The following is a 259,272-nucleotide window of genomic DNA, read 5'->3' as shown; positions in this document are numbered from 1 at the left end:
ATTATGTTCTTGCGACTGTCAGACTAACTATATCTGAAAAACCGTTTTCACTAATTCCAGTGAATGTAATATTGAGCCTTGAACTGGTATGTCACTGAGCATTACAGGATGGGAATGATTTAATGTCATGAAGAATGGCACTAAGAAAGAAAAATATCTCTGCATATAGTTGTGATATGTATTATAAATACAAATGTGACTTATAATTGTTGCAGTGAATATATTAAATGTACAAAAATGAGAAGCTGTAAGTGGTTGCCACTGTAACTTTTTTACAATGTGCTTTAGAATCATAAGCAGAAATTATATTCTTGCCTTACTAGGATTTTACTGGTTAATTTTTATATTGTACAGAAACTGGTTTTGAAAACTTTCTTCATATCAGATAGCCTTTATCCATAACAGGGTCACACTCATGTACTACCCTTAGCCTTTTAAGCCAGGCCTTCTGTGAGTAAGGACACAAGCTGGGTATGTTTTTTAAGCTTTTCATATTTGTAAATTTAGAAAACTTAGCTCATGCTGAATTAAGGTAGAACATGCTGCTTTACATAGAAGGCTATAAATCGTTGTAAACCATCAGCTAAGTGTTACTCTTGTCTAAATATGTTCTTCATCAAACACTGTGGAAGGTTGAAGAAATGGCGAAGATTTACTCTCCTGCTGAGACATTCAGAGATTGAAAACCAAAACTCCTCAGATTGGAAAGCCTCAGCACTTTTATGGGTAATAAATTGAAGAATTGGTAGTATACGATAGAGGAATGGTAACCAGTCCAGTTTAAACTGTCTCTATATCATGGTTTCCAGAATGTTTGCAGCATGCCCTTCCTGTAACATCCTTTTCCAAACCCTTTAATCCTGTGGCCCCAGTTCTGTACTCAGCCTGTACGTGCTGCTCTAAGCGCGAGTCTGCCTTTCTGTCTCTCCAGGAGTCGTCAAAGGGAACTGACCTCTTTGTCCTTATGCTCTGCCAAGAACTGGATGATAATACTAACCTCCAGCACTAAACCTACAATCCTTTGAGTATAAATTTATCAGATTAGTGTGCTAATGATGCAGTTATGTTATAGTATGTTATCTGTCTGGTTTTTATGAATGCAAAATAACATCCGTATATATACATTCATGAATCATATGACCAGAGTCGTATTTCTTTTGATCACTTGTATTTTGTTCTTCTCTTTCTAAAAAGTTGGTCTTCTTTCTGAAAGAAATGCATAAAGTATATGGTTAACCCTGATACTGCAATAAAATTTCATTCCAGAACGTACAAATTTATTGCTTCAAATTAATACAAGACTTGCGAGGGCTGGCACTTCCTGGCTTGAGCACTTCTGTCTGGAACTTCCACATGTTTATCTAAGTAATTTGGCTAAAACTTTTTATACAGCTATTTATTATAATAAAGTTCAGTTACGATTCTATTGAGTAACTTTTCCTGGAATTTTATCAGAATGTGCCTTGAATTGTTTCCCCTTTGCTTCTTTCTGTCTTTCCTGTCTTTTAAAATCTGATTTTCATTTCGTTGAAGGGAATTTATTCACATCCTCTGATTCGTTCATGTCTTCTCAATTCTTTTCTTCTAATTCTTTGTGAAACAAACACAAATTTGGTCTAGAATTGTTGGGGCAGGGAGATGTGTACAAGTATATATGCACATTTACAGACAGTGTCAGAATTGCTAATTCTTGAGAACCTATCAGTATTTATTAATTTAAGATGCAATAACTTGTCAAAATCTTACTGTTTGTGTGAAACCTTTCGTGTGTGTGTGTTGCAGTGAAGCTTTTTAAGCAAAGAGACAATTTCTGACATACTGTATGGGGTTTTCTTGGTGTTCTGAGGACGAGGTGCACTGCTCTGCCACACCCGCCACTGTGGGGTTTGTATTACGAGATTGTTTGGCATTTGGGGCAAGTTGGGTAGTAAGTACGTATTGGGTGGTTTCACATAGAATGGAGATTAAAATGAATGGTGAAATATTCTTTTCCTATAAAAATCTTAATTCCTGTGGTGTACCACTCCTGCATATTCACATACCACCTGCTGGTATTTGCAGCCTTGGGAGTGGTAGGGGATCACAGGTAACTTAGAAAGCAAAAGAGCTGACACCAAAGCTGGGTTAAAAAGTACAGTTGTCATGGTACTGTACTAAAGGTGTGCTGCTCTTTGGCTCTGCAACCTGCACAGCCTTGTTCCACCTGTTAATTTTGGTCTTCTTGCTCGATTTCAAACTGTGCAATATTTGTTATCCATGTGGTAATTTTGTGCAGTAACGTTGTGATTGCAGTCAGATGATGTTAACAGGGTTCTGAGGAATCAGTAAACACATCCCCCCTATGGTATGAAGGTGCGAGAGATGGAAAAATGCTTCTCTGCATTCTCTGTCCTTTGGCCTCTGTTTTCAGCTGTGTGACTAGCGGAAGTCTTCTTCCTTTGTGACACCCTTTTCCCTTTTGGGTGGGCTTTTTCTCCAGCTGCTCCCTGATGCCAGCTGGTGTGGCTGTGTCGCATGTTGCTGTACTCCACCCTCCAGCAAAAATCGTATGGAGGAGAAGGAAGGGTGAGCTATCTTCAGCGCTGTGCCACGCTCAGGCTGCCTGGAGCTGTTTCTTTTACTCTTAACAAAGTTACTCCTTGACTTTGCTACAACTTTTCTGAAAACTCTTATTTTCCTTTTGATTCTGATTAAATACAAGGTGATTTTAACACACACACACACACACACCCCATTATCACATACTTATTTTTGTCTATTTCAGTACAAGGGTCCTCTGAACTCTTTTGTTTCTTGGGCCATGTGCCTGTTGCCTGCCTCTCATGCCCTTGGTGCTGTCTAATCTCGGTCTGTATATCACCACATTGGTCCATTAAAAATACATGCCAAATAAGTATTCCTGAAGGTTCTTATTCCAGTATGATTTTTAGCATTAAATACCTTTATTTTAACGGCACACGAAAAAAATGTTCACTGCTGAACTCCAGCCGCTTCTGCATCCAACAACTGAGTATCTTGTGTAGAGCTGAAATGAGCCTTGGCACAGTCATTTACATCTGGTGTATGAAACTGTAAATAGACTTTGACAGAAAATGCTGTTTCTTTTTGGCTTTTTGTCCTTGACTGTATGAAAGTTAAAGACTGCTGTGTTCTTTGTTGTGTTTTTTTTTTTTAATTAAAATTGCAGTACATTTTTTCAATCCTATTGCTGCTTTTAAGATTACAGGTCATGTCATGACTCTTTTCTTGCACATTGATTTATTTTCTCGGAATATGGCTCCTCAACATGAGGTCAAATTAGATGCAAAACTACAGAATAGTCTGTGTCTTCAGGGTTGATTCTTGTTATTAACTTCTTTGTTTTGTCTTGCTTTTTGCCCCTTATTCTTCAGAATTGGAAGGCTTTTTTCCTCCCCTCACAATCTCTATGTGTATATGTATCCGTAGCCAAACAACTGGAGTCATGCAAAGAGATGCAAATCATGGAATAGTAACAGTGAAAATTGTCTGAATTTTTTGTTCATAAAGATTTAGTATAAATGCTGGTACTGTTGAAGACTTCCTTCTGGAGTCCTTGTACTGTTGAATCCTATCAGACACCCCATTACTACCGATATGTACAGCTTTGAAACATGAATTAATGGACTAATAAACCTAATAATTTGTATTAAATTGGCCAGATAATTTTTTTGTTTCAGACTCACTATACCATTTTCAGAGTAAGCTTGACAACTTGATTTTCAAAGTTATACATGTAATAATTCCGAATTTGCTTAGCAGAATAGGTTTTGCCAGTGCAGCTGCCGCTGTTCGCATTGGTACATGTGCATTGGTTTTAAGCCCATGGGTAGTGATGACTTGGGTGTATGTTTGGTCTCATCCTTGGGGGATGGTTGCTTCGGGAGAGTTCAGCTTGCACCACGTGAGGTTCTGCAAGTCCTTAGGTCTTCCCTTACTGGTGCAATATGGATTTCTTGTGCTTCTAGAAAATACTCAGTTGTATACAGTGTACTGAGCAACAAATAATCCAGTTGCTTTGTTGGTTGAGAAGTGTTTATTTTGTTTCAAAAGGCTTTAAATATATTTGACAGCATATTTGAGTACAGGTTGATGTTGTTGGTAGCATGTTCCTGTAAGCAATATGCTTCTGTCAGTATGTGTGGATTTTCTCTTGCCAAAGGTGCTGTAGTATTTACAGTGTAGTGAACAGTCTAGCTGATAAATGAAGGAATGTCTTGAACTTTACTTGATACATGAATCTTGGTGAGAACTTCCAATACCTTATTTTTCATCCAAACTGTCATAAAACATGTCTTGAGAAACAAAGCAGGAGAATTACTCATTTCTTAAGAACGTGTTAACATAGTAAGGGACACATGTAAACTGTAAATTTTCTCTCTCCACAGAGTAGCTCCTGCGTGTATCAGCCAGGAGCATAAGAGAAACTAGAACTGCTGTGAGTTAATAAATTGTCACCGATCCTTGTATCGTGACTACACTTGTTGAGGACTAGCGGTGTGCAAGATGCTGCAAAGGAGCCTGTAGCACAGTTGCTCCACCCAGCCATGGGTTGTGGAGGGTCTTTGCTAAGCTGGGCCAGATGTCTCATTGGTCAGTGTTTGCCGGCTGTGTGGTGTGAGTCGGTAAGACTGCTGAGACCCTCTCTGCCAGGACCTTAACTACCCACGCACCTTCCTCCTGCATGCACATACATTCTACTCGTCACCTTTGGCCCTCCACAGAAAATGCAAAACTGCTTATATATCTGAGGCAAAGTGGTTAGAACAACTGATTTTACATAAAATGTATTAGCCACTAGCGAGATCTGTTTGGGATTTTTTGGTTCTGGCAACAGCAGCCCAAGTCCAGTTGCAGATGTTGAATCCTAGTGTTGCTCACTCCCTTGATGCCATATACGAAGAACCCTTTAGTGATCTATGCACTGATAAACTGCCATAGCAAAACTGGTTTTGTCAATGTTCGACTATTCCTTAAATGTCAACTTCTGACGAGAGGAACAAGCCCTTCTTTGCCGTCCTATGGACAAGAGCAGCCTGCGCCCTGGCAGAAACTTTTTCCATCACATGTTCAGACCATAAGTTCTTATCCGTCTTGTTGCATTTAAAGAGAATCTTGGGATAATGCAAAAAAAAAAAAAATGCATGTATTGGTAAGTTAGGTAGCTCTTAAATGAGATAAGGTGGGAAAATCCCATTCTTACGTGGGAGTTTTGCTGCCAGTCACCAACAACAGCCACTATTTTGTGCTGAACCCAGCAAAGGAATGAGAGGTCTAGGATGGAGGGCAGCTAGGGCAGGGAAAAGGGGATGGCATTTGGAGGGTATCTGGGCTTCAGCTAATTTGAGATTTAAAATTAAACCTTATTTCTGATTTTCTGAAAGGAAAAGGTTCCTCTGGGTTTTGGCCACCGGGTTTCTCCTTCCCTTTCTTGTAGCACATGAGGAGAGGCAGCTCAGCTTTGCAGACCAAGTAGTTTTTCCCAAAGCCGTTTTTTGTCTGGAAGTATAATACAGAGTATGTGATGTGCTACAGATTTATAGAGGCAAAACAAATAAAACTAGTGTTTCTCTGGTTTTTGGTGGTGGCACAGAGTTCTTGAGGGCACTTTGGTTCCCTTCCCACATCGGCTGCAGATGGTGAGGCTTATATATTCCCGTTCGCACAGCACAGTTGGACCCATCTGTACCCCACAACAAACAATAGCATGACTGGAGCTGCTCCAGAAAGATTATAATTATCTCTGTTTTTCTGCCAGTCAAATCTTGATCCAAAACCTGAATTATTACCCATTTAGGACTGGAAAATGCCTCAGGAACCAGCGTTCGCATCCTGCCCAGTGCTCTGCCAAGGATTTCTCATGGAGAATCCTTCAGAAGGTTGCTCTTGGGCTGCTTCCCTCTCAGGAGGCCAGATGGGGGCAGGATCCTCCTTTTTATTAGCAGATACTTTTCTAGTATCACTCTGAGGTGAGCTGAGTGGCCCCACTCTGGCATAGCATTGCACGTAACATCTCGTCTTGGGCAAACAAGATAAAACTCTCTATGTGTAACTGGGAATGTGTTAGCCTGATGTTTTAACATCTAATCACAACATGACAGTTGTTGGTCCAGTTACAGTGACAAGACCAGATGAGCTCTGAGGCTGAGACCCTGCACTGGCATGTGGATAGAAAGCCTGTGGCCTTTTTATGGCAGAGTCCTATTTATTAGCCTACAACGGGTAATGTTAACAGCTGAAACCAGCAGTGGCAAACCGGGGACCCAGCAGAGGCTGTCACTGATATGAGGTTATGGGGTAAAGGGCATGTGTTGAAGTCCTTAGGCATGATGCAGATCATCACAGACTTCGATACAAACAAGATGTGAATAATTGCATTAATTGACCCATCGGTAACAAGGGACCCAAAGCGCAGAGCATCTTAGGAGGGGAAGGAAATCCTGAAAGGTGTGAAATTTCAAACCTGTCTTTATTTTAAAAATCTGAGGTAGCGTTACCTTTGCTCAGCAAAATACCTCCATCCGCTCCAGGCCTTTGTTCTTCAGGATTCATAGGCACAATAAACTCAATATGTGAATGTGGCAGAATTAAGGAAAGTCTCTTGTTTGGGTGAGGTTTGCAGTGACTCATTTGGGGCCAGCATGAGGGATGGAGGACTCCTGAGAAGCTGTGCAAATGGGGCACCACCACTCATGGCTGCTGCTTGTCCTGCTGTGTATGGAGCTGCATTGTGGCAGGGACTCGGTGAGCCACGCTGCATGCCCTGCTTGGCGAGACCCTGTGGCAAGAGCAGACCCTGTCCAGTGCTGCCGGGGTGCATGGGTTCCCGAGCTGCAGTGTTGTCACTGTGTGTCCTTGTGTGTGACCTGTCTGCACAGATCCCTCTTACACAGCAAAAAAATGGGGGAAATAGGACCAGGTTACAAGAGATACAGTTTTGAGTAATACCATCTGCATGGGTAGGATGTGTCATACAAACTGCCTTATTTCCCAAACTGTGGCACATTGTGGGCAAATGCTGGTGGTTTCCTTAGGAACCAGATCCTTTAGATGGAAAAGCAGAAAGTGCCTGGGACAACAATGGTGTGTTGTGAGTGGTACAGCAGTGTGCTGCGTCCAGTCATGCCATCAGTAAGTCTGGAGCAGCTGGTCCCTAAGGCAGGGCTGGAAGCTTGAAGGGAAAGCCCCGGACCCCTGGTTCAGGCTAGGGGAGGTGTTTAAGGAGGTGATGTAGCTGCAGGTGATGGACGTCTGTGTAAAATGGTTCAGTCAGTTCTCACCATGCAAACACTAATAAAATGTGATGAAACTGTGATTTAGTTCTTATGACCAAACCAGGGGCAGAGTCCAAGAACTGCTGCAAACACACAGATCCAGATACAAAGTTTTGACTGAATCCACCATAAAGCCTTCGTGCTTGATTCTGTATTTAAACCAAGTCCCAGAGCCCTCCCTGGTAGCTTCCTGACAAGCCACCCCTTGCACCATGCATGAGGCTTCTCCTAGCAGCAGCTTGTATGTCCCTGTGTCTCAGCATGTGCTCCTTGGTGCTGCTCTTGAGCAGGAGCCATCGGGGGTCGGTCACGTCCAAGCCCTGCCAATCAGTACTAGATCTGACATGGATTCAATGTGATTTTTAATGGCTGAGAAGAATGGTCTCTACCGTAAGTGTTAATTCCTCAATCTTTGCAGCAGTAAGTTTGTTGTACGTTGTTCAGAGGATTTGGGGTTCAGCAAACACTTACTGCTAAGTCTGCTGCACACTGCAATCAAGTAGAAAGCAAAAAAACTGACAGAGAGTTTTATTGCGAGGTGCTGCTGTGCACGAAGTGCATGGACAAGCTGATGGCTCTGGAACTGGAATCTAAGGCCACATTCTCCATTAAATGTGAGATGAGCTCATGACAGAAAATCTGTAGTGCTGTGCCACGGCCAATGCAGTGGCCACCTGTGTGACAGAGGTGCTCTGCCCTAGCATCAACAGGAGAGCCTGCTGCCACAGACAGATGCTGCCTCTGCCCACCTGCAGGACACCAGCCTCAGAAATCTTCCCTGTAGGCAACACAGCCTGAAAACAAGCAAGGAGCAAAGGATGAGGAATCTTAACACTTCACTTTTAAAAGAAAGAAAGAAATTTGTCTCAACATGCCTATGACCTCCACTAGAAAAGTCTGGTTAAGTCTGAGATACGCACAAATACATAGATCTAGATCTTTGCCTGTAGTAGGCTGGATCTTATTCTCTGGGTCAAATTGATGAATAAGCTGAATCCTCAGTCCAGTATGTTTAAAGGAAAGGTGATGCATAAGCTCAGTACATCAAAGGTATCATAGAAAGAACAGCAGAGTGCAAGGACCTGGGCGGGGGAGAGGCAGTTGCAGCTGCACTTGAGAGGCAACAAATAGAAACATCAATCAATTACTGAACGCTGGAAAATGTTTTTTAGCTCACCAATGGCTTCTGAAGGGAGCACACTGTGGGTGCTCTTCAACAAGCAGTGGAGCAGAAGGGCTCAGTCCTGTAGTGGCAAGTGAAGAGGCTCCTGGCAGCTGAATGCCCCATTCATTCCCTCCATCAGGTGGTAGCAAGGTCTTTGTTCCCTGTGCACCTAGCGTAACTTCCTAAATTCTGTACTGAGGGAAGCGCTGCATCAGTATGGGAAAGGAGGTGACCTCTTCTCTTAAGCAAATGTTTTATTTGCTGTACAATTTATTGCTCCCCAAAGGTGCTCCCAAGGGATTAAACCTATTGCTGGTCACACCTGTTCCTGCAGCAGTTCCTGCTGCTGTTTCTAGGGGACAGTGGCATGGTTTTTGCTGCTTCTGAGTTTGAAAACTTGGCATTTCAGCCACTCAGGCTGCTGCTACAGGATACAGCCCCTGTCCTCTGCCAGGAGGGAGGTCAGGTCTGTCACTAGTGCTCACCCTGGGGCACTGCCTGTGCCCCAGCTCCAGCCTGACTCCCTGTCTGTTCCCATTGTGCTGCCCCAAGGCAGAACATAACATTTGCCTCTGTTAAACTCAGTGAGGTTCCTGCTAGCCCCTTGGTAAAAGGAGCAGCTCTGCTCTACAGTGCAGTAGCTGTTCCCTCATGCAGATGCTGCCCTTGAATCTCTGCTGTGTGGCGCTCAGCTTCATCTGCACCTAAAAGAAGAGTTGCTTTGAGCCTCTGTCTGTAGCTCAGATTTGAGCCTGTAGTTCCACAGAAATAGTGTTTCTATAACTGGAAAACTTTCAAGCTCATAAAGCTACTGCTACTGGTCTTCCTTCAGAAAATGATGCTTTTAGAGCCTCTGTCTTAAGGAAGCAGATGTAGCAGCCAATATTTTTATCATCTGGAGTAAATATATATATATCGTCAGTATATAACATATACTGACTTTCAAATTTACCCAGTGTCACGTTAAAACAGGCCAGTTTTTTAGTCTTTCAGGTATTCATATATAAAAACAGCTTGTTCTGATTTTACATGAACGAAAGTGAAAGCACAATTAGCTTCCCTAAACTCCTATCTTAATCTATTTAAACTTAAGCTCTGAGTTGCATGGCCTTGCTCTTCAGTTCAGCTGTATTTTCAGCTTTTCTTCTTTCCATTAAGTATTCAGGTGGAAATCCTGCTCATGCTGGAGGTTTTGCAACTGCTTTTAAAAGCTCCTGGGTTTTGCTCTAGAGTTGTAGCCTAATGGTTTTCAGCTGGCTCTGCAGCACAAAAGCAGTTATCCCTGTCTGGTCTCTCCTGTGCCAATCATGTTTTTGTAGATGATAATCTTTCTTCTAAATCTTCAGTTGAATGTGCTGCTAAAAACTCAGTCGCCTCTTCGCCCAAATAAATGCTGACAATGTCACAGAGTAATGCAATGATCTGTTTCAGGGACCAGTAACTGATTACTCACATTACTTTTTTGTGCCTCAGGATGAGCTTTTATCAAAGACAGTCACATGGTGATTTGATGGGGACTTCGCTGGCTTCCTGCCATGCCTGTGATGCTTCCTCCACACTGTGCTGCTCCTGGCTTGTGCCTCTCTCCTCAGTTATCACCCAGGAACATCTTTGGTCTTGCTCAGGTCACTGCAGCATCTGTCACCTGAATCACTTCAGCAGTCAGGTCTGGCACACGGAGAGAGCAAGGAATTGCCTTCAGTGTCTGCAATAAGCAGCCTGGAAGAGAAACAACTTAAAACATCATTGCTGCTGAAGGGTAAAGATTGTAGGGCTAAAATAAGATGCCAGTCTGTGTGTTAGGCATCTGGGGTCCAGGCCCTTAATGATAAGCTGTTGTATCTTTATAGGCTGCTTAAAGGTAATGGATTTCACTGGCAATTAGAAAAACAGCTTTTGAAACTAGGAATAATAACAGAAGCCTCACTAGAAGTTGTACGTCACTGTTGACAGTCTGATGGAGATCTTTGAAAAGGCACTTTGCCTGTGCAAGTCTATCTTTAGCCTTGTTTTATTCTGTTTTGTTTCTTTTTATTTAAAAAAAGTCTTTTTTTAGTAAATTCATAATCTACATGTTTTCTGGTATTTTTAAATGGTGAAGAAGGCGGGTTCTTTTTAGCCTGACAGGTTTTGGTAGCTTTTAACAGTCTCACTGTAGGAAGGACTCCATTCAAACCTGAAAATTATTTATCTGCTTTTCAGTGTCAAAGCCAAAAGAAATTCAGAAACTAAAAACCAAAAAGTATTTGTTCCATGTTTGCTGCTCAGAAATGTGTGGATTATGAGCACTTCTGCAAGAGTTATATTACTTTTCAATCTTTACTGCACATTTTGCAAGGTATTCTTGACAGCATATTTCCAGTGCTTTGGACCTGCTGTGGGCTGAATCCAGCCCAAGACTGGCCGCAGGACTTGGAACAGACAGGAGAGAGCTGCAGAGCTGCCTGTGCCCTGCTGACTGAATGACAGTTGTTGCCCCAGGGTTGTTTGACTTCCAGTGACTTGGTATTTAGGCTTTCATCATGTCCTTTGTGATCTGATGAAAGAGGACCATAGGCCACCTAAAACAAAAGATGATGTACCATAATGAAAGCATTTGAACTTGATGTAAGCTCGTGGTTGTTACATCATTATGCTTAACTTTTAGATTGTGAACAACCACATTAAACCATCCCATCTTTCCGTAACACCATTGAGCATATGCTCAGAATGTGCTCAAGTGTAGCAAGGTTGAGGCCTCCTCTGGACTCATTTTAACAGGTCCATCCAGATGCTTTGAGGCTGGAGCACCTCTCCTGTGGAGACAGGCTGAGAGGGCTGGGCTTGTTCAGCCTGGAGAAGGGAAGGCTCCAGGGAGACCTGAGAGCAGCTTCCAGTGCCTGAAGGGGCTGACAGGAAAGATGGAGAGGGGCTTTCAACAAGGGCAGGTAGGGACAGGTGCAGAGGGAATGGCTCTAAACTGACAGAGGGGAGACTTGCATTAGACATTACGAAGAAGTTCTTCGCTGTGAGGGTGGTCAGGCATTGTTTCATGGGTGGCTGCCCCATCCCTGGCAGTGTTCAAGGCCAGGCTGGACAGGGCTTTGAGCAACCTGGTCTAGTGGAAAGTGTCCCTGCCCTTGCCAGAGGGGCTGGAATTGTGTTGTATTTAAGGTCCTTTCCAACCGAAACTATTTGTGATTTTATGATATGGTGTGTCACAACACATTCCCAAATTCAAGGTAAGTTATTCAAAGTAAGTTGTCTCCTTTCCTGAAAGCCAGTGTGTTCCCCACAGCGATGATGCTAACACGTCCTGCACACACTCAGCTTCTCTATGCCACTGGTTACAAGGCAGCAGCCTGACAGCCATGGGGTGGTTTACTTGCTGAAGGCTGCCGTGCTCAGGGCATCTTTGCCACAGCCAGGGTAATTCTGCAGCTGTTTCTGTCCATCCACCATCATTATGTTACTTTATAAAAAGACCCATGAAGTCACCAGTGGTTTAGTCTCCCATGGAATCATTTTCAAAGAAATGAGCTGGAAGTCTGCTCATTGAAATGAAAGCTATTTAACAAATAAAGCTTTCCTCCCCATTGCTCCCTTATTGTCAAGAACAAAATGCATCAAGAAGCTTGAGTCATTTTTGACAGATAAGTGAGACAATGTGGAAAGATGTATGCAAGAGGCTAAGTAAGACTGTACTTCATGTGCTTGGGGCGGGACTGGGAGACCTGAGGGGCAGCTACAACCCTTTTGTCGTGGGGCTGAGTGGCAGGACCATGGCTTACCTGTACATAAAACTGGAGTCAAGGGCTTGTTTTGATCCTGATGGCATGACACCTAGAGCTGAAAATGCTGCGTAATGTAAGGGGGAAGAAAATAAATAATTTCCAAGGGGCTGAATTTCAGTTTTATATTTTTTTCTTTCCTGGTGGTTTCTTTTCCTCCTATCCTTAGTGCGAGTTACTCAGGTAAGATCGCCATTTATGTCACTGGGGGAGAGTCAGTGGGAGGACTTCAGTTTGCAGAAGTTTGTTGTGATTTCCTGCAGATTACACCATTGAGGGTGTTGCTCTTGGGGTAGAGTGGCATAATGCCAAATGAGTTAAGGGATATTATTTGTGATGGTGTCGCTCCTTATGACAATTAAGTGTCACTTTATTGAGTTCAGTAATGAAGTAGTTATCTTACTGCCTAGTGCTGCTGCAGAGCCAAGCAATAGGAGCACCGGCAGATTCTTTAGGGCTGGTTAGTGCTGTTAATAATAGTCCAGAGAAGAATTTCTCATGGTGGCTGTTGTGTTAATGACCTTTGTGTTGTGTTAATGACCTTTCATGGAGCATTCTGCCACTGGGAACTGCTTCTGCAAAATATTACTGGCCGCAACCAGTGAGTAGTCTTAATATTTTATGGACTACTGCAGATTGTATTTCAGGATATGAGAGATCATTTCAGCAATGTAAGTTAGGAATGTGAAGCATGTTGCAATCTTCCCCCCTCATTTTCCAGTTGGAGGTGTTAGTAACCTTTCGTATAAATGTCTTCCATTTAAATGAGCAGAGTAAAAGAAATTTAAAAAAATGGCTCTCGGACACAGGTTAGTTTGCTAAAACACTGAATTTAGACCTGTGTGCTTTAGTCCATTACATAGTCAGCATTCTTCAGATCAAGAAGACTACAAAAAATGTGAATTGTATATCGATGGGAAGATTTGGTTATTATGGTATTTCTCAAGTATACTCATTGAGCTTTGATCTAAATCTTGACCTTCTTTTATTCTTTTATATATATTCTTCTCTTATATATATTCTTCCCTTCTTGGAAGAAAATATGTCCTAGGTGGAAAAAAGGCATGGGGGCATAAGTAGTAAATATTGGATGTATCCTCTCTGTTCTCACGTAGGGCATTAGCATCTTTCAGTAATATTGGTGCAATTGTTGTTGAACTGAAAAAGCAACAGAGGTGATTTCAAAATTAAGGGACTGATCATGGGTTTTGCAGAAGGCAAAGAATGTGTTCAGCCCTGTTGCTTCTTCCCAAGTGATTTGTGACAGAGAATGCTTTTAAGTTATAGCTGTGTTTATCTTCCCATTTATTGGTGGCTGCTGGGGCAATGTGGAAAGTTGGCGATGCTGTTCCAAGCCACATGAAACTTTCCTGCTGCCAAGCTTTGTAAGAAATAATAGACTTACTTATGAAATGATCTGAATGTGGACTGGGATATAAATGAACCTGGACCTGTTTATGTTTTCTTAATAAATTGTTTTAGCTCAGTTCCATTAAAAACCACAACAACTGTGCCTCTAAATTCACTGTAAGGCTCTGCTGAGTTCAGTGAGAAGTTGGGAGAAGAATTCATGTACACTGAAACTGATAAGTAAATTTGAAAAGTCAAAGGGAAATTAAATTGGCATGTTGTAACAAAACTGGACCATGTCGTAACAGCCAGCAGCATTTTCACTTCTGCAGCAGGACAATTCTTTTGTCCCACCAAGAAGCAATTATATTTCTTCCTTCAGCATAAGTGCAACAATGACCCAGCTTAGGGATTGAAAGGAAAAAGATCCATCAATGCTAACAAGCAGTAGACACTGAAGAGATGTGATGGAGTGTAGTCCTCATGCCACCATTCTTGTCCCAGGTGCTTCAAATGGGAGAGGCATTACTTGCTGATCACATACCTACGTAACTTCAGAGGATCTCTATCCCTGCAGAGTATACCTGTCTGCCACTGCACTATTTTCCCTCTGCAACTGTTCACTGTGTGTCTGTGGTTCTTAATTATAGATCAGTCTGCTTCTAAGATAACATCTGTAACTTCTCTTGTAGTTGCTGTAAGCTAATGATTTGCAATGGTAGTAATAATAATAAAAAAGTTTGTCAAAAGAGAACAGATCTGTGTTATCTTTATTACATAGTACTAAGGCAGAGGCCTGCCCAAAGGGACAAGTGTTAGAGATAGGATGAGAACTGAAATTCTGGCTACCAGTCATGGCTTTTTGCTGGCATTTACAGCTGATATTTGTACATCTGTTCTAAAAATATGAAAGTTTATCTTACAAATAGAAGAAAGAAGAAAATATTTGAAAAGAACCTTTCCTTCCTTTCTTAGGTTATACTAACTTAAATTAATATTCAGAAATCTGATGAATAAAATCAGAGTTGGTTTTACATTCCTGAGGAACTATTCCTTTGGTGTATCTTCTTTCTGCTCAGTACCTATTTGAAAAGCCTTGTTGCTGTCTTGGGAACATTAGTAGGAGAGATAAATTAGGCTGTTTGACATCATCTTGTTGATAAATGTTTTCTTTTAAGACTCCTAAAGGACCTAAGTAAAGAACAGTGGAGGCTGTGACAGATACTGTTATGTCAAGAGATCTACCCTTCATGCCAATGACCAGAGTCAGCTGGGAAAAACAAAACCCAAACCAAGGTTGTTGCTGACTTTTAATTACATATAAACATCTTGTGGCAATGTACGGTATCTTTTACGCTGTGATGTTTGTCCCTTCAGTGTTGTATTTATTTTTTTAATATACTAATTTTGAAGTTTCTACAACTAGTTGGAGAGTTCGGTTGAGATGCATTTGTTCATCTAATTTCTCTTTGCTTCATGATATCTCATAATGAAAAAAAAATTAAGAAATATTTGGTGGCATCTTCATGTTCTTTTCAGTTTGGTTTTGTGGTTTGTTTTTGGTTTTTTTGCTTTGAATCCTCTTTTGATTCAATGTTTTAAATATCCTGGTTGGACACTGACAAAGGTGACCATGGGAGATTTCCATGATCAGGCAAAGAAAGTAAATGTTCTGTGTGAGAACAAAAGCTGATATAGGATTTTGAGGAGATATATTTGCATCAAGCAAATACAATATCAGTGTATATATGTTTCCTTGTGAGCTCAAATAATAAGCTATCTGAAGACGTATGGGTTGGTGATTTTGAATGCTGCTTGAATGTGTGTTACCTAAATGTAAGATGATGAGGGAAGAGAAGCACCTTGGTGGGGTTTTTTTCTAACGCTGTTCTATGCTAAAAACTTCAGTCTTATATCCAAAGAACATCAAGCACTGGGTTAACATTTATTTGGATTTTGTTTTGCAGCTTGGACATGTCAGAGAAAGCAGTGATTGCAATCTCACAAGGAGAGTGAGGAGGGATAGTAAACAGAACCTTGTCATGTAGACAGATCTCCTAACTAAACAATTTGGTCAGTGAGATGACAGTTTCTTCTCTGTCGAAAAACATTAGGAAGCACAAAATGGATTTCACACCAATATTCCTTTCTCTCCTCCTCTTCCAGCAAAGTCTTTTTGACTCGTGGCAGTGTACTAAGTGGTTGGTTTACGTACCATACAGTTATGGGCTTGTGCTGCTACTCACCCTCCATTAATCTGTCAGTATCAAAAAATAAACACGAAAACAAGACACTGTAGATGACTTGCTCATGGAGTTTTGATTGCATTGCCTCTAAGTATATTATTTGTTATGATCTAATGTTTTCTATCAATACTTTAAGAAAGAGGATAAGCGGCAGTAAAAGGTGAAGTTCATCTTGTTAGAACATGTGTCCTTTCCTAAAAAACCCCTCACATTTGTATGGTACTTCCATTCAAAAAGATAATGTTTGCAAATATTTGTCTCAGTGGTGTAAAAAAATCACCTTATTACTTTTACAAAGACATAAGCATTCATTCCAGCACTTTCAATTCCAGAGAACAGGATCAAGGGAAGGTGTTCTTTTCAGTTTGCAGTTTGCATCTTTTTTAATTTTTTTTTTTTTTTTTTTGATTTGCAGTGAGTTGATTATTCAGCTCTTAATGAACTAGGGAACCATTCATCATTAGATACTGACTTGCCTCCTGTGTTCAGGAATCCTTAGAAAACAGTGAGTCCGTGATACGGTCATGCTCAGGTTCTTAAATGCAGCTTTGGGTCGTTGTGACATGGACACAGTGGCTCAGGCTCAGTGGATCATTGGAGCTGTAGATGCCTTTATAGCCTCTGCACAGCAACTAACAGTTCACTGTCTACCACGCATGGACTGTGGGCGTTACTCAATGTAACATGACATTTCTGAGGATTAGCCATAATTTAAATAATTAAATTCCCTGTCAGATGGACATTTTCATTCCTAAGCCAAGACGCAATCAGTGACAATGCATGTGCTCCTAGCCTGTCTTCATGCAGAAGAAAAAAGCTTGGCTCAATGTACTGTCATATTGTAGACATCTGTCCTGGGGAAATATACACATATGTATATATAATTCTAAGGCAGTCAGTTGCATCTGTCAAACCGAACCCTTCATGGTTTTTGTTTAAAAAAATTTCCCCATTTGCCACAATGCTTCTACGCTTCAGCACAAAATTTTCCTACCCCCATTGCAGAGGTCCTGTGCAGCGGCTCCTCACAGTTGAGCCATCCTGTAGGTAAGCTGTTCCAATCGGTCAGCCTGGCTGACTCTTGCTGTGGATGCTCACTCTGCCCCAGATGAAGTCCTTCTAGAACAGCCTCTGTTCTCATAGGCACCTCTGTCAACAACACATCTAAATCTTACTCATCTTGGAGGCCTTGATCAGATTTTGGTCAGGCTTCCACTCATGCTTCACACACCTCATGGCTTCATATGCTAATAAATCTTCTTAGTTTCAAAACAATAACACAAGAGAGATGTTTGCATGTGTCTGCAGCATAGACTGCACATGAATTTTTTAAAGCATAGAAATGCATTGTTACATACTCCACATTTCATATCATCATCTGTCAATTTTACACCTGCAGTTTATGAAGAGAAAGCTTAGTTGGACCATTAAAAATGCACAAGTTCAACTTCTGTAAGCTCTTCCTTGAATAGAGCTGATGTTCTTGTGATATGGCTTTTGTGTACTTCTAAGATGATATGCCATTCTTACCACATGATTATTAGTAGCAAGAAAAATAAGACAAATACTGAGAAATCAAGACCTTTAGGCCTAGGAAAGCATGCAGTTTCCTTTGCTTGCACACTCAAAACCAAGTCTTAGTTACTAGGCTGCATGACAGTTGCAGAATTTGCAGAGATGTATGGCAGGTGCAGATACTTCTTTGCTCAAATTCTCACCTTTGTGCAAAGTCTTCCCTGTGAGGGTGGTGAGGCCCTGGCACAGGTTGCTCAGATATGCTGTGGCTGCTGCATCCCTGGCAGTGCTCAAGGCCAGGCTGGATGGGGCTTTGAGCAACCTGGTCTAGTTGAAGTTGTCCCTGCCTATGGAAGGGGTGTTGGAACTGGAGGATCTTTAAGGTCCCTTCCAACCCAAACCATTCTAGCATTCTATGATTCAATCAACGTTGCCAACTTAAATGCCACACAGATTCAGCACTGAGCTCCTTACCCCAGATGCTTTTAACACTTGCAAACCCACTGAGGCTCCCTAAATTGGGAGAATGCCCCCTTAGCTATTTCAGTCCTGCTACTGATTGGTACCTTTGCACCTGACTTCATCAAGTCCACTTGAGATCTATAAGCCAGGTACAGTCAAGCCTGTACAGGGTCTGAATGTGATAAATGTTGGTTTTTTTTTTAAATACAAGGTAATGGTCTGCTACAGTGTTCATGCAGGCATTAAACTGTGCTGGCATTGGTAGCACACATACTTGTGCCTTGATGTGATTACCACAGTTTGTAATAGGTGATGGTTCATCTCTACCTGCTTAGGAAGACACAATAAATACCGGATAACAACAAGCCCTTGCAAGAACAGCACAGTGAGGGAAAACCCTTACCTAACTCCCCTTTTCACTCCCTTTTTCATTAGTGGAGTTTTTATGACTCACATTTTCTACACCTGCTTCTTGTCATTTGGATCCCTAGAGTGCAAATACAAATATAGCTTGTGCGCCTCCTGACAGAGGCTGGTAAGAGCTTATCTAACAAGAAATACTTTATTTTTAGGGCTCTGAAGCTTGTGTTGTGCTCTTCAGTTAAAACTTTCCTCCCAGACTAAACAGCTTTCATGTTTAAGGCTTCTTGGTTGTTACCGCTTTTTTCTGTCTTGCAGGTTGTATATATACATTGTACATTTCACACCTTATAGTCTACAGTGCATTTTTAGATTTCTGATGGAGACTGCACTCTAAAGGGAAGTTTTGGACACACAATTATCTTCAGTGAGAGCCTCATAAATGCTAAAAAAAATACAAGATTGTTTTCTAATTTCTTATTTTCTTTTCCTGTGCAAAATCTTGTCGGCAGAAAGGAAATGGCAAAAACAATGAGATGTAACTTACTAATGGGAGCTAAAAAATGACACAATGACACAAATATGTATGAAAATGTCTTTTTTCAATGATACAATGCTTGTTAAGTGCGGGTGATCCATGATTACCTCAGGAGGTTAAATATAGTACCCATGGTGTCAGGAAGTTTATTCACCCAAAGGGCAAGACACAGAGAAGCCTGTGTAATTTTCAGTAAAACAGAGGCAAGGATGGATAAAAGTCTCTTGAATCTTGAAGTTGTCTTCAAGAGGTAATTGGAGGCTTGCAGTTCAGTGATATGTACTAGCTGGGTTTCATGATGTGGGATGTGGCCTTGGCTTATTAAAATTCTTCTGAATTCTACCTTGGGATCTAGAGAGGGATGCACTATGAAAGAAATGTAAGGGAAACAATGACCAAGCCAATACACAAATGTCTCTAGCTAGCAGGGAGGGTGGGGAAAGCTAGAATTTCTGTCTTTTGGGACAATTGGGTTACAGAGTGGCTGTCCGATGGTCCTTGCTCCTCTACTGATCAGGCTCAAGGATTAGTTTATGTATTTTTCATAGCTGAAAGACTCCTTCCCAAAACAAGCCAAAGGCAGTTCTAGAAAAACAACCAAACCAAAACCACATGAGTTTTTGTATGTGAATGCTGCGTGGGTTGGGAGAATGAGTATTTGTAGGCTGTTATTTTGTAGTTCTAGTATTATATACCTTCTAAACAAATCTAGAGAAGGTCATGTGTTATTTTCTTCCTTTCCCCCTGGCCCAAGTGGTTACTCTTTGGTAGAGTAAGACTGAACATATTTAATATTTTAGAAAGTTAAGTACAGAAAAATATTTTCTCCTTTAAAATTTTGGGCCATTTGGATGCAAAACAACATCTTCCTCTACCTTAGTCACCTCGCAGCATTCTGTCTTTTTAGTTCAAAACCAGTGAGTGCATGCATATTTATGTATTGCGGATAAAGCAGTCTGGTCTGGTGTGCTAACCTGTACCAGAACCAGGCTGTCGCCTACAGCAGAATTTTCCTAATGCCTTTAAAACATTTGTCTCCCAGAAAATCGAATTGGTATTCCTAGAGTATTCCATCAGAGTGACTTGAAATGCAAGTCACAGACACAAATTTTCATAATAAAGCAATTTTAAAAGATATGAAGGGAATATTAACCACTAGTACTCCATTCCTCATGCATATTCTACTTCAGCATGCAATACTTGCTGATTTTTTTTATGAATATGTAACACTGACATCTTAATTGTCCAGATAAAGTGAATGATACGAAATGAAACAATGAGCCTAATAGTTTATTTCCACAGTGAAGACCAGTGTATGTCTATACATATGTAAAGATTGGTGTGCATGTGTTTAGGTATTATATATAAATATATATAAATATTTATTGGTATGTGTTGCATGTATATAAAAGCACTTAAGGAGGTGAACACCAAAGTTTCACCAATAAAAGTCAATTGTGGACTTGAGTAGAAATCACAGTATATGTAGTGGATTGTTTTGGTTTTGGGGGGGTTCTTTTTCAGTTTTAAACAAAACTGAAACTAGCAGTGGTAGTTTTGTGAGAGTTGTTCTCAGAGATTTGGAGCTGAAAGAGCATATGTAAGAACTGAAAGATTTGCTAGCAGCTGTAGGCGACCTAAGAGCACTCTCCTACCTTCTTCATGTTCTGATGTCAGGGCATAAATCTTATGTTTGTCCAACCTTTCATTTAGGCAATAATACCTTTGGTTCTTAAACCCCTTCTGTAATTTTGATGGTTTATTCCATGCTTCATTTCCAGCCCTGAACTGCAGCCCTGGCTGCTGCTAAAGATCTGCCATGTTTCACACCAAAGACAGCTGCATTTCAATAGCAGAAAAAGTGGTACTTGCATTTTGCATGTAATTTTGGCCTTCTTTAGTATCTTTCTAAATAAGATGTACCAAATGGCACTATAAAAGAGTCTGAAGGGGATGCTATAGTAACCTAGAAGTTGCAGAGTGTATCAGTAAGGGAGCGATTATTTTCAGGAACTTGCAAGAAAAACTTGTAGAGAAAATTGCATCCTGTTTGAAAATGCTTGCTGGTTTTGCCAGAATAACCACCAGGAGAGAGGAATATAAGCTTCTGTTGATAGAGTAATTTAAATCAGGTAGTTGGAATGAGGCATAACAACATTCAATATTGTAGCACTAACCATGGGGGAATGCCACTTATAGGAAGAGCAATGTAAAGTACAACTGTTGAGTCTGAAAAAGAGGCCATGAACCCAGAATCAAGGGGGATAGTGAGTCACTGGCCATGGCACTAACTTTGGCATTAACTGATATTTGAGCTGGAAATTATAATAATGAATTACATTTTTAATAAAAAAATTGTGGCCATTCACTACATAAAGGTTTGTCATCACTTATGTAGATGTCACATTATGCATCTAATCAATTGAAAGCAGTACTTGGAGAAAAAATGACTTTGTTATTACTGGAATGCACACACATGAGATCTGGATCACAGAGCAGAAGGTTAAGCTGGCATTGCTCTTGTAAGACTCCATTAATATGCTATATTCACTTCTGAACATCTTCAGAAGAAGGTGCTACGAAACTGAAGGACTTTTAAATAAACAGAAATAAGTTTAAAAGGGAAGGATTGCCTAGTGAAGCAAAATGTTAAGTAATTGCAAGCATATAGATTGCCTAAAAGAAAAAGGGAAGGATCTACAGCTCTGTGTCTGTGCAAAGTATAAAATTCTTGGCAGTAGTGAATGAGATATGATATTTCATCTGGATATAAATATTAACTTGTAGAAAGTGTTTGGGAACAAGAAGATGTCTCTCAAGGTCTCCTCACAGTCATTTACTGAATTATGTGATACAGTGCATGAAAAGAGAGTATTGTTGATACTGGCTTTTAAATGGACCTTCTTGAAGAACTAAAGCCAATCCTATAATGTGAGACAACTAGATGGCCTAAGAGGTCACTTCTGTTATCATTACTGTGATTCTACTCCATCCATGATATAATTCTTGACCTTCTGAAATACTTTGTGCATTGGAGTTCCTCCCTTGTTACTTACTCTGTTTATCATGTATTCTTAGTCTTTCTTCACCAGGCACATTGAATGTTAATTGCGTTCCTTGAAAGTTTTTTCTTTGCAAGTAGTCAGTTTTCACATGTTCCTGCGTCCATGTGTTCAGCGATGTAACATTTCATAAGAAGTGATAACACTATCGACACACGATTTCAACTTCACTTCTAGTTAAGTTGATAAAGCACTTCAGGTATACTTAAGGGATGAAATTAAGGACAGACTGATACTAAAAATTTCATTTGAAGTCTAGACTCCTCTCTCTCTGAAGTTCAGAGATTCTTGAATTCAGGTATTTTTGATTCAGGTGCAATATATGAATGAAATTATCTCTGTTAATTCAAATTAATTATTATTATCAATGCTGAAAGAAGAAAATGTGCATGGTTTTCCATTACAGTGCTCCCTTGGATTTGCCTAGGGATCCATTTCAGAGGAGATGTGGTGAAGTGCAGTCAAGCTCTGGTGTGTTTTGGGTTTCCTCGGGAGCACAGAAGTGCCCAGCTTCTTTTTCCTTCATGTTGCTGAGAACAGGTGGCCTCCTCTGGGGTCACCAAGTATATTTAGGGCTGAAACTTGAGCAGACTGGAGCCAGATTGGCTGTGCTATTCACATACGTAATTAGGAGCTGATGCTCTATCAGGCTTGCTCTTGCCCAGTGCTGCTCAGGAGGGAGGACTGGAGAGGCTTTGCTCCTAAGGATATTTACTAGATGTTGCTGGTAAGAACATTTTAATCACACTTCACTTGTTTTCCTTAGAACAGGATCTTGAGCTGTTTACCAGTTCTGTAGTTTTTTGGGTATTGTCGTCGTGCCATGCCCATAGAAGTCAGATTTTCTGTCTGGATGACTAGTAGCAAATTGCAGTAAGAGGAAAGGACCCAAAACTGTGTTTTGGAAGTGTAACTGGAGGTTACAGTAGTGACTGTATAGATTGTATCCTTATATGCAATTCTGCTTCTTGGGTGTATTCATAAACTTTGGCCTACTTGTTCATACAACATACCACTTTCTGAGTTATTCTTCATATATTTTAATAGTTAAGAATCTGGTTTAACTATTTTTTTTTTTGTTGGTAATTTTTCTCAACACATTGAAACTAAAAAGGGACAGTATTTTAGGTTCCTATATTTAACCTGATTACTAGACTTCACTTGCCCCAGAAGGAATTGCAGTTTAGCCAGCTAAACAAAACCACCCTGTCATTTGGTAGTATTAGCTTACACGGCAAATATCTTTGGACTCAGGAACAGCTGTTCCAAAGCTTCATCCCCTACCAGCATTAGAAACAGAGCTGTACTCTCTGGTGGAAAATTGTAGCTTTGCCTCACAGCAAATTCGCTGTGTTAATTAATTTGTGTAAAGGTTTTGACAGTCATCTGTACTTTGTAGTTTAGCCAACTGTATGGATTTCCATATTTTCCAGGTCTGAAGAAACAGAGAGAAAAAAGTCACAAGAGCTAAACAAAAGAACAACCCAGACCATCTATGTAGGATAATGCTGGGAAGACAAAAATTGTCTCATTAACCTATAGTCCCTTAAAATATTTACAAACTTTTTCCATATTATGCTTTTACTTATGAATTAATATAGTAGAATATATAGCTAAAGCTCCCATTCAAACAGGAGCTTGAATAATGTCATGAAATAGTATAAAATAGTCACAGGAAAATTCTTCAAATAATCTTATTGTAATAAACCCAAACCAGACTTCAAGAATTCTCTTCCTCTGTTTTTTAATTTCTTTTATGGTTTAACTGAATTCCAGTATTGGTGTTACAACTATTAGAATAAAGTATTTGTCCAAAAATTGTAACATATTAGTATATTTGCAATTTAATCCAATACTTTCCCACACCAGTCAAAGTAAGGCCAGATCTCAACTTTATCTCTGTTGTTCAAGTTCTTTCACTAAGTAGCCAACAACATTGTAATAATCTGACTAGTTCCTAACCATGACCTCAGGCATTTTATGAACTTTACTAGTTCATCATATTTTCAGTCTTGGGCTAATGCTGTTTTCATACTTTCATTTGCTGCATGACTAGTGAGTGGGGGAGAGACAGAAGAATACCCTCAAAATGGAGGAAGAAGAATATGAGGAAGTTGTGGAGGTAAGAAGAAAATCTGAGAGTAGAAATATTTGTTTTCTGCCTTGTGAATGAATATATTAATCACTTTAACGAGGCACTTGCTCTGAGCATAGATGGTTGCTTGCTGTTTGCTCTCTGAAGAATAGGGTACGATTAGATATCTATTAAATGATTTAATAAGTAAACAACAACAGCAACAACAAAGTTGCTCTCAGTGGAGCAAAGTCTCCCTGGTTCCTGTCATAGCTGTTCTGTTTAAATAAGGATTGTGACCAACCCACACCTACATTGCAAGCTTTTGTAATTACTCTTCTATGTAATTATAGATGCAGTGGGCCATCTCTTTTCCCTTCTAGCTTGCCCTCTGTCAACCAATCCATGCTATAGAGGATGACTTTGGAAGCCACTTTCTAGCCTCACCTCTGGGCCCACTGAAATGAAGAAATGCAGCAGTTTTATGCCACCATTAACCAATGTAACTTTGGAAGCCACAGAGATGGGGCTAGATTTAAACCTGTAGATGTCTGTGGAGTTGCATCAGGGACTGATTTGCCAATAGGGCATTTAAACTAACAGTTTCATGTATATAATGGACTGTTAATTTCAGGCCATGTGACAGCATTGAGTCCTGACTGCAGATTTTGTACATTTCACGTACTGAATGCAGTCAAGTCAAATGGTTTACCAGTTTAATTAGTTTAATGTGTTTTGGAAAATAAGCGTTACTCTTCATAAAGTCCATTTTAAAGACCTAGCTACAAAGATACCAGTCCTTCATTAAGTTTCCTAATACCATGTTACTTGTAATTGCCTTTATGCTTCCTGAGCATAATGTGCTTTCTGTAACAAAATGTATATTTATTTGCTATCCATGTTTATTTGTTGCTGCTGGAATTATGGTATGTTGGGCTTTTTGCCTACACAGCTCTGTTTCATTCTTTGGTTTTACTTTTTAATCACCACCTTCCTGTAACCACATCCCTAGGGCACACTGAGATAGTACTGCTTTAGTAGCTTCCCTTGAGATAGTCATAGCGAAAAGTTATGGAAAACAGAACAATAGCATCTGGTACAATTTTAAGGCAGCTTCAGCCTTCCCAAAGTTTTCTTAGCTAGAATTACACTTCTGTATGAACCGCCTATTTTAAACCAGTAGGTGTACTCTCAGAAATTAAGCTTCCAAAAGAGTAGAAAATCGTTGCTGAATAATTACTGGCTGAGAAAACGTTGAGACTTTAAAGACACTACTTTCCATCTCTCTGGAGTTATTAGGCTGCACTGAACACTGTAGGTATATGTGGTGTGCAACGCCCCACAGTGAATGACCCAAACCTTTGCGGCTGAGTTACTCGAGGCTTTGTGAAAAGTGGGTCAAACACGGTGTAGGGCCAGCGAACAGTAATTGCCTCAAAACAACCCTTGCAAGGTTGAAACCTTGAAACCAAGCTTGAAAAGTATGGACTAGTTACGTGATCCTAACGTCGAGGAACAATTAATGTGATTTTTTTGTTTTAGGGCTTAATTCAAAGGGGATTTTGTTCCCCCAGTTTTGGCATGTGACCCTGAGCAAACCATTGTCGAGTAGATCGTCAAAGATAAAAACCTCCATTTTACGCTTTCTCCTTTCTGGAAGCCAGCGGCAAGACAAGCACCTTCCGACTAAAACAGCTGCTGCTTACGAGAGCGGCCGGCGCAAGTGGGTTTCTGTTCATTAAGCAGCGAGGGGCGCCCCGGCTCTCCTCAGCGGCGGGACGACGCCATCGTGAGGCCGCCATGTGCTGTGTGGCCGCGGCTTGCGGCGAGCGGGGCGGCAGCGAGTGCCGTGATTGCGCCGCTGCTTCTCTCCGAGCTGACTCTGCCTCCTCCGGCTCCCGGTCGCTGCGGGGCACGGCAAGCTGCCAGCGGGGAGCGAACCCCACAGAGGAACAAGACACAGCCCTTGTTGCCTCTTCTGGGGAAGATGTGTTCTGGTCGGGTCAGCTGCACTGCCGGTTCCAGGAGGAAGGGGTGAGCGTGCTTTGCACCGTAATGGAAGTGAGGAAGAGTTTGTTGGTAGCACTTTCATGAAAAGCAAGAGGCAGAGCCACACGTGGCAAGGACGGAGCGCCAGTTGGAGACGGTGGTTAAATGGGTGATGGATGGTGGCCATCAGAATGGACAAAGCAGGAAGCTCATGTTTTGTGGCAACAGGAGGAAGGTTCGTGCTCCACGTGAAGATCTGCCACTTCAGAGTAGATGTAGCACCCTGGGAACTTCTTTAGGCAGCTGGAGAAAGGCTCACAGGCACAGCTCTTGTGTTTAAGGGTGGCTTTAACCACTGCAGGTTCTCCTGGGAAGGCCTGTGGCTGGGCATGAGCAACCTAGAGGATTCTGGGAAAGTACTGTGAAGGTGAATTCCTTAGTACAGTTGATTAATGAACTAGGAGAGATGCTCTGCTGGACATGCTGTTCACAAACAGGGAAGAACTGGTGGAAGATGCAAAGGTCAAGGGCAGCCAAGGCCACAGCGACCATGAGACTGTGGAGTTGAAGATTCAGAGAGTGAGCAAGATAAACAGAATTACAAGGAACAGACAAAATGCTGAGGTACTTGAAGCCCGTTTTGCCTCAGGTTTGATAAGGCTTGTCCTATGGTCTTCCACGTCTTTGACCTTCCTAGCAGAGATATAGGAATGAAGTAGTAGCCACAGCAGAGGAAGACAGTTAGGGCTGACAACATGGGGATATACACAGCTCAATAGGACCAGAGGACATGAATCCATGGGTGCTGAAGGAATGGGCTGGTGACATTGCAAGGCTGCTATCATCTTTGAGAGCTCTTAGTCATGCAAGAATGTCTCTGCTGACTGGAAAAAGATGTCATACCCATCTTCAAGAAAGTCAAGAAAGAAGATCCAGGGGATTACAGGCTGGTCAACCTCACATCAGACCTTAGGAAGGCTATGGAGCAAATACTTTTAGGAGCTATTTCTAAACACATGAAAGACATGAAGGTCATGGGGAGCAGTGAACATTGATTTATCAAAGGCACATCATGGGTGACCAAACTCATTGCTTTTTATAATGAGTTCACTGCTGTTACGGAGAAGGGGAGACCAGTGGATGTTGCACACTTTGACTACTTTAGGTTTCCTGAAACAGTCTCCTGTAGTCTTCTTATCACCAAATTTCTGAGATGTGGAATGGGCAAGTGATCAATAAATTGGGTGGAAAATTGGCTGAGCTGCTGAGCTCAGAATTGTGATCAGTACTACAAAGTCTAGCTAGTAGTACAAAGTCCAGCAGCCACTAATTACTGGTGTTCTTCAAGGATCTGTAGGCAGGAAAAACTCTGAGGACAGCATTAGAGAGATAAACCTACCACAGTCCTCTCAGTTTATTACAAAGGACTTGGAAACTCCTGGGGTTTTGCATGTTTCTTTTAATGCAGTCATCATTGTCTTCCCTCTTGTAGTTAAAATAGTGATCCTTTATTAATTACTTGGAAGGAATGTATGGAAAAAATCCAATCATTAATGAAAAAAAACCCAACAAACAGATGTTCGGAATTACCAGCGATGCAAATGTGACCACATAGGTACCTATGAACTACAGTCCTATTTCCCCAGAAGTGTGTTTTTAAAACAGCTTAACGGAAGCTACAGTTTGCTATTCTGATCATCTGACCTAACAATGATTTTTTTTTCCCCCTCTTTTTAATAGTATTACATTGAAGAGACAACTATTGAAGAGGGTGAGCCATATGAGGTAAAGGTTCCTGTAATGTTGCATGTGGTTTATATATGCATGAAATTACAAAGTAATGCTAAATTTTGTATTCCGTGGACTAATTTTTCATATTAAATACACAAATATCAGTGAACAGTTGCTTCTTAAAACTTTATTTCCCTTTCAAGACTGTTGTGGGATGATCTGGAGGACTCCTAGCTTGTTGAGTATCCTATCTGCCACTCATTGGTTTCCTTTAGAGGGAGCTGTGGCTGTGTCCATCAGAAAAGGACTGTCCTGATTTCTGTCCCACCCTGTGTCTTCCATTTGCTTCTGCCCAGTTTGCAGAAGAGCTAACAAAATGAAGCAACAGGTTGTGTTAATAATAGGAAACACAGGCAGCTAAGTTATTTGGGTAACATATTGACAAAATCCAATCTTTAATGTTAAAAATGAACAGAATTATCAAGGGCAGAGTTAATTTTCTTCCTGGTAGCTGGTACAGTGCTGTGTTTTGGCTTTAGTCTGAGAACAATGCTGATAACACACCAATGCTTCAGTTGTTGCTAAGTATCATTTACCCTGTTCAAAGACTTTTCAGTCTCTCATGTTCTGCCAGTGAGGAGGGGCACAAGAAACTGGGAGGAAGCAGAGACAGGACACCTGACCCAAACTAGCCAAAGGGGTATTCCATACCACAGCATGTAATGCCCAGTATAGAAACTGGGGGGAGTTACCTGGAAGGGACTGATTGCTGCTTGGGTCAGGCTGGGTATCGGTCAGTGGGTGGTGAGCGATTGTGTTGTGCATCACTGGTGTTTAGTGGGAGTTTTTGTTGGTTTTCTCTGTTGTTTTGTTGTTGTTGCTGTTGGTTTTGTTTTTTCTTTGCAGTGTTTTTTTTTTTTCTTTTGTTTTGTCTCCCTTTCTGTTATTCCCATCATTAGTATTAGTATTATATTGTACTTGATTTTAGGTATTAAACTGTTCTCATCTCAACCTGTGGGTTTTACATTCTTCCAATCTTCCTCCCCGTCCTACCTGGGGAGGGAAGAAGCTGGGGAGTGAGCGAGCGGCTGCATGAAACTGAGTTACTGGCAGTGTGTAAACTATGACAGATACTTAGAAATATATTACAGCTTTTTATAACACATAGCTTCACGTTTTGTTATGCGTATAGAACAGAGGCAGCAGGAGCCCCACTCTTCCAGTGCCTCTGGAGAATTACATGAATTTGATACAGAGACCAGTCAGTCAGTTAATTCCTTGTGGTTTTTTTTTTAGGTTGGGTGATGCGTAGTCAGCATACTTTGCCCAACAGGAAAAGTGTCTCTGATTTTCTGTCTTGCAGGTGGTTCCTGGAGCATCCTGAGGACTGAGCATCCTTTTACTAGCTAGGGGAGATGAAAAATGCTTTTCTTATTAAACTTTTATAGCTGTAAAGCAAGTAATTGTGTTTTTCTTTATTCCCAGGTGGTCACTGAGATCACTGAGACTGTTAGTACAGACTTCACAGGTCCTAAAACTACTACCTATACTGTTGAACGTGAAAAATCTGTTGAACATGACAAATCTGTTGAACATGAAAAATCTGTTGAAGATGCAGCACCTCCAGTCAGAAAGAAGACAATACGGACAAAAGTGGACCCATCTAAGTTTTTGACACCTTACCTGCAACACAGTAATAAAATGAAGGACCTGTTCAGTGAAGTAAGTTGTCCCATGTCTTTTGTTTTTGAGGAACACCAACTTTAAAAATATTTAATGGGGATTATTGCAAACCTTCATGATACTATTTTGTCTCCTGTACTTTGTTTCATCATGTGTATAAATGTTACTTGCCTGAAGTGGGAAATTTCCTTCTCTGAATTAGCCCATCTTGCCTGTTTCCTGCTTAAGTGCATTAGGTAATCCCTAAGCACAAGAAATGGCTAAAGATTGGCAGAGATGTCAGTTAATAGGACTCCTGCACTCTCTGACTTGGATATTTGAGTGAATGATGATAACAATGACTAGTGTCTATTGAACAGCAAACCTCATTGAATATACTGCTCAATGTATATTCTCAATATAGAGAGAAATATACTATTATATACTGTACTATAAATATACGATTATATATGTACTATTTGATACTATATTTCTCTATCCCTCTACCTATATTCAAGAAAAATCCTTGTGCACAGTGTATAGGAATGATAACAAGCCTAAATTCCTGGTACAGGATACCAAAGTCCAGTTGACTAATACTGTATGATGTCTTTACGATGTTGTGAAGAGTGGAAAACGACTGCTGTGGCCTGACGTAGATGGTGTCAGATCCCTTTTCCTAAATTTTAATGTATGTTACCTACCATCGTTTGCTGTTAAAGGATTATGTGAGATCATAGATCTAGGACTTCTACCTTCACCCACATATTTTCTGTATCTTTGCTCACTGAACCAAATAACTGTAAATTTATCAATACTAAGCTCCCGAGGAGAATATAATCAGAGGTGATCTAAACCATTTCTAAATTTAGAAATCGATATTTTGCTGTTGTGGATGTAAGATGGAAGAAAGTCAGTTGGCTAAAATAAGCATAACTCTGCAAATGTGATTGTGTAATGCTAATTGGTATTATTAAATAATCTGCCCCAAATTCCTATACTAACCAGGTAAATAAGTCAGTAATTGCTGCACACATTTCTTCCAGGGCTTCAGGATATGTCTTAGTTACATTTGTCAATATTTTCTTTCAGAACAAGTATAAAGAAAAATTTAGAAAAGAAAGAGGAAAGCCATATGCTTCCACAGTTGATACTCCAGAAATTCGGAGAATAAAGAAAGTGCAAGACCAGCTCAGTGAGGTAGGTAACAATTGTGTAAGAAAAAATGTTAGTGAGTATTAAAGAAGCAAATTAAGTCACAATTTTAAATGTTAGATAAGAAGTGATACATTTTTGTTGACATTGCAATAAGGCAGTCTGAATGTTTAGCAGAAACTTTATCAGATTTCAAGAGCAAGGAATACAGAGTATATGACAAGTTTGAGTTCTGTGATGTGGGTTGGAATTTAGGCCTTTCAGGAAGGGAGATGTGATGTTTCCTTTCTAGCTGAATAATAACCCTGCTCCATTGTGCCTAAAGAGGTTTAAAAATTTCTGTTTGGAAGTTACAGGCATGGGAGATGATGGGAATGTCTGTATCACAGAATTTGAAGATTCCACACCCAATGTCCTGCAGTAATCATGAATGATGTGCCTGGTGAATTTTTGTTGAGGTTAAGTTGTGCGCTGGGTAAATAGCCCTAGAATTTTTCATTATACAGGGTGGAAGTACTCTTAGAACAAACTCTGTGATTACAGAAGGGCACTACCTCTAACTTGGTTTCACATCTCTTGAAACTTTCTCAATGTTGCATTTCTTTGTCAGTCAATTCACAAAATCCATTTGTTTCCATGAGCTTAATTTTGAAGAAACAACTAGTTCTAAATGCTTTCCTGAATTCATGTTTTGGGTTTTTACAATAGTAAGTGTCAAAATGTTAATATTCTGCTTTTTTAAAAAAAAAGTGTCAGTTTTTGCTTTAAGAATAAATGCATGTGGTTGTGCATTAACCTAGGTTAAATACCGCATGGCTGGTGAAGTTGCTAAAACTATTTGCCATGTTGATGAAAAGGCCATGGATATAGAACATGCAAAGAAGGTGTCACAGCAAGTGAGCAAGGTAAGCGAGTTCTGATTTCTGATTTTCTGAAAGGGTTGTGAACCTTAGTGGATTGTGAGGTTACTGATATGAATAAAGTTTTGAGCTCAGGGCACTAAAGAAATGTTTATACAACAATTTAGAAGCACAGGGAGAGATAGCAGAGAAGCTGATAATGCAAGTATAGATATAATATTAAATGTTTCCAGTTGATGTCTTCAGGCATCACTGGTTTGAAACTTTCACTTTGAAAAAAAGATGTTTAGAGCAGGTAGTTTATTCACTAAAGTAAATATTTTTTCCTAATGATAGAATAACTGATGTGCTGATCTTTCTTTCCAGGTATTATACAAACAGAACTGGGAGGAGAATAAAGACAAGTACCTGCTTCCCCCTGATGCTCCAGAACTTGTGAATGCAATAAAAAACACAGCAATGTTCAGCAAGGTAAGTAAAAAATATGCCAGGCCTAGGCAGCTGAAGGGCAAGAAGCATTCCCAGTCAGAGATTAGTTCATAATAAGTATTCTGGCATTTTTCTGGTTTTTAGAAACTCTATACTGAAGACTGGGAAGGAGACAAAACATTATTCTATCCATACAATGACAGTCCAGAGCTCAGGAGGGTGGCTCAGGCTCAGAAGACTCTGAGTGATGTACGTATTAAAGCCTGGTTGACACTTGGGTGACTGCTACGGCGTAACTTGGTAGGCTTGGTGGGTGACTTGGGCTAAATATAAACTTCATAATGGAACAGAAAACAAAAATGTGTAGGTGTGCACTGATAGGTCTGATAGCAGTGCTATTTCAATAGAAAAATATGTATTCTATATTAGAGTATAAATCTGTTGGCAATTTGGTGTTGGATTATGAATTAATTGAATAATTAATCATTAAAGATTTTCTGAGGTAATCCATAAGAAGACTTTTGAGTATCTTTCAAAAGTGTGGACAAACTCTCAGGTTTGGCTGTGAGCCCAGTTCATTGTTATGGGTCTACAAATCTGTCTCTGTTAAGAAAAGTCAGGAATTCGTGAGGCTATGTGATTTGCTGATGCTTGGATACATAGAACTCTTTAACCGAGGATCTCGGGTCTCAAAGATTTTGGTGAATTTTGCAGATGTTTGCAAGTTCACTATTCCGTGTTTATCAGAAACAGAGTAATATACCTGAAAACTTTTCCAGGGAACCGATTCTTTTCCATTGTCCCTTCTCAAAAGGCTTCTCAATAGTCTTCCAGAATACACTGATTGAAAGAGCTTGTGCTGCAGTAGCTGTGGACAGAAGTGCTTTCGTTAATAGTGGTGTTAGCGAAGTCAAGGGTATATGTCCTGATGCTTAGTTACTGTTTAATTCTTTCATATTTTCAGATTGTCTACAAAAAAGGGCATGATGAACGAAAATCTAAATATACTCCTCTGGCAGATCCACCTGATGTGGAACAAGCCAAGAAAGTGACAAGGCAGCTGAGTGATGTGAGTAGAATGCAGTGCTCTTCTTTCTCACTTTTGGAATTAGAGAGGCAAAAAGGTACCTAGAGACAGGGAAAGCAAAAGAAAAGACCAGAGCTGACGTGCGACGACCCCACTAAGTTGCATAATCTTGTAAATAGGATTTTAACTCAGTTCAGAATTCAGCTATTATGAAGAAGCCATGCATAATTTTATTGCTATATGTTGAAAGTGATTTGCTGTTTAAGATTAGAGAGTTAAAGTATTCACTTACGGTTTCAAAACCACTAAGAAAATATTGTAGTGAACCCATCTGGAAGGGGAAGAAATTTCATTTAGAGAAAATTTCTTTAGTCTTATTCTTCCATAGCTTAAAAGCTAAATTGTCATCAAAAAAATTTCTAGAAGTGTGAAAAGCAAGATCATTATTGTAATTCTTTGAAATGAATAAAATAGTAAGCTATATAGGTATCTCCAAAATAATAAAATGTAGAACTTTTAAAGGTTATTTTTGGCATATATGGTCTTTATCAATGTGGTAACAATCAAAAAGGCACTGGAGAAATTGTATTTTTTATGATAAGCAGCTGTGGCTGAAAATGTGTTTGGAAAACTGAGTCAAAACAGGAGCTGTCTGTTTAAACAGTTGCTGCTTGATTTCCGTCTGTTTGAATCTAGTCTACTAGAAATCACATACATCAGGCAATTCGTATGTTAAAGAGTTTGCTTACAACAAGTTTCAGCAGCAGTAACAATGAATTCTGGTTTAACCATGGGCAATACTATGCCCCAGTGTTATGTGACCAATGAGAAAACTGAACTAAGTGAATATATTAGTGATATCTCATGGAGAGATTTTCTATTAATAACTGTCTTCTATAAGAGGGGACTTATTTCACCTATTTATCCTTTTTTTGGTCAGGCAAGGTACTAAGTGAAATAACTGAATATTGAATTGAATAGGCCAGATCATATTTAAGGTGCTTTTAACAATAACTGATGAAGTGATTGTAAGGCAGATATAAAATGTGAAGCAACTTTAAAAAGAAGACTTTTAAAAACAAATCTGTCAAGTGAAAATTGAACTGTATCTTAGGCGTTAATTTTTTTTTTTTTTGTGGTAGATTATTTACCATGAGGACTATAAAAACAAGATCAAAGGCAAATGGACTCAAACTCCATGCTATGATGTTGCAATTGCAAAAATGAACGCAGAAAATCTAAGCATGGTAAGTGAATTCTTCAGAAAATCTTGACGTGAACAGCTTTATCCGCTCTTTATGTTAACCTAGAAAATACTGATGACTTTTGCCTGCTCCATTCGTAGCATTTCTCTTTTCCTAAATAAGCAACTTCATGGATGTCTGATTTATAATGTAAGTGCATTGTTATCTGCTCATCTCTGTTCCTAATAGAGAAAATACCAAGAAGACTTTGAAAACATGAAAGACCAAATCTACTTTATGCAGACTGAAACTCCAGAATATGAAGCTAATAAGCGAGTTTCAAACAACGTCAGTAAGGTATGTCATCTGTTTAGCTTGAGCGTAAAGCCAAAGTCAGGCCAGTTTCTGCTGAAACTGTTTTGTCAGTGTCAGAAAGTATTTTCTTACAAGCAAAACAGGTATTCTTGTGTGCTTTCCCTCAGGAAGCTCCTAGGCATGCTTATGGTCTTCCACAGTAGTACCCATGAAATAGAATTTTCTTCCAGTGAAGTAGAATTTGCTTCATTATTTGTTCTAATGATGTTATGTGCCTAACTTTTAGCTGGAACAAATTCATACTGTTAACCAAGACCAACTTAAGCTAGCTGAATTTGGCTCAGAATTTTAATATTTATTCATCCTTGCTCAGTGTATTTCAGTGACACTGTGCTTTATTCAAAGTACAAAATTTGGCTTCTGCATTTTTTGCAATAGTATATGCATCAGCAAAGACAATCTTATGTCATTACTTGTAAAAATATGACTATTCTGAGATGTCAGCTGATATTTGAAAAATTACAATGTCTGGAGAGGTGCTTAGAGGTGGGGACGTCTACTGAATAGCTTTCACTTATGTTGTGACCCTGCCTCACATCTTATCATCCATGCCCTCCTGTGATCTGAGTACCTTTCATGGTCCTTTGCCATCATGAATCATATGTCAAAAACCAGGGGAAATTTTCCTGAAAACTTCAACATAGTACAGGTTTGTGAGCATTTGGCTTTTATTACTGATTTCTAAAACCTCACTCTTTTTACTTTTTAAAGGTAAAATACAGAGCAGACTATGAAAAGAACAAAGCTATTGCAGATTATAACGTGCTTCCTGCTACAGAGAACCCATTGCTGAAGCAATTAAAAGCTGCAGGAAATGCGCTGAGTGATGTAAGTATTATCAAAGTACAGCTGGATGATTTTTAGTCATGTACAATAAGTCTTCATTTCTTCACAAGGCTTCTCCTTTGGATCTCTTGGTATTTCTAGTTTTATACATCAATATTTATCATGAAATCCCACCCAAAAGGGCAGTATAGGTAAGGAGTAATTTCTTCAAAGCAGAATGGAACAATAGCTGTAACATGTTTTGGGGATAGCTAATTACTGAATAGTTCACTTAGATCTCTATGGAAAATGAATCACTAAATGACAGCTCTTCCCTTACTGTTTTAAGGAGCTTCAACTGATGGCAATAATGATAAAATATGTGGTACCTATCTATAATATTGTATTCTGGTTACTCACTGTAATGGCCTTCTCTGTCTCTTCTTGCCGTTTGCATCTGTATGGAAGTAGACTGCTTATTTCTAAGTGTCAGAAGTTCAAAACCCCTTAGTCAGGCCTTTCTATCTTCTATTACAGGCCTAATAGCAACCAAAAAAAGTTTTTTTTTTAAAATCATTGGGAAAAAGTGCCGTCTGTTTTTTAGTTTTCTGGGAAAACTTTTCTTTGCAATAATTTCACTCTTTTGTAATTTTTAATGTGTTGTGAGTGAGTTGCAGTGAAATATACTTCACTATCTGACATTGTTTTCTTCTGCAGAAATTATACAAAGAAGCCTATGAACAATCAAAAGGAACCAGCATTAATTACTGTGACACACCAAAGTTCCAGACTGATAGTGTTCTGAAGAATTTTAGTGACGTAAGCATTTGATTTATGTTGTGTTGTTCAGTACTGGCACTCCTGATATTACTTTTGTTTATCAGCTCTTGACTATTCTGTGATTCTGTGATTTTTCCAGGTAAAATACAAAGATGCATATCAAAAAAATATTTTAGGACACTATGTGGGCAGCTTTGAGGACCCACATCAGATACACTGCATGAAAGTTGAAGCTATGAAGAGCGATGTAAGTGTGGCTGTCATTCTGTTTTCACCACCATGTTGTCATGTCAGAGAAAGCTCATGACATACAGAAGTAAGTGGATTCTTACTGAATGTTGATTTTATTCCTAGAAAAATTACAAAGCAGAGTATGAAGAGGAAAAGACAAGATGCTACTTCCCTCAGACCATAACTCAGGAGTATGAAGCAATTAAGAAGTTAGAGCAGTGTAAGGATGTAAGTACGGCATAGTAATGGTTATCAAGTAGCCAACTACATGCAGGGTATCTGTGCCTTGGGCACGCAGAAACTTACAGAGTGATTCTTCTTAACTTTGATGATTTTTAATTTAGTCTTATTAGCACATATGACTTGTAAAAACCATGTTCAGCTGTATTTTAGAGCCTTTTCTGACATCTAGTGATCAAGACAGATACAGCATAATCTTTTTTTTCTAACAAGTAAAACCATAAAATTGGAGTAGTACCAAACTGAATTAATGATCCTCAGGATTTACCTGCTGAAGTCAATGTATTTTTCCATTAATACATTAAAGGTACTTTATTAATACCAATTTTATTTACTTTGTCAATACTTGGAAAATGCTTTATATATTTGTATATAATATACTAAAATGAATAGGCTATAATATTTATAATGTATTATCATTTATGCCATACATTATAATATTTATATAGCTATTGAAATATTTTATATTAATACTTTAAAAAATTATTTGCTCTTTGATCATGCTAAAAAGTAACATGAGAACCATTGTGCAGGACAGTGCTTATCTGCATACATGCCACAACTGTTAACTATCCTAAGTAATGCAAGATTGGTATGTCTTATAAGATAGTTTTGCTTATTTGCGTTTTCTGTAAATATGTTTATTATATTCCTTCAGCACACCTACAAAAAGCATCCTGATCAAACCAAATTTACTCAAGTGACTGACTCTCCAGTACAGAAGCAAGCAGAGATCAATAGCAAACAGCTGAGTGATGTAAGTAATCTTACGAAATATGTTGCTGCACTCTGACATTATCAGTTTCTGCACTCTTGACTAGCTTTACTTTATCATCCAGTTTTAAGAGAACTCCTGAAATGAATGCGTAGGTGAATGTGTGCACATATACACACACGCACAAGCACAAAAACGTTCATGGGTATTCGCAGTTATGTTCCAGTGGGAGATCAGCTGGAAATCAGTTTTTTTTTCAGTTTTTCAGTTGGCTGTTCATGTCAATTTTTAGTATGTATATCTATAACTTCTTGTCCATCATTCTCAATGTGTTCACACCAGTTAAGTCAGTGGGGTTTATACCACTCACTTGGCAAGGACTAGGATTTCATCTGTATGTCTTTGTGAGTGAGTAACATGAGATCCTAGAATCATAGAATCATAGAACAGTTCTTTAAGCTGTATCACTCTGCATTATTAAGCATTTGCAATCTCTAAATATTGTGTTGCTGAATTTCTGTCATTGTTTTTCTTTGTAGATAATATATAAATCCAAAGGTGAAGAAATTATTCATAAGTACCACCTCCCTCCAGATGTGCCCCAGTTTATACAGGCTAAAGTTAATGCCTACAATATTAGTGATGTGAGTATATTTTGAATCTAAAGTTATTAATTCAATTTACAAGATAAGGTTTCTGTTAGCTAGTAGCTGCTTATTAAAAATTCACCTTTTCTCCTAGAACTATTACAAAATGGGATTGGAAGAATTAAAATCAAAGGGATATGATCTAAAAAGTGATGCTATTCCTATCCAAGCTGCCAAGGCTGCTAGGCAGGCTGTCAGTGATGTAAGTATATCCTTCCTGAAGGAACTGCTTAACTCACAAGAGTTTATACTTAAACAGAATTTGCAATTCTGTTTATTAAGGACACATAGGATAACTTCTTTATTGCTTTTTTTGGGCATGTTATTGGATGTATTTAACACAGTAATATTTGCATGGTGTTTCATTGTTTCAATACATATTTGTATAATTACATTTAGAAAAGGCTTTTACATTATCTAATTCTCGTGAATAAGTTGGCTCTTGTGCTCCAGTATGGTTAAGGTAAATCATGACGAGTAGGTCAGTAATGACAGCTCTATGAGCAATGGACCCCTGAATTCTCCCTGTCATGAATTATAGGCCGAATCATAAATTAGATGGAAGACTCTAGGTCATCACTGGATTTTTGGTAGATTTTTGGGGATGGTCTTGCAGAGGTCCCTTAGTGTTTTAGACTTCTCTCTCTTATAATCAGTACAAGTGAGACAGTACTACTTTGAAAGCTAGCTAACTGATTTGTTTGTCACTGAATTTTGAAGAGATACATGCCTGGATTTATTAAGATGTGTGGTATACTCTTTGTAGAAAACAAAGGGTAGCCTTTGCTTTTAATTACTTATTGCTAAGTTACTTAGATGATATTTTCCTTGTTCTGTTATATTCTAACAGGTTAACTATAAAAAAGCCTATGAACTTGCCAAGGGTAAACTTGTTGGCTTCAGGAGCATCCAAGACGATCCCAAACTCGTTCATTCTATGAAGGTAGCCAAGATGCAGTCTGAGCGAGAGTACAAGAAGGATTATGAGAAGACAAAAACTAAGTACAACATTCCATTGGATATGGTCAATGTTGTTGGTGCCAAGAAGGCTCAAGAGATTGCCAGCAACACTAATTACAAGAACCTCCTCCACCATTATACTTACTTACCAGATGCAATGAATGTGGAGCTTTCCAAGAATATGATGGAGATTCAGAGTGATGTAAGTAAAGCCTCATGTGAACAGAATTTTTTTGAGATGCCTTAAGCAAAAACTGTGAAGACTCAGGATAGGTCCCTGAATTGTTTTTCATACTTCCTAACTTTTAAAACATTGTTTTCACTCCTTTATTAGAATGTGTACAAAGCTGATTATAATAACTGGATGAAAGGCATTGGTTGGGTCCCCATTGGATCACTAGAAGTAGAAAAAGCTAAAAAAGCTGGAGATGCCTTGAATGAAAAGAAATACCGCCAGCATCCGGACACCATTAAATTTACAAGTGTGGTGGACTCTCCAGTAATGGTCCAAGCCAAACAGAATTCAGTTCAACTCAATGATGTAAGTAGAGAAATAAATGGGTGTTAAGGTAAAGATATTGTAAAGATGTATCTACTGAAAAGCTGGGAATTGTCTGTAAAATATTTTAAAGTATTGTTAGCCTGAAAGTGTTGCCCTGTGTTGTCATTGTTTTGTGCTCTGATTTGCTTGGGATTAAGGTCTGTATAGGTCTGTAAATCTCTCTGAAATCATGTGTCTTTTTAAGTTCACATGGGTTGATTCCGCCCATTTGTATTCTAAGTACATTTGAAATACATTTTATTTAAGAAATGTGAAATTTCCAGGTTGTTTATTCATGTTTTACCACCTGCAATAATAAATTAACTACAGAATGTTTGACAAATCATAGTATGTCAATCACTATAACCAGGAAGCTTTGTTTTGTGTTACTCTTTATTATCCTGTTCCTTCATAAATGTGGCTTTATGTCCATTAAAGGCCTTCATTTTATTGAGTAAAGACTGCATGAAGCTTTTAGGATGCATTACTCAGTAAGATTAACAACTCTGTGTGAAAAGTGCAGCCTCAATCTTTATGAAATAGGTGGCAATGTACATGTATTTGCAAAATCAAACATAAACCCTCAGTTAATTTACAGTAACCTAAACAAGGAAAGGATTTATTTCTGTATCATATATTTTACAGAAACTGTATAGATCTTCTGGAGAGGAAGTTAAACATAAATATACTCTAAGCCCGGATATTCCACAGTTTATCCAAGCTAGATACAATGCAGCTAATATCAGTGACGTAAGTGACTTCTTTACAACATTTTTTATGCATCGTTAATGAATTTTTGAGTAATATGTTAGAGATTGCAGGTTCCTTTCACAGATAAGCAGTTCTATATAGTCAACTTCTATCAGTGTAATTTTTCATTCTTTGTGTTACTTGGATTTCCAACCAGATATCATTTAATTAATGTAATTAATAGATAAATCTGTTCTTATAAATGAAGACCAAGGGTTGTATATGATCCCCACTGCACCTGCTTCTAAAGAATTACCTGGAGTAGCTTAGGAATAGCTTTGACTTGCATATAGGTCATGTGATTACTAAATTCTCTGGAATAATATGGATTTTCTTTTTTAGGCTTATTATAAACAAGGCTACCATGATCTAATAGCTAAAGGGAACAAGGTTTCTCTTGATGCTATTCCAATTACTCTAGCCAAGGCTTCGAGAAACATCGCTAGTGATGTAAGTATCTACTCCAGGTATGCTATCCTACATTTAGTAGAATGTTGCCCCTTCCAGGCTGTCTGGTAGACCTCATGTGTTGCACAAGTCTCAACTAGAGTCAGCATTATGAGAAGGCGATTCTTAGTCTTTCCCAAAGGCCTAGTTTGCACAGAACTTATTTTATGCTCATCTTGTTTGCTTTAGATAGGCAAATGCTTTTATACTGTGTTTCTTAACCTGCTTGACACAGCAGAAATTAAATCGGTAGTTCTTGCAATCATTCTATGACAAATTTCCAGAAACACACTGCATTGGCACCTATTTACAGACAACAACATGTGTTCAGGGTGCTTTTGGTTATACAGTGGAGCATGGCTTATACATGAATTGGAGGGCCATGTAGTACAAATTTTGTAAGGTGGGATATGTACTATTGGTTTTGTATAACTAGAGGCAGCTCTCCAGTCATATGCCATTTGTTTGCTTTTGCTTTCAAATGACTGAGAAGGATTGTCTCAATTATTCTGATATTTTTCATACACCTTTCTGCGCAGGAATGCTTAGGAAATGTTTTCCCTTACTTAAAAGAAAAGCTAATACTGATAGATCTTATAGTGGTGCACATAACCTGTAGTGTACAGGCTTAGATGGTGCAGCAAGAAAAGCTCGTGTTTGTGCCAATTAGGAGAGTTTATCTTTCTGAGCTGCTTGCAGCTGCTTTTTCCAATTAGAGCTTTTCTTTTGCGTTAGCGTGGACATAAGTAGCCATACAACTCTCTTTCCTCTGTTTCTAGTATAAATATAAAGAATCATATGAGAAGGCTAAAGGAAAACAGGTTGGTTTCAGAAGCCTGCAAGATGACCCTAAGCTTGTTCACTACATGAATGTAGCAAAGATTCAGTCTGAACGCGAGTACAAGAAAGACTATGAGAAGACCAAGACTAACTATCATGCAACTCCTGACATGTACAGTATCCAGGCGGCTAAACAGTCTCAGGACGTAGCTTCTAATGCTCATTACAAAAACCTGATCCATCACTACACTTACCTGCCAGATGCCATGGATGTTGAGCTTGCGAAGAACATGATGCAAATTCAGAGTGATGTAAGTATTTCATTGATAGCAATTTCATGGATGTTTTCCTGCATACTGTGAATATAAAATATGAGTTTATATTCCATTGAAATTGCCATTACTGTATTGGAATGGTCTGTTTTTCTTATGTCTTGGAGAAGATGTAAGTTTTATCAGCTGGTGGCATTTAGAAATAACCAAATTGCAGGTGTGTTCTTATCAACAGGGCAGGGTTTTGATGTTGGCATATCAGTATAGAGCTGAATTCTGGAATGCTGAATTCAAGCTAACTTCCCCCCCCCCCCGAAACTTTATTTTGCAACTAACTAATGTAATTTTGTTTTATTCCTTAAGACTTCTTTTAAGTTGTCTTGCTTTTTTATTACAGGAGATAGATAGGGTAGTGTAGGGGGTCTATTGTTAATCACTTAAGATGAAGGAGTGGACAAAATGGAGCTATTGATATTGTTGGAAATACATGCTGGAGATCTCTAGTATAGGAGATACCTCTTAGGAGCTGCTTGGTCCTCGCAGATAGTTTCAGATGGTTGACTGGGCATACATAGTTGCACTCCGCACCTCCGTATATACTGCAGAATTTGACTCTGTGGATCTCTGTGGAGGACCACTCATTTTAGAGTTAGAACATGGAATAGTCTTAAGAAAAGAGTGTACACAATATCCTTGCATTCAGAACTTTGTCTGAATGTTTATATGGGATAACCTTCTGCATATTTTGTAGCCATGATAAATTTTTCACTTGCAGTCTGTGGACTCTCCATAATTTACTGTAGGAGGAACTATAAGAAAAAAAACAAAAATTGAGACTCTGTGGAACCTCTGTACAAGGCCAAGTCTCATAGAGTCTGCTGAAACACAGAACAAATTAAACAGTCACTATATCGTAGTTTAGAAGCTACTAAGAATTGAAGGTTGGTGAAATTTTTCACATAGGTAAAAGAAAAGGATGGTTAGTAAATACTGGGTTCATGAATCATGAATCAAAAATACACTTGTTTTTCTTCTTTATAAAATTAGAGAAGCATAAAAAGAACGTGCTGTTCCCTTCAGGAATTTATAAATATTTCCTGCTCATGTAGAATATGCTAGCTGGGCTATGTGATTATTGCTTTAAACAGAATTATTACAATTCTGTGGGAAAATCTTGATCCATGTTGGTTTTTTCTCCTTCAGAATGCGTACAAACAAGATTATAACAGCTGGTTCAAGGGTATTGGCTGGAGTCCTCTTGGTTCTCTGGATGTTGAAAAAGCTAAAAAGGCTGGGGAGGCATTAAATGAAAAGAAATACCGTCAGCACCCAGACACCATCAAATTTACAAGTATACCAGATTCAATGCCAATGGTTTTAGCTCAGCACAACACGAAGCAGCTGAGTGATGTAAGGAATTTTTCATTATTAATGCAATATAGTGATTTTAATTTTTGCCATATTTATGATTTCTTTGTTACTGTTTGACATTCCATCCAAAAAAAAGAAGTTACATTTTAAAAATGGTAAAAATAGTAAGATTGCCATTTGTTGGTAAGAATGAAGCATTGTTACCTTGTCTCTATTTGTTAACACTAATATTACCTGCTTTCCAAGAAGTATTTGTTTATTTTTCCTTGCAGGTAACATACAAACAAGAAGGCGAAAAACTGAAACACAAATATACGCTGGATCCTGATGTTCCTCAGTTTATTCAAGCCAGAGTTAATGCCTACAATTTGAGTGATGTAAGCATACAGCCAATAGTCTGATCAATAATATATTGATTTGTAATTTTCTTAATAGAAGAAATAACTTTGTTTGTGCTACGATACTGAATATAGAAATGCACAAGCTCTGAATTCAGCTAAACTCTTACTTCTAGAAGACAGTGAGTTTTGTGCTGGTAAAGTAAATTTTGAAACTGACTGAGCATTCATGAACATAAACACATTGTAATGTTTTATTGCCAAAATACTTGGGTAGACTGAATGAGAAAATTACTCAGATTCCTGTAGGTTTGGAGATTTATGTCGTCTACTTTTGTATGAAATACACCACAGAGGCAAGCAGTGCAAGTTCTCTTTATGTTGCTACCTCCTTCTGAGCTTTCAAAGGAAATTAACTCATCCTGTGTCAAGATAATAATGCCTTTTTTCTGCTGTTCAGCTACTAATCTGTCTCCTTTTCATCACTTCTTCCATCCATCCAACACCACAGGGATTTCCATTATTAGTATCAAATTTATTCCCTTTGTGATATTAAGGGTTATGGTGACATTATCAGGCCTCCAAGAACCAGGTAAAATCTCCTTTAATAGCCTTGAAATACTAATAGTCTGTCCAGATGTTAACTGCTAACAAAAAAACAGGCAGACTGCTTTCTTCAGTTCGTTAAGATCACAAGGCCTGATTTTTAAGCTAACAGGAAAAAATTTCTGAAGGTTTAGTCAAATAAGAAAGGGTTTGCTTTCAAAGCAAGGGCAAAAATGCCTTACAATAGGGTTATTCAGAATAAAAATTGCAGGAAATGCTTACAGAGTTAGTGGTTTGTCTACATGTGTTAAACTGATTGTCTTGAAGGACTCTCCCATCTTTGTATCAATGCATTTATCAGAATATAGCTGTAGTTTCTGTGCAGGTCAACATTTTTCCTTACAATTGCACAGACTAAACTGAGTATTTTGATTCCCATAACTATAATAAAAATATGGGCTTAAACAGCTGTGTTAAAATTGTTACTTGTACCTTTGCGAACTCATACCGTTTTTTCCCTTTAAGGCTAACTACAAAGCAGACTGGAAAAAGACCATAGCAAAAGGATATGATCTGAAACCAGATGCCATTCCTATCATTGCTGCTAAGGCTTCTCGGAATATTGCAAGTGATGTAAGTATAATTCACATGAAGTGAAATAAATGCATCTACTGTGTTACAGCTTTCTGTAGCATAGCATGCTATAGAATGTATGCTATATATGTATAATGGTATAGAGACAGTTAACCCTGAGAACTGGAACTCTTATGATACTTCAAAATAAGAAGTAAATTCAGATGTTTACATGAATGTCTGAAAAAACCTCTTGCTTTGGAAATGCATCATAATGTGTGTGAGTGCTGGTGAGGTGGGGCTGGTTGTTTTATGTGCTTCATGTATTCACCAGCTTATTTGGAATTTTCTTTGTTATAATTTGCCTGAGCTGTATTCTTAATTGCTGGAGAACTGTATTTCTACTTGACTGGCATTCATGAGTAGTACAGAAATGTGGCTGTGTTCATGCAGCTACATTAATTGGCAATAGTAAAACTTGGTGTGCCATCCGACACAAGCTGTGAAAGGGGATTTGGAACACAGAAATAATTTTACTAACTTTAAAATGGCTAGAATTACTTCCATTGCCCACTTAAAAACTACCTCCCTCCAGTAGCTGAATATTGGGACGTCTAATTGTCTGGTAGTCTTAGGCTTTTTAATAATGAAAAGATGAACATTCCTGGGAGTTAGAAGTCTATGGCAGTAAAATATAATGTGGCAGAGGCAATGTCGAGGGACGGCATGTAACTGCATATCTAGGTTTAGATCTGTACCAGCAGTCAAAAAAGCAGAGAAATCTAGCAATCCTGTTCTATTTTTTTCCTGAAAAATTTTAGTAAGAATGAATGGCAATTGTTAAAATGCTGAGTATCACAGTATTAAAATTATCAAAAGCATGTTTTGTCTTTCTGAAGTGGGTGAAGGCTTTCTTTTCTTTTGTCTCTAGTACAAGTACAAGGAATCATATGAGAAAGGTAAAGGCAAACAGGTTGGATACCGTAGCCTGCAGGATGATCCTAAACTTGTTCATTACATGAACGTGGCCAAAATGCAATCAGATCGTGAATATAAAAAGGATTATGAAGTCACCAAGACCAAATATCATACTCCATTGGATATGTTCAGTGTGACGGCTGCCAAGAAAGCCCAGGAAGTGATTACAAATACTGGCTATAAGCAGCCAATTCACAATTATACACTCTTGCCTGATTCTGTGAATCTGGAGCTATCAAGAAATGTGATGCAGCTTCAGAGTGATGTATGTAATAATTAATCTCTTTTTTTTTTTCTTCTCATAATGACTGTGTTATACTGTTAATGTTTTAAGGATAAAAATTTAACTGTATTGGATTAACAGTAGACAGATGTAAATATCTGGTCTGGAGCCCTGTGTTTTCAAAAATTACCAGAATTATGTATAGCTGATAAGGGACTTCACTAGCAAGTAACAACTTCCTGTGTTATATCTCTACATATTTGACTAATGAACGTGTTTTTCTAATTAATGTTTTTTGTAGTTGAATTTGAATTTGTTGTTACTGTGATTATTATTTGTATTGTCTGATTGTAGGTTATATATAGTCTAAATTCTGACTATATTTTATTCAAGTTTTCAAAAAATGTGCATTATGTACATTTGTATTATATCTAGGGATTTGAGATTATTTTATTTTGTTCACTTTTCCTTTCTGCTTTTGTCCTCCCACAGATGCATATGCCACTTATGATAAAGATTCCTAAAATAGCTTTGTAGTTTGCATAGTTTCCATTAAGTTCTGTGACTCATTTCCTTTTTTTTTTTTTTTTCTTTTTCCCTGTAGTGTAATTTCAGGCACTGCTTCTTTACCCAAAAATATTTAGTTTAATCTGCTTTATTTAACAGTCCTCTGACAAATTTGAAGTTCTTCAAAATGTTAGTAATCTGATTGGAAGTGTTCTTCAGATTCTAAGTATTGTTTGGAGAGGATCATGTGCATGTTCCCATTGACCAACAGACAGAGGATCCAACCCTTAGACACTGTTCTTTTCGAATACAGAAATTTGCATCTCAAGTTTTTTTCTTCCCTGTTGTATTTTTACCTGACCTTACTGTGTTGGCTGAGCTTGCTTGGCTGTCTCAGATGTTTGCAAGCAGAGAAGTGTATTATATGAGGACAAATTTTGCCCTGTATACACATGCTGTGAAAGTATATAGTCTTTCTCTCAGACTCTGATATTCTCCTTGTTAATCCTAACTCTGCAGTTCAGGAACAGGTTTTTGTATCTTTATCTGTTCTGAAGTATGATTAAGTAGGAATGGTGTCTACTCAAGATTGTGCAGAACAAGGCAATTAAGAGAAGTTGTTGAAACAATTTCTCTAAATCAATTCTACTGCAAACTGAGTCGCCAACAAACAAGAGTGTCAGTTAAGAAAAGTATTTTATTTTTGACAGAATTTTGTATTTATCACTCAAAATTTGTTTTAAGGTCTGTGCATTTGGTTTGTAGTGAGAGTTCTACACACTGGTTTAGTGAAAAGAATTTCTGTATCCCTAACACATGCATAGTTGTTAATGTATGCTAAGAATATGGAAACCAGTAAGTTATAACAGGCTTGTCTAAATTTTCCTGAAAAAATTAATAACCAGGAGAAGTTTTAAGGCCTTACCTGTGTTTATTTATGTATGTATTTTCCTTGTCTCACTGTTTCTTTGTCTATTTTTTAAAAGAATGTTTACAAATCAGACTTTAATAACTGGTTGAGAGGAGTTGGCTGGGTACCAATTCAGTCACTGGATGTAGAAAAGGCCAAAAAAGCTACAGAGATTCTCAGTGAGAAGAAGTACCGCCAGCACCCAGACAAGCTGAAGTACTCCATTACAATGGATGCCATGGAGCAAGTGCTAGCTAAGCAAAATGCCAAGACCATGAATAAGGTGAGAATTTGTGCAGGTGATCATGAGTCGGAGGTTGGGTTGTTGTCTTGCAAAATTGTGGAGCTGGTGCATTGACACAGAAGTCACTAGATTTCAATGAGTACAATGATTTGCTTCATTAGGACTGGCCACTAAGAGATGCTGGAAGCCTCAGACTATTCGTAATTAAGGGGTTTTATTTTCTGTTTAAAAAGATTAAAAAATTCTCTTCTGTGTATGTGAGTAAAGATGTCTTCTCCAGATTTATAGTGCTTTGGTAACCTTCATTCTTTTTCTGCAGGAAGTAGTATTCATAATCAGTGAGTTGAAAAACCTCTGGAATTCTTTTAGTTATGTACAACTTGCGTTGAAAAGTGGAGTTCTTTAAATTTGCCCCACATTGCTTCTGACACCACTGATCCCACATTCCATGTTTGCTGTGGAGAGGGGGTGTGTAGAAAAAAAAGAAAATTATGCTTTGCATTAAAGCGGGAAAAATGCAGACAGAAATATTCCATTTAAATATTTACTAGTTCTGAAAACATACTTTGCAAATTTCTCAAATAGAGTACTAACCGAAGAGGAGAAATATAATATTGCCACTCAGCTGTTGTATTTGTGAAGATTATTTATAGTGCTTATGACACTAAAATGTTATTTATTGCAAATGAACATAACAACAGAAAGCTCTTATTTTATGAGTGCAATGTTTTTTCAGTGCTAAATATTACTTTTTAATTGCAGAGACTCTACACTGATAAATGGAATAAAGAGAAGACCAGCATTCATGTTATGCCAGATACTCCAGAAATTCTGCAGTCTAGAGTGAACCAGATCACAATGAGTAATGTGAGTTGCCATGCTCACATGGGCTTTCAGTGTCTGTTGCAAAAATTTGTGTAATTTTTATGTGTTTTAAGTTTATGTCTAAGCTTCAGTACTTCTGCCTTCATAATAGAGAACATATTTTCCTTTACTTTTTAAATTAGAAACTTTACAAAGCTGGGTGGGAGGAAGACAAGAAGAAAGGTTATGACTTGCAGCCAGACGCCATTCCAATAAAAGCAGCCAAAGCCTCCAGAGACATTGCAAGTGATGTAAGTTTGATTGTATGATACTCCTCAGAGTAACTACAAAGACAGTAAGAGAGCATTTTCAAGGTGTTCTGTTATGCACAAATGATTTTTTTCAAACATCTTGAGTTGTTTAGATTTCAGTTGTATGCCTGATGGTATAAACATTTGCAATATTTGCTCTCCAGTGGAAAAATATTGAATTGTGCTTTTTTGCTCTTTGTTCAGCAAGCTGCTGAGCTCCATGTGCCTGTGCCATGGGCTGTTACATAAGGCTATGTTTAAATGACAAAACCTGAGATCTTGTCATACCCCCCCCCCCGATACTTTCTTGTTTTCAGGGATATGATTGAGCTTAATAGCACATTTTTAAAGATTTAATTTTTTGCTGTTCTTCCTCTTTCCTGCTGTCAGTATAAATACAAACTAGCCTATGAAAAAGCAAAAGGAAAGCATATTGGATTCCGCAGCCTTGAAGACGACCCCAAGTTGGTGCACTTCATGCAGGTCGCTAAGATGCAATCTGATCGTGAATACAAAAAAGACTATGAGAAAGCAAAGACTAATTTCCATACTCCAGTTGACATGTTCAGTGTTGTGGCAGCCAAAAAAGCACAGGAAGTGGCTACAAATGTAAACTACAAAAACTTGATTCATACCTACAGTGTTCTGCCTGATGCTATGAGTCTTGAATTAGCCAAAACCATGATGCAGATACAGAGTGATGTAAGTGAGAGATTCTTCACCCTTTGCATTATGAATACAATGATGCATGGTTTATGAAAGCATATTGTAAGATAAATAGTACTATTTTCCTAGTGAAATCAGTTATGTACTAAAATGTGGCAAATGGAACAAAACCTTCAGCAGTGATAGCCATTGTATTTTTGTAAGACTTGAAGTATTAAATTACACCTATTGCTAAAGAATTTGGGCTCAGAAACAAATAATTTTATGTATTAAGTGAAATGGATATTTATTGCTTACATGTCCTGTTGAATCTCCAGGAGCAATATTTGTGTGCAGGCCAAGGCAGAAAAAGCTTTTTTCGTTAACAGTTTTATACTGTACCTCCAATAAGATCTTTTCAGAAGAAGGGGAAACCACCTAAATAGCCATATTCTCAGATTTTTCTGGGATTTTTAACCTCTATAGAGGAGGGCCTTTTTTCTTGGTAGAGTGGTTCAAGATGATCTCCTTCTTCAATGGGACTTGAGTATGTAATCTCATGTGAGCAATTTATATACATCATAAGGAGGATCTGCACATTGTATAAAGGGCAGAGTAGTAAAATACAGACACCACTAACAAATGTGTTTCTGATTAAACCTTGATTACACCTTGATACTGTGCTTCTTTTTAGAATAAGTGCATTAAAAATCTAACATTCATTAAACGCAGATATAAGTGTCATGATTTGCAAACTTTTTTGTAAATCTGATTCTTTTCTTTTTCTGCCTCCAGAACCAATACCGAGCAGAATATGATGAAAGTATGAAGGGTGTTGGATGGGTACCACTGGGCTCCCTGGAAGCTGAAAAGAATAAGAAAGCAATGGAAATTCTTAGTGAAAAGAAATATCGCCAGCATCCAGACAAGCTGAAGTATTCTGTTCCTCTAGATTCCATGAACATGGCCTTAGCTTTAAATAATGCTAAAATCATGGATGAGGTAAGAAAGCATTAATCAAAATTCATTTAAGTTTGCAGAAGTAAGAAACAAACTATACCTGATGTAATAGTCAATCCTACTATGTGAACCCCTTCAGTAATTGTCAATTTTGGCAGCTAATGAATATGCTTGACTGTAATTGTATTTCATCTTAATAGACCTTTGATATACCTGAAATCAAAGCATGACCCTAGTATTTCTAAGAAATACATACAAAGACGGAGCAGGGTGTATGTGTGTGTGTGTCATTTTATTAATGAAGTTTGCCCAAGATAACTGATTTTAGCCTTTTAGCAGTTTAAATTTTGGGGTTAAAAATACTGGAGTGAGCCCTTTCAGAAACAAGGTTTAAGCTTTTAAATGTATAGTCCATTTCATCTGATGCCTGTTACATTAATATGAAATTACTACATGATATGAATGCTGTTATACTGAGATATTTATTTTCTAGCTCTCCTGCTGAACTAATGTAATCTGCTGGTGTTCCTTAGAAATATCTAGGCTTCACGTGTGTTGTAGTTACAGAGACCATCAGAATCTTATGTGTACTTCCATTAGCTCTGTTTCCTCTAAGAAAAGCTTTATTGCCTCTCTCAACTGACACTTACTTTCTTGGAGATAAACTAATAATCTTCCACCTGTAACTTATTTTTTTTCTTATACCTTCTGTCTTGGCTTTTAGCCATGGGTTGACCCCGGTAGGCAGCTAAGCACCACGTAGCCACTTGCTCACTTCCTCCCTTAGAGTGGGATGGGGAAAAGGAAGGGCAGAGTAAAAGTAAAAAAAAACCCTTGTGGGTCAAGATAATAATTGTTTAATAAGCAAAGGAGAAGTGGAAGAAGATAGAAAACAAGTGATGCAAAAGCAGTCGCTTGCCACCTCCCACAGGAAGGCTGATGTCCAGCCAGTTCCCAAGCAAAACACTCTCTGCCCCTTTTTATTTGCTGAGCATGCCATTATGTGGCGTGGCATACCTCTTTGGTTAGCTGGGTTCATCTACCTGGTTATATCCCCTCCCAACCTCTTGCACATCCCCAGTGTGTTCACTGTGGGGGCACAGAGGAGCAGTGAAGGCCTTGATACTATACACACACTGTTCAGCAAAAGCTGAACATTGGTGTGTTACCAGCGTTATTTTAGTTGCAAATCTAAAATAAAGCGTGGTTAGAGCTGCTGTGAAGAGGATTAACTCCATTCCATCCAGACCCAGTATGTTCTGAAACCTGTTGTTTTCTGCTGTTCGATGTGCTTGAATACACTGCTGGACAAAAGAGAAGCAATAAAATAATCTAGCAAAACTGAAAATTGAAATAAATTATTTGATTAAAAACTGAAATAAAAATTCTTTTATTTCAGCCTCACACAATGAACTTCGTAAGAGCTATTCCTGATATACACTGCTTTTAATTGCTAAAATAAAAAGACAAATGCTCCTACCATGTTAGTAGTTGCATCATTGTAAAGAGAGATTGTATTTCAAATAGGAAATATTCTTTTAAACTGTTTCATGTAGTTTTTATATGTTGACATTTTAAATTTTTTTTTTATTCTTCCAGCACAAGTACAAACAAGCATGGGAAGAAGACAAAAGGAAAGTTCACATCACACCAGATATTCCACAGATTGCTTTGGCAAAAGTTAATGCATTTAATCTAAGTGATGTGAGTACTGTTCTTTATTTTTTTAATTTTTTTTTTTTAATAAAGAATAAGTGAGAAGACAGCATACGACAGTATCCCTCATTCTCACTTTGAAAACCTGTAGTAATTTCACAAAGAGCGATTCATTTTCCTTTTCCCACATTCCCCCAAATTAAATACTGAAATTTAACCCATGGTATATGTAGTTAGATTATGAAGTGTTTAGGTAGGTCATTAAAATAGAATAGTTACTGACAAAATAGTAAGAGTAGAATTTGAGTACTGTCCGTGTTTGTTACTGTAGTTATTGTATTATTTCCCTGTGCCCAATGTTCTGTACAGGATTCAAAATTCTTACAAATTGAACCTATTCTTTCAGTAATAGATGGTATTTGAGAATTTTTTGGTAGCCAGTTGTTAAGGCTGTGTATGCTAAATAGAATAGTATTTGTAATTGTGCACATCTTCAGTGTGCATAGAAATAGACATATTTATGTTGTTTTTTTAAAGGTGGCATCCTTATATGTGTAAACTCTTCACCAATATCTTCACACATGGAAAACTAATGCAATTTCTTGCTCTTTTATTATATGGTATAGCCACTGATTATAGTTCAGTCCATCTGCATTGATGTATGAATACTAGGGTTGGTGTTAATTTTGGGTGGATATTTGTAGCTCTGTCCCTTGAGTGCCTTAAAGAACTGTTCAAGGAATGTTAAATATAGGAATAGTCTGTGTTTCATGTTATTGTATTAAATTACTAGAGCTTTATTTAAGTGATTGTGGTATGTTTTGCCCTTTTAAAGGATGTTTCTTTTCTTTTTTTCACAGAAAATGTACAGACTTTCTTTTGAAGAATCTAGGAAAAAAGGATATGACCTTAGAGCTGATGCTATCCCTATTAAAGCTGCCAAAGCTTCTAGGGATATTGCTAGTGATGTAAGTTCTTGAAAGAAAACATGATCCATTTCAGATGTTGTAATGAATTCATTTCTTGACACAATTCAATTTTATATGCCAAATATATGAAATGTTTTTATTTTTTTGCTTGTAAATAGTTCTGAAATATACAATATACATTCTAATACATTTTCTAGAAGGGTTAAAGAACAATTTCTTAATTAGAAAGGTAAGGAGATGTATGAGGTATTTCCAGGGAAAAATAATAAGGCAGTTTATTCCTCAGTGTGATGGTTCTTGAATAGTTTATAAATGTATGTCTTGTAGTTTAGACAGAATGATCAAAGTTTGTTCTTAGAAATACTCAAAAAGAACAGATACAGACTAAAATTATGTTTACTGCTGTGGTACAGTTATCTTTATTCCTTTGGTGAAAGTCTCATAACATTTCTTGGTGCAGAGAATACCAGTTTCTGGAATCCTTTGTGTATTCCTTTGTGTATCCTTTGTGTATTACTTTGTGTATCCTTTGTGTATTCCTTTCTGTATCCTTTGTGTATTCCTTTGTGTATCAGTGATGAGGGACTTGCTGTGGCAGGACAAATCCAGCCTGAGAGGAGCGTGAAGACATTTTATTTAGCCCACCATTTTTTATTTTTTTTTTACAACCAAGCCAACACCTCTGTCTGCTTTGTGATGGTTTTTTAATAATGCAAAAATTAATCTAAGTTTGGGGGATTTTTCATCACATGGTAGATATTGTGTATTAAACAAGCGAAGTAGAATTAAAGTCTCTGTCTCTGTTCTCTTTACAGTACAAATACAAATTAGGTTATGAACAAGACAAGGGAAAACTTGTAGGCTTCCGCAGCCTTCAGGATGATCCCAAACTTGTCCATTACATGCAAGTAGCTAAGATGCAGTCGGATCGCGAGTACAAGAAAGGTTATGAGGCGAGCAAGACACATTACCATACGCCTTCTGATACGCTCAGCATTGTAGCAGCTAAGGAGGCACAAGATCGCATAACCAATACTAACTACAAACGACTGATTCACAAATATATGCTGCTACCAGATGCAATGAGTTTAGAACTGTACAGAAACATGAATCAGATACAAAGTGATGTAAGTTTCTCTTTTGTCTTTCTTTCGTTCATGGTTGTGACCTTTTTTCCGTGCTTTTTTCATTACGGCTGTGTTTTTAAAGCAACAGATTATTTTATATGAGCCATTTGTATATTGTAAACTTTCCTTTTATATTCTGTTTGGCAGAACGAGTACAAGCAGGAATATAATGAGTACTTCAAGGGTATTGGTTGGAGTCCTGCTGGCTCCCTCGATGTGGAGAAATCTAAGAAAGCCATGGAAATTGCAAGTGATCAGAAATACCGCCAGCATCCCAGCATGTTCCACTTTACAAAACAGAACGATTCCATGGACATGGTCCTTGCAAAGCAGAATGCAAATATAATGAACAAAGTGAGTATCTAAGGGGAAAATTAGGCAGACATTCACATCTAATCCATTTCAAGAAACAGTTGTCTCTGTTACAGCCTTTATGTAGCAGTGTTTCCCTGGGCTGGGAAAAGCAACTGCCACAGGTGCCCTTCTTTTTTTTTTTTTTGCTTTCCCTTGATAAATTACTCAGTTACTGATAGATAACATTGGTTAAATAAATCTTCCCTCATTTTTCTCATTGCTACCTCTCCAACCTCTGTTCTTCTCATTCCCGTATTACTGGCCCTGAAAATCTTGATAGCTGGACTTAATTAGAAGCAAGGCTGGATCCTAATCCAGGTGATCCTGGATTGGGTCATTATGCACTAAGATAAATCTGAGTCATTACCTTCATCTTTTTACCCATCCATATCCAAAGTGCACAGATGGAAAGGTGAAAACCCCAAAAGAGCCATGCTTTGTCATGTATTTTGACATACCTGATGTTACTTTTTTCAATAGCATGCTTATACTGAAGCGTGGGAGAAGGATAAAATTCAGGTTCATGTGATGCCAGATACGCCAGATATTCTACAGGCAAAACAGAACAAGGCGAACTACAGTCAGGTAGGGTTTTTTGATACTTCCTATTACATTTTTAATTAATATCTACTTTATTCAAATTTAAAGGTGTCTCCCATTTCAAAATAAATAATTAATTTGTGTTAAATTAGAAAAAATGGAGTGGATGATTTAGGACAGAGGCAAGAATTTTTACATGAGTAGTATTTTCAGAGTAGCAATAATACCATCTTCAGCCTAGCAAAGTAGCAGCCTAAATTACATTTTATTGTATGGAAAAGATAAATTCCTATTTTGAAATCTGGATATGAATGATCCATACTCTATGCTTGCCATAGAAATCAATTATGTTAAAAATTTCTTACTACAAAATGAGAATTTTGTTGTGTATATGTTTAACACCTTGGAAAAAGGAATACATGCAGTGATTCTAACTTTTCTGTCAGCTTTCAAATATAAGAAAGTAACAATTGTGCTGGTATAAAATACTTAGATTTTGCTTTGCATGATTGCGTAGAGGCAAAATTTTGACTTGCAACTGCTGGTACTTAAAAACAACCGCACACAAACTTATCTGACTATTAAATGGCTATATTACAGCCTTATTAGTTACAATTTTGTTCAGCCATCTGAAAAGTTTTCAGTTATCCTGGATGTATATATTTCAAATTCCCTGCATATGTTTCAAATCTTCTGGATAAGACATAGTAGGAAGCTGCTGTAGTAAAGAAAAAACTATTTAGTCACTAGCCTAAGACTTGGAAGACTTGCATTCCTTGCTTATTCTCAGTTTCTGTTCTGCAGCCTAAGAGGTGATCAGAATTCGGTATTATGGCTCATTAGCGGATCTAAATAGAAGGTGACTTACATATTAATGAGACTTTTAAATTAATACTGGTTTAAATTTTAGAAACTCTACAGGCTTGGCTGGGAGCAGATGATAAAGAAAGGCTATGACCTCACACCTGAAGCCATTTCAGTGAAAACTGCCAAAGCTTCAAGGGACATTGCAAGTGACGTAAGCAGTATTTCTAATTTAATATGACAGACACTTTATCTAGTTGCTATAACCTACAGAGTTGCACTAGATTGAGATACACCTCTTTGCTAAGGTGTGGCCTGGAGTAAAAAGCAAAATTGCTGGCAAAACTCTTTCCTGATCTGTTCTTGTCAGTGGAGAAAATTTAAGAAGGGTTGCTCTGGCATCTTGACAATACCAAAGATTGTGGTCTACCCATGGAGTGGCTAGTCATACAAGGTTAGCAGTTGTCTGCTCTTCTGGGTGTTGCATTCTGAAAGCAGCAGCAAATTTAGTCCAGTTAGCTGATCTCAGTGCCTATACTGAGAAATCCCTTTTAAAACTCTGAAATAGATGTGGTGACACACATTGCTGTTACATAACTTGGTATGAATATAAGTCCTGCATTTATGGAAGAGATTTTATATCAATCATTAGGAAATGTTTCCAGTGATTAAGCATCTGCAGTTTTCATTGCTGATTATTGTATTCATCAGAATAGTTCAATATGTTGGCCTTTGGGAGTTCTGAAGAGTATGACTGTATGAATTAAATGGCACAGGAGACCATTCTTGTAGCCATGCACTCTTCCTCTCCAGGGACTGTCTTCCTTCCAAGGGACAGTGTTCACTGACACCAAACGATCCACATTAATCAAGGGACTACTAAAAATTTACATGAGAAGCCATAACAGGTTGCTCATTTCATTGCTAATGAGAAACATTGAACTGAGATAATATATTTATGTTTTGCTTATATATTTTACCATTGTCTGTTTCTTACTGTAATTTCAGTAATGCAATCTTTGTCATTTTAGTACAAGTACAAAGAAGGTTACCGCAAGCAGCAGGGACATCACATTGGATTCCGCAGCTTACAGGATGATCCTAAGATGCTGTGGTCTATGCAAGTTGCTAAGATGCAGAGTGAGAGGGAATACAAGAAAGATTTTGAAAAGTGGAAGACAAAGTTTAATATGCCCGTGGATATGCTCGGCTTCCTTCTGGCTAAGAAATGTCAGGAATTGGTTAGTGATGTAGACTACAAAAGAGTGCTACACCGCTGGACTTGTCTGCCAGACCAGATTGATGTCGAGCAGGCAAAGAGGGTCTATGAACTACAGAGTGATGTAAGCTTCCTCGGAATTAAATTAATTTTTTTTATAGGAGATATACTACTTATTGAAAAATATTTTTAATAACTAGTTTGTGATGCCCATGTAGATCAGATTGCAGCTAAAATGCCGGTTTCACCGCTTGGAACGTTTTGCACAGTACAAACCACACTGCCACAGGGACCCCTACCACTAGATCAGGATGCTCAAAGCCCCATCCAACCTGACCTCAAACACTTCCAGGCACAGGTAATCCAGTACCTGTACCAGTGCCTCCCCACCCTCACAGGGAAGAATTTCTCCCTAATATGTAATCTGAATTTCTCCTCTCTCAGCTTAAAGACATTCTCCCTGTAAACTGTTGAAAAGAAATAAACAACTGGCTGTAGTTGTGTATGGCAGGGGGAAGGCAACAGAATCAAATATTTTCCTCTGAAGGGCCATCAGTGGTCAAAGGCATGCCAGGTGTGCAGAGGCAAATGGTACGAAGAGTGTTAGGTGATGAGGTGTAAGGCTTCCCTGATGGCTCTGCCAGCTGGAGATGGCCAAGTGTGGCAGTTGGTTCCCAGGGAGATGAGGAGGATGGAGGTGGAAGGTATGTGGATGGCTTGGCACTAGCTCCTGCTGCTGTCGGGGTGGGCAGGCAGGCTATGTGGATCTGAGCTTAATGGGAGTCCCTTTTCTGGTGGTAAGTGGTTTACCCGGGGAATGTGTTTTGGTCAGCAGAGCTTCCCTTGGCAGGAGGAATGGTTGCATGGCGTAAGGAGGATGCTGAGCAGCTTTGTGTCCTTGCCTGTCCTTTCAGAATGTATACAAGTCTGACCTTACATGGCTGAGGGGCATTGGCTGGTCCCCGATTGGTTCGCTGGACGACGAGAAGAATAAGAGGGCGAGCCTCATCCTGAGTGACAAGAAGTATCGGCAACACCCGGACACCATCAAATTCACGAGTCTTCCCGACTCAATGCCCATGGTTCTGGCAAAGCACAACTCTGAAATCATGAACCAGGTGAGCTTTGCTTGTGTTTTGAACCTGAGGGGAGTAGGTGCATGGCCCAAGATGCTGTGTTCTCTCCTTCCGAGGCCTGGGTTTCTTAATGGGGATATTGCCTCTTCTTGCATGGGGTCTTTGTTTTTGTTGTTTGTGATCAAATTCTCTTATGTGTTAATGGGCGCAGGGTAAAAAAGAAAAAGGGTGTATTTTTAGAATGTTTTGGGTCAAGAAGAGGTGTTCCTGAGGCACTGCAAAGTGGAGTCCTCCTGGCTTCAGTTCCTTGATCCAGTTTGCTGTTTGAGTTTGTTGCTCTGTGCTAGCTTGGCCTTCTTTCACGTTGGACTTGTTCTTTTCAGCGTGCGTACACGTCAGCCTGGGAGAAAGATAAAACCAGCATTCACATTATGCCGGATACACCTGGTATTTTGCTGGCCCAGCAGAACAAAGTGAACTACAGTGAGGTAGGTGGCTGAGCTGGGGTTAAGCGTCCATCCCTGGACGCTGCTGTGGCCTGGGAAGCAGTGTTGTTTGAGGGGAGTGGTTGTTTCTGTTCCAGAAACTGTACCGACTTGCGATGGAGGAAGATAAGAAAAAGGGCTATGACATGCGAGCAGATGCCATTCCCATCACATCTGCTAAAGCTTCCAGAGACATTGCAAGTGATGTAAGTACAGGGGAGCCCCTGTCGGCCCCCCCTTTCAAAGAGTTTCTGGGTGCTTGTAATTGAATGCAGGGCTTCTGACCTGAGCCAAATGGAGCCAAAACAGCTCTTACATGTCATAACCAGTCAGCCCGTCCATAAGTATTTTGATTCTGGAGGGTCTGCATGTAGCTGGCCCTGCATGCTGTCGGTGTGCAGTGTTGTTAGGGAATTTGCAGATGGTGTGGGGAGAGTATGTGTGCGATCTGTGCGATGGACGTAATCCAAAGCAATGCCCCTGCGGGGCTTGTGGCAGCATCACCTTGAGCATTCGGGCTGGACTTGTGACATGTGTTTCTGCCGCCAGTATGGCGGGTCTGTATGCCCTGACATTACAGCAATGCAGTTGAGATGGACAACTGGATCGAAAAATCAAGCCAGATTTTGTGTAATGACTGGGCAGTTATCTTTTCTGTCCAGGGGTGGGTGGAGTCACTGGAGGCCAGTCATTGCAGTGCCAGAGAGTATCTTTTCAGGTCTCAGCTCTGCAAGATCCGAATTTAATCTCTCATGTGATATTCAGTAGTTAAAGGCTCCTTTGTTGACTGGAAGGAAATGAGTTTGATCTCTTCGGAGTCTTACGTGAGGTTTCACTGAGAGGCAAGGGAAAGAGTGCTTTGTCACTTGTTACTTTCTTGTCACTTCCCACTCAGTGGCTGTAAACCTGCACCTCAGTGCACACACTGGGCTGGGAGGATAAGACTCCTGAGCACTGGGCAGGAGAGCCTGGAGCAGTGCAGTATGCCAGCTGCTATGGGCTGTTATGGGTGAGTACCGGTAGGACTGTGCAGATGGAAGCCCAGGTTGCCTGCTGGAGCAGTCTAGTGGTTTTCCCTGACTTTTCCATCCCAGCTGCTGAGCAGGCCTCTCAGTGGCCTGACTGGGGATGTTTTAGGTTGTGTGCAGAGCCTGTCTTTTGGTATGCAGACCTCCTGGTTCCTGAGCTAGCTGTGTTGCAGTTCTTGTCTGGGCTCCATGCACCTCCTGTGTCCCAGTGTAGACATGGCACGGGATGGAAGTGTGTAGGACACAGTCAGGCTATGAGGCACTTAGTCGCCTCTTCAGGTGGTGATCTTGCCAGACACCATTAGAAAAGTGCATGCTCAGAGATGCTGCTACAGACCAGTGTCAGAAGGGAGAAGAGCTGTCCTAAAACTGACTTGAGCTTCTTCAATCCTGCAGTACAAGTACAAGGAAGGCTATCGCAAGCAGCTTGGCCACCATATTGGAGCCCGTAACATAGAGGACGATCCAAAGATGATGTGGTCGATGCACGTAGCCAAGATCCAGAGCGACAGGGAGTACAAGAAAGCCTTTGAGAAGACAAAGACACACTTCAGTAGCCCAGTGGATATGCTGGGAATCGTGTTGGCCAAGAAATGTCAGGAGCTGGTCAGTGATGTTGATTACAAGCACCCTCTGCATCGGTGGACCTGTCTGCCGGACCAGAATGACGTTGTGCAAGCCAGGAAAGTGTACGACCTCCAGAGTGATGTAAGTTGTTCCTCGCTGTCCATGTGAAAACCAGGAAACAACGTTGGTCAGTAGTATTCCTTTCTTGGAGCAAGTCCAGATGGGGAGCATAAGTGTATGCTTCTTCTGTGGGACTGAGACTGTGTGGTGTAGGTAAATTCTTGCTGAATCCTAGAATGGTTTGGGGTTGGAAGGGACCTCAATGATCTCCACTTCCCATGACTTCTACAGTACGAACCAGTCTTCCACTAGACCCGGTTGCTTAAAGCCCTGAATACTTGCAGGCACTGGGCATCCAGATGTTCTCCTGGCACCCTGTGGCAGTGCTCACCACCCTCACAAGGAAGAACTTCTTCCTAATACCTAATCTTAGTCTCTCCTCTGACAGTTTAGTGCCATTCCCCCTGTATTTCTATTGAAAAGAAACGTACAGTTTCAGCCTTTCTCTTCCGGGTCTCATTAGTTTCTGATTTGACAGTTCAGGAGAGGTCGCAGCAGTCGAGCTTTATTTTTGCTGAGATTTGTCAGGAATGGCCAGTGCTGGTGTTAGTGTGTGGTCATACGTGATGGTCACAGAAGAGCCCTGTCTTGCCTTGAGCATTCTGGGGAAGGGTTGTTGCAGGTGTCTGTAGGTGTGTATGGCAGGGGGAGGGCAACAGAGTCAAATGTTTTCCTCTGCAGGACTGTCAGTGGTCAAAGGCATGCCAGGTGTGCAGAGGCAAATGGTACGAAGAGTGTTAGGTGATGAGGTGTAAGGCTTCTCTGATGGCTCTGCCAGCTGGAGATGGCCAAGTGTGGCAGTTGGTTCCCAGGGAGATGAGGAAGATGGAGGAGGAAGGTATGTGGATGGCTTGGCACTAGCTCTTGCTGCTGTAGGTGTGAGAAGGCAGGCTGTGTGGATCTGAGCTTAATGGGAGTCCCTTTTCTGGTGGTAAGTGGTTTACCCGGGGAATGTGTTTTGGTTGGCAGAGCTTCCCTTGGCAGGAGGAGTGGTTGCATGGTGTGAGGAGGATGCTGAGCAGCTTTGTTGTCCTTGCCTGTCCTTTCAGAATGTGTACAAGTCTGACCTTACATGGCTGAGGGGCATTGGCTGGTCCCCGATTGGTTCGCTGGACGACGAGAAGAATAAGAGGGCGAGCCTCATCCTGAGTGACAAGAAGTATCGGCAACACCCAGACACCATCAAATTCACGAGTCTTCCCGACTCAATGCCCATGGTTCTGGCAAAGCACAACTCTGAAATCATGAACCAGGTGAGCTTTGCTTGTGTTTTGAACCTGAGGGGAGTAGGTGCATGGCCCAAGATGCTGTGTTCTCTCCTTCCGAGGCCCGGGTTTCTTAATTGGGGTATTTCCTCCTCTTGCATGGGGTCTTTGTTTTTGTTGTTTGTGATCAAATTCTCTTATGTGTTAATGGGCGCAGGGTAAAAAAGAAAAAGGGTGTATTTTTAGAATGTTTTGGGACGAGAAGAGGTGTTCCTGAGGCATTGCAAAGTGGTGTCCTCCTGGCTTCAGTTCCTTGATCCAGTTTGCTGTTTGAGTTTGTTGCTCTGTGCTAGCTTGGCCTTCTTTCACGTTGGACTTGTTCTTTTCAGCGTGCGTACACGTCAGCCTGGGAGAAAGATAAAACCAGCATTCACATTATGCCGGATACACCTGGTATTTTGCTGGCCCAGCAGAACAAAGTGAACTACAGTGAGGTAGGTGGCTGAGCTGGGGTTAAGCGTCCATCCCTGGACGCTGCTGTGGCCTGGGAAGCAGTGTTGTTTGAGGGGAGTGGTTGTTTCTGTTCCAGAAACTGTACCGACTTGCGATGGAGGAAGATAAGAAAAAGGGCTATGACATGCGAGCAGATGCCATTCCTATCACATCTGCTAAAGCTTCCAGAGACATTGCAAGTGATGTAAGTACAATGGAGCCCTTCTTGGAACACCTTTCTCAGTCTTTCTTTACATTTCATGAAAAGGCTTGGGAAAAAAATCTTAGAATCCTAGGGTGGTTTGTGTTGGAACAACCTTAAAAATCATGTTGTTGCTACCCCCCTGCCACAGGCAGGAATACCTCCCTCATTAGACCAGGCTACTCCAAGTCCTGTCCCAGCTGGCCTTTGACATTTCCAGGTATGGGGCAGCCTCAGCTTCTCTGTGTAACCTTTTGTAGTGCCTCACTGCTATCATTCCGAAGACATTCTTCCTACTGTCTAATCTGAGTCTATCCTCTTTCTATTTAAAACCATTTTCCTCTGACCTGTTACTATATTCCCTGATAAAGAGTCCCTCCCTATCTTTCCTGTAGTCCCTCTTTAGGTATTGGAAAGCTTTTATAAGGTGTTCCTAGAGTCTTTTCTTCCCCAGGCTGCAGAACTCCATGTCTCTCTACTAGTCTCCATTGGAGAGGTGCTCTGGCTCTTAGAGCATCTTTTTTTTTGGCTTCCTGTGGACTTGCTCCAACAGGTCCATGTCTTTCTTACACTTTGTGCCCCAGAGCTGATCTCAGTGTTCCAAGTGGGGTGTCATGAGGGTAGAGCAGATAGTATCTCCTCCCTTGACCTGCTGGCCAAACTTCTTTTGATGCAGCCCAGGATATGATTGGCTTTCTGTGCTAATCAGTTTTTAATCCACCAATACCCCCAAGTCCTTGTCCACAGGCTGTTTTCAGTCAATTTATATGTCTGTGACTGTGTCTGGGAGTGCCTTGACCCACATACAGGCCTTTGCACTTGCCTTGTTGAAACTCATGAGGTTCACCCAGTTTCACCTCTCATACGTGTCAAGGTCCTGCTGGATGGCATCTCTTCCCTCTGATATATCAATCACACTACTCAGCCTGGTGACATCCACAAGCTTGCTGAGGGTGCACTCAGTCCCACTGTCCATGTTCCCAGCAATGCCATTATATAATACTGGTCCAAGTACAGACCTCTGAGGGACACAACTCATCACTGGTTTCTACCCAGACATCAAGTTATTGACCACAACTCTTTGAGTGTGACCATCTAGCCAATTCATTGTCTGCTGAGTGATCCACCCATCAAGTATATTTGTCTCCATTATATAAATGAAAATGTTGCATGGAACAGTATCAAATGCTTCACACAAGTCCAGGTAGATGTTGTCAGTCCCTCTTCCTTTATGCACCAATGTTGTAGCCCCATGGTAGAAGGCCACCACGTTTGTCAGTCATGATTTGCCCATAGTGAAGCCATGTTTGGTGTCACCAGTCAGTTCTGTTTAATGTGTGCCTTAGCGTAGGTTCCTGGAGGATCCTCTCCATGATCTTGCCAGGCACCAAGGTGAGACTAACCAGCCTGCAGGTCCCCAGGCCTTTCTTTTTTGCCTTTTTACATAGGCTATGTTTCCCCTTTTCCAGTCAGTGGGAATTTCACCAGATTGCCATGACATCTCAAATAGGATAGATAATGGCTTGGCCACTTTACCTGCCAGTTACCTCAGAACCCACAGATGCATCTCATCGGGTCCCATGGAGTTGTGCACCTTCAGGTTCCTTAGATGATCTTGAACCTGATCTTCTCAGGTCGTGGGCAGTACTTTGTTCTCCCAGTCCCTGCTTTTGCCTTGTGTGACTTTGGTGGTGTGGCTGGAGCACTTGCTGGTGAAGACGGAGGAAAAATTTTGTTGAGTACCTCAGCTTTCTCCATGTCAGTTGTAGCCATGTCTCCCATTTCATTCATCGCAGGGGTACAGTTTCTTTCATCTTCCTTTGTTGTCCTATCTACCCAAAGAAACCTTCCTTGTTGTTTTTTACATCCCTAGCCAAGTTCAGCTCCAACTGTGCTTTAGCTTTCCTGATCCACTCGATGATCTCCTTGACCATATCTCTATAATTTCTTCAGGATGTGTGTCCCATTGCCTATGGATTTTGGTTTTGGTTTGGTTTTGCCTCTATTGCCTATGCATTTGAGTTTGGCTAATAGGTCTTCACTTAGTCAAGCTGGTGTCCTACCTCTCCTGCCTGACTTCCTAAATACTGGGATGGAGAACTCTTGTGCCCTGAGAATGTCTTTAAGTAGAATCATAGAATCATAGAATAGTTAGGGATGGAAAGTACCTTAAGATCATCTAGTTCCAACCCCCCTGCCATGGGCAGGGACACCTCACACTCCAGCTCTCGTTTATTCCTGTATTTCTGAGGAGACTATCCCCAGGTATCCCACTCACTAGCACCCTAACCAACTGAAAGTTTGCCTTTCTGAGGTTTAGGGTACTGACTGTACTTTTTACTTGTCCTGTATCCTTGTTATTGAGATATCTACCAGAGCGCAATTGCAACAGCCGAGGCTCTCTCCAATAATGACCTCTTCAGTAAATTCTTTCACATGAGTGAGCAACAGCTCCAGCAATGCTTCTCTGCTGGTCAGGACTCAATCACCTATGTTAGGAAGCTCTTACAATGCACTCCAGAAGTCTCCTGGACTGCTTGCTGTTTGCTGTATGGTTTTTCCAACACATGTCCACATGGTGAAAATCCCCTGTCAGGACGAGGGACTCGAAGTGTAATGCTCCCTCCAGGTGAACAAAGAACTATTCCTCAGCGTCTTGCTCCTAATTGGGTTGACTTTAGTAGACAGCAGCCACAAAGATTCGTTTCTTTGCTTCATCTCTAATTTTCTTCTAAAAGTTCTCAATATGTACATTTTTGAAAAAGTATTGTGTTGCCCCTTGCCGTTTCTCACTCAGTGGCTGTAAACCTGCACCTCAGTGCACACACTGGGCTGGGAGGATTCGAGTCTTGAGCACTGGGCAGGAGAGCCTGGAGCAGTGCAGTATGCCAGCTGCTATGGGCTGTTCTGGGTGAGTACCGGTAGGACTGTGCAGATGGAAGCCCAGGTTGCCTGCTGGAGCAGTCTAGTGGTTTTCCCTGACTTTTCCATCCCAGCTGCTGAGCAGGCCTCTCAGTGGCCTGACTGGGGATGTTTTAGGTTGTGTGCAGAGCCTGTCTTTTGGTATGCAGACCTCCTGGTTCCTGAGCTAGCTGTGTTACAGTTCTTGTCTGGGCTCCATGCACCTCCTGTGTCCCAGTGTAGACATGGCACGGGATGGAAGTTTGTAGGACACAGTCAGGCTATGAGGCACTTAGTCGCCTCTTCAGGTGGTGATCTTGCCAGACACCATTAGAAAAGTGCATGCTCAGAGATGCTGCTACAGACCAGTGTCAGAAGGGAGAAGAGCTGTCCTAAAACTGACTTGAGCTTCTTCAATCCTGCAGTACAAGTACAAGGAAGGCTATCGCAAGCAGCTTGGCCACCATATTGGAGCCCGTAACATAGAGGACGATCCAAAGATGATGTGGTCGATGCACGTAGCCAAGATCCAGAGCGACAGGGAGTACAAGAAAGCCTTTGAGAAGACAAAGACACACTTCAGTAGCCCAGTGGATATGCTGGGAATCGTGTTGGCCAAGAAATGTCAGGAGCTGGTCAGTGATGTTGATTACAAGCACCCTCTGCATCGGTGGACCTGTCTGCCGGACCAGAATGACGTTGTGCAAGCCAGGAAAGTGTACGACCTCCAGAGTGATGTAAGTTGTTCCTCGCTGTCCATGTGAAAACCAGGAAACAACGTTGGTCAGTAGTATTCCTTTCTTGGAGCAAGTCCAGATGGGGAGCATAAGTGTATGCTTCTTCTGTGGGACTGAGACTGTGTGGTGTAGGTAAATTCTTGCTGAATCCTAGAATGGTTTGGGGTTGGAAGGGACCTCAATGATCTCCACTTCCCATGACTTCTACAGTACGAACCAGTCTTCCACTAGACCCGGTTGCTTAAAGCCCTGAATACTTGCAGGCACTGGGCACCCAGATGTTCTCCTGGCACCCTGTGGCAGTGCTCACCACCCTCACAAGGAAGAACTTCTTCCTAATACCTAATCTTAGTCTCTCCTCTGACCTCTGACGGTTTAGTGCCATTCCCCCTGTATTTCTATTGAAAAGAAACGTACAGTTTCAGCCTTTCTCTTCCGGGTCTCATTAGTTTCTGATTTGACAGTTCAGGAGAGGTCGCAGCAGTCGAGCTTTATTTTTGCTGAGATTTGTCAGGAATGGCCAGTGCTGGTGTTAGTGTGTGGTCATACGTGATGGTCACAGAAGAGCCCTGTCTTGCCTTGAGCATTCTGGGGAAGGGTTGTTGCAGGTGTCTGTAGTTGTGTATGGCAGGGGGAGGGCAACAGAGTCAAATGTTTTCCTCTGCAGGACTGTCAGTGGTCAAAGGCATGCCAGGTGTGCAGAGGCAAATGGTACGAAGAGTGTTAGGTGATGAGGTGTAAGGCTTCTCTGATGGCTCTGCCAGCTGGAGATGGCCAAGTGTGGCAGTTGGTTCCCAGGGAGATGAGGAAGATGGAGGTGGAAGGTATGTGGATGGCTTGGCACTAGCTCTTGCTGCTGTAGGTGTGGGAAGGCAGGCTGTGTGGATCTGAGCTTAATGGGAGTCCCTTTTCTGGTGGTAAGTGGTTTACCCGGGGAATGTGTTTTGGTTGGCAGAGCTTCCCTTGGCAGGAGGAGTGGTTGCATGGCGTGAGGAGGACGCTGAGCAGCTTTGTTGTCCTTGCCTGTCCTTTCAGAATGTGTACAAGTCTGACCTTACATGGCTGAGGGGCATTGGCTGGTCCCCGATTGGTTCGCTGGACGACGAGAAGAATAAGAGGGCGAGCCTCATCCTGAGTGACAAGAAGTATCGGCAACACCCGGACACCATCAAATTCACGAGTCTTCCCGACTCAATGCCCATGGTTCTGGCAAAGCACAACTCTGAAATCATGAACCAGGTGAGCTTTGTTTGTGTTTTCAACCTGAGGGGAGTAGGTGCATGGCCCAAGATGCTGTGTTCTCTCCTTCTGAGGCCTGGGTTTCTTAATGGGGATATTGCCTCTTCTTGCATGGGGTCTTTGTTTTTGTTGTTTGTGATCAATTCTCTTACGTGTTAATGGGCGCAGGGTAAAAAAGAAAAAGGGTGTATTTTTAGAATGTTTTGGGACAAGAAGAGGTGTTCCTGAGGCATTGCAAAGTGGAGTCCTCCTGGCTTCAATTCCTTGATCCAGTTTGCTGTTTGAGTTTGTTGCTCTGTGCTAGCTTGGCCTTCTTTCACGTTGGACTTGTTCTTTTCAGCGTGCGTACACGTCAGCCTGGGAGAAAGATAAAACCAGCATTCACATTATGCCGGATACACCTGGTATTTTGCTGGCCCAGCAGAACAAAGTGAACTACAGTGAGGTAGGTGGCTGAGCTGGGGTTAAGCGTCCATCCCTGGACGCTGCTGTGGCCTGGGAAGCAGTGTTGTTTGAGGGGAGTGGTTGTTTCTGTTCCAGAAACTGTACCGACTTGCGATGGAGGAAGATAAGAAAAAGGGCTATGACATGCGAGCAGATGCCATTCCCATCACATCTGCTAAAGCTTCCAGAGACATTGCAAGTGATGTAAGTACAGGGGAGCCCCTGTCGGCCCCCCCTTTCAAAGAGTTTCTGGGTGCTTGTAATTGAATGCAGGGCTTCTGACCTGAGCCAAATGGAGCCAAAACAGCTCTTACATGTCATAACCAGGCAGCCAGTCCATAAGTATTTTGATTCTGGAGGGTCTGCATGTAGCTGGCCCTGCATGCTGTCGGTGTGCAGTGTTGTTAGGGAATTTGCAGATGGTGTGGGGAGAGTATGTGTGCGATCTGTGCGATGGACGTAATCCAAAGCAATGCCCCTGCGGGGCTTGTGGCAGCATCACCTTGAGCATTCGGGCTGGACTTGTGACATGTGTTTCTGCCGCCAGTATGGCGGGTCTGTATGCCCTGACATTACAGCAATGCAGTTGAGATGGACAACTGGATCGAAAAATCAAGCCAGATTTTGTGTAATGACTGGGCAGTTATCTTTTCTGTCCAGGGGTGGGTGGAGTCACTGGAGGCCAGTCATTGCAGTGCCAGAGAGTATCTTTTCAGGTCTCAGCTCTGCAAGATCCGAATTTAATCTCTCATGTGATATTCAGTAGTTAAAGGCTCCTTTGTTGACTGGAAGGAAATGAGTTTGATCTCTTCGGAGTCTTACGTGAGGTTTCACTGAGAGGCAAGGGAAAGAGTGCTTTGTCACTTGTTACTTTCTTGTCACTTCCCACTCAGTGGCTGTAAACCTGCACCTCAGTGCACACACTGGGCTGGGAGGATAAGACTCCTGAGCACTGGGCAGGAGAGCCTGGAGCAGTGCAGTATGCCAGCTGCTATGGGCTGTTATGGGTGAGTACCGGTAGGACTGTGCAGATGGAAGCCCAGGTTGCCTGCTGGAGCAGTCTAGTGGTTTTCCCTGACTTTTCCATCCCAGCTGCTGAGCAGGCCTCTCAGTGGCCTGACTGGGGATGTTTTAGGTTGTGTGCAGAGCCTGTCTTTTGGTATGCAGACCTCCTGGTTCCTGAGCTAGCTGTGTTACAGTTCTTGTCTGGGCTCCATGCACCTCCTGTGTCCCAGTGTAGACATGGCACGGGATGGAAGTTTGTAGGACACAGTCAGGCTATGAGGCACTTAGTCGCCTCTTCAGGTGGTGATCTTGCCAGACACCATTAGAAAAGTGCATGCTCAGAGATGCTGCTACAGACCAGTGTCAGAAGGGAGAAGAGCTGTCCTAAAACTGACTTGAGCTTCTTCAATCCTGCAGTACAAGTACAAGGAAGGCTATCGCAAGCAGCTTGGCCACCATATTGGAGCCCGTAACATAGAGGACGATCCAAAGATGATGTGGTCGATGCACGTAGCCAAGATCCAGAGCGACAGGGAGTACAAGAAAGCCTTTGAGAAGACAAAGACACACTTCAGTAGCCCAGTGGATATGCTGGGAATCGTGTTGGCCAAGAAATGTCAGGAGCTGGTCAGTGATGTTGATTACAAGCACCCTCTGCATCGGTGGACCTGTCTGCCGGACCAGAATGACGTTGTGCAAGCCAGGAAAGTGTACGACCTCCAGAGTGATGTAAGTTGTTCCTCGCTGTCCATGTGAAAACCAGGAAACAACGTTGGTCAGTAGTATTCCTTTCTTGGAGCAAGTCCAGATGGGGAGCATAAGTGTATGCTTCTTCTGTGGGACTGAGACTGTGTGGTGTAGGTAAATTCTTGCTGAATCCTAGAATGGTTTGGGGTTGGAAGGGACCTCAATGATCTCCACTTCCCATGACTTCTACAGTACGAACCAGTCTTCCACTAGACCCGGTTGCTTAAAGCCCTGAATACTTGCAGGCACTGGGCACCCAGATGTTCTCCTGGCACCCTGTGGCAGTGCTCACCACCCTCACAAGGAAGAACTTCTTCCTAATACCTAATCTTAGTCTCTCCTCTGACCTCTGACGGTTTAGTGCCATTCCCCCTGTATTTCTATTGAAAAGAAACGTACAGTTTCAGCCTTTCTCTTCCGGGTCTCATTAGTTTCTGATTTGACAGTTCAGGAGAGGTCGCAGCAGTCGAGCTTTATTTTTGCTGAGATTTGTCAGGAATGGCCAGTGCTGGTGTTAGTGTGTGGTCATACGTGATGGTCACAGAAGAGCCCTGTCTTGCCTTGAGCATTCTGGGGAAGGGTTGTTGCAGGTGTCTGTAGTTGTGTATGGCAGGGGGAGGGCAACAGAGTCAAATGTTTTCCTCTGCAGGACTGTCAGTGGTCAAAGGCATGCCAGGTGTGCAGAGGCAAATGGTACGAAGAGTGTTAGGTGATGAGGTGTAAGGCTTCTCTGATGGCTCTGCCAGCTGGAGATGGCCAAGTGTGGCAGTTGGTTCCCAGGGAGATGAGGAGGATGGAGGTGGAAGGTATGCGGATGGCTTGGCACTAGCTCTTGCTGCTGTAGGTGTGGGCAGGCAGGCTATGTGGATCTGAGCTTAATGGGAGTCCCTTTTTCTGGTGGCAAGTGGTTTACCCGGGGAATGTGTTTTGGTTGGCAGAGCTTCCCTTGGCAGGAGGAGTGGTTGCATGGTGTGAGGAGGATGCTGAGCAGCTTTGTTGTCCTTGCCTGTCTTTTCAGAATGTGTACAAGTCTGACCTTACATGGCTGAGGGGCATTGGCTGGTCCCCGATTGGTTCGCTGGACGACGAGAAGAATAAGAGGGCGAGCCTCATCCTGAGTGACAAGAAGTATCGGCAACACCCAGACACCATCAAGTTCACGAGTCTTCCCGACTCAATGCCCATGGTTCTGGCAAAGCACAACTCTGAAATCATGAACCAGGTGAGCTTTGCTTGTGTTTTGAACCTGAGGGGAGTAGGTGCATGGCCCAAGATGCTGTGTTCTCTCCTTCCGAGGCCTGGGTTTCTTAATGGGGATATTGCCTCTTCTTGCATGGGGTCTTTGTTTTTGTTGTTTGTGATCAAATTCTCTTATGTGTTAATGGGCGCAGGGTAAAAAAGAAAAAGGGTGTATTTTTAGAATGTTTTGGGTCAAGAAGAGGTGTTCCTGAGGCACTGCAAAGTGGAGTCCTCCTGGCTTCAGTTCCTTGATCCAGTTTGCTGTTTGAGTTTGTTGCTCTGTGCTAGCTTGGCCTTCTTTCACGTTGGACTTGTTCTTTTCAGCGTGCGTACACGTCAGCCTGGGAGAAAGATAAAACCAGCATTCACATTATGCCGGATACACCTGGTATTTTGCTGGCCCAGCAGAACAAAGTGAACTACAGTGAGGTAGGTGGCTGAGCTGGGGTTAAGCGTCCATCCCTGGACGCTGCTGTGGCCTGGGAAGCAGTGTTGTTTGAGGGGAGTGGTTGTTTCTGTTCCAGAAACTGTACCGACTTGCGATGGAGGAAGATAAGAAAAAGGGCTATGACATGCGAGCAGATGCCATTCCCATCACATCTGCTAAAGCTTCCAGAGACATTGCAAGTGATGTAAGTACAGGGGAGCCCCTGTCGGCCCCCCCTTTCAGAGAGTTTCCGGGTGCATGTAATTGAATGCAGGGCTTCTAACCTGAGCCACATGGATCCAACTTACGTGTCATAACCAGTCAGCCAGTCCATAAGTATTTTGATTCTGGAGGGTCTGCATGTAGCTGGCCCTGCATGCTGTCAGTGTGCAGTGTTGTTAGGGAATTTGCAGATGGTGGGGAGAGTATGTGTGCGATCTGTGCAATGGACGTAATCCAAAGCAATGCCCCTGCGGGGCTTGTGGCAGCATCACCTTGAGCATTCAGGGTGGATTTGTGAGGAGGAGTCCGGCCCTCACTGTGAGCACCCTGCATGCCCCTGGTAGTAGACACAGCTGAACTGCACAATGGTAGCAAAAAACCCCAACCTATTTTTAGTGTCGAAAATAAAGGCAGGGTAAAATAAAATATTTTTTCTGTTATTTTTATTTATTAATATAAATATTTATTTAATTTAACTACTGTCTACACTTAATCTTCCTATTCTGTCTTTATGTTCCTCATTTTTTATCTCCTAAATAGATATAATTGTAGTTTATTTGGGTGCTATCTTGGGGGTTACTAATTGATATTTCCTTTTAGTTTACTCATTGAGATTTGTGGCTCTTGTATTGCTGCCATTATGTTAAGACCTTTTTTACTCCCTGATCCTGAGTAGTATCTCCTAATTTACAGGCATGGAATGTCTGGAAAATGTGGAAGGCATATGAGGCAGATAATGTTATAAGAATCCTTTTGCAGCTGTACTCTGCAGTCCATCATCTTAAAACTTTCTTGCTTTTCACTGTCTCTGGTGTCAGATGCTAACTTGTAGAGAGTTTGAGGTTTAGGGGCTGCTATGGAGAGAAAGAAAACTTATCTAAAAGTCATTGAACTCCTTTTTGCTATAGTACAAGTACAAGGAAGGCTATCGGAAGCAGCTTGGCCACCATATTGGAGCCCGTAACATAGAGGATGATCCAAAGATGATGTGGTCGATGCACGTAGCCAAGATCCAGAGCGACAGGGAGTACAAGAAAGCCTTTGAGAAGACAAAGACACACTTCAGTAGCCCAGTGGATATGCTGGGAATCGTGTTGGCCAAGAAATGTCAGGAGCTGGTCAGTGATGTTGATTACAAGCACCCTCTGCATCGGTGGACCTGTCTGCCGGACCAGAATGACGTTGTGCAAGCCAGGAAAGTGTACGACCTCCAGAGTGATGTAAGTTGTTCCTTGCTGTCCATGTGAAAACCAGGAAACAACTTTGGTCAGTAGTATTCCTTTCTTGGAGCAAGTCCAGATGGGGAGCATAAGTGTATGCTTCTTCTGTGGGGCTGAGACTGTGTGGTGTAGGTAAATTCTTGCTGAATCCTAGAATGGTTTGGGGTTGGAAGGGACCTCAATGATCTCCACTTCCCACGACTTCTACAGTACGAACCAGTCTTCCACTAGACCCGGTTGCTTAAAGCCCTGAATACTTGCAGGCACTGGGCACCCAGATGTTCTCCTGGCACCCTGTGGCAGTGCTCACCACCCTCACAAGGAAGAACTTCTTCCTAATACCTAATCTTAGTCTCTCCTCTGACAGTTTAGTGCCATTCCCCCTGTATTTCTATTGAAAAGAAACGTACAGTTTCAGCCTTTCTCTTCCGGGTCTCATTAGTTTCTGATTTGACAGTTCAGGAGAGGTCGCAGCAGTCGAGCTTTATTTTTGCTGAGATTTGTCAGGAATGGCCAGTGCTGGTGTTAGTGTGTGGTCATACGTGATGGTCACAGAAGAGCCCTGTCTTGCCTTGAGCATTCTGGGGAAGGGTTGTTGCAGGTGTCTGTAGTTGTGTATGGCAGGGGGAGGGCAACAGAGTCAAATGTTTTCCTCTGCAGGACTGTCAGTGGTCAAAGGCATGCCAGGTGTGCAGAGGCAAATGGTACGAAGAGTGTTAGGTGATGAGGTGTAAGGCTTCTCTGATGGCTCTGCCAGCTGGAGATGGCCAAGTGTGGCAGTTGGTTCCCAGGGAGATGAGGAGGATGGAGGTGGAAGGTATGTGGATGGCTTGGCACTAGCTCTTGCTGCTGTAGGTGTGGGCAGGCAGGCTATGTGGATCTGAGCTTAATGGGAGTCCCTTTTCTGGTGGTAAGTGGTTTACCCGGGGAATGTGTTTTCGTCGGCAGAGCTTCCCTTGGCAGAAGGAGTGGTTGCATGGCGTGAGGAGGATGCTGAGCAGCTTTGTGTCCTTGCCTGTCCTTTCAGAATGTGTACAAGTCTGACCTTACATGGCTGAGGGGCATTGGCTGGTCCCCGATTGGTTCGCTGGACGACGAGAAGAATAAGAGGGCGAGCCTCATCCTGAGTGACAAGAAGTATCGGCAACACCCGGACACCATCAAATTCACGAGTCTTCCCGACTCAATGCCCATGGTTCTGGCAAAGCACAACTCTGAAATCATGAACCAGGTGAGCTTTGCTTGTGTTTTTATCCTGAGGAGAATAGGTGCATGGCCCAAGATGCTGTGTTCTCTCCTTCCGAGGCCTGGGTGTCTTAATGGGGATATTGCCTCCTCTTGCATGGGGTCTTTGTTTTTGTTGTTTGTGATCAAATTCTCTTACGTGTTATTGGGCGCAGGGTAAAAAAGAAAATGGTGTAGTTTTAGGAGGTTTTGGGTCAAGAAGAGGTGTTCCTGAGGCATTGCAAAGTGGAGTCCCCTGTCTTCAGTTCCTGGATCTACTTTGCTGTTTGAGTTTGTTGCCATGTGCTAGCTTGGCCTTCTTTCACGTTGGACTTGTTCTTTTCAGCGTGCGTACACGTCAGCCTGGGAGAAAGATAAAACCAGCATTCACATTATGCCGGATACACCTGATATTTTGCTGGCCCAGCAGAACAAAGTGAACTACAGTGAGGTAGGTGGCTGAGCTGGGGTTAAGCATCCATCCCTGGACACAGCTGTGGCCTGGAAAGCAGTGTTGTTTGAGGGGAGTGGTTGTTTCTGTTCCAGAAACTGTACCGACTTGCGATGGAGGAAGATAAGAAAAAGGGCTATGACATGCGAGCAGATGCCATTCCTATCACATCTGCTAAAGCTTCCAGAGACATTGCAAGTGATGTAAGTACAGCGGAGCCTTTATCGGCCCACCTTTTGCCGAGTTTCTGGGTGCTCGTAATTGAATGCAGGGCTTCTAACCTCTGTCATGAAATGAAAACTAATCTAAATCTCTCTGAACACTTTTTTGTCTGTAGTACAAGTACAAGGAAGGCTATCGCAAGCAGCTTGGCCACCATATTGGAGCCCGTAACATTGAGGATGATCCAAAGATGATGTGGTCGATGCACGTAGCCAAGATCCAGAGTGACAGGGAGTACAAGAAAGCCTTTGAGAAGACAAAGACACACTTCAGTAGCCCAGTGGACATGCTGGGAATCGTGTTGGCCAAGAAATGTCAGGGGCTGGTCAGCGACATTGATTACCGCCACTATCTGCATCAGTGGATCTGTCTACCAGACCAGAATGATGTTATCCATGCTAGGCAAGCCTATGATCTACAGAGTGATGTGAGTACTCAGCGATAAGTATTGGAGTTCTAAATTGTATGTCATTTTTTTTTTTTCTAAAATAGGGAAGCTGCTTGACGTGTCTGTGTCACATAATGGGTGTTTTTTTTTCACATTATGTTTTTTTATGTTTTTCTTTTCCATTCCTTGCATGGTCATTGGATTTTTTGGGCTGATTGAATCTCTGTGTGAGTTGCAGTATGTGTGAGTATTAGGGCAGTTTCTAAAGAGCTTATTAGTTAGCTGAACACTAGATCTATCTGCATATACTCCTTTGTAATAGTCAGTCTTTGCAGAGTTAACAGTATATAAATAGGAAATTGCCTAGGTTTTTTTTTATTATTATTTTAAATTTCAGCCTCTTTATTGGAAGGAATTACTTTGTTCTGTCTTGGAGAAGGTGTTTTACATTATGAGCTGTTGTTTTAAGTGGGTGACTATGCATTTATTGTGAACAAATATTACAGGAAAAGTTTCTGCTGACTTCCAGGGTTTTGTTATAATCTATTGCTCTTTGACCATTCTCCAGCATGTTTCTGGATGAAAAATACCTCTTGAACACAGATATGTGCCTTCACATGTCGTCACATATTACACATATGTGTTCTCAGTCTATCTTCCTAACAAAGATGGTTTTGCAGATTGAAGTAGGAGGAAGACAACATATAGAAAGTAATAATTAGTTGCATGGTATATGTAAAATGTTTAACTGGCAATATTAATGAGACAGCTGTATTTGTATTTGGTGGTAGAACTGCTATAAGTCTGACCTTCAGTGGTTACGAGGCATTGGTTGGGTCCCAATTGGTTCCCTGGAAGTTGAAAAAGCCAAAAAGGCAGGAGAGATCCTGAGTGATAAAGTATACCGTCAGCCTCCGGACACAATTAAGTTTACGAGCATCCCTGATTCTGTACCAATGGTCTTAGCCAAGCAGAATGCGGAGACAATGAATAAGGTGAGTGTCGATTCGATTAGGTAACCCATCAGCAGTCCCTGCGTAAACTCTAGACAGGACTAGGAATACAAATGTGTGATTGCTATATCAGATTACTGTGCAGCAAGGCTTTGAAAGTGTAAGTTACGTTTTTGGTAATTGTCAGGTAACTTATTTTCAGTAAGTTCTAATTAAACAATATCTTTTGAATTACTGATTTAAATTTGAATTATCAACTGTGAAGTTTCCACGCACTATACTGTGTATCTAGTAATATGTTACCTAACTTTAATTTTTAATATATCAATTTGTTTAATAAATCTAGATTTATTAAATAAATAAATACTTAATAAAGTACTTGTGTTAGGTCAGTCTTTAAAGCATTCCTATTTTAAACAATTCAGTGTAGTACTTAATGTAAGAGTTTTCTTAATCTGTGGCCCTGATCTCAACCCTGTTTATGTCAATGAAACCATTTCCTCTTCCAAGCATGGCTTGTCCTTAGCATTTAGATCTCTGTGTGTCTGATGAGTATTCTGTCCCTTTTCTTCTAAACACTGTTTTTTGAACAGAATTTTTTCTCCATTACTAATTCTCTAGATACTTAATATACAGGTTACAGAATGAATGTAAAATCTCATTGCTATATAAGGAATAAGGTGGGGTTTTGTTTTGGGTTTTCTTTTTTTTTTTTTAGGCTTTGAGTACAGGTCTTTAATTCTTCCTGTGTTTTAGGAGGTCTCCAAGTAGTCACCATTGTTCTTCCCCTTTAACATACATTATTTCTGCTACAGCGTTTATATACTGAGGCCTGGGATAAAGACAAGACACAAATCCATGTAATGCCTGACACACCTGAAATCATACTGGCAAAACAGAACATGCAAAACTACAGTGTGGTGAGTGTGTGAGCTCTCCAAATGTAACTGGTCTATTTAATGGCTGGGTCATTAGTGTTCTGATAAACCTTGTATTGATGATACCATCAATTTCTTTAAGAAACCCCCAATATTTATCCTCAAAATCGTGACTTTAAAAACACAATTTTGATATTTATACAGTAGTGCATACATACAACAGTGAGCAGTATTGACAATAAATTCCATGGGAAGCTGTGTGTCTCCAGTGAATTTCTGGGAGTCCTTTCTGTCAGTGTGCATACTGTTAGGAAGGTACAAAATTAATTTCACCCTTGGAAATACCAAAAATGTAATTTTCAGCACAGTTCTGAAGAGCAGTAATCCCAATGTTTGGTGTTAGTTTAGGCAAATAAATTCACGTCAGTAAGAAGTGGTTTAAAAAGTAAGTTTTACTTCACTTTATAGAACAATAGTTTATCTGTAAATTGTAGTCCATGTTGTTTAAAGTAGTAAAAGAAAAAAAAAATTGTTAGCAAATGTATTTAGCAAAGTTTTTACTTTGTTATGAATTTGTATCACCTACTGATCTGGGGCTTTGAGTTGAGAAAGTTAGATAAAGCTATGTTGGAATAAATCCTAACACAATTTTAAAAATCTACTCACAAACAGTTTGTTTTGCATAGAATGCAATATATGGAATGAACTTACATAAATCTCACTGTTTAATTCTTCACCTAGAAACTCTACAAGCAGGCCATGGAAGAGGACAAAAAGAAAGGCTACGACTTGAGAAGTGATGCTATCCCCATCCAAGCTGCCAAAGCATCCAGGCAAATTGCCAGTGATGTAAGAAACTACTGTTTTGTTTTTTTGTGTGATGATATTTGATCTCTGCAACCTGAAACATATAGCTGGAATCTGAAAAAAGCATTTCAATTAAACTGTGATCCCAAATGATAAGATTTTGGGAAGCAAATTATTATATATGTTTAAAGATTTTATTGTAAAAAGTTTGAGAAGTTATAAGGAGAATATAGTGCCTCTCATCAATTTTATAGCTCATAACTGTATCCTTAATTAAATCTTAAGAACATGTATATTATTATATTTGATAAAGATCAAATGTTTAATAAGAGGTTTATTTCTCACTAATGTGAGTGAACAGTTTTTTTATCAAAAAGCTTACTTAAAAATCTCTAGGGTTCTAACTCAAATCTCAAAAATTTAATGTGAGAATTGATATTATTAGCCCCAGAATTGCTTTGACAGTTTGCGTTGTTTTGACTTTGGCTATGGAGTAATCTTAAGAGTTTATTATTAGAAATATTTAATATGAGTAACTGATATTAGTAGGTAATGCAGAAATATACTATCTTGATTTATATTTCAGTACAAGTACAAGGAAGGCTATCGGAAGCAGCTTGGCCACCATATTGGAGCCCGTAACATAGAGGATGATCCAAAGATGATGTGGTCAATGCACGTAGCCAAGATCCAGAGTGACAGGGAGTACAAGAAAGCCTTTGAGAAGACAAAGACACACTTCAGTAGCCCAGTGGACATGCTGGGAATTGTGTTAGCCAAGAAATGCCAGGGGCTGGTCAGTGACATTGATTACCGCCACTATCTGCATCAGTGGATCTGTCTACCAGACCAGAATGATGTTATCCATGCTAGGCAAGCCTATGATCTGCAGAGTGATGTAAGCTCTTTTTGATTTCATTTCTGTTGAGGAATGTATTTGATATTTTACATAGGTGGATCACATATCACTGTGGTAGAATGACATTTTCAAGATTAAATTTCATTGCTAATTTGAAACTTCTGTCTCCAATAGGATATTTTAACTAACTGATATTTAAATTCTTTAATTCCATAATTTGGGCTTTTTATCATCTGCCATTCTGTGAAATTTGGATAATGGTATCACTCTTAATGTATATGTGTGCAGTTATTTTTCCTAAAATTTTCTCTAGGATTTTGAATTTATTTGAATTAAAAGTTGATAGTGAGGTTGCTTAACTGTGAAAAGATGCACTATGTAAATTTCATTACGATTATTAGAATAACCTATGTATATTTTGGTAATAGAACTGCTACAAGTCTGACCTTCAGTGGTTACGAGGCATTGGTTGGGTCCCAATTGGTTCCCCAGAAGTTGAGAAAGCCAAAAAGGCGGCAGAGATCCTGAGTGATAAAGTATACCGTCAGCCGCCGGACACAATTAAGTTTACTAGCATCCCGGATTCTGTACCAATGGTCTTAGCCAAGCAGAATGCAGAGACAATGAATAAGGTGAGTGTCGATTCGATTAGGTAACGTGTCAGTAGTCCCTGCCTCACCTCTGGGTGCAGGACTAGAAATATAATGATCACAGGTAATGCTGAAGTTAAGAAATCATGTATTTTCAAGTAGTGTGTTCTGTTTATTTTAGTAAAAACTATCAAGACTTGTAATTGAAGCCTCAACTTTATAATATTCTGCATATTACATTTTAATCTTTTCTTTGACTTGTCTCTGCAGTGAGCAGTAATAATACTTCAGTTTACTCATTCTTAAGTAATGTGGCAGTTTTCTAAATGTTGTTGAATTTCCTCAGGTAAATCTCTTTTTAATAATGGTATCTCTACCTGATCAAATACCTAACTGTTTATTCATGCTATTTTTTCTATAATTTTACCTAGTGTGCTCTGTGATTTACCTGACTAATATTGACCTGTTTTGGAATGCAATCTTAATCACTTTCTTTATTCTTTCTTAGCATTTGTACACTGAAGCATGGAATAAAGATAAGACTATGATTCATGTCATGCCTGACACACCAGAAATCCTGCTAGCTAAACAAAACCAGATAAACTACAGTCAGGTAAGTAAAACTGAAGAGTTGTCAGAAATCCTTTTATTCTGTCAAGTACAATTTTGTCATCTCTGAGTTTGATTAATATTACAATACTGTTAAGTTGTCTAGTTTCACAAATTGCCAGCTCCACTGTTAGAATTGTTCTTTCACTAAAATGCTGGTGTCTAATTAGGCTTTTGAAATATATTACCTGCTATAAATGAGAAATCATTTCTATAGCAAGGTATGGAAATAAATAATTTAACTTACAGAATATTCCTTGCTTTGCCTTCCCTAAATTACTTAACATTTCCAGGCATTTACAATACAATTACAAAATCTGCATATTTTTATTTTCTAGAGAAGATAGAGCTGTTTTCAAATGTTTAAGTTGCCTGAACATTGACGGTATTGTTTAAGCACTTAATTTGTTTTATTACACATATGTGCTTAACTGAAGTGTGATTTTGGTTTTGAAAGAAAAATTTGAATATTTTTCTCACAGAAAATGTACAGACTAGCTTTAGAGGAGTCGAAGAAGAAGGGTCATGATTTGCGTTTTGATGCCATTCCTATTCAATCTGCCAAAGCATCCAGAGAGATTGCCAGTGACGTAAGCATGGTTTTTAATCATGTCTATATGGATTTGGTAATGGAAAAGAATCATTTGTTTGCTACTGTAATACCTTAGCTTTATAGAATAAATAAAATGGAAATCCAGTGATTCTACTGCATGCTTTTAGTGCATGAAAGGAATGGGTAGCCATTTACGCATGAGGTATATATCGCAATAATAAATAATTGTGAGGGTTATTTCTGTGCCCCCTGTGATAGTTCCATTGATGTCCATGGATATTGAAATGAGATGATCAATAAGGTGTACGAGTCTATGCTAGTATTAGTCAAATTAATTTCTGATTAAAAATAGGAAATACTTTAAAATCTGTCCCCAAACCAGATATATTAGTAAATAAATTCTAAATAAATCTTATAAATTGCTGTCTTTTCCTCAGGGAAAAATATTACACTTCTGTTAAAATGTAATATTGAAATTCAAGATTGCTATGACAGGTTTTGCTTCTGGAATGAGGAAGCATCACTAACGGATGATAACAGTTTTTTGTGATCCTTGTTTTTTCTATCAAGATTGATACTTAAACTGTTAGTATTAACTACCTAAGACTATCTTCACTGGGGTTTTGTAATAAGCTTTTAAATAAGTTAATCTTTACATTTTAATCGTAATAGTTAAAGAATGTGGAATATCAACCTTGTTAACATGTGACATGAAATGTTAAGTTGAAGTGTGATATAGTTATGTAAAAAATCAGAGATAATGATATGGGTAATAAAAATAATTTTTATGTTAAAATTAATAAAACAGTAGCAGAACCTAAATAATATTTTTCTCTAAACAAAATACTAATGATTATATTAAACTGTGAATTATTTATTAATATATAATTATACTGTGTGAATATGAACTCAATTTCAGTACAAGTACAAGGAAGGCTATCGCAAGCAGCTTGGCCACCATATTGGAGCCCGTAACATTGAGGATGATCCAAAGATGATGTGGTCAATGCACGTAGCCAAGATCCAGAGTGACAGGGAGTACAAGAAAGCCTTTGAGAAGACAAAGACACACTTCAGTAGCCCAGTGGACATGCTGGGAATTGTGTTAGCCAAGAAATGCCAGGGGCTGGTCAGTGACATTGATTACCGCCACTATCTGCATCAGTGGATCTGTCTACCAGATCAGAATGATGTTATCCATGCTAAGAAAGCCTATGATCTACAGAGTGATGTGAGTAAATTTTTACATTTGTAAGTCATAATTACATATACAGGGTTTTGTACAATGTAATTTTAAAACATATATAATATGCTTGAGGCACTTGCATGAGACATGTTGATAGAAATGAAATGTTTACTATATCAGATCATTAAATTTGTTTAATTTTTAATCCTATTTTTTCAGTCCTTAGCCTGAGGTGTAAATTGTGTTTAACTCTGATATTTGTAGAGTTCTTAATAACTCATTTCTTTTTGTTATTTAATAATTATTTCACTAAACTTTCAGAAATAACACTTGTTTTCAAAACCATATCCTGCTGCTATGTGGAAATACACACAACTGTTTATATAGACTCAGATCTGCTCATTTGCAATTATTTTACTATTCAAGCAAAGTTGCACATATATAACTTTTGAACTTTCGAATTTTTTCAGGCGGTTTACAAATCAGACCTGGAATGGCTAAGAGGTATTGGATGGGTTCCTATTGGTTCCGTGGAAGTTGAAAAGGCCAAGAAAGCTGGGGAAATCCTGAGTGAAAGGAAGTATCGTCAGCCAGCAGACCAAATTAAATTTACTAGTGTGACAGATTCTTTGGCCATGGTCTTAGCCAAGCAAAATGCTGAGATAATGAACAAGGTGAGCTTGGGGTTTTTTGTTTGGTTGTTTTTTGGTCAAAAATCACTACTGTTAGTAGCTAGTGGAACTTATTCATTAGGTGAAAAATACAAAGTGCAAAGTAAGACTAAACACTTTCATTGTGGACTTAGAGAAAATAAATGTCTGAATTCAGCCTTTGCATGGAAAGGCTCTTGGCTCTCTCTAAACTGAACATGTAGTAAGAATGTCCAGAAAAAAAAAGTCACCTAAATCACGTACTTTTCAAGAGTAATTCTAATTTTTTTTTGCAAATTTCTCTCTTTTTCACATCAGCTGAAATCCTGTTTTTAAATGCTTGTTTAGTATCTTTCTTCTATTTTGTTAATGCTACTTCACTATACAAAGCTTATCTCTGACAGAACAGGCAAAATTTTTTTGCAGTTCTTAGACAATAGTGTGAAATCTGCAGAAATAGTGTTTCAGCAAGGTATTGGATGTACTCTACAGTGCATCCAGAGCTGGCAGTGCCATGACCATGTTATAAGATAGGATGTAGCAGAATATTGTGGCTTTTACCGTAACTGCTATAATGATGTATTGTATCATGACCAAATGTCATACCGCATCATGAGCAAGTTATGAGGAAATAGCTTATGTACTCTGGAAGTGAAGCTTCTGCAATTTGTCTTAGACCTAGAGGGTGAAAGTCGCAAAATACCTACTCCTCTTTAATAAGAAACATCAATCAGACAACTCATACAGGTAGGGCAGAATAACAAATATAGTTTTCCTCCAGCAGTTTCCCAGCAATCCTAAATCAATCAGTTGTTGTGCCAACTTAACCTAAGATATAACAATGAAGGACAAAATTTTCTTGAGTTGTTCAGTGGGAAACCTTGAGATATCGGGATCTAAAGCTTACTTGAACTACTGCTCACAGTTTGTAAAATACGTTCTTTGATGAATGTAATAGTTTGCTTATATATATATATATATCATATTCTGCTTCAAGGTTACTTTTCTTTTGTATTATGGATATACTTTTGATAGCTACTGCTTTCAAATTTGCAGTCTTTCCATTATACCACATGTAAAGAAACTTTCTAAAGGAATGTGGTTTTCTCTCTCCTAGCGTTTATACACAGAAGCTTGGGATGCAGACAAAACTTCAATTCATGTGATGCCTGACACACCATCAATTTTGTTAGCGAAGGCCAATGCAGCTAATGTTAGCCATGTAAGAGCATTTAAACATATACTAAACTAATGGAAATTCAGAAATTAAGTAAGCATTTATTTAACAATAAAGATATTTTAACATATTCATTCCTAAAAATTAAAAAAAAAAATTGTGAAATTTAGAAGTTCCATCGTTCAGAATATTGATAAGCCTTTTCTGTCTCCTTTTGTGTAGAAACTTTATATACAAGCCTGGGAAGATGCCAAAAAGAAGGGTTATGACATGAGAGCTGATGCAATTCCATTCCGAAGTGCAAAGGCCTCAAGAGATATCGCGAGTGACGTATGTTCTTCCTTTAGATTTATTTTCAGTTATCTTGAGAAACAAGAATGAAGTAATAAGCTTTGTACAACATAAAAATCCATGGTATATCAGGTTCATCCTGAAAGCCTACGGACAAAGGATTAAATTCAGAAAGAAAATTGACAACAGTTTTCAAAAGGAAGATAGAATTATAAATCCTGACATTAAGCAGATATTGGAAAGTAATAAAATACGATAACAATAACCAGAAGCTGTAGAGGAAAAATATATTAGGCATCTGTAAACTCTAAATGAGTATATTTCATAACAACAAAATATATTTGTGGTTAGTAGCAATGTGAAATTATGGGAAATTCACCCCAATTTCACTATTTGTTTTAATACTTCTTTTTGATTCCTTAGTACAAGTACAAAGAAACACATGAGAAGCAGAAAGGCCACTACATTGGGTGCAAAACTGCCCAGGAGGATCCCAAACTGTCGTGGGCTGCACGTGCTATGCAGCTGCAGAATGACCGAATTTACAGGAAGGCGTACCATGATTCAAAGTCCCAGGTCCACATACCAGTTGATGCAATGTCAGTGCAGGCAGCCAAGGATTGCCAGACACTAGTCAGTGATATTGACTATCGTCAGTACCTTCACCAGTGGACGTGTCTGCCTGACCAGAATGATGTGATCCATGCCAGGAAGGCTTACGATCTACAGAGCGATGTGAGTGAGAATAATTGTAGGAAAACTTTATGGCAGGTGTGTGAGGCTTTGCTTATTTGTGACTGTGCAAATATACTTTCAAATGCACATTAATGAGCCTGCAGTCAGCCCTGGTATGTTTATTTTAATTTGTCTATATGGTCCTTTCCAAATCAGTCATGGTTTCAGCTTGGGGAACAGAAATAATCCAGGCAGTTTGTAAGGTGACCATATTTTTCTGGTACAATGTTTTCTTTCAGACTACTTGCAGATAATACCACTGGTATGTATGTAGCAAACATACATACTTTTAAAAGACCAGTACTTTCCTTGCAGTGCAAATCTGGGGTTTAGCTGTGTGTGGGAAACACATAGTACACCACCATTTCAGTGCCTGCTTGCTGTGTAACTTCATGAGGAGGAAATTGGGGAAAACCTTTTACAAAATCTCTCTGCACATAGAGTTGTCCCTGCAATGTCAGTAAACCTTGGTTTCTTTGTAGAATGTATACAAGTCGGATCTGGAATGGCTGCGGGGCATTGGCTGGTTGACAGAAGGTTCTGTGGATGTGGTGAAAGCAAAGAAAGCCCAGGAACTCCTGAATGAGAGGTTATACCGCACACGTCCGGATGAGATGAAATTCACCAGCATTACTGACTCACCAGACGTTGTCCAGGCTAAGATCAATGCTTTGCAGATCAGTGACGTAAGCTTACCTTTCACTTGCCTTTCACTTATCTTTCATTTATGTGATGACATTTCTTTTCTTTGTGGTACAGACTAGAATTTGTTCTATGGGAATGACTAATTGGAAAATACTGCAAATCAGAATTACCAAGTAATTCCTCTGGGAGGGATTCTTCAATGTTCAGACCATAGTGAAATGTCATTACGCTTTTCTCCTTAGCGTCTGTATCGTGAAAACTGGGATAGAGATAAGACACAGGTTTCCATACCTTCTGATACTCCTGTAATGCTGCAGTCCAAAGTCAACGCTCTCAACATCAGCAATGTAAGAGAATAAAATTATTCTGCATGTGAAGAATTAGTAGAGTATGACAATTAAATTTCCAGAATAGCTTTTAAGAAAAGGCATTGCTACAAGTCTTGACTGTTTGTAACAAGGTTGATTAATTTTATTTGCAGAAACATTACCAGAAGGCCTGGGATGAGGCCAAGGCAAAAAGTTATGACCTGAGAGCTGATGCCATTCCCATCAAACACGCCAAGGCTTCCAGAGACATTGCTAGTGAGGTACAGTCTTCTCTTAATGTTGTAGCTATGCCTGTCTTTCTGTGTCCAGCTCAACTGACTGAAGTTCAGCTCAAAGGATTTACAGCTTAGAAGCTGAAAGCCTTGTGAGTCATGTTGGGGTGAGCAATGTGTGACTGCTTATGTTCTTTCTGCATGTCTAGTACAAGTACAAAGAAACACATGAGAAGCAGAAAGGCCACTACATTGGGTGCAAAACTGCCCAGGAGGATCCCAAACTGTCATGGGCTGCGCGTGCTATGCAGCTGCAGAATGACCGAATTTACAGGAAGGCGTACCATGATTCAAAGTCCCAGGTCCACATACCAGTCGATGCAATGTCAGTGCAGGCAGCCAAGGATTGCCAGACGCTAGTCAGTGATATTGACTATCGTCAGTACCTTCACCAGTGGACGTGTCTGCCTGACCAGAATGATGTGATCCATGCCAGGAAGGCTTACGATCTACAGAGTGATGTGAGTATGTCCAGGGATGTGTTAGTAATTGCTGTTGATATTTGTTATATTACCGTCTGATTTTGATGGTTTGATACTACAGTCTCCAAGGATGTATCTTCCGAATTTTATTTTTTTAATTTTTTCATGTCAGTGCTATTATCTGCTCTTTTTCATAATTTTAAAAGTATATGTCTAAATTGTATCGAAGCTTTACTTGGCATCTGTTACACACACTGTAACAGCAATCTGAAGAGGATGAAGTATTTGTCTCTCTTATTTTGATGGAATAACATCTGTTTGTCTCTTTGGAATCACATGTCTTTTTTTACTCCTCTTTATCTGAGTCGACTTGGAAATTTTTTTAGTTTCAAGAAACCTGTGTAAGATAGCAGGTAAGATCTTTAAGTGGCTAATTTCAAAACAGGAGGAGTCAGTACAGCTAATGTCCTGACTTGGCTGCTTATTAGGCAACATAGGTCTCTCTTCTTCTGTTTCAATTACGAGTTTCAAAAGTGAGATTCATGTTCCTTGCTGAAAGATTTTCTCAATTAATACTGAAATAATAGTGCCTGATATCACTTCGGGAATTACACTGTTTAGCTCTAGTCCCCATTAACTCTGTAACATTATTTTTCCTCCTTTTTGTTGAATTTTCCTGGTGGGCATCTTGTGGTTTTTTTTTACTTGTAAGTTGTTGAAATGACTCGAGGAATAAATGTTTTGGAGGGGATCAGAAGTCTTTTTTTAAGACCTTAGTACTCATCATCATTAATGTCACTTGGTTCTGTTATGTTGTTTCCTCTCTATTTAACTTCACCAGGTTTAGAATGTGTTGTTTAAGAAACAAGCTACTTAAAAGCTAGTTCCCAAGTTGTATTTTACTTATGACACTGAAAACGCAACGTTTTCCTTTTCTGACCGCATCTGATGCAGGCTGTCTATAAGTCAGACCTGGAGTGGCTCCGTGGAATTGGCTGGTTGCCTAATGACTCTCCAGTTGTTAAGAGAGTGAAGCATGCCCAGGATCTTCTGAGTGATAATGTCTATCGTACACCTATTGAAAGCCTGAAATATACCAGTGTTGTTGATTCTCCAGATGTTCTTCTCGCTAAAGCAAATGCCGAACAAGTCAGCATTGTACGTTGCAATGTTTTTAAAGTTGTTTCGAAGCTATAAACAGTTAAAGAGAAATCTTGCTGCTAAAACGTAAAATTGATCAGTAGTATTGTAAGTCAAGTTTAACACATTTCCAGACATTTTATTTTTTAGAGATGATAATTTGGGGGGGGATTTATGGGATTTTGTTATTGACAAGTGAAATTCCATAATTACAATATCAGAAAATGGACTATTTTAACAGCCAAAATACAAAGAAGCCTGGGAAAAGGACAAGACTATGATCCATATTATGGCAGACACACCTGAAATCAACCTAGCCAAGACTAATGCTGTTAATTATAGTAAGGTATGCTTACCATTCTGTTTTCTACATTTCTATAGAGTAGCATGTGTATCCTGTGAATTTTAACATTCTAAGATGTTACTTACAAAGTTGAAGATTAAGTCACATGAATCTCATTGAAATCATACAGAGCTTGCAAAATTCCCTTCCCTCTGATGGCTGTTCTTAAAGTAATTAGACATTTTAACATAAATGCTTGCATTGCATGCAACTGTTAAAAAATTATTAATTACATTTACCATTGAGGTAATATTTTATGGAAATGGATGAGAGCCCGAAGTATATAAATATTTTCTAAACTTTTACAAACACCCTTCTATGCAGTATAGGTTGCAAAAGTTGTGTTGCAGGCACTGTATATGTGTGAAAGGCAGTAAGATTTACATCAGTATTTATGACTGAGAGCAGAAATAATGCACAAAAAATAGTTACAATATTTCAGCAAATGAATAGCAGTAAACTATGTGTTTCTTTAATGGCAAATGCCAGAATGTTTAACATATATGGGACATTTTGCTGTCTTTTCAGAAACTGTATAAAGAAGCTTGGGATGAGGTGAAGACAAATTATGATTTGAGAGCAGATGCAATCCCAATCAAGGCAGCCAAAGCTTCTAGAGAAATTGCTAGTGATGTAAGTGCTAGCAAAGACATCTAACGTTTCACATCCTTTAAGAGCTTTTTTATGATAACAGTAAGTAATGGTGATCTTTGCTCTTTACCCAGTATAAATACAAACTGGATCATGAGAAGCAGAAAGGACATTATGTTGGAGTTCCAAATGCAAAAGCAGATTCGAAAATGCAGTTTGCCCTTGGCATAGGCAAAGTTCAGAGTGAACTGGAATACAAGAGACACTTTGCCAAATGGAAGACACAGTGCCACCTACCAGTAGACATGCTATCTATTGTATCAGCTAAACAGGGTCAGTCTTTGGTCAGTGATGTTGATTACCGTCAATACTTGCATCAGTGGATCTGTCTTCCAGATCAAAATGACGTCGTACAGGCTAGGAAGGCCTATGATCTTCAGAGTGATGTAAGTGAAAACTTAGCTTAAATTATCACTGTATTGTCTCTTCTTAGTCTGCTTCAGCTCTAAGTAGCAGGGACCTTCTGCCGAATTCAATGAATTGACTTTGCTGTTTATTAGGAATGCAAAGTATATGCCACTGTTATTTATTGCCAAGTCTGAAGTGTAATAAATTCAGATATGGTGCTCATATTAGAATTACTGCTGCCCTTTTAGCCAGTAGAAGTGCTATTATTTATGAATCTTGCTGGATTGTAGCTAACAAGATGGACCCTCTTTGTTTTGCCAGGCTGTTTACAAATCTGATTTAGAATGGCTACGGGGAATTGGGTGGTTGCCAAATGATTCACTTGGAATCAACCATGTCAAATATGCTGGAGATCTCTTGAATGAGGTAACACATTGTTTTTCAAAACTAAAATTTTCTTGGGGGCATTTGCAATTTAAAGAACTGTTAATGGTTAAATGCTTTTTATTTAAAAAAAAAAAAAAAGATACAACTGGAGCATTTCCACAGCATTAATTGTGCATGGAGAGTTTTTCTTTCCGTATAAACTTTGTCTTGTCTAGGTATTCAGAATTGCTTTCTTAGCTATTCCTGTGTAATCTGATTTGTGATCTTTTCTCTTGTATAGAAAAAGTACCGTACGAAACCTGAAACTCTTTCCTTTACTCCAGTGGCGGACCGAGTTGATTATATCACAGCAAAGAATAGTGGTGAAATTCGTAGTGACGTAAGTTTTGCCAGCATTTTTATGGGCTGTTAAACTGGTCTGCATGTTTAAATGGTAGGATTTTATCTTTAAAAGGATATTTAAAAAATGCTAAAAAATTCTGGGAATTCTGTGAATATATGACATAAAGATGAATAGGTCTTCACAAGCTCATCTCCATCACTTATTGTAGGGAAGAAGCTCCTTAAGCAGAATAACATCTTTTCTACACATTTTGAAAAGCCAGTGCTAGTTCTGCAACCAGTTTCTTATAGAATTATAGAATAGTTTGTGTTGGAAAGGACCTTAAGATCATCTAGTTCCAACCCCCCACCTATGGGCAGGGACACCTCACACTAAATCATGCCACCCAAGGCTTCATCCAGCCTGGCCTTGAGCATGCCAGGGATGGAGCATTCACAATCTCCCTGGGCAACCTATTCCAGTGCCTCACCACCCTTACAGTAAAGAATTTCTTGCTTATATCCAATCTAAACTTCACCTGTTTAAGTTTGAACCCATTACCCCTTGTCCTGTCACTACAGTGCCTGATGAAGAGTCCCTCCCCAGCATCCCTATAGGCCCCCTTCAGATACTGGAAGGCTGCTATGAGGTCTCCACACAGCCTTCTCTTCTCCAGGCTGAACAGCCCCAACTTTCTCAGCCTATCTTCATATGGGAGGTGCTCCAGTCCCCTGATCATCCTCATGGCCCTCTTCTGGACTTGTTCCAACAGTTCTATGTCCTTTTTATGTTGAGGACACCAGAACTGCACACAATACTCCAGGTGAGGTCTCAGGAGAGCAGAGTAGAGGGGCAGGATCACCTCCTTCGACCTGCTGGTCACACTCCTTTTGATGCAGCCCAGGATACGGTTGGCTTTCTGGGCTGCAAGCGCACACTGAAGCCGGCTCATGTTCATTTTCTCATTGCCCAACACCCCCAAGTCCTTCTCTGCAGGGCTGCTCTGAATCTCTTCTTTGCCCAACCTGCAGCTGTGCCTGGGATTGCTCCAACCCAGATGTAGGACCTTACACTTGTCATGGTTAAACTTCATAAGGTTGGCATCAGCCCACCTCACAAGCCTGTCGAGGTCCCTCTGGATGGCATTCTTCTTTCAGTCTTGGCTAATATCATTTATTGTCACTGACAACATGAACATAAATAGCCACTTGCAGTCTGGCAACCATAATCACAGAATTACATCATGGTTTGAGTTGGAAGGGACCTTAAAGATCATTGAGTTCCAACCCCCTGCCAGAGGTAGGGGCACCTTCCATTATACCAGGTTGCTCAAAGCCCCGTCCATCCTGATCTTGAACACTGTCAGGGATGGGGCAGCCGCAGCTTCTCTGGGCAACCTGTGCCAGTGCTTCACCACCCTCTCAGTAAGGAAATTCTTCCTCATATCTGATTGAAATCTACTCTTTTTCACTTTAAAGCCGTTCCCCTTTCTGCTATCACTACATGCCCTTGTAAATATTGGACTTTTTATCTTTTATTCATGACAGTTTCTGCATGCAGTAGCTTTGGACAAGAGCATAATCACTGAATCACAGAATCATTAGGGTTGGAAGGGACCTCTGAGATCATTTAATTCAACCCCCCTGCAAAGGCAGGGCCACCTGGAGCATGTTAAACAGGAGCATGTCCAGGTGGTTTTGAATGCCTCCAGAGAAAGCGTCACTCTTCCTAGTACACCCTAGGCACTCCTAGGTGCAAGGGCGCACTGCTGGCTCACAGTCAACTTACCATCTACCAGGTCCTTCTCAGCTGAACTGTGTTCAAGCAGGTCAGCCCCCAACCTGTACTGGTGCTTGGGGTTCTTCCTCCCCACATGCAGTACCATACACTTGCCCTTGTTGAACCTCATTAGGTTTCTCTCTGCCCAGTTCAGCCTCTCAAGGTCCCACTTTGTTTAATTCTTCTCACTTTTGCCGGTATACATGTACAAAACTGATGTGCTTTCAGCTTGCCATTCTTTACATGTTTTTGGAGGCTAGTCTGTGAGGAGCTGGTCTGTGAACATGAAGTGACAAGCCCCATTTTAGTTCACTGGTAAAAGGTTGGCAATAACAGTGATATGTTTGAATTGAATGACATACTGCCATGCAACCACATACACACATTCAGGTATGTCCTGTGCTTGGAAACATGACTTGATGTAGATATCTGTGGTTGAGATGTGCTAGAATGCTACATTTACGGAGAGATCATGCTGACTAAAGGGATTTGCTCTTAAAAAGTTTAAAATCTATTGCCCTGGTTCAGATACTTCTTGCTTGGTTATTGGCCATACATCCCTGTAGACCAAACAAGTAACATAACTTCTGAAGATACCCTGTCCACCCAGCTGCCTTGGAACATATTTTCAAAATTATCCCTGAGAAATTTTGTTATTTCTTCTCTTGTACAATTTTCTTTTTAAAAACCCACATATTTGTATGTATATTTAACGTGTCATGTCTAACAGCTTTGAAAATTCGGGGTTTTATACACTATTTCATGCATAAAATACGGGTCTTGGTATTATATTTTCACAGTTCTGATGTGATGATGCTGCAAGGCAGTAATTTCTTTCTCTTTTCTAGATTAAATACCACAAAGCATGGAATGAGGTCAAGTCAAATTATACTCTAACAGATACACCACAACTAGATATGGCCCGAGAAGCAGCCAGAATTCTTAATCAGGTACGTGATCACTCCCTGACAGTTTCTACTCACATTAATAATTCTTGTGAGGAATTTAGAAAACTTGCTTTATTAAAAATATCCTAAAGGAAGGATTTGTTATCCTTGTACTTCAATAAAGGTTACATACATATGGTAATAATTATCATGGTAGTAGTGTTGAATTCCTCCTTTTATTTTCCACAGAATTTATACAAGGAAAACTGGGAGAAAGAAAAAGCCACTGGTTACCTCTTACCTCCAGACACTGTGCAAATCTGTCATGCCAAACACTCAAATGATGTCCAAAGTGAGGTAATAATTTTTCTCATTAGGAACGCAACTGCTTGGAAGTCTGGAAACGCTGAAAGGCCTTGCGAATTTAGCAACAGACATAGAAAGCTTTCCCTTAGGGGTAACATACAGTAGACTTTTCAGGACCCAAAAAGTCCACTGTCCTCCAGATAAGTCATCTTTGTTATTATGGGTTTTACAGTCATCAGTGCTGAAAGATCAGGTTCTCCTTTCTACTTTCACTTTCTCCAGAAATGGTCCTTTCAAAATCAACATTTTAGATCAATAGTTCAATTAGTTCAATAATTGAAGTGGTATTATTATTTTTACCTATAGCTCTGATTTCACTGATTGGCTGGAGGTTTCCTCCTTGAACAGCTATAAGATGGTATGCACATTACCTTTTAAACTTTTTCGTAATGAATATTGCAATTACTACATGACTCAGTTTGAATAAACATTTTATCAAAACAGTGAGTTATAAATAACTCAAACACCCACTCTTCAGACACTTTCAAATAATTAGTTACAAAATGAGGCTAAATCCACTAAATAACTATTAGTAAACATTTTCTAACAAATCATTCCTCTTGTGCTGAAAATACTGTTTATGAGAAATGGCAGCATATTTGTCTAGAAAACTCCATGTGTTTGTCATGGAGGACTATACAAAATAACTTTACTGTTTGTTTTGTAGTTTTATCTGGTCATATACTGAAAACCTAAGACTGCAGTTCACAACTCCCTGTCTCATCTGTTCTTTGTGTTGACAAAACCATAGCTGTTTGCAGGTTAAAAGCAGAACAGATATAATCAGTGCTGATTTTATACATATTTCTCCTCTCTTCCATCAGCTTAAATACAAAGCTGAATATGTCAAACAAAAAGGTCACTATGTTGGAGTTGCCAGCATGAGAGATGATCCGAAACTGGTGTGGTTTGAGCATGCGGGTGAGATCCAGAATGACAGACTGTACAAATCAGAATATCACAAGACAAAATCCAAAATTCACCTCCCTCCAGATATGGTTTCAGTTGTAGCAGCAAAGGAATGTCAGACCTTGGTCAGCGATATTGACTACCGCCAGTACCTGCATGAATGGACATGCCATCCTGACCAGAATGACTGTATTCAGGCAAGGAAGGCCTATGATCTCCAAAGTGATGTAAGTGATACCACATACATATGTAATTTCTACTTAGTTTGGTCTAACTCTATTGCCCATATTATAGAATCATAGAATTGTAGCATGGCTAGGGTTGGAAAGGACCTTAAGATCATCTAGTTCCAACCCCCCTGCCATGGGCAGGGATGCCTCACAATAGGCCGTGTCCCCCAAGGCTCTGTCCATCCTGGTCTTGAACGCTGCCAGGGATGGAGCATTTACCACTTCTTTGGGCAACCCGTTCCAGTGCCTCACCACCCTCACAGTAAAGAACTTCATAAGAATGGACATGTCACCCTGAATTAAATAATTTCTTTTCTTTTGTACTGTCTTTTATCATTCAGAATATTTATAAGTCTGATTTGGAATGGCTTCGTGGCTGTGGTTGGATTCCTCTGGATTCAGTGGAACACAAGAAAGTTAAGAATGCACAAGAACTGATAAATAAGGTAAAAGAAAATATTTCAGCAGTTACGCAATTAGCTCTTTTTCATGCTCAGTGTTTAAGAAAATATTTCATCTCTTTGCAGAGAGCATATACAAAAGAAGCCCTTGATAACTTTTCCAATTATACCAGTGTGGTTGACACTCCCGACATTGTTTTGGCGAAGATGAACTCCGTCAATCAGAGTGATGTATGTACTTTTTTTTTTAATAGAAACTGTTATATTACTAGAATTAGTAGATGGCTGAATTGCTTTTGTTAAGCTGTACTGTTTATGCATGTACTTACATATGCGTGTGTATACATGTGGATGCTTTATTAATAATAGACTTCTACCGGGGTAAAAAAGTTTCATAAGAAGTGATATAAATGAACAACACGGTATAGCCAAAATAATTGAGCATTTTTCTGTTGAAGAATATAGCATGCCTCTTATTTAGAGTTTACAGGTTTTGCATGTAGTAGTTTAAAATTGAGTCCTGTTCTGGGTGAACAGCACTTAGTTGTATAGTACTAGTGGAGTTCTGGTGTTGCTACTAAGCTGTATTGCTGATCAGCCAGTTGAATTTTGTTACAATACTGTGTGGATTTTGTGGTGTGATGTACTGATTGCTTTTGACTGTGTACTATAGTAGTTGGAACTACAAACATTACTGAAAATATGATAACAGAAAATTAATGTCTACTTCCAAGAAATGGCACATTGGGATAATTTATTTCTCCCATGGAATTAACATTGTGTTTGTCATCTTTTTTAGATAAAATACAAAGAAACGTTTAACCTTGAGAAAGGCCAGTATATTGGGTCTGATGATACTCCTGTGTTGAATCATGCCAAAGACATGTCCTTGCTATACAGTGATGTAAGATTCTATAAATATCTAACTAAGCTTTAATTTGTTTTGAAATGAACAGAATGTGAGGTGGACGTCAGAAAACTGTTCATTTTTGTCGTTAGTCTACTGGGGCACTGTGAAAGTTATTTAATCTCTTTTTTATTCATTTTTTCTCGGTTTGGATCATTGCGATAAGGCTAATTTCTTTCCTTATTGAACTGATCTCAAAGCACTGCTGTTGGGTGTTTGGAAGCAGTAATAGCAGTAGTAGAGTGTGTGACAGCAGTTTATCATTCATCCAATGATATATTCTGAGACTACTAATGAAATTTACATTTTCTTTTCTAAGAAAGAAAAACTGTAGATTGTTTACATTCATAAGTTAATTTTTATTGGAAATCTCTATTTTTTAAAAATGTGGCTACTCATTCATAGGAGTAGGTGCTTCATAAGTTAGTCTGAAAGTAAATATATTTAATTTTTTTTTTAAATATGATGTATTAGAAAAGTGCCACTGACACAGTTAATGCTTTTAAAATATACAGTGGTTACTGGAAGATTTTTCACCATATTGAAGAGGTATCTATAAAATTACCAATGTCTGTTCTATGCTGCACTTTTAAACAAGAGTTCGTACCTACATGTTGGATACTTGTATTACTCTGAGGAGAAATGCTGAACTCCAAATATAGTAAAGAAAGCGGAGATCATCTTAAATTTGTGCTCAAGTACTTTCCTGAATCGGAACACTAATTCTGTTTGCCTTAGTCACACTGAATATGTATTCAAAATTAACATTCCTCATTTATTTTACTGGGACAATTCAGTGACTATAAATTATATTCCATGTGTGTATAAATGGCAACGTCGGGTTTCTTTGAAGGTAATAATGGATTTTTACCCAAAACGTCTATTTGTTTTTGGTTTTGTTTTTGTCTAGAAACGTTATAAAAATGCTTGGGAGATTAGCAAGCCCATTGGTTATTCTTTGGATGAGAAATATATTCCACTTGTTGGAGCAAAGCATGCAAACTACATAAATAGTGAGGTTAGTATAAATTCTCCTTTCTTTTCCTTTATTTTCCATATACATTGTTAGAATGAACTTTAAAATTTCCACATGGATATTTTGCAGCTTAAATATAAGGAAATATATGAGAAGCTGAAAGGCCATTACCTGGCTGGGAAGGAGATTGAGGATTTCCCCAGTGTCATTCATTCACTAGCATTCCAGAAAATGAGGAGCGCGGTAAGGAGAGAATTAGCCTCACTGTAGTATTTTCCCATTTTCTTTATTTTAGCATGACATCTTTAATTATAAGTAATACAATACTTAATACCATCATTAAAAGTTTTTTCAACATGTTTATGTTTCCTGCATGGTTATTTTGTTACATGGGTTGAATAATTGAACTTGAAATTATTCAGGAGGTTAAGAAGAGATTTGTTTAGCTATTAGACATATTAGAATAAATAAAATAAAAAAACATTTTTTCTATTTCAGTTAAGGAATCTGAACAGTAAGAAACAGTATATGACTTGGGATTCTTTTGCTTTACATATCTATATTAAAGAAGTGTTGATTTTTAATTGAAATGGGAATATAAGAACTGGAAAAGTGAAACACACATTTGGTGTTTTCTTACCATGGCCCATACAACGTATCATGCAGGACATAAAGTCAGTATAATACCAAATATTCTGCCTTCATTTGGACAAGGAGATTTAACTAGATTACAAGCATGTTTTGTAGCATGTGACTTTTTTTAATCTTGAATTCATGTTAATTTTTTCACCAGCTGTTAAATCTGTAAGTGAATAAGGTCGTTCTTGTCCTTCTAGAATATCATCAGAATAAACGGTTATTAATTTATGATTTCATTCTGTTGAATCCCGTGGGTGTTTAACTACTAAATATAGAAAGCATGCCTCGGATTATGCCATAACCTGTAACCTGTTAGAGTCAAAATTGTGCAGAAAACCACTATTCTCTCTTCTTGCCTTTTCCCCAATCTTTCCTTTTTAGTTGGCCTACAGAAAGAATTACGAAGACACCAAAACGAATGTCCATATTCCAAGTGACATGATGAATCATGTGCTAGCTAAGAAGTGCCAGTATATCCTCAGTGATCTCGAATACAAAACTTACTTCCATCAGTGGAATTGTTCACCTGAAGAAAATGATGTTATTCAAGCCAAAAGAGCCCAGGAAATTTTGAGTGATGTATGTGTTTAATTTATTTGTTTGATATTTTAGTAGCCTTTCATGTATTTTTTGCATGGTATTTAAATATAAAATACTTTAAAATGTCTTCCATGGTGTACAAATAGGAAATTAATAACCGTGGTCTTAGATTGCTTGGTAGCATAGTACCAAAAATTAATGTTTTTACAGGGTTTGAGGGGAACATTTTACTGGTCTGGTTATTTATTACTCATTCGTAATCTGGGAAAAAAAACCAAACAAAAGTTAACATTATGAAACCTTCTCAAATGTCACTGCTATCAACACTTTATCTCTCTTTGACTGGATGAGATTGTATAGCAAGCTTAGAGTCTGGTCCATGCACATTGGTACAATCAGAATTTTGCTGTACTGCAGTGATCATTAAGTATTGTAATTGGGATTGTTGTGATTTGCACATGGGCCAGGACAGCATCCGTAATCCTTCTGGATCCAGTGGGTCTGGAAAAGACTTTATTCATTTGGCTTGTTTTGGTGCACAGGGTCTGAGCTGAGTGGCGCAATAAATCAACACTTCTTCGTGTTACATAGCCAACAGTATCTCAGCTTGGGCCAGCCAACCTTCCTAATAAAATGCAATGATGTGTTGCTTAGCCCATTGCTGTGCTGCATTATTTGGTTTAATATCCCTTGCAAATCCTGTGGTTAAAAATCATTCAGTCAAACTGAGAGATAGGCCAGTCTTCTCTGTGCTCACATTTAAGCTTCCAAATAGATTGGAATTACTGAGGGAGCCTGGTTCAGATTCAGTGCTAACCTTCAGCAGTTTGTACAAGCGGAAGATACTGAATATAGAGAAGAAAAACAAATACTACTGCCTCCAAGCAGAAGGCAGATTTCTTCCTAACTTAACAGTCTGTTTTCTTCCATACAGGTGGTGTATAAAGATGACTTAAACTGGCTGAAGGGACTTGGGTGTTATGTCTGGGATACTCCACAAATCCTGCAAGCTAAAAAATCATATGACCTCCAGAGCCAAGTAAGCTTGTTTTCCTCAAAAGTAAATATTTATAAGATTTTTTTCCTTCCATTTGTGATTCACTGGGACTGACACCTGTCTTAGCCCAGAGCAGAATGGAGTAATTTCTATTACATCAGAATATTTTTTTTACAAACTATTATAATACACTCTTTCAGTTTTATCTGTAAAGACATGATCTCTTGTGTTACTGAAGGAGAAGAAAACAGGAGAATGGAAGGACAGCAAGATTGTGGGTTGTAACAGTGAGAAAATAACATTTTGTCTTTCCGTGTGCCATTGCGTGCACAAGATACCTCAGTGAGACATTTATGTTGGGAAAATGGTGTCTCTTGACTTGCTGATTGCACCTTTAGCCTACTAGATGCTATACAGTGATGTGCAATTTTCATTATTCCTTAGTTCATACTGGCTATAAGGTATTTCTTCTCTATGGTCTGTCACTGTTGAAGTTGGTCTTAACTGGGCCAGAATCTTGGGTTTCAGTTGTCCAGAACTGATTTTAAAGGAAGCTGAAAGGGAATTTCCTGGTCATTTTCAGCATTAATGTTTTGTTTTGTTTTATTTCCTTAGATAAAATACACAGCTGCAGGAAAAGAGAATTTTCAGAACTTTGGAGTTGTTACTGACACACCTCTCTATGTGACTGCAGTGCAGAGTGCTATAAATGCCAGTGATGTGAGTCTCCCCACTTTTTCTACTCAGGCTTTCCCCGTGCTCCTTCTGAGGATTGAAACAATTAAATCTGTCTTTCGTCTTACAGGTGAAATACAAAGAAGATTTCCACAAGACTAAGGACAAGTATACAACTGTGACTGAAACAGTAGATTCTGAAAGAGTTAATAATTTGAAAAATCTCTTTAGCAATGTAAGAGTTTCTATTTATTTATTCATTTCTTTCTTAAGGTGCTACTATGTGGGATTTTTGTTTATTTTGTTCATTCAATCTGTTTGAAGATAAAAGTCCAAACATGAAATTTATCAAAGCTAGTGGTAGCCCTCTGCATTTCTTGAATGTGTAGAGAAGCTGTATTTCAGGCAGAGGACATATTTTTCTAACTATAGTTCCAGTCTTGTCAAAATAGAATCATTAATAAATGGATTACCTGAAGAAAATTCCACCTGAACAAAATTCAGACCTTGTATGAGAAGGGTCATGAATAGTTAGAAAGCATTTTTGTCATCCTTTTTGTGCACTGTCAAGATTAAACTAGTGCACAGCCTCTTGATAGTAATGGTTACAGTATATATATAAAAACTGAAGTGGTTTTGATTTCTATGGTTTGTTGGTTGTTACTCAGGAGAAGAATTTTTCCACTCACAGATACTTTCTATTTCCCCACAGAATCTCTACAAGAAAGCTTGGGAAAAAGTGAAAGCAACTAGCTATGCAATGCCCTCTGATGCTGTATCCCTAGCACGTGCAAAAGAACTGAAGCATAATGCTAGTATTGTAAGTGAATAAAATACTTTCTTCATGCCTTGCAAATACTATAGGTTATCATTAAAAAAAAAGCCAAAAAAACAAACCAAATCATAACTTCTATTTTTGATTTAGATATAGCATGTAACTGTAAATAATCAGTTTTCTGTGCTAATTGTTTACCTTAAAAGTTAGTCATTTGCTTCTTTTCTTAGAAAATAATGCCATATTTTATAGTAATAGAAATGTTTTCTTGATTTTTTTTTTTATAATTTAAATTTCATAATCATCCAGGTCAGAAAAACACCAAAAGTCTTTAAGTCATGCTTTACCAAGTATAGAAGGACATAATCTTTTGCTTTACTGAACTGAGGCTCATGAGTGATCACTCTATTCATGAATCTTTAAATGAAACAGCTGGAACAATAAATTAGTAGCTTATTCTGCATCTATTTATTTTTAAAATCTTCTAGTCAGCTTTTGTTATTTTTGCAACATGATAGTTACATGCTTTCTTTGCCATTTAAAATAAGATTAAAAACCAAGATCCTGCTTTAAAGGCTTTCTCTGCTTGTTGGACTTAACTAAATATTTTGCTTAGTGGTAAATTTTGTTTCAAAAATACAGTTGACTCATTGGGGTGAGTTATTTGTCACCTTTATTTGCATCTGCTTAGGTAAAATACCGGGAAGAATATGACAAGTTTAAAGCACTGTACACGTTACCCAGGGGTGTTGAGGATGATCCCAATACAGCAAGGTGCCTTAGAGTTGGAAAGCTTAATATTGATGTAAGTGTTGTTTTCTGATGTGTCTTTTCCTGATAAAACCATACTTATCTCAGAAGAGGCTACTCAAAGAATCCACGTGCCTTCATTCAGATGCCATATTTCCACATGCATTTGGCAGTGTTCAGTATTTGCTGAATTCTGTCATAAATTTATGAATGTCTTTTCAAGCCGGTGTCTCAACTGTTAAATTTCCTGCATGGATAAACCTTTAGTGTGACAGTTTATGTATAAAATGCAGCACTACATGGTCTGCTTCCTTTTAACATGTGTGTACAATGAATATTTGATAAAGCATTGTGAAATTGTTAAGATACTGTGAATTATTTTTAGAGTACACGCAATGTTAATTTTAGTCATAGCCATAGCGTGATTGCTCTCCCACTAACATTCCATGAAAATAATAATTTTCAAATTTATCAGCACTTAATACTGCAGATTATTTGTCAGCATTATTAATGTACTGGTTTAACTCTGCAGCGTCTGTACAAGGAAGTCTATGAAAAGACTAAAGCCAAAGTCCACATTATTCCAGACATGGTAGACATAATTTCTGCTAAGGATGCACAGAAGAAAATCAGTGAAATCGATTACCGCACACATCTCCACGACTGGATCTGTCTACCAGATCTTCAAATCAATTCCCATGTTCGGAAAGTAACAGATCAAGTCAGTGATGTAAGTTCACAAATCATATGTTTGTGGCTCACTTTTAAAAGAGATTCTTGCATTTATACTCTCTTGGAGGGAATGACTTAGCAGAAACTTACTTGGAGTACTCTGAAGTTGCCATTTGAATCTGTTACATTATGCACTGCTAAACAGCATCTGTATCATGTTTTGTAACACCTAAGTGCATAGTTGGTGTGGCTTAATATGCAAAATTTCAGTGTTGTCAGTGTAGGCATTGGGTCATAACATTGCAGTTCTACAGGTTCAGCCATCCCTGTCTGTAAATTGTCCTTTATTGTTTAGTTGCATAAGGTGTGGAAACTTTGGAACTTTGAGAAAATCCTGGTGGTGCGACGCTTCCATGCACTTGCCTTGCATAGGTCAGCACTGTATATCAGCAGTGATCTATCAGTAAATCATTGCCCAGTAGGATATGCAAGTATGATTTTTAATAATTATAGGGTTTTATTTATTGGCCAAATTGAAGAAATGAAGAAAAAATTATTTACATGCCAAATGAAATTGTTTTGATTTTCTCAAACAAACAAAAGTAAAAATACTGGATGTTTTACTTGCCATCTTTTGACAGTTGTGTTTTGGACTGATTTAGCAATAAGAAATTAGATCTTAGTGGAAGTCTTACAGACTGTTGCTTTGCTCTGATACCGTAGGTGATATACAAGGATGATCTTAACTGGCTGAAAGGTATTGGCTGCTTTGTTTGGGATACTCCAGAAATTCTCCATGCCAAACATGCCTACGATCTTCGCAGTGATGTGAGTGGATACACTGGTTTTACTTCTAGGTTTTTTCACTGCACTGTATTAAAAGGATGGAGTAGCTTTATTCTGCCCCAGATATAGTCTGGAAAATGTTCTCTATCCTTGTCTACTGATCTATTCATTAAATAAACATCAATGGTTATTTAAACCTTACTGCTCTAGAAGTATGTATTGTCAGCATACATCTCATTCAAGAAGGAATATATTTTAATACTTCTCGGAAAAGGTGAAATAAAAAAGAAATACTGTTTTAAGTACAACTTAAAATATTAATACTTCATTCAGAACCCTTGAAGTAAAGCAGAAGTGATGAAATTTTTATTTTTTTAAAAATGTCTTTTGATGTTGATTTTATGATTTTTTTTCTTTTCCCCTCCTCTCAAGATCTTAGGACACATCCTTAGTTTATGATTAAGCCATTTGAATGGGAGAATAACTATTCTGGGTTTTGAGAATGTATGTCCTTTCCCAAACCCTGTATCAGAAGTGTGTTGGATATTTGTCACATGGTACATATGCCCATTCTATGAATGAATATTGACATTTTCTAGTATTCCTTGATAAAACTTTTCTGCTGTTCTTATCCGGTGAGGTGCCATGTTCATTTATTTAGCCAGAATTTCAATACACTTTCTCTTTAAATGCTGGTTCACTAATAGAATAGTTCATTAATAAAATAAATAGCAAATATAACAAATATAATAATATATTACATTCCATTAGCAATGACTAGCCATACTAATTAAAGCTCTTGAATTTCTCTTTGCAGATTAAGTACAAATCTAAGGCAGAAAAGATGAAGAATGACTACACTGTGGTCACAGACACTCCTGTCTATGTCCAGAATGTTCTCAGTGGCTTGAATTTAAGTGAAGTAAGTCTTTGTATCACCCTTCAACCCCAATATTGTGTATGCCATTACCTCACAAGTTCTAGAAATGGGATTTTTATCCCATTTTTTAAATAATTTAATTTTAATAATTTAATCATTGTTGGTTATATATAACTCATTGCCTATGCCTTTATTCAGATATGAGAACACAATCACTAAAATCATTAATTGCCTGAATCAAAAAAACTAATCCATTTTTTTAGGAGAAATTCCTGTATGTGTGCAAACAATACATACTGAGAGAATATATCACAGTTAGGACTCTCCTCTAATTGCTTTTTCTTTTTTCTCAGGCTGTTTATCGTAGTGAATATCTGCACAACGTTAAAGGCAAAATGATTCCCACTGATAAAACAGTAGATTTGGAGCGGGCGTATCATGCAAACAAAATACAGAGTGAAGTAAGTATAAAACTTTTGGGTCCACAGGGTTTCTGATATCCAAAATGAAATTCTTTGAAAGTTAATGCCTGTCTTCAGCTTTTCAGATAAAGAAGCTAGATTTCATTGGTCTAAATGAAAGTGGGGAAATGTCCTCATTTAACCTACAAGTATGTGTTATAATGCAGACATGGGGGAAATCACTTGCCAGTTGCAATGACAAGATTTCCTATGCAGCCAATGAACGGTTGTCACAAACTCTCTCTCTTCTGTTGCAGAATTTGTATCGCTGGGCTGGTGTGAATGCTCTGCCCACTGGATACAGCCTTCCCACAGACACCCCCAGCTTTCAGCATGCTAAACATGTCCAATACATTGGAAGTGATGTAAGTCATGTACTAAGCCCTTCCACAACATGAATTGCAAGGGAATATTTGATGCCTGTCATCTATGAGCACACAACTGTGACACTTATTTCTCAGATATGAGACTGCTTTTCAGAGAGCAGCAAGAGTGGGGTAGTTTCATGTGGATGCCTGAGCCAGGAACTGAAGGTGACCATGACATAGGCAATGACCTCATCAGCTGGGGAGAGGTCCCACTATACCTGAATGGGGTGAGCAGATCAGGGTGCTGGTAACACATTGCATCAGTAGTTTCAGACAAGGGGAGGAACCAGGTCTAAGGTCCACCCTTGGGTCCAGTCAGGAGCTTTGGGAAACAGGGCAAACATTGGAGACAAGCTACCTACCACATAGGTCCAAGGTAAATCCAAGAGACAGGGCTAGGACCAAGTTACTGGCAACTTAGGACCAATAATATTTGCCTTAGCAGAATTTAAATGTTACCAAACCGCATAATTACCTGAAGTAATTACTATCAAAATACAGATTTTCTCAAGCAGAATCAAATATCTTATTAGATGTAAGAGAAATTTAAAACATTATTAATCTTGGGCTGCATGATAAAAATGATGATGTGTATTTAGCTCTGATATAGCTATATCTCACTTGCTTATCTCTAAGTCTGACTCTTTATCCTGCACAAATTCCTAGCAAAACTGCACTGTAAGTAGAATCATGATCAAATTTAGTTTCTGTATGTTTTGTTCCTTTTTCCACTTTATAGTTGAAATATAAAGAAGCCTATGAACACATGAAAGCTAAAGGCTATACTCTGGGTCCTAAAGATGTTGGGTTTGAAAATGTGAAGAAAGTGAATCAAGTCATTAATGAGGTATGGTAAATATGTTTATTTGCTTATGTTGCATTTGTAGTGACCAAAGTATGAGTAAGGAGAGTTGTAGGATCCCTGTTCTTCGAGGCTTTTAAGAGCTGTGTAGGCAACTATCCATCAAGAAGGGTAAGGGATCATTGATCCCGGCTTGGAGTCAGGCTGTATGGGTTTTTAAGGTATTTTATAGCTCTAACTTTACGTAATTATGTAAAACTGTTACCACAATATAAAATCAGTTGCAGCCTTATTTTATTAACTGATCTGCTGCTACTTAAAGTTGCATAGAAATTATTATATCCGTATGACACTGGGTCTCGATAGTTCTAGATTTTTATGTATATGTACTCATTGGCTTTAATAGGATGAAAATTAAACATCAAAGAATTAAAGTGTCAGATTCTCTGCGTATTAGAGATGCTGCTATCTAAAACAATTGTGGAAAATCTGCCTGTTAGGAAATAGTATGCTTGCTCCCTTTCCTCTAGTAGTTATGCAATACCCAGCAAAAACCCCTTCCCTTATAAAGAAGGTCTTTACTCTGCCAAAGTGCTTGCCATTTTAAGTTTTTAAAATGTAGAATGCTGTCTTCTTTGATACAGAGGTTGTATCGGGCAACATACCACAAGTACAAGGATAAGATTCATACCACTCCAGACACGCCAGAAATCCGTCAAGTCAGAGCAACACAGGAAGCTGTCAGTGATGTATGTATCTTTCTAACATAACCAGAAGAGATTTAGAATATTCAGCATGACCAAACATGAAATGCTGTTTTTCCTTTGTCTTTCAGCTGATCTACAAGTCAGATTTCTTTAAGATGCAGGGACACTTGATTTCCTTGCCATACACTCCTCAGGTGTTGCACTGCCGCTACGTTGGGGACATCACAAGTGATGTAAGCAACATCTTTTAAGATACCTGCTATTTGAATGAAGCACACCTAATGCTTTTATACTGAGAGTGGAGTTTGTCTTCTATCATTTGTATTCTGTTCTGTAATCAATAAATGCTTTGTCGCTGTGTTTAGAGACTGATTAAGGAAATTATCCCAAAAGTTAACTTTGGAGTTTTCTTTTTGTAATTGCCTCAGAATAAATACAAAGAAGATCTGAAGTGGTTGAAGGGCTTGGGCTGCTTCCTGTATGATACTCCCGATATGGTCCGTGCTCGTCAGCTGCGTAAGCTTTGGGTAAGGTTTTATTTCTGAGAACCATGTATAACAAGTTGATTTATTTACATGCATGCTATGTACTTCCAGGAAGTTAAGTACATGAAAATGAGTAAAGGCTTATAACAGAATTTCCTACCATAAAGCTAATTAGTTATTTCAAAGCACCGTTAGGTTACACTGTAAAATTTTCTTTACTACCAAGAATAATAAAAGCTTCCTAAGTAATAGTGTTGTTTTTTTTCCAGTCCAATTATATATACACTGATACTGCAAAGAAGATGTGGGCTAAATGCAACTTAGTATTGGATACTCCTGGATACAGAGCTGTTCAGGAACTAAAAACTCATTTGAGTGAAGTAAGTTCTGTATTCCTTTTGCGCATCTTTGTTAGCTATAATTAAGCTTGGCCCCTCCCACTGTTTTTTTGTTAGGTGTTATAATTGCAAAGCTGTGATTGTTCAGCTGCTGAATGACCATATGCAACAAGAAATAATGCATGGACCTATCTCTTTCCAGCTGGTTTATAGAGCTGCAGGCAAGGAGCTGAAGACAAAATACACTTCCATCCTTGATACACCTGACTTCTTGAGAGCCAAGCAAGGACAGAAAATACAGAGCCAGGTGAAAAATTTGTTCTGATTTAAAAAAAACAAACAATAAACCAAACCAAAACAGTCAGGGTATCCCTCTTAATATACTGTTAAAGTACAGCAAAATCTTTCCAGGCCATTTCAAAGCCATGTAGAATTAGGACATCTATAATGACTGTTGCTCATTGTTATGTGGCTATGAATTTTTGTGTTGACCATGTCTCTATAATGGACATGTTCAGCTTTGTTTATGTGAAATAGAGCACTGAACTCTGGTTCAAATTCTCTAAACCTCTGACTTCATTAAAGGCATAAATATTTTTTATTGATCTGCCTTTATTCATCATATTTTTTTTTCATTCATATTCTAGCTCGTTATCTGAATTCATGGCTACAAATATTGTGGAATTTTTAAAGTTGTAGAACAAAGTGAATATGCTCATGAGAGAAAAGCAGACCTTATGGATGCTTTTATTTAAACCTAGGAATGCATGTAGGGCAGAGAGGTCATTAATGTCACATGTATCTGACTTCTTGGTTTGTAAACATGTTACTGGCAGTTACATAGCATCAAGAGTACTGCTAGAGAAAGGTGAATTGAGATAGCATGGAAAAGGAAAGGGCACAATATTTTTTCCTGGAATAAATTGTGTGGTCATGTACACATTGTGAATTTACAGGCATTTTTCGGAGAGATAAGGTAAAACTTAGCTAAAATGTAATATTTTTTTTCTTTTTTTTTGTTTTTTTCTTGCTGCAGTACTTGTATGTGGAACTTGCCACAAAAGAGAGACCCCATCATCATGCTGATGGTCAGACACCAGCCTTTACGCATGCTAGGAATATAAAGGACATGGTCAGTGAGGTAAGATATCTGGATTTGTTTTTGTTTGGTACCACTATGCTCAACTGTTTGAAAGTTCTATTTCTAATTTCAAGGCTTAAATCTGTTTATCCTTCATTTAGTTTTCTGTCTCTTATGCTTAAATTCCACATTTCTTTTTTAAGTTGTGGTAAGACATTACTCTTTTTAAATATGTTTTAGTATTTTATAAGATACCTGCTTGTAGGTGCTTTTTCGCAGAATCTGAGGTACATTGGCTGCAAGACCAGGAACCTAGAAAGAGCTGACCCACTAAGCTTGTTTCCCAGAGTTTTGACAGAAACGCTTTGCAAGAGTAACTTTGTGCACCCAGTGTAGCACCCCTGCGTGTTACTGTAACATCAGATTAGGAAATGCTTCTAATATTAAAGGTATATCTTTTTCCTTTTGCTGTCTTCCTTAGAAAAAGTATAAAACCCAGTATGAGAAGATGAAGGACAAATACACGCCTGTTCCTGACACACCAGTCTTGATCAGAGCCAAGAGAGCGTACCTGAATGCCAGTGATGTACGTAGTCCACGAACACTTCCACTGCTGTTTGGTTTTGTTTTTTTTCTTTACAAAAAGCACAGAAAAAAGATCAAAGGGAAACAATTATGCAGAGCCTAGGCTATCTCACTGTGTGTCATCAACTAGGTCACCCCGTTTGCATGTGCATTTCCATTTGATATTACAGAGATTATTATATTTTTACTTGATGTCACTGAAATGCTTTTTTGTCATTTATTGTAATTATTTTTCATTTTCTGTTGCACTGCAGTGTGGTTTACAAAAAGAAGGAATATATTTAAAGTAATACACATACAATCTCTGAATAGTGCAGACTGGATTGAAATGATTGATGCTGGAGCTAGGATAGAATGTCTTTTGTCAGGTATTTTCCTCTCAGATTTGTGTTAGAAGTTGCACATCACTGAGAGTGTGCTCATTTTTAAATTTAGAAAAATGATCTGCACGTTAGGTTACTAAGGTGAAATTGATCTTTCCTTCAAATGTGTAGTAATGGTCTGTGATTTAAGGCAATAGCTAAATGTACTCAACTCGTTCATGCGGTCTTTGCTATGTATTTCAGACTACATGTTGTATTCTGAAAGCGTATGTGCTAGGCTGGTGTTTTGTTCTAGTGATAAGTCTTACTGCTCTCTTAAGAATGATTTTTAAATAATGCACAGGGGCATCCCAGTTCTTTTGCACGCCTGAATTTCTCCTCCAAGAAAGTCTTTCTCCAAAGTGGGATACATAGGAAAGTAGGTTTTTTATGCCAAAAGTGGCACTTTCGCTGTTCTTGAAAATAGTCCCGTGATACATGGAGAATTTTTTTCTTGGTCTTCAGTCTGAAAGTGAAATGCATGAAGTGTTGCTTTAGATGTACTGACTCTTTTTTCCTCAAATTTTCACCATAAATCTTGTTCAAATTAAAATTGATAGTAGGCAATTGGAGCTTCTTAACAATATAATGTATTATTTTCTATGTCATTTTTCTTAACAGTTGCGATACAAAGAAACCTTTGAGAATACTAAGGGCAAATACCACACAGTGAAAGATGCTTTGAATATAGTCTATCATCGAAAGGTCACCGATGATATTAGCAGTGTATGTATCCAACATTCTCATTCCTAATTAGTGTTTGTCATTTAATAACCTAGAATATGCCAGGTGTGGCAAATAATTATAAAATATGGTCAGCATTGTTAATACTGACTTCTTTCCTTTCTTGAAATGTGTACTTGATTGCCTTTGATATTACAAAGGTGAATGTAAGTTAATCTCATTTCCACTGGTTTAGTTCTGCTGTTTTAGAAAAAGAATTGTCTTGAAACTGCATGGTCTGGAGTGCTCTCTCCGCAAATCATTTTTCCTTCATTCTTCAATTTTCTTTGTAGGTGAAATATAAGGAAAATTACATGAGCCAGTTAGGAATTTGGAGATCGATCCCAGACCGACCAGAGCACTTCCATCATCGCATAGTCACGGATGCTATTAGTGATGTGAGTTCACTTACTTCTCAGATGAGAAATGTTGAAAGTTATAAGCAGGTTCCCAAAATGAAAGCCAACTCTTATTTCTTAAGAAAGAGAAGGCAGCTGAAATTTTTTAAATGATTCACAATTTCACCAGGTGGATCTGTGAAATGAAGTAGCAAATCAGATGGCCCATCTGCTTTTGAAATTACCTGAATAGTCTTAATGCATTTCATTTGTGTTTGCTTAGATTTGTTTGTTAACCCTTTAACAATTGTACACATCTGTGCATGCACAATAACTCTTTAATTGTACAAGAACAAATGTTTTTTAATTCGCACAGGAACTCCAGTAGCTAGTGATAGGTTAGGAATGTGAATAATCTGAGTCCATCAGAAAAGTATGAGTAACTGTAATGTATTTTACAATGCAATAATTATGGATGTAGCTCTGTTTGCTGCACCTTGTGTTGAGGTGCCATTTCAGCATTGTTCAGCTGTAACTTAGTGCTGCTTAAAACTGAATAATTTTATTTCTTTTCTAAAGGTTAAGTACAAGGAAGACTTATCATGGCTCAGAGGCATTGGCTGTTATGCATGGGATACTCCAAGTTTTGCTCTGGCAGAGCAGAATAAGGTGCTCTACAGTGGGGTAAGTAAACAAAGTCCAAATTGTTACTAAATGTTTTGTGATGTTTGCTTATATTGTAGATACAATTTTTCACAGGAGAATCCACTTCTGACCTAGATGTTGATATGTTGTATTTATGATAGAACTTAATATATAGCATCAATAATTTCAGTAAATGAAAACAGTAGAAAAGAAAACAGAGGCAAAATGATCTTTTACTTACCCCCTCTGTTCATTGCAAGGCTGTCAGTTCCACAGTAATTTTTCTAGTGATTCTAAGTCTAGCTTTAAAATTATGAAGACGTGGCATTCCCATTGCTTTCTTGATGTAATAGTTCCATTCTGCAAAATACTACAGTTACAACTAATTTTTGTTTGTAGATATGGAAAACGCACTTATGCGATAATTCTGCCATAGTTTTGCTGCAGGTTGTTTCTAAGTTGTACATTTTCATTGCTTTTCCCTTCTTTGGATTAACACTGGAATGGGTTTTTATGTGTGGTTTTTTTGTTTTTCTTCCAGTGTAAGTACAAGGAGATGTTTGAGAAGACTAAGTCTCATTTTAAGTATGTAGCTGATTCTCCAATTAATGAGCACTTTAAATATGCAACTCAGTTGAGGGATATGGTAAGTGTTGAAGATTCCCATAAAGTCTCATACTGACATAGGAAGTGGGTATATGTCAATACCAAGCTAAAGGTTGATATTCCTTATGAAATTTTATATAAAATATATTCAGGTTTAAGGCTGTTTTAAGGTCAGACTAAATCCATGAAAAGGTTGTTCTTAGTGTCTGTCTGAGTGTTAGGACTGGGCAGGTTTACAGTCCCTAAAAACTGAAATCCTAACCCCTGTTCCATTATTTTATCATTGCAAAGAAACTTCTCCTTTGCTGACAGGTAAATAAATGGTAATGTAAATAATGCTGCTTGCCTAGTAACACTGATTGTCATGTGAAAAAGGTGTGGAGAGAATTACAACTTTTCTGAAACACTGGAAAAAAAGAACTTCATTAGTGTTGGGAAGGTAATATGCCTGAAGTTACCACATCTCTCATTTCAGATATTTTGTGTTGAATTCTCCCACTCTACTACTTACTTTTGCTTACTTTTCTCCTGCAGTGCTAAAGAAACAATGAACACAACATAGTAGCAAAAGGGGTTAATTAATGCCCCTGTGTTTAAAATCAGCAATGGAGTTTCTAGGAGTATTGTGGTACTCCCACAGGACAAAGTCCATTGAAAAGCATGGTGTTCTAGATGAATTCTCATCAGCTTGGTGTTGGCATACCATACTGATACTTTTCATTGAAGTAGTGTATAATTAGACTCTCGCATCTTGAGATGTGATCTTGATACGTTATTCTTTTTCACCAAATATTGTGTTAAATTGTTTACCGGTCAGTGAATGCATTACGGTATACCTGTTCTAGGTCAGAAAAACTGTTTCACAACAGATACCATTCCAGTACCATTGCTATAATTTCATACTCAATTTGATAAGTAGTGAACTGGAGTTTCGTATGGAAGATTATTAATATTCAGTTTTTCCTTATTTGCTCTACCAAACAATAAGAAAACTTAATATGAAAAACATAAATGAGTAAAATTTTAGCAATGGGGGGCTCCATAAATTGAGAGGAACTTACCTTAATGTCTTCTGTTATGTAGTGATGTTTTTTGTGATGAGGGATTACAGGTTTTTCTTACAAAACGTCTGATGATAGTATAAGATTGTATTTTACTCTTTTATCTCATTGTGTTCTCTTTGTACTCAAATCAAGAATCTAGTTCTATACAGGGTTGCTTCTGTAATTATTTTTCCTGGAAAAGTAAGTCATAAAATGGCTTATTGAAGAGTGGCAGAGTTAGAATATAGGTATCCTTAAACTGTAGATGGGGTCTTCCAGTGGAAATAGAGAAATGCATGTACTATTTGCAGATACTTCCTCTTTTTGCTGTTGGGTTGGTTTGTTTGTTTTATGTACATATATATATTTCTCTTTTGGATATGAACTTCAATTGCAGCCTTTAAACAGTTCATATAAAGAGATTTCAATGGATAGAACTGTAATCTTTTTGGGTCTTCACTTCTTATTTGTTACAACATATTATATTATTCTGAGCAGAAGTTATATAAAGCTACCTATGAGAAGCTCAAGGATAAGTACAGTGTTATTGTGGATGATCCTAAGAACCTCCTGGCCAAGTGGGCGACTACATTGAGCAGTCAGGTACTGTAGGAGCACTAGCCAGTGCTACCATAATGTGCTGGGTTCACTCACAGCTGTTCTGTGTGGTATGTCTATGGCTAGCAGTATCATAGGTTTCACCTGTGATGTTGTGATGTTTTAGTTCATTTGAACAGACAATCTTTCTTTGCTACCCAAAAAGAATTAGTACTTTTTGAGTGAGCTGATTTCTACCGTATGTACTTTGATATGTTGTGCATCAATTGACGTCAGGAATGTAATGCCTCTTAAAGTCATTGGAGAGGTTTTAAAAAACAAATACACTATCATGCATCTATTTTTTATTACCTCTCTTTTAATGAGTTTTACAAGCATTATCTTCTTACTCATATCTAGATGAAGCAACAGTGACATATTTGGCTTTTGAGTGCCCTCACATTAATCTAAAATTTACTCTTTTCTCCCCAAAATAACTTTTGTAATTTCCTTAATGGTATAGTATGCAAATCTTATAATATATACTCTTGACATTAATTACATAGATGTAACCTGTATGCACATCTGTAGTACATACATATATACAGAACCTTGCCTAACTCCTTCCACTCTCGAGGTGTCTGGGATCTAGAGCTTTGTTGCTGTTCATGGTGTTCACAAGTCTCTCTTGTGCTTCATTGCTGTTTGCACTCTGCCTGACCTGCATGTTCATCTGGATTGATTTCATGTGTTGCTTGTATGTAATTATATACAGTTTTATGTTTTTTCTGTCACAGTCCTGTTTCAAAAGCAGGGTTTTATTTTTTGATGCAAGATAGAGCATGAAAGTTCTTTATTAAAAATGTGTTCTACCATCTTCCACCTGCCATCAGGCTGTCTATGGTGTATTTCCGTTCTCGCTGTACAGTTTGTTCTCACTGAATTCTGTGAAAACAGGCTTAGAGTCCTGAGTAGCGCAAGATGATATTTAAGAATGACATTATCAAGACAAAAATCCTCTTACCAAAGCCTTTAAAATATCCTAGCATTATGATATATTCAGTGAATGTTTTTATCTTCTGTTTTGTAAGATCTTTTACATTTCTCCTCATTATAATTAATATTTTTAAATGAGATATTGTCCAGTTAATAATTTTAAAAATCAGTGGTCTGCTGAGATTGCTTTTTTAGCTCAATCCTGGAGATAAAGAATAGAAGTGAAGCAGCTTGAAATAAACATAAAATTAATCACGTGAATAGATAAGCAGCCTCTTAAGGAAAAAAGGGGGTTGCAAAGTTTCAGTTATTGTGCATATTCAGCTTTCATTGGCTTTGGCGGAAGGATTTTGCAATTTTTTGTATTAATATAAATGTATCTCCTGAAGATGTTTTGTCTTGGTTTGTGTGGTTAACATACAATCTTTCCCCATCACCAGGTTCAATACAAAAAGGACTATGAAAAGAAGAAAGACAAGTACACTATCGTTGTAGATACTCCAGAACACTTAAGGACTACAAAAGTCAACAAACAGATTAGTGATGTAAGTGTAGTCAGTCCCTCTCAAGCATACCTCCTTCTCTCATACCTTTGAAGAGGGATAATTAACAAGATGGCATTTACAGTAGTCCATTATCAGATGTTTCTTCTCTTAATTTTTTTCAATCTTGATGCAAAGACTGTCAACAAATAATATAATCTATAATTAATGTCTTCAGATTATCTATAAATTGGAATACAACAAAGCGAAGCCAAGAGGCTATACTACAATCCATGATACACCTATGTTACTGCATGTGCGCAAGGTGAAGGACAGAATAAGTGATGTAAGTAAATCATCTGTGTCGGTGGTGTCAAAAAGACATAATTAACTTTTTACTTTGATCTGAAATGTTTATAACTCATAAGTAACAATGTAATTAAAAAATAGCTTCTTGTTAGAGTGTAGTTAATTTTATTTTCATGAAAGCTGTCTATGCATTCAATGCTTTTTCAAAATACACAGCAGAATATGAAAGTATTCAGGAAGTTTTTCATGTAATGTTCTTTGGTGAATCTTGAAACATTTTTGGTGGGGTAGAACAGTTCTCACTAGTAATAAAAGCCATGAGCTAGAGCTGGTATCTAATTAAAGCATGAATTCAGGGAGTTTGTTTTTAGGTTTTCTTCCTCTATTGGCCAGTGGCTTTTGTGGAGCCTTGTATAAGGTTCTTAATACATTACTGTGTTTATTAATTTCTTCTATGGATACTATGGATATGTAAGGTAAATATTCTGATCTAAAATAAATATGTGTTTTGATTATGGGGCAGTGGAAGGCTAAGAAGAGAGAGAAAGGAACATGAAGTGGAGAGAATATCACAGGATTTGGAAGTCCTGGTCCTAAATCCTCCTGCTACCCAGGCTTTCTCTCTGACATTTGTGGTGTTGTTTCTCGGATATCCGTAAATAAAATGAGGATACTAGCAATTCTGTAACTCAAAATAGTACCACGACAATATATACTACAATAAGCGTGAAAGTTATTCACATGCTACGTGGATGATCTATATGAGTCAATCTAGGAGGAAAAAATAACATATTGTCCAGCTACTAAGGTGGATCAATAAGAGACAAAGGTGTCCAAAAGTGATCTGTGAATTGACATACATTTTTTCTGTTCCAAACTGAATGCTGAATTTGATATTCCATACAGGAGTTTTCAAAAAGCAACGATTGCGCCTATCAGAAGATAAGTTTTTTTAAAGCATTTCTGTTAGGTGCCAAAAATTAGAAAAGGGCAGAATTACTGTTCATGTGCAGGTTTTGCCAAATCTGTGTGCTTCATAGTGAGTTATACCTGCTACAGTTTCTATTAAGAGAGAACTGCAGCTGAAGAGGACCCTTCTTTCATGCAAATGGTTCATACTAAGTTGTATTGTTATAATTCTTTTTTCTTTTGTTAGGATTTTATCTTGTCATGAGCAGTTTTTAATATTATGGTTTTCATATTCGGATGCTTTTCTTGTTTATGATATTATGTCTGTGAACATTTTTTGTTTGTCTTTTTTTAGCTGAAATACAAAGAAATGTATGAGAGGAATAAATCTCACTGCAATGTCGTAGCAGATTCAGTTCATATTAAGACTCCCAGGCATGCTTACAAGCTAAACAGCAATGTGAGTTCAGCTTTATTAATACTTTAATTTTATTTTGGGTAGTTTTTGATACTGGCCACGGAGACCATAAGAAATTATTTTCAGTTCTGTTGAATTTTTTTGAGCTTGGACATCGCTTCTAATTCTTACGCTGCTTGAATAAAATACATTTTATTTTATTTCATACTAAAGGGTGCACTCATTCAAGTTGTTCCTTGAGGTCGCTTGAGGTCTTTGTATGTCACACATCTATTGTTCTCCTGACAGACTTAACCGTCCCAGAAATTCTCTGTGATCTTGTTTTGTAGACTAAGTAAGCTCTTCATGGGAAGCTCTCCGATGTTTTCCATTATTGATGGCCCAACATCCACTTCAGTCGGCAAGGAATTGAAAACACTAGCTTTCTTCAAAGTCTTGACATCTTTTCAGTCGTTCATATTCCTTTCTTAACTTCACAGTGGAAAAACTGTAGTAAATGGACTCCCCCTAGATTGTAAATGATTCAGAGGAAAGCCTTAGTTTGATGTAGATGCATTTTCTTACCTCTTCTCTCTTTAATTGGTAGAGACTGAAAGAGAATTTGCATATATATGAATGTCATGTGTAAGTACACAACTTCCAATTAACTTCCTTTTTTCTTGTTGTTTCACTATAAACAGCTGGATTATAAAAAGAAATATGAAGCAGCCAAGGCTCATTGGCACTGGATTGCTGATAGGCCTGACTTTGTTCAAGCAGCCAAGTCGTCTCTGCAACAGAGTGATGTAAGAAAATCAGAGCAAACTGAATACTCCCTTTCTCCACATTTCTCATGTTCATAATAATAATAATAAAAGTAGAAGATTTGAGACTCTGCTTTATATTTTATTTTTTCTTCCTGCAGTATGAGTACAAACTGGACCGGGAAATCCTAAAGGGATGTAAACTCTCTGTCACAGATGATAAAAACACAGTATTGGCCTTAAATAATGCCATCTTGGCGAGTGATGTAAGTACTTGAAACACTCTGGTTTTTGTTCTACTAGAACTTTACTTACTATCTGAACTACTTTATTGGAAATATGATTGGATTAAGAATGAAGCTTTAAGAAGTTGTTTTTAGTCTCACTTCATTATTTGATTTGACTTATTTCATTAACCATTTGGCAAAATCTGAAAAAATTTGGTCCTGTAAATGTCACTGGCCTAGTTCATGGATTAAATAAGTACTCTAAGTTAGCATTGCCTGAACACCCTAGACCTCTGGCATATCTCTGCATTCCTGTTATTTAAATGCAAATACTGTGAAGAAAACAAGAAAAGCTGCACGTGTAACTTATGCATAACACAAAGTATCTGGAAGAATTCCTAACAATATATGAAAAGTCAATATTCAGTATATAAATATTAATAAAATTCTAAGGGAGAGCTATAGGAATATATAGACTGGAATGAATTTATCCTGGAAAACATCAGAATATGGGATTTTCTGCAAATTTTTGCACTAACAAGCAGGCACAAGTATAGGAATTTCTTTTTCAATTGACAGAAGACAAAATGCACATTGCTTAAAATATCTTTTCTTCTCACTAGATAAAATACAAAGAGAAGCACAACAAAGCTCGAGGGTCATACCTTGTGGTTCCAGATACACCTCAGATCCTCCTGGCTAAGAATGTCAGCTCTCTTGTATCTGAGGTAAAATACCAGGGAGTTATTTGTTCATATTAAGTATATCCTTTTAATATGGGGGGCAGGAGAGCAGGACTTGCAATGTTGTGGGGGTTTTTTAACCTATTTTTATTCTATGCTTTCAGAACAAATACAAAGAACACAGCAAGAAGCAACTTCCACATGGGTCTTACACAACCCTGCCCGAGACACGAGACACTGCTCATGTGAAAGAGGTGACCAAGAATGTCAGTGAGGTAAGTAACTACTGTGATAACAATTTGTGGTGAGATTATTACCTGCTGCCTGTAAATGATTAGACACTTGCATGGTTTAGTATGCATGCAATACATTCAGAGTCTCATCATAAAATGCCAAGAAGTCAGAAAAGATGAATTCTGACTAGAATGAGACTTTAATTTTAGAGCTAAACACATTTATTGGGTTTCTGTTGAAATACTCTGGAGAAAAGTAGTGGGTTGGAGTGCTAGTGGGTGCCCTTCATTCAGATTATATTTTTCGTAGGACTGAATTTAAGTACAAATCATTATCTCCAAATAGCAAGCTTTTGTAATCTAAAGTGCAAATTATGACCAACATAAAAGAAGCTGAGGACCATACATTTTGAGACTTGAGGAGGCTGTATTTTGTCTGTCTTAACAATTTCAGTGTGTTTATTTCCAAGTTTTAGTAGCATTTGCCTCCATGTGAAATTAAAAAAATCATACCTGACTCTTATTATTCTTAACAGACAAACTATAAAAAGAAGTTTGTGAAGGAGAAAGGCAAATCTAATTATTCTGTCATGCTGGAGCCTCCTGAAGTGAAACATGCTATGGAAGTTGCTAAAAAACAGAGTACAGTAAGTTTGTCTTGTCTTTTCATAAATTAAGTAGCGCGTGTAAGAAAATTTAGTCAACATCAGCTGGCAAATCTGAAGTTCACATACTCCTGATTTCCTTCCAGCCTCCACGTTCAGGTGTAATTTTGACAGATAATGGTGCAACTATTTACAAATCTAAAATTGCACTGAAATAAAGGATTTCTTCTCAAATCATATTTCTACTTAATCACATGGTAGTATTTAAAACAATCAAGTGCAAATCACATCTGATTTTTTTTTTTTATTCCTTCAGACAGAATTGTGTATGCTTAATTCTTTGTTTCTAGGCAGCTTGTGAAAAAGTTTCCAAAATCCATTCCTTGTGAAATTATTTAAAAATAAACAAACCACAAACATACAAACCCCATGCACTTTACTAGCAACATTGCTGTGTCCTTAATAGACATATTCTTCATGAGCAAGCCTCAGTAATTTTCTTTCCTTTTTCTATCTTCAACGGATTAGATTGAATACAAGAAAGATGCCAAGTCAAAGCTCCACTATACACCTATTGCAGATCGACCAGATATTAAGAAAGCAACTCAGGCTGCCAAGTTAATTAGTGATGTAAGTGTTTTTTAAGTCTTCTGTATTTCTTATCAGTAATTTTACTGCTAAAACCAGTGTCAGTGAAACAATTAAAAGGGAAAGTCATCAAGACTAAACTATACTTTTTTTCTTTGTTAGATTGAATATAAAAAGCGTGGAGAAGCTGGCATTGGTGTAAGCATGCTAGGACGTCCAGATATTGAACTGGCAAAGGAGGTGTCCAAGCTAACTAGCCAGGTAATAATAAAAAGTTAGTTAAACTTTGAAGCAATGAGAGAAATGTGACATGCTATTAGTTTACAGAGTAATGGTAATATTATAGATGAAATTATTTCTGAGTTAGGGAATAAAGGAATATTTCAAAGGGAATAAGTTAAACAAAAAATTTAATTCCAATACTAAGTATTTCTTTGTTAAATAAACTTTTCTACTGACTTAGTAAATACCAGTAGTAGAGTTATAGAATCTCCTTAAAAAGATGCTGTGACGAGGTCTTTTAAATACTAAGGCTGAAGTGTTAGCCATGTTATCTTTGTTTTTTAGTTTTTCTGTTTATTGGCTTTAGAAGAATCAGCCTTTTCCCTAACTCTTAATATCTATCCTTTATGAGATGGACATTAACCCTCATTCCTTTTACTTTGTGCCTTTAAAAGAATCTTCTAGCTTCTGAAGTTAATATGTTACGTTAACAGGAACTTGTTCACTTCTATACAATGGTCTCGTTCTCCAGGCAGTCCAAAGTACATGCTTGTAATTTTTTGTGACAATTTTTTTTGCCAGGACTTCAGTTCAACTTCGTTCTTTCTCAACCCTTCATGTTTTAAAACCTGTAGTTGTTTGCATTTCTGATCTTGCTTTCTTGCTACACATTATAGGCAGAATACCTCAAACGACATATGAGAGGGCATGGAGCTGCATCTTATGATACCCCATGGATGAGAACCTTTAAGAAAGCTAATATGCTAAGTAGTCATGTAAGATCATTTTAAATGACAGATCTGGGACTGCCGTTTTTATGCATCTGTCTCTTGCTTGCATATTATCTTACAATTCCAACTTGTTAAAGGGTTTATGATGCACCAGTTGAATGGATCTTTTTGCGTCAAAGGTGTTGAATGTAGCAGAACTCGTGAGACTGCTTGGTTAGGTATAACCTTTTGGTTTTCCCTCTGGAATGTTGGATGGTGAATAGGAATTCTGTGGGTGAGGAATTTGCCTGTTTCAGAAACACCACATGAAGCTTGAGACATTATTATGCCCTTTGTAATTGTTTAGGAACTTCCAGTAATTTTAATGAAATTTTCTGATGCACTTACGCAATGTTAAAACTCACCTTTTTCACCCTCAAAACCACTAAAACCAGACTTACAAGCTTGAGCTGGTTTTCCTGAAACTGTGCAAAAAATGGAAATATATGTGTATGAAAATCCCAACCAGTGGTGCTGGTAATTTCCAGTAACTAGTCATAACATATGCATAAGATTCACACTAGAACTTCATTTTGACTATTCAGACTTCAAGTGTCTATTTAAACTATTCTGTTCACATTATGTTGGACATGGCATAAAAAAATTAAAGCATAGTGTATGAATCAGCTCCATGGCCTCTGAGAAGTGTACCTTGTAGTGATTTTGGGGCACATAGTTTCTTATATTTCTTGCCATGACAAAACCTTTGGAAAATAGAAAAATAGTGGCTGCATAGCAGTTTTTAAAGTGGCAACAGATAGGTCTGTGCCATTTCAGTTTTACACATGTATTTCCAAATGAAAAGAAAGGGGGATTATGTTTTTTCCATGTCTAGCCAAGACTGCTGCATGTAACTGTCGCATGTTTGAATGTCAGCCACTCGGTGTGTCAGGATAAGCAAGAATCTTTTCAGTAGAACCAACGATTCTTAAGCTGAACATTTGAACTACAAGAAAAAGAAGAAAGTATGTATATTCCCATTCGGTGATAACGAGGTCTTACTTTTCCATACTTCTGTTCCACTAGCTGGTTCTCCTCTTAGTCTTATAAATGTGCTTTGCTGAGATCATTTTGGTTCTCAGAGAAATTAACTATTGTAGGGGCAGTAAGGGAGCAAAGAAAAATTGGAGCAATCTTTTTTTTTTCTTTGAAGCATTTCTTCTGATAAACTTCTCTTAATATAAAGGATTATGTCCGGTTTGTTTGTCTTGTTTGCCATTTTTTAGTTGGATTCAGTTGGACCTATCTGGCATGCTTCCTTTTAATTTTGCAGAATAATTGTTTCTTCTGGGCTTAAAGAAAGCAAACTCTTTGGCATGATGGTCTGATCTTGATAATATGTTGCATAGCTTGCAAAACCTAACAGATCCAAGTATACTTCTGCTTGGTTTTATTTTTTCTGAGGTCAGAACCAATACTAATTCCTTTCAGAATATTAGTATTATTTGTTTTGTTACAGCAGCTATATAATTTGTGGATTTGGCTATTTCACTATGAGTTTTATCTGAATGTGGCATATTTTGTCAAGCAAAACCACAAAAGTAGTATGCACCATGAGCTATATGGTTCTATATGAACAAGAATATGACAATGAATTCAAAGTGTAAAGTGTGATTGTGGAACATGATTTAATTCTGCAATCATATTTCTTTCTTAACTAATACAGAATTATCTGTTTATCTTTCTGTAATTGTCATTACATCCAGTAAATCATGAGTCATCTCTTCTTCAACTTCCTTACCAGTTCTTCAATATTTTACTTCTTTATTTATTTTACTTGGAGTTTCTCTTGCACTCTTCAGTAGCTCTTCTGAAAAAAAAATTATGCATCTCTGATAGCAAAAAAAAAAAAAAAGCAAGCAATAAACCCAAAGTATTCCTATTGGAACCATCCCTTTTCTAGGTTTACAAGCAATAGTGAGGAATTAGCATTTATCTGCACCTGCAGCAATGGAATAGCACAAGTCATGATGGAAGAAGACCTTGCCCTCGTTTAAGTCATTAGCAAAACTCTCATTCCTACCAACACTTCTGTGCCTCCAGCTGGATTATCATGGTTTACATCACTATGCTTTCCCTTAGTGATGTTAATGTGGTTTGGAAGTGTTACTAACCCTCTTGCATAACCTAATTCCTAGTAATTAATTGTATCGCTATTCTGTTTGTGATAATTAGCATCCTTCTTCATCTCTGATTTATGCAGAACATGCTATATGTGCATAACATATATAAATGTATTTGATATATTGCTACTGTCAGTGCTTGTATGTCTTGAGGTAGTTTTTAAAGCTGTCATTTCTCCAAGAAGGACATAAAAATACTTTTGAATACTCTTTAAATTATTTTTATAGTCTTTAAATTCTTTTAGTACTCTTCAAGAGTCAGCTCTTGTCTCTGTGAAATAAGGGTATCTTTTATCTATGCACAGTTCCATCAAGTGAAGTATTCTTCATCTCCAGAATTTAGCTGTATTTTATCTCCATAAATCTCTTGACTACGTCCGTGATTTTTACCATGAGGAGACGTAAGCTGTGCACTGAATGAAAAATTGCAAGTGGTATTTTGTAAGTAGAGATGTAGATTTCTTCCCATGTCAAGTCATCTTTAAAATAGCCTTTATTCCAGTGGATATCTTCAAGTTGCTAAAGTTTTGTTCTTCTGCTTACTATCAGTACTGAAGTAGGGACTCTGCCTTCTGCAGCCGACGTGAGCACTTAAGATCAATTGTAATATCCGTTTGTTTTTAATTTAGGTGAAATACAAGGAGAATTTTTCCAAAGAGATGGGTAAAAAGCCAAAGTATGATTTAAAGGAGGCTAAAATCTACAAGACCATGAAAGATGCTCACAACTTGGCTAGTGAGGTATGTTTACTTACGCTTTTCCCTTAGGGAAATTAAAAGTTTCAAATTTTTTTAACGAAGACCTCCTTTATGTTCTTAATGCATCCAACATCACCAGTTTTACTAGCAGTTGTCTTTTCTGATGATGTTTGTCCTTTCTTACCGGCAGGTGAAATACAAGGCAGATTTAAAGAAACTTCATAAGCCTGTCACTGACATGTCTGAATCGCTGATCATGAACCATGTCCTGAGTACAAGCCAGCTCGCCAGTGCTGTAAGCTCGTTAATTAATCCCAGACTTGTTTGTTTTTTCCATTACTGTTGATTCTATTCTGAAATGATCTCTGCTAAATACTTCTGTAACAGTTACTCCCTCTGCTATTGTTCATGGGATGTCACCTGGTAGTGATCTCTTCCTCTACTTTCTAATGATTATTTCCTGTTAACTAGCAATTTTGCCACATTTGTCCTCTGGGAAGTCAAATATTTACCAGCTGCGGAACTGCTAATATTTTAAATCCTCTTTATTACATTTTAACTGATTGCATTACACTAACAAATACCATCTTCTTCTCTTTTTTTTTTTGATTTTTTTGTCTTATTTACTGCTTGCTATATTTAATTTTTTTTTTTTGTCTATTTTTTTCATTTCATATTTATGCTTAACATCCCCCTGGTGTAGACGTACAGAATCATGCCTAACAAAATACTCGATAATTTTACTGAGAAAAGTAAAAAAATCATTATTGCCTAATGCAGCTTTTTCATGTATCCACTGTGTTTTCTTTTTTTCTTTTCTTTTTTTCTTTAATTCTGGTTTTGAAAAAATCTTTGTTTCAATCAAAATGGTCAAAAAAAAGTAACTGTTTACCTACATCTTTAGAAGTTTTATCTGATACTGGGAATTAAACATCTTGCTTTTGTTTTACTTTTCGCATTTCTAATTTCTCTTGATGTTCCATTGAAGTGTTGCTTTGATTGGACCTAACAAATAAATTTGCTGGGGGATAATTTTTTTTGTTATTGAGATGATTTTTGACACCTTCCCCTCAGTACCAGTACAAGAAGCAATATGAGAAGAGTAAGGGTCACTACCTTGTGGTGCCAGATAATCTTGAACAGGTTCATCTAAGGGAGGCATCAGAACTACAGAGCCACGTAAGTTGGTCAGCTGTTTCTCATTAACCCTACTCACTGAGTATCAGTCTCCATCACTGAAGTTGTCCTAGCAAATTCTCCAAAATGTAATAACCTCTCTGCCTATCCACTTTATGAGCACTGCACACCTGAGTAAACACATCAATGAGAAATATTTGCACATTTGCAAGTTTAGAAAAAACAAAATATCTGAATGATATCTTCATCCTAGAGTAGATCTCAGAGTTACTTATGACTGTTGTATATGCATCTTTTTACACAGTAAAATATATTAATTTGGGTGATTTTGTCTGTAAAAAAATGACTTGGTAATCACAGAAAATGGAAATTGAAAGAAGTAGGGTTGTTGCTGACAGTATATTTTCAACTGCTTTATCCATTCTAGCCTCATTCTGCATCCAAAATCGCTTTAACCAAAACAATAGCTACAACTGCTATTAAATGTGTCCAACATTTTTCCCCTCTGGAATACAGCAAATGGTGGATTATTCCAGAGGAATTCATACTCTGATTTGGTCTCTATTCCTCTTTATTCCAGGTTCTATTCCAGGTATTTATTGACTGTAAAGCAAAGAGAGAAATTACTGCTAGAATGCAAAGGGCTATAGTTACTGTTCTGCTGCATGGCATGGAAGAACAAAAACCTTACATAGCAAAGGACTATAAGGAAATGGTTGTGAATAGGTTTGTAGTTAAAGTCACTACTTGTTGCTCCAGTTTGAGATCAGGATGTATCTCAGGCAAAGACATAGCATAAGCTCATGCAGGAGTCTGAAAATTGATGCCCTAGAGGCTGATACTGTAACTTGAAGCAAGAATATCTTCATCCTTGTGAACATTTTAGTTAGCAAGTTACTAAACTACATCTTTTCATTCCTGCTGCTAACACTCCAGCAATCTGTATAATACTTGGTTGTTTACACAGCAATCTATATAATACCTAACATGTAACTGGCTGAACTCAGCCAGGGCCATGAGCAGTCTGAGTGCTTGCAAGTTAGATTTTTATAGCTACCTGTCTTCTTGAAATCTGAGCTAACACTGCTTATTCTCTACAACAAAAGTCAGTAGAATTTTAGGCCACACATGTTGCTGCAAGCCTGACCTTTGTTTTTTACATTTTATTGACAATAATACAGATTTCAGTATTAAACATTAATCTTTTCATAGAATCATAGAATCACAGAGTCACAGAATGGTTTGGGTTAGAAGGGACAATAAATACTATCTAGTTTCAACCCCCGTGCCACAGGGCAGGTTCCATCTTTCCACTAGAGCAAGTTGCTCAAAGCCCTGTCCAGCCTAGCCTTGAACATTTCCAGGGATGGCACAGCTTTTCTGGGCAACCTGTGCCAGAGCCTCACCACCCTCACAGTGAAGAACTTCTTCCTACTATCTAATTTAAATCTACCCTCTTTCAGTTTAAAGCCATTTACCACGGATCTGTTGACTATAGTAGAAACATACTAGTTGATAAGTTGGTTCTTTAATTGAGGGTAATATTTTTATTTTCTTCTCAGGTGAAATACAGAGAAAAGTATGAGAAGGAAAAAGGAAAACCTATGTTGGACTTTGAAACACCAACATACCTTACTGCAAAGGAATCTCAGCTCATGCAGAGTGAGGTATGGTTAAAATCAATACCGACAGACTAAAAAACTTCTTTTTTTTTTTTCTGGGTTAAACTTTTACAGTGACTTAGGCAATTATCCTTGCATCTCGTGCATGCTGATAGACTGAAAAAATATAGCTGTATCACATTTCTTTATATTGGTTAAGAAATACTACATTCAAAATCCATGAAGCTTTCCCATGTCATGCTGAAGTATCATCTGTAATTTTTCATCAAGAAGCTGTCAGTAAATGAAGCTTAAGCAAGTCTTCGAGTCTTTAGAAGAAATGTAATATGAAATTCATTTCACTTAAAATATGCAACAAGAGTATGTGTGTCAGTTATCATCATAGTCCACAGAAAGTACCCTGGTTATTTTTTTCACCTTAGATCTCTGTCTTTGAGAAACCTATTTATTTCGTCTTTGTTTCTGGTGTCATAGTGTTCTTCACTGACTTGTAATTCTATTTCCTCAAGCAGTTGTTTTCTGTTTGCAGTCTTGTTCTGTGACAGATGAAGGCTTGCACATGCTGAGAAACAGTTGTATACAGCCAAAAGTCATTATGTTTGAGTGTTTCCATTGAACATTTTCTTGGCATGTACAACTAAGTAGAAAAAGATTAAAAAAAAAAGCAGGGTCAGGTCATATTTCCATTGAAAGTCATGAGCTGGTTCATTGGCTTTAGTAGAAACAGGATTTATTGCTCTACATGCCCACGGCATTGACTGTGACATTAATACAAAACCACTGCTCCATCCTCCCAGTAGTTTCTTGTGTAACTAAAAATAATATAAGAAATATTTGCAATTTGGGATTTTGTGTGGTTTTTTTGTTTTGGCTTTTTTTTACTCTCATTAGAAAGAATATAAGAAGGACTTTGAAGAGAACATTAAGGGCAGAAACCTTACTGGCTTGGAGGTTACACCATCCTTATTACACGTCAAATACGCAACCAAAATAGCAAGCGAGGTAGCAGTTATTCTGTGCTTCTTTCCTCTGTCAAGTTAAATAATTCCACTAAGCAGTTCTTCACTGCTTTCTTTTTCCTAACCATTCACATTAAGCATGATTCCATATATTTTGTGATCTAATTTGTTACTGTTCAGTAACTGTATTTGTATTTGCTGCATCCTTTCTGGCATACATCAGTCTAACTGTTACATGGCGGGGTGTATATGTGTGTGCGCCTTTGCAATTTATCTTAAACAATAATTACCACACTCTATTCTGTTGTAGTAGTTGTTATATAACCCTATGGGATATTCTTTTTTGTTTCAAAAAATTTTTTTTCATTTGAAATTTTTGGTGGTTTTGTTTTTGTTTGCTGAAATTTTTTTTGCAACAAAGTTGTGGAATATAGAACTCTTTTTAGTCTGGTTTTGCAGTTTTCATGTTCTTTCTTCTGCAGAAAGAGTACAGGAAGGATCTGGAGGAAGGTGTCAAAGGCAAAGGACTAACCTCTTTAGAAGAGACTCCAGACATGCTAAGAGCAAAGAATGCAACTCAAATCCTGAACGAGGTATTCCAAAAGCTATTTAGAAAATAACTGAATGGATGTAATAACCTCCAACTGACAAACGCTTATGGCTGTGTAACACCAGTATGAACTTTATAACTCCCTAGAAACTCTTGGGGAAAAAAAAAAAGAAAAAGTATGTGGTTGACTAAGGATAAAGCTGTGAGCCTGAACTTTTACGTGAGTACTTTTTTAGCTTTGTAGTTCCTATCAGGAATATAGGTGGGAAATAGGTGCTGTGATCAATTGTCAAGGGATGGACAAAGCCAGCACTGTGATGCAGCAGGGCTAAGCATAAGAATCAGAGGTATCAGTTTGTCAGTTGTGTAAACTTAAGCATCTTGGGTCAGGAGCGCTTAACCAAGGATTAGAAACTAAGGACCAGGGCTGTGGAAACAAGAAGCAAAAGTGAGAGATCAGAAAAGGACTACAGTGACAGAACCAGACTGGCATGCTCCTGCTTTGGGAGGTATGCTGTGCAGGAAAGAGCTATTTTTTTATCATGCTTTATGCTTGATGAGCATGTCAGAAACACCAGCCATTCTCATGAGCTCTTCCCCCTGCCCAGAATTGATGCCCAGTTGGCAGCTGTTGGGCTGATGGCTGAGGCAGTCTTCCCCACTTTGACACAGAAAGGTGGCCAGCAGTCAGGATGCAAACCTAACAGCTGCTTTATTTGTATGGTGGACTGGTATAATAAGTATTTCAGGGTGATTGCCTTCGTGGGATAAGACTAGTTCATATTTTAGGAGCCTTATCATCATCATCAGCCTGAAAGGTGAAAAAAAGTAACTTTTTAGTGTTACTTCTGATTTTGCTTCTTAACAAAATACTTTGAAGACAAACATCCTTACAACAGCATTTTGTACTCAGTAGTGCAGAGGTTTTGAGTTATTCAAGGAGCCTGTATTTTGTTACCAGAATATTACAGATGTATTCAGCTAAATTCAGCAGAGTTGGCATAGAGAGATATGAATCGTAGAATTATAGAATACTACGCTGGAAGAGACCTCAAAGATCATCTAGTCCAACCTTTCTAGGCAACTTGACCTAGACTAGATGTCTCAGCACCCTGTCCAGTATGAATTATACCAATCTGTACAATATTAATCTTTTAGACCTTACTGGAAGATCTGTTTGGGAAGGGTGGCTGCTACAGCACTGAGTTTTTAAGGAGGGTATCCATTCCAAAGGGCCCCAAATGTCACAGAGAATCCTGACACCTTGCATTTTTTTCGACATGCTCAGTTTGAAACATCTGGGACCACTCTTCACTACTACATGCATTTCATACACTGCTCGTTCTCTGTTGCTTCTCCTCTGTTCAAGTTACAGTTTTGCATGAATTGCTGATCACCTAAAGGAAATCACACTTTGAGATTACTGGTGTTGGAAGAGTGACCTTAATACAGCTGGCCTGTAGTGTGCACCATTTACTGCTGAAGTGGGGCTGTTTGTTCTTAAGATTTCAGTCATAAAGTAGACACTTTAGTGACATCATTTATGTGTTTAATTGTGAGTTTGTATTAGTAGTATTCCTGGTTTTTGTGTGGCCATTAAACTAGCTGAGGTGCTAAAGGTATTTGGTTCGTATTGACAAGGTATCTATTTACTGTCTTCATCTGCAGAAAGAGTACAAAAAAGCCTTGGAATTAGAAATCAGAGGGAAAGGTCTGACAGAACTGGCTTTGGAGACACCAGATTTTGTGAGAGCAAAGAATGCCACTGACATTGCCAGCCAGGTCTGTGTGAATACCGCATGTATCATATCTGATGACTTTTTTAAAGGAAAATTTATTAACAGTTTTTTTCTGATTAAGCCAAATGAAAATTGTTGTCAATATATGATAAAGGCACCTAAATGTGAGCTTTCCCCAACAGATCAAATACAAACAGTTGGCAGAAATGGAGAAAGCCAACTACACCAGTGTTGTCGATACTCCGGAGATTATTCATGCCCAGCAGGTCAAGAACCTTTCAAGCCAGGTATCTTGAATGAAGCAATTTAATCATTGTTCATGTGGGAACCTTGAGGGGATACTAATTTGGAGCACTTGAATGACTACCTGTCCCGATGTTCAGGAGATGCACCAGAAAACAGATTTCTCTAGAGCTGTGATGTGACATCTCTTACTCTAGAATTCCATTTTGATAATGAAAATAATTTATTTTAATACTGTATAAAAGGAAACAATAATTTATATTGCTTTTGCAATACCAAAGCTAATTTTGTTCTAAGTAGATTTAGCTTAGTTTTCATACTCCTTAGTAACTTAATGTTTAAAATAAATCTTACACAGAGGCATAATCTGAATTTGTATCAGACCCAGAGGTACTCACTTTTCCATAAAGATGGACATTATGCAACAATAAGTAATGCCAGATTGTTTATTACTATTTTTGTATTAATGGAATGTATTTTGTATTTACCATCAGAAAAAGTATAAAGAAGACGCAGAAAAGAGCATGCCTTACTATGTGCCTGTAGCAGACACACCAGAAATACAGAGAGTCCGTGAGAATCAGAAGAACTTCAGCACAGTATGTATATAAATAAAAAAACCACTGTTACTGTCAAATCGTGAAAAATCTGTTTTTTTCTTTTCATTTAATCAGGTCCCGATATCACTCTGTAATCCCAACTAGGCTGCTTCCTATTTTCAGGAATCTTCAATTAGAGGGTCTGTTGTGTATGCAGCACCCCACATATGCATTACAAAGGGAACCAAAATGATGCTGTTAACAGTTTTGAAGAAAACTTTCTTCTGCAGCCTCTGACAATTCCTTTGCAAGTGATAGAGAATTATGCTTACAGAATTTGTCCTTTGTTGTCAATCGGGCTACTTCCAAGACTCTGTGGTCAGTAATAGAACTCCACAACCTGAGTTGAAATCTTTGATTTGCATTGTTGAGACAGTCTGGCGCCTTTCAAAATTTTTCAGTTAAGGATCTGCTACTGCTAATTTAAATGAGAATACCTTTAAGTGTAGTACCACTAATGGTGGTGTTAAAATGACCTTATGAGGTGTACCTTTTTTTCCTCATCTTCAAAGAAAACTCTGTAAGTAAATTTTTAAGGCATGGAGTCAACATTTGACATTTTATTTTAACTTTTTCAACAGCTTCAGTACCAGTGGGACCTTCAGAACAGTAAAGGAAAAGTTACAGTTGTACAAGACACACCAGAAATGCTGCGTGTGAAAGAAAACCAGAAGAATTTCAGCTCGGTATAGTTACCTTCTGTTTTCAGTTCTCATTGCAAAAAATACAGTTTAATGTACTTAATAAATTAACCATTTTGGGCTCTTATCTTACAGGTGTTTATGTTCTTGATCAGCTTGAATGCTTATAAGAACTTTTTCAAACAAAACTAATCATACTTTAAGTAGATTTAGCTGGCGTTTGCTGCCCCTTTTTAACTACTGTTTTTTGTAGAGTGCCCTGATTGCGCATATTCACATATTCACAGCTGTGATATAGTTAGTCAATCCTGTATTTAAATTGATGTTACTAGTATCCACCTTTCTTTTGTCCTGTTACCATGTGAGTACTGTATTGTTCTGTGGCAGTTGCCTTCTTTCAGTGATAAGTGAGCTGTCTGCCTGGCCTGTTTTACATTTCATGTGTTACCATGAAGTGCTTGAAGTCTGCTGTATTGTTTTGCCACTAGCTCCATTAGCATAGTGAATAACTAAGTGGAAGACATTTGTGTAAAACATACTAAAGCAAATTAGAAAAGGAAAAAAATAGAGCAAATACTAGTCTTCAGTCCTAAAATTAGCCTACAAATATTTTGATACTCTACTTGAAAATGTGCTACAAATACAAATGCTCAGCCCCTTTTTGCACAAAGGGCAGTTGTATAGTAAGACAGTCTGCAGATATGTAGTAAGGCAGTAACTAAAGATGAGGCTCCAAGTTGGCTTTAATGGTCTGCACTGTTGTGTTCAAATCACTGTCATGAGCCTGTATTCATGTGCTATTAGAAAGAATGTTGTGTTTTGTACGCTTAACCTTGTTGTCTTCATTCTAAATATTAAGATTTTATATAAAGAAGATATTGGAACTGGAACTACTATTGAAAAGACACCAGAGATGCAGAGAGTTAAACGAACCCAGGATGCAATCAGCTCGGTACAAAGAATTGATTTTTAATACTCTACCAGTGCTAATTCAACTTGAAATAATATATTCCTCCCTCCCCCCCCCCTTATTTCTTGAAATGTTGCTAACAGTGGTTTGGCAATAATCCATCCAGCTGAGGGATACTTTCTAAAAGTTTTTCCCTATTCTTGTTACTTAAACAGTAATCTTTCTGATAATTAACATTTAATTTGTTACTTACAATTCATTTCTAAAACTTGAAAGCTCTTGGCATGGTTTTAATCTCATCCCAAACATAGTATATTTAGCACAGAATCAAATAATTATTTAGGGTTGAAGTGACTCTTAAGATTGTCTACTCAAAACCCTTCAAGCAGAATCAGCTAGGGAAGGTTGTCTGGGACCACGTCCATTTGAGTTTTGACTATCTCAAAGGATGAAGACTCCACAACCTCTCTGGGCAACCTGTTCCAGTGACTGACCACCCTCCCAGTAAAGAAGTGTTTTCCTGTGTCCAGACTGAATTTTCTATTTTTTAATTTGTGCCTATTACCTCTTGTCCTGTCACTGAACACTTCCAGGAAAAGTAGCTCTCTCTTCTTCATTTCTTCTCACTAGGTATTTCATAGAATCACCACAGAATGGTTTGGGCTGCAAGTGATCTTAAAGATCATCTAGTTCCAATCCCCCTGCATAGGCAGGAATACCTTCCACTAGACCATGTTGCTCAAAGCCTTGTCCAACCTGGCCTCGAACACTGCCAGGGATGGGGCAGGCACAGCTTTTCTGGGCAGCCTCTGCCAGTGCCTCACCACCTGCATAGAAAAGAGCTTCTTCCTAAGATCTAATCTAAATCTACCCTTTTTCAGTTTAAAGCCATTCCCCCTTGTCCTATCCCTACATGCCCTTGTAATGTGTAGTGTTATACACATTGATAATTTCCCCCTGCGCATACTCTTCTTCAGGCTGAAGAGTCCCAGCCCTCTAGGCCTCTTCCCATATCAAAGATGCTCCTGTCTCTTACTCATCTTTGTAGTTCCATGCTGCACTTGCTCCATTAAGTCTTTCTTGTACTGGCAAGCCCAGAACTGGAGACAGAATTCCAGATATGGCCTCACCATTGCTGAGTAAAGGGGAAGGATCCGCTCGGTTAACCTGCTGGCAGTGCCTGTCTTAATGCAGCCAGGGATGCTGTTGGCCTTTGCCAAGAGGGTACATTGCTGGCTAACGGTCAGCTAGTTGTCTGCCAGGTTCCCAAGATCCTTCTCTGCAAAGGTGCTTCCCAGGCAGTTAGCCCTCAGCATGTACTCCAGCCCGGGGCTATTCCTCCCCCATTGCAGGACTTTGCATTTCCCCCCACTGAACGTCACAAGATGCCTCTCAGCTCATTTCTCCAGCCTGTTGAAGTCCCTCTGGGTGGCACCACAACCCTTGGATGCATCAGCCAATCCTCACAGCTTGGTGTCATTTTCAAACTTGCTGAGGGTGCACTCTGGGCATTCAGGTCTCTCGTGAGGATGTTAAACAGTATTGGCCCCAGTACTGACCCGGGGTACACCATTGGTGACTTGCCTACGACTGGCCCTTGAGCCACTGGTCAAAATGCTCTGGACCTGGCTGTTCAGGCTGTTTGCACTTACTTGTAACCCATTCATTGTTAGCTTGTCTGTGAAGATGCTAGGCAAACAGTGTCAAGAGCCTTACTAAAGCATGTCTTGGAAAACTTTCATACTCTGTAAAAAATTGTAGCACACTACAGTTGGAATAATTGTATGTATTTTCTTTCGAAACTTGTAAATCTTTTTCATGGTTTTTTGAATGCTCAGTATAAAAGATGCTAACATTTCGGCCAATTTGCTTCATGCTAAAGTTCTTGTGAAATATTTTTTTTTTTTTTTTTTTGTTATGCTGAAGTAGAAATGCACTGCAGTTGTTAAAATCTTATATGATGACTCTTGTTTTTGTTGAAGGTAGAAAGACCAAATGGTATCAGGTGCAAAGTTATTTACACCTGGTGTTAGGAAACTCTTTTAGTGAAGAGCTCTTCACAGTGATGTCTTGTCAACAGCTAACATTGCCTTCTGACACATGGCTTGTAAAGACGATGGGAAGCCGCACTGCTCATCGTAAAGCCAAGGAGATCTTTTAAATTCTCAGTCTTTATGAGATCAGTACAATGCTCTTTATGTATCCACATGTGCATTTAGGTGCTCTTTTCAATGCCATTATGCTAAAATTTTCAGAAATTATGTTAAATTTTTAATATCACAGTTTTTTGGAACTCTGTGTAAGAAATCTTGAAATGATTCAGTTGGTTTGGATCAGGGGGTGGTTCTTGCTGAAATGAAGCTCCTGGGAGACAGATACCCAAATTTTAAGCTTCAGTTGAAAAATTCTGCCTCAAACAAGTTGCTGCTTTTTTACGCTAGTGGTTGTTAAAGTGCTTTGTAGAGGTGTGGCAGAGTTACCTATTAGGTAACTGGAATAGAAGGTTCCTTGATTATTTCTTTCTATCGAAATACATTTAGTACCTGAGATCTGAAGGAGTTTAAGTGTAAAAGACTTAAGTTTCTTTATTCATGTAACTTGTTATGCATACGCGTGTCAGCTGTCCTTTAATCTAAATCCTTTTACCTTTCTCTAATGTCTTTGCCTTCGCAGGTTAAATACAAGGAGAGTATTGGGAAAGGAACTCCAATTCCTGATCTTCCAGAAGTGAAGCGTGTCAAGGAGACACAGAAGCACATCAGTTCGGTAATAGCCGATATTTTCTATTAACCTGTATACTCGGAGAGCTCAAGCTCCAGCCTTTGGTGGTGTTTGTGGGTATTTTTTTCTGAAAAAAAGAACAGCTCTCTTAAATCCCTATATTCAGCAGCAGATAGTTTAAATATATGAATTTTTGCAGGAATCATTACAATCAGCCATTTCCTGTATTACTTTTCTGACCTTTTCTAAACACAGAACTAGAAACAAAAAATACCAAGATGTCTTACAAATTAGTCTGAAAAAATGGATCAGCTAGACAGAACTTTGTGGAAAAAATAATGGGAACCTTTTTTGTAGTCGCAAAACCCTAGTGACCGTTGTAAGTGAAAGCAGTATTGGCTCTTCCCTTACCTAGGGGAGTGTGGATTTGAAAGCACAACATGCTTCCCTCATTTGGCACCATGGCTGCTTTACTTTGATCTCTGCATACAGAATTGAGTCAGGATATGGTCTTGCAATTATTGGTACTTTCTGCACAATGTTTTTTTCAAAAGATTCTTCATTTTTTGAACCTTTTACATATTTTTTTTTCTCATGCTGTGATTGATTTATTTTTGTATTTTTTCATTGTTTCAATCATAGCAAACAGTGTTCTTCTGAGGTTTTTTCTTTTGGGTTTTGGTTTTTGTTAACCTTTTTTTTAGCACTGCCTATGTGACTCTTAATGAAAAATGCACTTTTTTTTTTAATCAAACAATTACAAAACAAAGCTAATAATATGACAGCTAAAACTCTATTGTTTTTTCTTACTAGAGACCTAGACTGAAGTAAAATAGTACTGTTTGAAACAAACAGTCACAAAAAGCAAAAAGAGATAGAGCCCACTACAGAGTATTTTTGTATTAAACATGTCTATAAAAGGTTGAACTATTTGTTAACACCATAAAAATAGCTTCCATTAGTGCTGACTGCCTGAAAAGTAATACTGTTACATTTCCTAAACTAAGATGGAAAGAAGAGCCTACCTACCTTTCATGCCAGGTTAGCAGAAGATTTAAACTTGTGTCCTACTGAAATGAAGTATTCCATTGACTTCAGTGGGTTCAGGCATTGAACACAGACATTAAGTTCTTTGCTGAGCTCACACAGCAGACATTAATTTCTTTGCTGAGCTGTTGGCTGTGCTTATAAAGATGTACACTGAGTAAAATAAATTGTGCATATATTTATGTATAATCGCAGATTATTATTTACCTGTAAACCAGGTAAATTATCTGTCCAAATATACTGTAGTTATTATGGCAGGAATGTGATCTTCTCACCTTGCTGGGTGCTTGTGTTCTGCAGGTGTTGTACAAAGAGGACCTAGGGACAGGTATCCCAACACCTGTCACTCCAGAAATAGAGAGAGTCAAACGCAATCAAGAACACATTAGCTCGGTATTTAAAAAAATCATAACGGCTTATTTTTGCATAACACCCTAACATATAATCTGTTTTTCTTCAGCGGGTTGGAATCTCACCCTTCTTCTGTCTTTTCCTTGGCAACATTTTTAACTCCTTTGTATTCCACCTGTTTGTGTTTGAACTTTTTTTGATGATTTACAACTTTACATGTTTCTTTTAAGAACCAACCTGGAAGTAGCTGTGAAATTAACATGGTGTTTTTCTCCATGTTTGGTTTTCTTAACTCTTTATCTTCTACTGTCTGTAGTCATATATAGAATAATCAACCATCAGCCTCTTCCTTAATATTTGCCTCTAGAGCAAGTGTGAATTAACTAAGAAGTGACCCTAATGCTAAACATAACTCACAAAATAGTCAGATTTAATGGGTTTGCCTATGTAGAGTGTTTTGGGGGTTTTGTTTGGTTTTTTTCTTTTTCTTGTTTTTGTGGAAACTTTCTTGTACCTCACAGGTGTTATACAAAGAGGGCTTAGGGACTGGCATCCCAACATCGGTTACTCCAGAGATGGAGAGAGTCAAACGTAATCAAGAGAACATTAGCTCGGTATTGCTCAATAAAACAAACCCTACCATTTCCAATGCAAATCAAGTCCCTTTAACTCCTCCATATTACGTTTTTGTTTCAATTATTTGTTGAACTTTGAACAACCCTTTTTTAATCAAATCACTAAACCTCTGTCAGTATCCTTATGTTTTTTCACTCAATCTAACTTAGTGGTCATTAGATTGTACCAGCTGTGAGATCCTAACCTTGTTTACTTAAAGCAGTTAAGCAGTACCTTATTTTTCTTCCGAGTGAAATAGTAGTAGTCTGAGTGATATCATTCTCCTCTTCAATAACAAAGTCAATCCTTCTAACAGTCTTCAGACTCCCCACACTGGGTGCACTGCAAACGAAAAATGAACTCTTAACCCTTCCTGAAGCAAAGCAACCTAATGTAACTTGTGTGTGCTGTCTCTTTTCCTGGTTTTGCTGGGGTGGGTGCTTTAAGTATCCTACAGGTCTTTGTAAGAAAACCTGGGTGGCATCATCGTATCACTGCAGTATGAAAAAAAGAAGACTAAAGTTGCATATATAAGAAAAGACTACCGTAGTAATGAATTCTGTCCAAACTGTTTCTACTCCTAACACATTCCAGTCAAATGACCATTATGTCATTATTTTGTTCTGTATTTGTTTCAATTAGAGTGACTTTCAAGTCAGTTTGACTCACTGTGACCCAATTCAGTCATGACAGATAGGAAATTCAGTCCTGACTTGAAATTAATAGGAGAGTTCAGACAAGCCACTGTTGTTAAATGTTTTGCTATGTTAATTGTCTCTGAGGTCGTGGCAGCTCTCTGTTATGCTGGTGAGCTTATTTAGAAGTCTTAGAGGCAAAGCTGCTTATGCCAGATCTTTTGTTTGAGTAAAAAAACCTCCTTTGCAAGTGAGTTTTCAGGTAACAGAAAACTCCTGCAGTTCTTGCTGGCATTCCTTGTGTGCCCCCAAGTGAGATGACAACAAACTTCACAGTAATATTAGCAGATTATTTTCATTGAGGTTTTTTGCTAGCCTTTGAACAGGGCTGACAAAGCTCTATTTTTCATATTTTGAAGTTTCACTATGTTAAATTACTTGTCTTCTCTCTCTGTCCTCCTCTTTTCCTTTCCTTTCCTTTCCTTTCCTTTCCTTTCCTTTCCTTTCCTTTCCTTTCCTTTCCTTTCCTTTCCTTTCCTTTCCTTTCCTTTCCTTTCCTTTCCTTTCCTTTCCTTTCCTTTCCTTTCCTTTCCTTTCCTTTCCTTTCCTTTCCTTTCCTTTCCTTTCTTTCCTTTCCTGTTGTGTTTTTTTGTTTTACTTTTTAACGCTCCCTGTTGTGGCACAGGTGTTGTACAAAGAGGGGCTGGGCATTGGAACCCCAGTACCTGTCACTCCTGAGATGGAAAGGGTCAAACGCAACCAAGAAAACTTTAGCTCGGTATTTTTTTCCTCATTTAAGAAAAAAAAAGTTCCCTGTAACTATTTAACACTTGTGGATTTTCCGCTTCCTCCAATTAACCTATAAACATAGAAACATCCCCTTTCTGCTGTTATATATTTTAGTCATTGTATTTTATATACTTATTTTTTTAAATATTTTTGTTATAACACTTGATGCTTCATGTCCTTGAATTTCTTTTTGGTGAAGCTTAAGGCGTTTTGCATTTTTAAAAAACACTGGGGTTTTTATTTGCTTAATTCCATTCCTCTAATGCTTTCTTATTCTGTGGAAGCATATCTAAGGATTAGGATACAGGTTTCTAGCTATGAGAAGACTTCCTCTAAATTTACCATACTTGCTAACTGGTTTATACTTCCTAATTTTTCCTGCTTTCTGGTATATTTATTTGGCATAAAAAGGATGTGTGTTACCTCCGTCAAGTACAGTTGGGATTTTTTTGGACTTAACTTTATTTGAACTCCCATGTTACCCTGCAGGTGTTGTACAAAGAGGATCTGGGGACAGGAACCCCAACACCTGTCACTCCTGAGATTGAGAGAGTCAAACGCAATCAAGAGAACTTTAGCTCGGTATTTTTTTTAATTTGAAAAGCAGCATTTTCCCTTTTAATCTATTTGCAAATAATTTTAACACACACACACAAAAAAACCCAACCCCTCTTGTATTTCCCTGTAACCAGTTTACACAAGAAAGAATACCCTGTTCCCCGTGTTTTGACATTTTTTTGCCTCTGTAGTTTGTTACTTTGTTTTGATTGGATCATCTTACTAATAACTTTTAGATTCCATTTTCCCATCTTCCTTTTTACTCTGAACATATTTATTTCTCTTTAATATCTGCTTTTGCTTTTGTTAATCACTTCAATCCTTGGTTGTTGGGTTTTTCCCCACCCTGGTTTTACCGCATATAAAAACTAAACTATTTATTGCCTGATACAAATCAGTGGACATGACCTCAGGATAACAGTGCTCTGATACATGCCAGTGTAACCTGTGCTGATGTTTATGGAACTGGTAAATGAAATGAAATTGATGTCTTTATTCCTTCTGCATTGTATTTGATGCCGCCTTCTTTTCTTGAGTCTTTCATGTTGTTGCACAGAGAGAGTGGCCCAAATCTGCAGCTGCTGTAAACCGCTCTAGATTTGTTGGGACCACAGGTTTGCAGGGTAAAAAAAATGAGTTAGTAACATTAGCCTGTTTGTCTGGGTGATAAAAGTGTCATGTATGATAGGAAAGCAGTAGCAATTACGATTTCTAAGGTACTATTTTCACACATATACCTTTATTATGATCATGTCTCTGTATCCTTCCTGTAATATGCAAGCTAGATTCTGTGATGATAAACTCTGGATGACGAGTACTGTTTCACTCAGGGAATGGATGACTTTTTGTTGAAGGGTGGGTGCATGTGTGTACAGAAAAGCTTCTAGGAAGGTGGACTACGACCTAGTTTTCCAATGGCTCAAGTACAGTCAGGAAAAGTTTTGCCTCACTGCTGGGGAAGAGATGATAATATACTTCATTATCATTTATATAAGACTTCAGTCTTCTAATTATTCACCAGTTTTAAATGTCCACCTTGAGAAGCACTTCAGTCAGGAAGGTATTCTAGCATTCTAGTAGAAGTCATACTGATTTATCAGTGTGTAACTCTGTCTTCAGAGTTTTAAACTAGTTTATTATTTTTATGGATCTTTTTAATCCCTGTATTTATTCTGGGCATCTCAGAAAAGCATCTCTCATGTTCTGCATGTTCTCTCAGCAAACAGAGTGGTACTGTGGTTTGCTTGTTCCTTTTTCTTTTTTTTAATGCAGCCATGTTGCCCCGCAGGTGTTGTACAAAGAGGATCTGGGGACAGGAACCCCAACACCTGTCACTCCTGAGATTGAAAGAGTCAAACGCAATCAAGAACACATTAGCTCGGTATTTTTCAATTTGAAAAGCAGAAAATTCCCTTTTAATCTATTTAAAAATAATTTTAACACAACAAAAAAATTTTTTTCTTTCTCCTATAATCAACTTACACCAAAAATAATATCTGGTCCCTTTGAGATCTTTTCTTCCTCCGTAATTGTTACTTACATCTTTCTTGTTCCTCTTTTTTTATGACATCCTCTTAATAACTTTTAATTCTACCTTTCCTTTCAGCTTGATTATAATTTTTTTCTTCTTAAAAATACACTGTTTTCCTTTTCTTAATCACAACAATCCTTACTTTTGTTTTGTGTGATGCTGTTTTGGTTCTTTTTCCCTGATTTTACTTACTTTCTATATGAGAACTAAATAGTTCTGTGCCCAGTACAAATCCATGGCTGTGACCTCAGTATAACAGTGCTCTAATACACACGCTAGCGTCATCTGCTGTGATGTTTATGGAATGAGTAAATGAAAGAGAATTGATTTCTTTGTTCCTTTTGTGTTGCATTTGATAACTTCTTCATTTAGGAGGTCTTTACTGGTCTACTGTTACACAGACAGTTTTTCTATATAGCTCCTGAGAAGCAAAGAGAGAAGGTATTCTAGGTTCCGCCCAAAAGGCATTGTGGAGTGTTAGCATTTAGCTGTATAGTGTTGAAAAGCATTTTAATTTTTCTCTTTTATTCCAAGCTTTGGCTAGGAGCAACTTTGAAAAACATTCAGTTGGTTTTCTCACAAGCTGCGTGTTATTGTCGTTTGCTTGTTCCTCTTTTTGTTTTTTAATACAGCCGTGTTACTCCACAGGTGTTGTACAAAGAGGATCTGGGGACAGGAACCCCAATACCTGTCACTCCTGAGCTTGAGAGAGTCAAACGCAATCAAGAACACATTAGCTCGGTATTTTGTGGAGGAAAAGTAGATTCCCTTTAACTCCACTTAAATGGAACTTCTTAACATTTATTAAAAATGAACAATTCCACTCCTTACTTCCATTTAATCAACTCATAAAACATCCTTTCTTCTTCCCTATATTTTCCAATGTTACTGACTTACCACTTCATCATATATGTGATTATTTACATTATCCTAAGTATTTTTAACCATTTTGCTCCCTCTTCCAACTTTTATATGTGTTTTTTTGTTTGTTTGTTTTCTTAAATCCCATAATTTTCCTTTTTTAATGCTGTTATAGATGGAAGGGGGTGGTGGTGTGTGTCTGACTTTCTGGCAGGTTTCAGTGGTGGCTAAAAGCCCTCCTCCGCCATGAAAATGTATTTGATGTTAGAGGCTTTTGTGTTGGATTTGTGGCATCTGCTAGGATAAAACCATAGATCTTTTTGCCTCCAGACCCTCAAGGTGCAATCCAGCCTTCATTGCTTTCAGGGGTAGCTTTGGAGCGCATTAGAGCAGACTGAGCTACCACAGTTTCAAATATTTGACTTCATGTTGGATGTAATTATTATTGAGTTGTGATTATGTTCTTGGATGCTTCTTGTTGCTACACAGGTGTTGTACAAAGAGAGCGTGGGGACTGGGACCCCCACTCCTATCACTCCAGAGATGGAGAGGGTCAAACGCAATCAAGAAATCTGTAGCTCGGTACTTTGCTAAGAAAAAAAAAGTTCCCTTTATTTAAAAGAACATTTTAACAGTTTTAATAAATGGACGCTGTAACGCTAGTTCCAAAATAATGTCAGCCATAGCTCTAAAGCAGCTTACAGAAGTGCTTATTTCTTACTCACATCTTGTGTGGTTTACAGTGGTGACTTTAACTTGGTAAGAGTTTTTGTTGTTTTCCAAGAGTGATTTTAATATCCTGTTCTAATCCTAAAATCACTTAACAAACTCCACTCATTTTCTCTGCAGTACTGACATTCTTTTAAAAAGAAAAATTGTAATTTACATGTTCATGGAATCCTCAACACGTCCATATGGTATTTTTGTGGTCTCATTTATGCAGTACTTATACAAGTGTGTGTATATATATATATACTTACATACGTATATGAGTGATCTTATGTTAAAAAGCCAGTATGCTAAACCCTACTTCTCTAGCAAAATACTGCTAAGTACCTTCTTTAAAAATATATGCACTGCGTAGGTCCTGAGAAAATAAATACAAGAAAAATATGCCTTGGGCTTGAATTTTTTCTATGGATAGCTTTTTATTTATTGTTGCTTTCTTTGGCTCCTTTCTTATGTCTCATAGGTGTTGTATAAAGAGAACATAGGGAAAGCAACCCCAACACCTGTCACTCCCGAGATGGAAAGAGTTAAACGCAATCAAGAAATCATTAGCTCGGTATTTTTAACAGGAAACCAGTTCCTAAGGATGTGAATGACGTGTTTAATATTGTAACTGCAGCATTTAGTAAGCTGTGCTTTCTAACTTCAGAAGACAAATCTGTCGTGTAGCATAAACCTCCTACCTTCTGTGCTGACAAACAAGTGATACCTTCTTTTTAATCATGTCTTCTATTTAACACTGTCTGAAGCAGGATTTTACTAGAACTAGGTTTGCCTTTTTTTTTTTTTTATGGATATAATCTATGTGCAAATTTTTTTAACCCTTTCTTACTACAAGCAGACAGTGTTGACTCCATGCAGGGTCCACTTCTGCATTCAAGTGGATTGATGGCAAAGCTCCCATTGCTTCTTTTGGGAGAAGCATTATGCCCCAAGCCTAACCCTTTCTAAGTGTAATGATTCAAAAGCCATGTTGTATGTTGGTTTGGTCTTGTTTTAGTTTTTGGGTTTGGGTGGTGTTTTGTTTTTTTTTGTGATGGTACCTTTTAAATCACATTTGGATACTCCCTTGTATCCTGTAGGTTTTGTACAAAGAAAATGTGGGGAAAGTGACCCCAACACCAATCACTCCAGAGATGGAGAGAGTGAAACGGAACCAAGAAATCATTAGCTCGGTACCTTAAAATAGATATATTTCTTTTTTTATCTTCATGCTTATATCTTAATAAAGTAACACGCTAACTATCTACTGAAGATTGATTCTAATTTAAAAGATAGGTATATTTCTTTCTGCCATTTAATTGCTCCTCTCCTAAAACAAAATTACTTTAGTGTTAACAGTTTGATCCAGAAATTTAGGCCTTTTCTGCAATGTAGTTTATGTACCTGTGGGCTCTATCCAGACAATATTAAAAGCTTAGCAACCTTTGTTGAAGATATTCAGGTTGATCTGTCTGTGCAGTGTTTGAGCTTTCATTGGCTTCTCAGGGATATTTGACTTTAGCAAACACAGACTAACAGGAAACCAGTACTCCACCCTAAAACCCCCATGTCTCAGAGCCATGTGAGACTGCATTGCTCTGACATGTGACTTGGGATGCCTTGACCAGAATGACACAAAAGGAACAAGGCTGTTAACTGTTCTGGGTGGTGTATCAGCAAGGGCTTTTAGGTGGCCTCGTGGTTGGGGGAGATAGGTAGGTGTAATTGTGCAGCGATACCAGACACCCATCCTCAACACCCTTCTGTATTTGTCTGCCCAATATAAGTGTGACAAGACGACTCCCTCCCAAAAGGTCACAGATTGCTTCACATACAGGCAAAACATCAGGTAAAGCATTTCTTCACTAGTTCTCTAGGTCCATGGGCAGCTTCCCCAGGCCATTGTCAAAGTTATAGCTGGATAGAGCCTGTCTTTGTTAACCAAAAAAATAACAAGCTTTCCTTTTACAGTTTATTTTTCTTACCCTTCCTTACAGCAGTAGATGTTTGCCTTTTGTGCAGTGCTGTGTATCATAATCAGTTGTGACTTCTTTTGAAATTTGATAACAAAGTAATAATTTGTGTTCAAATCCTTTTGATTGGGGGGGTGTGTGTGTGCAGGGTTAAGATACTGGATACATCTTCTGTATCCCACAGGTGTTGTACAAAGAAAACCTGGGGAGAGCAACCCCCACCCCTCTGACTCCAGAGATGGAGAGAGTCAAACGCAATCAAGAACACATTAGCTCGGTATTGTCTGAAAGATGTAAAAAAGGATATGATAGAGCATTTTTTTTCTAAATAACTTAAGTCTGCCTGGTTTTAACCAACCCTCTAGTTTTCTTCCCTCAAACATAGAAAGTAATTTCTTAAAATTATATTATTTAAGCAATTTTTTTGTGAATTAACTTTTTAATACTATTTTCCCTATGACCCTTTTATTTTTTTCTGTCATAATGAATGGTGTTTACTCTAAACCCAGTAATGTTACAGCTTTTAATTTGTACATTTGTGACTTTGAGTTACTTTGTGCTCTGTAGGTTGTATACAAAGAAGGCTTAGGGAAGGCAACCCCCACTCCGGTTACTCCAGAGATGGAGAGAGTCAAACGCAATCAAGAACAGATTAGCTCGGTATTGAAAGAAGACAGACAAGCACCTTATATTAAAAATAACCACTCTGAACAAAACCTCCACTTCTAACTTAGCCTTATTTTCTCAGTTTTCCTTACTTTCGCCTATTTTTCCCTTTGGTTTTTACCTTTTGCTCTAGCAAATAACTTTTTTAGATGCTTTATTTCCCAAGATCTTTTCTATCCCTGCAGTGATGAGTATGCTTAATCAATAACACCATTTACAGAATGAGCTATGACTTACTCCAGTCTGATTTGTGGACACCTTTTTGCACACTGTAGGTTTTGTACAAGGAACATCTGGCAAAAGGAACTCCAACACCAATGACTCCAGAGATGGAGAGAGCTAAACGCAATCAGGAAAACATCAGCTCGGTATGTTCTATTCAGTCAATACATGACAATATTTTTAAAAGTAACATTTCAATCCTTGAAATCCTTACTCAGATGAACAATGCAGATGTTAACATGACTACCTAGCTACCTAGTTTGGAAGTATGAAGTAACCATACTAAAATAAAATCATTTAATGCTTGCTTTTTACTTTCCACAGCAGCTGAGCAAGTCTTTCTGTGTGATTAGCTGCTTTAGTTTGGAGGGTATTTTTAAACAACAGTTGAATTTCAAATAACATATATTACCTTCAAGTCTTGCAAATATGTTCTGGTTTTATTGTCTTACACTGCATGGCATATAAAATGATTGCTCTTCAGTAACAGTATGCTATGTTAGATTGCTGATGTTCTGTATTAACACATGATGAATCTGGAAATGGCCTTTAGGCCCTGTTTTACTAACCTGTTACTCCAGAGGCAAATCCTGAAATACCCCATTGTAAATGTTTATATACATAAGATCATAGGAACTTAGGTTTGGGTTGGAAAGAACCTTAAAGACCATATAGTTCCAATCCCCTGCCATGGGCAGGGACACCTTCCACTACACCTGGTTGCTCAAAGCTCCATCCAGCCTGGCCTTTAATTTTGTCATGGCTTGATAAATCCAGTAATAAACTATCTGCAGATGTGTAAAGAAGTATGATGTGACTGTTGTAACAAAAAAAAAGAAACCCTACAAACCCAGTAAAAATTATGGCATATCAGTGAAAAATGCAGGTCTAATTATGTTGTATGTTCCACACTGGTAACTGCCAGTGAGGTGCAGGTCAAATATATGAAAATAGTACCTGGACCACTATTACTGCATTATAAACTCTACCTGTTCTTACAAGGTTAAAAAGACAAGGCTCTTTTAATAAGAAAAAAGGAATGTTTGGCATCAAGGCCAGAGCTGTCCATATCTCATATAATTATGAAGAATAATTTTGTTTTGCATTCTAATGTTATTCACCAGTATAGATCCTGCTGCTTTCCCCTGCCCCTTCTTTGCGAGGTTGCTTCAGTACAGCTCATTCCTCATGACGCAGTAGTTTGGTGCCTTGTTCTCACTTCCCTTTTCTCATTTGGCAGGTTCTTTATTCAGACAGTTTCCGAAAACAAGTACAAGGCAAAGCTGCATATGTACTGGATACACCTGAGATGCGGCGGGTGCGAGAGACCCAGAAAAACATCTCTACAGTAAGACCATTTATAGATGTATTTCTAACTTGGCAAGTGATGTAAATAAGAACATAACCTTGTTGCTGAGACATTCTGGGGTTGGCAACCTGAGCACAATGTACAGATACCAAGCCTAGTTACCCAAGTAGATTAAGTGCTAAAGAGTGACTGCAGGAGAGGGGTGTTTGGGGTTAGGCTCTCTCATTGTTCCTGGACTAGAGAAAACAGAAGTTCTAAACAGCAGTGCACCTCTCTACTAGAAATTTACCTGAGGTGAGCAGGAATAAAAACTACTCATCTAAGCTACAGAGAACAGACACTTCATTTTAAATTGCAGGTGAAATACCATGAAGAGTTTGAGAAAAGCAAAGGTAGTTTCACACCTGTAGTTACTGACCCCATTACAGAACGCGTGAAGAAGAACATGCAGGACTTCAGTGACATTAGCTACAGGGGCATCCAACGGCGAGTAGTGGAAATGGAGCGAAAGCGCGTGGACCAGGATCAAGAGACTCTCACAGGTAAGCAGAACCTAGGTTTTATAACAATTCAGGTACTTCATTTACACAAAGCACAAGCTGACCGGGATGAGTTGTAGCATTTAAGATTAGCCGCACCAAATCAAACTTATCATTAGTTGAAGATGATGTTTTTATCAGTCCATTGCAAAAATAGCAGCTGTAAATCGTCTGTCATCTGCCTGTCCCATTCTGCCCAAATTTATTAACGTAATGCTGGATTTACATCTCTTACATTTTTAGTTTCCATCACCATGCATACTAGAGAAATACCTCACTGATGTAGATTATGTAATAAATAAATTAAGAATAATCTGTGCTATAGGTTTGAGATTTATGATGACATATACTGCTTGCCCTTTTCTGATATGCTTTTACTCCTTTTTGGGACAGATGTGCTGCTCAAGTTCTGAAAGCTGCTTGAGCTACAGCATCTCCTCAGAAGATGCCCTTTTTCTTGCAGGTCTTCGTGTGTGGCGCACTAATCCCGGGTCAGTCTTTGACTATGACCCAGCAGAAGACAATATTCAGTCCAGAAGCTTACATATGATCTCTGGTTTGTTCCATAGGCTGTAGTGCTGTTTGTGCAAAATAGGTTTTGTACTTGTGCAAATCCAACCAAGTAAAGCCGACAGCTTGGGGACACTAAAGTACAGGTTCACGCTCCACCTGTGCAAGAATGCAAGTGTAGTGTTGTGTGCTGACTTAAACAGAGACAAGATTTCAAATGTTACAGAGGGACACAGTTCTTGTGAGAACTGTTAACTAGAGGAAAAATTGTCTATGGCTCCTCCTCAGCAGTATACATATATTTGTGCTAGCTCCATGAATGCAGCTAGCTGTTTAATATAGCTCATTTCTCAAAAACTATGTTAATCTTATATATAAGTGATCTAACACAGGCATGGAGAGGGGTGTTCGATCCACAGATAGCATGATGCAGTGGCTTACCTGTAACGTGCGCTTCCTTTTTAAATAACTAAAAATACTGTTCCTCAGTTACCTTTTCGGTTTGTTTAAGCTCCTTTCTTGCTAATTATTTGAAGTGCATCCTGAATGATAGAAACCACAGTCTTCGACATGGCTCAGCTCTGTCAACTGATAAGGAAAGCATGGGATAATTGAAATAAAAATTCTGGAAGCAGCTACCACTAAAGGGAAGGAAGTGGGAGAAAGAAAAAAAAACCTGAATATTAACAAGGACATAACTGTGCCTTTCTGAGTAGAACTTCAGCATGTTGCCCATAGACTTTTAGAATGGCAAATACCACTGAGTAACCATAAAAATACTGTGATTAACTCACATGCTCTTTTCCATGAACTTCGTACAATACACTAACCAATCCTGCTTAGCGTGTGGGCCTGTGTCAGTTTTCTACTCTAAGCACAACTTCGGCAGCAACAGTGGAGAGCTTTGGGTATTTCTACAGAATATGCGTGTGTGTATATACAAAGTAACCTATGTATATGTTTGTGTGTGCATGCATGTACATATTTATATCCACATGTATTTTTACGTGTGCATCTCCTTACAAAACGAAGATGTAAATTGGTTCCCCCTGCTTCCTCCTTGCAGTCCAAGCCCAGCGCCGAAGCCGGGAGCACTCCCGCTCTGCCAGTGCCTTGAGCCTCAGTGGTGGCGATGAGAAGTCTGAACCCTCAGATGGTGTGGATCAACATTTATCCTACTACAGCAGTGGGGGCCTCTTTGCCACTACAACAGGTAGGAGGAGAACAAACTTGCTACGTACTTACTGCCCTATGGGGACACATAGTATCCAGGCCATCTGGTGGGGAAATGCTGGACATTGGCTCATGTTGAGTAATCCCTTTAGCCAGGGAATAGCACGTAAGTACACCTGCAAAATGTGGAGCTATGGAAACAACCAACAGCTGCAAAATTGTGTTTCAGATTTGACCCACCTAATGACCCACCCATGGTCTTTATTCAGAGCAACTCTGACCTTACTGCCAACTGTGTAATAAACAATACAAACTTTATTTTCCTTTTGTAGTGGGCTACAAGCACACTAAAACCATAGAGTTGCCGCAACAACGGTCATCGTCAGTTGCTACCCAGCAAACGACAGTATCATCCGTTCCCTCTCACCCATCTACTGCTGGGGTAAGTAACACCGTTCGGTTGTACTAAGACACACATTCCCGGCTTACTGCAGAAGTTCATACGAGTACCTGCCAAAAGCGCACAGCCCCGGAGGTCTTCAAGAGCTGATGGCGTATTCTCCACATCATGCCTCAGACCATGCTTCCAAGACCAAGTTGGCCACAGGCTACTCACTGGGCCGAAGCTTGGTACAAACCCCAGTGAAGGTGTAAAGTCATTGGAGTGGGACAGACCCTCCCCTGTTCTTGAAAACTTTAACACTTCTTCCTACTCTTGAGATTGAGTCTTGGAGAAGCTACATGAAGATAGGTATAGCATTGTCTCCCCACAAGATCTGCTGGGAGGCAATAACTTAAAAGTTATGGCTGGAGCTACCTGGAGCCAATAGCTGCTCAAATACACTACAGACATGTTCAGCCTCAGTGTTGCCAAAGCACAAAGGCTGTAACCCAAGGTACTGTGAGACCTGGATAATTGAGGTATTTATTTAGCTATTGAGAAGAAATGTTTTGTGATCTGAAGACAGGAGATTTTGGCCAGGCAGATGCTGCCATCAGAAATACTGTTAAGAGTACTGAAATAAGTTGAAGCATAACTTGCCCTTAGCCTGCTTTTACATTTTTCTCACCAACAATGTCCATCAGTGCTGACAGCAGGACTATAAACATGTCTCCTTTTTTTGCCCTCTTTTCTGCCCCCTTTCTTACACCTGACAGAAGACCTACCGGGCCATGTATGACTATATGGCAGCTGATTCTGATGAAGTTTCCTTCAAAGATGGTGACACAATTGTAAATGTACAATCCATTGATGAAGGCTGGATGTATGGCACCGTCCAGAGAACAGGCAAGACTGGCATGCTGCCAGCCAACTACGTAGAAGCTGTCTAAACCCAACCGTATCTTCCCATAAAGCGCATCAGCATGGTATGGACTCACCGGCTCTGCTCAAGACAAGAGCCTTAGGAAAGGGTTTGTAAAGCTTTCTCCAGAGTGCCTTAATGTCTTCCATGTTGATAGCGCCTTATGAACTGTGTGTGGGAAAAAAGTAACTGCAGAGCAAAATACTCTTGAAACATCCTTCCAAAACGTATTTGAAAATTACCTGTAAGCACACTACCAGGCACTGCTCAGAACAGTATTTCTTCCAATGCCAAAAAACCCCACAACTACATTTCTAAAATATTGCCTGGATCTTTCAAGCACCACACACCATCATGCATTTAACTATGCCAGAACACAATCCAGCTCAGTGTCTCCAAAGTTTTCCACACGTACTTATGACTAAGATTACCAAATATTACTTTATTCATTCTCTATAGAGAGAGTATTTTCTTGAGCTATTCTAAAATGTTTGAATTTGTTCACTTCTTTTCCATATAAGCAATATTTAAGCTTAGTATCTCAAACCAACATTTATCTGGGGTTTGGGGGGGTAACCAAACCCCAACCTGAAAGCCTCTCCTTCTGCTTGCTGAGCTCTTGTGCATGTGATTTTCATGCAACTGTTCTGGGGTCAAAAGCTGTTATTACCTGTAAATTAGTGCCTAAATAAAGCTAACATTTCTGCAGTGTGCGTGCTTTATTCACTCATGCTGTAGAGTGGGAATCAATCTCACAGCAAACTGGCTTTGTTCAGAAAACTATTAAAGGAAAGAACCCAGGAGGCGGTGGAGGATACAACAGCCACAAGAAACTGAGGGTCTCTGGATGAAGCCAGACAAGTTGTATCGTATCATATCTGAACACAATGGTTATTGGCTTCCTCTACTGAAGCAGCTGGTGCCAGCTGGTTGCCAAGAAAGAAGGAAGTAAGAAATCACTGTATACTGTGTCCAGGATAGACTAAAGATTAAGAACAGGTCAGCAGCAGAAGGAACTGCAACATGAACTCTGAGGAATTCAGAGTTCAAAGGGAATTCATGACATGTCATGGTATACGCAGCCAACTTGAGAGGGAAACGTCCTTCCTCGATGTGGGATTCAGGATTGCTGCCAATGCTGAAGGAAGTTTGTTAGTTAAACAAAGATGTTTGTTAACACCCTTTCGAGATATGTTAGGAAGATCCTTATCTGTGCAGAGCACTAGGCACTAGAGTTGAACAAGCCTGAGGAGACAGAGCTGGAATCAAAATAACATTTTCAAGAAACCAAGAGAACCTGCCGACAACTCATCTCTGGCACTGTTCATGTCACAGCCCCAAGGCACCTCTTTGTCCCATTTGCTGTCTTCATGAGGTGCATGAACAGGGCAAAGAATATTGAGAGTTCTGATGACAAGACACTGCCAGGTCCTCAAGGACCTGCTCCTACCTTAACGCAGTTCAGCTCTCCCAGCTTGTGGATCCAAAGCAATGCTCAGGGAGGGCTAAACACAACGAAGGGAAAAAACAACAAACCAAAACCATACCATTAACAAGTTTGGGAACCATCTGCTCTTTTATTTGTCCATGTGTAAATTCTAAAACCAGTTGCAGCAATTCCTTTCAATAAACATTCATTTTGATAGCTACAGAACACTATATACAAATCAGATTTCCAGAGTAAAAACCGAGAACTCTCTCTGAAGGTCTCTGAGAAGCAGCAATGCATTCCACGCAATTAAAACTCAACATCATAAATTATTAACCAACATTTGCTGTAAGTCTGTACACAATATACAAAGAGATCTTGTCAAATTTATCCATTTCCAAAAGAAAGTCTTCTCTACAAAAGGAGAACTGCTGCAAACAAAGAATATGGGGAAAAGCCTGAGAGATTCTGCAAAGTCTCTTGCCTGTAAGGGCACATTTCATTATCAGCTTCTTAGTGTGATTCTTAGAAAAATACATGCAAAAATAGACGTCCCCTGGCTGTCAAATGCCAGGCTCCTGGACTGTTGCTGGGGTATGGAATTAAGCACATATTATCTCTATACAAAATGGTGTGCTGAGAGATTGCTGCTCTCTGTCAGGGTTTCAACAGCTTCAGAGGAAGCCAAGAGGGGTAGCAGGCGAGTGGAGCCATGAGATCAACCTCTTACCGAGTACCACGAGTTTGTAGCAGTAAGAACACTTCAGATTTGAAAAAAGTAACTACTCTGTTGGTTTGGTTTCACAGTCTTTGCTATTGCACAATTTTGTCAAGTTTTCTTTCACTACCCGAAAGAAATATGCATAGCAATACAATACAAATACCTCTAATAAGGAATAAGCAATCCCACAAATTACAACAACGAATAAAAAAAAACCCAAAACCCTAAAAGCAAACAACCCACAAAAAAAAAAAAAGGGGGGGGGGGATGATATGCACCTAATCCGAACTTTCATGGGGTGGCGACTTCCAGCGAGACTGCAAATTCTTCATGATACAGTTTGTCATGCCAACAAGTTTTTCTTGCATCTCAAAAAGCTGGCTGCCTGAATAGCTGTGAAGGTCTTCAGTGCTCAGCTGAGCAGCAAGTGCATCAATCCGGCTCATCAGATCTGCTGCGGGATGGTCATTTGTATTCACGACAATGGGTTCAATCAAATCTGAAAAGGAAGGACAGCAGGGCAGGGCAGTCTGCTAGTCTGCATTTAAACCTAGGCAGAGTTACGTTACAGCTTCTTTTGTACTAAATAATATATTCAAGCAGTCTATAAAGTATTTGTCCCACACAAGAGCTTCTGACAGATGCAGCCCTCAGGACTCCACCCTACCCTTCTTTACCCTATGTACAATAAAACTAAGGATAGACATGAAAGTATTTGATTCAGATACTGCCAGTGCCAGATGAGTTATCCCAAGGGCCAACTCTGACATAGGCAGCTGAGAAGTTACCGATCAGTTCTGTTTTCTAGGTAAACAAATGGTTCAGGTATCTTGTAGGAAGCACAAATGTCGGTTTCCTCTGAGCTACCAGGTCAAACTCCAAAAATACATGGGAGAATTCAAATGAAAAGCTAGGCAACCAACTCCAAACTGGGTATCCAGGGAATTAACCCCCTCCTCTTCCACTCCCTCCAGATGAGACACCACTGAACTACCTCTGCTTCATCTTGCTTGTTTTTGTGCATGCCCAGAAGCATAGCAGTTACTACACCATTAAACAGCTCAGGACAGAACATGCTGGATTCAGAAACTTAAGTACTTAGAGCCCTGCCTAATTGGTTCTTTTCATGCTTATGCAAGCTTATTTAGAGAAAACCAGCATCCTTCCCTCAAAATATGTAGCAGGCTTTAAAAAGCCATTGCCACAGCACGTCATAAAGTGGCTACCTCAAACACCCATCTAAGGTGCTAATATCTGTAATAGTTAAAAAAAAATCAAATGGTCCCATTAGGAGAATGAAAGCAGCAATACAGCGGAAACACCCCAATCCTAAGCAAAACCTGGCAATATGTACCTGTTGCAAGTTTTTCTTCATCTACAGAAAGAGATTTATCTTCTATGTTATTTATGGCCTTTTCTGTGTCTTCAAGCACTGCCATTTCCTCAAATCCTCGAGATTTTACCTGAAGAATTTTTGGGAAAGAACAAAAAATGCATTTTCAAGGAAAAAAAAATACATGGTGGGGCATGTTTTAACCTCATAATAAATACAATCATTATTCCTGTTAATAATATTGTAGCCAAGTCTTCTGTACCTTAAATTCCCAGGTGACTGTGACAGGTAGAGGTTAACGTTTTAAAGTGCTATTTCTAATGGGGAAAAAAGCCTGTTATTCCTCATGATGGATTAGCAGTTCATTAGGCCAATACTTGCTTTTTGTGTACTAAAATTAAACTTTACCTGTTGCTCGTGATAGCCTTTCAGAGCTCTTTTAACATTGGAAATTTTCGGAGAGCGGATGGGAAGAGTTTTGATTTCTGATGCTGTCAAAGTACTCAGATCACCCACTGTCTTAATGTTCTTTGCTCGAATAAGCTGCCCCAAGCCTCTGGCACTGCAGCAGGGGAGAAGGAAAAATGGATTATTATCTGGAATTCAAGTTCTTTCTGCCTGGCATGGTGGGGAGAAAGGAATCTTATATGAATGCTGGTTCACATTCACATAAGTGAAGGAAAAAACAAGATGCAAACGATGTCCTGGCTGCAGAGGCACACCCTTCTGCAGCTTATCCTACATCCATCAGTGACTAGCATTCTAAAGCCAACTCGCATTTAACAGGAGTGAAATGAAAAGGAGCTGAACACCCTAGCCACAGCCGTTCTGAGCAACTCCCACTGCATGTCTATAATTTGTCATGATAAATTACCAAAATTCAGGCTGTAACTCAAACTAGCTGAGCACCCAGCCTTTCTGCATTTGAAATGTAGGGCTTTTTCCAAAATCTTGCTTCTCCTTCAGGACACAGAAAGCTCCAGCTGCTTTGCTGCAGATGATCACTAAGATCGGTCTGCTCTGTCATGTGAAGTGGAGAAAGCTTCTGGTGTTCCTGGGTATCAGCTTTTCATATTCTTACAAAAAAGATGACCTGAATAATTCCAAAACAGTTAAGTCTCTCCTCCACAGAAATAACCTCTCTCCTTTAAAAAAAAAACCTGGCAAAAAGATGTCTCCAAGTTATCACATTTTGCATCAGAAAATTTGGCTTTGTAGGTTTGGTAAGAATTCTGTTTCTACTGAACTGTCATCTTCAAAACCAACAATCCACTTACCATATGTTTGATGTAATCTGAGGTAAAATTACATCCACTGGTGCTTTGCAGCCAACTAAGGCAGGATACATGCGTTCCATGGGGCCAGGCAGTGACTCCTTCGTCATTTCTGTGATCTTGAATAATACAGAAAAAACATTGAATTGGCTATCACACAACTGAATATGGGAAAAAAATAGAAGAAATACATGAACCAAAGCACATCTTACTAAACACTTCTTTGAGCTCTTAAATTTAGGGTTACGAGATCCTGGGGACAGAAATCCTTTGGTTGGAGTGGTAATATGCTGGGTAGAAAAAGAGGAAAAAGTATCTCTCAGGATCGCAGGAATTCAGTTAATTGTAAGATCCTAGCTATCTAGACCTCAGAGTGCCCTTGTCTTCAGAGAGTAACAGGAAGAATCATGCTAAATCAGTTACAGCTAAACCTTACATCATCAAGGTTTCTTACCCATACTGATTCCCTGCTCTTACAACTGTAACACACACTAAGGCAACATTACCAATGACAAACAAGAACTGTGAGTACTTGCGATATACAAGAGTAATACAATTTACCTTGGCCTGAATATTAGATAAAATTTTAAGACTTCGGGAAGATGGTGAAGAATGGGATCTAATGACTGGGCTTCTTCTATCTATGTCATCTGCCAGTCCTTCTTGATAAATTGGATTTGCAAAAGAGACTCGACGGATCTGTTTTTAGAAAAGAGAAGTAGTTTTTATAGCGTGAACACAAACCACCACACTCTGGGGAAGTAAGTCTGAGGAGACAGAACAGCTCCATTTGAAATAAGTCATTAACGTTCTTGAATGACACAGATAATGTTTCAGTGAGGACAGGAAGTGGCTTTCTCACTGCTGAAAGGAGCAGCACATGCCTTTTGCTAAACTGCTCAAACCGTGGTGGCAAGACCCTTATTACAGCAGCTCTGCAGTGATGTGTCACACTGCAGCCCAAGCAGCAGCCCAGACTTGGGCTCTGTTTTGAAAATGAAACTCCTCACCCTGAGCCCTGTGATGAAACAAGCCTGTCAGGGCTTGCACATTCCAAAAAAGAATTCTCTACGTCTTCAGCGTAACATCATTTACAACAAAAAATACAGTCAATAATTCAATGTATTTGAAACTCATTACACTCAGGTACTGTTACATGCCCTGATTATGAACCGAAGGAACTGCAAGCATCACATCATGAATCACACTGTAATACCTTATTAGGGGGTGAAAGGGAATCATCATCTTGATTTCTTTTTACACCTCTCTTTAAAATACTTGTGGATGGAGAAGCTGAAGGAGACCACGTGCAGCGTCCTTGCACACCATTAGGGCTTTCATTAACTACGGCTAAAGAATCATCATCTTCCAGCTTCTGAGGTGAATCCACAATGCTATTTTCTACTGCATCTCCTTTGTCCAAGACTGTATTTTCAGGCACTGTAATTTCAGTTTCCTCTAATTCCTCCTTTATCTCTTTATCCTGATTAATACACATTTCTCCTACAGTATTCTCATCTGCTTCTTTATCGCCCCAACTGCTTTCTTGCTCATTCATGTGTTTTTTCTCAGGCTTGCTAACAAATAGTGCCTCAGGTATCTCCTCCAGCTGTTCATTCAGACTGGTTTCTTCTTCTTCTGTAGCTACTGGTTCTTCATTTTGATTCCCTTCAACCAGACTGCTTCCTCCAGGCTCCTCTGGCACACACCTGGGCAGACACTGTTCAGTTTGGCCATCCTTATCAGCAGGTTCTTCTGTTTCTACTACAGGGTCAGTGATTTCACCTGCTACACATACTCGATTTTCTAGATCCTCCTCCATTACAGAGCTCTTTCCTTCCAGGTTATCCTCAGATGATCCCTCTCTTTCCAAGTTAAAGGCACTAGGTTCCTTAGGAAGATGCACTGGAGTGCTCATTGCACAGGGTGCCATGGACAACCTCTTGTCCAAATCTGAATTACTGGACATCTCTGATGTATTGCCAGGCGTCTGAACTGGGGTGATTTGGGGCTCACTTGGTTCTGGAGTGTTCTTATTTTTTAATTCAGTCAATGACGTTACTTCTTGCCTTGACTTTTTATGACAGCAGCTACAGCTCTTTGGTTTTTTCAGCCTTTTGCTTCTTTTGTGGTGACACCTGGGTATTTCTGAAAAGGAAAGATCACCACCTGAAGCATCTGGTGTGGATACACATTCAGGCAGAACAGTTGCGTGACAGTCCTCTACAACTGTTTGCTTCACAACGTCTTCACCTTTTTCTACTGCTTTCAAATCTGAATCAGCTACACACGGGTTGGTGACCGATTCCATCAGTGTGTGCCTCTTGTTCTGTTCCACATTCTTGTTCTGCACACCAGATGAATCTTTCGAGATGGCAGATTCCACAGCTTTGCTAGCATCTGTGGAAGTCACCTGGGTCTTCGGGTCACATGGTTCAGATGTCAGTGCAGCATCTGTGCTGACTTCACAGCTCAGCTCCCCTTTGCTTCCTTCCAACAGATCCTTTGTTTCATTTCTTTGGGAAGACACCTCACGGCTATGGCTTCCTGGCTGTAGATCTTTTAATTTACCTTCAAGAAAATCACTTCTATTTTTCACTTTGGCCGATCTCTTCTTCCTCGTGCTTTCTTCCTTGGCCTCAGAGCCATCAGCCTCTGAATTTTCTATGCTGGAAAGCAATCCTTGTGAAGCACTTCTTGTGTGGTATCGTGGGCGTTCCAACTTCTGACCTGCTGTACTTGAGCTATAGTCTTGACTTTCTGTTTCAGTCTTCGAGTTCTCTTCTGACCTAATAGCACTCTTGTCCACTTCCTCATCAGGGCCTGCTGAAGCAGGAGACTCCTCTGAGCTGCAGTCCTCTGCAGTTCTCTCAGGTAGGTTGCTTTCTTTATTCGTATTTTCTGTAGCCTTCCCAGAAACTGCTTTCTGCTTTTGGGATAAATCATCTTTAGCCTGTGGTACCTTCTTTTGCCCAGGTTTTTCGTTGTCTTTACATCTGTCTCTCTTTTGGTGGCCATCTTCCTTATCTTGACTACCTGCTGTACCTTCTACAGTTTCTGACCGCCGTCTTGAAGAACGTCTTAGTGTTTTCTGACCAGAAGACACATGTGGAGCCTGACTGTCATCGCCTGTGACCTGGTCGGATGACACAGTCATCTCTGGGGGTGTATTTTCTTTAGAATCTGTATCTAATGCCTGGGTCTTTTCTGTTTCTGCTATCAGATCTTCAGCTCTTTTAATTTCTAGTTCTGTAGAATGGAGAACTTGGGACTGAGCAAGAAGACTGCGTTCCATGTCTTCTACTGCAGAAGACAGATTACTTTTTACACTTTTTGAAGCAAAAGACTCTTGTATGCTTTTCTCTTGTTCTGACCTGATTAATGACTTGGACTGCTGATTCCCTTGTTGATCCATTTTACTCTGTCTGCGAGTCAGCCTTCGTATTGCAGTAAATATTTGTTCTGTTTTTGTAGGCCTTTTATTTTCTTCTCCAGATTTTTCTGGTTTAGCACTAGTCTTTTCCTGTTTACCTGCCACAGAAGCACCTCCGGATGTCTCTGATACACCACTCAATGCTGAAAGGCTGAAGGGTCTGTTCTCTGAACTACCAAATTTCTCCAAAGTAATAAAAGACTGTCGTCGGCTTGCAGGCTGTGGTGTTCCAGAAATTATGTCACTTGAAGTTGAACTGTTGCTGACATTTGAAGTGTTTTCATTCCCTGATAAGAGCTCCTTTGAAGCTGCTTCCACAGTACTTCCTTCTGATCCCTCTCCAGCTGACAGCTCCTCCAAAATCATCCCACTTGTCTCCCTTCTTGATTCTTCCCCACTGTTTAAAGTTGAGCTCCCTTCTGGGTGAGCAACAGGTGACTTGTTCACACAAGCAGCATTCTCAAGAAGATTATCTGATTCATTGGCGCATCCTTCACTCTTTGCATTTTCTTCCTGTCCCAAAAATATAAACAGCAAATATTGTAGCTTGGCTATGGATAAAATATTTAAAAAACTGCCCCGGTGGGATAGAAAAGAACAGAGCCAAAGGGGATTCCAAACCACCCTTCTTTCCAATACTTTGGTTATCTGTCCTTCAGCAGTTATGAAAGATAAAGACTGCAGTTTGTTGTTTTTTTTAAAGCTATTTAATCCCAAAACATGAAGAACCGCAAAAGCGTTTTATGTAGGTTTTGCCAGATACTAACAAACCTACTACTCAAACAGGTTTTATGAAAATTCTGCTATAGTTCACCTACTGTGTGTTCGGAACAATAGCTGCTTAAAGGCAACTCCTCTCCTAATGGGGATTAACAGAATCATAGAATAGTTAGGGCTGGAAAGGACCTTAAGATCATCTATTTCCAACCCCCCCTGCAACTTAAAATTTCCAAAATCTACTATTTAATCCCCTTGAGGCCCTTACAATTTCATGCAAAAGAAGTTCAAAATGTGGAAACTTAGCAAAGCTGTTCAAAGTGTGGTCTGCTAGAATAACACAGAAATTAACATTAAGATTTTTAACAGTGAAAACAGTTCCAGAAAATCATCATGCATACCAAAACCCATCCACTAGGGAAAAAAGTGTTATGGAAGAGAAGGCAACAGTGCTGTGATTACTGAATCATAAGACATACAGCACCGGAGCAAGTCATAGTAAGTCTGTGCTGCAGCTCTGGAGTATTTCACCCCACTGAAACATTAGTCAGTGGTAGGACATAGACATGACTGACCATAAGTTCCCATAGTACCTGTAGGTGTGTAACTTAAATACATCCACACTAAATCTAATTATATAAATCCTCACATTTTGAATTGAAGTCAAAATGCATAATGATTGGCCCCTTCTGATTTAAATTATACAAAGCAGAACACAGCTCAAAGAACCCTGATAACAGTATTGAATTCTCATCTGGTGATGAGAATGAAATACAAACCACTATCAGTGTATTCTGCAGTCACAGAGCCTGTGTCAATATCATTTGGGCATGGAAAAAATAGCAGACGCCAAAGAAAGAGAAGATATTCTTACACGTTAATCAATACAGAGAAAGGAAATGATTCCTGTGAGCTAATACATTTGAGGGTACTTCTTTTTGTTTGAAGAGTTTCCAAATCAATCTTAAAACCATATCATGGCCAATAATAAAAGACTTATGCCATTACTTACAGAGCTACTAATATGAAGAAAACATCACCAGTATGGTTATTATTCTGGTATCTTAATTACTATAAGACAATGAGAAATTACCTGAGACTTGGTTTTAGTATCTTCTTTTGCATTTTCTATTAAAGATGATTTTTCCCTGAAATAGAAGTTACTCGAATTAGAAGTGTTGTAGAAAGGGGTACACCTCCAGTGTACACACTGGTCCCCTTTACTTACAAAGAATCTTCCTGGCTTTGAGTATACTGAGAAAACAAGGTAGTATCTTGTGATGCGTCCAAATTGTTGTACATAGCAGGAATACCAACTCTGAAACAAAACCAGAAACGGGAAGTCAGACTCTTTTACTGGAAAACTAAAAGGAGGGCAGGCTAGTGTAACACATTACATCATCACAAGAGAGCAGATGCTTGTATGAGGTGGACTGAATGTCCAAACCCTAAAGACCACTTGAACAGCAACACACATCCCAGTAGGGGCTGCTGCACAGAGCAAGGGAATGTACGTGAAGTGTTCAGAGGCACTGAAGCCGCACACTCCACTCTCTGGTTCAGGCAGGAAAGATGCAATATTGCAACTGACTGACACAACCTCACACCCCAAATGGCACAGCAAAATGCAAAGCGGAATGAGGGCATGATTTATCTCCTTATTTCCAGACTGCTCTTGTCAGTTGCATTATTTTTTTTTCCATTTTGAACACACTTTTGGAGAAAAATGCTGTGGTTGGGATCTCGCTCTGCAAAGAACTGATCCACGTATAGAATCTAACCAACTTCCTGTCAAGCACCGCTGTGTGTAAGTTTTGCTTACCCTGTTTTTTTTGCTGCCTGAAAATACTCTGGGTATTATTTTCTTGCATTAAAAAAAGGATAATTCTAAACATTCCCTTGCAATTAAGATGAGTCTTGGGAATATCCTAATTTGAGATATGCTGCTGTCATGAGTTTATCTTTTCAATTTTAGAAGTCTTTCTTTCAGAGAAGGTAAAAAACTTTTAATTTCAATGATTTAAGAAAATTACATCTTCCATTTCACATGGCAGAAGTTGTGACATAAAAATGCAAACTCAAAATTACCAAACTCCTAACTATTAACAGAGAGTATATTTAATCGAAATAGGAACAGATCAGAGAGTAATTTGGTTGCTTTAAAATAGTAAAGCAAATAACTTCGTTAGCTTTGAACTCTGTATGAAAGAGTAAGATTTAATTGCCTACAGCAGTCTGATACAAAAATTGAAATTCTGTGAATCTGACATACTCAGTGCAATGATATTCCACATAAAGTTTACAACAGAGTAAGTCACAGACCTTTTTGACCTAAGCACTTCTTTTTGATGTTCTGTCAGTACTCTTTCTTTTGTTTCTGGAGGAATATACACAAAATCAATGGATTTCTCCTCTTCCAGAAGTATCTCACTTTTAGCCTTCAAAGATGAAAATTCTAATTTCAACTACAGAAAAGAAAAAAAAAAATTAGAAACAAAGCAGAGGAACTGGAAGTGTTTTTCTACTTCGGGTACAGTCATCCTAAACAGAACAGTTCTTAAATAACCACTATTCTTTCAGTGGCTATATAATATATATACACATAATATAAAAATATTAACTGGCACAAATCCCTCATTAGGTGATGATTTTCTTCATGAGTGAGTTTTTGCCCCCCAACATTACTACTGAGGAGAGATGCTGCAGTCTCTCCTCCATGCCTCTAAGCACAAGCTCCTGCACTTTGACATCTTGAAGTTCAAAGCCTCTAAGATGGGAACATACCTCAATACTCTTGGGGGATTATTATTTACTACTGTTTACTAAGTCAGCCATTCCTTAGGAATACAATAACCTATGCTCCCTAGTGTGTGTGACCAATTCAGAGCATGCAAGCACAGGTCTACCAGGACCAAGACCCACCTCAGGACCTGAATTCAGTCACAAATTGCACCCAGACCCAGGGGTGAACTTTGTATGTTGGGTGCCACTCCCCCCATCCCTCAAGCAGCCCTCCATGAGACCTCCTTAAAACTCAGCAATCTGTAAGCTCAGCAGAGAATTTTAGCAGGAATACTTAAGTGTGCTATACAGCATAAGTTTGACAGAAAAATGTTTCAGCATCACAGAAGTCATTAGTTTCTACTGAGCATCTGCAGGAACACAGAGGACGTTCTGCTACAGAACAGAATGGATCTGACTCTCACACCCATCTGCAGACACCTCACCTTTGCAGATGTCACTTGCACATTACTAGATTTGTCTTGTACTTCGTCTTTTTGTTCACTCATCTGTGCCAGTATAGAACCTCGGTTTTGACCCAAGTTTACTTCCATTCCACTTATCTTTGCATCCAGCTGTGAATTTTCCATCTATTAAAAAAAAAAGACACTGAAGCCATCGTATGGAGAGACCTCAAGCTCACAAACCCCTCCTGAGATGTATTAATTTCTTCAAGTAAGCCATCCCACACTCCCATTTTCCTCTAAATTACGTAGAGGACAACTTAAAAAATTAAGTCAAGCAAGCTAGCAGAGCCCACAATTTAAAATGCACGAAGTATTATGAACCAGCTCAGTCTTCTGAGAGTGCTTACCGTGCATAGCTTCTCATTCCAAACCTGAGGCAAGTATAGGCCAATCACAGAAAAAATCAAAACCGACTGTGCCACTACCTTATGAATGATCCCCTAGAGTTATAAACAATGAAGCAACCAATGGGGTCAACAAAATATTTACCGCATCAGAGAATGGGCCACTGTATTCTTCGACTCCCTCAATGCTTTCAAAACCAGGTAGCAGGAGTGGAATTTTCTTTTTGGCTTGGCTTAACACAGATCTGTTCAACAGAAAAGAATTTTAAACTTACAGAGGGATGGGGGAACAAGACCAGCAGTTATCCCTGCTTGCATGAAAAGCAGAATACAAACGGTGACTAGAGCTATACAAAGTCATTTGTACATAACCTGAGATCTGTTCCTTTAAAAATATATAAATACAAAAAACTATGCCTCTTACTTTAACTCTTCAGGGTACTCCAATGCTGTAGTCTTGGAGAATGTTGCATTCCAGAATTGGGCACACTGGTTGCGGATCTGTTTGCTCTTATGCTGAAATGCTACACAGAGCAACGGTGAAATCTGCTCCAGCAGTTTGCTATCGTAAGAGCCAGTGCAGTGAGACTGTAAACACTGGATAACCTCAGCCAGGAGTTTTTCCAGCTGAGGGAGAGAAGAAACAATAGGGTGTTTTATTTTATTCAAGCTTTTCACATATTCACTATTTAAAAGTTTAAAACATTATTTAAAAATTATTATCCCATAGAATAGTATGGCCCGAAGAATAAAGTTTAAACAGCAGAGCACACAAAGTCTGAACAGGTGAGTTTAGTGGTCCTCCCCTCAGCTACATTTTTAGGAAAAAAAAAAAACAAAACAAAAAAACTCTGCCTTCAGTGTATTTTTAATTTTTTGCTTAAAATACAGAAGGAATGGCAAAATTCGTGTCAGCCGTTCCCCCCCCCCCCCCCAGCTATTTCTCCAGCAAATTTACCTTGTTGTTAAGATTACTGTATACTTTAGATACATCGGCAAGCCTGCCAAAACAGAAACGATAAAGTTTAGATTTTGCCATCTCACTTATCCCAAGATAAAAGAATTAAACACATCATGCACTCAAGCACTGCACACTGGTTTTAGTATACAACTCAATGAAATAATGTTATGAAACTACCCTCCCACTGGGTGATTAAAACATCTCCTGATACGAACAGTTTCAAGTAAGCTCCCTTTAATGCTCCTGATACTTACATGCTAACATTAAGAGAAACTAGTGGTAAGACAGCAGTAATTGGTACAAACTTCAAATTAAAGGTTTTCTTATGAAGTAACTTCTAACTGCCTTTTGCTCTGAGCCTTCTATCAAAACAGATTTCCCAGGCCCCATAAATATCTGCATTAAAAAGCTGAAGTACTGCCTAAACGAAGCCATTTCACATAAGTAAATCCCTGGATACACCATCCTGAAAAATGTGAGAAAACTGCATTTAGCAGTTCAGTTTATTAACCTGTGGTCTCAAACCTGAAGAGGTCCCCAAACTTGTATTTGCATGGATATGCCTTCATTCAACATTATACCTCCAGCACTTACTTCTCCCTTTTAATGATAATTCTATGACAATGCTCAAACCAAAGCAGATGAGATGGGAGATGGAGAGAGGTGGTGTTCAACTGAACCTGACGTAGGAACAAGTAGGGTCTTGCCTATGAGACAGAGACTCCTGATGAATTTTAGGTTAGAGGTGGCAGCCCTGCTTCAAGTTTCAGTAAAAGTTTCAATGAAACTTGTACAGATTGACTATCCTATTCCACCCTCTCATCCCAAACCCACAAAAGCTGCACTCTTTTCCTTATCCCAAGCAAGGTATGCAACTCTTGCATCAACAGATCAGAGACCACCTTCTGCCAGCCCCTTCCCACCAAGCCCCCAATAATTCCCCATCATGTCCTGGGAGGAAACATCTGTAACGATTAAAAAAGCAAAGCCACATAAGTAGAGCAAAGAGCACAGGAGCATTTCTCAGTATATACCTCTGCTTAAAAACTTCCAGGATTTTAGCGCGCATCAACTAATTATGATTTCTACATTTCCTACAAAACATTACACAGTTCCTGCCCACTAGAAAATACATCACTGTTAAGTACCTTCACTGCAGTGAAAATAAACAGCAGGCAGAAACCAACCACTCTGGTCATGCAGAGATGACAACAGATCCACTCTGAAGAGACTGCAGTTTTATCAACCAGATTTCCAGAAAGCCTATAGGTTTCCTTTGGTATACAACTAGGTAGGTTTGGGTTTGTTCCTGAAGACAAGCATTACAAAGGAGGCTGCTGCTCAGGCATTGGGGGTTTGAACTCCACTGAATCTCAGAGGCAGGCAGGGTTGTGCTGGGGGCTGTAATGCGACACGCTGCCTCACGCAGGTCAGGCTGCCCCTTTGCTCAGCCCCAGCACCCTAGGTTTACACAGCAATTGTAGGAAAAGGGGAGCTCTCAGCAGCTACCTGGCAGACACATCCTTTCTGTGGTGTGCGGATGCAATACGAAACCTGCACCTACCAGCTGGGCTGAACCTAGTGACAGACATGGTGCTCTCAAAGGTGAGACTCAGCAAGAGCTGAATTAGTGCCAATGCCCTGAAACCCCCTGAGCTATATTTATTCGGATATATGGCTTGCCACAGACCACACGAAATTTCGCCAATATGCAGCAACACAATGAATCCAGACTTCCAACCATTCTTAAAATACTCACTTTGTTCTTTCATAACACACTGCCAGGGGTTTTGAAAAAGTTGCAAACATAGTCCCAATCACTGAAGGCAATGAAACGTGGCTGATGATGTTGTGAAGAACAGCAATAATTGAAGGACCAACAGAGACCAATGTTTCTGAACAGATTTCTTTGGAACTGAACACATGGAAAGAGTTTAGTAACATCACCAGGAGTTTAAACAGAGAGGCAAGCTTTCCAAGGGGCTCCTTTTTCTTCTTAGACCAGTCTGTAGTTGTCTGTGGAGCTAACATTAAAAGAGTTTTAAAAATTAGGGGTTTCTATGTAACAACATGAATTACAACAAAGCACATCTGAACTTCCAGTCTACGTGAGAAACTGAACTCTGCTTCCCAAACTGTATCTACATACAATTTAAAGCCAGACCTAATATTAGACATACATTTTTTACTGCATCATTTTATAATCCCACTACAGATATCTCCTATTCCTCTTATTTATACTTCTGCTTGGTCGCACAAATGACAATGCTTTTAAGTGTCTTTAATGCCTACTTGCAAAGAGACAGCAACCCCCCCACAGATACTAGCTGGTACAAAAATTCTGGAACAGCGGAAGAGGAGGGAAGTGGAAGTATCAAGTTTTAGTAGTTTATTCATTTTAAGTGTGGGCTTCAATTGTGGTTTTCCTCATCAGCACTTCCAATTAAATCATTTAATTCTTTCAGCAGTCCAACACAATGTCTTATTATTTTAACAAATTCATATGGGGCAGAGAAATCATCAGTACTTTGAGTTTTATGCTGAATTACATTATTTTATAAATCATTTCTTCAGCTTTAGTAGCTGTAAATGGGAGTAGGGAACAAAACAAAGAACACTTCACATACAGTGACCTTTTGTCTTCTGTTAAACCTATTCTTGACTCTTTTATGCAAAGCAGCTTCAAATGTTACATCAAAGTTCATTGTCAGGTTTAGGCAGGTATTACATAATTAGACTGTGGATTATGTTCAAGCATTACTGCCTCAGATTACGACTGAACAAAGCAAAAGCTGCAGATTCCACATGCAAAAATGAAATCAGAAATGAAAACACCAAATCGAACTTCGGAAACCAGCTCTGTTTGACAGTGAACTGAGAACTGAAGTGGCCTCAACGTTTACATCCATTACAGATGCATTTTGTCAGGCTGTACAGTAACTGCTCAACAGCTCAACAAATAGGAAAGATCTGATACTCAAATATCCATACTGGGTGATATTTTTAGTTCCTTTTTATGATTTTTTTTGTCAGTCCCTTCGGTGTTTAGATAGCATGGGTAGCATATACAGACCACCGATACCCTACAGTCATCACTTCCGCATCTACAACAACTCTTGATTTTTACCAACTCTGCAATAAAAGACACGGAAAACCCCAATATTCAAGTATTTCCTTACATTTATTTTTTGGTTGATATTTAGTATCATATGGTGCAAAGTTGATGCAGTCAGACATGACTGATAAAATATGAGTGAGACCTTCCATCATTGAAATCATCTGAGGAGGAAACAGAAGTCATCAGCAAAGCCCAAAAGAGCAATGGTGACAGAAGAAAACATGCTGGCCATTCAGGAAAGCAATTCAAGCAGCTTTTAAAAGTGGATGAAATCTGTCCACGTTATCAGGTAGACTCAGATAAGGTTACATTTTGAATTACACACTTTTACACAAGCTGAAGATGAGTCTTCCTAAGCTACACAAGTAAGACATAAGCACACAGACAATCTGAAGAAGCAAACCAGTAAACATTCAGCCACAAAAAAGTCCTAGATTTAAGAAGGTGCACCAGAAGTATTACAGCTGAAGGCACCAGGAATCCAGCAAAACACATCACCAGATGTCAGTGTGCACTTCAGTTACTGAACTTAAAAACAAAACCTGATTTTCAGAGAAGTCACTGCAGGAATAACAATGACACTGTCACTAGCATTCAGGAAGCACAAATGCTTGTGGTACATGGAAAAAGATGGGCCAAGGGTATTTGTTTTTCTTCACTCCATCATAAAATCTTCTAAATAATACAAAACTTGCTTTTAAAAGGAATATTGATAATGTGGCCCAAATAAAGTTTAGTTTCAATATAACTTACATACTGAAGCTTTAAGGTGTTTAAATTGAGCTTGCTTAATTATCGATTTGTGAAAACTGAAGCTTATATTTGGGACACAGCAGCATCCAAAGTAAGTTAGAATGCTGTAATCCAGCAAATTCCATTTCTCTTTCTCAACTGTTTCTCACTTGTTCTTTTCACAGTATTCTTTTCAAAAGATGGTCAACTTGGAAGCACAAAGGATGTTATGTTGCAAAGCTGATGTTCACTGACACCTATGGACACTTTATCTCCCCACATGATGTGGGCTTGCAAACAGGCAAGAAGATAATGTAAAGGCTCCTTTTTCAAAAGCTTTCTCCTTGATAACACTTCAGAAGTAAAGTCTCTAAATTTTAGTGTACAAGGTTGGTGGTACCAGAAATATGGCAAGCTCTGCCCTCTGAAAGCTGCAGTGCTACTCTACCTTCCTTCCTAATCAAAGTGCCTCGTTTTGTGGCATTTGTTAATTCAGCCTGAAGTCACTTTATAAATACGCACATTTGAACTGGACAAATAATATTTATCATGATGACATTCACTAACCATTTATACTTAAATAGTTAGAATACAAATCCAAAGACTGCTTAACTTCTCTTTTTTTATGTTTTATCATTATTTTTACTCTTTTATATCAATTTCAACTCCTGTTAGTAACACAGAATTTCGTTACAGCTTTCTCTCTATCTCACCTAAACCACTTTGAGTTACAGAAAGCACTACATTAGAGTTTACAATAGGTTATTTTATATAATTCAAAATATAACTGCTAAAGTATTTAGACAGTTCAATATCACCGGTTTATACTCACTACTGGAGTTTCACCTTCTAGCCCAGATATTATTTTGGCACAAAGTTCTTCACAGCATAGGTTTTCTTCTGCTGTTGCAACTAAAGCAGCACAGCGAGCAAATGCTCTATACAGGTCTGACCAAGCACGCAACAAGGATTTCATAGTTGGCTTTAACAGAAAGAAAAAGTTTATAAATATCAATGTCTGTGCAAAGAGAAAATAACTTGCTTTAAGCTTTCTTCTTCTGTCAAAACTGATGTAACTCAAGAAATCCAACCCTGGAGCAGTGGTCCAATGCATACAGATACTGGTTACAAACTCTGAGACTACCAGGTAGTACCTCAGAGATTTTACAAAACCCACATTGTTACTAATCAACATTATGCATTCACTGTTACCTGTGGAAATCCCTGAGTGGGGAAGATCTGTGATACTGGTAACAACAATGCACAGTAAACAGCACTGAAGTTGTGCTCCAGTGCATCCCCCTGGTTTACTTCATTAGTCTGCAAAGAGAAAACAATTTTCTAATTAGAGAAAACTTAATGACAAATAAGGCTGTTTTAAATATATTTACTCTGTACATAAGATCTGTGCAAGCTCAACTGTCAATGACATTTTGAAATCAGCTAGTCTCAGTTCTTTCAAGAGCTGAAGCTGATCCTACTGTTTAATAAGAGAGATAAAAAGCACTGCTTCTAAATTCCGAAAGTTTCATTCCAAGAATAAGAAAATCAGAAAATGTCTTGTATGGTTTTTGTTTCAGTTGCAGTAAATGATGACAGCAACTTACTTAAAGCACCTAAGGCTTCCTTCATAAAATCTAAGTTTTTTAGGTCTATTGACTAAGTGAGGGCTAGAGTTCAACAACTCCCGTATTTCAGTTACTTCTAGTTAAGTAATCTGCAGAGCCTATTGAATATTAGTTTATATGGCATTCAGTGACACTTCCAGTCAAGAAGTCTAAGAGACACTCTTCCAATTACATCCTAAATGTCTCGGCTTTGTATTTGTTCTATTTTCACATATAGCAAACAAGCCTCTTAATGTTTAGAAGCTAAAAGGCCCTGGAGGACAGGCTTCTGACCTTTGTAGCAGCAAAAGCATTTCAAGGAGTGAAGGCTTGAAGCACACATTTACCATCTTAAAAAAGGAGAACCTTCCCAGCACTACACTGGATTTTGTACTGAGGAGTGATCACTCTTTAAACCACTTTAAACCACCACTACTGCCCTTCATCCTACCTTGCTGCAAATGTTTGCACTCCAGTTAGGGATGTTTTAAAAAAATGCTGCTTATTTAATGTTACTATCACTTCAAGACATGCAATTCCTAAAAATACATTAAAATAGAAGACAGGCACACTTTTCCTGAGTTTTTTTTTGGAAGAGAACAAAAAGCCACTATACCCGATTAATCCAGTCAGTTAGCGGATTAACAACAATACTCCACATTCTCCAAAGATGCTCCTTATTTTCCACTTGCTTTGCACTCTGATTAATAATGCAGATCACAGATTCACTGAAAGCCAGGGGAGACGTAGGCCCAGACAAAACATAACCCACAAGCGTTTCCAGAATTACAAAGAACCTAGGGAAGGAAGTTAAATAGGTAAAATAGTTTTTTTTAGCTGAAGTTAGGAAAAACTTCTACAAGCTCTATTGGAAGCTCGTTATACACAACCACCACCACATACCTTTCATCTGTTACGCAGCATTTCAAGAGGTTGTCATGGAAAGGCAGCTGAATTAAGAATAAAGCTGGTGTTCCCTTGTAAAAGAAATTTAAGAGGTCAAACCAACATATACATCAAAATGGAACAACTGCCTCACACATGTATCTATATATTACATTTAACTCTAAGCCAGAAACCTACAGTTATTGAAAGTTGTCAAAAATTGTCAATTCTAACACTTCAAAATAAAAAGGGGGGGTGGGGGGGATGGAACTGGAAACCTGAAGCTTCTGCTAGGTCCTGGTGCTTTGGCAGAATACCAATTACACTATCAATGAAACAAAAGACTTTTCTATTTCAAAGACTGGGTTTTAGAGTACTTGGCCATTCCTGCTTTGAAATGACAGGCACCATGGTAAGGCAGATGCACATAAGGCTATCAGTGTGTGATGATGCCTGGAACAAGAGGGAGCAACCTGAGATTTGCATATTTCAAGGATTCAGCAAGACAGCCTTTGGACAAGCGCTCCCAAAATCTATTACAAGTATTTCAGGGTCACTGATGTTAAAGTATTTATTTAAACACATTTAATACCCACCAGTTAAAGTTTCAATCCCTTAATGAAATTCTGACTTGTACGTAAGTCAGAAAAAGTCTCCAAACGCAAACAAAACACTTGTGAGGGGGAAAACCTGGGAGCAATTTAGAGTTGAGCTCTTAAGCCAGTTCTGGTAGACAAAGTTTTATACTACTCACTTAAGAGCTGAGGCACTCACTTATTCTTGTTACACTTAAGTCTTCTCTCAGAGATATCTGTCTGCTTTTAAAAGTTTCCACATGAAATCCATGCATTCCCTGGCTAACAAGGCAAATATTTAGCTGCTTCCATAGCCTAAAAAGCTTTATTACCACTGCGGCAAAATAAACAAGTTGCTTTCCTTCTACTGGTGGACATACTAAGAGAAGAGCTCATCATCATCCAATGTTAAAAGTCTCTAAACAGCCTTTTAGATATTAAATAAACCTAAGTGGTACCATGCTCCTTCTTAGCCTGCCCCACTCCAAACACAAACACGAAAGTGTCACTTCAGCTTTTTCGTACAGGTTACTTTCCATTTTTGTAATTTTTCTAACTTCTTGTAATCTGCTCTTCCCTTCCTACACAGTGCACAGAACACACGGCAGCCCTCCCGTTAGGGCTCATTAGGACCAAAGTAGGACAGAGTAGTTCTACCTACTAATGAGTACCCCTACTTTTCCTGCAGCAGACCATGGTGAATGCTTTAGCCCACCATGACTTCCGAATTTGTTCTGAAATAATGCTGTCTAGCATGACATTCTCTGCTTTGCTTCTGTGCAGGTAAATTTTTCCTGAGGAGTAACACATTCTACCTTTAAGAACTTAATTCTGTTGACTTCAGAATATTGCCCCAACATATCAGTGTTCAGTATATAAGTAGTACTACACCGTTTGACGACGTAGTCTCCTTGTGAAGTATCTGCAACCTGTATTTTAAATCATGACACGACTGTGAGCAATCCCCTTTTGATATTACAGTACTTCCAGCATAACTGTTTTTAGTTACAGACAGTTAGTTTAGTCATCTGAAACAAGGGCTGGAGACACAGTATGCATTCCGGAACATGGAATGTGATTTCCTGAAAGATTTGGATCTCACCATTTAGGAAGTGCTCTGTGCATTTGTGCAAATATGACATCCTAATACCTTTCAGCAGATATAAAGACCAGAGTTCTGGAATGAAGTCAGACTTACATTTAAAAGATCCATATCGGCAATCTGATAAGCTGGTGATCCCAGTACTTTTGGAGGTAACTCCTTAACAGTAATATCAATGAGGGACTAAGCAGGGGGAAAAAAAGAAAAGAAATGTATGTAAATATTTTTTACTGAGGCCTTGAATACGTTAAATAACACAAAGAATAGAAGTAACACCACAAATTAAAACAAAACTGTAACAACTGCTTTCCTTTAGTGAAAATAAGAAAAAAAATCCATCATTTCAGTAACTGTCCTTTCAAAAAACAGACAGACCCACCCAACTTACCAGTATTTTCTGCACAGGAAGAGAATTTGAATTAACAGTGTTTTTTAAGGCCTGGAGCAACATAGTCAGTATTTCCGACCCCTGCTTTTCTTTCTTATTTCCTAGAATAAAGCATATTTACAGTTACAGCAGACCAAAACAATGGCCACTCTGACAATTACTTACAACTTTAAGATCAAAAATATTCTGTGTGTATTTATAAACATATAACAAATACTTGATAGATTCGGATACCAAGTCTCGCTCTGAAGAACAGCGTAACTGAAACCTCAAGGTTTAAATAAAAATAAAGCCCCCAAGTTTTATTAGTGAAGTGGCAACACCTAAGTACCTAAGGCAACAACCTTAACACTAACACGCTAAAAAAAAGTTGTGAAATTTTACATCCATCCAAGCACTGCACTTTGTTTCTCTTATGCTTTTCAGTTAGATCTTTCAATATAAGGGATTTCATTATTAAGAATATTCTGGACTTTCAAAGCCTTCACAGAGCAATGAACACATTTTTAAATTAGGGAACAACTTCTATACATCTTAAAGACATCATAGTATGAAAATCTACTTAAACAGGTAGCAACAGTCACATAACAAAGACTTTATGCTCATTTCAGTAATACACTGAATGTCTCCGTTTGTCAACACCAAGGTCTTGAGGAGGAGTTTGGTTGTTTTTTGGAACTGGAAAGATTTCTTCAGCAAGAAAAGCAGTTCAAGTGCTTTAATGCCTTCCTTACTGCTACATGCAATGCACATGCAGTCAGACACTCTCGTGCCTTCCCTAATAATCCTCACTGGAATAGATCACTATGATTTTGTATTTGTCACACAAAGATGTAGGCATCACAAAAACTGTCAGCTGTTGCTTCAGAAAGGACTGATGATGATGCCTACAACCAAGCTTTACAGCAATGAAGCAAACACTACTTAAGGTCTAATCTTAAAGAACAACTCTTAACTGGTCAGCCGTGACAAAATAGTACACTTTTTACCTGATTCAATGGCTGTTTTCACGTATCCATTTATGCCCTTCCATATAACATTCAGCATACAATCTACAAGATAACATAATATTTTTATTCAGTTTGTAATAAAAACATTGAACAGCACTGCAGTTAAAATACAGTGTTAAAACAGCAGACTTTAACATAACCCAAAACTGATGCAAGCTTTCAAAGCAAGTCTGAGCAGTTTTATTTAATGTAACACCAAAGCATTACAGCAAGTGGTTATTTCTCCTTGTGCTTCCCTCACCCATTTTATTTTCCAGAAAATAAAGAGAATTTTGCTACTAAATTCTTACCAGGAACTTCTTTTCCAATTGCTATAAAACCATCCTGAACTGCACTGATAAATGTGCTGGCATGCTTACAAAAAAAGGAAGGGCTACTGATCAACGGATACTGGAGAGGCTCTAGGAGAACAAAAAAAAAAAAACACCACATTCTGTAACTCTTTTATTTTGCAGTCTACTGGTAAGACAAGCCTTAAAAATAATCACGGATCTGTGTCCACTTACAGCATTTAAAATAAACCCAACTTCTAGTATTACAGATGACAACTGACAGTTTTAAATCATTTCATTCTAGTAGGTATCTTTAAATGCAGCAAAACCGGCAGTTTCAGATCATGTGAAAATACTTCAAAAAGAAATACAACTCATATACCTAAGCTAAGCACAAGTTTGTTTTGCTTAGCAAAGTCTAAAATTTCTGGTCCCATCAGGAAGTGAAGCAGCATTTCGATTCCTAAAAGCTGAATGGAAGGAATCACCACCAGTCCTGCTGTGCTACAGTTCAAGTTCATTCTTGGTGTGGCTGGACTTGTGAACGGGTACGGACCTATATGGGTTAAGAAAAATAACAATGTCTTGTGTTTCACCTGCAATCAAGTGAAAGGAAAGATCCAGTAGACCAAAAGCCCAAATGAACATGAAATCACAGAATAGCACTGGCTAAAAGGAACCTCTAAAAGCCAGCCAGAAACTTAGCATGAGTTCCAATGAAGTAAGGTTTAACACCACAGTCATAACCATGCACTTCGGAAGAGCAACCATCTTCCAAAGATTGCACAGCCCTAGGTGCCAAACTTCATTTTGGTGACACAAGTCTCCACAGAAGCTGTGGTTGCAGAGCAAGACACAAGCTATGCTATACACAAGTTATATAGTCACTCCACTGCTATGAAAGAGCAGAAACTTTTACACTGAACCCAAGTCTAACAGGTCTGGTTATGACCTCAGTTACAATCTCACAGAACTAAGATGAGCTTTTTTTTTTTGTTAAGAAAGGGAACAAATGAAGAGCTACACATCCAGGACACTTTCACAACATAAATGAGGCTTCAGTGTATAGAATATGTGTAGACTGCTACAGCAGTGTATACAAGCTGTGAACTCTGGGTTTTCCATACAGAGACAAAAAGAGGCCATTCCTTATCTCAGGCATTAAGATGTAAAGCTCAAGTAGATGTGATTTCACATGTCTTTCAAGTGACCAAACTACTGATGCACTGTGATTGTATTGTGTACTGGGTTACTAATCAGGCAGAAACTAAAAATACTATAGAAATGATAATGGCATCAGTAAACAGCACATGAATACATGAAAAGCTACATTTCAAACCAAAGCTCCTTTGCAAAAGAACATAATTCAGGACATCAAAACTGGTCCTCAACATGATTTGATTAGCACAATTTTATAAACTTGAAATACTGACCACAGCAGCCTAATTTTAACCAATATAAATCACTACCACTGAGCTCTCCAACAAGCACACAGAAAAAATTACTGTTTCACTGCAAATGAAAAAGCATAAAGGTGTTAACTAGAGCAGACTGCTTTCAGCACCTGGAACAGAGTTGGAAGCAGGTTTGTATTTCAATACCTGATTTCTGTACAGGGGTTGCAGAGACTAAACTCTGGTTGCCTGGTACACGTGAGGGAGTTCCTTGCAATGTAGGAGAAGAATCCAGACTTAAAGTACTTTGGATTAATGGTACACAAACCTGCAAAGACATCAAGCCTCCTCAGTGAAAACAGGTGTGACACATACAAGCCATAAGCCACAAATAACCATAGGTTTCAAGTACCACATAGACAGTACTGCTGCTCACAGCATCAGTGTTCCAGACTTTCTGGGCACTTATAATAACATTTTAAAGATGTTGTGTAAGATATGCATAGAGATACATGAATTAGAAATGGCTGGATGAAACAAAAACTCATGCTAGGAAGATCTGACTGTACCATAATTAAAAAGGTAAGATTGTTTTTTCTTTACTTCCTCCCTGAAGTTTAATTTAATGATATTCAGAAACCAAATAAAAACATTATGTATACTCCAGCAATAATGTGAGTAGCAATGAAACACCTGCATTGTTTTTCTCTCTATATGCATTTTTCTAAATGTTTTGTGGTTATTTTCAGCATGTTTTCCTGTGGCAGACTTCCCAAAGCATACACTTGCCTAGTGAAAGGACAAAGCAGTCCTTCTATACTGTGCTTATATTTACTAGAATTCTGCACTCACTGGAGATTTTCCTCTAGAATCTCACACAACATTCAGATATGTCTCAAATCTTTTGGGGCTTTAAAAAGATTTCACATATAGTCCAAGCGCTTGTGCTATACATAACACACCAATTCAAAGGTCAGATTTGGTTCCTTAAGAGTTTTACTTTAATAATAAACTAGAGAAGGAGAAAGCAGGCACAGAGTAAGTTACGGTAACAAAGAGGGGATGTAGCTTCACGCCTTCCACACAGGCTGATTAAGCTGTGACTATTTTCAGTTGTATTACCTGTTCAAAGTTGGCAGGCAGCTGAGTTCCCAGCCTCATGAGTAAATACCACCAGACCTCCAACTTTGTGAGGGCCAAAGCCTCTGTTCTCACATGGATCGAGCTCAATGGCTGCATTAGCAATTTCAGCCTTTTAGCACTGCACAATATATCTTGAAGAGCAAGAAAAACATACTCTTAAGCAACATAAATAATTAAACCACAGATCGAGAGGAAATTTTTTTAAACCATTAAGTTTTTTCCTAATATATTTTAGCTTAAAATTCAATTAATGGCAATTTATAAAACTAAAATAATAGTAAATTCACCAACCCTTCATACTATTTTACTGCTCTGTTATCTAGAACAACCCTGGAGATAGCAAGTCTCCGATACCGAGACTGAAATGAAATCTACTGCATACCAACATAAACAGAAGGAAATTCACTCGTGCTTGTTATGTCAGAGTCCTATCTGACACAGTAAAAGAAAAACCAGCCTTATTGGAACAAGCATAATGAACGCCAGTTGTGCCATAGATTTTTATCTTCTGATAGAATCAAGTCCCTTGTTAACTAATTTATGGGAAACAATGATCAAAATAAATGAACAGATAAGAAACAAATTTAAATTACAATTTTGGTTAAATTCAGCTAAACTAAAAAATGTCCACATTAAGCCTTTTCAGGACATGCAGTAAGGAGAAACAATCAAAAAATAAATATTGTGTGTTTTTAAAGACTTGTTCAGGTCTCAGTTACACTTTTAGAGGAACTTTGTTTAACGCCTGTAGAATCCTGAAGCATTGCTCTTCTCCAATTAACCCACATACTCCAAAGTAAGATCTACAGCATGTTATTCTCTATTTTTGCTGGTTGGACCAATTAAAGAATTACAAAAGGAATGTTTGTTAATTTTATTTTATTCATTTCTCATGGAAGACAAAAAGAGAACTACTGATCAAACTGCCCTTTTTTCTTAGAACAAAACAACAAAAATCCAACTCAAATTTAATTTAGGCATATACACACAGTACGTAACACTGTGTGTGTGTGCGTATATATGTATATTTACATCACTATGTATACACCACCCATATACTATGTGTATATCCAGTGGTACGTGCCATGGTATCAACCACTACTAGACAGAATATTTTCTTCCAGTTACGTAAAGTGACTGCAGTCAAAACAATTCAGGTTAACTTTTTCAATCTACCTGGATTGAGAGCAAAATTATCTATTAGACTCTTCCATGCAATGAAGGCTATTTTCTTTACCACTGGTGAGCCACTACGAAATCCAAGCTCCTCCAATTGCAGCAATGAGTTGATAAAACTGCCACTACGATGCAGAGTCTGAAGATAAAGATGTTCAGAATTAAGATAATGTGTCATCAAAAATTCCCTCCCTAATGCCTCATGATTGTAGAACTTACTACTTTTCTGCTTACCTTTCCAAGTAATCTGACAAACAGCGGCCATAATTTTAAAACATACGTCTCATTTTTTGTAGAAAACAGTTTATGAAGTTCTGAAATTAATTTCTGCAGACAGAAAGAAACATAATTTCTGTAAGAAATATATTCAATTATTTGAAAAAAAAATCATACCAGCTTCTGGAAACCCAACCAACCTGGAACAATGCTCTTGCTAAATCACTATTTAATTCTGTACTACACAGCATTTGCTGGTAAATCAGTCAAATGTTGCTACCATCTGATTACCTTCTCAGTTGAAACTTATAGTTGGTTTTAATTATTCTTACAGTGGCAAAATCAAAATCCATTTCCTGAAATACTTGTAGTCTCTCTAAGTCTAAACACACTGTGACCCTAAAACCCACCTGGCTTTTGGGTTTTTTTGTAAACATACTTAACTTCTACAGTGAATAAGGTAAAATAAATAAGGCTACAGTTCTGAAAGTGAAGGGGAACATGAAAAGCTTCATCAAAAAGACCAAGTGCACTGTTGTTAAACAGGGTTGGGAATCTTCTAATGGACATGGAAAATGCTGATGTACTTGGTGCCTTTTCTTGCCTCCATCTTTATTCAGGCCTCCAGTGCCTGTCTCCCATTACCTTTTAATAAAATTTAAAACACCCCAAGCAACCAACCAACAACCCCAGTGACTACTGCTGTTGCCCCTGGAAAAAAGGCAGAGCATTCCTACTTACTGTGGTCATGAGATGCTCAGTGACAGCTGCCACCTCCTGCTGTTTCTGGAGGAGCAATGGCATGCCCATCTCCAGGGCAGTAGCACCTCGTAACTGCACCTTATGAGCTGAATGGACAACCAGGGGAATGATCAGTTTTGCCCACCTCACAGCCTCTTCTCCCATTTGGGCTGGAGTCTGCTCCATTAAGCTAGATCCAAAAAAACAAATATGGGTATTACAGATCTCCAACAGATAGATTGCTCAGACATGCAAAGATAATCTTGGTATCACCAATAAATGCTCTACTTCAGCATACAATTTACAGGAAACCATGCTAAACAATTCTATTTTTTTTTTATTTTTCTAAACAATTGTATTTTGACAGCTCACTTAAAACTGCAAAGCTGAAGTGCTACTTCAGATAAACTTCTCTAAAAGCAGAACAGACTGACCTATTCTATCACAGCTTTTTAGGTGAACAAGCTAAACTGAGAGCCTGAAAGGAACATACTATCCTTTCCTTATCAGTGACCAAGCACTAAGTTTGCACATTAACCATCCCTTGTATGTTCTTAGCAGTACGGAGCAGCTCCCACAGGCCGTGCATGCTGAAAACAATATGTACCTGCTTTAGAAAAACAACTGAAATCCTGTGGCAGCACAGGTTTGCACAGACTCAATGTACATTAGCCTAGTCAAATGTTCATTTTTTATCCTTCTATTATGGAGCTGTTGGAGCACAGTCTGACAGACATCTACACTATCCCACACATGCCAGCAAGACTCAAACAGGAGGACCCGGCTTATATTCAAACCAGCCTGTAGTAACCAGCCTGTCTCCAGAAGTCATTAAATTTTGCCAAGTGTCCTCTCTTTGGCACAGGTATGCCAAATCCCCATCACTACAGCTGTACTAAGGAAAACTGCTGTCTTTTGGGTGATTTTATTAAAGCCGGAGGACAAGCAGTTCTTAAAAAACACACTGTACCTGTCATCAGCCTAACTTGTGAACAAAAGTACTATCCTGCTACTGCTGTCAACCAGCCTGAGACCCAGTATTTATTTTCAAATAGAACTACATACTTTTTAATAACCACATATAGTCATGTATATATACAGTAATTAAAATAAACCATTTAATAAGACATGTAATTTTCCAGAAACAATTGTCTACTGCATTTCAGGTTTGCAAAAGAAGTACTGGTGTACAATTAGTCAGATGCAAGAAGTTGCTAAGTACTATGTAAAATATAATATTCAAATTCTCTGCTGCAGAAAACCAATGTATTAAAGTGAGCAAATAAATAATTACTGCTTTAACTATTTTACTGTAAAATGGATTTGTAGTTCAAACTCAATGCAAAATAAATATTAGTAAAGATATAAGCTCAAGCTATTTATTAATAAAATTATATCAAACAAGGACAAAATTGATTATTCTAGTGCTGCTAACCAAAATAATGCACTCTTGGTGTTGGTCCTAAAATGTCGCCTATGGAATTTAAACAGTAATCTCAACAGTATTATGAGATACACTACAGTAAAATTTGTAAAGCACCAAGGAGACATTTTAAAATAAGAACCCATATAATGAGAATTTCTCATTAGGTTATGAAAACGAAAGCTAGAATGTAAGAACATAACTTGTGAAACACACATGAGACTTCAGAAAGAATTCTCAACAAGTTGTTGAAAACAACGCAAGTTTATTTGAATATTGACTACTTTCTGCATCAGAATCAACTGCTGTATTATCATTATTGGAATATTCTGCAAATGAAGCTGTTCAGAAGAACCACTGGCAAAAGAACAAAAACAGTAGTTCACCCAGTTTCACCCTGTTGTACTGACAGTAACACAGACAGAAGTTAAACACCACACAGCCGCTTGTTCACTTTCCCACCCCCAGTGGGATGGGGGAAAGAGGGGAAAAAAAACCCACAGTAAAATCCACAGGTTGAGATAAAGACAGTTTAACAGCACAGAAAAGGAAGTGAAAATAATAATGATGATGATAAAAGAACTGCAATATAGAAAACAAGTGATGTTCAATGCAATTGCTCACCACCTGCTGACTGATGCCCAGCCTGTCCCTGAGCAGCAGCCCCCCCCAGCTTTTCCCCCAGTTTGTATAGTGAGCAGGATACCTATGCTATAGGATATCCCCTTGGCCAGTTGGGGTCAGCTGCCCCCAGCTGTGTCCCCTCCCAACTTCTTGTGCACTCCTGTCCTGATTTTGGCTTGGATAGAGTTAACTTATTTCCTAGTAGCTGGTGCAGTGGTGTGTTTTGGCTTTGGTTTGAAAATAATGCTGATAACACCCATGTTTTAGTTGTTGCTAAATAGCACTTATTGTGATCAAGGACTTTTCAGTCTCTCATGCCCTGCCAGGTAGCTGGGGCACAAGAAGCCAGGAGGAAGCAGAGAATAGCTGACTCCAACTAGCCAAAGGGGTATTCAATACCACAGACCATCATGCTTGGTATACAAACTGGGGGTGGGTCAGGGGGAACTGATCACTGCTTCTGAACTGGCTGGGCATTGGTCAGTGAGCAACTGCGTTGTGCATCACTTGTTTTTCTTGTTTTTTTTTTTTCCTCTCTCCTGCCTTTTCATCACTATGATAATATTTTATTTATTTCAATTATTGTCCTTAGCTCAACCCACAGGCTTTACTTTTTTCCCCATTCTCTTCCCCGCACCACTGAGGGAGAGCGAGAGAGCAGCTTCATAGTGCTTGGTATCAAGGGTTAATCCACAACAATCCTTTTTGACATCATTCACAATAACAAGTTTTGACTGGAATGTGCTATTCCAAATACACAGCTTTTATTATTGTTTAGCTATTAATTGACATGTGTCTGTGCTTGCCTCACTGTATAGAACAGTCTAGTGCTTGTTAGTGGCTGTTTTTTACTTCCAGTATACTGATCATCTGACTGTTGTGCCTTGGGATGTTTTGGTAACAGCAGTGGCAATGCACCTGGCCTGGCAGATGGCAAGGGCATCACTGCTGTTTCTGTGCTGCTGTACTGGACAGGCTGGAACTCCAGTGTGAACTTGAGTCAAAGGGACTGTGATCTGTAGACAAGTCCAGAGGGGAACAGGACATCTTAACGCATCTTCAGCAGGTATACTTCTGAAGGGGCTGTGGCCCAAGGATAAGCCCATGCTGCAGCAGGTACACCTTCGAGCATCAGTGGCTGTGCACAAAGTTTTGCTGCTGAAGCACCTCAAAGTGTATGGCCACAGATAAAGCCACAGCAGAGCAGGTACACTCCTGGAAGGTGTGCAGTCATGGGCGAGGCCATGGTGGAGCAGGGTCACTCCTGAAGAGATGGTTGCTGTGGGTAAGGCCACACTGAAGCAGGTGTATCTCTGAAAGCATTGCAGCCCATGAAGAAAGCCACTAGAGGCTGGTGAACCTCAAAGCAACTACGCCATGATTAAGTCTATGCCACGACAGGTATATCTCTGGAGAGACTGTGGCTCATAGATCAGGCCGAAAGGGACCAGAGGTTGAGACTGCAATGGAAATAAATTTACACTATTGTAACCTGGGGCTTCAGTTGCATGTTACAGGAATTACTATAGCAGGAACCCCTCTTTGCTAGCCAGGGGAAGAGCAAGAGGAGGAGTTCATTGCAGTGTTAAACCCTATAACCTGGCACAGAGGGACCAGGGTTGGAAACTGTAATGGAAATACCTTTAAATTGTTATAATCCATGACCTGAGTTGCATGTTACAGGAATTACTACAGCCTGATCCAATGGAAGACAAGCCTTACAAGCAGAGCTTACACAGAAATAAGGCCTTTTTGCTTCTGACAACACTCCACCAGCAAGTAGGCTGGGGGTACACAAGGAGTTGGGACAGGGTGGATGGGGACACAGCCTGGACAGCTGACCTTGACCGACGCAAGGGATAGTCTAGACCAGATGAAGGCAATGCCATCATGTAAAGATGGGGAAGGAGAAAGGGCAGGTTTTTGGAGTGATGCCATTTGTCTTCGCAAGTCACCATTACACGTGATGTAGCCCTAATCTCCTGGAGATGACTGAGCACCTGCCTGACCATGGGAAGGGGCCAATGAATTCCTTGGTTTGTTTACATGCACGCGCAGCTTTTTCTTTTCTTACTAAGTTGTCTTTGTCTCAAGCTAGAAGTGTTCTTTCACAACCCTGGTTCTCTCGTGCATCCCACTGGGGGAGTGGGCACATGGCTGTGCTGCTGGTTGGGGTTAAAACATGACCTCCCCCCTCTTCCCAGCCTCCTTGCTGGTGGTGTGGCACAAGAAGCTGAAAAGTCCTTGACTTAGTGTAAACACTGCTCAGCAACACCTAAAACATCAGTGTCATCAACATTATTCTCATCCTAAATCCAAAACACAGCACTGTACCAGCTACTGAGAAGAAAATTAACTCTAACCCAGCCAAAACCAGAACAACACTGTAGGAAGAATCTTAAACATATTGAGCAATTGCAAGAGTACTTTAAACAACTGCCTTTAGTATACTTGTGCCACTAAGATTTTGTACTGATAGATACCTAGGGGTTTTTTGAAAGCTATTTTAACAATCTAATATTGCAGTGCACATACCGTATAACAACATTAAGTGCTTCATATTCAACCACCATAGATTGTACATCTCCCTTAGTAAGTATCGTTTCCAGGGTAGAAATAATACTGGACACCTGAGGAAATAAGAACATTAAAGTCAGCACCTAAATACATTAGGATTTCCATGAGGAGCTGGAATTATGAAATTTCATTTCCCAGGACTGTGCCCTGTGTTTGGATTATACTAGGTCTAGTTTTAAGGTTAGAACTGCCACAAAACTGGAGTATTCACAACATTTTTCCCCCATGCTGCTTCACTGGTATCTAACAGAATTGCTCACATTGCAGTTTCTCCCTTGGGAGAAGCAATAATTCCTTGGTTCTTTTCCCTCTGCAGCTGCCCTTATTTTTCCAAGAACCTAGGCTCTACATTTGGCATCAAATTTGACAGAAAATTACTTTCAGATTCAAAAGCTACTTAGTAGTGAGTGACCAAGAGACTGCACAAGCCTCACCTCCCTAGGAAATCAGACCACCAAAAAAAAAAAAAACCAAAGAAACAAAACCAAAACCCAAACAAAACAACAAACCCAGAACCAAACCAAAAACCAACCCCAAACTGAATAAACTTACCTCATTTTTAACAATTTCAGAAGGAAATGTCTGCTTAGAGATCACCCAAAGTGCCCGAGTGCGAGTGTTCTTGTCTGAAGTTTTTAGAGCAACACTGTTCACTATTGAAAGCAAGTCTTGTATTTCGGTTGCTGAAAGCAGAATGCACAGCACTCAGATTCTGTTTCTGCAATTTCAATCAGCTTCTTAGCAAGTTTCAGCTCATTTTTTCCTCAGTTAATGTTACTAAAAGATCCATTCAACTAGAAGTCCCAATGGACATGATTTCGGACATGATTTCACGACTTAACAACATTACTTTTTTGCAGTTTCTCCCAACATAAAGTAGTGAAAAAGCTAAAGACGTATTAATATACAGATACCATTAATGTAGTACATCTGTATTACCTATAGAAGAAACCACAAAAACGTAAAACTCAATGATAATTTCACCCCAAACCTCTAGAGTTAAGGATTAAGTATTTTAATTATTTGAAACTTCTTGGACTTCCAGTAACTTTAAGCAGCATTTTGGTCAATATCACTGCTATACTGACATAGATAAATTCATTTTAGGGTCTACAAGAGGCTTTAATAATAAAGATGGTGGTAAAGCTATAACTGAGGTAACAGTGAGCTCATTACACAAATAACAATTAGATTTAACATAGGCCTTACATTCAACTAGGAAGACACATGGAAAAATCATGTATTCCTTTAAGACTCAAAGCTATTAAGCCTAATTTTTTTTACAAATTTGGGCTTTGTGGGTAAATAATCTCATTACCAAATAAACATAAGCTCACATACACTCCTTTCCCCAACCAAGAGGAAAGCCCCGTTTCAGAACTTAATTCTGAAGCCTGACCTTCTCTAACAAAACCGACTGCAATTTATCAACTGGTTAAAAAATATTAGAAGTTATGGGAAAAGGACCATAAGAAATTATTTTAGCTGTCTCATCCTCATCGGAAATCAGGCTAAATTTTGCACAGTAGGAACGGTCCCTTCTAATCAAAACCATTCTATGATTTAACAACCAGGAATTGCCAGGTAAAAATCTCAAACACTGAAAAACACTACTGGCCATCCCCAAATGCTAAATGTGTTCTTCCACCTGTACAAGTTTTTGATTACTAATTCCAAAAATTACAGTATCTAACCAAAGTATTTAATGGAACTAGAAGGCAGTAAACAGTATTAGCATAACAGCATGAAAAAAAAACAATTTCTTTGTAAAAGGTGCGATTAATGAACTGACCACACTGCTCATATTAGAGACAAAAATCACTGCATCACATGGGAACTGTGAACTTCGTCAAAGTTAAAGTACATGCTAACAAAGAAAGAACTCCTGATATATACATACACCTACACAGACACACATTACTGGCACCCACACTGAAGTTCATTTGCTTACCAGATAATTCAGATGTAATACTTGAATTAAAAACACAGAATCCTAATGCCTGCAATGCTGCATTACTTAGCTCTACATTTTGACTAGAAATGTGTGCCTGAAAAACAAAACAAAGTCTCAGTTTATAGAAGTAACTGTGAAATATGGTATGGTATTACAACACTTCTGCTTAGTAAAATGAGAGCTATGAAAAGCAAACACTTGAAAAACACACCCATGCAGGAACCCCTTCCTGATCACATATACTTCAGATCAATAAAACTATTCTGAGTTGCTGAAGACACTTTTGCTCTCTGTAATTTAAACATCTTTACTGAAGCAAGTTCTAAACAAAGTTCTTTTGTGCTTGTTGTGTATTATCACTTGACACTCTAATTGTCTGTAAACATCTAAAACAGGAGGGGGAAAAAAAAAAAAAAAGATGGCCAAGAACAGTCTTTACATGACGCTTCAAAAAGAATCTGACATTTACTGCATATTCTAAATTCCCAGTGTCTCTAAAGACAAACAGAATACGTTGTGTCTTTTCTGGCTAGATGATCAGATTTCATTGCTTAACACTGCCCAAATATACCAAAGACCCTATATTTTACTTTCTCCTACAGTAATGGAAGATACATTTTGCTGACAAACCCTTACTGCTATGTCACTAGCTTGAATTATTTAACTCAACCTCAAGTCCTGCAATGGCCACTGACCTTGACCACCTAAACATATCTTCAGTTCTACACTGAAACACAGAAAATGAAATGGAAAAGACATACCTTAAACACTTTGCAGAGTTGAGGGAAGTGTTTTCTGACATCTGCAGTGAATCCTTTGCCTTCCACACCAGTCAAGCGACTTGAAGCAGCAGAAGGGAAAACAAGTGATATCCACAGGTTAAGCATGTTATAATTTGACATAACTTTACATTTCTCGCACACAATTCATTAGCCAATATAGAACCATTTCTTTCTTCAGAAAATTAAAACACAACACCAAAGAAGTTAAAGAGCAAGAATGCCAGTCACCTCGCAGGTTACTCTGACATATCAGTAAAATATTGCGTTATAAAGTACGTGTCCTAGTGACTAATGACGCATTTTGTGCTTATAAAGTATGCAGAAAAAAAAAAACAAAAAGAAAACCAAAACACTAAGGGCTTTCATTTTTCTGGCAACTTCTACAGAAAACATTAAAAATATGTAAACTTGACATGACTGCTGAAAATTAGATAAACTTTCCGCAGAAACAGATGAGCTTCAAAAGCATGTTCCTCAAATGCAGTTCTAGAATGCAAGCTCCCCACTCCAGGAAAATTATGACTTGACAACTTACAGTGATGACTTTCCATGTATTTGAAGAACATCCATACAGAAATGCTATACTTACCCTACAAAAGGTTAGCAATCAGTGTCATACAACAAAACACCTGTATTAAGTGCAATCATCCAGAACGTAACATGAGAAATCTGCCATTGCCTAATACTGTCTTTAAGTCGGAACTTTTTTGGTCAGTTATTACTAGAAACCTGTAAAGTCTTGTAGCTTCATCAGCATCACTGATAGATCTAAGCGGTTACAGCTTTAAGCATCACAAGGCTGAAAGATATAACCTCAAAGGTGACACGGAGGGAAAGAGATAATGCCTCTGCAAACACTAACACATCTGAGAAATCCAGGTAAAAGCAGAACCTCACGGTTAAGCAGTATCTTCCAAAAAAAAAAAAATGCAGTTAAAAAAGCCCACTATAATAAAAAAAAAAAACAAACACAAAAAAACCACAAAAAAAACCCCACACAAAACCCAAAAACCCAAGCCCTCTAACCTTTCCAATCACGAAGATGAGATACAAGAGTTTTTCCAGTCAGAAAAAAAGTTACCGTTTCCCAGCCTCAACAGTTACTCCAGGAAACCTGAGGAGAGACTCTAGGATGTGCAGCCTCCAAAAGGACTCCGTCCGTCCCTTCCTCCCTCTCTCCCGCGCCTTTTCCCTCTCTAGGCCCGCACGATGCCCGAGATCTCACCCAGCGGCCCCACAGCACGCCTCAGCCCTCCGAACGCACACCCAGGCAGAGCTCGCACCCCTATATCCGCTCCGCAGCGGCTACCGGGGGCTCACCCCTCCCCTTGCCCCGACCCAGGCGGACAGAACTCGCCGGGCCAGACCCGCATGCCCCCGAGCGCGCTTCCATAGGGGCGGCCGCGGTGCCCTCACGCGGCGCGGGCCTCCCCGCCCCCCTCACGTTGTCCCCGCGGCCGTGAGGCGACATCCTCGGCCCGCACTCACTTGACGATCGTGAGGTGCGCGTCGGTGAGCTCCCCCGGCGGGGCGGCGGGGTCCTCCAGGGTTTCCAGCAGCGGCCGCAGGCTGGAGCCGACGGCGGGAGCACTCATGGTGCCGCGAAGCGATTGAGCCTGTCTCCCGGGTTAAGATGGCGGAGCGCGGGCCGGGGCTGCGCCAATGAGGAGCGCGGGGAGGCGGGGCGGGGCCGAGCAGGAGGATATCGAACAGCGATACGCGTTTATTCCGCGCGCCGACATCGCCCTCCGCCGCTGATTGGTGGCTGCGGCCCAGAGGAGGGAGGTGCCAGGGGGCGACTCCGAGCTCAGGCGCCAGCGGAGCTGAGGGCGGTGTGGGATGGGTGATGCGCGGAGGTTTCTTCAGCCTGGAGGACGTTTATTTGTGAGTGTAAAATAACCTCTAGATCTCCCAGATCTGCTCAGCGGTTACAGCCGAGCGTCTGTTCCTGCGTAACTGAGCTGAATAAACACGAAATTAGAACCTAGAATGGTTTGGGTTGGAAGGGACCTTGAAGCTCACCCAGTTCCAACCCCTTGCCACGGGCAGGGACACCTTCCACTAGAGCAGGTTGTTCCAAGCCCCATCCAACCTGGCCTTGAACACTGCCAGGGATGAGGCAGCCACAGCTTCTCTGGGCAACCTGTGCCAGGGCCTCACTAAAGGTGCAGACAAAGAACTGTCTGTACCACTTTGTTCTGTACAAGGAAATTCTCCAGACTCTGCTGGGGAAGAAATTTTTATGAGCAGCAGGAAGGGATCAACTCATTCCTAGAAAGAGCTGCACTGTCGTGGTTTAAGCCCAGCCAATAACTCAGAACCAAGCAGCTGCTCCCTCACTCTCCCCCCTAGAATTCCTGGATGACTGGGATTTCCTGTTCAAGCTTGTTGTGTACTTACTCCCTGACAGGGAAGAACTTCCTAATATTTAACCTAAATTGGCACTCTTGTCAGTTTAAACCCATTCCCCCTTGTCCTGTCCCTGCCTGCCCTTGTAAAAAGCCCCTCTCCAGCTTTCTCATTGGCACCTTTAGGCACTTGATCTAAGGTCTCCCTGGACCCTTCTCTTTTCCAGGCTGAACAAGCCCAGCTCTCTCAGACTGTCTCCACAGCATAGGTGCTCCAGGCCTCAGAGCATCTTCATGGCCTCTTCTGGACATTACTCCAACAGCTCCATGTCCTTATGTTGGGGGGCCCCAGAGCTGGACACAGGACTGCAGATGGGGTCTCAAGACAGCAACTTCATTCCTTAAGACTCAAATATGTGGGTCTGTGCTTTGGAATGTTTCCAGTTGTTTTTTTTTTTTTTTACAGCCATCTAATGGGGATGGAGAAGAGAGGCACAGGGGACCAAGTAGGTGTGGGGTTTCCAAACAGTAGGGAGAAGTCAGTGCAACAGACTCCACTTTTTGTTCGCTCCCCACTATAGCTGCAGCACCAAGTGCTGCCCAGCAACCACCGCCATTGTCTGTGTGCAGGAGACCTTAGCACTTAGCAGTGCACAGTATATCCCACCTTGTGGTGAAGCCACAAAGAGGAGACAAGTGACGATGTGTGAATTACATCAGGGCATTTGCAGGTGAAATATGAAATAAGAGCAGTGGTGGCATATGTGAAGTGCAGAGAAACCCTGCTTCTCAGGGGTAGAGACAGGCCTGAGCAGTAAGGCAAGTGGCTAAGTCTGTCTTAATTGCCCACAGGGTGTCGTAGTGGCATTGGAGATGCTTAACAAGAATGCCTGTTCTGGAAGGAAACTCTTCCCCAGACACAACATCCCCTTGACTCCATGGGGTTTTCAGACAGGCAGATATTTCCTCTACACCCCTTGGTTCTGATCCATATCAGTTCAAGATCTTTTCCTTCTCAATTAAAGAAACAACAAAGAAAAACCTAAACCCAATAAAACCCCACCTAGGTCACAAATAAAATGTTAACAGTTCTCTTCATGCATTTTCCTTCTTAACAAACACTTTTGCTGATCTTAACTGGAATGACATTTTCTAAGAGGATGTGAATAAGTTTATTCAGCCCACCAGGTGGCAGGATTAAAAAGTACCAACAGAATTTAGGAGCAGCTTAATCCCATTAAATGCAGTGATAGCAAAATAAAGTGTTGGAGAGGACAGGGACAGACGCTGCAGCACTAGCTGCAACATCATTCTCCAATACAGCTGGGCAGCAGGATTATATTCCCAGTGAAATTACAACAATAAAAGCTCAAAGATTAAATAAAATTCAAGAACCAAGAATTAGAATAAATAATTAGGGAATTAATGGGTCTGTTTAGATTAAGATCCTCCTCTTCCTCTTGTGCAAAACTCTTTCTGAGGAATTCACAATGCTCCAAATAAAAAAAAAATGTCACAGGAAGATTCTTAGTGAGCGTTAAGATTTCAGCAGATATGGGGTCAAGAAAACATTCAGAGGGAAAGAAAGAAACTCTGAAGACTTATTTACTGTTTTAAATCAAGAAAAATAATTTCAAAGCCTGAAAAGTTCTCAAGACATAAAAATAATTCATTGGAAACTCAGGACATGATTAAAACAGAGGTAGCTTTAATGCTGCTTCAGAATGAAGAATTTAAACTGAAGTTAAAAACATATGGAGATTGGTGTATGTTCATCAATTTAAAACAGTACAGTCTTTAAAACCCGTGTAAACACCATACAGCATCTTGACAGGATCTTTTGAACGTATTTGCTGGACTCAGTCAGCATTTCTTCTGATGCTTCATTTCACCAGTTCTATTAACATTACCACATCTTTCATTTGATTCTTCACTAAGTGAAATCAGAGTCGTGAAAGGATTTAAACATCTCTCCTCTGAGTGAGGAAACCCTGCAAAATTAATGAGTAGTTTTTGATTCATCTCACAACAAAATTATGATGGTGATATAATTGATTCTGTGCTGTTCATGTTGCTTCCCAATCTTCTGACTTTAGGCAATGACGTGCGGCTGCTAGGTCATTCACAAGATGAATTTATGTATATTAAAAATAAACTCACTCCAAAGGCCTTTTGAGATCATGGAAATGAGTTAATTTAAGAAATAATAACATGTAGAGAACAGGAAAAAACAAAGCAACCATCTAAAAAAATAAATAGGTGGAAACCAAGGAGAGAACATTTAAAATTAATAGAAACAGTCACACACAAAGTTTTTTCAAATGGTGTGAGAAATGAGGAGAAGAAATAGTTTATATAGAAAAATAATTCTTAAATCTTTGGTAACAATGGATTCTTCAGCTCTTTACAGTACTTGTAATCTAAAAAGTCTTCTATTATTCATATAAGTGTATTTTATAATTTATTTCCTACTGTACTTAACAAAACTTACATAAAGCAGAAATCAAAAGAAAGATATGAAGAAAATGTCTTATCTGAAGAAACAGATATCTGAATTGGGCTCTAAAACATGTTTCTTAATGAGTGTATCTCATTATTCTGCTCACATAATACCAAATTTCCCAGATAAGAAGTTTGTTTTTCCTTGAGATGTTGTATTTTTTCCATCATTTGACTTAGAAGGCATGTCCATAGTAATATATCTAATTTGAAAACCACCAGCAGTCACTGAAGCATCTGTCAAAAACTTCAAGGTCATCACATTGCCTGTGAGAAGACGAAGTTAAAACAAAGGTTACTTTTTTGGGTGGCATGAAAATGTGGTATTTCAGAGGTAATTTTAAAGTGCTCTTTCTTGCTTCCTTCTGAGATCCTTAGAGCAATCCACATGGTTTGTCTACTTCCAAGCTGTGACCCAGGATTATTGAAGTTCCATTAGCCCCATGGAAAACCTGGCAGATTTTCATCAGTTTTCTTTGTCTGCAGAGCCCAGGTGTTGATAAAATTTTGCTGTACCCAGTGCTTTCTGCAAAGCATCTCCTGTTCTTTAGAATGCTGCTCTGCTTCACTCTATCTGTGAAATGTCACACTGTGTGTGTGAGACACGTCTGGTGCCTCACGAATCTCTAGGTGACACAGAGATGAGGTTTCTGTATCACTCTCCCCTGAGCGTTACCTACTCATCTGTACCAAGCCTGTGTAAACTGGGAGATCAGGGTGGCACAGTTCAGCTTTTCTGTTCTCTTTGTGCTGATTACAGCTGTGGGCTGGAGTGCAGTAACATGAGTTTCTGCACGAGACTATTCATAGATGGCTTGCACAGGTAGTCCTCATAACTTTTGTGCTACAGCAACTTTGTGACACTTAAGCAAACAAAGGTAAAAGTGGCTTTGATTTCTGTGTGATCAGACCTTGACCTGCTGTTTAAACATACAGGTAGAACAACGTCTAAAACTGGCTTTGGAAGTGTCTTTGCAGTCCTTGTCCTTGAAATGGGAAACCATCACTGCATGAAGACTGCGCACAGAGGTAGGTCTCAGTCACTGATTACAGACCTGCTGCATGAAGACGCCTGCATGAAAACTCCTTAACATTCATTGGTGTCCTACCTCTGTAAATCCAGCAGAATGCACCCTGATTATTTTCTAACCAGGCTGTTTTTCTTTTGCATTTATTTAGAAGTAATTGCACTGACAAATGAGCATGATGGCAGTTTTGAACAGCAGTTTATGACTTGCCAGCCAAGAAGCAGAGATTTTGTCTTTGGACCTCTTTACCATATATCATTAGAAAGAAGGGACAAAAGGTGATTTTGGCTGATTTTTTTTTTTTTTTATTTACCATAAAGAGTGCAAATATATATTACCTGTGCTAATGATATCATCTGGCAACTCATCTCCACAAAATCTGGAAAAGAATACAAATGGTCACAACTAAACAACATAGCAAATATGCCATATTCCCTCTACATGGAGACCCACACGGAACAGTAGCTTTCAGGCTGCACTTTCCTTTGGAGCTGTAGCTCATGGGGCTAACTTTGCTATAGGTATTCAGTATATGTAATTCTTCACTACAGGTTAATGCAATTGCCTGAAGAATTTTTGTCATGTCAGGTTTAGGAAAGGGAGAAATGCAGCAAACACTTCAATTTACACAGCAAGTAAAGGATGCAGAAGAAATAAAAAGAGCATTTTAACAAGACATTAAGGAAAAGAACAGTGGCTTGATGCTAAGAAACATTGTCAAGAAAAAACATTAAAATTATCTGTAAAAGCAAAGTAAATCCTTGCTTTGCTACACAGGATTTATAGAGAGGATGTGAAAAGTGGCAGGAATTTGGAAGTGGGTTTTATCACTTTTTGTTCTGGACTTCATACCAAAATCTGACTGCTAGAAGACAAGCAAAAATATGACATGGAAGAAAAGCAAGTGAGAACTACGCAAAGAGGAAAACTAAATGTATCAAGAGAGAAGATATATAGCACTTGTTCTGATCTAGTATCGTTAGAAAATATTTTACCTCAATTACATTTTTGCTAAGAGTTTAACACCCCATCTCCCTCCTTTCAGTTAAAGCAAACACAAAATACTAATTGACATTGTTAGGGGTTCTTCCTATAAAATAACATGAGAATTAAGGTAAGAGGCTAAGAAGTCTTGCACCTTTTTTTCATGTAATCTAACAAAGCAGAAAGCTTCAAAGTGCAATTCTCTGAAACCTTTTGTAGGCTTGTGTTAATGACAGTAAAAATAATGACAGTAAAGATAGGTCAGGTACTTTTGCTTGAAGTATTACAGGCATAATAGAGGTGCTAATAGTATGAGGTAGTACAGTTTTCTTGTGAAGTAATGTTCTGGGGGAAAAAACAAATCACTTGATTATTTGCATATTAAAGCTGGGTTTGCTTTACCTGCCCACAAAGCCATTGATATCATCATAGCTATCATAGATTTCCAAGAAATCAGCCATACAAGCAGTGTCGTCTTCAACATCAAACTCAAGAAACTGTAGATGAATACGTTGTCCATACTTTACTCTGATATGCCAGTAGCAAATTTGCTCATTTTCATACTCATTTGGGTAGCCTGGTGACTTAAAAACATGCTTGGAATCTGTGAAAACTCCACCACACTCTTTTCCTAAGAGAAAAAAAAAAAAAAGAGAGAACAATAAAAACATCAAAGTTTAAGTATCCATTGTGGGTATGGCTGTGGTTTAAATCTTTGGCCACTTTGACCCAGCAGATCAGTAGAAAAACACAGAGGGACACCCAGTGTGATAGCACTTTTCATATATTTAAGCACTCAGCAGTCACAAGAAATGTTAGTCATTCCTAGCTTCTGGGAGCAGATATTTTGGAAACAAGAGGAATGATCCAAAACTCACTGAATTCCCAGGAAAAGTTTTCATTGATTTCAGTAGACTTTGGGCCAGAGCCAAGTGTTTTATGTAAGAGGCATTAGGGATTTCTAGTTATGTCAAACTGTAAGCTTTTCAGCTGCACTTGCAAGTCACCCTGACATTCAGTTCCATCCTTTTTTTTTCCTCAAAAACCTCTTGAAAGTGTGTCTTCTACAAAAAAAAGTTATAAAGGCTAATGATCACATACACTGCACCATGTTTCTGTTATTTCTGCACTCTTCAGTCCCTTCAGGATGTCTCCTTTTGGAGGAAAAACCCTCAGTACAGTTTGATTCAGTGGCCATTTGGCCTTTACCAGCTCCCTGACAATGGGACCAACCAATAAGGGGACCTCACCCTGCCTGACTTTAGGATTTGCTATTGTTCCCCAAGTTCAGACCCAGAGAACAGAGGGGTACTCTTTAAGGGTGATTTAGGGCACATGACTTGAAGCTTTAAGCTGGAGAGTGTGATTAAGCCTTTCTATTTGTCTAGGATTCCTGCTCCAGATCACTTCTAGGTGAGATGTACATTTCAAACAGTTCCATAAGTTCCTCTTGACATCTTTAGCATCCTAGAGAGAAGCATAGGCTCTGTTCAATCAGAGATTTGTCTTTGTACCCCCAGGCTACTTGTCCCTAACCTGCAGACAACTCTGAGAGGCTTTGTAGTAAGTCAGGCTTTGTGAATACATGTCCTTGTAATGGGAGAGACTCCCTGGTCTGTGACTGTTGGCAGTACTGGTTTCCTTTTGTCCTCTAACCAGTGCACTTCGAAAGCAACTGCCTCTCAGCCCATTGGAGAAGGCTGACAAAGGAGAAAGCCAGGCTGACAGTTTACATGCATTAATAATGAATGAAGTAGTTTTTCTTGCAGTTCTCTTTGTATGCTGAACATCTGGGAGTGTCCCCCGCCCCAGAGAGCTATTTGATTTACAACTACCCAGCTCACATAAACAAGATCAAGCCCTGTGAGCACAAACAGAATGTGCACAGCTGTACAGACGTCATGGACAACTCCATGTTTTGGCTCTGCCAGGCAGGGTAGTACACTTGGAGTAGATGGAGAGCCAAGCAGTGAACAGTTAAGCTTCGCTTTTCTTCTCAGTGCATACTTTTTCTGTCCTATACAAAAAAACATCAAGCTAAACTGAAACAGTGGCTATGCCAGTATTTCAGTCATCTGTAGTGTAGTGAAGGGAGGGGAATGGAGAGGTGTCCCATATCTAGTGAAGCCTTGTCAGTCATGTTCAAACTATGTCTTCAGCTCTGCTTTGGAGATTAGCTTTTCTCCATCTTGTTACACATGTGCACACACGCAAACACACACACAGCACTGCTGGGAGCTGGATCTGTCAGCATTCTTTTTCAAAAGTTGTACTATCTCAGGCTCAAGAAAGGAGGAATAAGGATTAACAGTAAATTTAGTCTGTTTACAGGCAAAGCATCTGGAAATGGTTCCAATGTTAAACACCTCCTATTAGTTATTTGAATAAAAAACGAAAACAAGACATTTGCACATCTCATTGGAAACATTACTTACCTTTTCTGCCAACAGCAGCATGTCATTACATTTTTAGTTTCTGAAAGGTCTTTGATTAGTCCCTGTCATATATGGAACAATGTGGTGCAGAGACACTGAGCTCCGTGCAAACCAGGTCAGCTATAGGTAGTGACAGAGAGGGCCTGGTGCAAGGCTCCGAATAAGTTTGTCTCAACATGGCCCCCTTCTCAGACAGCAGGTCTATGGCATTGAAGCTAATTAATTCAGAGCCTGGGTGCCTTTGTGCAGCCAGGTAGCATGGCATGTAGACATAACTCCAGACCTGATGAGCAATGGTTTTTTTTTAAACACACCATTTGGGTTGTAGCAGTAGGCATCCCATCTCTCACTTCTGTTGAGGCGGATCCCGTAATCAACAATACCAGTTCTTCCAAAGCCACAGTTGGCTCCAGCTTTTACTATGGGATAACCAACTCTGCCCTTTGCCATCCAGCCAGCAGCACATACATGGAATCCTGCAATGGGGAGAAAATGAAACATGGGTGTGATACACTGATCCTAGGCAAGAAACGCTGCTTTTTATTCAACTAAGTTGAATAAAAAGCGCATAAATTACTTCTGTGTAACTGGCCTAAAAGAAATTGAACTACAGGAAAGAACATTACTTTGAGAAGGTAATTTTAAATACAGAATATAAAATTTCATTGTGTTCTCCACAATATGATTATTGGGTCTTCATGTGAAAACAAAAATCAAATGCAGATGGACTATATCGTTTCCTGGGTACTGAGTTTTAAGTTCTGTATCAGAATTTGTAATCAGATTACATGTTGGATGAGCAATATCCAATATGTTTGTTGTTTCTCTTTTCAAGTCATACAAATGTAATCATATTGCAAGAGTTTTGAGCAGTAAGTTCTGAGAATGAATAAAATACTACGTACAAGAGACACTTAAGAAAACAAAGAATTTACTTAAAATCCTTCCAAGTTAACCTGAAATGCCTCATGTATTTCTCGCTAAACAAAAAGATGCTGTTAATACATTTTGTGGCTGAGAACTTAAAAACAATAGCCAAAGAATGCGATGTTATTCACTGTCTGGTAGAGACCAATTCAATGTTTTCACCAAGATCAACTGGAACATATTTGTGGCGTCCTAGTACTATGAGCTACTCAGAAGAGACAAAAGCACCCTTTCTACATGTGTGCTAGTGCTGAGAGCCAGCTTCTGACTCAACAACATACCCTGCAAACTTTTAGAGTGGATTATGTTTTCCATTGTTTTCCCAGTGCTCTGAATGGATAGTTTCTTATTAGGAATCAAATAGAAATAGAGTATGCTTCACTTTTCACTACAAGCACACTACTCACCCTCTCTCAGAGCAAATATGGCTGGAAGAAATATTGTGAAAACGTCTTGACTGATATGAAAAGTAGCAATGCACATTTGCTACAAAAGCTCCCTGGGGATAGACGCCTTCCTCTGTAGCCCCAGCAGCACCTAGGAGCTGTAGCTGCAGAGCTGCCATGGCTTCCCAGCTCAGCTAGACAGGTCTCTGCTGGGTGCTACCGGTTCTGGGGCCATGCTGCACCCTGTCCTTGGGGGGATGTGTAGCATCTCACGCAGATGTTATACCTGACAGCTTTGTGGGTGGCGCAGTCGTGCTTTGTTACTGAGCGGGGAAACTGTACGCAACTTGAGACAAAATCCAGGGAGTTCACAAGTCTCTCAGTCCCAAAGTTCGTAACATTCATGAAATTACAAGACTGGCAACATTTTGAATGAACACAATGTGGAAAGCAAACAGCTATGGGTTCTTTTCAAACCTATTTTTCTTGCCGCCTCCAGCTGCTGATACGTGGCTAGATGTCCACCCTCGTATTCACAGACTGCTTTTGCTTCTGCATAGGTAAGCTGGTACTTCCCAGAGCGTGACTCCCTGTGATACACTCCGGCAGCTCGTTCTGTGTGATATAAGCGAGACATGATATTTAGATTAACAAGACCTTAGAGCAGTCCCCCAGTATCTAAAGGGCCAACAAGAAAGCTGGAGAGGGACTTTTAAAAAGAGTAGGTTGTGATAGGACAAGGGGGGATGGTTTTAAACTGTCAGAGGGGAGATTTAGGTTAGATATTAGGAAGAAGTTCTTCACTGTGAGGGTGGTGAGGCACTGGCAGAGGCTGCCCAGAGAAGCTATGGCTGCCCCATCCCTAGCAGTGTTCAAGGCCAGGCTGGACGGAGCTTTGAGCAATCTGGTTTAGTGGAAGGTGTCCCTGTCTGTGGCAGAGGGCTTGGAACTAGCTGATCTTTAAGGTCCCTTCCAACCCACACCATTTCCTGATTCTATGATTCTATGATTTCAGTATTGTATCTCAGCTGACCCACCTTCTAGTGTGCTCTCACCACCTATGGCAGTGTCCCCAAGACCTGTGTTTTGGGCAACTGTCCAGGTGAGAAGAGAAACAAAATGTTCAGCTAGTAGCTGTGCCACTTAGAAAATGTCAGGAAAATATGACTCTCCCAGCCCAAAGGCATGTTTTTGTAACCCAAAGGTACGGTTTTGTTTGGGAGAAGTTTTGAACAACAGAGCTAGTCAGAGGTTGGCGAGTTTTTGAACAACAAAAAGTCAACAAAAGCAGTGAAGGACTCCCCTAGGAGTATGCAGAAAGCAGTAGTTATGGGAACAATCAGCTGGTGTCAGCATCACTAGGTCTGTGTATCAAATCTGGCTCAGGGGGAGCTCCTTCTGGATTGCTATCACAGCATGCTTTTGGATGTAACTTTTAGTGTCTTTGTAAGATGAATCAGAGCTTTGTTTTGAATCTCCAGAGAAGTTAAATCAGAGCTACTTGGATAGAGGAGAGGCAGAAATTAAAGGGAATAAAAATGTGAAGTAAAAATATCTGAGCTTGTGTCACAAAGGGCAGTACCAGAACAATTGCTGGCTGACATTTTTGCTGTGCAGAAAATTAATGGACTTTCTTCATTATCTTTTTCTTTGCTGTTTCAAGTACAATATAAAGCAGCTTTCCAGGGAAACCTAGAAACTGTCAGTACAAATATACAAGTTTTATAATCTTTTTATGTTGCGCTTGTCTGATGCCATATGTACAGAAATCTGTCTTGGAGCCAATCTGCACATCTGATCTGAACATCAGTTTTGTTTAAATCTTTCTTATATTTAGTATAATCTGAGAAATGGCTGGCTGTAGCTGCCACTAGCCAATGTGACTGAAAAAAAGACTCAAAGCAGGAAACATTTGTTACAGTAGTTATTTGTACCATGGGGGAGGGGAAGAAAGCCTTTTCTAGGACATGCATAGTCAGTAGTTTTGGCTAGGTGAGGGTATTTTTTGCAAAAACATGGTCACCACTGAATTGTGGTTATCAATGGTGAGATCCTTTATTAGATACAGAATGATGTTTGCCAGTGTAGTTTTTGGACCCGCAGTCACTGGCCTGGTGCCCAGGGAAGCAAATGATATTGCTGACTGTAGTCTCAGAAGACTGTGAGGAGAAAAGAGCCGCTTTCTATAACATCACTGGGAATGTTACTGGCATGGGCATGAGATAACATATATTAATTCCATGGAAAAATCTTCCCAAAGAAGCCAGTTCCATTGCAAAGAAAAGTCACAGGTTCATAGAATCACAGAATGTTTGCTGGAAGGGACTTTAAAGATCATCCAGTTCCAAGCCCCCTGCCACAGGCAGGGACACCTTCCACTAGACCAGGTTGCTCAAAGCCCCATCCAACCTGACCTTGAGCACTGCCAGGGATGGGGCAGCCACAGCTTCTCTGGGCAACCTGTGCCAGGGCCTCAGCACCCTCACAGGGAAGAATTTTTTCCTAATATCTAATCTAAATTTACTTTCTTTCAGTTTAAAGCCATGCTATATTAAAAAAAAAATCTATTTTAATTAAAAATTTATTAAGAGGAAGTACTATTTTTCATTCACTCAGTAGTCTATCATGTATAACCTGATAAATTCATACAATGTTTCTTTACACGATGATTATATTGGGTTCAGTATGCATGAATTGGAAATCTCAGTATTGCAGGAAATAGCACAGCTTTTAGTCTCACTGCACATTCAGGAGACAGCCTGGCATTGACATTATTGATCACTGCAGCACACAGCAGCCCTTGGAATTAGCTGAGCTGCCCCACTACACTGAGTCAAAAGGAAGGGGCAGCTGAATTCTAAGATTTGCCACCTTTACAAAGGTGACCAGTCACAGCCAAACCAAGACCTGTCTTCTAGCTTATTGTCAGTGATGCTTGCTGATAAAAGCCCCCATCTCTCGCACCTTTGCAAGACTCATCCTGTTCCTTCCCTGGAACTGCTGCTGGAGCTACCTCCAGGGATTTGAGGGAAATCACCCCTCCTTGGACTTGTTGCTCTTGGAGCTGACATTAAAATCTTACTATCTTCAGTTCTACTGACTTTTCACCTGGCAATGTTGTTTTTAAATCTTATTCCTCAAAAGGTATTTACCCCCACTTACTGACAGTAATAGGTCACTACAGACAGGTATCATGTTTTTTGGAATATTGCTGGAAAGATCTGCTCTTCACAGTTTCTGCAAGAGCTGCTCTAACAACAGCAGCACCACTGAGTCTTCACACAACACCTTGGTGGGTTGTGTTGTCCTGCTGAGAGCAATCACCAATCTGTATCCCTGTTACTCCTTTGTAACATAACAAAAGCAGTCTTTGGGAAGATGGACCACACACATGTATGCTACCAAGCTTGGTGATTTGGTGATGGCTCAGTGTGTCACAGTTTAATGATATGGTATTCCCTGACAGTATACTGTAATTAACTGATTAGATCTTTCACCAGCATTTTCCCCTCCTTTTTAATTACATTAGGGGATATGCCAAAAGATAAACTGCACCAGCAAAACCAGACCTAGGTCAAAGCGTTTTATGTGTTAACTGTTAATATATATGTACATGTCTATCTATCTGTATGTATATATATAAATCTGTACACATATTCACAGTCAAATTTGAACACAAACACACACAAACACGCAAATGACTGATGGTCTTTATGAAGACAATACCATGGCTATGGGTTAAAAACTCCATGAAGTTTTGTTTTTACTTGAAAGTCCAAGCACATGCCTACACTTGTAACTGTGTCCTGTTCAAATACCATGGGGCCAGCACTACAGAGCGGGACGTGCCCCAGCTTCAGCTGGGCATCTGCTCTGACGGAGGATTCTGCTTGAAGACTGCTCTCTTTACCTGACCTGCCTGAAATCTCCTCTTCCTGGACAACAGTGGGAACTTCCAGCAAAGTTCTTTTCCTCTTTGCCTGAAACCCCTGTTCTGTCAGGGCTTTCTCCACTCACTTTTCTTCTTTGGTTCTTATTCAAAAGGTCACAGGCTCCATGACTGACAGGACATGTTTCTTCCAACTCAGGTTTCTTAAGATCTCTCCTTGAAGCCCAGAGACAGTGGGATCCTGCAAGGCCAGTGACCCTCTACTCACCCACAGCAGTAGGAGATGGTAAAACATAGCCAATCTTTTCTGCACAAACACAACAAGCATAAAATTTGGCCTAGTAAAGTACCCTGAATATGCATGACACAAACACTAAATGCTAAATAAAAATAAATATTTTACTTCTAAGCAGAGGAGGGCTGTGTAGAGTTACTGGCGTGGGCCCCCGCTGACGTGCACAGTCATACTTAGAGTACTCTGCCAAATGGGGTAGGTATGGCCCCTAAACCACTCTAACATATGGTGTGCCAACACTGAGGAAATTCAGGACACAAAGAGAGCAGTTGCTCTCCTGGGAAGCCTACTTTGTGGTTCTGAGAACTGGCACTCAGAAAAGCGTATGAGCATATTTGGGCAATCCTCTCATCAGTTCACAATAAACCCTTGGTTATAATGTGCTTGTCTCAAAAAGCGAGCAACTATAAAATTCCATTCACATAAGAACAACATTAACAAGAAGGTGATCCAGTCAGCTGCAGCAGGCCTGCATGCTTACCGAGAAAACAAAAGATGTTTTGTAATGAGAGAAGGAAAAAGACATGAGCATTTCTAGACTGCCAGTAATTCAAGATTTTTTATTTGTGCTGATGATTTGTTGAGGAATAAAGGAAAAATGGAAAACTCCCTTCATTTTCAGTTTGGCCTTTGATAGTGCTTTATCAGAAGAAGAGGAGATAAGCAAAGCTCAGATGTCACTGCACATTCCTAGGTTTTATTCAAGGGAACAGGGGTTCTTGCTTTAATGCCTGTGCATCATGAGTATGAGACTGCAGTTACTTGTTTTACAGTTCAAGTTACACTGGCTTTTTTAAAATACAAAGATGCATATATTGGATGTCTGGGATTTTGCCTAATTTTTCTTCACTTATATACAATGTTACTGAATGCCACATGTAATTTAATTAACTGGATTTTGAGGTTTGTTTCAATGACTTTATTGCTGTAGTTATACTAGATGGTGCATTCCTAAAGGAGCTTCAACAGAGTCCTGGAGACAAGAGTGGTTATTTCAAGGTCGAAAACTGTGGTTCCAGATTTTGCATGTGTTTGTTTATTTAGAGAATATCACTAATTTTACTCCATGGTTTATTTTTATTTACTCACATGGTAAATGCTAAAGGCCTAGCAAACCAGCATTTTATTATGTATTCCAGTTAACACTCTGTTTATTCATTTTAAAGAATGAGGTTTTTTTTTCCTTCAAATTGACTTCAGATCATGAAACTGCTTAAATGTTCACTGTTATCACAGATTCTTGTGTATGTTGTAGCAGTCCCTAAGCGCCGCATACAGGGTGGCTGGCACTATGCTGGAGTACGCCTTAGAAGACCACTGTCTGGCTGAGATAAAAACTGTGTCAGAGAATGGGAGAATGGTTAAACCACTGACAGGACTTGTGCATGGCCACATGCTGTTCTCTTGTGCAGAGACAGTCTTTGCAAGGGTACAGGTAAACAAGGGGACTGACTCAGCAAGCTCCTTTGCTCTTCACTCTGACCACAGTCCTTTGGTATGGGAATACCCATCACAGCTTGTATAAAATTCACCTCCTCTGCCACTACCATCGGGGCCTAACACAGCCTCAGTCCTACCTATCTGCTGTGTCTCCTTCCTGTTAAGTCCAGCCAAGAATACAAGCTTTGCTTGTTTCTCACACAAGCCTCTTTTCTGTCACTCTTTCTTTGAATGGCAGCCACTTGAGGTGATGCATGAAGCTGTCCTGCCTTGGAGCTCTCCCCAGACTGAGCACCTTTAGCAACTACATGAAACAGCAGGCATGTTCCAAGTTCAGAAGGAAAGAGAAGTCATTAAAACTGTGCAGTCAAATGGAAAAAAAATATAGATCACATCTCCTAATCATCTGGTTTACATGGTCCTCCGAGAAGGGACCAGAGTCATGTGGCTGCTGCACCAGCTAATAAAGCATGGCCCCAATCCCCCATGAAACATCTGAGCACAACAGAAATGGGTACCAGCTACAGGAATTCCTCAAAGCCCTTAAAGAAACACACAACATTCTAGAGAGGATAAAGGAGTTCTTATGCATTTGTCTATAAAACAGAGCGCTCAGTGTGTGCTTATGTTTTGGCATTCTTTATGTGGCCATATTCTGAATGTGTTTTTCTGTTGTATTGGATAATTATACGGATCTATAAAAAAACCTCTAAGAGCTATTTAAACCCACCTCAGGTAAAAGAAACTGTTCCCCCAGCATTTTCTGTAGCACTTTTGAAATCTTCTCCACTGTTTAATGATGTGAACAAACCAACGGCCAAAGCACATACATTGCTGTACTTTTCTAGAAACCTAAGAAATATTAGCACTATTATTTCCAGACCATTTAGTTTCATATGTAGGACCCCAGGCATTTGAAGTATGTTCATGCAGAAAGTAATTAATTCCTTTGCCAAATGTTTCTTTTCATACTCGTTTTCCTTCATTAAAAACAACTGTTATTTAACACTGTTTTCACTTTACCTCATGCTGTAAGAAAATGCATTCAGATGAAATATTCCATACCTACTTTTTCCTGCACTTCAGAGAAATAATACAAATAGTAAGCTCAAAAGGACAGAACTCACAGTCACTACTCAGATAAAACGATCACGTTTCAGTGCAGGATTTTGCTAATATTAATGTGTGTCTCAAGTTTGTATTGCTAGGTGCTCATCTCTATACTGTTAGACAAACAGTGACTTTTGCAGCAAAACACTCATGATTAAATTATTTCTTACCTAACCAAATGGAGTTATGCAGCACTCCGTCCTTGAATCCCCATGCTTGAGCCTTGTCCCACAGCAGGGCAGAAAAGAAAATTAGTGCAATCATCTCTTCTGAACTATTAGGCTGTAAATATTTCCTGTTAAAACACTCAGGGTAAACTCTGCTAGCAGCTGGCTAGATCCTATTGGAACATCTGGTAGCCAGATCTTAAATAGTGCTTTCAGCTGTGAGGTCAGCAAGGCTGCTCCAATTGTGCTTGCTGTAGTATTATTACACAATTAAATGAGATGTCTGCAGTCGTCCATGTGACTCACTTTTGGCTTTCTTGATTCCCAGTGTGTCCAAGAAACTGTTTTAGCCCTCACTACGGCAGCACACATGAACACTTTTCAAGCCAAAGTCTGTTCATTCTTCAGCTCTTGCTGTCTTCAAATTCCATAAAACAATAAAACCAATAACCAGTCTATCTGCTTATAGTGTTTCAAGTCACACCATTTACAGGACTGAAGGGAATCACACATACTACCTCTCATGATCATTTAAACATTCTGTTCTTTCATACATAACTTGAATTTAATTTCACAGTGACCTGATCAATGAAAAAATGTAAGGAGAGTATTTTGTATTGGCTATTTGAAATCAGTTTCCCTACACAGAATCTGTAATTGGATCTGTAATCAGCATAAAACTGCAAGTGTCAAAAACAGATGCTCTTTGTTCTGCAAGTGGGAAATAAAGCTAAAATCTTCCCCTTGAAACCACAGTTTAAAATCTGATTCATAGCGTGACAGCTGTCTTCTTGTCTTCCCTTCTGGCTGAAAGTGAATAGTGCAGCTGCTCCTTGCGGATGAGTGGGAGAGTAGAAAGGGGGAAAGATGAGAGGATGGAAAATGGTCTGGTGCTCCACACTCCTGAGCAGCCATTGGAAGACTCTGCTCTCCAGTTCTGATAACACTGGTAACTTGTGAGTCAGGAGTTATAGAAAAAGATGTGCTCATGAGCATGAACAACCATATGAAAGTAGATGAAAGGAAAGGGTGGAGGACTCTGTGCCTACTCAAGAATATTTTACATTGATGACTTGTACCAATGAGGAAGATATTTTTCATCACTCAGGTCTTAATGTAAAAAGATGAATGCCTGGCTATAGTGTGTACACAGACACACGCACGTATTCCTCCCAGCTACCACTCAGGCAGATGTTGAAGGGGAGAGCTGTTGAGAAACAGAGCTGAGGGCGAGCCCTTTCCCTGCACCAGAGTAGCAAGGCACCTTCCACCAAAACACCAATGTCTTGACCTGTCCCTCTTCAGCACTCACTGATGAGATCGAACCCATTCTTCTAATAAAGTTCCCCTGTGTGTGCATTCCTGTTGTGCACACCCACGCCTTAACCGTTTGAGTTTGAACCTTCAGTGTGCAGTGGTAGATATACAACATATACATGTCTTCTTGGTCCTGACAAAGCTCATGCACACTCTGATGTCAAGGCCTGGCACTGAGACTTTCTGCTCAGGTGTCCCCCACAGGAAGCCGATGACAGCCTCCTGGCTCCCTCTGCCCACCCTGGGACATTCAGGGCACTGTGGGTAATTGTCCTCTTTCCTGCTGTGCAAGTGAGCTATAACAAAGCAGGACGCTGGGACCAGGAATACTGCCTGCCGGTTTGTCTACCAGTCTCCACCACACTGATCGCCCCACCATACTGCTTGTCCCACAACACTTTACAGCTTCTCTGTCAGCAAAACAAGAAAGCACTGCAGAGAGGTATCTCATTGCACAGAGGCAGGAGCCCTACTCTGATTATTCTTTCTAGATTTGAGGGTTGGTGCTATATCCATACTTGTTTTCTCCTTTAATACCCAACCGATACAAGTCCAAGTTAATTCAGCTTCATCCTCTGACAGCATATTGGTCACAGTCTGTTGCTTTCTAAACACTGACATCCAAGACATCTATCTGAGGTTATCTGGGATGAGTTGTGAAGATGGCAGTATAAACTTTTGGGGTGGTGGTGAACGGAGGAGACAGTGGTGAGTGTGTTGCTCTGGAACATTCATTTTCTGTTAGCTGAAGGAGACTGGCACTCAGCCTTTGCTGCTTTGGAGCTGTGACACATTCATATCTTTTGGGAACCTAGAAACAATAAAGAGGCATGAGAAAAGGAACGGAAACCAAAGGAAAGTTTCAACAGCAATATTATTGACTGGTAAACTAAGAAGACAAATTACTGATTCAGATGAATCAGTAGAATCAGAATCCTCTTTGATGCTAAAATTTCTTCTTCTGAAAGAAGTCTGATGTGAATGCCCTTCTCTGCACAGGGCAACTTTCCTCTCTGACATTCCATGCAAATCCCACTGGATGATATTGCAACATGAGTTGATATTGTAATGATCTTAACATCAGAGAGAGGTGTCTATGCCTAAGGGAATTGTTCCATTCTCTGGTAGGAGGGTGCCAATCCCACAAGATCACAAAAATGTCTTTATAATGACTAACTCATAAAGAGCAAGGAGTGTGTACCAACTTGGAGATAATTTGTAATAGAAAAGCATACTTGAGAAAGCACTCTTGAGAAAGACACTCATGCAACAATGAATAAAAAATATTATTTTACTGAAGTTAACTGTTAATGGTGAAAGGCCTCTGTTAGAAAAAGCACCTTGATAAGTAAAGGACATAAAATAGCAAACAGTTCTAATCATGGCAGTATCTGAGAACATCTCTTAATATATACAAGGGCTACTGTTTGAACAAATGCATACCTCCTTGGAGGAAGAACGTTGGCTGTTAATATGTCCAAAGACATACAATGGCTTATGAAGCACAGAATAACTGAGGCTGTAAGGCATCACAGGTCATCATCCAGTCTTGAACTCAGGATTCAGATGTCTATCATCATCTCCTCTAAACAATTCCTCAAATTAATTAACTTCATCTTTGTTGGACAGTAAAAAAAGCTCTGCAGTGTTCAGCACATGTTTTATAGTGAAGAGTAATTGGATATGGTCAATTTTGATACTTCAGGAAACAATGAAATGTTTGCTGTTGTGTAGCATTAACATTAGACGAATGCTCCAGACTGAGCCTATGGGTAAGCCTGTGGAACTTGAAGTGACAATAAAGTAACATTCAGACCTACACATCTGCCTCCCAAGTGAGCTGGAAAGGAAAGTTTTCATCTGCAAATCCAGGCAGAACCTCTCACCAACAAGAAGGTATTCCACAGCTGTACACGGGCACTTCAAGACATTCATCTGACAGTATTTTCTGAAGTTTCTTCCAAGTTTTTCCACATTTAAATATAATCCAGAAAAATCTTACATAAACTGGAGGGAAGGGCTTTCCTTAACTCTTTCCATACTTACCTATGTAAGAAATGCTGTTTGAAAGTTGTCCTGTGGCTTTGACCAGCATTCAAAATGAACACCTATGTTAGTAGTTCCCAAACCATGGTGTGAAACCCACAGTGATGTAACACTAATTTCAATGGCAGAGAGAAAAAACAGTCCAGTAGCTTAATGGATAAGCCAAGGATGATAACAACAGTAATGTATGTGGGTCACGAATCTCCTTTGCATTAATTTAAACATTAAGCACCTAAATTTTCATTATTCTTCTATTTATAAGTGAATGAAACCAGTGAAAATATTATCGTTTTCATAGCCTAAGATTCATGTATTACTATCGATGATATAGACTATATTACAATCATATTGTTTATAGCTTTGAGAACGATACCAAGAACGGTGTATTTAAATGTAAAAGCATGCAGGAGAAGGCCTTTCATTTGGAGTTTTTTTGCAAGAAGCTGTAATCTCCTTCAAAAAATTACTTGGTGGGAAGTGTAACAAAGAAAGAAGTGCTGGAAAGAGGTAGTGAAAGAATGTCTAAGTTTTTCTAATGAGAAAAAACTAAAATAGCCAATGTAAAAGGGGGGAAAGGGGCCTATAAGGATGCCATGGTGGGACTCTTCATCAGGGACTGTAGTGGTAGAACATGGTGTGGTGGTTTCAAACTTAGACACAGGAAGTTCAGATTAGGTATAAGGAGGAAGTTCTTTAACGTGAGGGTGGTGATGCACTGGAATGGGCTGCCCAGGGAAGCTGTGAATGCTCCATCCCTGGTGGTGTTCAAGGCCAGGCTGGACAGAGCCTTGGGTGACATGGTTTAGTGTGAGGTGTCCCTGCCCATGGCAGGGGGGTTGGAACTAGATGATCTTAAGGTCCTTTCCAACCCTAACTGTTCTATGATTCTATGATTCTAATCTGACACCACTGGCTGAATTTACACTGTGGGAAACCAGAAAATAGAAGGGCTGTTCAACCTACAGAAAGGAAAAAGCTAGCCCAACAACAATATCATCCCATCCTATCTTATCCCATCCCATGTTATCCCATCCCATCCTGTACAGAGTTACATTTAGGCTGAAAAGCAGAAGGCATTTTTAAACCAGAATTCCAGGAATGTTTTAGAACAGCCAAACAGACAGAACACCAAACTTATTTTGAGATGACATTTGAGGAGAAGCTTGGAATGGGTGTTCTTTGAAAGAAGGCCACTTCCAGTGCTATCTTGTTTCTTATTTCATTTTAAACAATTTTCCTTGTATTTAAACTTTTTTTGTTGTTTATTTGGTTGTTTTTTCCCAATGAAATGAATTGTCAAAGAACAAGCTGACGAATTGTCCCACACCCCGAGATCTCCATGGAGAGCTTAAGAGCCATCAGATCCCAAACGTATCACATATGGCAGAAATAATTACACCTAAATTACTTCTGGCAGATACTTGTGTAGACTGTATGAACCTGCAGTGGTGGCAATTCCACAGCCTCTTGGTGCTTAACTTTATAACATTTTAACTACCTACCTTAACCAAAACATCTTGCATTAACTAAAATCTTTCCTGCTGCACCTTCAGCCTATTTCTTCTTTCTGCTTCAGCAGACCAAAGTAAGGGCTTCTTTACTGCCTCTTAGTAGCAGGAAAGTTATGTTAAACTGTTACTGTATCGTGCTTCAGGTCTCTCCTTAAAAATAAACAGGCTGTTCTTTTCATCTTTCCTGTAGGTCACATTTTCTAGACTCTTGATCATTCTTGTTCCTCTCCCCAGTACTCTTTCCAGGTGGCCTGCATCCTTCTTGAAGTGTCATGCCAAAATTAAACAGTACTCCAGCAAAAGACTCCACAGTGTCAGATAGCTCAGAATTATGTCATATATATTCCAGACGATATTTTGGTTTACAAAAAATTAGTTTGGCATTTGCTCTTTGTGAAATTTCCTTTAAAAATAACAGGACAGGATTTTAAAATACCTATTTTAAAATACCTGATGAATTTACGAAACAGGTTTTCTAAATTGTCACACATTTGTTGTACTTGAAGGGAAGGCAAAAGGAATTTCTGATGAAATTTCCTAACTTTTCCTGTCCCCTGTGTGTTCCAGATGATGCAATTTTAGAGGAATTTTATAATGTGAGAACTTATTTGGCCAATGATTATACTATTTATTGTCACAGTGTTAAGTTAATCTTTAGAAGGCATTTTGTCTTAGAATTAAATATTTTAAAACTGACTCTCTTTTGTCTTATAGTCTAATTCGCATTGGAAGCAGGGTCCATTTTTATCAGCAACATCAATGAGATAAGAATCATCCAATCTCTGTAATGGAACTTTAGGTAAAAAAAATAATAAATAGAAAACTTCATATAAAAGTAGAACAAACCAAAACCATTCAGGATTATTAAGAGCAGATGTTAGAAGAATATAATGGATTCACTTATAAAAAATCTGGGCATTCGCCAAGTTAAAATATTTGTCAGTTTAAGTCCTCTACTGAAATAAATATATAAAGTCCTAAATAGTTGAACCTATCAAAATTAAAAATACATAGAGATACAAAATTTACAAGTGTCTCACAGATGTTCTTGTATGGTTAAATTTTTGAACTAAAAAAATATATTAAACACATCACAAAATGTTGTAAGCACAGTTTTTAGAACATGATACTGAAAAGTGGGAATATGGTAGGGGGATGCCAAGACAAACTGGCTCCAAAGATTGCCAAGAAACTACTAAAAGGAAAAATAACTTGCAACTTTAGCCATTGCAAAGCAAACTCCAAGAATTTTGGAGGTGTTTGTAAAAATATTAAAATTCGATTGCACAATTAATTTATGCAAAGAATCAGATGTACAGAATTTAGGTCCTTAGGATCTTGAGTTTTGTTCTCTGAATAGTAGAAAACAAACAGCCAGTGGATTAAAAAACATGACCCAGGCCTTTTTCTTCCAGTGCTCATAGAATAATGCTTTTCTCATCCCCTTGGATAGAAGGAGTATTTAATTTTCTAGCCAAAGTGGAGCAGCTTTAAAGGGAAACACCAAGAGAGAGTTACCCCAAAACAGCTATGGACTGCTGACTGGCACATGCCGTTCAAATCACTAGTAACCATTCAAACACATGGGGACAATTTTTGCAAGAAAGACTTCGTGTTCAAGAAGTTTGAGGAAATAAACACTCCTGCAAGCTTATATGCTTTAAAAAAATGGGTAATTCTAAGAAATCCTCCCATGTTTGAAATAGTAGAGATAAATACTTATGCGAACAAAGGACAGTTATTAAGCTCCAGTGAATAATTACTTCTACAGAAAGGAAGAAAATGCTTTTCCTCTCTGACGGTTTATGCATCTATACTAATTATGTGACAACATTTGGGTTTTGTGGAACTGCGAGAATGATCCTTGTCCTGGCAACTGTTAAAATACACCAAGTAGACAGAATGAACTAATAACTAAATTAAAGAGCACACTAAAAATTCATGTTACATTTTCGGTAAGATATTGCACAAGTTGTTGCAAAATTGACAGACTATTGCGTACAAAGTACACACTAATCTTTATCACTTTAATTATTTTTCCTTACAATTAAAGTAACTAAGCATTCATAAAGGCTTGTTTTAGTCTTCTGTAATTATAATTATTTCATTGGCATATGACATAGCGCAGATATTCACACTATCTTAACTTTGAGTATGTAGTTTAAGTGTGCAAATTAAGAGCCTTTCCATTAAGTGAGACTCCAATGGGCATTCACAGCACGCCCACTGTTTTTCACCTGTTTTACTTTAAATTCCATGCATTTTTCCATCTCATAACATCTTAGAGTTTAAAAATTATTTTCATACCCCAAGAGAGGCAGGTAGGGAATTTTCAGAAGGAAAATACTCCCATGAGTTTGTGCACAAATACTTGAGAAAATCTTGCCAGGTACCTAAATACTTTGGGAAATTTTGCCTTATAAGGAGTCATCAAAATGTCTCCTGCTCTGTGTTCTTAATGCATTTTTCTGTTTGATATTCCTGATAGATGGATTAAACCAGGAATTTATTAGACCCAGGGTGGAATGGAAGTGGGGAGCCCAACATTGTATCAATCATCCCCGAACTCAACACTTTGGAAAACCTGGAGGCCACTGAACTTGTCGTGTTTTATCCAGTGGCTACAGAAATGTCAGATTTGGGGCAGGTCCTCCAATCCTGGGCAAACAGAAAATGCCTGAATCGCCACGGGCTACCTGTTCAGGCTCTTTTTCCACTACTTCCTCCAGACCCCTTGAGTCACAGGCGTTCAAAGCTCGGGTTGCAGCACTGCTGCACTGCCAGCAGCTCATTTTGCAAAAACCCAGGCTAAGGTCTGCTTTCCTCTTCAAAAGCATGCACACCTGCAACCCCCCCCCCCCCCCCCCGTGTCAAGGTGTCCACACACACTGTGAATCCCAAGCAGACAGAGGTCCCCTGCTCAGAACTGCAGATTGATGCCCTAGATCTAGAAAATGATGTTTACAGTTCAGGACAAAGCACTCCCCATGATGTGCTTTAGGCTGGTTTCCCAGGAAGCCTGTCACCAGGCTCGCTGGGTGCTAGCACTCCCTTCTGATACCTCTGGAGTCAAACCACACCACTCATCTGGGCAGCTTCAGCATTCTGCACTTTTCTATTTTCAAAAGCCATCAGCCACTATATACCACTTCACTCAGTTTCTCCCTCTCTGAGGAGAGCTTTCCTCCTGCTGTATGAGGAAAGGCTGAGAGAGCTGGGTTTGTTCAGCCTTGAGAAAAGAAAGCTCAAGGGAGATCTTATCACGGTGTTCCAGTACTTAAAGAGTGGCTAAAAAGAAGATGGAGACTCTCTTTTTTACAAGTGGCCACATGGAAAAGATATGGGGTAATGGGTACAAGTTATTCCTGCAGAGGTTCTGACTGGACACAAGAGGAAAATTTTTCACACTGAGAACATTCAGCCATTGGAATAATTTCCCTGGGGAAGTGGTGGACTCCCCAGTGTTTGGTACAGGTAAGATTCAGCTGGATAGGGTGCTGGGATGTGTAGTCTAGGTCATGCTTGGCCTAGAATGGTTTGATCAGAGGATTCTTGAGGTCCCTTCTAACCTGCTGTTCTACAATTCTGTGATTTTCCATTACTTTTATTTTGCTTTGTTATTATCTCACTCCTCATTTTGTGCTGTATGTCAGATTTTGTAATTGAATACAGGGATCTTCCATGGGGATGCACTCATAAACCAAATATTAGCTTACCATCCTAGATGCTGCCATGGTAGTAGCAGAATCTGTCCTTGGTCTTACAGTCACCTTGTCATCTCAAGGGCAGTACCTCCAGTCCCACAAAAGCTAACCTTACACGTTAATCAGCTTTGCAGTATTATGCTGAATTCTTTTCTGAAAACCTGAATTGATGAATATGGTGATAGCATACTCAGAGGATTAGTCTCAGCAGTCATTGCTCAAGATGTCCCTTTATGTCTGCAACACTCATTTCCTACTTCACTGCACATTCATTTTCTCTCCTCCCTCCTGCTGTCTGCTTCAAGTTCTGAGGAAATCAATTTTCTGTCTTTTCCTAATGCCATGGTGACTCAGTATTTTATCAGCTTTTCTTATGTCTTATTTCATTTAGCATGATGTATTAGATCTCTGTCACCCATTTTCTAACCTTCTGTGAAGAGTTAGGCTGTGGATTTGCTTATATGTGTGGGCACAGCTCATATCCTGTGAGCTCAAGAGAAACAAACTGGTGCCTCTGATCACTGCCTTATGCATGTAATACCATGATTACACCATCCTGTATGGTGCTAGCTAGTATTCTTGGCACCGCTTTGTAAACCTGGAAATGCCCAGTTGCACAAGTTGACTGGAAATATTTTTATAATGGTATGGATTATACCTGCTGCTTCCAAAACAGCAACAGTTGGAGTCTTTCCTCTAGGTAGTCAATGACAATCACCATCAGCATCTTCACTAAAGGAATAACCTGCTCGCAGTCTAGACCTGTGAAAAGAAGCAATCCCCAGCTTTTGCAGTCTGACATACAATACTGCTGAGTCAGGTATTTGCTGTGGATAACATCACACTTTCCTCTTATAATTGTTCTGTGCTTTATATATTTATTTATTTCCTATGGCTGTGAGCCTCTGTCACCTTCCCAGATTATTTAGATGTACATGTGTTTTTATGGAGTTGGTATTCTCCTTGCTTTACATCTTTTTTAAGGTATATTTTCTTTGTCATCTTCCTCATGATGAAAGAAAAAGGTCTATCCTATTCTACAGTAACATCTCTCTCCATTAAGTTATTTTTATATGACTGCGGTCTTGAATTACTCCTCTTTACATGGTTATGAAAATTCCTTTTTACTTTTTTCACATATATGGCAGACTGCGATCAAATTTCATTTTTACAGTATTTTTTTTCTTGTTTTCCACGCTTTTAGTCTGCCAGCTCCCAGTTTTGAGCCATCCATCATACCATTAGAATAATTCCCTCCTAAATAACGATTCAAATTGGCAAAGCAATCCCTTTCAGAAAAGATTAATTCAATTGCACAAATATGTCTATAAACGATAGTTCTTTTAAACCTATATCATATACAACATGTAAAAATGGGTAACAATAATCCAGCTAATTGCTGTTAAACATTCTTAGTCATTCTGAGGTTTCAGCAGCATTACAGCTGATATTCATTTCATATTTGTCTTGCTAAGAGAGAACCAACAGTAAATATTGCTAAATACCACTCTGGACACAGTAGAAAAAAATGTCACAATGGGACTGTAAACGGAAAATTAGAACTTTTTGTCACTTGAAGATGAAAAGGTAAAAAGGGAATTCTTGCAGATCTAACAAACAAGTAAGTCAGAAAGATTTCTCAGTGAAAGGAATCTTTAAATAGTACTACAGAAAGTGCCTACTGGAATAGAGATTTCTGCACTTCAAGGTGTAGATACACAAGTACACAATTTCAGAAAAACTTTGAACTATCACAGAGTGTAGCTGATTCAAGTGACAAAACTGTGATCTGTGTCTAGGCCAAAAGCAAGATGAATCAGAAGTCTAAAAATTCAGTATCTTTAAGTATGCAATTTCCGTCTGAAGGGGGAAAAATAATCAAAGGCTGTCCTTGATAGCATTGCCACAATGGATGATGCCAATGAAAACTAGGCTAATTTTTGTTTACTTCTTGTTACTCAAGCTTTTGGTTTTTGTTTGTGGTTTTTTTTTTTCCATATACGTGCTTCAATACAGGCAAAATAAGTGTGCGTTCTGATACTCTGTTGTTTGCAGAACAGCTCCAGGTATCTTAAAGGAATCTCAGTACAAATTTAGCAGGGTATTTGAAAAGCCATCAAGCTGGCAGTCTAAGCAGAAGGACTGCAGCTGTCATTCCAGGAACTGTCCTCACTGAATATTAACAGATGCATCAAATAAAAAAATCAATATCCCAAATTTAGAGCACTGTAATGCAGCTGTAGAGCGAATGAATCATGATTCCCCAAAAGCTGGGATGATACAAATCTTACCGAAACTACTGAATGTTGAATATCCCATACTTGGATGCAAGAGCATTAGTGCCTGCACACTCATGCTGGGAAAGGTAATTACTGAGAAATATCTGTGCAGAGATCCAAGTAAAGAAATAAAACCCATGAATTTTCTATTTGCTGGCCAAACACAAAGAAGAAAACATACAAAAGAATAAAGTTGTCTGTTATTTCAAAATAGAAATTGATTTTTTTAGTGAATCAGACTGACTTTGGATCAAGTTTTTTATTTTGAATACTTATTATTCATTTCAGATTTTAAAACAATTTAACTATGAAAAATTGCTATTTCAAAAACGTCTGAAATGAAAAATTGAATGGTTTCTTTTTCAAAATATTAGAGCTCTTTCAATATATCTTCTCACTTCCCATGACTGTTTTTTTACCCAAACGTGTTAACAGTTTTCTCCTCCCTAAAATTGTTGGTCAATTTTCTTGGTGAAATAATAAAAATACTGTATTCTAAGGCTGCCTTTAGCTGTGAATAACATCACACTAGACATTTTAGATGTTGATCTAACATGAAACCATAATGACTTGACAGAGGTAAACCAGAGTATCAGAAAAAAAAAGAAAAAAAAAAAGAAAAAGAAGAAAAAGAAAAATAAAAGAAAAAAAAGAAAAAAGAAAAAAAAAAAGAAAAAGAAGAAAAAGAAGAAGGGAAAAGAAATACAGAAAACCAACCCATGAAGTCTTATATAGAAATCATGGAGGGCCTGTCTGTGGAAATGTCTCTGTGGAGAAGGATGTGGGATTTCCACAGAAGAGTAAGAGACAGCCATGAGTCCATCCTTGGCTTCACATTGGGTGTTTCAACAACAAAAGGGCAAAAGAAATCGAATTACATGCAAATATCTGCAAGCAGTCTATTCAACATTCTGCAACTTGCGCTCTGCCAAAAGACTGAAGGATGGAGGTAGAAGCTGGGAAGAGAAGTTGCATTCTCTAAAAATGTGAGCTTTTCATTTTTACTTTCTCAACAATTTTCCCTGTTAGGTTTGTTAAAGCTTACAGAAGGTGAAACTTGGAATGTCAAAACATAATTTACGAAAGCTAGGGTTTGTCTGAATTGGGGATTGAGTTGACCAAAACAGTGGTGATAATAAACTAAACCTAATAGATTCAATTCTCATTAACCATTTTCCAGGCAAAGTGGTCCTCCTTCACTATTTAGAGTTCTGAGTTTTTCCAGTAATATGCCAAGGCCAAAGCTATATAATACTGGGATTACTTCACAGACATATCCTCTACATAAGCAATCATCATGTTTTAATTTACACACATTTACTTTTTAATTTATCTCAGCTATACCATGGCTTTCTATTTAATACAAGACCTTATTTGCATTACGCTCAAGAGGTGTTGCTTTCCTGAAGAATGGCATGTATTAAATAAAATTTGGAAATTAAGAAAAAAAGGCAGAAACATCACAATCTCTTTCAAAAAGCATTTCCAGAGACTAAGGCACTTATTTAAACATTCCCCAAAAGATTATCTTGAGAGAGTGTTCATTCAGAATCCTGCTGACTGCAAAGTTTGGCAAGAAACATAAAAGACCATTTTTTTAAATTATTTTTTTTTTCATAAGTACAATTTCAGAATCTGTTATTCAGGGCAGAGACAGACCAAAGAAACATTTTGCCCTCTGTTGCAATCTGTGTTATGGCCACTGCTTACCCTGGGACACACCTGGGATTTTCAGAGGCAACATTTTTTTTATTCCTAAGGAATATAAGCAATCAATTTCTATTTGTTCATCAAATAAAATAAAAGCATGGAATAATACTATTGATAGGCACATCTCCTCTAGCCCCTCTCCTGTTCTCCTTTCCCTCTTATTTACGTCTTCTGCATGTAAAATGGCCCACACACTGGAATTTGTTCTGCCAATATAAACCAGTAATTCTCACTGAAACACTAACGCTGCTATTTGGGAGAAGTATTTAATTAACATGCAGTGATTTATAGCTGAAGAACTGGAATGTGATTCAAGCCTAACAACGTGCATCTTGGATGATTTCTTCTTCATTGTTTGCTTTCTAACGGTCGTGCTGGGACTATTTACTAAACCACTGCATTGCCTCATAGCACTGTGTTCTGGGATACATGTCTTAGGGAAGCTGAAACATTCCCAAGTCCTGCTGGACATATTTCAGGATCCTTCCTGTAAATAATGTAGATTGGTATATTTATTTTTGTAATTTTGCTTGTGTTGAAAGTGAATTTGTGCATTTATAAGAGGTAGATATGTTATTATATGCTGAATGTTATTATCAGGTGTATCAGGTATATTTTTATCTCCTGCCTTGCAAGGAAAAAAGACTGAAAAAAGGACTATGTCTTGAGATGCCTAAAATGTAGGCTCCTTGAAACAACACATGGAGCCCCCTCATGATGCTGAGGCACCTTATAACACATCAGACGATGACGCTGTATTTTGACGAGTGCTTTAAGCCATGCCATCCTTGCAGCACTACTGATATTAGCTGTTATTCACCCCTGCTGAGCCTACTGACCCTGCTGCATACCACCCCCTCCTGGAATGGCAGACTCTTCTCTGACCACAGGATGGACTGGATTTGAGAAAGCAGCCAGCTAAAACCAACTTTGTTCAGTGTCCGTTTTTAAGATGGGCCATTTCCCAGTCTGGATTGCCACATGACTGCACAAACACTCTGGATACAGGAGACACAGGGAAATGAAGGGCAGATAGGACAGCTTCTTTAAAGACACCACCATCCATGTGTTCTGGGCATCTCTTTGCCACCAAGGTCTCACGAGCTACAGACTTTGGTATACCAGCAGTGAGATCCAGAACTATCATCATGGTGATTTTCGATGCTGCTTATAAGTCTGTGCATTGACCATCATCTATAGTTACTAAGAATACAATAACCGTAAGCTTCAGATCTGCTCCTCTCCAGGGCCCGGCATTGCACCAAGGATAGAGAGGTAAAATTTCTGTTTTCCTGGGGTTTATAGTTTGTTTGTTGTTTTTTTTTTCCAATAGCTTAGTAGGGATCACTAAAGATGGGAGGTGGTACATCAATCATCATTCCCTTTAGCTGCTGGGCAAAGTCCAAAGGATTGGGAGACCTGGGTTTACTGAAGGGAGGTAAAACCCATTTCTCCCAGTTGCTGGAACAGTGTTCTGACCACATGCTACTGGTTGCTCTGGAACTTGGAGTCTTTCTTTCCTCTCATAGAATGCGTGAAAACTTCTCAAAGAACACAGGAAAAAAAGCATTGGTAAACAGGAATAATTATTGTACCTTTCTTAATAAGGAAGACATTTGTGTGATAATATGTGGACAGAACACATAAGCAGATCCATAAGCACCTAAATTCCATCAACTTCCTTCTTTAGATCTGTTCTAAATATAAAAGAATCAAAATACTTTACCTCTGAAGGTACTGCCAATGAAATTCTTAACAGTTACTGTCCAGAAGCTCAGGTATGGTCAAATTGTTTTAGTACCAATAAAAGGCAAGCTTATGGCTACAAACCTTCCAGCTTAATCATAGTATTTCCTGCTGGAGATGAGTCCTAACTCTATGCTGCCAGAAGCGTCATGATTTTCTTTTTAAGTTTCTGGTTCAGATTTCTAAGCTTATCAAGAGTTTTTCAGACTTCTGAAGAACAAGTTTGGTAACAGAGCAGACTGCTCAGAAAAATCCAAAGAGTTTTAAAGCTTCTTGTATTCTACATTATATTTTACTCCTTGATTTTCCCCTTTAGCTAGACTCTTCAGAGTTCTGAAATCAATGCTTTTGCCTTTACTCTTACTCATATGAAGTTAACACTATAAATTCACAATGCACAGAAATCAATTAATGTATCAACTCCAAGTCAACTCCACTTCAGTTGAGGAACTTGGCCCAGGTCAGCATCTCCAATAAATTTCCTTCACCAAACAAGCACAAACACACTGTTCAGCTCAAATCCCAAAGCAGGCCATGTAAACAGATTGGCCTTGCTGCATTCCCTGGAGTTTGGAGAAATACGGCTCTTGCAGATCAGCAGTGACTTCCCAACATGACCATGGTTACTGGAGGACAGCCTGCCACTCTGACATTTAAATCTAAAATCTAATGTGCTTAGGTCATAACATAATCACCTCCTCCTCCCTGGCTACTCCAGCTAAACCTCTCCCTTTTACTCATCTCATTAGTAACCAACTTTGTGTTTATAAAGCAATAGTAAACATAGTTATCCATTGTCAAGGCAGAAAATAATAATAAAAAAATAGTTTCATCCATTTATCTTAAAAAGCAGATAAGGACCTTTGAAACTGCCATAATAATTGCTCCATGAGTAAAACTCCCCCTGAATTCTGTGGCACAAGGTGACTGTAGTCCAAGCAGTGAGCAATCCAAGATCCCCTTTGTATAGCCAATGAAAGCAAAAGTTCTGAAAACCTTGATCTAGCTGCTTTTGCACAGGCCTTCTCAAGTCTGCACGCAGAGCCCAACCAATTTCACTGCAATGCCTTGCTGCTATACAGCTCCTCCTGCTTTTCTTTGAAAGCTGGAGTCCACATCTGCAAAGCAACAAAGTCAGCTTGTACTCTTTCTCCAACTGTTTGGCGTATTTTGAATATTTGAGGATTAATTTCTTTAACATTCAGTGCTGATTGACTGCTAACCATACAAAATACTTCAACCAATGAATAAAAGTCTGTTCGCAATTTTGAGGGTAACATTTAAGAGATTAGTCAGCTTAGTTTTAAAGGAAACCTGAAAGCAATATGCTTTATTATTCTTGGCCTAGGACATAGACATTGCCCAAATTTTGTTTATAACTGCAATGCACCTATTATGAGTATTTAAACAGATAATGAGTCTTGAATTCAGTCAGCTATGTCTGAATGGTTGGCCATAATCCAGTGTGCATTGTGCGCTCCTAAATCCAAGAGCTATAAGTGGAAGATGCTGTGGGGCACTTTCCTTTCATGCACTCATGCTGAAGTGCAGCTTTATACCTGCCATTTGACAGCTTGCATGGGGAGAAGTCCAGTCTGTCCTAGCAACATAATCTGCATGACAAAGTGAGTCATACCAGCTCTCAAAGGATTTCTAAGAGACTCTTTAGCTACCTACATGAAGAATGATCATAGAATCATAGAATAGTTAGGGTTGGAAAGGACCTTAAGATCATCTAGTTCCAACCCCCCTGCCATGGGCAGGGACACCTCACACTAAACCGTATCACCCAAGGCTCTGTCCAACCCGGCCTTGAACACTGCCAGGGATGGAGCATTCACAACCTCCCTGGGCAACCCATTCCAGCGCCTTACCACCCTAACAGGAAAGAATTTCCTCCTTATATCCAATCTAAACTTCCCGTTTAAATTTGAACCCATTACCCCTTGTCCTGTTACTACAGTCCCTAATGAAGAGTCCCTCCCCAGCATCCCTATAGGCCCCCTTCAGATACTGGAAGGCTGCTATGAGGTCTCCACATAGCCTTCTCTTCTCCAGGCTGAACAGCCCCAACTTTCTCAGCCTACCTTCAAACAGGAGGTGCTCCAGTCCCCTTGATCATCCTCGTGGCCCTTCTCTGGACTTGTTCCAATAGTTCCATGTCCTTTTTATGTTGAGGACACCAGAACTGCACACAATACTCCAAGTGAAGTTTCACGAGAGCAGAGTAGAGGGGCAGGATCACCTCCTTCAACCTGCTGGTCACGCTCCTTTTGATGCAGCCCAGGATACAGTTGGATAACTTGTGTTCTGTGAGGCAGCTGTAGTCTCCCGGTGCATCTGGTGAAGGGTTCCGTGGGGTTCTGTGGCCTCACACACCTGAACTAAGGGTGTTCCAGAATCAGCCACACCTGTGGTCCCCATGTCCCCATGGTCATTGTGATGGATGAGCTCTGGTTGGGTTCATGGGGTGCTCTGGAGGTGCTCCAGGCATTCTCTGGGATTCTCTAGGGGTATCCCAGGGGTGCTTTAGGGGTCACCATGGCCAAAATCCAGCCTAAATCCTGACCACATGCTGGGTTCCCAGCACCCCCATGTACCCAGGCAACTCCCAGCCCCACTGCCCAGTGCTCACACCCACCCCCAGTATTCCCCAGCACCCTGGGAGTGCTGAGCCCCACTGCCCAGAGCCTTGGGGCTCCGCAGACCTCCAGCTCTTCTCCCTAGTAACCAAAATCATCCAGTAACTAAAGCCTTTTGCCCTCCCCTGCAATGAGGAATCATTGCTTTCTCTTCCTCAAACTGATCATCATGGAAATCATAGTGGTTTTGTCTGGGGTTGTTGTTTTGCTCTTTTGTTTTGTTTTTTTGTTTTTCTCAAGGCACTTCTTTCCTGAAATCTTTTTAGAAAGTGAGTGCCTGCTGGCTAACACTGCAATCATAAATCACCTCACACCAGTCCACATTTCATTTCATGACTTCTCTAAACTGACTCACATGCATGGTAAAGCTCTCCTGCCCTTCTTTCCCTGTGCTGGCACTAGCAGTTGTGGCCACAGATCTGGGAACTGATCTGTTCAAAGATTATTTTTTTTTTTTTGTGAGGAGGGTAAAAGAGGTAGTTACCACACTGGTACTCCAATCCAACTCACTGAGCATACATTTAGGTCAGACAAAAGCCTTGAAAAAACCTCAAGAGACCTTAAATACTTACTACAGAATAAAGCTGGTGTTGCCTGTAGACTGCCCAACAATAACTTTGTTGCCCAATTCTAGGTGCATCTACCATGGATCATTATTATGAACCTAAATACTGAAGGGTTTATAAATCAACCGTGCTCCTCTAGGAAGGAGGATAGAGCCCTTTACTTGATGAGAGATGGCTGCCACCCACTGCCCCGGCCCCCCTGCCCCCAACCCAAGGTGGCAGGTCACTCCAAGACATGGGTGGGCTGCTGCTTCCCCAGGGAAGGGGCCCCATGGCCACCACTGCCACTTGATTTTCCAGAGTTTTTCCAGAAATTACTTTTCGAATGCATCATCTCTATCAGCAAAGGGTCCTTCTGTCACGGAATGGTTTATGCCTTTTGTCACTGCCCAGCAAAGAAGGAAGGCCTAGTCCTTAAAATACAAACACATAATCCCAGAGAATATGGTTTAAAACAAATAAGTAAACGAAACAAATTCACCAGAATTAGATTGAGGATGCCCATTACTGGTCACTTCACATAAAAAAATTCAGAGGCCAAACCAGAATTTTCCAGCCAAGTTAAGACATGGGCGAAAAGGGGACAAAACCAAAGGACAGTGACGGCCAACATGGAGCCTTTGTGACCTCCCTGAAGACATGGACATGAGTGGCCTTTCCCAGCCCACCTGCTCCCTACTTTTTCTGTACTTATGCCCTTTTCAAGGTCCTACACCTAGACTGGGGGACTCTCACACAAAGCTACAGGCTGGGAGGAGAAGAGATTCAGAGCAGCCCTGCGGAGAAAGACTTGGGGGTGTTGGTCGATGAGAAAATGAACATGAGCCGGCTTCAGTGCGCTTGCAGCCCAGAAAGCCAACTGTATTCTGGGCTGCATCAAAAGGAGTGTGACCAGCAGGTCAAAGGAGGTGATCCTGCCCCTTTACTCTGCTCTCGTGAGACCTCGCTTGGAGCATTGTGTGCAGTTCTGGTGTCCTCAACATAAAAAGGACATGGAACTGTTGGAACAAGTCCAGAGGAGGGCCGCGAGGATGATCAGGGGACTGGAGCACCTCCTGTATGAAGACAGGCTGAGAAAGTTGGGGCTGTTCAGCCTGGAGAAGAGAAGGCTGCATGGAGACCTCAGAGCAGCCTTCCAGTATCTGAAGGGTCCTACAAGGATGCTGGAGAGGGGCTCTTCATCAGGCACTGTACTGACAGGACAAGGGGTAACGGGTTAAGACTTAAACAGGAGAGATTCAGGCACCGCTTTGGCGGCGGTGGGGGAAGGCATCACCCTCCGCCATGGTATTCCAAGGAAGAGGAGCGGCGTCGCCCGCGGGGACCCGGGGCCGGGCACCCCACCGCCGTCCCGTCAGTGTGACACGGCCTGGGGGTGGACCGGCCAACCCCTCCTCCGCTAACGGGAAAGCGAAAGCAAAAGCGTGCGGCAGAGGAGAAGCTCTCGGCGGGGGAGCGGAGGGGTTGCTGTGGAGGCCTGCTCTGAGCTGCGGGCTGCCGTGCGAGGAGTGCGCGTCGCAGAGCGGACGGCTGCCTCCGCTGGGCCTTGCGGCTGCTGTAACTTGTGTGAGCAACGGCTCCCGTCCTCCGCCCGGCGTGGGGAGGCCGCCTGCCTCCCTCCCGGCGCCTGTTGTGTCCGCCCTCCCGAGGCAGCGAGCCTCGGGCTCTTGGAAGCGCTCGGGCTGGTGAGGCTTCCCTGCAGCCTCCCCACGCCTGAGGGAGTGGCCGTGACACGCGCCGTGGTGTCGGCCGGGGAGGGCGGAGGGCTGCCGCGGGCTGCGGGGCTGGGAGAGCTTGAAGTGCGGCCGGGAGCCGCATTTTCGGTTCCCCGGACCGCAAGACAAAGCGGGGTGGCGCAGCCGAGACGGGTGTCTTAGCTGTCAATGGGGCTAGCCCATGGAGAAGCCAGGGGGAGGTGTTTTGCAGTTAGGCTACTTTCACTTTCCTGAAGTGAAACCGGTACGTAAGTAGGTAAATGTTCAAGGCCAGGTTGCACGGGGCTTTGAGCAACCTGCTCTAGCGGAAGGTGTCCCAGCCTGTGGCGGGGGTTTGGAACTGGGTGATCTTTAAGGTTCCTTCCAACCAAAACCATTCTGTGATTTTATGATTCTATAAAGATACATACGTGTTTCAGCACAGAAGAAATAAGTTGTGCAATGCAGAATTCCTCGCATCTCTGCCTTTTATGCTACTTAAGGGAGGAGCCTTCACATAGCCAACATATATGACTTTTGCCTATAAAATGATACAAACATAACATTTAAAAATTCTTTTAGCTCAACACAGCTCCTGGTTATCCCTTTCTGGTATTCCATTATGCTGGGGGTGGGGGGTGGGAATAAGAAAAAGCCAATATACGCTATGATGTAGGTTTTTTTCCTGTTCCCTCAGGTTTCAATGGATTTTACAAGTCTCCCACTATCTTTAAAAGATAATGGCTTTGTAAGTATTTCCTGATGTGTTGCCTGGAAAAAAAACCCCTGTATTTGACAATAGTATCTTTGAATGAAGGTTTGTACTAGCACCACTAGGACAGTGCTTCTGCTTGTCTCACCTTCCACTTCAGACATTTCTTATTCTACCTCCTGTGTCCATATGGAGGGTCCAGTTTCAAAGTGCCTGCATTGGAGATTCTGGTAGAATTTTCCTGTCCTACCTTGCTCATCTGCCTCTGCTTCTTAGGGGAATTTCCTTTTTCCTGAGGCCTCACTTAATTCAGTTCCCACAGTGTGGCAAGTAATTTCAGTGGACCTTTCTCTTGGATTTCTTGCATTGTCTTTGTTATTCCTCCCCCTCCCCTTTCTTTAGGGCTGAAAACTGTTGTCTTAGACCATTTTTCAGTAAAAACTAGGCATCCTTACTCATCAGCTTCCAGATGTACATCCTTCTACTTTCCTGCACTTAAAACTGGGAAAAAAAAAAATTCCTTTGCTCAAGGAATTAAGTTATACACAGATGGGGATTCCCCTGTTGCTTAATAGGCATTTGAAATTGGACAAAGTAGTGGAAAAAATTACTTTATATTTTATTGTGTTTAGGAAATACCAAGCATTACCAAGAGAATTGACAAGATTATCTAATTTAGACCTTTTCCATGCCTAAATTTCATGGTTCACATTCAAGTTTTATGTAATCTTAAGTGAAAGGGAGGAATTGTTTCAACAGGTCTCTTTGGATTTTTTTCTTTTCTGCAGAATATTGCAGCCATAGAAACAAAACAGAACAGAAGAGATTTTTCTTTTTGGTCTTTATCCAGTTGTAGTTTTCCTGTGCTTGTGAACTTCTGCCCTGAAGTACTTAAATTTGAAATGCTTCTTTTATCACCTTCCTTCTGCTTGGTGTTACCTTTTATTGTCCAATCTCCCTGAGCTTGGAAGCATCCCGTTTTGAAATTTTTTTTCTCATTAGGCCTGTCTGTTTTTTGTATGTTCTCTTAGAGGAACTGCTGAGAAAGCATATGGATAGACATTTGTGGGTCTGAGGGGCTTAGTTCCTTGTGGAAGAGCATAGAGACAACTTGCTTGTATTATTTATCAAAATATTAGCTCATGAATATTTTCAGTTAGGTACTTAGCAAATAATGATTACTCACCAGGATTTATTTTCTTAGATTTTTGTCCTATCCAGCCATTAAAATAGTTCAGTGATTTGATCTAAGTGTCTGAATGCATTTTTTTAAAAATGATGTGGTATATGCTATCCTGTGGCATGCAGATTATGGGAAGATTTAATTACAAAATATAATCAGTCCCTCTAAATGTTTGACTCACCACATATCTCATCTGCATAATGGGAGAAAAACAGCAAATAGGAACACGGGCAAAATACCTTGGACTTTTATTAATGGACATACATTGGAAACTACCTTGGCAAAATGCTTCATCCAACAGCAGAGGTTTTTATTTTTATTTTGAGCACTCATTTGAATTTTTTTTGTGTGTTTCCATTATTGCCTAATGGAGGGGAAAACCAGTTTGAGCCTTTTCTTTTTTCTCCCGACTATGGTACCCACTGACCCTTTTGACTCATCAAAAGATGAGATGAAAAGACTTGAAGAAGAACTGAAGATATGGAAGGCAAGTTCTATAAAGCACAGAGAATTGTAGAAATTAGCGGAAAGATACTTGGAAGTCCCTTAGTTCATCCTTCTAAAACCAAATCAAGTTTCCCCTGATTATGACATGTTTGTCTAACTTGTGCTCTATTCTTCAATGGGACATGCTTGTGTTGATCTCACTGGTAGCTACACTTGTAAGTCTAAGAAAAAATTTATCCAAAGTGTTATATAAAAATATATATAATATATAAAGGGCTTACTTAAGGTTTTGTTTGTTCCTGTAGAAAAAAAGAAAAGATTAAAAATCTTTTTCTTTTTACTATTCAGAAAAGAGTTGAAGAAGCTGAAAAAGCAAAAGCTGACCTCCTTCTCTGTAAATCAAGTGCAATGGAAGTGTATGTTAAAGCAGAGGATGGACTGATAAAATTAAAGAATTTACAAGAGAAACAGCATAAAGAATCTATTATGTCTAGGGACACCCATGAGGTATGGAGAAGGCTTACTCATAGCTGTTTATATTTGGGGAGTTATGAAGGAGGTGTTGATTAGAGAAAATAGGAGTAACACTTCCTTTTCAGTTTAAACTGCTTTACTGGTTTGCAAATTGACTAGAATGTTCTACATATAGTTTTTCGGTGGCCAATGAAGAACCAATGAGATAAAATAAGTCTTATGGCAAGGTCGGAAGAGGTAAGGCAAAACTGAGACCTATTTTGTATAGAAGATGAAGACTGACAAAATCAGTCTTCAAAGATGAGTTTCAGTTTTGTGTGATGCAGGTAAAATTGAATGGGTTGATTCCACGTCTTTGTCAACTCCCAGAAGTCACAGTGCCCAGGGGATTAACATTTCTTAAGTGACAGTGAGCTGGGCAAGAGCCAGAACCTGTTTGAAGAGGGCTCTTCAAGACTCATTGGTTCTAGAAATAATTGATTGGTTCATTGCCTCAATGTGCCATGTACAGTCTTCGGTACAGTAATAGGGTGAGTTTCCATGGGCTGTCAAAGAAGTGGTTTCAGTGAAGCTTGCTTTGCACTGTAAATCACTGATGAAAAATTATGGCTTCAACATTACAAGTTATTATAATATAATTAACAGGTTAAGAATATTCAGATTGACATGAGATTTTCTGAAAGTTGGTTTTGTTTCTCCAGTCATAAATGTTTGGATTTCAAACCCAGGAGAAGTCCTTATCACCATCTGGTTTTTGTTTTACTCCATCTTCAGCTGAAGGAAACTGGTCTAACTGTTTCAAGTGGTTATTTAATTTAAAGGAGCCATCTTCTGATCGTGGATGGATGGAGCTGACTACATCTGCTGTGTTTCCTTCTCATTCTGTTGTGTTCCCTGTCTACGAAATAGCAGATTTAGTTATATGGGCTTTATGCTCATTTAGGACTGACTGGTGTGGAGGAAGTATGTAGCAGATGAGGTAGAAGAGGTATTCCCTTTCTCACTGAAGAAGTATAAAGAAGGGATAGTAGCAGTGTGTCAGAAACTGTCCTCACCAGCTAAACTTTTCAGAAAAGGGTGTAACGCTTCCTCAGATTTCAGGTGGTACAAGAAAAAAAATGTTTGTGTGTTGACACAGGCTCTGACCTTGCACATATAAGGAACTGACATAACTATGGAAAGCACTGTGCAATTTATCGTACACTATATGTGCTTGGAAACACAAATGCCTCCTTTCAAAAACCCTCTTACGGTAATTTGCTTTGACTGAAACTGTTCCTTGGTGAGCAAATTTACCTTGCAGATAATAAAGCTATGCCAAAAATGTATTGTGCATGGCTGTCATGTAGAATAACGAAAAGTTAAAACAGTTTTTAATGTCTACAGATTTTGTTTAAATATAGTTTTGTCTTTTGTGTGTTTAATTTTGCGTTAATACTTTCTGGGATTCAGAGAGAACTTTATGTACTAAACCAAGAAAACGCTGAGCTGAAGAGAGAAATTGAAAAGCTCGAAGAAGACCTTGCAGAATGTAGTTTAATGCTTTCACAGTATAGTCAGGTAAAGTTTGAAATACCTCATAATTTGTCTTTTGGAAGGGCACATTTTTATTTTGTCAGTTCTAGACCGTTGGGACCAGTTGTTTGTCATTTGAACCTCTACCGATTTCAGTATACAGTATAGTTTGAAGTTTTATCTTCTTATTTCACCTGGCAAGATAATGTGAAGCAGGCTAAGGATATGGAAACAAATACGAGTATGTGGGATACTGAAAATATGAGAGGAATGAAGACAAGCAGAAAATTATTCAATGGAAGACACTGGAATAGAAAATACACATAACATCAGCAATTTTCAGGTACTCTCAAGTTATATTTCTTGGCCAAGAGGATGGAAGAAAGGGAGTTAAGTCCATTATATGGCAAATGTAGAACTAATTTTAGCCTATATTGAGCTTGACTCAGTTACAGTCTCTCTCGTGTTACTTCACATGAGAAATAATTCAATTTGCAGCCAGATAGATATTAGTGATACTAAATAGATATAAATTCAGGATCCAAAGTGTCTTTTGATGAAACTGCTGCAGATTCCAAAGTGTTCAGAAATTGAAACTTCTCTTGTGGAAATTTCATCTTTTAAAAACCTGTTTTAATTTCGAATTGGAACAAACCCAAATATTTTGTAGAACTTCCTGTAAAATGAAAACTGTGATCATTTTTTGTTCATACAGAGATTGAAACTCCAGGCAAGCGTTACCTTGTTTGATGATAGCAACATTACAATAACAGCTTTAGCTTTCTGAATTGCATTTCTAAGTTTAGTCAGTTAAGACCAGCCTCCTAAATTTCCTATGCAGTCATTGGACAGGGCAAGGCTCCTCTACACGGAGATTCAGTGTGAACAGGGGCCCACACTCAGTGTTAGAATTATCTTTAGGAAGTGTGTCTCTTTTTCCAGGCTTAAGATGCTAGTTTTGAAGATAGGTGGCAGGAATACTTTAGTTGCTCTGGGTATTTTATCTTGACACAAACAGTATGTTTCTTCTATACAGAGTTTTGTTTTGAAATAGTTATGTAAAGGGGAAAAAAGAGTTATCTGAAACTCCCTCAAGCCTATCAAAGCAGCCTTTCCTAAACAATATTTTCCTGAACAGTTTTAATCTATCCTAGTTATGAAATACTTGGATATTCTTATCTGTTTTACTAAGATGGAAACATGCAAGGCTCTGTATTAGCAGTTCCCATTTCTACAGAGCAGTGATGCAATTAGGCAAAAATAAATGGCAACATGAGTGACTCTGATACTTGCATTTTGTAAATTTCAGATACCAAAAATATTCTACTTCTGCAGCTGGAAATCTTTGTGGACTTCAATTGAGTTTGTATTCTGTAAGGCCAGTTTTAAGCTCAAAGTTAATCAAAGGAAAAAAAGAAATCCCACCTAATTGACAAAAATCTCAAGAACAGAGAAGTACAACTAGTCAGTTTACTTAGACAAGTAATATCTGTTTTATCAGCCATTACTTCAATCTGCTTGACTGTTAAACTTTAAAAATGAAGTATGTGTAGCATTTCAAGGGAAGACTACCAGTCATTTTTCTGCTCTGCAGTAAATTACAGAAATTGGGTTTTTTTTGCATCTTCATAGATTAATAAAGAGGTAGCAGAAATGAAAATGAAGCTCACATGGAAGACACGAAGGATAATTATCAAGACATGAATACTCACTGTGTTTTTTGTGTAACTACAAAAATCCCATTCAGACTGGATGAAAACCAGGTGCTGCTTACTTTTGAAGACAAAGAAGGTGTGATGCATATTTAAATACAAAATTAATGTTTCTGATGTATTTTGTTGCTAAAGGGAAAATATTTACATAAACATTTGGAAAAAAAAATAAAATCAACAACAGGCAAAGAAAGAATACACAGAAACCCATTCACTATTATGATACCAATCAGTAGAAAAAAATTCTTGCAAGTACTCTGCATGTTTTTGTTGTGTTACCAGATTTCTGCTCTTAGCTAATACAAACAATACTTCGTGTTTAAAATTGGGAATGTGTTTCTACCTCAGAGAGTATTGTCAAGAATGATTCAGAATGTTCTCACAGCAGAATTTGCTTTTTTTCTTTACTCTGGGCAGTACCTTATTCTGACGGCAGTTATGTTGGTTAAATGAACACAGCAGATGATGGGTAGATCTGAGACATCAGAGGGATTGTGCAGTCTGTAACTTGCCTGCTTCCTGCTGAGATGCTTGTTTGGGCAGCCTGCAGGCACTCTGCCTGGGCCTGTTTTAGTGGTGGGTAATTCAGTTATGCATGCAAATATATTCCGGATACAAAAGCTAGGGTCCAATTCTTTTCTTACAACTAAACTCTAACATTTCTAATCACCATTCTCTGTACCTCGTAGCAATGTGTTTTTTGTTCAAGGATATTTTAAATGAAATACAAGAAGTCTAGTATTAATATTTGTTATAGTGAGAGCATCTTTTGACAGCATAAAGATTTTACTGTTCTATACCACTCTAAAGATAGTATAATATTTTACCTGGTGCCTATAACCAGTGAGATTTAACAGAAATAGATAATTCTGAATACATGGATATTGGGATTCCTCTGTTATTGATGCAAAAAGAGATTTTGCTTAAGACATGGGGGAATAGTCTTGGGTTTATCATGATTAAACAAGGCTTTAAATATCTGAAAACTTGTGATTTTCTTTAGTTGCCCAGAGACTGATAGAAATCGGTAAACATACTGTGAACCTGGACAATAAAACAGCAGATATGAGAGTGATGCCTTTTACACTTGAAATGGGAATCAAATTTAAGGTAATCGACTGAAATATGAAACTATAAAGATAGGAATTTGCAGTAGTTAAAAAGCTTTATGTTTATGGGTTCAGATGTTTTCAGTCACAAAGTGCACAAAAAAAAATATTCTTTTAGCTCCATGTCACTATTTCTGGAAAGAAGTTTAATGTTTCAGAAGTACCTGAACTATCCATTCCTGAAGACTGGATGAGAGACAAATTAGAACTGAATTTCTACAAATCTGAACAGGGAGGAGGAAAAGTTGAAAACGTGAACTATGACAAGCAGTCTAGAACAGCTGTTATTATGTTCCTCAGACCTGGAGGTATAGTACGTAATATGTTGTTGGCCAGATGTAGAGGCCATACTGTCCATTCTGCATTGCATTCTATTCTGTATTATATGCTGTGTTAACTTAACCACTGAATGTAGCAAATTCTTCCCATGGAGAGTTAAGCAGATCAGGAAAAACATGTGGGTTCACTCACACATCTGTAAAAGCAGTGTTTTATCACTTAAGAAAGACATTGAGGTGCTGGAGCAGGGCCAGAGAAGAACGACTAAGCTGGTGAAGGGTCTGCAGCACAAGTCTTAAGAGGAATGGCTGAGAGGACTGGGGTTGTTTAGTCTGGAGAAGAAAAAGGTTCAGTGGGGACTTTATCGCTCTCTACAACTACCTGAAAGGAGGACAGTGTGAGGAGGTGGCTGATCTCTTCTCCTAAGTAATGAGTGATAGGGCAAGAGGTAATGGCCTCAAGCTGTGCAAGGGAAGGCTGGATATTAGGAAAAATTTCTTCACGGAAAGGCTTCCCAGGGAAGTGGTGCAATCACCCTCCCTGGAAGTGTTCAGAAACCCATATAGATGGGGCCCTTAGTGACGTGGTTAAGTAGTGGACTTGGCAGTCTTGGGGTAAAGGTTGCACTTGGTAATCTTAAAGGTCTTTTTCAACCTAGTTGATTCCAAGATTTTATGACCTGATACATAGTTTGTGAGCTTTATTTCTTTCTTAACTTTGTCAAACCCCTCTTTTTTCCTTGCATTGCTAAGCACATTGCAAAAAAGAAAACGATGAAAATGTGTTTGATTTTAGCTTGTTTCATGACAATGAAGTTACACAGGCATTCAGATTGCCCAACTATATTAAATTCTTTGAAGATTAGTGGAGCCACATCCATTTAGAACAGCTGCTTTAGATTTTGTGGGTATTTAATGATTTTGCTTTTTTGGAAATGCCATGTAAACTTTCTGCAAAATGCATATGAAGAATCTGCAAGTGTGCTATGATATATTAGTTTCTAAATCCACATAAGAAAGATTAGTCTGTTGATACTCTTATAAAATGCATTTTAGATTATATTACTCTTGTTTCTCTTTTTCTGATTCTTCATTACAGCAGCTAACAGCTTTGTGAGATGTACTGAATATCCTTTTGTTGTAAATGGAACGTCGTATAGGCTTCCTGTTTCCCCAGACACCAATGTAAAATTGGAGAACTTTCAGGTAAAAGAATCGAGTCCTAAATAGAACAGATGCATGGGAAATGCAAGATATAAGCAGAATTTTCAGTTCTGAGGACTGCAGAAGCTTTTGTGTCATGCAATTTGTGAAACTTAGTAGCAAGTCTGAGTCTGCAATATGATGCTCTGGTTATAATCTTATGTTTTGCAGTGTGAAAGCTATAATTTTAAAAGGATGTGCATGTCTTTCCTCAATCAAATTGTATTACTTACCATAATGTCTGTGCTAGACAGGAGGCAGATACTGAATTGTTTGTGAAGTAGGTTAATAGTAGACACAACAATGTTTTTCCAGTCACAAAGCACTGTCATGTTCATCCCTAGTAAGAATGCCTTGATGAAAGTCTCAGCAGACACCCTTGTTATTCTAGAAAGCATTTGCTCATTCATTTTTCTTTCATTTATTCATTCATTCATTGTAATCAAGTCAGTATTTTGTATGTAACCAGGCCTTTATAATTAAAGTATTGACTAGGGTGTGCACATTTAGGAGATGCAACAGAATTCTTTGCAGGTGTGTATCATGTATTGGCATGGATTTTTATGGAGCAATGCTGTCTAGAGTAATCTTCAAATCTAGAGATCTTTAAATCCAATGTGTGCATGCACTAAGGAGTGTAGGACACACCAGTTAAGGAGACAGGTGCATTGCCTGTTGAACTCAGCCGTGTACCAAAGAGTCCTCCTGCTCTTTTAAGTGACAGAAATATAACCCGCTGTTCAAAGTCTTAAAATGTAATAAATAATCCTAGCCATACCTGACCACAGATATGTTTATTTCCAGTATCTCTCAGCTCCTTTCGATGTATGTGCAATAGCTGATGTGTAATACATGTTTTTCTTTCCTCAATAGCTCTATTGTGGGATTTCTAAGAAGACCATTCTGTTGGAAGGAATTAAAGAGATGGAAGATGATGAGGAAAGTGTGCAGGACATGATTAAAATCCATTTTCAAAAGCCTAGTAATAATGGCGGGGAAATAGAGAAAATCAAATATGCATCAAAAGGAGCAACATGGGTTTGTTTTGAAGAGGATACTTAGAATGCCATATAGGAAGATGTAATTGATCTCAGAAAGTTCTGTTGTTTTGTTTCATCAGAGGCATAGGAAGTTATGCAGACATTGTGCTTTAAAGTTCTGATATGTATACTTGAAAAAAAAGGAACTACCTGATTTGTGTAACAGCACAGACTCAGCATAGAAATTCAGTAAAACTCAACTGCTTTGTGTTCTAGAGTTTCCTTATCAAAGTCACAGAAAAAGCCTTTACAGCACTTGAAACTTGTGCTGTAAATTTGCAGGTTTTGTATCTTGCAAATTTTAGATAGTTCCCATACTCCAAAGTGGGATAAATCTATTTAATCTTACATTTTTGTTATAAAAGCCATATGCAATCCCAATCAAACGCTTGTTCACAGAACTGCTTTTCTGAAGTGCCATAGCTTCAGATAGTAGCTCTAACAGGACTCCAGTCCTGCTTAGATTGCTGTGTGCCACCATAACTGAAATACCTGAAAACAGTTACCTTGTAGTTACATAAAATCTCCATTGCCAAATGAGTGATAGAATTAAACTAGAAAAAGGGAAATGGAGAGTGTAAAATAACCACAGATTCACTCAAGAAATTGCACCTTATAAGAAATGCTGTAGCAGTAATTGCTTTTAGCTGCTGAAACACTGTTACTTCTCCTAGTATCTGATGCAAATTGTGCTGAGCTTCTGTATGTTAATAGCCTGGTTTATTGTTTGTTTTTAACATTTGTTTCAGCAATTAAATCTTTCCTTATTTTTATTCATGGCTTTGCTTACTTTAGAGTTAAAAATTGAGATGATTCTTTATCAAAACCAGATTGCTTTGCAAAAATGATGTGGAAGCAGTGAACACTCCGTCTGCGGTATGTGTTTTGGTGTGGGCAGCTGGCCAGGCCACTGGCGCGGGCGGGTGTCGAGGGAGATCAGATGGAAAAAAGCACACAGAGTTTAGGGCAAATTAATTTTTGAGTGTATAAAGCCCCTCCTTTCGTTTCCAATTCTTTCTTTCAGTTCTCATTCTGAAAGATCTTTGAAATAAAATGAAAGTGCAAAGTCAGAGGAAGATTTCTTTTCCAAAGAGGAATGTTTTTCTTTTAATGCTGTTGCTGTTTTTATTTGCTACCCTTGGCAGCTGAAACGGTTTGGCAACAATAATGTTAACTTCAAAGTACCCTGGGTCTAACATTGAAAATATCTTATTTTCAAAGTATTTGACATTTTAGTGTGCAGGAAAAGCACAGTGCCGAAGTAGTGCAGAAAGAGCACTACAAACACACCTTAGGTATCATTGTTCTAGAGAAATTATTAGTAGGCAATAAATACATTGCGTATGGGAAAATCCAAGGCTGCTAGTACCACAGCCGATTCTGAGTTTAGTGTTGGGTGAGATACATGTGGCTGTAGCACCTCTTACTGTTTAGTGCATGCAAAATCAGGGATTGATATCTGACATTTATGAAATAACAATAAAAATGGTAGTAATACTGAAGTATTTGCGGAGATTGCATACTTTTGCATGACAGCCTTAAAAATGTTGGTAAGTTCAGATGACTTAAAAAGAAAAGAGAGGAAACTGATGAAAGTAAAAAATGTCATGCATTTTAACTGTACCTCACTGATAAATGTTGAGTAATAAATCCTTAAAAAGGGAAGAAGTTTAAAATTCTTATAAGGTATCACATTATGGGGGAGTAGTGAGAAGCTACACGTTTTAAGTACATAAAATCAAGTAACATTTTAAGACAATCAGGCTTTGTAAACGTGTTGTTTTTCTCTCTGATGAATTGGTTATACTGTTTAAATTTCAAAGCAGTGGTGGTGCCACAAAAAGGCTGGTTTTAATTATGAGAAACGAGAGTACAGAATTTAGGTGATTTTCTAGAAATGGCGATATCCTTTCTTCTACCTACTTGGAGTTAATTAACCTTTGACTGGAAGTTTGAAGAACTGTGACTTTTTTATACCCGTATTACATACAAACCCTTGATATTTTCACAGCTGCAGCTTCCACCATGAGGCAGACCTACGTGTCGCTGGCGTCAGCCGGTCAGCCCTGGTGTGGGACTGTTCGGATGCCGCCGTGGGTGTACCGGTCCAGGTGTACGAGGGCTTTGTGTCGCCGTGCCTGTGTGCCTGTGCCTACCCGTGCCTCGCCGTGAGGGGGCACCTGGCGTATGAGCCTTCTGTGTGGGAGCGCAGCAGGGAGCATGGAGGCAGTGGGATAAGGACCAGCAGGAGCAGATAACGCAGGCCGGTCAGGGTGCGCTGCCTTGCGAGGAAGCGTCGCTGGATACCGGGGCTTCCAGCCGCCGAGAATCAGGACACCGCTCCTGCACGGGCTTTCCAGCGGCGGCCGGGAGGCGGCGCGGGGGAGGGCTTCCCGCAGCGGGGCTCCGGGACTCGGGGCCCGTAGTTTCTCTTTCGATTTCTCGGCTCGGCCGGGGCAGGTCGAGAGCCCGATGCCCGGGAGGCGCCGGGACGGGCGGTGCTCAGAGGCAGCCGCTCTCCGCCGGCCCGGACATCAGCGGAAGCCCCAGCTCGGCGGAGGGACAGCCATGGCAAGTGCTGGGATTGGCGGCGGGAGAGGGCGCGGGCAGGCCTCTAGGGGAACGTCATCGTCCTGGCCGGGGCCGGGCCCGCGGGAGCAATGTACCTCCGGGAGGAAGGGCCGGCGCGCTCCGGGAGGCTTCGGAGAAGGGCGATGGGGAGAGCGCTGGCCTTCCCGCTGTCCTCTCCAGTCCCCGCCACCCCCCGCACGGCTTGGATCCGCCAGCCAGGGCGCAGAGAGCAGCCTTCTGCTTCGCTTGTTAAAAGCCTCAGAGGGTTAAAAGTAATGGCAGCGCTGGGGAGACGAGTGAACCTGTCTGTCCCTCGCTCAGTTCCCGCACAGGAAGAAATGTCTTGTCTGCCATGGCCTGGTGCCCTGACCCTCAAGTTATTTAATGGTAGCATCAGGTCCGATTTCCCTGTCATTAGTATTACTATTTATGTTTTTTAATAACAGTGAGAACCTATGAGGTCTATAGGTAAGTCTTCATGTTATCTCTTGTCAGTGTTGATACGTGTAGCAGATATGCCAAGAAATAGCAAGTCATAGAATCACGGAATGGTTTGGGTTGGAAAGGACCTTAAAGCTCATCCAGTTCCAAACCCTGTGCCACGAGCAGGCACATCTTCCACTAGACCAGGTTTCTCAAAACCCCGTCCAACCTGGCGTTGAACAGTGCCAGGGATGCGGCAGCCACAGCTTCTCTGGGCAGCCTCTGCCAGCACCTCACTACCCTCACAGGGAAGAACTGGCCATGCACAAGGCACTGTGGTCACCAGTGACCAGCATTGCAGGGCTCCTCTCCCTTACCCGCCTGCCTGTGTCCCTGAGGCACCCCCCGCAGCTGTGCAGCTCTATCTAGCAACAGCCACTGCATGCAGACTTGTCTTGGAAGTGATTCAGCACAAACAAACTGTGTGTTCATGTGGATTTTTTTTTTTCTAACCCCAATAGTAGGCATGAGTGCTGCTCCAAAATACCAGCTGGCAAGGTGCAAGATGCTGTCTGGCAGCTGAGTGCTCCCGCTCATGCTTAGGCTGCATCGGCTGTGTGAAGCGTGAGAAAATCCTGCCTATAGCTCCATCAATCTTGGGAGCACCCTGTTTATATTCTCTTCATGTTGTCTCATTAGTGCAGAAACTTGCTTTCACACGAACATTACCACCAAAATAATTGCCTAATATAATTAAAGCTTCTGGCTCTTTAAGTTTGATGGTGACAAAAAAAGGCCCCATGTCTTTATGAATTAAAAGCTCCCCTGGTTGCGCAGTCTCATTGAGTCTGTCTCTTCAGAAACACTGTGGTGGTGGTCCACAAGGCTTTTGACGCATGTCAATAGAGCATTCGCCCCTGGCAGCGCATTCTACATTCTACAGGCTTTGTAATTGCTGTGCTGGCTCTAATATTTTATGCAGCCCAGAGTCTAGAAGAAGCTTTGTAAGAGAAGTCCAAAGAATTTAGCGGGAGTGGCTGACCATGAGTCACTTTGAAGTTATTGACAGTTCATTCCTGTGAATGCTGCCATGCAGATATACTAAATTATTTTCTTTCTTCCAAAAAGTCAGTGAACTGTTACAAAATTTACTCAGTGTTCCACTATTTACAGTAATTGTGCCATGATATTCCCAGTGAAGTATTACTGTTTATGTCTGTGTAATGAGAATGGAAAGAAAATATGCTTTTCTTAACAAGACATGAATGCAAATCCTATTTAGGATGGATTTCATGTTTGCAGCATTAGGAGGTTTGGCTCTGATGAAAATCATGTGTGGTGCTAGTTGTTTTATGCACTGCAAGTCTCAGATGACTGGGATTATGTTCTTCCAATTTAACAATTATCCATTTAATAAGTGGAGAGAGAGGAGTCAGAACACAACCCTAGATCCCAGCTCTCATGAATTTAACAAGTACAGTCTGAATCTGACCCTTCCCCTCTGAAAAGACAATCTTTACTGAACAGTAAGTGCAGTTAAAATTTTTCATTCTCTTCAGATTTTGAATAGTAGAATCAAGAAGAAACTACGTCGTCAGTGTGACACTGGGCCTTTCATTTGAAAAACTGGCAAATTTAGTTCTAATTTTTACTGCTTTAAGAAGATACTGAGAAGGCGTAAATTACAATTAAGAGTCAGGCTACTTCGTACTGCGCTGTACTGTAAAGGTGCCTAAGGGAGGCTGGTATCCACTGAAATCTGATTCATCAGTCTTCTAAACTGCTCAGTAAATGAACAGGTTGCTTATGCAAAGGGAAGGGGAGTCCCTTCAGCAATGGGTGTGAATCTGGGTAACCTCTGTGGGAGGTCACCGGGACTCCTTGCATTTATGGTGTGCCGTGTCTCCTGTGTGCAGGCGACAGGACAAGCTGCTAAATCAGCAAGGACAGTTGTCATCACTGGTGTTCCAGATGGCCTTCTGCACAATGATGTCATGACCGACATACTGACAATTCATTTCCAAATGTCAAAGAACAACGGTGGAGATGTGGAGGACGTAATATATCCCACAGACAAAAAAGGAGTTGCATATGTAACTTTTGAAGACCAAAAAGGTAGTTAGATGAATGTACTGTAGAAAATACAGATGCCCTCTAAAGAATTAGCCCTAGAATGTTAATCCTAAAAGAAATTGTTTTAAATTGTTTGCTGGTACTAGGATTTTATAGAACTGAGAGACTAACACCTCTCTTTTAGTCAGCCAAAGTTTTAGGATTGTATTTCTCTTCTTTGGAGTCATGGCTCTCCTAGTTTTGACTGGGATAGAATTAATTCTTTCTCTCTTTTTTCTTCTTTATTTTTTTTTTCCTCTAAACAGGCTTCTTGCAAAGTGTTTGTTATGTTTGCTTTTAGGAATAAATTTATACCATGCATAACAGAATTTTTGTAGTTAGGCATTTGAGAATAAATCTCTGCCAATTAATGTTCTAAGAAGACAGGCTTCTGCCTCTCTCTCTGAACAGTACTGGCTAATCATAAAGTATTAGGCAAAAATAGTGAATTACCTATGTGTACGTTTGCAACATTGTGAGGGAAAGCATCAAGAGAAAAATACCCATGAAATGTTCTGCCATCAGACCTGCATTAATGCATTATCCTACTGCATGAATCTGGCTTTCTCTTCAGTTGTAGAGAGTGTTCTAAAAAAGGGTGAACATCGACTAGAGGACAAGAGGTTCTCCAGATACTACCCGCTGGAAGTAACCCGCTTCTCTGAAAATGTAAGCTCTTTCATAATTTATCTAGTTGTACTTCCATTGCTATCTTAACCGTTACTTAACTTATCCAATTCAAAATTCTAGGTCTTCAGCTCTGTCACATGTGTCCTCAATATGTCTATTTTCAAAGAACAATTCATTTTAGAAGATCTGATACAAGAAATGAAAAAGAGTACAGATTTGAGCTTTGGTCCTTTGCAATCCAATGGGCATATTTCTGTTCAAGGGTCATTTCCAGATATCAAATTGCTAAGAGACTTTCTCTTATTAAAAGCAAAATCCATTTCAGAGAAGGACAAAAGAGAAAAAGGTACGTCCCACCAGAGACCAAGAAGGAGGCAACAGCAGCATGGACTTACCACGGAGATGAGTAATTTTGTTCATGGTGCGGAAAAACAGGTGGTTGTTCTTGACACAGATATATATCGCTACATGAAGTCCTTTTTTCCCAGGACTTTCATAGTAAGTGATGACACTGTGATTTTTGACATCACTGATGGTGATGTAACTACACTATATATCGAGAATACTGGAAGTAGGTCTGATGCTGGACACGCATTACAAGTCAAAGAGAAAATTGAAAATTGGTCTATAAAACTCCATAAAACTCTGCGTAAGGAGAGGATTGACTTCAAGGAACACACCAGAGATGAAAAGCAGAGATATAGGAGGGCGTGTGAAAGTGTGAAACCCCATTACCCTCATGTTTTGATCATCTTTTATGATACTCACATTGATGTTATAGGAAATCCTTCTGAGGTATTTGAGTTTATGAAGAAAGCGAGGAATGAGATTCAGAGCCTGTTTCGCAGCAGGTAGAAAGCTAGTGTTTATGTTGCTTACATGCTGTACTTGTACAGACTATACCTGTGCACATCTGTGTCACTAAAGATCTGTCACATTGCTCCCACTCACAGGTTGGACAGTCTGCATCTGAGGGTGAACAAGCCTGTTCCTCCTGATGAAGTTTGGAACAGGAAGTAAATTATCTCTGTATCTCTTCTGAGCTTAAGAGACTGAAGAAGTTAGGCCTCTTCTGTCCAGATACAGCTCCTTTTTCCTTTGTTAGATGTGTTCTGGGCGTATGCACTTTCATTCTCTTGTCATCAGAGAGCACAGGATGAGAAAAGACAATTTTTTTTAAGAGTTCTCATTATCATAAGAAGTCTGACTGACAAAGCTGGGTAAGCCAACCTGGTACAAAATACTGCACTGAAGTCATGTTTCTGTGCATAGGGAGATGACCACTGAAAACAGGAGTAGTGGCCTGTTTCTGTTGGCTTTATCTGCAAAAGCAAGTTCTTGTCATTGGGATGCAAGAAGAAGATACAGCTTTGATGCTTGAGGGGATGAAATGCTTATTAAATATACAGGCTTGTCATGTCTTGAAAAAGACCTTAGAAGATGGTAGTGGAAGTTCTTGACAGTAAAAAATAAGTATGTTTATTTTCATAAAAGCAATAACATGGTTTTTTTTTTCCAGAATCTCCCCCAGAAGTACTGTGTACTTATTGCCCCTCATCTTTTCTATGTGGCTCCTTGTTGAAAGGGAATCTCCATCTTCTTTGTAGCCACTCTTTACTGGAACACGGTGATAAGGTGTCCCTTGAGGCTTCTGTTCTCTTTTTCTGATTCACAGCATTAGTACTTCCTATTCACTACTATAAATGTTTAGAGCTGGACTGGTAAAACAGTGGCATTGGTGTTAGTTTGAATCCTGACTGATAACTACTGGCTGAGCATCACTTTTTGAGTCAAGTTTGACAACATAACAGTTTGCAGCATGGGCACAGGTGTCATTCAGATCTTACTGCCTAGCAAGCAACTCATTTTTACTGAGCGATTTTCAGTCAGAATCTTAGTGTCTTAAAATCATGAAAACATCACAGATGAATACAATTTTGTTGCTGAATCCTGGTTTAGCTGCAACAGCTCCTCTTCAGATCCATTTGTCAAGTACCCCTTTGCCACTGCGTCCTTGGCAGTGCCCGGCTGCTGAGTGCTGGGGTCTTTCCCTTGCACCCACCAGCCAGCATTGACTCATTGTTTCCAAGTGCTCTCCTATCCGGTGTCTCTGGTCTCATACCGAGGATGTAATTTCTTTAGACAAAAAGAGCTTTGCATTGGTGGTTTGGGTTTTTTTGTTGTGTTTTTTTTTTGTTTTTGATTTCTATGGAGTGCCTAGTAAATAGGGACTGGATCCAGGGTGAATTAGCAAGTAGTAGCTATTGTCATGCTCCAGGCTTTCTGGGGCTACTTTTCCATGTCATGTTTGCAATGATATCGGCCACAAACACCCCAACTTTGTCACCTTTGATGGTTCCTTGTAGCTATGCAAGGACAAGGCAGGACAGGGTCTTTACACTAGTGGTGGTAGAAAGTCTGTGGCATGTATGGCCAGTGACTGAGTTACGCTAAGATTTAAGCCCACAGAGGAACTTGCTTTCTGTAACAGAAAAAAAAAGCTGTGATCTACCAGGATAAACAAATATTTGCAGTAAAAATATAAACAGCATTTTAGCAGAATAACATCATAAATAAAACATGTATTCGTTCCTTCCTTCACAATGTAGATACCATGGAAAACAATAAATGTTTAGAAAAAAAAAAAAATGAAATTCCGATTTTGTCATTACCATGAATATTAACCAAATACAACAAAACAAATCAGTAGTAGGTCTGGTAAGAGACTTGGCCGGCTCTCATTGTCCTGGTAATTTTTATGGCAAACAAAGCATTGCTGTATCTATTAAACTCCACTTGGGAAAGGCATTTTGTATTTGTGTATATTGGAAAATACCCGGGAAACCATATCAGATGTTATTCCTAGATCTAAGCCATTGTATTCTCAGCATCTAGTTTGCCTTTTAATTTGAAGAGAGAATTTGCTCGTGGGACCTCAACAAAGTATTTGTCCTTATTGCTGCTCCAATGCTTGCTGCCCTTCGCTGGAGGAGGTTACATAACAGTTCATGTTGTAAAAATACAAAGCCTAATTTTGACTTAAGATACAAGTCCTACTGACACAGCGTAAAAAATAAAGAATAATTTGAAAAGGTTACAAATAGCAGCAGAACCTGAGCCCAGTTCCTGGCAGCACCCTGCTATGGTTAGTGGGGTAAACACCATTTTCTGTCACCTGAAGAGCTGAGGCTTTGAGAGAAAATTTGACATCCCTTAGCAGCGAAATACACAATTTGGAGGCAAAAGCAATCTCCGAGATTGACCGGAGGGGATGGGGGAGGTGGATGGAGGGGGAATGATTGACTGGAGTCCTTTCACCATCACCGACAGAAAGCACAGGGAAGACAAAGCCACCTTTACTCTCCATTGTACCTGTGCATCTAATTATGCAATGTAAAAAATTATTCAATTCCTGCAGGAAGGAGGTTGTTCCATCAGGAAAAAAAATCCCTTCCTGCAGGTTTAATTGTTGTCATCAGAACTGCCTCTGCCACCTTTGGGTTGCATTGAAACTTTCTCTGTGCATCTGTTAAAAAAGCAGACTACAAAAGACCTGTCACATCTGAAAGATTGCAATGTCCTCATGACATTTTCTTAAGGAAGTAGCACTTGCTGCTTTTGGGAGCCATGTGTCTTATTTTACAAAGAAAACACAAAACCAAACAGCATTACTAGCAAATTACTCATTCTTTAAGACAACTTTTAGGCTTAAATCTTCATCTGGACACACTGGAGATTCAAACGCATAAACTTCAGATGAAAACAGACAATAGTCATCAGCCATCAGGGTGATGAGGTCATCAACCAGAGGGTGAGAGTACCTGCAGCCAGCTGGGGTCGAATGGGGACGTGCTCCCACCAGGAGAGAGGAGATGAATTTAGCAGGCTGTGTATCCGGAGGAGCAGAGGTGCTCACTTAGCTCCGGTTTGGCTCTCAGGGGCCTCCCGTAAACAAATACACACAGTCGTCTTGTGTTGCACATCTTGTGCAAGAGAAGAGCAGCTGTAGATCAGAGCCAAGTGAGCACTGGGGAAATTCCTTCTCCGTTGCACAACATTTCTGTGGTGACTTCTTCCCTTGCATTTAGCTTGCATTTAAACAGCTGGTGGCTGTTTATGGGATATGTGGCTTCTATCCAATTTAATTAAAAATAACTCGGTTTTTGTCTTTTGGGCTTCTACCCCTTAATCAGCTACAGTTCCTAATGAAAAGACCTTTTCCATCCTTCTCTTTTAAACTAAGAGCATAGTAATATCACATGTAGATACATTACCTTTGTCACCTACCATTAGAGGATGGGAGTCTTCCCTGATTTCTGCAGCAGGCTGCCCATACAACTTAGCTAAGAGAATAACAAAAATATTCATTTTAATTATGATTTAAACAAATAAACAAACTCAACAAAAAAATAACAAAAAACACACAAGGAAAAATAAGTCAAAACTGCACAGACATACAGAATCAACAGCACCTAATCTGGTTGTAGTTACTTTTTCCTTAGCTACAGAGGATTGCAGAACATCTGCTGGAAAGCAAGTCCTTTTTCTGCTTCAGCTAACACAGCTTTCCTTTGTCTCCTGACACCCATTAATGACCTTTAAAGAAACCTTGTAAAAGTAACTCAGTTAAGAAGAAGCACTACTTCTAATGCAGGCAGCCACTGCTGCTGGAGCACTGCATTAAAGCCATTTCTCAGGTGGATTTCACCTCTTGTTACTGCTACCACCTTTGTAAAAGGAATAGTATAGATCAGGACCTGCTACACAGAGTACTTTACCAAAAAAAAGCTGTATAAAATACTGGAAAAAACAGATGAAATAACTTCATACTCTGTAAATTCCTAACACTGTGAAGGAGGAAGAACATTGCATGCTGAGCGTTGCACGTACAGATGGCAGTGCTGTCACTTGGACTGAATCATGCAGAGGAAGGGTGGATTTTCTCCAAGGCAGAAGCTATGGTTGACAGTCACAACTCATCCCTGATCAAGATGTAAGCAGCTGGCTGTGTGTAATGCCTATGGTTCTTCATACCCTAGTCCCTAGCTTGATCCTGGAACAGCTTCGTATTTCCTGCACACTCAAGGGTACCAGAATATGGAGATGGTCCCTATCGGGTCAGGTCTTAAGTAACAGCTACTGATGTGATCCGCTTCTCCAACTGGACACAAAGAGATGAGCAAGGGCCATCTCCGCCAGCGCGTTCCACGGCGTGGACTTCGCCCCGTGCAACCTCTCTTGCCATAAACACGGGAAGCACAAGAGGGAGCCAGATGCTTTGGAGCTGAAATCCCAAAGTCTCCGCTGGGGTCCTGCCCAACGGCACCTGGTGAATGAGATGCCAGAAGCAGGTGCTGCTCTGTCCCTTAGCTGGTGGAAACAGAACTCAGGTCTGTTTGCCTGGAGCAGAATCTGGGAGAGATCCCTTCCAGCCTTTCATTGCTCACACTTGCATCACTTTCTTTCAAGCTTATACAAAAACGGGTAAGGAAATTGAGTACTTCCCAATTTCACACTGAAATCACAGACGAGTAAATTGACCAGCAGCCCGAGCACTGCTGTAGTTAGCTCCTTCTTAAACATCATTGCTTCAGCATGTAGGGCCTTGTACCAGACAAGCGCGATGTGGCACCATGCAGGCAGATCACCTTGGTGTCCACACGAGCTGTGGGGGATGACCACCCTGTTACCACTATCCTGAGACAGAAGGGAGTTAGATGAAGGAAAAAGCAGGTGCAAGCCAGCTGTTTTGCTAGCTGGGGGAGATGTTTCCAGCTAAGCCCCATCCCTCAGAGTTGAGGACCTGGATCCCAGTTTACCTGTACTGTTCTCGGTCTCCAGATCTCTTCCAAGTGCAAAGGCCTTGGAGGAGGGACACCACCAGCCCTCAGCCACCACTGCACTGAGCAATTTAACTCTTCCCACATGTACGAATAATCCATCCCATCTCTTCTTGGCATGGCTAGGACTGAAGTCAGTGGGCAGTGCTGGTATACAGCCATGGGTTTGATTTTCAGTTAAGATACCCTTAACAAAGATTTTTGAAAATCTTCTCTTCCATTTTGGCATAGATTGTGACAAATTTTTACTAGTTTTATAATAAAAGCAACATCTTGCCTTGGTGTTGCATATAGATGTGCTCTGCCTGGCCTGCACACAGGGACTTTGCAGAAACTCACCATTTTTACTATTGTCTGGGTGCTTCTATGTATTAGCAGACAGCTTTTGTACAGATATAGCCAGTTCTTAACAACTGGAAAGTTTTAATGCACACAGTAAACACCACTGAGAGCGCTTTTTTTCTGCTCTAAGTTATATGAACGCTTCCCCCATGAGTTAAGGGATTTGGCATTTCTCTCAGGCATACTTTACATTTTCCAAACTTTCTGAGTAACACATTGAGAGACTTAAGCATCTGCACTGCCAAATCAAATGACAGGAGAAACAATTTTGCAGGCTCATTAATGCCTAGCACTGACAGGCCTGGAGGGGCTGTGATTTTATTTACATAGGGTAGAGACAGGCCTTTAGGGAAGTGCAGTGTTATTTACACAGAGAAAATATGTTCTTTCTGAGGTAGGGGTCTCATTTGGTTGCAAAAGGGACAGGAATGGGAAGCACAGTCTTAGACAGATACGGTTTTACCTTGCTTCCAAAACCACACTTAAAAGCACAGTCATAAATGCTGCTTTTAGTAGCAGCTGGAGTATTTCTCCCACATGTGGAATTGTTAAGAGTTCAGCTACATCAGCTATCCCACTGCTAGCAGAGCCCCTGAGAGCAAACAAGGGTGAATCAGCTACAAAGGAAAAAAAAAGAGAACTTGAAGATGGGAAAATAAAGAAAACCCACAAAATAACAGCATTTATAATAACTACAGTTATCAACCCCCACCCCCTCCAAACTCTCCTGAAGTCTAAACCACAATAGCTGTATTTATCTAGTTGTTGGCTTGATGCTATTTGCAGAGCTATTCTCCTGCTCCCCCACTGCTGCTCCCCAATGTGCCTCACAAACATGCCCTGAGGTTGCCCCACACCATTACAGCCTACCCACACCACCCACCTCCTCCCAGTCTCTCTCCTCAGCCTATGAAGTATTGTCTTCACAACCCCAGAGTCATCCTCTCAGCCTCCACAAGAGCTGGTGATTAATTGAAGCCAGCTGCTTGGCTCTCTCCCTTTCTTCCCACACCACTTTGCATTCCTATTAAAGCACACACACTGCCCCAGCAGTGTATTTGGCTTTCTAGAGTGTGTAGCAGTGATGCTGCTGCAGAAACAGGGCCAACTTTCACACTAACCCTTTTCTTTGTGAGCTGTGGCTGTTTGGGTATCAGAAATTCACAATGGCAAACTCAGTCTGCAATGTCATTGGCCTCAGAAGGTATTTAAAGTCTTGCTGGTTTAGGGCCTGTGTTATGTTTTTAGCTTTTGGTGTTATATTCTCAGTTTTCTAATATGGGTAACCCTGAAGAGCCTCTAAACTTGCAGTGCTGCCATAGGAATCACATATTGAATACCTAATCATATAAGACATTCTTGAGAATGCTATTTAACTTACCAGAACTATGATGCCTTGTAGTAAATTAGTTGTCTGAAGTAACAATCTAGTTGTTGAGGACAGCAAGCCTCCTCTGAAGGATAATTTATTCTGCTTTGGAACAGGTGGTATGTGGTGGTCTCCACAGATAGCACACACATCCTTCCTTACTGTGCAGATGAAAAATCTTAGATAGTTCTGGATTCTTGCTACGCATTTCTAGTTGACTCTTTTGCTTCTACTTAACTGCCAGCTTTGTTGTCCTGTTGGGAATGCAGAGGAAGGCACAAAAGGATTTGCAATGTGTATCCAGCATCACTGAGGTCGATGTGTCCTTATGTTTCCAGTTACCATATGGTGAGTTTGCCATGATTATGGACTGGTTAACATGCTCTTGCTTAGCAGTCTTTCAAGTTCCCCAGTACTTGGAGATAAAGCAAAACCCCCACGTGTCTGGTAGGTATCCTTCAGCTCTCGGAGAAATATCTCAGATGTGCAACTGTAAGTGAGGTGTGATTTGGTTTCCTTTGCATTTCAGGTGCTTGGAGCCTGTAATTGCACTGGTATCTGATATAGATCTTTCCAATCAGGTGCTTGTGCTCCTGACCTGTTTTGTTCAGGGATGAATATGCTGCATGCTGAGAGTGCCACCAAGTTAGAACATTAAAACTGAGCATGCAGAAGCTGCACTTGGTTTGCGTTGTACCTCAGCCCGAGGTTATCAACTCTTCATGTCAAGTGACATTTAGGCTGCTTCTGTATTGGCCAGTCCTAAGCCACAACCATTGCCACTCCCAGGCTTTGTGCAAATAGAAACAGAAGTAAATAAATACCAGGGTCACAGAACTAAAGAGTTAAGAAAGCTGTGTATTCTTCCCCAGGGGAGAGCCTATTGCCGCTTGTAAACACTTGCTGTTTATTTCCAGGTGGTAATTAAAGCAGCTTCCCCCCACCAAGTCAGTATTACATCAAGAGGCTGACAGTTTCCTGGAGAAAACAGCTGTGCTCACACTAATGAGCCTCAAGATCAGCAAAATGCGATGCATGTGCGCAGTTGTAGCTGCAGCTCTGGCATGTGAGACCCAAAGGTATTTTGATAATTCTTAATGGTATTTCTTAGAGGTTTCTGTTTTTTTTCTACCGTTATGATGCCAACTTGTAAAAGTCTGCTCATCACACTGTGAAGTTTTTCCTTTTTATTACTTACTGTGAGCTGTTGCTAATTCAATTAGGTAATAGTGACATATGGAATGGGATCTTTCAGGAGAGGGCAAACTAACCAGGGTATGGGCAGGGAAAGCATGGGGCAGTGTGTTTCTGATTTTATGGAAGAAATGCATTTTCATATCGTGCAGTTCAATGAAACACTTTTCTTTTTTTACAGGATTAATTAATTTTTGCAAGGCTGGAGCAGGAGTTTGAGAAATGGTTTCATTCCCTTCATGTGGCATATTCACATTCTCACAAATGACTTTGCAAATAACTGGCATTCTTTAATAGGGAGGATGGAGGCTGGGTAAATTAAAGCAGAATTGTCAAGTATTACTGCTGAGTGGCCTTTGCAGGCTCTTCACAACCATACAAGGCTGGCAACAGCTGAAAGTGAACAGATAAAATAGTGATGTTCGTTCATCTTAATGGTTGCTCCAGTGAGTAGATAGTAGTAGCCTTGCTATTGGTTATGTAAACCTGATTTGAACATCCATATGTAGCACTGTTAATGGCTAGCTGGTGAATTGTGTTCTGCACTGAATTTAAACTTAAATGTGTGCTGTTGTATGAATAGGCAGTAAGTACAGGCGTCGCTGGAGCATGGTTACAGTGGTAGATTAGGAGCAAGTCTCTCCTTCCTGACTCCAGACTGCTGCTGAGGTCAGCCTGAGTATCCCATCACCTCAAAAAAAATTAGGACTTCATTCCTGTTTTGGCTTTGGTGGGCACCCTGGGCAGCACATAAAGCCATCCAGGCCTGTATTAAACACTGGGAAAACTCATAGATGGATTTGAAAAAGGTCTCCCTGTCTCATGGGCCAGAAGCTTGCTGCTGGCTTCTGCCAGTCCATGCGGTGCGATGATGGGGTGCACCTTCCAGGAGGGTGGAGATTGCCAGGGAAGCGGCTGGCTTCCTGAAAGCAAAGTCTTATGGGAATCCTCAGGGCTCAGTTGTGTTCAGATAAGCAGGAAAACTCTCATGCTTACATTTTTCTCTGGTGTGGATTTACTTCATAGAATAGAATCACAGAATGGTTTGGGTTGGAAAGGACTTTAAAGATCACCTCGTCTCCAGGAATACCTTCCACTAGGTCCATCCAACCCAGCCTTGAACACTGCCAGGGATGGGGCAGCCACAGTTTCTCTGGGCAACCTGTGCCATAATGAAGAACTTCTCAACCCTCATAATGAAGAACTTCTAATATCTAATCTAAATCTCCCCTCTGTCAGTTCAAAGCCATTCTTCCTTGTCCTATCCCTACAGGCCCCTGTCAAAAGCCCCTCTCCAGCTTTCTTGTTGACCCTTTTACGTACTGGAAGCTGCTCTAAGGTCTCTCCAGAGCCTTCTCTTCTCCAGGCTGAACAAGCCCAGCTCTCTCAGCCTGTCCTCACAGGAGAGGTACTCCAGCCTTTGGGGCATCTCTGTGGCCTTCTCTGGATGTGCTCCAGGAGGTCCACATCTTTCTGATGCTGGGTGCCCCAGAGCTGGATTCAGCATCACAATGGGGGTCTCACAAGGTTGGAGAAGAGGGGGCAGAATCACCCCTTTTGACTAACAAGTCATGGTGCTGGAGATGCAGCCCAGGACGCAGCTCTCTGTGCCGCAAGTGCACACTGCCAGGTCATGTTGAGCCAGGACTTGCTGCCTCCACCAGTACCTCCCTTGCTCCCAATGGCAAATCATCTTTGTCACCACTGTGTCTTGGTCCATTTATAAGTAGTTTTCCACCCTCTGCTTTCCCACTGCCTTCACACTGCAGGAGCCAAAACCTTCAGTTCAGACAAATCTGCTGCTGAGAGGAGGTTTGGGACAGTCTCAGATTTGCTGCCCTGCCTGTCCCAGGGTAGATATAACCCCAGACTGCCTGTTCAGGGTAGATCTGCAAAGGTAGGGGCACACAGTGGTGACAGTTTTTGCATTAGCTAGTCATAGTATGGGCAGCGCTCATAAGACTCACTGAAGCTGTGCTCCGTACCAATGCCAGTTCACTGCTGCCCTGGAAACGAGCTGTAAATACTCCATACATTAATTTATTTCCATAGACTACCAAAGCAAGGGCTCTCTTCTTCCGGACAGGATTCAACCACTGAATAGATCAGTCCTGCTTTTTGCCCCCTTTGGGAAAGTGTGACAGGGAAAGCTTGCACTCATAGTGTTAAAAACAGGTAGTTCCACTATCTAGGCAGAAGCCTTCAATCTCCAGGGCCATCAGTCTGTACCCCTGACAAAGACTGAATGAAAGGCAAAACATAATTACTTACATATTACTCCATCTGACATCTTAAATATTAAGACATCTATCTAGTCTAAAATCATTCATATAAATGTGTTTGGGGCACCTTAGGCTTAGGAAATTTTCAGTAGATGAAGCGATAACGTTCTTTTGCTCATTTGGCCTCCTGGTATAATATGATTTGGTTTTCCTCAGATGCAAGGGGTTTGCTACAGCCTCATGCTGTGAAGTTTTCACCTGCCATGAATTGTACACTATTTCTGTTTGCCTCTGGAGATGTTTTCCGTGATAGTCCAGCACATTAACATGAAATCTGAGGTAATGCATCCATTTTTTGAGAAGTAAGCATTATGTAAAATGAGTATAAATGTCATGTGTTTTCATAACTGTCAAACTATTGTAATTCCTTTGTTATTTCATGGATTCAAAATTTGAGGCAAAGAGGGCAAATGCTTGCCTGAGGCCATATATTCAATAGCAGAATAAAAATTGACAATAACACACTAAGGTAAGGCCAGGAAAATATTAACACTTTGTCAGCCTCAAGCATTTGGGAAGCATGGGCCATGAGACCCCATGCCACGTTTATGTTCCTAAAGCCCTCCATGTCAAACTCTATGCCTTTAGAGGGCGTATTTCCAGCTGTTTAATTGAAAAGCAGACTAAAAAGCCTGAACATTAAAATAATTGGAAACTGGAAAAAAATAACAGATGCTGAGAATCTCATGTATATGCAAGAATTGAAGTTGGTGCTTTAAGAAAAGGAGTAGAGCCTATATTGTGGTTCATGACAATGTTGTGATAGCCATTAAATGCTGTTATGCTGGTGTTAAAGCTGGCTGAGTGTGAGCAGGGACACCTGGGGACAAATTCACCGGATACTGAACTTGCATGTTCACATTCAGACTTCTCCTGGTCCTCTATCCATTAGCTCTGTGCTTTTGCGGCTTGTGCTTTGGGCAGTTCATGGAGCTAGAAAATACTTTGTGAAAATGGCATAAACTGAAAAAAAAGGAAGAATTTTGAAAACTTCTCTCTAGCCAAAGAAAAAACAGACTTAGCAAACAATGCTTATTTTTGTTGAGGGAAAAGAACTGCTGTGTCTGACATGGTCCCTTATGAAAATGTATGTTGTATATGCCATTCCCAAAACCCGCATATTTTGTAAACCAAATCGCAGATAGTGTCAGTTTGTGTATCGTACTGTATTTGTGCTCCTTTTTGCCTGGAAAAAAAAATTAACTCCAAAAAGGAAAACAGAGGAATTGAATATTAAAAAAATTGAGGTGTGAAAACTTGGGGACATGGGAATAATTAGAAGTATTTTACTACCCACTGGTACTTAATGTGAACTGCACTTCAAACTTACACCAGTTAAATTACCTTTGTAGCTGTCGGCAGTTTCACGGCGCCTCAGGCCCATAGAAGCTGCGCAGAGCTCGTTACATCAGCCACTCAGACCAGTAAATCCAGGAGATTTGTTCATCTTCCAAACAGCATAGAAAAAGACTGGACTATGCGCTAATGAGCCCCCCTGGCATTTTTGGGGTGAGCAGCTGGAGCCCTGTGGTCCCAGAGCATCCGACTCTGGTACAGGCCCTTTTTTAAGTTGGATTTCAGCCATTGTTTGTGTTGTGAATGGGAGTGAATGTGACATGGAGATTGTGAATGTGACCTGGCACTGGCAGGGGTGGAGTTGTTGAACATCTGAATATTTATGTTTGACCTGCATCTCAGGGTCTGTAGCAATAGAGGGGAAATTGGGGGTGGCCCATCTCAGCTCTAGAAAGTAATTTTTAAAACTATTATTTTGATTAATTAGATGGCACCTAATGATGTGAGCAACAGGCTCTTTCTCTTGGCCCCTTCCCCTCTGGTGGTGCTTTAGGACTTTGCAGGTAGGAAGCAGGAGCATGTATAGATACCCCTGGGACATCATGTCCTCTGGGTATCATTCCATAAAGACGTGCTAGCAAACAACATTAATAGCACTTACTAGATTTGGTATCTGCCATGCTCCTTTCTTTCATTCTTGGCTATAAGCAGCTCATTAAGCAAATCAAAGTGGGTTTTATGGGACTGCCCTCATCCTGTCAGGTGCACTTCACCCAGATGTGCACATGGCATGTCACCACCAAAGCGCTGCTGATACCCTGCACACAGCAGGGCTGGCACAGAGAATGTGACTGCACACTTTGTGCCTGTGAATATGCACTTCTGCTAAGTAACTTTAGGAGCGGGGCTTCCAGCAAGTCTCATGGTTATGTGCAGGTACAGCCAACTCTCTCGTTTTGCCTCTATTTGTCAGGATATATCTGTTTTGATTGCCTGCACTGCTAACAAGAGCAGTTAGTGAATTGCAAGAGCCCTTCTTAGTGGGCTGAGAGCCACGTGAAATGCAGAACGGGTCCCTGGTAGCAGGAGTAAAAGAAAGCATGTCTTGCTATTCCCCGTCTCGAGTTACTGTTAGCCTGTACAGGAAACATTGGTCCGTGGGTGATCTTATACACCATATGTTCTGCAGTATGCACTACAACAGAGAGGCACAAAAGGGTGTGTTTATATTGTAACTGTTTTGTTTTTATTGTCCTTTAAGGTTTATTTTGAGAGGGTTTTTTTAAATAATGTGTTTATACTTTCCTCTGTGGGGCTTACCTTTCGAGTTGAAGCTGTTAACCACAGCCAGATATTTGGCAGTGATGCATCATTTTATACTCTCACAAAGGCCATTAATGTTCACTCTGAGATCGTTACCAGGTTAATGAATCACAGGATGCTGTAAGCACAGCCTCAGCTCAGCCATAAGTTAGGAACCAAGATTTCCCAAAAAGCTCTACAAGTCACTGGCATTGCCAGCTAATGGCAGAGCATGACTGATCTCAGAGTACATGGCAAGTGGCAGCAGTTGAGGGGTTGTAGCTTGTTGCACCTATAATGGCCTATGGTCACCCATCAGACTCCTGAAAAGGAGTGGATGCTGTGTGGGTTTGCACAAGTAACTTGATGTGGTCAATGCACAGAAACATGACTGGGAGTGCTAAGGAAGCTCTGCTGAGCATGGGGTGAGAAGGCAGCCCTACCATGTTACACCCATTATGGGGCTGGGGTTCCCAGATCCCAGGGAAGAAATGCAGACTATGGATAGCATAGCATCCTACAAAATGATGGCAACACTGTTTTAAGTATTTCTGGGCTGTTTAATTTGGCCTAAACACTTTACAGGCATTTTTCCTTCAGCTATGTTTGTATTTTTATGTGGGTTTTAATAGACTAGTCTAAATGAGATCTTTGTCCCTCCCTGCAATTGCCCCTTTAAGGCAGCCTTATGATGCACTGTTAGACATTTCTTGCTAAAAAGCCTTGGGTAGAAAATGGGTTGGCTTGCTGCAGTGTCAGACCACTTGCATCGCATTTCTTTTTTTCAACCTTTGAAATTGGGCTAAAAAAGCTTAGACTAAGACAGGGGCCCTGGCTGGCACCAACAGCGAGGAGGACTTGATGCTTCATTTTTGTGGGAGCCTGCAGGTTCCTCCCCGAATCACAGCGAAGCTGGTGTGATACTCAAGTCAGCTAATTGTCACTATTAAAGGAAAAACAAGAAAGCTCAGACAGTGAATATGGAGATGCTTTTTGACTTCTGCAGGGGCACCTTTTTCTTTTTTTTCTTTTTTTTTTAAAGATTACCTTCAAGAACAAGAGAGCCTATTTAATTTTAAATTTAATGACTTTCCACCATCCCTAATTCTACCATTTCTGAGTACATTAGCTGTGTGATCTCCAGATTGCTAGAAAGATGTCATCAGGTACCAGACTGAATGTCAGACATAAAAGCTTAATAAGTGATATGCTTTACATTTTTTGTGCAATCGAATATAAAAGCTTCCACTCAGTTAAAATTACCAGAGGTAATTTCAACACAGCTGTCAAGTCTTTTTCCTAGAAATTGAAGTTTTTCCTAATGTGCTTTTACTGAGATTGAGGGAAGTCATTTCTGATGTAATTTCTTTGCATGCAGAAGAAAGGTGAAGCTTGACATCTTGCTGAGAAGGTATTTGTCTGGTCATCCTTAGCTGTATGCTGCTGGAGATGGTCCCCCAGGTTCAGACTGGGGTAGATTTAAGACAGGTCTGAATATGTGGGGCTGAGAGCTGAGGCTGCTTGGGGCATGCTGAAACTGATAAATTATGTTCAATGCTCAAAGATATCTCTTGGGATTTTTCCTGCAAACACGTGACAGCAAGGAGATGAAATCCCTGCCTGAAATGGTCCCAAATGAGTGGCATGGGGCACTCCCAGAGCTGCCTTTGGAAGGCAAAGGAGTTATCAAGGAGCACCTGTGCCGTAATCCCTCAATGCCCCAAGGCACACCTCAGTGGGTTTGTGGAGGAAGGGCTCTACAGAAGAAAAGAATAAAAGAAAACATCAATGTCAGTGCTTTCAAAGCATCGTTATGGCTTGCAGAGTCAGGCATGGGAAAAAGTTATTAGTGCTCAGTTTAGGATAACAGAACAGTGTCATTTCCATATTAAGGGGCTGCAGTTGAGTATGTAAGGCTTACTCAGCCCTGACAAAACAGGTGCTAAACCCAGTGTACTTTGGATTGGGACCTTATCATGTTTGGCTTTTAAACCAGGTGATCAGCTACTCTGGGAGCCATTCAGTCGCTATTGTGGCCTTCAGAAAGGCTTTTCTTTAGCAGGCAAGTGGCTTTTTGAGAAGCAATGGTCTTTTAAAATCCACTGTTGAACGTGTCAGGCTGTGCAAGGGTCCCTCTGAGACCCAGATTTAATTTAAAACAGGGTGATAGATGTTTCATCATCTCCAAATGTCTGTCTCTTTTAAAGAAGGGATGAGGCAAAACTTATATTTTTGAGTAGTTTTGGCTCCTGAGAACCTGCGTTTGGCTTGCCTGGTCCCAGAGTCTTGGAGGGGACTGAGATATGGGGGTGGAGGCAAGCAGTGGGGAGAGCTGGTAAAATACTGGGGATGGCAAGGCAGGAGGGGCCAAGGACAGCTCTTGAACCCCAAAGCCTTGCAGGAGGTTTGGAGCAAGGCTCCCTCCTCTCCTCAACATTGCCTTGGTAGCACAAGCTGAGCCAGGGAATGGAGGAGGAGGAAAAGGGTGATGGACAGTCTAGGGGGTCCTTGCATTTGTTCTGGGGGTGATGCATGTGCCCAGGTGCCCTTCCCAGTGTGTCAGTAACTTAGATGCTATGAGAAACCACCCCATAGTGTGACACAGCGTGTCTGGAGGCTGTGGATTTAACAGGTAAATAATGTACGTGTTGTCCATGAGGGAGCCTTAGGGAGAAGGGACAGCCACTCCTTTGAGGGCTGAAACCTCAGCAGGCATGTTTGGGCAGTGTGTAGCCCATGGGATCTATCAAGGTGAGAAGTCAGGACACAGCACCTCGCAGGCCACTTTGTGCCTTGCAGCTTTCCAGAGCTGGCTGATCCCTCTGATCCCACTCTAATCAGTGCTTGTCAAGCCACACCTGGAATACTGTGTTCAGTCTTGGTCCCTGCTATATGAGATTCCGACTGGAAGGAAGAGGAGAATTTTTCACACTGAGAACCATCAGCCACTGGAACGATCTCTCCTGGGATGTGGTGGACTCTCTAGTGGTAGAAACTTCAAAGATTCAGCTGGACAGGGTGTTAGGACATCTAGTCTAGGTCTTGCTTCGCTTAGAAAGGTTAGACCAGAGGATCCTTGAGGTCTTGTCCAACCTGGGATTCTACTATTCTCTGCTTGGCTGTTGTCGAAGGTTTCTGCCATGGTTATGTCCCAAGAACTTATATTCCAGCTTGGTTGTGACACTGATTTATTGCTCCAATGAGCTAAGTATTTGCTTAAGATATGACGATACACTCATCTGCATATCTTCTAATTCCTTCCAAAGCATTGATGCTCACACTCATTAATTTTCTTTTTCCAAACAATAATCAGGCTGTGTGGTTTTCCCAGTTTATCAGGGAACTCAACAATCTTATGCAATCACATCTTTCATCAAATTATATCTCATTTTCCCTGCCGTGCTCCTTGCCCTCGCAGTAGGACTGGCAGTGATGGGGATTGTCCTTTCTCAGCTGCCTGGGAGAGCACTCGGGTGCTGCTCCTCTGCTTAGGCCCAGATTTCACCCGCAGTTTCTCAACCCTTGGCCTGATCCAGGGTCTGGAGGAGGGACTCTCACGTCCCCCTTCTCCAAAAGCTTCCACACCTATTCCTTATTTAAATGGTTTTTTTTTGTCTTCTAGGGCTGCCTTAACTGTTGCCTCCACTCCTGCAGCAGACGCGTTATGGGCTTACAGCTCAGCACAATCCATATATACTACAGGGACCTTTTTACTGCCTGGCTGAGCCCATCACCAATAGCCAGGATGAAATCATTCTGCTTTTTATTTCATCATTACAAGCCCATAACCAGCTCTTAGGGCAAAGGGAGTATTTTTTCTCTCAATACTTGTAAACATTAGTGGTATGCATTTTAAAAGCGAGAGAACAGAGTGAAAAAAAAACACAAACTCAGGCCTTTGTCCCCGTTGCAGAAAAGGTCCTACCCCAATGCTGCAAGTTGTTCCTCTATGAGGCCTCTGAACAAAAGGTAAAGGAGAAAATACTTCAAAATGCAATGTTTAGGCCCCTTTGGGAGCAAGAAAGTAAAAATCTGGGTATGCTCTGACATACAGTTTGGAGACAGAAGAAAAAGAGAAAAAACTGAATCACAGCAGTGTTTTCCTGTACAGCTTGGTGCAAGGAGCTCATAACTGTACCCAGGTGTGCTAACTTGGCTTTTCTCACTGACACCAGTTATCCTTATTTTCTGCCATCTGATGACTCTGGTGTGCTTTCAGTTCTAAGTGCACGAAGGACCCCGATGGCTTTAGTTTTCTTGCTGAAAGGGACTTTGCAAGAAAAGCAGAGGTACATTTGATAAGGTTTTGTTAAATCTGGTATTTGCAAGAGACATTTGCAGGAGACAGAAAGTATTTGCAGGAGACAGGAAAACTGTGTGGAAGCCTTTCTGCTAAGGGCAAGCTCTTCCCTCCAACCATCACAACAAGAACGAACTGGGCACATGCCTTCCTGTGGGGCAACCATTCCTTGCTAGGCAAGCATGGATCTCCTGGTGATTGTTTTATACAGGTATCTCAGCTGTGCAATAGCTAGCTGTCTTTCTTTACCTTCTGTTTTGCTGTCTCTTCTGTTCTTCATTGCTGTTGGCTTCCAGTTCTTGACATAGTAACAAGCTGCAGAAACCAAGACCGTAACCTGCTCCACTTCAGCTATGGTTTATATCCAAAGAGCCAACCAAGACCTGCTGAACTAAGATTATTTCATTTTTATAACCTTGTGACTAAAATCTATGACTTTCTCATCATGAAGATAAGGTGGGTGAGGTTTAGCTGTGGGTGTGTTCCAGGACAGAGAAACACTTGTGGGCTTTATTGGTTGCTGGGGAGAGGACAGGATGGGACTTGTGGGAAGGGTGAGGGCTTGAGGCCTTGCTGTTCCTCCCTGAAGGAAAGGGGGGAAAATGTAAGATTCTTTTGAAAGAAACCATCTTACACTGCCTTGGAAGGGCAGCCTCTTGCCTACAGCTGATTGCCCAAAGACCCCTCTGTAATTGTGCTTTGGTTCATAAAGGGTGCGACAGTTGCAGCCCATCACATCTGCTATCCATAGCATATCATGCCTGGCATATCAAGTTTGTGCCATCAGTATTTGTGTATATAGAGACCCAAAACTCAAGGCTGAATGGCCTTTACTGCTTTTTCCTGAAATCTGAGATGCTAATTAAGGCTTTCTTCCACTTTCTAGTTAATAATAGTTAGTATTGTAAAATATTATATATTACTGCTGAACAGCTTGAACTCAATGCAAGAAGCATTATGGGTGAAATTCTGTCCCTGTCAGCTCTGGGAAGCTCTGGGGGTATTAACAATGTGCTCTTCCTAATGAAAACAATGAGCCAGCCAGCACATCTGTGTAGTACAGCGCAGTATATCTGAAGGATGCAGTGCTATTTTGATAATGTGAATGTGAAAAATTATCTCACTTTAATAAGGATTGGGAAAAGGGAAAGAGAATGGAAGATAAACAGAGCAGAACAGTCTCCTGGCCTGTATGCATAAACCCTGACATGGGTGCAGGTCAGGGCAAATGTATGCAGAAGCCTCAGCATCTCCCCAGGGCTTTTATCTAGTTGTGGTTGGTATTCTCCTTGCACAAAATCAAAAGACAGGGGCTTGGCACTCTTCCGGTTTCTGTTAACATACAGGTCATGCCTCTTCCCTGCTGAGAAGTGACCAGGCCTCTCATCTCTAAGCCCTCCTGAGTACTCTACTCCAACAGCTCCTGCTCAGTTCTTTGCAAGACAAAGGCTTTAAACAGCAAAACCCACTCCTCATCTTCCCAGTACACTACTGAGCCACCCACTGCCCAAGCCTGCCTGTCTCGATGGTACATCTAGTCATTGCATTGTATGGAAACAGCTTGGGTTATAAACTAATAGTGCAGAAAGTGTACCTGTGCTCTTTGCCTGGACATCAGATCAATGTGTCTCAGGGGTGCTCATTTGAGGCTTCACTAATAATTTTTTTCCTTCAAGAAAATCATTCTGTAAGAAGACTGGAAAGATACATACAACATATCTTTGGAATTCTGAGAAAAATAAGTATTCAAGAAAGAAAAAAAAAAAGGGAAAGGAGAGGATGGGAAAGAAAATGTTTCTAGGATCATGCTTATTACTCCTTATATCTAATGAAGTCTCTCCAATAAGTGATGGAGCAGGTAGTGGAAGAGCCACTCAGAAAGGTCTGACCTCAAGGGAAGAGGCTCACAATCAGGGATTGAGGCTTCCAATCCTGTGAAAGGTGGGGGAAAAAGGCAATACAGGGATTTCAATTTTGATCTCACCAGAAATTGTTTGAACTGAATGTAATAATAAGGAACTGGGTACTAGTGTCTTTGTGATAGAAGGATATTGCTAGCTGTTAATATTTTATACATTGTTTCAGGGTAACTATGATTGCTTCTCCCACCTCTTTCCTACAGAATAACCCTAAATCTGCCAGTAGGAAATCCCAGATATCTTTAATTTGAACACTTGCAGGTAGACATTAAAAGAAATTATTTAAAATCTGTGTTATGATTGGTTTGTTTCTTTTTCTTTTTTTAAAGAAATGAAGAACAGAACAGAAGTTGATGGTGTAGAAACAGCATTGTCCCATGCATAAGCCTGCCACGTGACCTATTGATGGCAAATGCAAGCTAGCTATTAAGCTATATATATTACACTAAATATAGAAACATAGGAAGGTATACTGTCAGATGGATAATGCCTGGGATTTTTACGATTTGACATAAAAATGACATATATGAGGATTCAAAACTTCCAGTTTTGTTCTACACGCTGCTCTAAAGGTTTCTTTTTTTTTTTACCTTTTAAGCATCTCTCTCCTGCAGTTGGGAAAATCCCAGTAAATGACTGAATCAACCCTGATGAAACAGAAAGAATATACACAACATTAATAAAGCTCCCCCTTTTTTTTTTTAATTTGAGAAGAGTTTCTTATTTTTTGTTAAGAAGTTCACGAATACCTTTAAACAACAGCATAAAATCAGGAGAGGTTAAAAAAAAACCTAATAAACAAACCAAAACCAAAAAAGAGCAAAACCAATAACCAGAACATGAGAAAAAAACATGTGAGAGAAACATAGTGGAGAGGAAAAGTCTTAAGAGTATTGTGTGCAGTTCTGGTATCCTCAACATAAAAAGGACATGGAACTGTTGGAACAAGTCCAGAGGAGGGCCACGAGGATGATCAGGGGACGGGAGCACCTCTTGTATGAAGACAGGGTGAGAAAGTTGGGGCTGTTCAGCCTGGGGAAGAGAAGACTGCATGGAGACCTCATAGCAGCCTTCCAGTATCTGAAGGGGGACTATAGGGATGCTGAGGAGGGACTCTTCATTAGAGACTGTAGTGATAGGACAGGGAATAATGAGTTAAAACTTAAAGAGGGGAAGTTTAGATTGGATATAAGGAAGAAGTTCTTAACTGTGAGGGTGGTGAGGCACTGGAATGGGTTGCCCAGGGAAGTTGTGAATGCTCCATCTCTGGCTGTGTTCAAGTCCAGGTTGGACAGAGCCTTGGGTGACATGGTTTAGTGTGAGGTGTCCCTGCCCATGGCAGGGGGGTTGGAACTAGATGATCTTGAGGTCCTTTCCAACCCTAACTGTTCTATGAGTCTATGATTCTAAGAGGGTGGAAAAGTTCCTGTATCTAAGCTCTGCTGGGTTACAGTTTAAAGAATGAGTTATTCAGAGAATACAGGAAAAGATAACTCTTGCAAATTTATCAGAGATTTAGGACATATGGGAAGCCAACTTGGAAAAAAAACCAAAGTTTTTTCAATACAATTTTGTTAGAGAGATTAAAAAACTGGAAACATTTGCTATGTGGCTTTGTTTTTTCAAAAAAGTGTTGAGAATTCCAAATATAGCAAAAGGAAAAGATAACAAATGTGCTTGAAGGATTCCTAAGAAATTAAAAAGATTAAGATAGAAGGAATGGCAAAAGTGTAAGTAAGAGATGCTGAAGAACAGATGGAGCTGAGGGTAACTCTAACGAGATTAATGGTGATTAGACAATTGAGCAGAAATCTCATTTACTGGGCACTGACCTTTGAACTGAGATTGTTGGAGGTCAAAGCAGAAGATAATTGCTTTTGAAGACTTTGCTTTGGAGCAATAGCTGGATGATGTTTAAGGATAGGATTCCCACCTCATTCCCACCTGTGCTGCCTTCCCAGCGCGCCAAGAGGGGCAGCAGGCAGTGAGAAGCACAGGTGAGTTAAAATTTCCTTTAGTCATAAAATCTCAGTATGGTTTGGGTTGGAAGGGACCTTAAAGCTCATCCAGTTCCAATCCCCTGCCATGGGCAGGGACACCTTCCACTAGACCAGGTTGCTCAAAGCCCTGTCCAACCTGGCCTTTAAACAAAAGGGAAATTCTTTCAGTCCTGGCTCTTAACCCAGCAGTGTATTATAGTGATGTTGGGATGAAGCGAGTAGAGGAAAATACACTTGGATGTTTCGGCTCAAGAGCATCCTTGTATTTGTTCACTTAGAAACTGGTGGTGTATGAAATTAAAGTATTGAGGTGGATGGGCAGCTCATCTGTGGGCAAAGATGCACCAGTGAGTTTTGGAATATTTTCTGATACAATTTGCCATCATGATAATAATGGGTTGTCTTTTTTCCTTTTTTTTTCTTTTGTCCTCAAGTTATTTGACAGAGCCGGTTAGCATGTTGCTGTACTTGTTGTGATGTGCCATGGAGGTGAGGGTGCTGTATGCCAGCTCCATGTGGAGAGGAGAATAAACTCAGCTTAATGTTAAAGTTTTTACTATTGGGAAAAACATGGGCATTTCAATGAAGACAGTCTGAGATTTGTTTATGTAAGAGAAATTACACTGCTCATTTACATAAGAAATAGCATGCAAAGAATAATAATTAGCCATTGTACTGGAAAATGCATATTAAATGTGCAGTGGAGAAAAATATACCCTGTATATATCCTTCACAGACAGCGAGAAGATACAAGTAGGCTAATGGATTTTTAGCATGTTTGTATTTTATCATTCCATGAAACATGACTACATTGAGTTAATTTGACTTATGTTGAATCAGTTACTAGTCCACTGCCCAAAAGGTTTTGATAAACCAATTAAATATTCAGCAGATACTTGCCATTTCCTGCCACAGGCTTGAAAGGTGTAGGACTGGAGGAAAGTGTCCCTGGCAGGACTGAAGTTTGAATAGAGTCACACAAACACCACCAAAACTTCATCTATTTATCCAAGTAGGAAAAGCACTTTCTTGGTGCAGAGAGGGCAGAGATGCATTTGTCACAAGTGTCTACACAAAGTACAAGCAAAGTCTCATCATGTCACAGAATGTTACTCTGGTATACTCTCCTGTGAATCTGTGATTTTCTGCCCTTGCAGATACTAGATGTATAGCAATTACAATGCAAATCAATTCACTTTCAGGAATATGCATGTGATACCACCAAAACCATTGTTATCCTGAATGTGAAGCCTTTTAGGAAAATATTAGCTTGTTTTCAGAAAATCTGCTGCAATGGAGGAGTGGGGAGCTTGCAGTTTTGCAAGTCATAGAAAAGCTGAAAATGGTGGTATGGGCATAGAACCGAATCACAGAATCGGTTAGGTTAGAAAAGTTCTTTAAGATCATTAGGTCCAACTGTTAACCCATCACTTCCAAGTCCACCACTAAACCATATCCCTCAGTGACACATCTACAGGTCAATACCTACAGGAGTGGTGACTCCATAACTTCCCTGGGCAACTTGTTCCAGTGCTTGGCAACCCTTTCAGTGAAGACTTTTTCCTAATACCCAATCTAAAACACACCTGCTGAGTACAGGGGGACAATCACTGCCCTAGTCCGGCTGGCCATGCTATTTCTGATACAAGCCAGGAAACCCTTGGTCTTCCTGGCCACCTGGGCACACTGCCAGCTCATATTTAGTCAGTTGCCAACCAACACCCCCAGGTCCTTTTCCGCCGAGCAGCTTTCCAGCCACTCTTCCCCAAGCCTGGAGCATTGTATGGGGTTGTAACTCAAGTGCAGGACCCAGCACTGAGCCTCATTGAACCTCATACCATTGGCTTTGGCTCATTGGATCAGCCTGCCCAGATCCCTCTGCAGAGCTTTCCTACCCTCCAGCAGACCAACAGTCCTGCCCAACTTGGTGCCACCTGCAAGCTTACTGACAGTGCACTTGATTCCTTTGTCTCAGAGAATTGAATAGATAATTAGAAACTCTCTGCCCTTGTGGAAATCTGATTTTGCAAGAGGTACTGGGGAAGTTCATCAGCCCACTTTAGTATAACATAGGATAAAAATATGCGAAAGGCTGGAGGAGAAGGATTAGTGCATGTATATGAGGTACTGTAGGAGAACACCAATTACTAGAAAATTACATTTTCCAAGAGACTAAAGTAATCTTTTTACCCATATTGCAAACATATTATAAATGTGCTTTGAAATATTATGACTTCAAAAAGTGCATTTTTAGAGTAAAAATCCCACAGTAACAGGAGAACTTCCTTCATGTTTTTGCACATCTATCACTGCATAACTAATAGCAGCAGTCACTGCAAGCAAATTCTACTGAAAAGCAAGAAATGGGAACCGTAAAATGACCAAGGTTGAGTTGGAAAGCTAAGAATAGGTGAGAAAGACAGGAATTTAGCTGTGATCTGATGGGTGCAGGGGGTTGGACTGAGATCAGGCACCTGCAGAAGGGGCTCAAAGCTCATCGAATACTTTAAAAAGGAATCTGGAGTGATGAGTTGTAAATGTGTAATCATTAAGGGGAACATTCTGTAAACTGTGAAGTGATGCCAGGATCAACCCAATTGCCACTCAAGAGCAGTAATCTGGAGGGGTAAACTTGGTGAGCAGGTGGGTTACAGGGGCCACCAGCAGCAGGGCTTGCAAAGTGAAAGCAAACCAACAAATTCCGGCAAGATCCTCCTGCACTCAAAGGATTTTTTTATTTATTTAGCATGCAAAGTCAGGCTGACACCCCAAATCTGAAACACCAGTTTCCCTTGAACGTGCCACTTGTAGGATGAAGCAGAATATTGGCTTGTGGTGTCCCCAGCTCTTAGGGGGGAAGCACGGACTGTGCCACTTTTCACACTTCCCTGGCTGGCATGGGCCAAGCACTAGCACAACAACCACTTGTGCTGTCACAGCAGTCTGTGTACGTCCCATGCTATTTATTCCCTTCCTTTTCACAGCTGATTGGAGCAAGAAAGAACACAGAAACAGAAATGACACTTTTCTACCCAGAGCTTTGCTGCTGGTAAACTTCAATGCATTTTCCTTGCCATGCAATGCTTCACTGCTGATTTTTATTAAATAAAATAAACTGGAGTTTACCTACTCTCAATAAGCAGTGCTTACTCTTCAATTTAAACAGCTTTCTCCAAATCTTCACCTTGTTCTCTTTCTGTCAGGGGCTTGCAAGCAGCTGCCCCCAACCCAAGCTTTGTTCAGTACAAATGCAGTTGCTGAGCAACCAGGCAACCTCCCTACAGCACGATTTTGGCACGTAATCTGTGATTTGTGTGAAACAGAGATAGCTTTAGAAAGGTAGATAATTACCTGCCCTGCTGCATAGCGTGTATGGGGGGAGGTTATAACATGGGTCGATGCTGGGGAGTCCAACCCAGGGTTTACCAAAAATCTTCCCAATCCCTTCTGCGATTATATCCCTTGAATGTGGATTAGGTCCTAGTTTCCTGTTCCCAAGAAGAAGCAGTGATGCTGTCCGTGCAGCTGGTGGCACCCGCTGCGTGTGCACATGCCACGCAGGTAAGGTCGGTGTGTGCTCCCATCTGCTGCTCTGCTTGGTGATGAGTTCAGCTCTGGTGCTTTGAATGCCCTTGTTCCCACCGAGCTGTGAATTACTGAAAGGGTAAACTTGATGGGAAGGAATTTACAAACTATTAAATAGCTTCTGGGGATATAAACCAGATCAAAACTGAAGCTTTGGAGT

General features: G+C 39.7%; 5 protein-coding genes and 1 long non-coding RNA gene across 25 annotated transcripts; 4 read left to right on the top strand and 2 right to left on the bottom strand.

The window, feature by feature from the left end:
• Window positions 1–22,377: 22,377 nt before the first annotated feature.
• NEB (nebulin) lies at window positions 22,378–147,080 on the top strand. 18 transcript variants are annotated; one of them, XM_057415556.1, is made up of 154 exons: window positions 22,384–22,487; window positions 23,817–23,882; window positions 27,564–27,608; window positions 29,040–29,276; window positions 30,309–30,416; window positions 31,172–31,276; window positions 31,598–31,702; window positions 31,805–31,909; window positions 32,625–32,729; window positions 33,830–33,934; window positions 34,121–34,228; window positions 34,958–35,074; window positions 35,729–35,830; window positions 35,931–36,038; window positions 36,146–36,250; window positions 36,921–37,019; window positions 37,517–37,621; window positions 37,719–37,826; window positions 38,475–38,786; window positions 38,919–39,125; window positions 39,771–39,875; window positions 40,218–40,325; window positions 41,102–41,413; window positions 42,578–42,784; window positions 43,018–43,122; window positions 44,155–44,262; window positions 45,134–45,445; window positions 46,897–47,103; window positions 47,827–47,931; window positions 48,072–48,179; window positions 48,570–48,881; window positions 49,620–49,826; window positions 51,384–51,488; window positions 52,301–52,408; window positions 53,185–53,496; window positions 53,644–53,850; window positions 54,331–54,435; window positions 55,301–55,408; window positions 56,226–56,537; window positions 57,328–57,531; window positions 57,873–57,977; window positions 58,073–58,180; window positions 59,399–59,710; window positions 60,739–60,942; window positions 61,284–61,388; window positions 61,484–61,591; window positions 64,915–65,226; window positions 66,262–66,465; window positions 66,806–66,910; window positions 67,006–67,113; window positions 68,332–68,643; window positions 69,680–69,883; window positions 70,225–70,329; window positions 70,425–70,532; window positions 71,458–71,769; window positions 72,797–73,000; window positions 73,340–73,444; window positions 73,540–73,647; window positions 73,782–74,093; window positions 74,846–75,049; window positions 75,823–75,927; window positions 76,627–76,734; window positions 77,279–77,590; window positions 77,980–78,183; window positions 78,650–78,754; window positions 79,233–79,340; window positions 80,223–80,534; window positions 80,960–81,163; window positions 82,257–82,361; window positions 82,539–82,646; window positions 83,031–83,342; window positions 83,825–84,028; window positions 84,230–84,334; window positions 84,469–84,576; window positions 84,738–85,049; window positions 85,965–86,168; window positions 86,392–86,496; window positions 87,022–87,126; window positions 87,219–87,530; window positions 87,814–87,918; window positions 88,160–88,258; window positions 90,829–90,930; window positions 91,117–91,224; window positions 92,058–92,369; window positions 92,714–92,818; window positions 92,900–93,004; window positions 93,573–93,677; window positions 94,591–94,698; window positions 94,786–94,899; window positions 95,677–95,874; window positions 96,770–96,874; window positions 97,448–97,552; window positions 97,638–97,742; window positions 98,220–98,327; window positions 98,974–99,087; window positions 99,565–99,762; window positions 100,428–100,532; window positions 101,308–101,412; window positions 101,724–101,831; window positions 102,089–102,196; window positions 102,939–103,046; window positions 103,646–103,750; window positions 103,837–103,941; window positions 104,137–104,235; window positions 104,463–104,573; window positions 104,734–104,838; window positions 105,568–105,672; window positions 106,094–106,198; window positions 107,181–107,285; window positions 107,576–107,680; window positions 108,200–108,304; window positions 108,807–108,911; window positions 110,413–110,517; window positions 111,888–111,992; window positions 112,168–112,275; window positions 113,503–113,607; window positions 114,246–114,350; window positions 114,470–114,574; window positions 115,159–115,263; window positions 115,383–115,493; window positions 115,988–116,098; window positions 116,585–116,686; window positions 116,807–116,905; window positions 117,544–117,642; window positions 120,389–120,499; window positions 120,648–120,752; window positions 121,532–121,636; window positions 123,157–123,261; window positions 124,108–124,218; window positions 124,658–124,768; window positions 126,394–126,507; window positions 126,647–126,751; window positions 127,202–127,306; window positions 127,888–127,992; window positions 128,807–128,899; window positions 131,531–131,623; window positions 132,926–133,018; window positions 133,498–133,590; window positions 134,912–135,004; window positions 135,505–135,597; window positions 136,862–136,954; window positions 137,753–137,845; window positions 138,455–138,547; window positions 139,158–139,250; window positions 139,777–139,869; window positions 140,834–140,926; window positions 141,217–141,309; window positions 141,591–141,683; window positions 142,778–142,885; window positions 143,205–143,388; window positions 143,849–143,941; window positions 144,962–145,108; window positions 145,401–145,510; window positions 146,227–147,080. In XM_057415556.1, exons 2-154 carry the CDS (start codon window positions 23,850–23,852, stop codon window positions 146,398–146,400), a joined length of 21,399 nt encoding a protein of 7,132 aa, XP_057271539.1. In that variant the 5' UTR covers window positions 22,384–22,487; window positions 23,817–23,849; the 3' UTR covers window positions 146,401–147,080. The 18 variants fall into 18 exon arrangements, with proteins under 18 accessions (XP_057271555.1, XP_057271539.1, XP_057271540.1 ...); XM_057415557.1 differs by lacking the exon at window positions 117,544–117,642 and having other exon boundaries at window positions 22,385–22,487; XM_057415558.1 differs by lacking the exons at window positions 133,498–133,590; window positions 134,912–135,004 and having other exon boundaries at window positions 22,385–22,487.
• Window positions 147,081–148,792: 1,712 nt separating this feature from the next.
• On the bottom strand, window positions 148,793–183,185 carry RIF1 (replication timing regulatory factor 1). Of its 3 annotated transcripts, XM_057415619.1 has the most exons (35): window positions 183,040–183,185; window positions 181,531–181,609; window positions 180,767–180,863; window positions 179,368–179,498; window positions 178,774–178,868; window positions 174,192–174,381; window positions 173,469–173,561; window positions 173,235–173,373; window positions 172,038–172,189; window positions 171,123–171,243; window positions 169,904–170,077; window positions 169,540–169,650; window positions 169,229–169,291; window positions 168,240–168,340; window positions 167,948–168,034; window positions 166,193–166,266; window positions 165,906–166,086; window positions 164,895–165,002; window positions 164,515–164,664; window positions 163,012–163,111; window positions 161,592–161,856; window positions 159,830–159,872; window positions 159,296–159,498; window positions 159,017–159,116; window positions 158,507–158,650; window positions 157,602–157,744; window positions 156,508–156,597; window positions 156,373–156,427; window positions 152,346–155,075; window positions 151,691–151,828; window positions 151,342–151,419; window positions 151,133–151,248; window positions 150,264–150,417; window positions 149,877–149,985; window positions 148,793–149,021 (listed from the first exon to the last, which is right to left on the bottom strand). In XM_057415619.1, exons 1-35 carry the CDS (start codon window positions 183,144–183,146, stop codon window positions 148,801–148,803), a joined length of 6,942 nt encoding a protein of 2,313 aa, XP_057271602.1. In that variant the 5' UTR covers window positions 183,147–183,185; the 3' UTR covers window positions 148,793–148,800. The 3 variants fall into 3 exon arrangements, with proteins under 3 accessions (XP_057271602.1, XP_057271603.1, XP_057271604.1); XM_057415620.1 differs by lacking the exon at window positions 151,342–151,419 and having other exon boundaries at window positions 151,133–151,290; XM_057415621.1 differs by lacking the exon at window positions 151,342–151,419.
• A 3,002-nt stretch (window positions 183,186–186,187) lies between these two features.
• TNFAIP6 (TNF alpha induced protein 6) lies at window positions 186,188–199,996 on the bottom strand. The gene is made up of 6 exons (XM_057415713.1): window positions 199,063–199,996; window positions 192,636–192,773; window positions 191,160–191,321; window positions 188,813–189,041; window positions 187,765–187,805; window positions 186,188–186,665 (listed from the first exon to the last, which is right to left on the bottom strand). The coding sequence occupies exons 1-6, from the start codon at window positions 199,154–199,156 to the stop codon at window positions 186,502–186,504; spliced, it is 828 nt and encodes a 275-aa protein (XP_057271696.1). The 5' UTR covers window positions 199,157–199,996; the 3' UTR covers window positions 186,188–186,501.
• A 20,570-nt stretch (window positions 199,997–220,566) lies between these two features.
• Window positions 220,567–228,720, top strand: NMI (N-myc and STAT interactor). The gene is given in 9 exon segments (XM_057415657.1): window positions 220,567–220,656; window positions 220,965–221,123; window positions 222,543–222,650; window positions 224,238–224,268; window positions 224,271–224,396; window positions 225,321–225,427; window positions 225,545–225,734; window positions 226,804–226,910; window positions 227,781–228,720. Coding segments are annotated over 9 exon segments (1,092 nt in total). The 5' UTR covers window positions 220,567–220,581; the 3' UTR covers window positions 227,970–228,720.
• Window positions 228,721–231,141: 2,421 nt separating this feature from the next.
• On the top strand, window positions 231,142–236,312 carry RBM43 (RNA binding motif protein 43). The gene is made up of 3 exons (XM_057415604.1): window positions 231,142–233,056; window positions 233,628–233,722; window positions 233,804–236,312. The coding sequence occupies exons 1-3, from the start codon at window positions 232,777–232,779 to the stop codon at window positions 234,536–234,538; spliced, it is 1,110 nt and encodes a 369-aa protein (XP_057271587.1). The 5' UTR covers window positions 231,142–232,776; the 3' UTR covers window positions 234,539–236,312.
• A 4,404-nt stretch (window positions 236,313–240,716) lies between these two features.
• On the top strand, window positions 240,717–242,767 carry LOC130602594 (uncharacterized). Its single transcript, XR_008972935.1, has 3 exons — window positions 240,717–241,069; window positions 242,152–242,300; window positions 242,610–242,767. It is a non-coding gene; the product is annotated as an uncharacterized LOC130602594 (long non-coding RNA).
• Window positions 242,768–259,272: the final 16,505 nt, after the last annotated feature.

Source organism: Pezoporus wallicus, unplaced genomic scaffold (genome assembly GCF_028554395.1).
Source record: "Pezoporus wallicus isolate ANWC-B61680 ecotype Strahan unplaced genomic scaffold, APGP_CSIRO_Pwel_v1 contig_736, whole genome shotgun sequence".
NCBI classification, from domain to species: Eukaryota; Metazoa; Chordata; class Aves; order Psittaciformes; family Psittacidae; genus Pezoporus; species Pezoporus wallicus.
The sequence above is the reverse complement of the archived record's forward strand: the minus strand, read 5'-3'. Positions and strand labels throughout refer to the sequence as shown.

Excerpts from the sequence above, each read along its gene's own strand:
- NEB (XM_057415556.1), top strand. The coding sequence starts at position 23,850 with ATGGAGGAAGAAGAATATGAGGAAGTTGTGGAG. Across the intron at positions 39,876-40,217 it reads ATGCAGCTAATATCAGTGAC|GCTTATTATAAACAAGGCTA; the intron begins GTAAGTGACTTC and ends TTTCTTTTTTAG. Across the intron at positions 115,494-115,987 it reads TGACCAAGAATGTCAGTGAG|ACAAACTATAAAAAGAAGTT; the intron begins GTAAGTAACTAC and ends TATTCTTAACAG.
- RIF1 (XM_057415619.1), bottom strand. The coding sequence starts at position 183,146 with ATGAGTGCTCCCGCCGTCGGCTCCAGCCTGCGGCCGCTGCTGGAAACC. Across the intron at positions 168,035-168,239 it reads TTCCTGTGCAGAAAATACTG|TCCCTCATTGATATTACTGT; the intron begins GTAAGTTGGGTG and ends CCCCCTGCTTAG. Across the intron at positions 166,267-167,947 it reads CCGATATGGATCTTTTAAAT|GGAACACCAGCTTTATTCTT; the intron begins GTAAGTCTGACT and ends TTCTTTTACAAG.
- TNFAIP6 (XM_057415713.1), bottom strand. The coding sequence starts at position 199,156 with ATGATTGCACTAATTTTCTTTTCTGCCCTGCTGTGGGACAAGGCTCAA. Across the intron at positions 187,806-188,812 it reads ATCAATGGCTTTGTGGGCAG|ATTTTGTGGAGATGAGTTGC; the intron begins GTAAAGCAAACC and ends ATTCTTTTCCAG. Across the intron at positions 186,666-187,764 it reads AGATGATATCATTAGCACAG|GCAATGTGATGACCTTGAAG; the intron begins GTAATATATATT and ends GTCTTCTCACAG.
- RBM43 (XM_057415604.1), top strand. The coding sequence starts at position 232,777 with ATGGGTGTGAATCTGGGTAACCTCTGTGGGAGGTCACCGGGACTCCTT. Across the intron at positions 233,057-233,627 it reads AACTTTTGAAGACCAAAAAG|TTGTAGAGAGTGTTCTAAAA; the intron begins GTAGTTAGATGA and ends CTTTCTCTTCAG. Across the intron at positions 233,723-233,803 it reads TAACCCGCTTCTCTGAAAAT|GTCTTCAGCTCTGTCACATG; the intron begins GTAAGCTCTTTC and ends TCAAAATTCTAG.